Consider the following 244,242-nt stretch of genomic DNA (forward strand, 5'->3'; position numbering starts at 1 on the left):
ACATCCTTATCCATCATGAATTTCTGCCCAAAATACAGTCACGCTAAGGTGTTTGCAACAACAATGCAAGGTGTTTGCAACAACAAAGTATAGGTCTGACACCTATGAGGATGAGCCCTCTGAGTCAGGCAAATTTCAGGATGAATCCAACATTATTTCAGCATTATTCTTTCAAAATATCAGTAAGTTTTGCCCTACCCACACAGTTCTAAATGCACAGAAATCCTTTCTGAAAAATGAACAAATCATCACATGACTAGAAATTATAAAGCATGGTGTTTCTCCTTTCTCTTTTCTAGCTAGTATGTTCCAGGAGAGCCAGGATCATGTCTGCCTAATTTACAATGTACCTGGTACAAAGTAAGCACTCCATAAATATTTCTTGTTTGAAACAATTAAAAAGAAGAATGAAAAAAGTCTTTGGTAGCAGTTCTTATATAATGACAAAAAACATATCATACTTAAATATGGCAATAATATGTTTTCTGGAATCTTTTATTGGTAGCCATGAATTGAGAAGGAATGACATGGTACCTGCTAGGTTTCCATGTACTTACACAGCCCCAGCTTCCCTTTTGAATTTCATTATGGCTCTTTCTCTATGCCATAAAGCCTGGGAAGTGAGAGTCATACAACCAATAGACATCTCCTAAGGCTCTACCTGTAAAAAGACAGCATTTGGAGGGAAAAAAGGTATAGTGCTCTCTCATTTCACACTGTAATTGATTTCTGAATAGCTAGTTTTAGATAACATCTGACTATAAATATTTGATATACTCATATTAAAACAAATGTCTGGGACTTCCCTAGTGGTGCAGTGGTTAAGACTCCACCTGCCAATGCAGGAGACACGGGTTCGGGCCCTGGTCCAGGAAGATCCCACATGCCACGGAGCAACCAAGCCCGTGTGCCACAACTACTGAGCCTGCTCTCTACAGCCTGTAAGCCACAACTACTGAGCCCACATGCCACAACTACTGAAGCCCTCACGCCTAGAGCCCGTGCTCCTCAACAAGAGAAGCCACCACAATGAGAAGCCCATGCACCGCAATGAAGAGTAGCCCCCGTTCGCCACAACTAGAGAAAGCCCTCGTGCAGCAACGAAGATCCAACTCAGCCAAAAATGAAAATTAATTAATTAATTAATTAAAATAATAAAAAAATAAAAATAAGAAAATAAAACAAATGTCTGAAGTTCCTCTTGCAAACTTCATCCAGGATAGCCTAACTTTTGGAAGGCTTTGGTTGTTAATCATCCCATTGGATTTGGTCAGCATTTCCCCCAAAGTGAGATCCTTAAAGTACTAGTTTAAGCAGATATTCCTGTGTGGACTAGGGTCGGGGGAAGGCATTTTTCTTAGAAAATGACGACATGCATTAGCATATTTAAGATTCTAAGTCTTACAATTAAAAGAAGTTTCATTTTGTTAAGACCAGAATTCTCCACTAAAATTTTTTTAATCTGGAAATTTTCTTTTAAATCCAAATATGTATAAAACTATCCTAGAACACTTTTAAGGAAGCAGCACTAGCATAGATTGCTCTACACAGCTGCATGTCTGCAAACTCTATCTGTTAAACCTCATGACAAGTAGGGTTATGCTGATGTTTTTGAAAAACCTTGCTTCAGGAGTCTAAGACTATTCTGTTTATTCTGAATGTTTGCCATATGTCCTAGAAGTCTTAAGCCATCTCCCTGTGGGCCAACTGGAGATGTTAACAGTGCTCTAGCTATAGGGGTAGACAAAAGTTCAGTACCTGGAAACACTGTGAGATTATAATTTAATGTGATCCCAAACACATGAAAACACCATCAAATGAAGGACAAGAATTCCTGGGAATTTCCTGGGAAACCCAGGGAAATGCAAATGAGCTTCACTTCCTCCTCAAAACAAATGACGTGAATATCCAATCGAAGTGTGTTTGGAGATAAAGGAAAATGTGGAGGAAGCCTTGGGCTGTATATGTGAATGCAACCAATGAGCTGCCTTTATTTCGTGTCTCCCAGTGAATGAATCTATGTTTCAGGCTCCTTAGGAAAACCACTCTATAAACCAGTTTATGATTTTCTTTCTCCGATCATTGCAGCTGGTCATTACGGAAAACGATGATCTCAGAGTCGGCTGTTCCTGCCAGAGAGCTTGCACACAGAGAGATGCCTTTGTGAAGCCAGCCATAGAAACCTGCAGAAAATTGGCCTTCTTTCCTTAATAGAACCATGCGAACAAAGATGAGTTTGTTGCTGACTCAGAGCTGAAAGCTTTGTTTTGTAAAGCTCTCTGAATATACTGCACTCTGCCAAAGGAGAAGGGCTCCTTCTTAAAAAAAAAAAAAGAAATGAGGAAGAACAGTCAGCGGAAACCAGACAACAAATCAAAGTGCACACCCTTGGGGTGGATATTTGTGACCAAAGTGGCCTGAAACTTTTTTTTTTTTGGGTGAATACTGGTCACATTTCACAAGCTGAATAAAAATGAAAGGAAGAGGAACTTTAATTGATGGGATGCCTTTTGATTTGCAGAGCAAAACTGCCAGAGCAGATGTACCAGCAAAGAGGATTAGATTGTCCCTGCTATGATGCACTGCAATTTTCTTTTTTCCCCTGTAGTAACCCCATTGAAGAGAGGCTGTCTTTAGTGTCTAAGATTCAGCACTGCAAAGAAACTGTTGTCTTTGGGCACAATGGGCCACTCTCGCAAAGCCAGACAGAATATGTGAGGAGAGAACTAATATCCCTTTAAATCTTGGCAAGACAGTTTCAGTTTTACTATTTTTAATAGGCAAAAATAAAAGAAAAATTTGTGGATGCATTCAAAGTTGATAAAATATTCATTCGAGTGAACCTTAAAACATTCATGACTACTGTTCATCGGTTTGAAAACCCAGATTGAATCAAGAAGGACTCACTGTTCGTCTTCTTTTTTAATTTAATCAGTGCAGGGTGTTTGGAGGGTTTGTGTGTTTGTTTGTTTTGATTTGTTTTTTGGTTATTGTTGAGATTCTCATCTAAAAAGATAGCGCTGTCATTAAAAAGGAATAATTACCAGAATGTTAATTTTAATTGCCATCCAAGAAACCAAAATGATCTGTAAATCATGCTGATGGTAAATGGTGTGCTTCAGTGAGTCTCAAGTGAGGGGGAGAAGTAATGCGTCGTTATTGTTATTATCCTTAATACGCTTGTGAGAGGAAAACAAGAATTGGAGAAGTGTATTTGTTCTTAATGTCTAGTGCCAGATCGTTTTGTATTTTTCACTTCTGGGAAAAAAGTAAAAGGGCAAAATGCTACTCAGCTGGGGTCTGATTCTACTGAAAATAGCTGTGGTTCTCTGTGCAACTCGGGTTGTGGAAAAGCATGAATGCTGGCACCACCACAGACTCACTTATTCAAGGGAAAAGTGAGGTCAACCTACTGAGGAAGTAAAAGAAATAATCCTCTCTCCCTCTCCTCATCCTCCGCACTACATACAGCTCCTTAGTGATGAGCTGCAGATCTGCCCCAGGGAAGGGAAAAGTATTTATGCAAATGATTTCCTTCTGCACTGGCTAGCTCTGGGGTCAGTCTGTTTCTTTTGCAGCTATGAGGCTTTGTCTTCTGACAACAACAAATAAATATGCAGTTCACGCACACACACAAACATGCAACCACACAAATAAGCCTGGATCCCACTCTGTTTTAACAGCAGTTATCACTTCTTAAGACAGAATTAATACTCATGTGAAAAATAACTTTCCCATTATGGTCTAAGTGATTTTTCCAGGAACGTCTAGTTCTATGGGTACCAGTGCAGGCTGACTGAACAGCTAAGGAAGAGTGACCACATCAGCTTCCCCACTCTCCTTCTCATTCTGATAGGAAGAGAAAGTTCTCAGGGTTCTTTCATCACATCCTGGATAATTGTGCGATACTCCATTGGATTTCTCTTTTCCTCATCTAAATCAGCGCCAACATAAAGTATCATCAGGACAGAGTACCTCCACCCCGGGCCCAGCCTCCTCATGGCCATATTATACACATTTACACATAGAGCACATATCCTTGAGAGACTGGTGGGACCCTGCACATAAAACAGGCCAGGTAATGGCACTCAGAGAGAGCCTTAAAGGGCTATATCAACACGCACTAGTGTTTAAAGGAATTTCAGGCACATGGACAATGGCCCAGACATTGACCAGTCTGTATGTTCACATACAAGCCTAATAAAATCCTAATAGAGTAGATTAGGCCAGTAGAGTCTCATTGCTTACTTTGTTTCTACAGTTACACAAAAACATTGTGGACAAAGAAAAGACCCTGATGTTAAGTAATATGTGAAAGAAAATCAGACAAACTATATTGTGTTCCTCTTAGTTTTATCCTCAGCAGAGCCAGAAGACAGCAGCTGGGAATCTTCCTTTGCTTAGCTATTTAATGTACATAATTAAAGCCTCTTATTACTCCCCTAAATTTTCTCACTGCCATGCTAACCCATCCCAGTTCCTCTGACCTTTTCTCAAAGATCCTATTTTCCAGACCTCTAATCTCCTTGTACCTGAACACTAGACCTTTCCCAAATTCTTTATTCTTCCCAACTCTTGCCATCATTTCTAGGAGCATGTTTCATAAATGCAACTGTACTTCTCTTCCAGGCTATCAAGACCTCTTATTCGTATCTTCAGTTGAGCAAATAAGTACTTACTGTGAAACTACTGACTACACTGTGGAAGGTGCTGTTGGGGGAAATAGAGTCTTGAAAGAACAAATCCAGTGTCCAGGAAGTTCACAATTCCTTACCAGATACAGATATGCATCCAACATCCCTTGGCTTAAGGCAGGATGAAATAAGTGCTCTTACAGAGGTTTAAGAGATATGCATGGGCGAGCAAAGGGATGAGTAATGTTATCAGACTAAGGGGCAGTGGGATAGAGTTCAGGAAACACTGTCCATGGATAGGTGACATTTTAGCCCATATTGGAAAAGGAGTAAGGTTTGAGTTAGGCAATGAGTGATCCCTAAAGGAAGGCTTGGTGGGTAAAGGTCAACCTTCTAACTTTACAAGGTGTTATGCAACACCTTTTTTGTGATCATAATTTCTCAGCAGGTTGACCGGTGGAAGCTTACACTTTCCCTGGGTACAAACGCCCCACTGATCTTCTCAGTCTACTAGTGATGAAGTTTCCCTGGGTCCTACAGGCTAGGAAGGTGCCCATATTGATGTTCATCTTGACCTCCCTCCTTTCTCATCAACGTCAGGAGGTTTAGTGGATGAACCTATTCAGAAATTTTAGCAAGGTGACGTGAAAACGAGCTGAATGTTCAGAGAGCTTAGATGTTCCGGGGTGAATAGTGTAGACTCATTGAAAAATTGAACATAGCGATTAAAATCATGCTATCTGTTCACTTCATTTCAGGCACCCTATTCTTTGTCCACATTTCCCAAGTGGGCATTAGGAAAGTGTGGCTGAAATGTATTTCCATGGTTCTTCCCTCTCTGGTTTCCATATACTGTTTCCTCACTGTGAAAGCCCTCTTGCCTTTTGCCAACTCCTCAACTGAGCTTTTTCTTTAACCTGTTGAACTCGTTTAAGATCTGGAGGCAAATGACATGTTCTCTAGGGTGTCTATCTCAGACCAAATCCAAACAGAAATATTCAGTAGCTCCACTCTGCTCTCCAAGCACTTTGTACATAGGGTAAAGGTCTTTTAGCCAATCTTTACTGAACAAACGCAGCAGCATGCTGAATTCACCATCACCCTTCCCACTCCCCATGAAAGCACATGGACCGTTGTCCATGCCTGCTCAAAGCTCCTGACAGGTAATATCTCTCCAGTGCGCTGTGCCCGTCTCCCCCTGCCAGTGAGCTCTATGCTTACCAAGGAGCGGTTGATTTGTTCCACCTTCTATGTCATTTGTATTTAATACTTTCATTATTTATTTAATATGTAAGCCAACACAATATGAATGAAATGAAAACCAAGTTACCTTGTGGGCACGCCTCTAAGCAAAATTTCTATTGAGTGAGATATGGGTTAGACAATAATAAAAGATTAAGGGGAAAAAATCATAAAAAAATAACAGATTCTATAAATGTCTTATAAGTTTGTTTCCCAAGTGACTTTTTTTTTTTTAATTTATTTAATTTATTCATTTATTTTTGGCTGGGTTGGGTCTTTGTTACTGTGCACGGGCTTTCTCTAGCTGTGGCGAGCAGGGGTTACTCTTCCTTGCGGTGCACAGGCTTCTCATTGCAGTGGCTTCTCTTGTTGTGGAGCATGGGCTCTAGGTGCGCAGGCTTCAGTAGTTGTGGCTTGCAGGCTCTAGAGCACAGGCTCAGTAGTTATGGCGCACGGGCTTAGCTGCTCCATGGCATGTGGGATCTTCCCGAATCAGGGCTTGAACCCGTGTCCCCTGCATTGGCAGGCGGATTCTTAACCACTGCACCATTAGGGAAGTCCCCAAGTGACTTTAAGCTCTCATTCTGCTTTAAGAAAATTGTAATTACTGGGTATTATACAGATTGTCATATAGGTATGGTTTATGGAAGAAAGTGAAGTCACAATTTCAATCAGTAGACCCCTACTCAAAGGAATTATGTGGAATATTAAAAGATTTACCAATAAATGTATATTTATATGGGTACATTAAAGTTATATGTGTATCACTCATATGATATTCTACTTAAATTCACTTTTTTGATAACCAATCCTCTATCAGTTCGAACCTAATGGGTAAATGTGTTTCTGTTGTATCTTCATATAGTACTTATTATGATGAGCAGCCATGATTTATTTGTCTGACTCCCGGCTGAGGGAGAGGACTATACTTTATTCATTGTTGTACTCTCAGTGCTCAGTAGATTATCTGACACACCTTGTTCCATAAAAGGTCATATATTATCTTAGTTGATTTTCATAACAATTGGTAAAGTAGCTAATGTAAATATCATATTCATTTTACAGCTGAGGAAACCAAGTCTCAGAGGTTGAGTGATTGCCCAGGGGCAAGAGCTTGAGATGAAAAGAACCTAGCCTCCTAACTCCTGGCTAGAACTCTAAAGAGCGTGTGGCACCAGTAGGATTTTTTTGGTTTTTTGTTTTGTTTTGTTTTGTTTTAATGGGGTTTTCCAATTTTTAAAAAAAAATTTTATTTTATTTTATTTTTATTTATTTATTTTTGGTTGCATTGGGTCTTCGTTGCTGCACGCGGGCTTTCTCTAGTTGCGGCGAGCGGGGGCTACTCTTTGTTGTGGTGCGTGGGTTTCTCATTGAGGTGGCTTCTCTTGTCATGGAGCACGGGCTCTAGGTGCGTGAGCTTCAGTGGTTGTGGCACGCGGGCTCAGTAGTTGTGGCTCACAGGCTCTAGAGCGCAGGCTCAGTAGTTGTGGCGCATGGGCTTAGTTGCTCTGCGGCATGTGGGATCTTCCCGGACCAGGGATCGAACCCGTGTCCCCTGCACTGGCAGGCGGATTCTTAACTACTGTGCCACCAGGGAAGTCCCAAACCAGTAGGTTTGATGAAGGAGGTCTGCTTTGGTGATTTTCCAGAGGAAACTGGATCTTGTCTGTCATAGGAAATGAGACTGTTTTTCCTTCTCTAATCAGAGTGTTATAAATGGCATATGTTTGTTAATACTTTTGGTCCCCAAGTCTACATAAGGGGAGCCCATTGGGCATCAACATCATAGTTACAGAAAGGTTAGAACCCATGGATAAATGTTGTTGCCCCAAGTCTGCAAAAGCCAAAAGGAAAATCAAATCCCCTATTGATATCTCACAAATCATAGGGGAGATTGTTCAAGCATTTGCTTTCCTTATTCTACTGTGTCTTCACTTGAGAAAATAAGTAGCACGGAGAGAAATGGTAATAGTGATGAGGAAATTGAAGTGTCTCCTGACATTAGAAGTAAATTGGAGTCTTCATTTGGCAAGCATCTGAGGAAATGTTAGCATTCAGGAAATCTAGAGTTTACTGAGTCAGTGGACAGGGCCCTCAGTGACTGAAGAACATGAGGCTAAGTCAAAAGGAAAGGGAAATAAAGTCTGTCAGACTGACGCAAGAAGAAATCAGCATTGCTTTTATTGCTGCACACCTGTCTCCTATAAGTTACCTGGCATTTTGGTGTTCTCTTCTCCGTATTGAAGACTGATTTGATATTAATCATTTACATTTTGGTATGAATAGTTCAGAATTAGAAATGATAAAGAGAAAACCACCTGGGCTTCTTTTTAAAAGATCTTGGGTCTGCAAGAGCACACGTGGCAGCAATGTTTCTGGTTCTCATAACAATTACATAGAATTTGAGGAACAATATCATAAAGAGGTTATTATTAGGTTTATAATAATCATTTAGTCAATCTGTTTTTTTCTCTGTAATGAAAGCTGCTATTTTTTCAGCACCTTCTAAGTGCTGAGTGTTCTACATACAATATTTTATTTAATTCTCATAATCAACTGCCACTCTTCATTCGTATGTCCGATACCTGAGCTCTCCTGATTAAAGAAACATGTAATGAAATATTGATCGGGTGACTAACCCCTGTAATGTGTCAGGTAGGTAATTTGTAACTCTAGTGTTTAGAGAAAAAAAAAAAATCTTTATTTATTTAGGAGATTTGTATCTCTAGAAGGTGACTATGGTAGGAATTTTAAATCAAGTAAATATGAATAAAATTTGTATTCAGGCTAGCCTTTTGAGGGCCCTCACATTAAACAAAATAGCTGCCTTGTCTGTTTCTTTATAGAACCAGCCCTGTTGAAAATGTGCTCGGAGAGCAGAGAGCTTCAGTAACCTTTGTAATGACATGGGAGTCCATAGACTCTCCGTGACTCATCAGGAAGTGCCATTTGGACAATTTTAGTTGAAGAAAGCAACCAGCTCCCAGCCCAACACTTGTACACCCTTTTCTCTGTCACTAGCTCTAAAACCGGATTTAGAAGACACGTGCCTCTAAATATTATGTAACTGGATATAGCAGCTCTTTATAAATGGTGGTAGAAACCTTAAACCCTTAAACACTAGGAGTAGCTATGGAGCTTGACATAGAAACTCACGCAGTCTCCCTTCCAAGCCTCCTCTGACCCCATTTATAGCAAGGCATCTGCTACAGGAGGTAGTAAGAGGAATAATTATAGAGATATATCTGAGGAAGAGGCACAGTTCATAGAAGAAACACATTTGAAGAAGAAACATAGTTCACAAAAGATTTAAAAGCGCTGGATCTTGAAGTCATAAATCTTTGTTTTGGAGAACTGGTACTTTCTAGGAGCTGACTTGAGCTGTATAGACAGACCAGAAATAACACAGGGTACTGACAAAATTTTAGGAAGAAATAGAAAGTTGGAAGAGGATTTAGAGCGAGTAAGGAGGTGGGGGGTGTCATATTTAAAGAGGGTGGCCGGGGAAGTCCTCGAAGATGTGACATGTAGGCAGAGTCTGGAATAAAACGAGAGAGCGAGACTTCCCGAGAGCACACTCTCTCAAAGTGATGCCTTTTTAACAGCACTAGTTAAGACCACAGTGAAAAGTTATTAGAGTGAGCAGTGTAAAATACACAATTGAAGGAACGATGGTCACATGATAAGTCAAAATAAAAAGGTAGTGAGATAGACATGGTGATATGTGATGACACCCTCTCCAGTCTATAGCAGTCTGCCCCTCTCCCAGTATTAGGACATGGCTAGGGCTTGGATCCAGATGAGGCTTCTGTGTCATTCTGATGTTGCTGACACCCTGGTTTTCAAGTACTTTCTCCAAGAGCTGATCTCTCTGAGCACTAGTCCTTCTTCACCAGACCTAGTCTTGGGAGTACCTGAATGGTGGGAAGAGGGCACCATTTTTCTCTTTGTGGGTGTAGGAGTGGCAGTCAGGACCTTAGTGCACCTGTTGTATCTGCCTAAGGCTGGTTCCAATTAGACTCCTCCCAATGGAAACAAGCAAAAGTTAGTTAATATTGTTGGTATTTTCCTTTTTAGTGGTTCAGCAATTATTCATCTCATGCTAGGCCATTGAATAAGAGTCCTCCGAGAGATACCAAGCATGGCTCTGATGTCATGGGATTTATGTTTAAGGATACTTTTTCCATGGTATAACCTCTTGACTTGCATGACATTATATACTCTTTGTCTCTTTCAGTGAGTCCTGTTTTACTAGCATCTAAAGTAAGAGTCTCTTCCAATACAGAAGAAATTGTTATTATGAATAAATAGACTATTTTCCTGAAATTGCAACCTTTAGAAACGCATCCAGGAGTGGATTTAGATGCGTGACCTGTAAGTGATTCTTACCAGGTGACTCCTGCATGGTCAAGCAGAAAATTTCAAAGGAAGAACCTATATTTGTTTCCGGAAATCTTCAGGATTCACTAAGTCTGAAACACATTGGTTTGCTTCTCTGCCATCTTCAGCTTACCAAACCTAGCTACAGAATTTTATCACCTTTAATAAATGTATATTCTTCCATGATATAAACTTTGAAGTTTGGTGTGATCCTTTCCCCCACAGCATACATTTTCTTCCTATTCATTTAATAATACTTAAGAATATCTATGATTTATTTTAGTGTTTGGTCAAGTACTATAGAAAATACTTTAGTTTGGTACAAAAAATTACAATAGCAAACATGTATTTAGTGTGTTATAGGCTGAGTGCTCTACATGAATATTTTATTTCATCCTCACTGTATTAGGTAGGTATGATTATCATTGCTCCTGTTTTATAGTTAATAAAACTGAAGCTTAGTGAGGTTATATTAATCTGAATTTTCACAGCTGGGAAATGTGGTCACTAGTTTTCTAACCCAAGCAGTATAGCACCACACTCCCACACATAAGTGTCATGCCATGCAGTCCCCCTTTACCTAGTCCCCTAATTAAATTCTGAGTCTCTAAAACTTTAACATAAATACAGTGTGTGATGTCCAGCACTTTAACCTCTTCATTTTGTCACACTCTCTCTTATGCCAGCAGGTACTTGACAACTAAGTGGCCTCTGACGCATACCAGGCATGTTCATCCAGTTATATATCACCTCTACCATTGTAACCTGATTTTTTTCTAGAGCTTCTACCTTCATAGCATTTATGGAGAAGAAACCCTTCCCTCTTCAATATTGCTGATAACGTCATTGTTGAAGTCTTAATATCCAGATCCGTGGATAACTCGTGTCAGAGATAGTTTCTAAAGGATTTTTTACATAAGAGCTATTCAAAATGCAGTCTGTAGACCAGCTTCCTGAATGTGAACTGTTCCGTCACCAGTATGTAATGCAATAAGGAGCTTGTGTCAGAATGTAAATCGTCGATGTCACTGTCTTAGTCCACTTGGGGACGAAGGGGAGCAAAATTCTCCCACCCCAAAATGTCTCTCTGGCATGCAAATTATTTTGTGCTGAAAACAATCAAGGCCCCAAAGACTCAGGAAGCAACGTGGATCCTCCTCCTAATTGCCTGAAGAGTGCAGATAGAGGGGCTGTTCCAGGACAGGAGCTGTCCTGTGTGGACAGGAAGAGGCCTAGCAAAATCTGTTCAAGTTCCTCTGTGTCCCATTGTCTCTGCATAGCCTAGCAAACATCTGTTTACCAAACATTTGCTTTTCCTTCTCTAGGTCAGTTGACTTCCTCCCCTTTGAGATCCCAACCTACTACCCTCCACATCTTTTGTCTATAGCTGAAGATGGTATGTTAAGGCGAAGGTTTCAGCCATTTTGGTGAGTTACTCAGCTTTCCTGGATCTCTCCCATGTATATGTATTATTAAACATTTGTTTGATTTTTCTCCTGTGAAGCTGTTTCATGCCAATTTAATTTTTAGGACAGCCAGAAGAACCTAGAAGGGTACAAGAAAATTTCTTCCTCCCTGACAGCTGCTATAGCAAAATACCATAGACTGGGTAGCTCATAAACAATAGAAATTTATTTCTCACAATTCTAGAGGTTGGAAGTCGAAGATCAAGATGTGGGAGATTCAGTGCCTGGTGAGAGCCCACTTCTAGACAGTTGTCTTCTTGCTGTAACCTCACATGACTAAAGAGGCAAAGGAGTTTTCTTGGGTCTCTTTTATAAGAGCACCAATTCTACTCATGAGGGCTCTCCCCTCATGACATCACCCCAAAGGCCCCACCTCCTAATACCATCACCTTGGGAGTTAGGATTTCAACATATGAATTTGGGGGGAACATAAGCATTCAGTCTGCTGCCATCGCTAAGCACACTATCTAGTTCCTCTGACATTTTTTTTCCACATTAAGACTTTCTCAGTGAAGGATCTAGTGAGTTGATTTGCATTCCCATGCAAGCTTTTGACTTCATCATGGACTGGCACTTTACAGAGTGTGGCCCTACACTATGGCCTGTGATTGGGTAACACTATGTTTTGCGCCTATCCCATTTAAACAGACTTCAGGTGAGATTATATCAGGCATATGATGTCTTCTCTGGATTTAGTCTCCCTCTTTTTGTCATCAGTATATTCCCAAACACAATCAGGTGTTTTGAGCAGGCCAAGAATCTTCAGGCTGTTCATACAGCGTTTTATATGAGCAACTAGAAAGTGACCCCCTGGTGACCCAGAAACATTTTGACATACACATTTAAACTGGTAAAAGCCAGCAGGAAATAAGGGTGATCTTATCCTTGTCTACCTCACACACTGGTAAAGTTCAATCCTGAGACTCAAAAATTCTGTACCCGGTATTCAAGAATTATCTTAAATTCACAGAATAATGGAGCAATTTCCTTTAACTTTTCAATTCAAAATACAGTTACTTATCTACATTCTAATGATTTCTTGTCTTCTTTTGTGTCAGCCACTACTGGGTGATACAAAAGGGCTTCACGGTTCATAATAATTCTATTAATTAGGAATTAACTCAAGTGCTTATTCTGATGCTCTAATTCTGAAAGAACAATTCTCAGATTTATTCCAGGAAAGGTCAAAACTTCTTTTGAAATGAAAGCTTTCAAAGAATCCCAATATATAAAACATATAAAGGTATAATATAGCCTCCTAATTAGAGTAAAATCAGCAGGACTGAAACCCTTTCTACCCCCAACCATCACAACCAAGAAGCACCTAAGATGCCTTCTCAGAGCCCTAAGGTTCTCTGCAACACAGTTTGAGAATCACTGTTACAGTCACCAATTTCTGGAGTATCATTTACAGACTATAGTTATCTGCAGTCATTTTCGTCCTCCTTTTGAACTATAGTTAGCAATGTGCCATGAAATTGCTCATCTTTCTCCATGATTCCAACTTTAGGGTCCAATTGCCAGAAGTTCTCACATATGGTGATAAAAGGCTTATCAATGTTTAAAACATAAAACTACATGACTCAAGCTCCCCAAGCATTCCCAACAGGCATTGCCACTTCTCAATTCTGCAGTACTCTCCAGCCAGAGTTCAAGAGTTTTTTCTCCTAATGTGATAACAAACAACCTCTAAAAACAAAACATAGCTTTTAGTAGTGCCTTAACTCAAGCAGTACCACTTACTCATCCTAAATATGTTCCAGAGTTTGGACCCAAAAATATATTCTGGGGACTTCCCTGGCAGTCCAGTGGTTAAGACTCCACGCTTCCACTTCAGGGGGCACAGGTTTGATCCCTGGTCGGGGAACTAAGATCCCACATGCTGCATAGCAAGGCCAAAAAAAAAAAATATTCCAAGCTTGTAGCCTACCTTAGCAATTTTGTCATAGATTTCTCTTTTTTCTACAGAAAGAAGTTTTTTCTTAAAAGTTACAATATTGAAGTTAGGTGTTGTTTTTCTATGTACTTCGTCCAAGATATTTCTCTCCCTGGGTCTCAAAGGTCATGGAAGATGCACAGGTCAACATTTGAACTGACTTTCTCTCCTAAACATCTTACCCACTGCATAATAGCCTCTATATCAGTCTGCAGAAGCCTTTGATATTTGCCAGCTATCATCATGGTTCATTGATATTCCCGATAGTCCAAAGTTTTTCCTCTCAAAACACACAAAAATTACAATAGCTTCGACTTTATCTATTACTCATGCTATTCACTGTCTAAATGAAACTGCTGCAAAAGTATTTGATGTTTGCTTGCATGTTGTTTTTGTTTTGCAGAAAGCATCCAAGAAGTGTGTGTGTGTGTGTGTGTTGTTTGTAGTAAGGGTGGAAAGAAGACATAAATCTTATCTGACACTTTTTCTAGAGTCCTGATCAAGAATTTGTACTGAAATCTGAATTTTCAAAAATGGTGGTAAGTTAGACATGTCTCATCTCATCAAATAGACTATAAACTCCTTGAGGATAGAAATCACGGCTTGCGTTTCTTTGGAGTTGCTGACGGTACTCAGAATAGTGCCCCTTGAGAGTACTTTTGGAATCAAATAAAATCAACCTAGAGGGTTAAATTAAGCCATAGAGCAGTTCCTACACTGTTCTTAAATCTTGTAAGTGTCCTTCTGTAATTCATTAAGTTTAGACTTGACATATAACTTACTATATGGTGTTATAATTGAATGACAAAAATGGCATTGAATGACAAAAGCCATCACTGCCTATGCAGTTTTTCTACTTCTTTGGTGGACTACTGACATAAGAATTTAAAAAGCATGACTATTGGGTATAAGGTAGGCTCAAGGATGTATTATACTACACGGGAATATAGCCAATATTTTATAATAACTGTAAATGGAAAGTAACCTTTAAAATTGTATAAAAAACATTTAAAATTTTTTAAAAATAAAAAGCATTTAAGGAAAATGTGGCTAGCAGTGACATATCCTCAAACATCTGAATGGGTTAGACTTAACATTGTTTACAAGGGCAGAAATTGCAGAACTTAAAAATGAAATTGTACAATACACAATTAGGTTTGAGATGATTAGGTGGTATCTGCGGTATTAAGTAAAATCACAAGTGTCAATAGTAGGCAACTATTTTTGCATAAACACTAATCTACAAAAGAAATTAAAATGTTAAGATGATTAATTTCTTTTCATTTATCCAAAATGAATATACCCTTACAGCACTCCACAAGGAGACAATATGCATTTTTTACAATTTAGATTACTTACTTCCAAAAGAATGAAAGATCATCAGTGAGAACGTTGTCATCGTGTTTAGTGATGAATGTTAATCGATGAGCATATTTGCAAAGTAGCAATGCGGAGACAGCAGCCTAAATATTCACCTTGAAATTCAATCAATGGCTGTCTCTTTGCGCAGGGCGGCTATGGATTGCTCATCACTGACTTATGTAGAAGGCCACATAAACATTTGTCTTATATTTTGAACGGTAAATTTGGTTGTTTTAGATATTTATGTTACCAATTTCTCTGCATCTCTCCTTGACTTACTTATGTTGTTGCTACAAGCTGCTTTTATTAAAGAGGAAACACTTTATCTTGCCTTCAAAAGCTAAAATACAGGCAAAAACTAATGTCCACTGGGATTCTATGTATCTATAGCTATTCAGTCATTGTTGCTTAGCAACATAATGATTCTTCCTATAGACAGGTGCAAAATATACATATATATATACACATATATATAAGCATGTATAAAATCTTGTAAAAATGAATACCATTTAATAAACTACCTTATCGTTTCCAAACACAAAATATCTCTTTGCATACTGATATTAACATTGTAGCATATAATTTATTAATATTTTAGGAAAACATTTAGAAAGAAGTAGTACATTAAAAATATACTCTAGCAAAAAAGTCTAAGAAAGAAAAAAGGCAAGAAACTGGAAATCTAAAACTCAATACTATGATCTTTACTTTCACCATCAATGCTAATAAAAACCACTAAGGAGAGGCAGAGAGTGAAGAGAAAATAAACTTGTTAGAAAACAGTATAAAATGATTAAGACCTTTAGGACAATCAGTCCTGGACTTTATCCTAAATAGCTGAAAAATGATACAAGTATTCTCTTTACGTGAGAGTTACCATATACATAAGAACTATTTGTTAGAATGCAAGATAATTTGGAACTGTAAAACTCTGCCAAAAGAGTCTAACATGTTTTTGATGTCTCAAAAGATATTTCAGGGCTTCCCTGGTGGCGCAGTGGTTGAGAATCCGCCTGCCAATGAAGAGGACACGGGTTCGCGCCCTGGTCCGCGAAGATCCCACATGCCACAGAGCAACTAAGCCTGTGCACCACAACTACTGAGCCTGCGCTCTAGAGCCCGTGAGCCACAACTACTGAAGCCCATGTGCCACAACTACTGAAGCCCACGCACCTAGAGCCCTTGCTCCGCAACAAGAGAAGCCACTGCAATAAGAAGCCTGCGCACCACAACAAAGAGTAGCCCCTGGGCTTCCCTGGTGGCGCAGTGGTTGAGCATCTGCCTGCCAATGCAGGGGACACGGGTTCGAGCCCTGGTCTGGGAAGATCCCACATGCCACGGAGCAACTAGGCCCGTGAGCCACAATTACTGAGCCTGCGCATCTGGAGCCTGTGCTCCGCAACAAGAGAGGCTGCCACAGTGAGAGGTCTGCACACCGCAATGAAGAGTGGCCCCGCTTGCCGCAACTAGAGAAAGCCCTCGCACAGAAACGAAGACCCAACACAACCATAAATAAAAATAAATAAATAAAATTAAAAAAAAAAAAAAGAGTAGCCCCTGCTCGCCACAACTAGAGAAAAGCCCGTCCGTGGCAACAAAGACCCGACGCAGCCAAAAACAAGTAAATAAATAAATTAAATAAATCTGTATTAAAAAAAAAGATATTTCAGCTTATTTTAGGTATCTTAGGGTCTCATTATAAACAATTCTTATTGCACAATACAGTGAAAGTTATCTTAGTTTTCTTATTTTTTCTAATTCTGAATGAAAGAGATGATTATACAGCCAATACCTGACTTAAAAACAGTTGATGCTTCAAAATTGATCCCTAGTCAGTTGTTTGAAATTGTTAATATATTTTCCCTTTTTAAAAAGTTATACGCTTCTGCTTCCACCCAAGATGGAGAAACAGGGACAAGATCTATCCTCCTATCTGAAACAACAAAAAACTGAAAATATACGAGACAATGACTTGCAAGGCACTGACATCAGGCAACAAAAGACAGTGATCACTAAGAGATGGGAAACAAAGAGACAAGCCCTATGACTGTCATGAGAGAGTTTGCAGAGCATAGTGCAGGAAGGAAGAAACCAGGTGGAGATTGGAGACTCCCTGAGCTGGGAAGACGGAACTGACACTCCAAAGAGACAAAAGCATCTGGAGTTCTCAGGAAAGAGTAGCAAAAGGAGAAATTGCACACAGAATATCATAATACCTGAAGATCTCTAAGTCACCCCTGTAAGTATTCACCTGTGTACTGATCCATGCATGCACTGAGGAAACTACATGAGGCTTGGGAAAGAACCACCCAAAATAATTAAGGGTAACAATGCCCAATGCCCACACAAGGCAGGGAATAGTGCCTGTTGCCACCACCCAAACTGAATAACCCTCAAAAACTGAGGGACAGTAGTAGAGTACACACAAGTTTTTTTTACCTCAGTAATGGAAAATGATTGGCTTAAAAATGAGCACTGCTCTGGTACCTAACAAATCTTAAAAGTAACACCTGAAATAATCAATTTCTTAAGAAATGTAACTACATCACAGAACAAAGCTCAATAATATTTATAAAAATAGACATAAACTGTACCCAACAAAGTAAAATTCACAATGCCTGGTGAAATTCACAATGCCAATCAAAAATTATCAGACATGCAAAGAAGCAAGAAAATATGACTCATAAAGAAGAAGTAATTCAATTGAGTAGGACCAACCCAGAACCAATACATATGTTAGAATTATCAAACAGGAACACTAAAACAATTAAACTGTAGTCCATGTATTCAAAAACGTATGTAGAGACATGGAAGGTATTTTAAAAATTTAAAGACCTTAATAAAAATTCTAGAGACTAAAATAAAAACACTAGATGGAATAAATGGCAAAAAGAAAAATTAATATACTGAAAACATGGCAACAGAATCTATCAGAAATGAAATACATAGAGCAAAGGGAATCAAAAAAGAAGTGGAAAAGCATCAGTGAGCTGTGGGGCAGTTTTAAGCAGCCTAATACACATGTAATTGGAGTCACAGAAGGAGAGGAGTTGGAGGATGGGACTGAATAATTTTTGAAGATATAATGCCTAAAAACATTCCAAATTTGATGAAAATTATAATTGCATATCATACCTCAATAAGTCTGAGGTATGATATGCATGAAGAAAACTACCTCAAGTCACATTGTAATTAAATGGCTCAAAACCTGTGAGAAACAAACAAACAAAAAAACCTAAAAGCAGTCAAAGAAAAAATGGCACACTATGTAAGAGGAACAAAGATAAGGACTACATCAAATTTGTCACCAGAAACAATGCAAGAGAAAAGATAGTAGAGCAATATCTTTATTACACTGAAAGAAAAAACTTAGAACATATCTTTCAAGAACAAAGGCAAAATAAAGACTTTCAGATATACAGAGGTTGAAAGAATTCATCACACACCTGCACTCCAAGACATGTTAAAGAAAGACCTTCAGGCTGAACAAAATGATGCCAGAAGGAAATCTGATCCACACAAGGAATGAAGACCACCAGAAAATACATAACTACATGGGTAAAACATGAAGGAGCTTTGTGCTATTATGTAAAGCTCTTTAAAAGATACTAATTGTTTAGGGAGAAAATATTTGCAAATGAATCAATGGACAAAGGATTAATCTCCAAAATATACAAAAAGCTCATGCAGCTCAATATTAAAAAAACAAGCAACCCAATCAAAAAATGGGCAGAAGACCTAAATAGACATTTCTCCAAAGAAGACATACAGATGGCCGAGAAGCACATGAAAAGCTGTTCAAGATCACTAATTATTAGAGAAATGCAAATCAAAACTACAGTGAGGTATCCCCTCACACCAATTAGAATGGGCATGATCAGAAAATCTACAAACAAAAAATGCTGGAGAGGGTGTGGAGAAAAGGGAACCCTCCTGCACTGTTGGTGGGAATGTAAATTGATACAGCCACTATGGAGAACAGTATGGAGGTTCCTTAAAAAACTAAAAATAATATTACCATATGACCCAGCAATCCCACTACTGGGCATATACCCAGAGAAAACCATAATTCAAAAAGACACATGCACCCCAATGTTCATTGCAGCACTATTTACAATAGCCAGGTCATGGAAGCAACCTAAATGCCCATCGACAGATGAATGGATAAAGAAGATGTGGTACATATATACAATGGAATATTACTCAGCCATAAAGAGGAATGAAATTGGGTCATTTGTAGAGACGTGGATGGATCTAGAGACTGTCATACAGAGTGAATTAAGTCAGAAAGAGAAAAACAAATATCATATATTAACGCATATATGTGGAACCTAGAAAAATGGTACAGATGAACCAGTTTGCAGGGCAGAAATAGAGACACAGATGTAGAGAACAAACATATGGACACCAAGGGGGGAAAGTGGCGGGGGTGGTGGTGGTGGGATGAATTGGGAGATTGGGATTGATATATATACACTAATAGGTATAAAATAGAAAACTAGTAAGAGCCTGCTGTATAAAAAAATAAATAAAATAAAATTCAAAAATTCAAAAGAAAAAGATACTAATTGTTTAAACAAAAGTAGAAACCATGTATCATGGGGTTTATAATAAATGTAAAAGTAAAATGTATGTCCATGTTAGTTCAAAGGCTGGCACAGAAGAAATGGAAGCACACTATAAAGTTAGTATACTATTGATTAAATGGTATAACATCATTTGAAGGGAGAGTGTAATGAGCTAAAGATGTATACTATAATCTTTAAAGCATCCACTAAAATACCAGAACAAAGATTTACAGCCATTCAGCCAACAAATGAATTAAAATTAAATCACTAAAAGTGTTCAGTTAATCCCAAAGAAGCCAGAAAATTTTGGAAAAGGGAGTAAAGAACTGGTGGGAGAAATTACGCAGCAAAATGATAGATTTAAACCAAACCATATGAACAAACACAAAATATGTAAATGGTCTAAACACCCCAATTAATAGGCAGAGGTTTTCCAGCTGGATAAATAAACAAGACACAACAATATGCTGCCTATAAGAAATTCACTTCAAATATAAAGACACAAATAGGTTACAGGTATGAGGATGGTAAAAGATACACCATGTTAACAGCAATCAAAAGAAAGCTGAAATCTTTATATCAATACCAGAAAAAGTAGATTTCAGAACAAAGAATACTATCAGATATAAAGAAGGTCATTTCCTAATGATAAATAGGTCAATTCATCAAGAGGACATAATAATCCTAGACATTTATACACATAATAAGAGAACTTCAAACTACATGAAATGAAAACTGACAAAACTACAATGAGAAATAGACAAAGCCACAACAGTAGAAGAGTTCAATATCTTTCAATAATTGATAGAACAAGTAGAGAAAAGATCAATAAGGATATAGAAAATTTGAACATCATTATTAACCAACTGGCATAATTCACATTTATAGAACATTATACCCAGCAACAGAATACAAAATTCTTATCTTCATGCACACATTACACTTCCAAGGTAGACCATATTCCAAGTCATACTAAATATTTCAATAAATTCAAAAAATTCAAATCATACAAGTATGTTTTCTGACCACAGTAGCAGGAAATAAGTATTCCATAATAGAAATATTTGGGAAAAAATCTCCAAATATTTGGAAAGTAAATAACACACCTCGATATAACCTATGGGTCACAAGAAATCAAAAGAGAAATTAGAAATTTTGATCTGATTAAAACAAAAATACAACATATAAAAATTTGCGGGCCGCGCCCTGCCTTTGCCCTTGCCACGCTGCCTGCTCGGGAGCGAGTCAGGTGGCGGCACTGGCGGCGGCGTGGCTGCTCCTGGCGGCTGCCGCCTGCGCGCAGCGGGAGCAGGACTTCTACGACTTCAAGGCGGTCAGCATCCGGGGCAAGATGGTGTCGCTGGAGAAGCACCGCGGCTCAGTGTCCCTGGTGGTGAACATGGCTAGCGAGTGAGGCTTCACAGACCAGCACTACCGGGCCCTGCAGCAGCTACAGGGGGACCTGCAGTCCCATCACTTCAACGTGCTTGCGCTCCGCTGCAACCAGTTTGGCCAATTTGGCCAACAGGCGCCTGACAGCAAAAGGAGATGGACAGCTTTGCCCGCCACACCTACAGTGTCTCTTTCCCCATGTTTAGCAAGATCGCAGTCACCGGCACTGGTGCCCACCCTGCCTTCAAGTACCTGACCCAGACTTCTGGGAAGGAGGCCACCGGGAACTTCTGTAAGTACCTAGTGGCCCCAGTTGGAAAGGTGGTAGGGCGCTTGGGACCCAACCCTGTCGGTGGAGGAGATCGGGTCCCAGATTACAGCGCTTGTGAAGAAGCTCATCCTGAAGAAGCCAGAAGACTTATAATCACTTTCCCTCCTCTCCCACTGTCCCCTCCCCCCTCTGTGCACAAGTGACCAAAGCAAACTCAAATGGTGCTACAAAGGGAGAGACTACTGACTCTACTTCCTTCACTCTTATCCCACCGACCCCATCACTCCTGTTGCAGGAAAATTCTAGTAGTTTGATTCTTTGAATCTTAGAGCAACCTATAGGAACCCCTGACCAGTGAGAGCTCTTGACCAAATGACTCAATAAGAACCTCTAGTCCATGAAAACATGTGGCAAATAGAAGTATTTGAAGTAATAATCTCCTACCTGTTATGAACTCTGTAAAATGGGGCCAATTCCTACCTCACAGGGCTGTTGTGAGGATGAGGATAAAAGGCCTATGAAAGTGTCTAGAGCAGTGACAGCTAACTAGGAGGCATTCAAAAATTATTTTCTGCAGATGAACGAAAAAATAAGTTGTGATCAATAAAAACTTGAAGGCCCCCCCCAAAAAATAATTTGTGGGCTTCCTCTAAAGCAGAACTTAGAAGAAAATTTATAGTACTAACTGTCTATATTAGAAAAGTGAAAAGGTCTGAAAGACCTCAGCTTCCAATTTAAAAAACTAGAACGGAGGAGCAAGTTAAACAGAGTGAGCCAAAGGAAGGAAAAAATAAATGTCAGTGTTTATATGTTAATAAAATCGGGAAAAAAGTAATAGAGAATATCAGTGACATCAAGAGCTGGTTTTTTGAGAACTTTATCAATAAAATTGATAAACTTCTAGCCAGACTTACAAGGGAAAAACATGAGATAACACGAATTATCAACATTGGGAAGGAGAGAAATGACATCACTGCAGATTCTAAAGATATTAAAAGGATAGTAAGGATAGACAAGTTTATACCAATAAGTTCAACAACTTGGATAAAGTGGAGAGATAACTTGAGAGACACAAACTAACAAAGATCACTCGAAAATAAGCTTGGATATTCTGAGTAGCCTCTCTACGGCTATCAAAGAAATTGAGTTTGTTGTTACAAACCTTCCCACAAAGAAAACTCCGGCACAGATGGCTTCACTGGTGAATTTTCCCAAACATTGAAGGAAGAATTACCATTCTACATAAACTCTTCCAGAAAACTGATAATGAGTGAATGCTTCCCAACTCTTCTAAATGAGGCCAGCATTACTCTGATACCAAAACCAGACAAAAACATAACAGAAGAGAAATCACAGAAGGTATCCCTCATGAACATAGCTGAAAAAATCCTCAGCAAAATAATAAAAAATCAGATAAAACAAAAAATAAGGATAATACGTGATGACCAAGCGGAGTTTATTCCAGAAATGCAAGGTTGATTTAACGTTCAAAAATCCATCAACATTATTCCCCATATCAACAACCAAAAGAGGAAATAATATGATCATCTCGATAGGACTCAGAAAAAGCATTCGAAGAAAGGCACTATCCATTCCTGATTTTTAAAGAAATCTCTTAACAAAGCAGGAATAGAAGAAAATTTCTACAACGTGTTATACATGGTGGTTAAGTTTACAGGGTAACCCACAAATCTATTTAGTTCTTATATAAATTGTTATATCTATGCAATTGTCAAGAATTGGAGGCAACACTCTTGAAATCTATAGCCTGGGATTTCAGTTACTCATATTCCTTCTGCACCAGGATCCCTTGGGAGTAAGCTGGCTGCTGGCTCAGCAAACCTGGGCTTATCTATAGAACTTGGTCACACTAAAGTGTATATAATCAGTCTCAACTCTGTTAAAGGGCTGAAGACAGAAGACCACAGAGCATCTAGAGGAGATGGAAGAGGCAGTGGAACTTCTTACCTTTTTTAATTCTATAGGACTCTTATTGTCCATCTCTGTCCCAGAATAAAGACACGATTTTAATAGATGTTAATAAACCCATGGGAGAAGAGAACATAGAGGAGGAGGACTTTTCCAGGCTACACCAAACTTAAATGGGCTAAGATCTATAGACATCATGGATCTGAAAGAGGGGAGAGGGTTCTATCACAGGATTTTTAGCCCATTAACCAAACCAATTCGTGTACTCACTGTAGCCTGAAGGCAAAGCTGATTTCTCAAGGCCTGTGCTTTCCTGCGGAATCAATCTCATTGTCGCGTAGTTCAGAAACCTAAAGGGAAGGAATCATACTATTTAGCTCTCAATAAAGGCTACCACAGTCCTTCAGACTCCACAGATTTAGCCCAAAATGATAGAGAAAGAAACTATGAACGTACATTTCCTGTTCATTTCTCTCGGGGAAGTACCTGTATGGGAGTATGTGATCTACACCCTTACCCCACGCACACATGCAAGACTATTTCTGCTTCAGCTCTGGAATCCCACGCTGTCTAACCGTTTCACTCCTCCCCCGGAATCCCCTCTCCACCCCTCCTCGCTCCTCTGCTGGCCTGGGTGGTGAGAAATTGGTGCATCATTTATATACATCAGGCAGGTAGATTTCTGGATCCTGCAGAGGAGATGAGAGGAAGGAAGGATGAGGTGCAGGACAATAGATCCCCTGTAAAAGAGCAAGAAATTCATCTGCTTCATATCCTGACTGAGGGCCAGTCCTACTGACAGCCCTCAACTGCAAACAGATCATTAAACACTGTCCACAGAGGTACTTAAGAAATTTCATTGCTAGAGAAGCAATTAGCTCTCAGGGGATGGAGGCTACTTGCCATCCCACACTTCCCTTCTTTCCTTCCTTCCATAATTACTGAGAATCTTTTCTATGTCAAGTACTGTGCTAGGTTCTAGGGATACAATGACAAGTGTAGCATACCTTGAAGAACTTGAAGTCTAAACAGGGGCAAATAGATACGCTGGCATGTACAGGGAATAAACACTTAGTAATATAATAACTGAATATATTATAAGAAATAATTATGCCAAGAGAAAGAGGCCAGACCAAAAAAAATGGAGTTTATACTGAAATGATTCTCCAGGTATATATAATTCTTAAAAGTGTAAATTAATCTTTAACAACAGAAAGTAGATCAGTGATTGCTTGGGGATGGTGCCAAACGGAAGAGGTAGGGCAATAGGGAGAGATCACAAAAGGGCACAAGGAAATTTTGGGTGTGTTGAATATACTCATTATCCTGATTCTGGTGTTGATTTCATGGGTACACATATATATCAAAACTTATTAAAATGGGCACTTTAAATATGTGCAGTTTATTGTATGTCAATTAAACTTCAGTAAAGCTGTTAAAAATACATTACAGGGGGCTTCCCTGGTGGCGCAGTGGTTGAGAATCTGCCTGCCAATGCAGGGGACACGGGTTCGAGCCCTGGTCTGGGAAGATCCCACATGCCGCGGAGCTACTGGGCCCGTGAGCCACAGCTGCTGAGCCTGCGCGTCTGGAGCCTGTGCTCCGCAACAAGAGAGGCCGCGACAGTGAGAGGCCTGCGCACCGCGATGAAGAGTGGCCCCCGCTTGCCGCACCTAGAGAAAGCCCTCGCACGAAACGAAGACCCAACACAGCCAAAAATAAATTAAATAAATAAAGTAGCTATTAATTAAAAAAAAAATACATTACAGGGTACAGTGTGGACACAAAGGAAAGAATGTTTGTTTGTTTGTTTTTCCTGCAGAGGATGAGACACTCTGCAGAAGCCTCTTAAACAGATATTGCTACAAGCAATCACATTCTTTGTATTAGACAGGGTCCTCACAAGGAACAGGGCACAACCAAATTGTGTAACATGGAAAGAGATCAATAAAAGGACAGGAGACAAAGGTGTGAGAAAGATGTGGAAAAATCTGAGGGATAGTGCAGCACCCCAGGGCTAGTAGAGCAGGACACAGGCACTCCTTCTAGACTGGAAGTAGAGAGGAAGAGAGTGGTTCCTGGAACCTGCAAAGAGGGATGCTTGAAAAGGACCTGAAACCTCAGAGTCAACATCCCACCTACATGGACCTTTTAGGGAGGGAGCAGATGAAGAAAGACCCTAACTGGACTTTCCTCCTTCCCTTTCATTCCCTACTGGTGCTCCCAGTTGACCAACCCCAACCAAAACCAGAGAATAAGGAGGAATCCATTCAGACCAGCCTCCTCGGTCTCAGAGCAGTGTGGAAAATGAATCTGGAAAAACAAATAGATGATAGGCAACATAATCCCCATTATAGTCTGCTTTTTCCATTTTTGGTCCAGGATCAAAAGATGCAAAATTATATAGAAACTAACAGAGAATCATGTTTTTCCTCTGAAAAACAATGATTATTTCAAACTTTTACTTCATACTGGTAAAAACACTAGTTTTTACTCTGATTGGATAATCTCAGTTCCTACATTTGGAAGGATGCTGTGGAGAGCATGAGTTTGATAGCCAGAGCCCTAGGCCAGGAGCTGACAAGCCAAACTATGGCTCGTGGGCCAAATCTGGCCCACCATCTGTTTTTGTACAGCCCTCAAGGTGGAGATGGTTTCTACATTTTTAAATGGTTGAAAAAATATCAAAAGAAGAAAAATATTTTGTTATAAACGCAAATTACATGAAATTCAAATTTCAGTGTCCACAAATAAAGCTTTTCTGCAACCAGGTATGCCCACAATTTACATTATTATCTGTGGCTGCTTTTGCACTCAGTGGCAGAGTTGAGTAGCTGTCCACAAAACTTTAAATCTTTACTCCCTGGCCTTTTACAGAAAAAATTTGATAACCCTTACCCTATGCTAAAGAAGCTGGAGATTTGAAGACAGATTCACCTGAGACCACACCCTGATACTACCAGTACCTGGATGTGTCATCCTGACATGTTACTCAATTTCTATGAGCCTTAGTTTTTTTAAGAAAAAAAGAGAGATAATCATGTCTACTATATAGAGTGACCGTTGAAGATTAAGTCACAGAACAAAAGTAAAGTACCCAGCACATAGACTAATACACAGAGAAAATTATTCCTCTCCTTAAACGAATAATAGAAGTGAAAAACCATGCAACATTAAGTAACACAGTTTTTTTGCCTTTCTTTTTATATACTGTTTTTACTTTACCATATACTAAACATATTTCTATCTTCACATCATTCCAACTAGTGTCAGAGGAGATTTACCTCTTATCTAAAGCTAATCTCTTGACAGTAAACACTAAATTCCATCCCTTTTCTATGTGCTTAGATAATAGTTCTTAATCTTTAGTGTGCTTAGAAATCACCAGGTATTAAGATACAGATCCTTGAGCTTATTGAAGAATCTGAATTTTAAAATTACTTTAAGAAACACTGATATAAGATTCTCCCCTTTCTTTCTCTCTCTCTCTCTCTCTCTCCACACACACACAGAAATACTTCCTTTCTAACATTTTCAGTCTCTTTCAAGGACTCTTTCTTTCAATATCCTTTATCTTAAAAAAAAGATTAGGGACTTCCCTGGAGGTCCAGTGGTTAAGTCTTCACCTTCCAATGCAGGGCGTGCGGGTTCAATCCCTGGTCAGGGAGCTAAGATCCCACATGCCTCGTGGCCAAAAAACCAAAACATAAAACAGAAGCAATATTGTAACAAATTCAATAAAGACTTTAAAAATGGTCCACATCAAAAAAAAAAAAAAAATCTTTAAAAAAAAAAAGATTAGAGCGTTTATCGTCCTAATAGCCTTTCTGGCTACCTTTTGATCTCTCTTATTTTTACCATCAAAATCACCACATGCACAATATATAACACATCTGAAGCTATTTGGGGAACTTGTGTGATTTCTATAGCTGTAAATTCCTGTATCATCTCTCACTTTCCATCTATATCTTCTTTTTCTATTTCTTTTGCTAGCTTCTTTTCCTCTTCTCTTCATCAAACAGAACTTTCCTCATTTTACTGCCACACGGTCCCTCAGAGCTATCTTTAAGGAACTTCGTAGTGGGAGGCTAACATGCTTTTACCACAGGCATTGGAGTTGTATTCAATGTTTCCAGACATGGTTCCCAGGTGTTGGGTTTGGTGGAACTCAAGCATTAACATCCATTTTTCCCTGCCTGAACTAACAGAGAGAAGAGCTAGACAGACAACACAAATAGAAAGGGAAAAATATATAGATACACCATCTTTATTACCAGTAAATCAGATTGTGGAGAATGTGTGTTATGTCAGCAGCCAGGGGGATTTGCAGTACTGAACTGCGGACTTCGACAGACTTACACACCCCATCACAGGCAGTGCTGGGAAACACTGGACATGGAAAAGAATCCTCCAGACAACTGTAGTCCACTCAGAGGAAGAAAGACTCTCTACCTAATCTTAATCATCACTGAAGGACAAATTGACAATGTGGAAATGGCAACAATTTGGGTAGAAGCTACAGTGCTACACAAGACTTGGTAACAGCAATTACTACCAAGTAACAGTAAGGTGTGGGAATGGAAGGTTCTACTTAAAGTTTCAGAAAAGATATTTTAAAAGCTTAGGGCAAAAACATGCCATTTTAAAGGGATGGGCTTTGTGATAATAGGAGCAAGCTGGAATGGGCTGGAGGGAAAGAATCTTAACTAAGTAATCATTGAAAATGCTCTAAAATTGTAAGGAAGGAGGCAACTAAAAACACCTTCTAAAAGGGACTAGGACAAGCTGTGGAATGTGGGGACATGACCAAGACTAAGCCAGAAGATTAACGTGAACTTGTATGAGTAGTATCAGGAAGACTAAAGCCCTTACTGAACAAGATGAGGTTCAAAAATTCTATACACAATATAAAGAACTTTAAAGATGCGTTCCAAATAAAAAGAAAGAAAAATAGTCTCAGGCTGTATGATGTAATGTTCACAGATGACAAAGAAAAGGCAACTGACTCAACATTACTCTTTGGCAGGTCATTTTATTTCTCCATGACACAGTTTCCTGCCTCCTCAAGTGAAAAGGTGTTGGGCACCAAGATTCCAACCAATTAATTTTGTTTCCAATGTTCACAAGGGAGAATGATCTTCAAGCTACAAAGGGGAGTATATATACTTTCCTTAGCACAGTGAGAAAATATAGGTTGAATTAATAAATGGAACACTAAAAAACAAGGCATGTCACATTGACTTCATTTCTGCTAATGGGTTAAGAGGAAAATGTCACTGACATAATTTTCTTGATTTCAATGATGTGTGTAATGAATCCTCCAATGATACAATTTTGGATAAAACAATTCGCAAGTAGGGAGGAAAAAGAGAGTGGAATTAAATATGAACAACAATAACAGTATGTATCTTTATCATTCTACCTGTGTGACCTTGTAAACATTAGTAAATTTCTTTGGGTCTGTTTCCTAATAGGTTAAAAAAAAATAAGCACTTGAGCTATTTTATTCTGAGCTGATTTCCTACTCTAAATTCAAAGATTCTAAAGTTCTAGTAATTTGATGTCGACATGTAAGGAGACTTTAGTAGACTGCAACAAGACCTTGGCTTTGCACAGTTCAGACTTTTTACCAGAGACTTGGATGAAGATATTGAAGGCCTGCTTATGTAATTTACAGATAACACAAACCTGGATTGGACATAGTGCAGAAACAGGATTTGAAATAAAGTCTTAAGAAATTGAGGCTTATAGATTGCTTTTGTACTCAAATGAGAATACTTAATTTAGCAGCAGTTTATATGTGTGAAAAAGCAATAGTGATCTCAAATTTAGTATGAACTAACAGTGTAATATGAATATGTGTGTGCGTGCATGTATGTGTGTGTATGAGAGAGAGAGAGAGAGAGAATAACACCATATTATCAATATGTAACAAGAGCCTTAAAAAAATGTATACCCTAGTCACAAATTTCCACTTCTAGTAGTTCATTTTAAGGAGGCAATAAAGAATACGTTCCTAAGTATCAGCTACACAAATATTTATTGCTGAGCTATTTATAATTACTTAAAATTAAAAGAAAACAACTGTTCAACAATAAGGAAAGGGTACAGTTAAATAAATGGTGACAATCTTTCCAACAGATTCTTATAAAACCAAAAAAGTGTTTATATATAATTATATATATATATATATATATATATATATATATATACACACATATGAAAAGATGGTCATGATATACCCCTTAAATAAAACAATAAAAACCATTTTACAAGACAGTACCTAGTATGAACTCATCATTGATAAATAAAAATGCGTCTATAACAGGTTGTCTCAGGATTCCAGGTGTATGTACATGGGGCACCTTTCCAGGTATAGACTGACAATATCCCACTCAATGGTATTTTCACCAGTATGCCACGGGACAATGGCAGGTAGAAGTTGTGGTAGATATGTGTTTGATTTGAGCAATTAAGCATCCATTTCTCATTTTTTTTTGGCAAAAGTGACCTAGTTTCTTCTGGGGCCACCCCTATCCCCAGCTCTAGGAGTTGGCATGTGACCCAGCCTACATTAATCAGTAACTTTCATTCCCCTACAATAATGATCAATTCAGGAATTGTCACAGGAGTGATTTGAGCCTAATATTAACTTTCTGATGGAAGCTAGGAGGGCTTCTTTTTCCTTGAATTTGAGGCTGGGAGGGTGTTGGTTCAACCTATACAGTAGCCATGTTTCCTCTGGTATGAGAGAGTCTGTCTGAAGGTGGAAACGATAGGAAACAGAGCTCAGATGTTCGGAGAGAATCCAGGTCCTGAAGCTATCATTTGAGTCCCTGTACACAGCTCTACCTGGGATCAGTTTCTCTGGCTTTCCAGAATGTTCAGCTTTTTTACCTGATAAATTCCTATCTGAATGGGGTTTTCAGGTTCTTATGTCTCTGAGTATTGTGATGATACGGTGGAGTGAACTGACAATAAATCTAGAGTTTACTATAGTTCTGAGCTCACTATCAAGGATGCTGATGTGCCCTATGACTGGCCCCACCCACCAGTAAGGGACAGAGAGTCATCTGGACCTCCAATGAGGTGGACATTCTCCAATAAGAGAGACAGAAATATCAAGGTGGTCACCAGAGCCCACGCCTCTAGCAGCTTTCCTGGGAGTGGAGGCAAAGTGTAATGGGAAGACCCTGAGGCAAGAAAGTGATCAGAGGAAAAACCCAAGGTCAGTGTCTCCCAGAAGGTGATTTAGGTTTCAGTTGGCATTAATTAGAAATGACAAATGGAGTCATGTATCAGGCACCGAGGTTTCCTGTGTAATGGCAATGAGTACAGCCAGTTTCCATTAAGAACATTTTCTCATGGCTTGGGCATCACCATATGACCCTGAGAGCCATGTGGGTAGCATGTGATGTATACAAGAAATCCACTGAAATTCTAGAGAAGAGTGGCAGTAGTGCCAAACTCTGATGAAGACGGAGCAACTGCCATGGGACCCTAGGAAAGGGTTGTAGGCAGTTTCTTCAATGCAGGGAAATGACCCTGCAACATCAGTGAGCTCTGAGCAGTAGGTCAGTGCCCACAGGGCAGCAGCCTAGATCTGAGAGGAGGGTTCAGATCTAAGACCTGGGGCAAAGTGAAAAGAAAGGCACAGTAGCAGCTCATGGACTAAGAAGGTACAGTAGGAGGAGCCACCCAGGAATCTCAGAAAGGAGTGGAAACAGTCCTGCAGTCATGTAGCTGCTGGACACAGAAGTTAACAAATAACTGAGTTAAATGGAGAAGTGACCATTCCATGTGGAAAAACTGGAATTTGGCAGTGTGGAATTCCTTTTTATCTTTTCCTTCTTTTTTTCCACTTATCTCTAATTCCTAATTTTTCTACAACGAATATAAATTGCTTATATAATAAAATGTTATATTATTTTCATAAAATGGCAAAAAAAAAAAGAGCAGTCTTTGCTTTTGCATTAATAGAAAGATAACACCCTGATCCAGGGAATTCTACCATTGCGAAATAATGGTCACACTGCAACTTTTGCAGATCAGCTTACCTCTGCGCACAGTTCTTCTGATAGCACACTTTAAGGGCAATGTTGATAAATTAAAGGGAGAATAGGAGTAGGAAAAAGGGTTTGCCAGCATGTTTTTAAAAGTAGTAGAAAGAACTGAAATATCTAGCCTGGACGGGAGACTTCCGAGTGGAGAGAAGAGTAGCTATACCTAGTACAACATAGGGGCTTACTTCACACTTGTGAATAATTAGTAATTAAATAAATGACATCTTGCTGGCTACGTTATAAACCTCTTATGAGAGGAAGTTATGAATTATACTTCTTTCTAACCCTTCAGAGCCTATGACCATGCTTGGCACATAGTGAAGGCTCAGTTAAGTATTTAGTGGTATTATATTTCATTCATAGTCCCCATCATAGTTCTAGATAAACAGCTAGAAGCAGATCCCAGGAGCTGGGAAACAAGTAATTCTCTTGTATCTGTCTTCTCTTCTGGCTCATCCTTTACCCCCAGACTACTTGCCACTAAAGAACCTCCCCTTTTTACCTCCGATGACCCGATGACCTTCACCTCCAATCCGCTTAATGCATCCACCGCTCCTCATGTTGGTATTCTCCATTATCCTGCACTGCTCTACCACTAAGATTTTAAACTCTGAAGTTCCGGTTGCATTGTCAAACTTTCTAAACATGGCCGATCAGTGCCTCTAACCTAACATGATTAGGACTAAATTCATCTTGCCTTCCAAACTTTTTCATCGTTTGTTTTTTCATATTTTTGGTAACAGTGCCATGACTGGCTTGTTAACTGATGTTGATAACCTCCAAGTCATCACTCTCCCAAGTTCAAGTGCTCCTCCTTCACCACTTTCTAGACAATAATGATAGCATTCTAATGTGACTCCTTAGTTCCTTCTTCACACTGCAAACAAATCATTCCCATTGCTCCCAGATTAGTCTTCCCACTGCCTCACTCTGGTCACGGTACTCGCTGAAAAGCCTCGCTGACACCCTTTCTGACTAAATGGAAACTAAATCCTCCAGTTTGTTACACAAACCTTTTAACAAACTGATCCTAATCTGTCTTTTCCAGCATGATTTCCAACAACTCCCATAAATCAGCCCTCTGCTTCAATCTGTTCTACCCAAATATCTTTGATGCTTCTCAGCCCCTCAAACTTTCCATTGCTCTTCTGTTTTCAAGTCCTACTTCAAACACCATCCTTGCCTTGTAACCTGCTCTAATCTCTCCTGAGTCAAAAAAGTAAATGCCCCCCCCCCCCACAAACTTCTATATCACATCCTATCTTGTTACTCTTACCTCTTCCTTGTATTTTCATAGGAATGTATACATTTGGCTGATTTTTCATAACAAAGTACATAATATAGTGAGACCCTACATTATACATCTTTATATTAGTTATTCATCCAATGATTTAAAATGTTTATTGAACACCTCATATGTGTAGGTGATGGGTATAAGTAATGACCAAGATGGATTTGTTCCTATTCTCTTGAGGCTTAGTTTAGCATGTAAGACTGTCAATAAACAAACGACTAATAAGTAGCTGATCAATTAGAATTATGATAAATACTAAAAAGTACATAATGCAGTACCAATATATAGAAAGTAAACATGTAAGATGATACTGTTTTTATAATCCAAAACACCCTTTCAAAATGGAGCCATATTCAGTCTAGCTTAAAAGTATTTGCTAGTTTAGAAGACACTATTTTTCTTTATTTACAGCATGATCTAGTTATTATGAGTAAAGACTATAATATCTGAGGGACAAAATAGGAAATTAAATTCCCATTCTTGGGCAAGCATAACTGACTAGCTTAGCTGCAAACCTCAGGCAGAAGTATAGTATGGCCTTTTTCTTCCTGTTGTTTTACTCTAGAGCAGCTATTTTCTGCTTTTATCAGTTGCGTGGAGCCATCAATCATGGCCAGTAATCTCCAACAAAATAAGAAGAGCATAAATATCAAGAGGCAAGTGATTCATCATGAAGCCTGACGCCAGCTATAAGGGAAAAAGCCCTTTCTGGCCTGGAGCTAGCAGGCACAATAGCACATTATTCCCGAAGGAGCTATGACTTGAAATTTCTGAATGGGCTTACCACCAGTCTCAGCCTACTATGCATGCACAGGCATGTAAACTCTTCAAATATACCTTTTTTTTACAGTATGGAGACTGTTCCTGGTATTTCTATATTCATCAAAAGACAAGGTTAGATATTCTTTTTTGTTTTCTCCCACTGAATTCATGCTTCTAACTGTGCGAGTATAAAATTCCCTCCAACTCTCTTAAGCAAGGGCTTTCTTTTTCTCAAACACAAGGTACCCTATACTTTGGCACCTCTGATTGTCAGTACATGAGTACTAAGAATAACAAATTACAGGCGACTAATAGTCACATAAATGGAAGCAAGAGGGCCACCATCACAGCCACTTTTATAACGTGGTCTGTGGGTGAAAGAAGGGACACTAGGACAGAAGGCAACATTCTAGGTAGAGACTGCCCCACTGGGAATGAGATGGACTAAAAGAATTACCCATACAAAAGGTTACTAGTGAGGACTAGCTATTGTATGGCCCTGAATTAAAAGGAAAATGCAGTGAACTAATAAAAGCCACTGTTGTTGTGTCCTCTAATTAACTGTCCTTTACATGTCCTTAAGGACGATGAAGAACACACAGGGCATATAGGAAATTTTCCACAATGAACCATGAATGTTGTTGCCTCTGCAACAAAGGGTAAATGGGGAATGAAAAAATCCAATATGCTTTTCCATGCCTTGCCCCCTTTCTCTGAGGGGAAAAAAATTCGTGGCAAGCATATTGGAGACATTGTTGAAGAACAGTTCCTCTTCACATAAAGGTTATCTCTGTAAAGCTGCCAAGGTCAGTGCCCCAGTGGCTCATCCGCCAAGTAAGTGCCAGTTGTGGAATCTATACTGTGGCAGGCCTGGCTCTCCCACCCTCTTTATGAATCACCGTTCTTTGCTCCTTTGTGCCAGACTTGCCACTTTTCCCACTCCCTGCCCTCCCTTCTCATTGGAGATGTCTCTTTCCCCACATATAAGCTGAATGTTCCGTTGTTTGCCAGGAAGCCAGGCTTACTGAATGATGACTTCATGGAAGTCACACAAGAGAGGCAAACAGTAATCTTCCGAGTAATCTGCATGAAAAGTGACCTTACAAGACATGAAGTGCCCAGCTTGGCTGGTGATGCATCATTTGTGCCACTTTAAAGGAGAGGAGGTATTATGTATTATATATATGTATATATAATACGTGCATAGATTTTTCCTTTAATATATACACATATACATATATGGCTTTGTTTCCATTTTTAGTTGAGTGTTTTAAATGGCTTTGTATTTTTTATCCAATGACTTATTTTTTCTCTTTTGTAAAGAACCGCAAGAAAAGTGCAACTTTAAACTAGTTGTTCCATTTTTTAAATCACTAGTATATTCTAGAGTGTGTGTGTGTGTGTGTATGTGTGTATATATATATATGTGTATGTATATATATGCCACTTAATATCCAATTTCTGGGGTCTGATATGGTGGAAAGGTATATTTCATTTCTTTTATTTTGACATGTAAGATGAAAGGGACTATTCAAAAGAAGCATATAAGTGCTCAATGAAAGATATTCTCCTAATATAAAAGACATCTCCATAGTCATTACTTTTTGCAGTCCTCAAAAGTAAAAATTTTTAGTATATGTCATCTCAAACTATGCGCCTCTGGCATTTATTCAAGCTACTTTTATGCTGCGACTTTATAGGAAGTAAAAGGAGATTAGGTAATCACTTGTAGTAAACTGTATATTTTTTACTCTAAACAGCTTTATAAAGTGCACTGTCACTACTTTAGGTCAACTATCATTAGGTATATGTGGCTTGATAAACTCACAGGGCAAACACTGCTTGACAGTAATGATTTGATTTTTATAAAGCAGAGCAGAGGATATCATGGTTATATTTTGAATAATACATGGTCATAGATACAATTCTTCAAAACCCTGGAAAACACAGAGATTGCTTATAATAAAAACTATCCCCTAATATATCTTAATAGCAATTAATTGTCTATATTGTGCTGACACACAAACTGTTCAATTTTTCTCTCTCTGATGTCACACGTCTTCATATTGATGAAGAAATAAAACTACCATATGTTATATGCTTCCATATTTATGACAATTACAAAAAAAAAAAAAAAAAAGAAGTAGAGTAAGCTAATTTCACAAAAGAGAGACATGTATTTATTGAACAATTCAATACCCAGCTGACAGGGAGTTGCAAATTGTGCCCAGGACAGCTATTAAGGCATGAAATATCCATGTTAGTAATGTGATTCCACTGTAGACTTTTTTCATATGTTATTATTCATTTTCCCCACTGTTTTCACTAATAAAACCAATAGAAGCCATCAAAATTAAATCTGATAGGAAGTCAGATCACTCAGAATCAGTAATGGGAAATAAAGATTCAGTGTAAGCCTGCTTGCTCAGCTCAGCCCCGATCTGCAAGCAACTAAGAGCTGTTTGGCACTCTGTTAGCAATCTTGGCAGAAATTCGAAAGATTGAATGGAGATGAATTCTTAATGACTTCCTAACATTTAGGTGGGGGGCTCTTTCCAGAAGGAGGCTGAGACACAAGACTTATAATTGCAGAATGAGGGAATTGGGTACATTGAAGCTTCTCCTCAGGATGGAAATATAGGAAGCCAGTTCTCAGCAGAAATGAGATTCTGCCGTCAGATTCAAATGACAACAGAGGAGTTCTCAATATACATTTAAAATATTAGTTTCCTTTGAACAAAGAGCACTTATTCATGTTGGTTGTCTTCTGAGACTCCTTCAGATATTGAAAGACAGCTATGCGGCTTTCTTGAGTCTTCTCAGGTCTAGGATATGAATTTTCCTTTTTGATCAATTTCAATTGGAAATTACATTGATATTTGACCTTTGGTCCTAATGCTATGGCTCTCTAGGTGGTCATATTTTGAATCTTAAAGAGGTGAAATATTGTGTGCTAGATTACTCATTCCTTATTGTGTGCTACATTACGTATTCCTTAAATAACTGAATCACTTCGCTGTACACGTGAAACACTGTAAATCAACTATACGTCAATGAAAAATAAAATAAAAATTTAATCATGAATTCTAGAATGAGAATATCTTCCCCTGTGTAACCACATTTTTCCTTAAGTCAGATTAATCACATGCCCTTCTACTGTCCAATATGGTACGCACAAGCCACAAGAGACCAATCAGCAGCTGAACTGTGGCTGTTCTGAGCTGACTTGCAATATGAATATAAAATACACACCTGAGTTTGAAGATGTCATATGAAAAAAGAATTAATATATCTCAATAAGGTATTTATATATGTTACATGTTGAAATGATATTTTAGATATGTTGTATTAAATAAAATACACTATTAAAATGAATTTTACTTGTTTATTTATTTATTTATTTATTTATTATTTTTTTTTTTTTATTTTTCGCTGTGTTGGGTCGTCATTTCTGTGCGACGGCTTTCTCCAGTTGCGGCGAGCGGGGGCCACTCTTCATCGCGGTGCGCGGGCCTCTCACTGTCGCGGCCTCTCCCGTTGCGGAGCACAGGCTCCAGACGCGCAGGCTCAGTAGTTGTGGCTCACGGGCTTAGTTGCTCCGCGGCATGTGGGATCTTCCCAGACCAGGGCTCGAACCCGTGTCCCCTGCATTGGCAGGCAGATTCCTAACCACTGCACCACCAGGGAAGCCCTACTTGTTTATTTTTACTTTTAAAATATGTGGCTACTAGAAAATTTGAAATTCTATATGTGCCTCACATTGTGTATCTATTAGATAGTGCTGGTCTATATAGCTATAGCTAATAGTCAATATAGCTGCAAATTCTGAGCAAATCACTTTTCTTTCTTTTGCCTGGCCCAGTTTGTATGTTTTATGGAGCCTACGAGACATTTCTGTTGGGAGAATATATAAGGATCATATTAGGCAGAGTCATTGGTCACCCAAAATATGACCCTCAACATAGGCAGTACTGCTATAATCCTCAGGAAAGAAGGGTCCTTAACAACTGAGGTGATGGACATGATCATCGACTTTCCCAGACCCCCAAATCTGGGATTTGGGGGCCTGGGATCACAAGTACATCTCAAAACAGGAATAGAATTCATTGTATGGAAACATTCCCTTTAACCCCATGGTTAGTATAAAGATAATTTAAGCTGAAGAAATACTTGAGATTCAACAGATGCAGGAAACAAGCCTTCTTAGAGTGCCCCTTGTCTGAATAAAAGCAGAAACTTTTGAGAAATGACCACGGCTGTCAACTCCCTCTTCAGGGTGGCTTCTATTCCAGGAGAGAGACCAAGAGTAACCCTACCAGGGAATTCCCTGGCAGTCCAGTGGTTAGGACTCAGCGCTTTCACTGCTGTGGTCCAGGTTCAATCCCTGGTCAGGGAACCCTGCAAAGCCCTGCAGCATGGCCAAAAAAAAAAAAAAAAGTAACACACAAAACTATAAAATTATCTGAACGTTGGACTCATGCTTTCTTAATCTCATTAGAGAGCTTTCTGGATTCTATTTCTGGATTCTACAGTTTAAATGGAGTCGGAGTGGCAATAGTGGCAGATGAGGGCTGGCAGGATTTCTATGAGTTCCAGGAGCCTGCCCAGAGCCTCCAGGACCAGGAGAACTGTCCTGAGGCTGGGGCAGGGCCTAAATTTTAGATAGATAGATAGATAGATAGATAGATAGATAGATAGATAGATAGGCAGCCAAAATGGATGACTGCATGGCCTTTGTATTGATTTGGTGTCCACATCATCAAATATTTGGTATATTAAGTAAATTTTTCAAATTATTTTTCTTTCTTAGTTGAAACATCTCTATATTTCCTCAGGCCTTTTATTGTCTCCACAATCAAACTGACATCCCCCTTCTTTGTGTCCCACAACACTTGCTCCTCTAATCATCACTGTATGAGCTGCTACCAGTTCATAAAAGATATTAGACTAGGGAAAAAATTCTCTTTTCGAAAGGACGGATTTTGTTTAATGATTACATTTTCTTTATACACAGGTAAAAATTTAGCCAATTACTCGTGACTGTTCAATTCTAAAAGATGTATGTAGTGTTTTTAAGCCAACAACTTTCTATACTTATGTCATTTTATCTATATCACAGCTCCGTAGGTATGGTTGTCTTCCCTTTATAGATGAGGAAACTGAAAACCAGAGATGGTAAATAATTAGTCCATATTCACACAGCTTAGGACAAAAGAAGGTCTCTCTGGATTCAAATTGGTTCCTTTTAGTCATGTAACTACACTGCCTTTCACTGTGTGAATTATGTACACCAAAGCCAGATGGTGCATATGTTCTAAATCTGCAAAACATTTCATCCGACTAGCGAAAAGTGTGAACAAGAGAAGAAGGACGTAATTAGTCATCCTTTAATACAAAAGTGTTAGGTTGCACTAGGGGGGCCTTTTTCCTCAAACATAGAACAAGAACCTTGAGAAAAATATGTAGCTCAACAAATATTTTTTTTTTTAACAGAACATCAAACCTAAGAACAAAGAGAATATGATGCAGTTAAAAAGCATGGAACTATAGATAAGTCATAAATTTAAAAATTGTCTTTCCCTACTATTATCAAGTGTTTTGTAAAGTATTTACAGGTATTCCCCATTTTTCAAAAGTTCACTTTATTCCATTTCGTTTTTATGAAAGACCTACATTAGTGCTTGTTTTAGCTAACAAAAAGAAATCCAAGGAGGATTTTCATTTTTATGAAAAATGGAGAAAAATGAAAATAGCATTAGTATTTGTTTTGCAATCAAGCTCTTATAGAGGCAGCGCACCCCAAGCAGTGAGAGTGGCCTCGCCAAGCTCCTTCCCCAGGACCTACACTCGGCAGCATCTCGGCGTCAAGGAGCCATAAGCTTTGAACTCTGTCTGTGAGCATCTGTGATTTATTTTGTGCATCTGTTAGCAAGGTGTGTCCTGAGGTAATTGCTTCTTCACTTTATACCTTTTCAGCTTATGAAAGTTTTCATAGGAACGTACTACTTAGGTGTAGCGAGGGAAACCTGTATTTCTATCTACATACTTTAAAAATATTTATGTCTGGCCTACAGAGAATAATGTATAAATTGCATATGATTTTGCCTTCAAATACTCCTTTTTATGCCTTTTTTTTCTTTGAGAATTTCTACTGAACTTTCCTTTAGAATGCATGAATTTTTCCTTTCAGCCATGGAGTCCATCTGTTGTCCTATACAAAGCCAGGGGCAATTAACAGAAAGCACTAGGATGGAATTTTATTGGAAGGAGTAGGGAATATTTCTGATCATTTTTAAGATAATTTGCTCTTTTTATATAAATATACCTGGTTTAATATAAATTAACAGTTGGTCAGAGTATGACACAATAAAATAATAAGTTCCACCTACAAACTAACAGATTGCATTTTAGGTACTGAAAAAAGGAAGTCAAATTTACTAATTAATTTTTTTACTCTAAGAAAAAAATTTTAGCATATTCTGTAAAGACTGTATTAAATGTGTTTTTAAAGTAAATAAATTTAAAATGATGTATAAATTCTAATGCATGTGCATTTTAATCTAAATGGAAGAGTAAGTTCCTTCTGGATTCTAAATTGTCAATAGTTTCATGTTTGTTGTCTCCATTCTCTAACTATCCCGTCCTCTGCCATTAATTTATATGTTCCTTTAATATACAAGGCATACCTTCTTTTATTTATTTTTTAACTATATTTGACGTAATAAGAAATATATATTTGGTCTCTGCCTCTTGTTCCTGGCACAGAGCTCCTAAAACCCTTGGACTTTCCTGAGTGATAAGGGTGAGAGAGGCATCTTTTGTTATTTATAATAAGCCCCTCTTGATCCACCCCTATTTATGCTAATGAGGTGACTCCTGGAGCTGGGAGACTAGCTGCCAGAGGAACCAACAACGTGATTAGAGAGCTGGAACTTCCAGCCCCAACTCCTTACCTCTAGGGAAAGGAAAGGGCCTGGAGATTGACTTAATCACCAGTGGGCAATGATTTGATCAAATCATTCCTTTGTAATGGAAACTCCATAAAAATCCTAAATGAAGGGGTTCAAAGAGCTTCTGGGTTGGTGAACACATGGGACAGTGGCTCGCTGGGGAGAGGACACAGAGCTCCTGCCCCTTCCCCATACCTTGCTCTATACGCCCCTTCCGTGTGCTTGCTCCTGAGTTGCATCCCTTAATAAATGGGTAATAGTAAGTAAAGTACTTTTCAGAGTTCTGTGAACTGTTCTAGCAAATTATCAAACCCAAAGGGGGCATTGTGGAAACCCTTGATTTATAGCCAGAAGAAAGTCAGAAATACTGGAGGCCTGGACTTTTGATTGTCACCCGAAGTGGGGGCCAATTTGTGAGACTGAGCCCTTAACCTGTGGGGTCTGCACTAACTCAAAGTGGTTAGGGTTGTAAGTGTGGTGAGGAGAGAAATAGTTGTTTTTTCTCTTACTATCCCTACTCCATGAGAATAAAAATACTCTCTGCAAATGTCTGAATAAATGTGTACACAGAAAAATGACTAAAACAGACAACATAAACAATAAGGAAAACCAGTGTAAACCCAACAAATGAAAAAAAAATTAAAACTATGCTAAACATTTTTGGATAAAAATCAATCAAAGAATACAATATATAAAATTAAACATTATAATCAATTTCTTTAATTTTTTCCTTCAGTCCTTTGACAGCAAAGTCTATTGATTTCTAAGTCCTCACACAAATATAATTTTTATAATCTAGCATATAAAATAATATGTCAAGCTATTAATGTACTGATTTACCTACTTTTTAAAATTCTAAATTATCTTAGTATTTTTACTTGTTTTTAGAAACCTGACCCAACCTCAGTAAAAGAGTGTCATAAAATGCCCTAGCTGTCCTACTCTATGAGGTGGAGGTAAACAGTCAAACTTGTTATCCAATGTTGATCGTTATTTAGTCTTCTATGCTTTACTTTTTTTTTCAGATAATAGTGGCTTCATTAAAGGTTTGTATTTTTAAATATTGGATCTTTGACTATATTTTATCCTTGGGGTTTAGGGGTGGGGGCAAAGAGAGTGTATATGTGACCAGTAGCTACAATGGGCAGATCTGGAGGTTCCATTTACCATGAGTGAACAGAGACCTTTTGGTATTTTTTATTAGTATCTTATTATTTAACTTATCTATTTACTCAGGGAAAATGAGCATCTTTATGAATTGTATCTTTATAGTCTAGAACATAGTAGAACATTTCCATTTGTTCAAATATTCTAGACATTCTGGATATGTGAGTCTCTGAAGAGTTTTTATAATTCTTCAGATAAATTGTGCACATTTTAAATATATTCCCACCTCCATTAACTTTTGTCTGTTATTGAAAAATCTTTATTTTCATTTTGCTTGTAGTTGCCTAGTTTTTCTGTACGCATCCTTTCAATTTTAATTTCTTAAATCACTTTATATATATATATATACATATATATGTGTATATATATGTACATATATGTATAAAATAGAGTTGGGGCTTTCTATGTGATCAAAAGAGCAATTATTTTTATTTTAATAGGTGAATTAAAACAATTTACATTTATCAATATGACAGATATGAATAGTCTTAGTCTTATTAAATTATTTGATATCTTCTGTTTGTATATCTTAAAAAATTATTCACTTTGTTTTCTTTGTTTTTGATGTATGTTTCTTCTGAAAATTGAGAAGTGTTATATTCTGTACTACTGGTTACCTTTATAATTATAACTTATATATTAAATTTATCTTTTTTATTTTTGGTCAATACATTTCTAAATTTCCTTCTAAAAATACTAATCTATTTTATCTGAACTCATTTCTTTCTCTACCTGATTTTAGTTACCTCTAATATCTAATATCTTTCTTATTTCTCATTTGTGCTGAAAAATATGGTTATACCTATACTAATTGATTTTACAGTCTTATATTTTTATCTTCAGCTAGTAAAAATAAGGAAATTGCTGCATTTACACCATCTCCCATTTTCTCTCTCCTTTGCCTCCTAATTTTTTTGTTATATCATCTCCTTCCCTGCCTTCTAATTTTTCATTTGGTTGTGTGTGGTTATAAATACTGGCTGCCCATTCAATGATCTGTGAAGATGTTAAAACATACCATTGAGCAGGCTCCAGCCCAGAACAATTAAAGAAAAATCTATGGGCACAGGTTTGGGGCACTGGTATGACTTACGAGTTCCACAGGTGGTTCTAATATATGGCCACGCTTGAGAACCACTGATTCACATGGTGTTTTATTTTACTGTTTTCATGCATTCTGCCAATTCAGTTCTCATCATCTGATGTCTCATCATTTCTTTCAGTACTCTTCTGCAAAGAGGCAAATGCTTCAGTAAGTTCTCTCTCTCTTTTTTTTTAATGTTTTCTATTTTTCATGGTGAAAGTTTGACAATTTCCCAGTGTTTCATGGCAACGTTTTCTGGTGTTTTGCTTTTGTGAATTTGTTTTCCTCTTCCCTTCTATTTTCTTGTAGTATCTCCAATTAAACCCTCTTCTGATTCTTCCTTATTTCATATTTTAAGGAGGCAAGTTTTTTTCTGGGAAAGAGAATTCCATTGAAACAGGCTTCGTGGACACACACCCTGTGCACTTGTACAAGGTCCTTTGCACAGAGGGCTCCGTGCTTAATTTAATGCTCTGCTGTCACCATCTTAAAATTTTTAATAATTTCTAAACAAAAGACCTCACATTTTTGAGGGAAGGGAAGGGAAGTGTTTCAGGTTAGCAAGAATTTTCTTTATGACCCCCAATGGACACAGACAACAATGTAGGATTTTTATAATACTGGCTTTCCCACTGCAGCTAGAGAGGCCACTCTGCTTCCTAGAGAAGAGGCTTCTTCATTATGTGGTTCCTGATTTAGCCTTGACTCCTCCATCTTGGAAGAAAATCAAATCAAAGAAAGGTCATAAAATAGTTCGTGTAGCACATTTCAATTGCTGCAGACAAAGGATTTAGGACAGGATGTGTTCTTTACCACTTTCTGAGCTTGGCAGATGTGAGGTCCTGCTTTCTACTCTTCTTCTGGCTACTGTTTTGCCAGTACTCTCACCACTCTGGGGGTTTAAGATTTTCGTTACTGCCAAATTTTACAAAAAATACTCTGGCATTTGTATTTTTAGCTTTTATTCTCTTTATTGCTTTTGAATGGTTTGTAGGAGAAAAAAAAGGAAAATATCTGAATTTAGATGGTCATCTTGAAAAGTATATTCAACTTTCTGTCTTTATGCTTTATGTGTATCTTCTGTAGGCAACCTACGACCCAGCAGTCTCTATCTTTCAGCTCTGTGTGTAGCAGTGAAGCGAAGGTTAATCCATTTACATGTATTTGTACTGATATATTTAACCTTCATTTCTTTCCTGTTTTCTTGCCTTCTAGTGGCATTTTTTAATTGCATTTTTTGCCTACATTACTAACTTGAATGTTATATACTCTATTTTTACTCTGAATTGGTATTCTAAAACAAAATGCACGTTTAATTTACAAAGTCAAAAATAATCAGTGCCTACCTTCTTCTTAACATACACTTAACATATAGAGCTTCAATGACTATACACAATTCCTTTCTAGTGTAACACTTCGTCCAGAAACAAGTTTTATCTAGTTGTTTATTAACCCCACAAATTAGACATTATTGTGGTTGATAACTTGTGGATAACCCACATGTTTTTAAATTTCTAATCTTTTTATTCCTATTTGTATCTCTTAGTTTGAGATAGATTTTTTTAATCTTCTTTCTGTAACATTTCATCTTAAGTGTGTGTAGTTGTAATAAATCTGTTTTTGTTCGAAGAATTCTTTCTCATTTTGAGAGATGATTTGCCAAGTATATAATTCTAAGTTGATAGTTCTTTTCTCCAAGCCTTATTAAGATAGTACTTTATTATCTTCTGGTTTTAATTGTTGCTTCTGAGACACCTGCAGTGAATCTAACTGACATTGCATTATAGGCAAGTTACCTTTCCTCTCTAGGTTTTTTGTTTTTTTTTAATCTTCTCTTATCTTTGGAGTTTCAAAGTCAGCTAATACATCTTGAATTGGAATTTTTGATTGGATTTATTTTTATTTATTGTTCTGGGATCTGAAATGCTTTCTGAACCTTAGAATTCATGTCTTTCCTCAATTTTGGGAATTCTCAACTGCTATCTCTTCAAATATTACTTCTTCCCATTCTTGCATTTTTATCCTTTCAGAACTCTGATTAGGTGTATGCTACTCTTTCTCATTCTAGCCTTCGTATATCCTAACTTGTCTTTTCTTTTTTCCTTCTCTTTGTGTCTCTTTGCTGAATTCTTATAATCTTTTTAGATCTATCTTTCAGTTTCAGTGAATTTTTTTGAATTTCTGATTTACTTTGTTCTTCAGATTTACTTTGTTATTTTAAATCTTATTGTTTGCTTATTTTGGTGGCTTTATATTTTAATTTCCTTAAACTTTTATTCATAAGTTATTTTATAATCCATTTCTGATTGTTACTATATCTAGGTCCCTGAGGGTCTAGATTTGCTGTTTCTTTTTTCTACTGATCCTTGTTCATAGTAGCTTATTCCCTCTTCTGTTTTTTTCCAGTTTTATCGAGATATAATTGACATACATCACTGTATGAGTTTCAGGGGTACAGTATAAAGGTTTGACTCATCGTGAAATGATTGCCACAATAAATTTAGTTAACTCCTCCTTGTTTTAAAATGTTGATTCATTTCATTTTTTTCTTCTGAACTGCAGCTTAAAAATTGTATAGTGGTGAATTCTATCAAACTGTGATTAAAAATCTTCCAACAAACAAAAGTCCAGGATCAGATGGCTTCACAGGCGAATTCTATCAAACATCTAGAGAAGACCTAACACCTATCCTTCTCAAACTCTTCCAAAATATAGCAGAGGGAGGAACACTCCCAAACTCATTCTACGAGGCCACCATCACCCTGATACCAAAACCAGACAGAGATGTCACAAAGAAAGAAAACTACAGGCCAATATCACTGATGAACATAGATGCAAAAATCCTCAACAAAATACTAGCAAACAGAATCCAACAGCACACTGAAAGGATCATACATCATGATCAAGTGGGATTTATCCCAGGAATGCAAGGATTCTTCAATATATACAAATCAATCAATGTGGTAAACCATATTAACAAATTGAAGGAGAAAAACCATATGATCATCTCACTAGATGCAGAAAAAGCTTTCGACGAAATTCAGCACCCATTTATGATAAAAACTCTCCAGAAAATAAGCATAGAGGGAACCTACCTCAACATAATAAAGGCCGTATATGACAAATCCACAGCCAACATTGTTCTCAGTGGTGAAAAACAGAAACCATTTCCTCTAAGATCAGGAACAAGACAAAGTTGTCCACTCTCACCACTATTATTCAACATAGTTTTGGAAGTTTTAGCCACAGCAATCAGAGAAGAAAAAGAAATAAAAGGAATCCAAATCAGAAAAGAAGAACTAAAGCTGTCACTGTTTGCAGATGACATGATACTATACATAGAGAATCCTAAAGATGCCACCAGAAAACTACTAGAGCTAATCAATGAATTTGGTAAAGCAGCAGGATACAAAATTAATGCACAGAAATCTCTTGCATTCCTATACACTAATGATGAAAAATCCAAAAGAGAAATTAGGGAAACACTCCCATTTACCATTGCAACAAAAAGAATAAAATACCTAGGAATAAAGCTACCTAGGGAGACAAAAGACCTGTACGCAGAAAACTATAAGACACTGATGAAAGAAATAAAATATGATACAAACAGATGGAGAGATATACCATGTTCTTGGATTGGAAGAATCAACATTGGGAAAATGACTATACTACCCAAAGCAATCTACAGATTCAACGCAATCTCTATCAAACTACCAATGGCATTTTTCACAGAACTAGAATAAAAAATTTCAAAATTTGTATGGAACCACAAAAGACCCTGAATAGCCAAAGCAACCCTGAGAAAGAAAAGCGGAGCTGGAGGAATCAGGCTCCCTGACTTCAGACTCTACTACAAAGCTACAGTAATCAAGACAGTATGGTACTGACACAAAAACAGAAATATAGATCAATGGAACAGGACAGAAAGCCCAGAGACAAACCCACGCACATACGGTCACCTTACCTTTGATAAAGGAGGCAAGAATATACAATGGAGAAAAGACAGCCTCTTCAATAAGTGGTGCTGGGAAAACTGGACAGCTACATGCAAAAGAATGAAATTAGAACACTCCCTAACACCATACACAAAAATAAACTCAAGATGGATTAAAGACCTAAATGTAAGGCCAGACACTATCAAACCCTTAGAGGAAAACATAGGAAGAACACTCTGTGACATAAATCACAGCAAGATCCTTTTTGACCCACCTCCTAGAGAAATGGAAATAAAACAAAAATAAACAAATGGGACCAAATGAAACTTAAAAGCTTCTGCACAGCAAAGGAAAACATAAACAAGACAAAAATACAACCCTCAGAATGGGAGGAAGTATTTGCAAATCAAGCAACTGACAAAAGATTAATCTCCAAAATTTACAAGCAGCTCATGCAGCTCAATATCAAAAAAACAAACAATCCAATCCAAAAATGGGCAGAAGACCTAAATAGACATTTCTCCAAAGAAGATATACAGACTGCCAACAAACACATGAAAGAATGCTCAACATCACTAATCATTAGAGAAATGCAAATCAAAATTGCAATGAGGTATCACCTCACACCAGTCAGAATGGCCATCATCAAAACATCTACAAACAATAAATGCTGGAGAGGGTGTGGAGAAAAGGGAACCCTCTTGCACTGTTGGTGGGGATGTAAATTGATACAGCCACTATGGAGAACAGTATGGAGGTTCCTTAAAAAACTAAAAATAGAACTACCATACGACCCAGCAAGCCCACTACTGGGCATATACCCTGAGAAAACCATAATTCAAAAAGAGTCATGTACCACAGTGTTCATTGCACCTCTATTTACAATAGCCAGGACATGGAAGCAACCTAAGGGTCTATCGACAGATGAATGGATAAAGAAGAGGTGGCACATATATACAATGGAATATTACTCAGCCATAAAAAGAAACGAAATTGAGTTATTTGAGGTGGATGGACCTAGAGTCTGTCATACAGAGTGAAGTAAGTCAGAAAGAGAAAAACAAATACTGTATGCTAACACATATATATGGAATCTAAAAAAGAAAAAAAAAAGGTTCTGAAGAACCTAGGGGCAGGACAGGAATAAAGACGCAGACGTAGAGAATGGACTTGAGGACACGGGGACGGGGAAAGGTAAGCTGGTACGAAGTGAAAAAGTGGCATGGACTTACATATACTACCAAATGTAAAATAGATAGCTAGTGGGAAGCAGCCGCATAGTACAGGGAGATCAGCTCCGTGCTTTGTGACCACCTAGAGGGGTGGGATAGGGAGGGTGGGAGGGAGACAGAAGAGGGAGGGGATATGGGGATATATGTATATGTATAGCTGATTCACTTTGTTATAAAGCAGAAACTAATACACCATTGTAAAGCAATTATACTCCAATAAAGATGTTAAAAAAAACTTGTACTCTAGATGAGCATGCATCATTCCCAAGAAAATCTGTAACCTGTCTTTATCTTAGCCTATCTTTCATATTTTTTCATCCTTTTAGTTCTGTGTTAATTTCTCAGAAATTTCCTCAGATATATTTTCCAGTAGAAATTCATTGCTATATTTCAAATATTTCTGTTCTATTTTCATACTGCCTAGGTCCTTCATTTCATTTCTATTATTGTTTTTCCCTCTATTTCACTTTTAATAAAATATTAGTATATATTTATTTTATATGTAAATTCATTCACTAGAACATACTCCTGAAATGTTGCTGTCTTTGTTGGTGTGGTGAATTCTACCCTATAATTATTTAAGAAATTATGGGGAAGAAGAATTAAATAATAACTAAGGAAATACCTCTTATATGCCTATACTTTTATCATTTAGGGTTTTGACAGGACTTACAGCAGAAAACTGAATTACTTTATAATAATGCTTCATTCTTTCACCAGCCAGATAACATCCAAATTTTTTCACCTGGATTTCTTGGCCAATTTCTAATTGTAGGACAATGAGATACTTAAACTATGATTGGCCAGGCTGGATAGTGTGAAGTAATACAACAATCATGCATGGATACAGCTTTATCATTACTCTGGTGTTTTCGATGTCAGTTACTGTGTTAGTGTAAATTCCTTCAGATAATTGCAGCCCCTAATTATCTTTAAAGATATTAGGAATGAAGTCTCTCACTTCATGCAAATAAAGAAAATGTCTCTTCACTAGACTGATGAATAGTTACTCCCCTTTTTTATCTGAGGTTTTAAAAATTATATATTTTTTCCAGTCCAAGGAAGTCAGATCATCCTTGATAATAGAATCTGTACAGTTTCTCCAAGAGGTCTGTTTTATTTTCTAGATGCTCAAGGCTTTGAATTGTTTGTTCATTACCTGCTATATCTTCTTTACTATTGAGGCTTGTTGAATGGCTTCCATTAAAATTTTACTGGTGTCCCTGGAAATTTAATGTTGGGATGCATTACAGCTATTCCGTTATTGAAATCAACTAATTGAAGATTAAAATCACCATTTTAATCTTCAAATCCCATTAATTCTATCAACAAATGATCATCTATTTTACCCTTCTTACCATTGTTTTGTGATTAATTAATCACATTGCCACACCTGCAAGAGCAGATGAAGTTGGAAGCCCTGCATTCACTAATTCTTTATGTCCAGTATAGGTCAATGCTGTGGACTTGCACTGTCCTATAATGTAGTCATTAGTCACATGTGGCCATTTAAATTCAGATTTAAACATAAATAAATTAAATTAAAAAGTCAGTTTCTTGGATATGCTAGCCACATTTCAAGAGCTCAGGAGCCACATATGGCTGGTAGCTACCATACTGGACAACACAGATATAGAATATTTTAGTCATCACAGAGAGTTCTACTGCAGAGCACTTCTATAGATGATAACCCATTTGATTCAAGGAACTCAAGTGTGATTCTTCATTGAAAACAAAATCTTTGTGAATAATTGTATATAAAGCTTTATCTGTCAGAGCACCATGTCCAAGTTCTCCTCTATTTATATGAATGACTTAGTCATTTTTATTAGTTGTGTAAGTAGGAACCCCATAGTGCAACATAAAACTTGTACCTTTTATCACCATTTATAGCTATTGTAATAAAATCAGACTTCACAGAGAATTCTAATGAATAAAATGTGACCATCCAAGTGCCAGCAACCGTTGTCTTTAAAATAGTACTGATCCATGAACAGTTTTAAACATATCAATCTTACAATTTATATACCTAAGTGCAGTCATATCTCAGCCACCATACCTTTAGTAGTTGTTCAAAATAATACACTGAAAACCTCCTGTAAAATGGTATTGAAGGATTCTGTTCATGTGTAATGACATATAGAAATTTTTCTTTCAGTGTCTTCAGTATCTAATATTATCTTGCTGATAGCTTTATCTCTGGAAATTTTTAAATGTTCAAAATTGAAATGAAATTATCTTTCCAAGGTGATTGTATAACTGTATTTCACAATCAGAAAGCAGTAAATAATGTCTGGCTTATCTGACAATATTTCCTTTACTCATTGCTATATGGCCTGGACTATTTTGTTGGGTGAACTTCATTACCACTTTACTGTTACGGGAGGAATCCTGATGTACTACATTGTTTGCAGACACTTCCAACTTTAACAATCCAACTTTTTGGTGCTTCAGCATCCAGCAAATGTAAAGTATGAGAAGACATTTTTGGGGTGTATATATTATGTTAATGCATTCTCCATCAATTACTTCTAATGATATGACTTCAACAATACTCATCCCAAGAAATATCACGTAACAAGAGAACTACAAAAGCTCCACTGTTTGCTACAACACCAGGTTGCTACAACATCCTCTACTGTAAAATATTACAAAGCAACTGTGTTTCATAAAACTAGTCAGCTGGAAAGAGATGTTTAATTGACCAATCTATTATTCACTTGTAACCATTTCTTTTTTTCCTATAGTACAATGTTATTGTCCATATCGTTATACTGATCCTTATGGCTTATTTGCTACTTGCTACAAGTTCGTGCCCTTAAACACCTTCACTTTTGTCCCCCACCTCCTTCCTCTAGTAACCACCATTTTACTCTGTTTTTTATAGCTTTCACTTTTGTAGGTTCCACATATAAGTGATATCATACAGTACTTGTCTTTTTCTATCTGACTTATCTCACTTAGCATAATGTGCTCAAGGTCCACCACGTTGTCACAAATAGAAAGATGTCTTCTTTTCTCATGGCTAAATAATATTACACTGTGTATATGTACCACATTTTTTATCCATTCATCCATTGATGGGCATTTGTGTAGTTTACATATCTTGCCCATTATGAATAATGCTTCAATAAACATAATTGTGTATATATCTCATTGACATCCTGTTTTTATTTCCTTTGGGTATATACCCAGAAGTGGAAATTCTAGGTCATATGGTAGATCTATTTCTAATGTTTTGAGGAACCTCCATATCATGTTCTGTAGTGGTTGGACTAATTTACATTCCCACCAACAGTGTATAAATATTCCCTTTTTACTATGTCCTCACCAGCACCTATTTTCTCTTGTCTTCTTGATGGTAGCCATTCTAACAAATGTGTGGGGATATATCCTGGTTTTGATTTTAATCTCCCTGATGATTAATTTGTAACCATTTCTTTTTCAGAGGAACCAACATCTCTTCTAAGAGTATGTGAGAATTCCACCTGCTGCAGTAGCTGTTTGTCTATTGTCAACCACCAAAGGCATGAAGAGAGAGTGTGAAGATTTTGTTTCACTGATCATTGTGACCATCACTGCAGGGTCATATGACTGTAGCACAATAGAACCATCCACAAGTCTAGCCAGTTTTCCAGAGAATACTCCCATTTTGCTCTGGCCTATGTTTATAGATATATCTCTAGACCTTGCCCACCTCGCCCCTCCCCCTCCCCCCCCACCCATCCTTAAGCCTCCATAAGTGGTTATGGTATATACAGGATCCTACTCTGCCGGGCAGACAGAGGGTTTTCTTACTGAGTGGAGTCACAGAAACCTCCCTATAATGCATAGTACTATAATCTATAGTAGTTTGTTTTCTTCTGTTGTGTGTAGTTTTTAACTGTAAGAATAAAAAGTGTGTGTGTGTGTGTGTGTGTGAGAGAGAGAGAGAGAGAGAGAGAGACAGAGAGAGGGAGAGGGAGAGAGAGAATCTCAAAGAACTTGAGTTATGGAAATGTCCATATACCAGGGTTTTCTTAAGTCCTGTTTTCAATATTAATTTCCTTCTGATTTCTAATCTTCTACTGGGGCCACTCCTGCTGTACCTTAAGTTGCTAAATATATAACATCACTATCTTCACCTTTGACTTTAATCATTAATTATGTTCAAGCTTGTGCCACACAGGAATTAAGTTTGGGTTATAATCCTCAACCAAGGATATGTACTATTCTGAAAAAGAAGGAAAGAATGAAAAAATGGAAGGAAAGATGGATGGATGGAAGGAAGGAAGGAAGGGAAGGAGGAAGGGTGGGAGGGAGGAAGAGAAGGAAGAAGGAAGAAAGCACTTCATCATTTTTTTCATGGGGTAAATATGGCCTTACATTGAGATCTACCCTTGCTGTGAAGACCATATAATTGAACTACTTTCCTCTCCTCTGGAAAGAAAATATTTATTTAATATTTGTCACTGCTTTATCTTACATAATATAATGAATAATCACTCTAATAGGTACTAGGTTCCTCCTGGATACAGGGTTGAGATAGTAGCGGCTGTGTTTAGAGACTGTGGGCTTCAGAGAATAATTAATTCTCACTCCCTGCTCACCTTCTTCCCAGCCCTCTTTTCCCCGCGTGATCATTAAAACTCTAGCCTTTTGCATTCTAAATCCCACAAGCCATGTTGCTATCAGCACCTGTTTATTGCTTTGCTTTGATTTCTCTCCCTTTTTGGCTGGGGATGGGGGCAGGAGCCTGAAATTTACCTGTCTTTCCTGAGTTCAACTCTGTACTTTTTTAGTTCTCAAAATTTTACTCATACTGTTTCTAAAATGGTTCATTACTTACCATATTATGATTTTCGTGTGTGTGAAAATCTAGCACTGATTATGGATTTATTGACAGAGAACAAAGTTTTTAAGTTTCAAAATGTTAATATTAGGGAAAAGGTAAAATCAGTTAACAAAAAATAAAATCAAGCACTGAAAACATTATTATTTATAATTCAATTAAATCTTGTTTGTTTACAATAGGGCATTTTTCTTCAATGGGTAATAAAAGCATGCACCATATCAATCATTTTAGAACTTGATGCATCCAAGGTTTCATTGGATCTGATCTGGATTGCAGTTACTTTCAAATAACCCTCACTGATTACACTGAGATTTTGTCTTATTTTAAGTGCATTTCCAGGCTTTCCACTTGTTTTCATTATTTCTCATGTTTCTTTATCATGTCGCCTTTTTCAACTACGGATCTTGTCAGCCTTTTATGACTACAATTCAATTTTAAGTGGGCCTAATAGTTCTTATTACTGTGCTTTTGCTAACTCTATATTTTAACGCTGATCAACTGTCTTACATCAGAAATTCAGAAAGTAAAGGGCTGGTTTGAGAAATGTGGTAGCAAGAAGTAATCAAACCTATCCTCTGGATGCATACACACACCCACGTGTGCACACACATGCACCCACTAACAAACAGCAGAATGAAAAAGAGGTCTGCTCAGCTCAACTCTGGTTCCCCATCCATTTCACTCCAAGACAAGAAAAAAAAATAATAAAAGCAATAAAAAGTTAAAACAAATCCACTACCACAAATAACTATAAGTCATCAAATATCCACCTCTCATATGTCTCCTGAGCCTATTTTTCCATCAGAAAAATCAATAATACAACTGAAGAATAAATGGGATCCATAAGACTTCTTTAAACTGACTCCAGAGTTATGAAATCACATGTGGAAAGTTGTAGCAATTATCTTTATAAGACTTCTGCTAAAGAAGAGGAGGAACCCTCTCACTGGGATAGAGGGGAATGGTTTTAATAATCTGGAAAATATTTCCTGAGGGACCAAACATTTGACTTCACTAACTTCCTGAAATTGAAGACTGATTTTCTTGTTTTCTCACTTATTTCTCCCTTATTTCATTGTTGGTTATTGGGGGGGAGGAGGAGTGACAGGGTTGTCTTTTAGAATTTTTTTTTAATCTTACATAGTTTCTATTTTCCCAAATGACATCATTTTGGTTGACTCCTCCCAGAGCCTTTAAAGCTTCATTTACTTATAAAACCGGGCCTCCTAAGCTGGGCAAATGCTAAGGGCTTGAGCCATATTGAAGATTCTCATCCATTTCTCAAATATTCAGGCCCTCCCCTGGATAGGGGATGCAGGGGGCTGGGGAGACAGGCTTGGAAACAGTCACAGGGATAAAGGGGAAAGAGGGGAACCCATGGGGAGGGGGTGCTGTGGGAACACAGCAGGAGCACTTATTTAGTTGTATCTCTTTGGGTTAAAGCATGGATTTACTACTCTCTAACTTATAATGGGAGCTTTAAAGTTATAGCATCTTCATCTTTATCTAAAACTCAAAGGTTTTTCTATTCCTCTCCTCCAGATTCTTGCTTTATTAATTATCCATTCTTTTCAGAAATTTCTCCAGTGACTCCTTCTGTTCAATCTGCATAAATGCTTAATTATTCCTGTCCTAAAAAGATTAAAACCCCCAAACCTTCTAGTAACCATGCCTCCCTCTTGTCTCCCGCTCTTTCCTTCCTTCCTGATGTTTCTGAAACTCTTGACAGTCATCCACACCCCTGCCACCACCTCTGTAACTCTGCTACGCTGATCAGCACACTGGAATCCTGCTCTACTCCCCAGTGCTCCAGCCAAACTTTTTTAAAATAAATTTATTTATTTTATTTATTTTTATTTTTGGCTGTGTTGGGTCTTCGTTGCTGCACGTGGGCTTTCTCTAGTTGCGGCGAGGGAGGCTACTCTTCATTGTGGTGCAGGGGCTTATCATTGTCATGGCTTCTCTTGTTGCAGAGCACGGGCTCTAGGTGCACAGGCTTCAATAGATGTGGCGCGCAGGCTCAGTAGTTGCAGCTCGCGGGCTCTAGAGCGCAGGCTCAGTAGTTGTGGCGCACGGGCTTAGCTGCTCTGCAGCATGTGGGATCTTCCCGGACCAGGGCTCGAACCCGTGTCCCTTGCATTGGCAGGCGGATTCTTAACCACTGCGCCACCAGGGAAGCCCATCCAAACTTTTGGGTCAAAGGTCAACAGTGACATCCTAAATGAATGCCCAGTGGCCTCGCCTCAACCCTCGCTATGTTTGATCTCGGGCAGAATTTGATTCCATCCAAACGATTTTTCCCTTGGCTTCTGGCCCACAACTCCGGTCCACTGGGCCACTTGGGATTTAGAGCTTGGACTAAACCTGTTTACATCCTTTGCCCAATATTCTATTGAGTTCTTAGTTTTTTCTTATTGATTTAAATAAGGTCTGTATATATTTTTTAAATAACTCTTAGAATGTTGAGTTGTGAATATTTCTCCCATCTTGTTTTTCTGATACTTATTAACCATAACAATTAACTAACAATATTAACATTAAATGTACTTAGCTTCATTGGGTAGATTCTAGGTTTTTGGATCTTGATTTTCAAAATCACAAAATAATTATATTATCATTTCATCTACTACTTCTATGCTGTAATTTTTTTGCTTGTAAACATTAGTCAACCAAGAATTACATTTCTTTTTCGTTTGTTTGTAGGTTGGTTTTAAAGAAATTATTTTCTGTCAACCTTATTTCCATTTTGTGTTTAAGAGTCTGTGAGAGAACAGCTTAAGACCACTCAGTTGTTGTTCCTACCCATTAGGCGGCCAGAGCGGTGGGGTCTCCAGACGTGTCCATGGCGGCCGGGCTGAGGCTCCGTCTTCAGGAGGGAACTGCTGGGTGGGCACACAGGGCACGTGCACCTTCAGACGTGACCTCGGGGGTGGAGTAGCAGGAGGTTTGGGAGCTGGAGCACCCTGAAATTCCTCCTTGGTCACAGCCTTTCCAGCAGCGCCCTGCTCTTCCTTTTCTGTCTCGTCAGCGTCTCAGCGGAAGTAGAGATCCGGCTGACCTCGGTCTCGGGAGACGGTGCCGGGCATGCGCGGAACTTCCCCGGGCAGCGTCTGCCACGGCGGACCCGCGAGTGAGCTCCCTTGTTGTTGTTCCTGGATGATGGCGATGTCCGCATGGCGCAGAGGAGAGGCTGTGTCACACGACAAGCTGCCAGAAGTCTCTCCTCCGTTCTCTTGAGATTTATGAGGTAGATGCCATCGCTTTTCCTTTTGTAGATGATTGTTCCATGTGGAAATCAAAGTTGGTGCCACCTAAGTGGGTTCCTGCTGCGAGAAATTTGAGGACATACTACTACTTTATTTGTAGGGCATCAAGGGCTCAGGGCATTGTGAAAGTTCCCCTTTAAGTTATTACGGGAATCCAGAACAATGCCTTTTGATCTCCTTTCTGGGTAGCATGGAAAGGTTTGGTGGCATTTATCTTGAGAGGCTTGGTTGTGGCAGTTATTTTGTTCTTCAGTATTCACTTTTCTTCTACTTCTGGAGCAGAAGAGGATTGTATTTATATAGCCTCTTAGTGTTAGATGTGACCTGCTGGTCTTGGAGAGTCTCCTGGAGAGGCGGGCGAGGGGCGGGGGCGACTGAGGCTTACCCTGGGGACATGGACACTGGCAGCAGCCATCCCTGGGGGCTGCCCCCACCACTTGGACATTGGTGCTAGTGGTTGCCACTGCCAAGAATTTAATTTCTTATACTGGATAACAAACCACTGATTAGAAATGCCGTTTTCATTATGTGTTGAATTCCCATATGTATTTAGTCTATTTCTGAATTTCTAATTCCATTCCACTGATCTATCTATTCTTATGTCAGTACCAAAATTATTGAATTAATGTAGCTTTATAATACATTTAATTGTAAACTGGTAAGGTTAACTGGTAAGGTTAATTCATTTTCATTCTTCTTCTTTTTCAGATTTTTTTTTTTTTTTGGTTATTCCTAAACAACTTTTTTTTTCATATGAATGTTAGAATTTGGCTTGTCTAGTTTCCAAACACAGTTCTTTTTTTTTTTTTCTCATAACAATTTATGATAATCTGGGGAAATAAGACATCTTTACAATATTGTTTTCAATCTATCCCAAAAGAGTGTTTGCCTTTTCATGTATTCCAGTCCCTTTCAGACACCTCAAACTCAAATCTCCAAAATGGACATGGTTACTTCTTTGCCACCATCACCTACCCTGTTCACATAATTTTACAGTTGGGGAAAGTAAAATGGTAAGAAACATGCCAGAAGTGTTGAACATAAAATTGGCTGTGTACATTGTAAAGCATAAGTCCCACTTCTATTGTTCTGTGACATTGACAAACTGTAATATTTTCTGTTAGAGAAAATATTTTGAAGAGAGAAAACCTATAACCTCTTTCTTGGTACTCCCTGGTGATGACTTATCAGTGCCAACATGCAATTTCTACTTAATGACTTTCTATCATTTTCATCTTAAACATTTAGTTCATGTGACCAAATTAAGAAAGATCACTCTTTGTGCCAAAATTTATTGTCCTTCATTTATTTGATATTCCAGTCGCAATTAATTTTCTCTTAATTATTATTATTATTTAAAAATTATGAAACATAGTGAGAGCCTATTTTTTTCCTTCTTAACATTTCCTCCATGTCTAAGCTGCTCCCACAGCCTTTGTGCTTTCTTCCCTCTTTCTTCCATATCCCCTTTGTCCTGTCTCTCTCTCTTCCTTTGTCTCATTCATGATTCCTGGGAGAAGTTGTCTGGAGTCACTAGCACCCAAAGAGTAAGAGAAGCAACTAGGGCACAGTATGAAATAATAAACTCCATAATATTGTTTCTGAGACCTTAAATTCTATAGCCATTGCCAGTCTCCCTAGTGTCAGTATGGATCACCTTCCCATCACTCCCCATGTTCTAGACATGCTGTCCTTTCTGTTCTTAAATTCACCTGAGTCCTCTTTGCCTCCAAGCCTTTGCGTGTGCTGGAATGTCCAGTTCTCCTCCTACCTCTTCAACTTGCTAACTCTAACTCAACATTTAAATTTCAGCTAAAATCATGTCCCAGGAAAGCCTTTCTAGTCCCCTCAAATGAGGTTAGGCAGCTTTGTTATATACTCACATTACACATTGCACTTTCCATTAGTGAGATTTGTTTCTTACTTCACTAGAGTGAGTCTAGAGCAGCATTTATTTGGGGGATAGGTTAACATTATTAGTAAAATGTGACTTTTGGAGTCTCTACTGAATACTACAAATATTCGATGTATCTCAGCTCTGTATCATTGAACTTGAATGTCTCCCAGCCATGGGGAAGCTCTGGAAGTTTTCAGCTTATAGCTCTCTCATTCTTTTTGCCCAGGCTCATTGGTTCTAACCCACAGATTCGAGTAAACTCTTATTCAGATTTCTAGAGCTCTTTCTCTTAAGAGCTCCCCTCTCTCCTATAATTTTCCCCCAAGATTCTGGCCACTCAGCCTCGTAAAACTGTGATCTCCAACTCAACAGGATCACCATGCTCCTCTCCTACACTGTGGTCCAGAATATGTTTCTAGACAGAAAACCAGGATTATGGTAGGCCTAACCTAGTTTGTTGTCCTTATGTCAGGGGTCACAGTATTGTGTTATGTATTGTTCAATATCTAAAAACAATTGCTTCCTATATTTTGACTAGTATGCATTTATGGCAAGAGAGTAAGTCTGGTCCCAGTTTTTCTCTCATAACTGAAAGTAGAAGGCTTCCACTATCTTATTTAAATCTTAGTTTTCAGAGAATCATTTAAGGAGGAAAATAATGAATGTGGAAAGCAAGTAAAAAGCTATTGTAGCAGTCAGTGAGAAATTACTTAGCATGGTATTAATAGAGATGGTTAGAATACATTTAACATATATTGGGGGTAGGTTAATGGGAGTTAAGGGCTAAGGAGGAGAGAAGTCTCAAAAAAGACTCTCGGTCTTTTGGAGTGAGCAACTAGGTAGATGGTAGATCCATATACTTAAATGAGGAATAATGGAGGAGGAGAGGGTATAGGGAATAAGATCAGAAGCTCAGTGTGACGTATCTACGGGACACCCAGGCGGGTAGTTAAAACAGGCTTTTGGAAGGCAGAGGAGATGTTAGGATAGAGATACAAATGTATAATTTGTCATTCAAAACATGTCAGAAAGAGCATCTGGTGGAAGAAACAAAAAAGCTAGATGAGAAATGATGTGTGTGATCATTGATGTGTGTGTGACCCTAGACTGAGGATGTGATCCATGTGCACGTAGCGGCATTAGTCTTTGATGGAAACAGGGCAGTGCATTTCCTTCACTAAATGAAGAGAGATGGAAGACAGAATGGGTGTAACTAGAATATGTTTGGAAATGTAGTGGAGAGAAGTTGAGGCAGCTCCAGATGGTGGCATCTATTTCCTCTTTGGAACTTTTCTGCTGAGAGTTGAAGGTGTTAAGGTGGAGATGGGCCAGATACTTAAGGAGAGTGGAAGAGAAGTGAATCATTGTGGTATATAGTGGAAAAACAAGCTGATTTGGAAAATAAGATCAGGTTTCTGACATACTTGGGATACATTTGAGTTTGATGATTAAAATTTATAGTGAAACCCGTTTACCCTGCTTTGAATTTTCTTGCAGTGCTCTAGCTGTCACCTAAAGGCATAAAGAAATCAGATAATCAGATAACTTCCTAGCTGGAAGTTTTGCAAAACAAGGGGAAGTGAATCTGGGATATTGGCAACGGGAAACTTAAAATGATGGATTGTAGAGACTAAGAGGATTGGGAGGGAAGACGACAGGAAAAGTCTGACAGATGTGAATAAAGTATGGGGATAAGTGGACTAAAAGTCTTAATAGTGTTGAAGCACAATCCTAATACAATTAGTTAAATAAGGAAGTTGGGACTATCAATTGTGATTAAATAATGGATTATTTGGGACTTCCCTGGTGGTCCAGTGGTTGGGACTTCGCCTTCTGGTGCCGGGGGTATGGGTTCAATCCCTGGTTGGGGAGCTAAGATCCCACATGCCTCATGGCCAGAAAACCAAAACATAAAAACAGAAGCAATATTGTAATAAATTCAATAAAGACTTTAAAAATGGTCCACATGAAAAAAATAATTAAAATAAAATATTATTTAAATTAGTTCTTTTGGAAGGGAGGAGGCTTTAGATAAAGAAAAATTCCATGGTCTGCATGGAGTGGGTAGTAAGGTGGAATGTAAATGAAGATTATCAGAGAAGAGGAAATATATTATTAGTTAGTGTGGTAATGTTCCCTACACACATGGAGTCAAACAAGCACCAGAACCATGTTGGGGAAATACGAAGTACTATGGGAGCCTGTGATGCAGCCTATGGCCTTCTTTAACATAGCTTTAATCACTCTAAATATCTGGTACTTCTTTGTCTCTGTGAGTAGGAACTATGTCTATTTTGGTTGCTGTATCTTCAGGATCTAACAGTTTCTGGCACATAATGGGGGCTTAATGAATGTTTACAAATGAATGAATGTGTAAACAAATTACTGGACGAAGGATGGTGTGGTAGCCACTTTCCAAGATGACTCCCAATGAATTTTAGCTCCTAGTATTCACATCCTTGTGTAGTCACATCCCACATTACACCAGAGCTGGTCTGTGTGACCAGTAGACTACAGTGGAAGTGAAGGTGTGCCACTCTGAGGGTAGTTTATAAAACCCTGCAGCCTCCATCCTGGATCACTTGCACTGGATGTCATGAGCAGCACATGGTGAAAAACTGAAGCTTCCTGCCAACCGCTGTGTGAATGAGCTTGGAAACAGATCCCCTAGACTCACTCAAGTCTTCAGAGACTGGAGTGCCAGCCAACAGCTTGATTGTGATCTCATGTGTGACCCTGAGCCAGAAACACCCAGTAAAGCTGCACCTGGATTCTTAATCCTAAGAAATTGTGTGAGATAATTATGTTACTTGCCTTAAGCTGTTAAGCTTTGGGTTAAATTGTTATGCAGCAATAGATAGCTAATACAGACAGTAAGCTATTTTTATAGAACATTTCAGAACTTGATCTCTTCTTTCACAAAACATTTCAGAAATTTTTCTCAGCTTTAACTCCATTCAAAAGGAGAGTTCCCCAAATTTTTACCACCTCTCCTGCCCCTAATTTCAATTGTTGTCACTCCATGAAGAGGAATTTTCAGCCTGTAGGTCTATGAAGAAATCATGACAAAACAGTTGCTCCTAGTCTCAGGGGATAATTTACGTTTCCTTTGGTCTGTGTATAAAATCATAAACAATGTCTCTTCTCTTCACTCTATATTATAATAATTTTAAGAGTCTGTTATTTTTACTTTAGTAATAAAACTATCACATAAGTACAAATTTTGTTTTTGAAGGCATGAAATACCACTAAATTATGGCATAATGACTTATTTTCTCATTTTGTGAGATATTGTGTAGGCGGATACAGAAGGTGTAAAAACTTTTGAAACTGCAGTGATTGCCCACAATAAATCCGCACTTATTTATTGCCATCTTTGGCATGTTCTTCAGTTTTTCTCAAAAGCGAAAGTAAGCCAGTGTAATAAATCATAATTGACACAAGCCACAAAATGCACATTCAGCATAGGATAATTCCACTAAAGCTTAGTTTTGTTCATTTCATTCTAATTCTAAGTAATTAAAGCCTCAATAATAACAAATACAAAAATAAATTGGAAACTTTACTTTAGGGATAATTAATTTTGGATGCAATGTAATTTCTGCTCAAGTCAAGTATTGTTTTTAATCCATATCATTGCTTAAAAAATGAATCATTACATGATAAACCTATTATGTTAAGGATAGCTTAAAAGCTCTTTATATTTGTCAGAAAAAACAGTACAATGAATTAAAGGAATACTATTATTTACCAGATGGGCCTATTTTCAGTGGATATTTTAGACAATTCTAAAATTAAAAATTTTAATAAATAGCAGATTGGCACAATTAATTAATAATTTCCCATATAAATTTTTGTTAAACAAATAACAGTTGTTTTATAAAAATAATCTTACCATATGAGATTTCTCGCTTTATCTGTATAAAATATACTGACATGCATAAAAACCAAATTTTAAACAATATCATTGTTTCCTCCACATATATGATGAAAGTGCATAACATTTATTTTATATCTCACGTAAGGAAAATATATTTTAAAAACATGGACCTATCTTCACTTATAAGATTAAATGAATATTTAATTCATTTGATAGTACAAGATTATTACATATTTTGCCAAATTTCCCATATTTATGAAAGATAATGATATGATAATCATTTATGTTTTATATAACATAGTCTAACTTATATATTTGTGTTATATAACATAGTCTAACTTATCCAAAGATGTGTATACTTATTTTATGCAATATTGCCCTATGTCATAGTACTATATTGTGATCTAGTTTACATTTGTTTTATATAATAACTGGATGACATTCAGTTTTTTTGGTTAGATTTGACTCACAAGAGAGATTGCTTTGAAGTACAGTATTGCCCTATGTCATAGTACTATATTGTGATCTAGTTTACATTTGTTTTATATAATAACTGGATGACATTCAATTTTTTTGGTTAGATTTGACTCACAAGAGAGATTGCTTTGAAGTACAGTATTGCCCTATGTTATAGTACTATATTGTGATCTAGTTTACATTTGTTTTATATAATAACTGGATGACATTCAATTTTTTTGGTTAGATTTGACTCACAAGAGAGATTGCTTTGAAGTACAATTAGCATTGTGAAATTTGCCCCAAAATCATTTCAACACACATTTAAGTTTGTTCTTGTTCACCCACAATGAGTTGCCTCATTGTACTTTTCAACTCACCCATCCTGAATGACAGCTTGAAAAATCAACATATCAGACAGGATAGTAGAGGGCCCATGATTCTTTTTTTTTTTTGTAATAAATTTATTTATTTTATTTATTTTATTTTTGGCTGCACTGTGTCTTTGTAGCTGCGCGGTCTTTCTCTAGTTGCAGCGAGCGGGGGCTACTCTTCGTTGCGGTGGGCAGTCTTCTCATTGCAATGGCTTCTGTTGTTGCAGAGCATGTGCTCTAGGCATGTGGGCTTCAGTAGTTGTGGCATGTGGGCTCAGTAGTTGTGGCTCGCTGGCTCCAGAGCTCAGGCTCAGTAGTTGTGGCACACGGGCTTAGTTGCTCCGTGGCATGTGGGCTCTTCCCGGACCAGGGCTCGGACCCTTGTCACCTGCATTGGCAGGAGGATTCTTAACCACTGTGCCACCAGGGAAACCCAGGGCCCATAATTCTTAATCAAAAATCATTTCCATAATAAAGAGTACATTTTTGGATATATCCAACAGTCACTTCTAAAAAATATATTACACAAGAGCATTATAAGAATTATAGCTTAAGAGGAGACTCAGTTGCTTGTATGTGTGCATGTTTGCACTAAAGACTTCATTTTTCTACTATATTTACAGAGAACAAAATGTAACATGTGTATACATATATATGTCTCACCTAATGTCCGACTGTCTAATATCAACCAGTATTCATTAAATTGAATCCTGATAGTTTCTCAAGATCAGGGACAGACATTTCTCATGCTTCTTGGTACCTACGAACAGCCCGCATCCCCATGGTGTCAATGTACAAAGCAGGTGGTTAATAAGTACTTTTAACTGAGTTGACAGTGCCTATGGAAACATTTCTTTCTCAATCTGATAGGTTTTTATCCACTGCTAGGCCTTCTTGTGTTAACTGGGTTAGAGATATATATTATGATTGTGTTTACTTATGTTCCCAATGCTAAATATTATTTTAGACATTTTTGTTCTGCCAAGAACAAAATGAAGACAGACATAAAATAACTCAACCATTCAGTTAAGAACACTAGTGTGAACAAAGAAAGAAAATATTGTTAACTGATTTTAAGTCCTATTGGGTATACCACTTAGACACCATTGTGGTCTTTGGCTGTTCATATAAGAGAGCTTTCCATCTCCAGACACATCTTGACCGTGGCATTAGAACCCAGGCTCACACATAAGAAGGGCCCAGCCAGCTCACCTCACTAAGCAGCCCACAATAAGTTGTGCTCCTCCAACGGGGTTCTGATGAATAACATAGTCACTTGCTTCCTTCCTCTCTTGTGCTCCCAATCATAAATGCATTCTTATTAATTATTTTACTGAAAATTACTACGGAAAATTGATAAAGCTTAACAATTTAAAACAAGGGGAAATTTCTCATTTTTATAGTTCTATAAAGGTTATCCAGTAACTATGTTTGTATATCCTAATTTCCCTTCTTGGGGGCTGCATAGAAGCCAGGCTGAAGTTCTATTCTTCACTTTTACTCCATCCAAAGAGAGGGTTCCCCAAACTTCTGCTATCCTTCCTGCACCTACTTTTGATTGGCATCATTCCATAAAGAGGAATCTTCTCAGCCTGTAGGTCTGCAGAGGAAATCAGGACAAAACGATTGCTCCCTAGTCTCAGAGGATGACTTAACAATTCTCCCAGTTTATTCATACATCCATTTTTCTGCCCTCTGTCCAGAAAAGGCCCTTTTTCAGGCATATCTTCATACTAAGATCATATAAAAGTGAGTATGACTTTCAACTCATAATCTCATTTCTATTTATCCTTAGGAGAAAAAAAATTTAAAGGACACAACTTTATGCATTCGGACTTCCACTGCAATATTATTTATAATAGTAAAAATTGGAAGCCATCAATAAAAAATCCATAATAGGAAAAACGTTCAATAAGGTTATGATTTGGATATTAAATGGAATAGCATGCAAATACTACATGATAATTATGACAATTAGATTGTAAAGTACAAAAATATGCTGTCTCTGATTCAATAAGAAATCTGTAGAATGAGGAACTTCCAAAACAGCTGCCAGCCCCAGAATTAGGCCACCTCTACTGCTATTTGCACCAGTGAAAAAAGGGGGTTCCCCATGCCTAACTGCACTTACTTCCAAATAGGTCTCCCCTACGTCATCTGAAGGGTGGAATTCTAGCTTCAAGTGAGTCTGAGAAATGTAGTTTTTTTAGCTTTCCAGTCTCTGCATGCTAAAAGGGATTGGAATACATGTTGAGGGAGATAATCCATAGGATCTGTTACTACTGTTAGGAAATCAACAGTTGATCTTATCTAGTATAATTTTAACAGTTAGATAGGTGGAGAGGAGACAAGGAAGCACAAGGTATAAGATCAGTGGATGTTTTAAGGAAGCATAATTTCTAGAAATAACGTGTTCTGTAGAAAATATTTATTATTATTTTAATAATAGAATGTTTGCCAATGACCACTATATTCTAAAGTCCTATCAAACAAAGAAATCGTAAATAATAGAATTGGCTGCCTGGTGTTGTAGAAAGAGGACTAAGTATCAATATATTTGAGTTTTAGTTCTGGTTTTCTTACTAACTAGATAGATTACTTAGTAATTTAGTCATTTAAGTAAATAACTGCTTATATTATATCTCTGAGTAATCTCAGTTTTATTGAAATATAAAAGAATTTCTAAATTTCTTTCCTATTCTGAAAAAGTGTTAAACTTCACCATTATTATTATCATGATCACCTAAGCTGTTGATTTCTCATGCAAATTTTAGCTTATTTAGTCTTATTTTTGGGGGAAGGAGAAACTACTTGTGCCCTATATCCCATATGAGCATAGTTGCTCTGAGATCTCTCTACAATGAGAATCCTTAGAAAATTAGATTATATGGACTTTAGAATATTCCATGTCATTACCTCCTCCCCCCCCGCAAACGTTAATGTTGTACTGAAATCTCTATGGTGTTGTTCATTACTGATTGGACATTTATTTTTCTTCCTTGGGTAGAGAAAGGAGCTTTTAGTCTCTGAAGAGTGTAAAATAGATGGTAAAATGCAGCATTCATGGAATAAGAACAAGATACTGCTCTTAAAGTACATTTAGTGACCAAAAAGAGCTCTTGAAAATTAAAAATATGGTAAGAGAAACAATAAACTCAATAGATGTGTTGGAAGAGTTGCGAAAAGTCTTCCAGGAAGCAAAGACAAAAAGATAGGAGAGAGAATAAAAATTAGAAGGTGCTGTAGTCTGTTCAAATGGCTATAACAGAAATACCATAGAGTGGGTGGCTTATGAACAACCGAAATTTACTTCCTCTGGAGGCTGATAAGCAACCTTAATTTTCTCTGCAACTTTAATTCCCCTTTGCCATGTAACATGACATAGTCCAGGACTGGATCATGCACATCAGAAAACTTTGTAGTGTAAAAGCTCCAAACCATCCATATATTTGCCCAAAGATCAAGAGTTAGTCTTTGAATACCCTCCAAAAGGCACTGACAGCCAATCAATGATAGTCAGAGAAGTGGTAAGAAAAATAAGAAGAGGATTGTGTCATCATACTGATAAGTGAGGCGATATTTGCCACTTTTCTCTGATAGCTCTATCCCAAGCCCTGAGGAGTCAGAGCTCTTAGAGGATTTAGGAGTGAAGATCCTGTAAGAAGAATGCACCACCACCAAGCTGCTTGAGTCTATCTATCCCTGGAGAAGAAGAAGAGCTTTGAATCCATACAATATTGATGTTGTAGACTTGAGCGTTGAGTTTGTGAGGTTTTTTAGAATTTTTATTTATTTTATTTATTTATTTTTGGCTGCGTTGGGTCTTCATTGCTGCGCGCAGGCTGTTCTCTAGTTGCAGAGAGTGAGGGCTACTCTTTGTTGCGGTGCGCAGGCTTCTCATTGCGGTGGCTTCTTTTGTTGCGGAGCACAGGCTCTAGGCGTGCGGGCTTCAGTAGTTGTGGCACTTGGGCTCAGTAATTGTGGCTCACTGGCTGTAGAGCGCAGGCTCAGTAGTTGTGGTGCACAGGCTTAGCTGCTCCGCGGTATGTGGGATCTTCCCAGACCAGGGCACGAACCCATGTCCCCTGCATTGGCAGGCGGATTCTTAACTACTGCACCACCAGGGAAGCCCCGAGTATAGAGTTTTAATAGACAAAAGTGCCTGAAAAATGAATAGACTCTGACCAAGATGCAATAAGAGATGGGAAAAGCAGTTTACAACATAGTAATTATTAAGCACAGTTAGTGAAAAAAAAATGTAAACTCATATTTTTACCTCTACGAGTCTATATTATTCAATAACCTGTTACAGGTATGTGAAAATCTGGAAAGCCCATTCAATTTGTATGTAACAGATTACATTAGCTCTGAGGAGTATAACAGACAGGAACACGATGTCCCTCAGTTGAGCTGAAGGACCATGTTCTTTCCTCCAGCCTTTTACTTATTTCCAGCAATAGTTCTTTTAAAAACTATATTCTTACTGTAAAATGAAGGAAATATGGCTCAAGTTAAAAATGGTAAAATCATTTTTCATTTCCTAAGCAGTGCTGGAATGACTAGTGCTATTATAAACACAAGAAATGAGTTCATGCCTTCATGATCTTAAAGTATATAAATGTAATCAACATTTTTCCTTTCAAAGGTAAAAAAAAAAAGGTAGGAAAGATTCAGAGAAGTGATTTTCTTTTGTAATACAAGCTACTTGCCTTGCTGTCATAGTCAGCCGCTTCACTCTTATCCATCCACCCTCTTCAACCTTCTACAGAAGCTTTCTGGGTTGGGGCAACACCCCAAAGATTGATGGAGGGTGTGGGTTAACAATTCTGTGAGCTGCTCCAACTCTGACAGTGGAGATTTACATAGGTATTTTCCTCTGAAAGACTTTAGAGTAATTTTTAACATTCAGAACCTAAGAAAAGATAGCAAACAATTATCAGACCATTATGCAATCATGAAACAGTGTGCCCTATTGATTTTGAGTTTCTTTATATCCTTTTATTTTATACTCTCCTTCTCTCTCTCTCTCTCTCTCTCTCTCGTTTTCACTCTGTGTAGAAGACATATCTATTATTGACCCATATTCGTTTCTCCTTTCCTTCTAGGCACTTTGGAAAACCAATGGGTTGGAAGAGAAGTGATATACGTCATATCTGTGTGGAAATATTTCCGTTGACAGTGCAAGACCCCCAAGCACTCTCTTTCCTTGAAATTGTGAAAACGCATGTTGAGAAGGAGGTGCCAAAAGCTCAAAGCAGCCTGGATTCCTGAACAACCACATTCAAGGCAGCTAAACTGGCTTCCAGTGATCAAGAAATAAACTTTTTGTCTGGTCAAGTTCCAGATCTTTTAATTTTCTTTGTTAACTGCAGTATACCCTAGCCCATCCTGATATACTCACTTTTCATTGTGTATTTCCCCATTTTGGTTTTTGTTATTTTAATTTACCCATATCATTAGGCATTTCTTCATGTTACTAAACATGCTTCATTGGCCTTCAAATTTTAATTTGTCAAGTGTACATATACAAAGATAGACAGGCATAAATGCTATGAAGAACCAGTTTCATTGGAATATAAAGCAAGCAGGAATCTTGTCAATTCAGTTTGAACTGTGGTGCTCACTAGGGGATATGGTAAGTACCAAGCTACTGCTGCTTGAGAAGGATGCCTTCCTCTGGCTGACTAAATTCAAGGTATGTTTATGGGAAGAGCATACACACTGAAATCAGAGAAACTCGGTTTTTAATTCCAATTCTACTGACACAAGTTCTTTGACCCTGAGTAATGCTAAGCTATTTCAGCCTTGGGAAACATCTGCGAAATGGAGAAATGATGTATCTGATTTGGAGTTTGGGAGTGATTAAAGATAACAGATGCAAAAATATTTGGCATAGAATTGATAGTCAAGTCAATAAAGGATAAATATTACTACTGTCATATGCTGTTTTCTGGATAAGATTTTGGAAATTCACCAGGTGCTGGAGGATTCAGGGAAGAAAACAAGGGTCTTAATGGCATCCCTCTGTTCTCCATCTTGATGTCATCTTCTGCTCAACTATACTGATTTCCCAAATCCTGCCAGGGGTTTGTTTGTTCCAAAATATATCTACTTAGGTAACTGAAGAGAAACACGAGCCAGTATTATTCTCAGGATAATAATAATCTTATTTGGGCAGGCAGCACATTTGAATTCCTGGGTTGGTATTTATTCCTCACTTCACACACTGTTCATGTTACTGACATTTGACATGGGATAAGCTTGTAAAGTGTACTATGTATCAGGAAAGCAAAGTAGGAACACATTTCCAACTATGTAAGGCACCTGGACTGAGTTTGGTTAGGGATTAATTGGTATACAATCTCTTAAGTGTCTTCAGGGAGAGGCAGTGTACATTATAATTAGATATATGGGTTCACACCCAAAGTCTGTCATTTACAATCTGTGTGACTGGACAAATCATTTTGCCTCAGTTTTCCCATGAGACTGGGAAGATGGTAAAGCTATGCACATCATAGATTTGCTGGAGGATTAGACAATTATATACTACATCTTTAGAACAATGCTTGGTACCTAATAGTTGCCATGTACATGTGTCTACAATCACTATTATGATGAGAGATACAGTAAAGCGATGATCATTAATTAGTTTTCTAGAACTTTGGTTTATATCAGCTTCTCAATTATATTATCTGTTTGAGTCATATTATTTCTCATGAAATTAATGAGAGAATCCTCCAGGGCTTTGGGCCTCCTCAGCTTTTATTCCTACTTTAGGGAACAGGAGAAGCTGTCTAGATATAATGTAAGTAAAAGAAGAGACTTAGAGAGAATGGCCAATGGCAAATGTCAAGGTTTTGTAACAGCCCAGAAATACAGATGTTTCTTAACTCTCAAAATTTTAAATTAACTAATGGCCAAATACTGCCGCTGGAAACAATAGGGAAAGTTTGAAGTTCTCAGGCCCAGCCTGTTCTCTGCTTGAATGGAATCAGTGGAGGAGTGGTTAATTGTGCAGGAAGGGGAGAGAAGATCATAGTAGGCTGGGAATGCACGGGAGGGGTTCTAGGCCTGCTAGCCATGCTGTCAGCTGAAGAACAAAAACCACCAAGTAAGTTCTAAGTTAAGGCAAATATGTCAGGAGCTGTCTACGTCTGTAATCAAAAAAGCCAGCCAGTAAGTCAAGAGAGATGGGATACCTCCTGAGTCTGAGGATCTAAATTAGTATCTAGGAACTGACAGGGAAACATCACAGAGCTCTCTGGAACCTTGTTATAAGCAGGCAAGAGAAGTAGCTGGTAGTACTGGTCTGACAGCAGCCCTTTTTCGATAAATTAGTTCATATATTTAAACATTAATTAAGTACAGAATATACGCCAGGCCCATTGATTATGTAAAGAAATCATGGTAGAGACAGGATGGAATTTAAGAGGAAGCTGTAGGACTTGGTGACTGATTAGATGGGGGTGGTGAAGAAGGAGAGGTCAAGGAAACTTCTAAAGTTTTGTGGACTCTAGAAAGTGCTAGCTTAGGAAGAATGATGAGCTTTTAGTTTCGGGTACTGTGTACTTGCAAGACCATTAGAATGTGATTTTTACACCGTTTTAAGACCTCTATAAATGGAATAAGGAAGGCAGAAACCTAGTGTTAGTGGTTTGAGAGAAATGGGAGGTAAGGAAGTGGAGATAATGATTATAGTCTATTCTTACAAGAAGATTATGAAGGAAGACACACCCGGTACTATAATTATAATGAGACATGTGGTCAAGAAAAGATTTTTTTAATGGAAAAATATTTTAATAGCCTAGTGAGAAGAATAAATCAGGAGGGAGAGATTCAAAGAACTGATGGACCATTGGCTCCAGAAGAGTCAGGGGGTTCAAATCAAGCTTGGAAGAATGAGCATTTAGCCAGAAAAGGGAAACCTCATTATCTGGGATTAGAGAAAAGCAGTTCTTTCTACAAGGGATGAGATTTGTTCTGGTCCTAAAATCAAATGGATGGCAGTTATAGAGAGATAATATTTTGGCTAAAAATAAAGGTGAACATAATGATTTTTAATATTGTCAAAAGTATAATGGATCGTCTAGAGTGGCTGTATGTTATTTTTGACTGGAGATAGGCAAGAAACAGCCAAGTGACCATTTATCAGGAATGTTTATGCATTTGAGATAGAATAGCTCATTCCAATGACCCAGTCCAATGCTGATTCTCTGGTTTGTAGAATTTGTTTTACACACTTGCTTTCTAGTCTAATACTATCCTGGACATTTTTCAAAGTCCTAGAGAGCAGGTAAATATTGATTTTAAATTAAGCTTGTAGGAACACTTTAAATCCCATGCTTGTCTCTGAAAGAACAGGGAGAAATGCGTTTTCACCTTTAAATGGCGAGGAAATGAAAGTAGCAATAAACCTAAATTTGGCCATGTGGATCTCTTTAATGCCATACAAATTTGAGGATACATTCCTTTGGAACTTTTTGAATAATGGAGTTCAGATCACGGTTGTCAGGGGAAAAGAAAAATATGATTATTCTATTATGTTTTATAACAGAGATGGTCTTGGGGTGGGGAAAAGGGATCGGCATGTGTAGCTGTTGAAATATCAGTCACTAGCTTATAACCAGCACAATGTAGAAGAAGAATCGCCTCTTCCATTCTAGAGAACACATTTGTCTTAGTACAACTAACAATTATCTTAATACTACTGACAACTAAGAAGTATTTTACTTCTAAAAAAATAACAATTTTTCAAAGTGTAAATATTTAATTGATCCAACCTAATGATTTCTGCTCAAATACATTTGTCAGTGACAATGGATAAAAATAAGCAATAATGTATGTGAGCCAAACGGGAACAACGTATTACTGTGATAGTATAAGAAGTACAGATATTTTACTTCCCCTTTAATTCCATGTTTTATTCAGTGACTCTACAATATTCTGTAGTTTCCTAGCCCTTCCACTGAATTTACGAGTCAAACAGATTCTGCAGATAGAACACCCCCCTTCCACCATCTGCCTCTATCTTTATTCATGTTAGGAACACTTTGGAAATAATTTGCCGAGTAAGGACACATGGGAAACCATGGACATTTCACAACCACAAATGACTAGCCCTGACATCAGACAATTCCCAGACACACAAAAGGGAGATGGTCAGATTTAGCAAATAAAAATACAGGACATCCAGTTAAATTTGAGTTTCAGATAAACAATGAACTTTTAAAAATAGAAGTAAGTCCCAAACATTGCATGGGAGTACATTAAAAGTTACTTTGTACTAAAAAAAATATATACTATATTAAAAATTATTCATTAATTAATTCATTTTAATTCATTAAATTTAGTAGTATAATGCACTAACATTATTTTGTACTAAAAATTATTCACCATTTAATCTGAAATTCAAATTTAACTTGGGCATCCTGTATTTTATATGGCAATCCTCTACAATGGCATTTTGTAGTGGTTATGTCTTCCTCTCCTATCTGATACTGAATTCCTTTATGGTAGGAATAGAGTAATTCATACTTGGATGGTCATCACCTGAAGCAATGCATGATACCTAATGGATACGCAATAGAAATGTGTTGAATGAATGAGTGAATGTCAAGGATGAATCTTAAAGAACCAATAGAAATAGAGATAGATGAACCTCCTAAGCCTCCTATTCCATTGCCCTCCTCAGGACTATTAGATCCACTGATTTGGTCTTGCAAATCAGTTTTCCATTGCTATCACTCAGTCATGTAGAACTGGTTTCCATCCTGCTCCCCATACAAACCTCAGCAGCAACTTGACTACTCTCTCAAGGTGGCTTTTGTACCTTCCCAGGTAAATGACAGTACTTTTAACTGTGAGGATGGGATTAGCAGAAACCACAAGATCTACCTGCCCTTTTCATCAGAGTAACTTTTATTTCAGCAATGCCGTTGTTTCATGATCTAACTTTAAAAAGTGACTAGTGGTGTGACTTGGGGCCAAGTAAGAGGGGAGTTAGGGAAAATTTTGTTACTGTTGGGTTATTCTGGCAGTCTAGTGAGGTAGATTTGATAATCGAGACCTCCTAGAACACCATACATGCCCCTGAGCAAACCTACCTAGCTTCTAAACAGATAAAGTTCTTGGAAGCGTCTTTTGTGGTTACCTCTTGCTTAGTATTTCAGGTATAAGCTCCTCCACTAGGAAATCAAAGTTCCCAGGGTCTGACCCCACTCAATCTGCTCAAATTTAATTCATGTAGTTTTTATAGCACGAAACATCTGCTTCTTTCATTCTTGTCTCCACCCCCTATGACATCAATTGCTTTCCAGCCAGTCCTTCTGGATTAACTACACATCTCTAGGAAAACTTCTCTGCCTACTCTAGTCCATACTAAACACTTTCTCTGACCTTTCAGTGCATTTCTAGTTTATATACACACTTCTTGTTATGCAAGCAAAATTTTTCTTCCGACGTGGAAACTCACATGAGCAATCATCAATCTTATAAAAGATCATAATTCTTATAAAAATTGCAGCATTTCTATTTTTATTCACAGGAAGAATAAGATCCAGGGTCACTTTCTTAATATTTATATGTATTCCTGAATAAACATTCTATATAGATTTGAAATTTATTACACGACTGTAATCAATTTCTGAAGCAACAGCAAATTGCATCATTAGCTCTGCATATTTAACTTAGTGTTCAGAGGCTGTGGGTATTAGGGAGAACTGGTAGTAACACTCAAAATACATTCAGAATTTTGTATGTGATAAGCTTTCTTTAAAAATTTAAAGCTAAAATACTATTTTTGAGACAAGTACAGGACACAGGAGTACACACTGTACAGATAACCTACATCAAATGATTGCTGAGAATACAGGGATAATTCCAGAACTTGACTTTCTGTGCCTTAGAGTGGACTACTGAAAGGCGACAAACGGGGTCTTATATAAGTATACAAATAGAAAGCACATAGAAACAAGCACGTACAACGTGACATTTCCAGCTCTGAGGCAGCACAAGGCATGTGTTATATCTCTTTTGTATATCCTGCAATCGAGCGATTAAAAAACCTTCCCTTGCGACTCTGTGCAAGGAGGCACTTGGGTAGTTCGGTGCGTCCGGAAGGACCACGGCAGAGTTGAAAGTTCCTCCCGGCAGCTGTGCACAGCAGGACAATTTGATTGGAGTCTGGGGCGGGGGCAGGGTCTGACTGGTCACAATCAGGGCCAGAGATTATTGGCAGTCAACTGCCCTGAAGGAAATGTGGTCTGGAACTACTCTGGTGCTTTGGAAAATGGAAAGAAAGTGGAAAGGGGAACCCAGGTTACCCAGGCGACTCCACCACTTCCTGATTGTACCCACTTAGCATATGCGGGCAGGGAAACAATCAAATGAAAAACATTTCCAGGGGTGAACCCCAAAGGTCAATCTCTGGCTGTGCGGAACAATGGGGGTCAGGCCTCCTCTTCCAAAGGGATGAAGGAGTCTTAATGAAGAGACATTTTCTCCACGAAGATTCTAAACCCCAGCGGGTTCCACAAACTCCGGGGCAGCGAAGCTACTAGCAGGGGCCAGGGGGGAGGGGGTGTCGCTCTGTGAATCGCTACCCCGGGACCCGGCCCCCGAACGGCAGCCGCGCCCCTCCACCCCCCGCGCGCGGCGCCGCCCCCGCACGCGCCCCCGCCCGCGCCCCCGCCGCACCGCGGCGCGCACGGCCCGGCCCGAGCGCGCACCCGGCACACAGGCGCCGTGGCGCTCCGAGAGCTCAGACCGCGACCGCCGCCGGTCTGGGAGACCGAGTCCCGCCCGCCCGACATGCGCCTCGGCTAGCGGCTCCCGGGCCCGCGAGCACCACGCGTCCTCCCCTAGGTTATTTCTGTCCTTCTTTCTCTCTCTCTCTCTCTCTCTCACACACACACACACACACACTCTCGCGCGCGCTCGCGCGCACACACACACACACACACACACACACACACACAGCCTCGCACCAGTCTATACACTGGAGGAGAGAACATTTCCTTCGCGTCCCCTCCCTCTCCATCCAGACACGCCGAGGAGCCGCGCGGTGGGAGCCCCCGGACCGTCTGGAAATGCGAATCCTAAAGCGCTTTCTCGCCTGTATTCAGCTCCTCTGTGTTTGCCGCCTGGGTGAGTGTTAAGACCTCGGCGGGGTTTCCCCTGTGGGATCGTTTGGGACACGGGTGGGGGGATTTCAGAGCTTTCGGTACTTGCTGCCGCGCCGCCATCTAGCAAGGAGGCAAGAGGGACGGCGGACTGGGGAGCCCACCGTGTCGCGGCGGCACGACGAGAACGCGCCCCCTCCCCACCTCGCACCTCCGCCACAGTTCACCTGCCCGCGGGGATGCTGCTCCCGCGGCCGGGAGAGGGGGGCTTGCCCGTCACGCCTCTTGTCCTCGCAGCTCTTCTCCTCCTCTTTGCGAAGTGTGGAAAAGAGCCTTTTAGATATACATAAAAAGATAAATACACCCTTGGTGCGGGGCTACGTATTGTATCGCATTCTTGCTGTTTAGTTAATGCTACGGATATTTGTGGGCTTGAATGAGGAATACACGTGTCTGATGCTAATTAAACGCACACACACACACACACACGCACACGCACACACACGCCCGAAAGGTAGTAACAGGAACAGGCACCAACCTGACTTTTCAGTGTTTTCAGTACTTTTAATTTAGTCACATTCAAGTCTGGGCAGTTACTTAAAAAAAAAGTTTCAATCAAAATTTCTGTCAACATTCTGCCCCTGCTGCCAAAGTCAGAGGAGAGCTGCAGGTTGATATAGGTATTCAAGGATTCATCTTTTACCCACCACCTTCCAGGTTACACATTTAATACTGAAACTGTCTTCTGAAAGAGCCAGTTAGAATCTTTACCTGGGATGCAGATTCAAGTGTTCCGGGCATTTTCTGGAAGGATTGTAAGACTGGATTTTTGTATTCTATTAAAGAAATGTCTTTTTTTCCTTCATGAAGATGTCCTATTACGATGGCATACAATAGGTTTGGAGCCATTAACCCGAAAGTTAGAAAATGTACCTCCATTTGTGAGCACACATATTTTATACTCTTTACAGTTAGAGGATCCTAATAGATTGTTCATAATAAAGTAGATATTAACTTATATTTTTATCCAGTAGATGGTGCTGCTTTTGGCACAGTAACCTTTACAAAAAGAAATCATTTCTGTGTTGTAACTAATGGGCATTGCATTGCTATATGGTGATAATTGCCAGTAGCCTGCCAGATATATGCACATAATTTAAATTCTAAAAGCTTTATGAAAGTGCTCAGAGGCGGCACACGGTTGACATTTACGACTTGCGAGGAATCTGGTCCTGGTTTTCTCTAAAACCATACAATTGATTCTGGAGAGGGGAAGACATTTTTTAAAAGTACTGTGGTCATCAAATACATACCTGTTGAATTTATGTTTCTGTTATAGATCTGTTTTAATAACAAAGCCAGGTCCTCTTGGTACTTAGATTATTATTTAAAGAAAATCTCACTGTAGTATAAAAATAAACCAGAGGATACTGATTTGCATGCCACCTAAACCACATTCCCTGAGTATATTGTGAAGTTTTAAAATTAAGATATAATTTGCATGGCATACAATTCATCTTTTTAAATGTTCAGTTCGGTGGGTTTTAGTGTATTCACAAAGTTGTGCAACCATCACCACTATCTAATGATAGGACATTTTAATCACCCCCAAAAGAAACTCCATGAACAGTCATTCCTCATTCTCTCTGACCTTAGCCCTGGCAATCACTAGTCTACTCTCTTTTTCTATAGATGTGTCTATTCTAAGCATTTATATAAATAGAATTGTATGATACGTAGCCTCTGGTGTCTGGCTTCATTCACGTAGCATAATGTTTTCAAGATTCATCCATGTTGTAGCATGTATCAGTACTTCATTCCTTTTGGGCGGAATGCTATTCCATTTCAGTGGAACATTGAACATTCCAACACCATGTTTTGCAAAGGCTTTTCTCAATAAAGCATTGTTAGTAGCCTGTTGCTTGGGGTTTATAGATTTCAGTTTATTGGACATTTTCTTTAATGTTTTGATGATGTAAAATTTAACTGGAAAGGATTAAATTAATTGTTTAAGAGTATCGCAAGTTTATGTGATATTGAACGTGAGCTTGTATTAGAACTCAGAATGTGGGTTTTTTGAGAGTGGCAGGTGAATACTTTTGTATCCCTTCCCATTTTAACACAGTTGGCCTTTTACTTTGTTGCCTGCAGACTGACCTAGGGGCCTTGGCTACCTCAGATGGAATGAATACCTGATCTCAGATAGGACATTTTGAAAAACTGAGGCACATTATCTACCAATGAAAAATTCAGTCTCCACTTCAATTATTTTACTCTCAACATCTACTGTTGTATTTGTGAATGTGTTTACTACTCATTCTCAGTGTCTTTGGAGCCAATGAGTTGAGCTGGCACATATAATAGATGCTCAGGAAACGTCCGCCCACTGAGACTTAGTGTGCAGGATGACAGCTCTGATACAATTTGAATGTTAGGCTGCCATCCTTACCATTATCCAGAAACAAGATGTAGAATTCACTAAGGTGTTCATTGTTAGCAATGTCATAATGACCTTATCAATTTTTGTGTCCAAAATGTCCTGATGATTTTGAACTGGACATAGGGACCAAATGCTTCTTTCAAGTTACTCTCCAAACACAAAAATCCTCATTCGATTATTTGGAGTGAAACAAGTTCTTCCTTTCCACATTACTGCTAGGGATCACTAGAAACTAAAGAGGAACATTATGGGTTTTTTGGGGGAGGGGGTTAAATCAATCTGTGAGTTCATCCATTTGGATTATCATATCAAGATTAGCCTGAGGCCTCAAATGTTTTTGCCAGAATTAGCTAAATCACAGTTCTTAAACTTTAGGGTACGTCAGAGGCACCAGGAGGGCTTGTTAAAGCACAGATTGTGGGGTCCACCCTGAAGAGTTTTGATTCAGTAGTTCTGGGGTGGGGCTGAGAATCTCAGTGTCTTAACAAATTCCCAGGATATGCAGATGCTGCTGGTCTAGGCCCACATTTTGACAACTGCTGAGCTAGTTTGACATTTAAATGTCAATAAAGTTTCTGCATTATTAACAAGTTTTTACCATGGACTTGATTTCTGATACCTGACTTAATATTAATTTTAAAAATCACATGAGGAACACAACATTTAATGTTATTCAGCTGAAGGAGATTCTTAATCAGAGAGGCAGAAAATAAAGATGACTCTAAGAGAATTCCCTAAGTGAATTTGAACCTTCTCTAAAATAATTGAGAGGTTTTCTACTAGGTGGAGAACTAATGTAATGACTGTATAACTCTAGTTATTATTTAATTGTGACCCACTGAACAGGTAATGGGAAAATCTGCAGTGGCTTCCTGTAAGGAGGCTTAACTATGAGTCATAGAGGAGGGGTAGGTGTTTTAAGAGCTTTTAAGGAGGAATAGTTTCTTTCAACTAATGAGAATTCAGGATCTTTTTTTTTTTTTTTGAATTTTTGAATTTTATTTTATTTACTTTTTTATAAGCAGGTTCTTATTAGTTATCCATTTTATACATATTAGTGTATATGTCAATTTCACGATCTTTGAATTGAGTTACAGTCATGCAAGGTACGCTGAACTAATATGTTTAAATATTACTGTTAAATTTGTAATGAATCAAATTCTGAACTTTTAAGTCATGTATTATTGCTTTAAAGGACACATAAACTACAAATTATACCCAATTCCTCTGCAAGAATTAATTGCTTAATTTATCTTGAGTACAGAATCAGTAGTATCCAGTATGTTGTGACTCTCAGCTTGGTCTGTTTACCTTCCAAAGACAAATTGTAACCAGAATAGAAAATATTCATGCCTTTTTCCCCCAAATAATAACTAGTCTCCATTCAGAAAATTAATTACTTTTGATTTGCAGAATAGGAATTTTCTTTCATCTCTCTCTCTCCTTTTTATGTAGACTATAGCTGCTTCCACTCAGGGAAGTTTGCCAGGATAAATCATTTCATTGATGAATTCATTTATGCTGTCATGTCTGCATGAGACATTTGGGAACTTGCTGAAAATTTCTTGTGGGAATTTTGCTTCTGGCAAAAATTCAGGTTTTTCTGGAAGCATGCACTGCATTTCCTCATTCCCCTGACTCCAAGGAGATTTGAGTTTTGTCTAACCCGGTAGCATTGCTTGACCACTCATTTGCCAACTGTTTAGACTGTAGTATGGAAATGGAACCCCCTCATTCAGGACCAGAGGACCTCAGAGGAAGGCCTTGATTAAGAAGATTAGCTTGTGTTTTGTTTCCATTTACCATCTACTCAGTGCTTGCCAGGTGCAGACCCACTGCTGGACATTTTATGTACATTTTCTCATTTCATTCTCCCCAAAACTGTTTCAGATAGGTGTTTCATTTTACACATGTTTCAGCTGAGGGAACTGAGGCACAGAGAAGTTAGATGACTTACCTAACATCGCACAGCTTGTTTCAGTCTATATGTTCCTTCCAACTCTCAAGCCTGAGCCTTTTCCTCCTTTTGTTCCTGGGAGATGAATTTGCTGTTTGGAATATACTGGCTCGTTTCACATGAGATGTGATGCTACATTTCACGTTCCCATTTGCTTTCTTGCAGATATCCATTCATGATTTTTCCCATGTGCTCCAATATTACTTTTTTCCCCCTTTTCTTTTTTAAAAGAATTAAGGCATAATTTATCTTTTCTAGTGTACCATCTGGAAAGTTTTGACAAATACATATAGTCAGGTAACAACCACCATGATCCAGATATAGAATGTTCCCATCTGTACTATTTTAACTACTCTTCCCTTACAGGTTTCCTAAGTGCCCAGCATCTGCTAGGCACTAATAATTAAGCAGTGCATCAACATACAGAGTCCTAATACTCATGATGCCTACATTCCAGCTGATCTGAATCAATCCCCACATTGAAACCTCCTTTAAATCTCACTTTGAAGATGTTTTCTTCTTTTAGAACTAGTTGAAAATAACAGTCTTTCCCAAATATCTCTTAATGTGTTAAATATCTTAACTTTTAAATATTTTTAAATGTTTCCCACTTCATCAAGAAAGCCATTGGTAAAAGTCAGAACCAATTTAAACATGACATGTACGTTTTGGTTGTGCTTTAACTTTTAGTGTCTTGTTGGGAGTAATTCCTGGCAGCAACCACAGGTTACAGAAGGAAACCAGTTTTTATCTCTGTTTTTAATTCTTCAGAGGCATGTATAACATATGTATAGGAATTAAGGGAAAAATTATTTGATCATATGGCACAGTCTTAAAACACTTATATTTTAGAACTGTGCTGTGCAGTGCCACGGCCACTAGGCATATGTGGCTATTTAATTTCAGATTTATTTAATACATTGATTCAGTTCCTCATTCACACCAGCCATATTTCAAGCGCTCAGTCGGCACATGTGACTAGTGGCTGCTGCATGGGGCAGTGCACACATAGAACATTTATACCACTGCAGAAAGTCTATTAAACAGTGCTGTTTTAGAATCAAAAGCTGATAAAGTGTTGATTGATAGTACTGATGAGAAGTCAACTCAACTTAAAAGACTCCTAGAGTCATTAAAATTATTTGAAGTATCGATGTATGTTGGCTATTTTTGGCCTGTGTTGTGTCAGCCATACAAAAATCACAGAGACGTTCTGGTGGCCTGAGGTAGAGCAGCAATAGATGAAGAAAGTTAAATGGCCACTTCGTGGCCTTTAGAGACTGGGGTTGAATGGATGAGATTAGCTGCTGGTCCAGGAGTGAGAGCTCCCACAACTCATTTTCTGTACCTGTTCTACCATTCACTATGTTGCTTTGCAATGTCTCTGTCTCTCTCCCCAATTAGACGAGCTCCTTGAGGGCAAAGACTGTATGTATTTCATTCAACCTTGGACTTAGCATTCTTGGACTTAGCACCTATAGTAGGTGCTTAATAAATCTTTAATACAGTACTGTGAAGCTTCTTAGATAGCAGTAGGTTTTTGCTGTTGCGATCAGCCAGTTTATTCTGGCCTTTCCTTCTTTTTTTTTTTTTTTTTTTTTTAAACATCTTTATTGAAGTATAATTGCTTTACAATGGTGTGTTAGTTTCTGCTTTATAACAAAGTGAATCAGTTATACATATACATATGTTCCCATATCTCTTCCCTCTTGCATCTCCCTCCCTCCCACCCTCCCTATCCCACTCCTCTAGGTGGTCACAAAGCACAGAGCTGATCTCCCTGTGCTATGCGGCTGCTTCCCACTAGCTATCTATTTTACATTTGGTAGTGTATATATGTCCATGACACTCTCTCACCCTGTCACATCTCACCCCTCCCCCTCCCCATATCCTCAAGTCCATTCTCTAGTAGGTCTGTGTCTTTATTCCCGTCTTGCCACTAGGTTCTTCATGACCTTTTTTTTTTTTTTTTTTTCCTTAGATTCCATGTATATGTGTTAGCATACTGTATTTCTTTTTCTCTTTCTGACTTACTTCACTCTGTATGACAGACTCTAACTCCATCCACCTCACTACAAATACCTCCATTTCATTTCTTTTTATGGCTGAGTAATATTCCATTGTATATATGTGCCACATCTTCTTTATCCATTCATCCGATGATGGACACCTAGGTTGCTTCCGTGTCCTGGCTATTGTAAACAGAGCTGCAATGAATATTTTGGTACATGACTCTTTCTGAATTATGGTTTTCTCAGGGTATATGCCCAGTAGTGGGATTGCTGGGTCATATGGTAGTTCTATTTTTAGTTTTTTAAGGAACCTCCATACTGTTCTCCATAGTGGCTGTATCAATTTACATTCCCACCAACAGTGCAAAAGTGTTCCCTTTTCTCCACACCCTCTCCAGCATTTATTGTTTCTAGATTTTTTGATGATGGCCATTCTGACCGGTGTGAGATGATACCTCATTGTAGTTTTGATTTGCATTTCTCTAATGATTAATGATGTTGAGCATTCTTTCTTTTGATTCTAATCTCAATTCGAGTTTGGTCACCATTGACCTCTAGCCATCCATCTTTAATGCCACTTCTGGCACCAGACCTTTGCTTTCTTTGATTCTCCCAGAAATGCACCTAAGCATCACCTAGAACCTATCTGTGCATGAAAAATATAGTCCCCATGATAGCTACTGCATGTGTAGTGGCAGGAGCAGTTTTGAGTGAACATTTAATTCTAGATGAGTTGGCAGCCATGAAGCTTGGATATGTCCCGGGGGCAGGGCATTAAGCCCGTGTGTATGTGTGTATATAAGTGCACGTGCACATGCAAGCATGCTTCCCTGTTAGGGAGAAGAGGGCAGTGGGCGTGGGGGATGGTCAGTAATGATAAATGAAGTGTCTTGATACCACGAAGGCAGTATTTTTAGTCAATCAAAAGCCATCATGTTGGATTAAGTGCTCTGTAGTCAAGCTGGCCATAAGAGGCAGTGGCCCAAGTCAGTTCTGGAAAGCAGATAAATGACAGGAAGTGCAGTTACATTATGTGGATATTCATGCTTTTGGAATTTGTCTGAAGTTTTATCATTAATCTCAGAGATGAGGTACTGCATGTGGCTCAGCCCTGCACATAGCGGATGTTCAGCAAATATTTGAATTTAGTTAAATTCAGATGGAACAGGGCAGGGGATGAGTTAGAAATTTTCACAGGAGTTAAAAACAGAAACAAGATTTGCTCTTTGATTAGGATCTTTGCTTTATTTTCTTCTCACTCACCTTCCTTTCTTTTATTGGTTTCTATTTCCTTTTCACCTCACTTCCTTTAATCACGAGTTTAAGATTTAAAAAAAATTCAAAATTGCTCAGCATTGTGATGAAGGTTATGATAGGAAGAAGACTGACACTATTTGATACCATTATTTTAAAATATTTTTGATGTGTTAATATAATTTGGGGAGCTTTGCAGTTAACATAATTTTAAAAGTATGTGTTAGCATATCTTTCTGCCTAAAAATTCTAATGTGTTAAAATGGGCAGATTATCCTTTTTTTTTTTTTTTGCTTCTGATACTTATGCAGATATTAGAATAAATGTGATTATTCAGAGTCCTGGTTAATGTGAACTTTCTGGTTTCATTCAATAAGCATGCATTAATTTATGTACACATTGACAAAAGATAAATTTTTTACAAATTCCTTGGAAATATAGTCTTTATACATTTAGAAAGAATAATTTATTAATTAGTAAGAAAGAAAGATTTTCTGTTAAAATATTCATAACAATGTCCACAGGTACCTTTCTATTCTTGGAGCATCATTCTATCCTTCTTTTTCTCTGCCTTCCCATCTACTCCATAATTTTTCTGTTCTTTCACTGTCACTGACTAACTGCTTATTTCTTGATGTCTAGAGCTCTAACATATTTACTTAAAGATGGGTCTTGATACTAGACCTTTCCTCTGAACTGGTTAACTCAGTACCTTGAGTAGGAATAAAAGAAAATGTTGCTGGTTAAAATGACCTCTTTGCAGAGATCCTGGTCACCACCAGAGTCCTGCTTGTGTGCTTGGAATAACAAAATGCTGGCCAGATATAAGGAACTTTCTGGATTTTCTCAAAGTTTTCAATCACCTGGTCATCAGATTAAAAATATTTCTGTAGTGACGTTTTTGCCCTTGCATTCTGACACATTTTCTTGAATAGGGTAATAAGGGTGGCATCTCACCTGGCACACAGAATTGTGCAGAATCTTGGTCTGCCCACTGGTGTGTTTTGCACACGTGATACCCTTGTCATGTTTGTTTCAGTGTGAAATTAGGTTGATAACCATTGATCTCGGTCAGTGGTTCTCAATCCTGGCTGCACTTTGAAATTATCTAGTGTTGTGGGTTGAATGTTTGTATCCCCCCAACATTCCTATGTTGAAGTCCTAACCCCCAATGTGATGGTACTTAGAGGTGGGACCTTGAGGAGGTAATTAATTTTAGATGAAATCATGGAATCCCCTTGATGGGATTAATGTCCTTGTAAGAAGAGAAAGAGAGACCAGAACTCTATTTCTTTCTTTTCTGATGTGAAAACACAGAGAGAAGGCAGATGTCTGTAAGCCAGGAAGAGTGCTTTCTCCAGGAACCAAATCTGCTAGCCCCTGGATCTTGGACTTCTCAGTCTCTAAAACTGTGAGAATAAATGTTTAAGCCAACCAGTCTATGGTATTGCTTTTATAGCAGCCTGAGCTGACTATATAACAGGGGAACTTTTAAAACATACCGATGTCTGGGCCCTACCCTGGATCAAGTACATGTGTGGGTGTGGGCCCCAGACGTGAACATTTTCTTAAAACTCCCCAGGTGATCACAGAGTACAGCCAGCATTTAAAATGACAGATCTAGGTCAACCTTGTGATACTACTAATCTTAGTTCATTTTTCTTAAGGTAGATATATTGGCAAGTTTCATGCCATTCTAAAACAAAGCTAGTACCACAGGACAAAGGCCCTGGAAAGCGTCCCATCCCTCTCTCCTCTTCTTAAGGCAGTTTCAGTTTCAGAGTAACCCTAGAAGGAGGAGTATGGACTATAATGGTTGACCTCATAGTCTTTGAAAGCCAGAGGAACTTCAGGAGGCCAGACAGTCTTGGAGTTGGTCCAAAGATTCAAGTCTGTCAGCAGATGGGAGGATTACTGAACCACTCTGAGATGGGAGACACAAGTGCATTTATCAGGACATGGGCACATAATATCTTTCGTTTTGTCAACGATACATATTCTTACTGTTCCCTTGTCTTGTTTATTTTCTTTCTCCATGCATAATTTGTTCTAGTCATAGTTATTATTTTCTGTTATGTAGTAGATACAAGATTTAGCTGTATTTTTTCATTTCAGCAATTTATTTTGTGTGTGTGTTTTTAAAATTACATTTTCATTATTGACCAGGTGTAGGCTATTTGTTTTTACTGTATTTGAAAAGCACTAATAGCTCCGCTTAAAAGTTAACAAAGAACTTTTTTAGATGGCCCAAACAACTATTTTAATATTCTTAATCATTAAATGGTGAGAACACAAGCACACAATTCACTGATTCTTTATTGAGCACCTTGTTTGTGATAAATATTCTCCTAGAGAGAATATTCCTCTAGTGGTCTGCTAAGCCTTTGCAAGAGAGAAAGATCCATACATAAGTAGCTCTCATACATGGCAGAGTTTGCAGAATATGAAAGCATGAGTTGTGAGTAGGCTAAATTCACCTCTGGGAACATTTCTAAGAGGAGATGGGTTGGATGGAGACCCTGGATGGAGGAGGGCAGGTCTTCAAGGGCCACTGTTGAGGGGAAGGGTATTAGGGGCAAAAAAGATGGCATACACAGAAGCAAGGAATAAGATTGAAAATGTGGTGTTTAGAGGGAGGAAAAATATTAGGAGGGGTTTGTATTAGTGGAAAAGTTTCAAATAGTAGGTAGGATTTCCAATGGCTAATTGAAGGGTTTGCAGTTTGGAATTTATCCAGTATATTATGGGGAGCTAGTGGAGGGTTTTGAGCAGTGGAATGACTCGAGTAGATCTCTTTACTTTAAGAAGGTAACTCCAGTATATCAGAGTGTAGAATGGATTGGAGCAGAGTGAGACTGGGAATCAGGAAGCTCAGTTAAAAGGCTATTACACTGTGTCAAAGTGGAAATTTGATAGATCATTTGGAGGTATAATAATACCATCCTCTTTAAATAGTACTTTAATGTTTAAAAGTATTTTCAAATACATTGCCTCATATGATATAAGTGTAATTGGTATAATTGCTAAGACTTGGTGCCATTCTCTGGAGAGTGAGTCATTGGTGGTCCTCAAGGGAACGTCCTCCCTGGGAAGGTGAAGATGTAGCAAGGACCGTATAGAGTCAGAGAAATATCCAGGAAGGAAAAGTGGAGGCAGCAAATACATACAGAATTTGATAATTAGAAGGGAAGAAAAGAAGAGAGAGAAATAGAGGAAGGTAGCATGAAGACTGCTTATCTATTGAATGGTAGAACTCCAAATTTGTTACCTCAAGACATAGGAATTGACAGTAAACATTTCCTCTGAACTGATTAACTCAGTGCCTTGAGAAGTAATAAGAAGAAATGGTGCTGCTTAAAATGATCTATCTTTATCGATTTTAGTAGAGATCATAGTCACAACTCTTAAAAAAAGCTTTTTTGTTTTCTTAAGGATAGGAAGGATTTGAGTATATTCACAGTGTCAGGTTAATTTTATCAAGTCTTATCAAAACTCTTTACTTCATTCACCTTGAAAATCCTTGTATTTGTCCCTTTTAAAATGAGCACAGGTATATTGGACATTTCAGTCAGCTGTCTGCCAATAAGTAGGCTTTCTTAATATCCATGATTTCAGATTGCTTGAAGGCTATCATATTCCTACCACATAAGCTAATATCTTTGTATATTGCTTGCAGCTTGTGTTTTACATAAAAACAGTGCAATGGAAGATGATCCATAGAATAGGCTTCCCAGAATTTGTTTTAAAATTGATTTTAGCAAGCTTTTTCTTTTAATTCATGAAAAATACAATAGGATTTTATCTGTTTGTCTCTTATGATATATTAAGGATGCACAAAGTTGTAAATTAATGAATCATTAAGTTTCAGAAAGTGATAAAGTGGCAGCTGTCAAGGGTAGAAATGTAAGCATATTTTCTTGTGTAATGAAGAAACATAGCTATGTTATGCTATATGAGTTGGATGCAAGACTTTTGTATTTAAGAAGTATGACTGAATGTATTCTTCATGAGTAATACTTGGTTATGGTCAAGTTTCCTTCGATGGTTTTCAGAGTGGGAAAATAACATGTTAATATGCATATATAGAAAATAAATTTATGTAAGTGCTTTATATATAAATATATGTAATATGCATATATTATATATTGTGTAGATATGCATATATATACACAATAAATAAATAAGTATACATATATATATATATATTCATGTATTCCTGCTTCTCAAAACTGATATTGCCTTATTTTGAGCATTAAAAGATTACATCCTATGGGAAAATCATTAAGTTTAATGATGGGAATTGTCCTGGATATTTTCAGCCTGACTTTTCCTGCCTCCAGCATAAAGAAAGGAGAGGAAGAAGGTCTGCCTTTTCCTGTGACCTGAACACAGTGCTGTTCTTCGCCAAAGGGGTTGAGTCCAGTTGAGATCAATGGAACTCGTTTCACCAGGTCCTCATTGAACAGCCACTGTGTGCTTATCACTGTGCTTGACTTTAATAGTTTTTCTCTTTGAGGAGTTAATCTGGTTACAGATATAAAATGAACCCTGGTGGGAGCATACCAGAATAGAGAATAATGAAATACATGTTAGATTGTATAAATCAGATTTTAAGTCTGTGGAAAGTCATAAAAAAAGAGACAAAATAAAGATGTGAATTCATTTAAAAAATGTCTCTGTGAGCATATGAGCAGCAGTTCTTCTTTTTGAACATGGAGTGTTTACTGTGTCATTCAGTAATTTAAGCATCGTTTGTGTCCCCTTCAATATTCTACCCTACCACATTCAAAATGATAGTGTAAGTAGCAAAATATATGGACAAAATGTGCAGGTTAAAACACTCTTCTTGTATGTGCTGTTTAACACGTACTTACTGCTAAGAAAATGTCACATAATTTCCATAGTTAAGTCTGTCCCAATTTGAGGCTAAATTTTTGGTGGTGGCAGCTGCTATTTTGTGACAAAGGTAAACTCTTGGTGCTAAAATTTCAAAGAATGAGTTGATATGCATATGATTCTTGGCTAAAAGTCTATCAGAATGGGGCAAGAATTTTGGACATAGATAGCAATGCTGTCTGCAAAACGGATTCCTGGAAAGAAGCACAAAGAATGAAATCATTTTTAATTAGCCAGTATGGCTAGTACATATTGCCCTTAAATCCTTTACAGTACAGCACAATCTGGGCATCATCCGTCTCACAAGAGAATATCCCATAATGCTTCTCTCTTGCCTGTGATTGCAACTTATTTTCTTCCTAACTTTTCATTATATTTTAGCTATTTAGTATTCTTGGCAGAAGTCAAGAACACACAAGACGCTTCTTTGTTCCTCAGTAATGTATTCAGAATTTTACACCAACCCCTCCACCCCCTTCCAAAACAATTAAACATCCGTATGAAAGTATTCCCGTTCTCTACTGGTGGGAGCTTTTCAAGGTGGCTGGTTTCTCCTCCCCCCCCTCTCCTCGCCCCCCACATCTCCACATTTTAAAATTAGAATTTTACAGTGTCTATTTGAAAAAATAAAACAACTGTTAGTTTTTACAAACATGATGAGAGATTAAGTTATATTAGACACAGTGGCATTCAGGCAAGTGAAGATAAGAAAACATTTAGCCAAATAATCTCTCTGCTAATGATAACGGCATAAAACCCTTTCACTGTGAGATGGGTTGGGTCTTCTCTGAATACTGGCAGAGAACATGTACTTCCGCGTAGTGAGTTTTCCCTTTTAAATACATGGGGAGTGCTGACTTTTTTCAATGTGAGGCTTTGACACTGTAGTACACAGTCTGCTGGAGATTTGTTTGGGTGATTGCATTACTGGAGAAAACTCACTGAAAGTAGGTCATCAAGAAAAGATTGATATAGACTTTTCTGTGTGGAAGTAATTATGCTTGTTTATTGCATTCTGCTACATATGCCAGACTATGCAAGTGCCAATGAGAAAATATGTTCACATAAGCTCACTTAGGACTTGTAGCCTGGAGTTTAAGTTGCCACTGATTAAACTTCTCAAGATTCTTATATGGTATTCAATAATAAAGAATGAAAAGTTTTTTGCATATTGCATATGTTCTTGCTCCATCACTTATGAATCCCAGACACATATTAGTTGATCAAAACACATCTGGAAAGTTCCACTATATTAAATCTCTCTCTCTCTCAGGCACGCGCACACACACACACACACGAGCCATGAAAATAGCAACAAATGCATCTCCTATTAATTTAGGAAATCCTCACCAACCTGCTCTCTTGCCAAAATGTATACAGTTCAATAAGCACACTATAGTCATTACTTACTTGACATAAATCATTGCTTTGTTGAAGGCCAATGTTAAAAAGGCCTTTTGCAAGTTTGTAGAATGGATACTGGCATGCTTGTAGGGACTTGCATCTTAGGAGAAAGATTTTCCTTTTCACAGACTGTGTTTCTGTAATTCTCAGAAAGAAATTCTCCTGAATCTGACTTCAGTGATGAAACACAATACAGGAATGAGGGTCTCCATCACTGGAAACCATTGAGGAAATAATAGATCAAATTTTGAGTCGCTCCGACTCATTTTTGGGAAGGACCCATAGGTTCGTGTAACTCCTGATGTCATATGATGTCCTTACCAGGGCATGCAAGGTGCTTCAAAACCTGAACTCAGGCTCCCTGTCCAGCTTGTCCTGAACTTCCTCACCTGTTCTCCTTCATTTTGGCTCATGTTTTTCCTTTTTCTTTGGTGACTTGTGCCCCCTTGCATTCCTAGTTATCTTTCATCTCCGCTGTGAAGCCTTCTCTGACACATTACTGTTCTCAGCCAGACAGGGGGACACGTCACTCATACTGTATTTCAGTTGTTTCCATAGCTCCCTCCCTTGAAGGAGTCTGGTCTCAAGACTCTAAAGACCCCTGGCCCGTATAGTAGGTGCTCAGTAAATACTTGCGGCATAAGTCATTGAGTGAAATTCCTTCCAAAGCAGTCACTCTAAAAACAGAAAATACAACAGAATCTGTCTAGTCAAATGGAAATATTGCCACCACCTCAACTCATTCAGTGCACTCCTCTGCAGGGTAAGAAACTTGGGATCACATTCCCAGCATTCAGAATTAGAATTCAATTCACCCTCAAATTCACTCAATCCCTCTTATTTAAAAAAAAACAAAACTAAACTAAAAGTAGGTCAATCAAATCACATTCTCGTTTTAACAGGTCCAAGAGTCTATATAGATTTTGAACTGAATTGGCAAACGATCATGGACAACTTCCTAAGGGCTTTTTACTCTTGGCATTCAGACTTTTAAGAAAGAAAATTAAGTGATTGGAATAGAGTACAATAGTGAATGCAGAAAAAGGGAAGAAAGATGACTGTGGCCAGAAACAGGACAGAAAGAGAACTATAAGTTTCTTTATTCTAAGTAGCGGTGGGAGAATCTACTTGTTGGCCTGCACAGCGGATGCACCATTTCTATGGCTAAGTTTTCCTTGTATTTCCTGTCAAGCTAGGGTTTTCATGAAACAAAAAGATACCGGATCCCTCTTGCTAACACCTTCTCATCCCTCCAACACCCCAGGCAGTTTCAGCCAAAAGCATTTCCCTCAGTTCTTTTTATCTTTTTTTTTAAAACCAAGAACAAGATCTGAGATATGTGAGATCCTGTTTGATTCAAGCATGGCGAAAACACTGTATATTTTGCAGCCACTGGTTACCTGTTGCTGTCAATAGTTGTATTGTCAACACTTTATCATGGCTCCAGTGCTTTAAAAATTTTGAGTAGCCTAAGTTTTAGATTTGTAGAGTTAAAGCTATTTTTCTTGGAAAAGAAAAGCCAGTATGCTTGATACCTGAAAGTCTTTAAAAATGTGAGAATAGCAGAATTATGCCTGGCCCTGCTCGAGGGGCTATGAGGGACATTCTAAAACTACATTTTGTGACAAGAATCAGAGTATCTTTTCTTTGGGCTGCTGACCTTGTTTACGACATAGCTGGAGAGTCCGCAAGAAGACATGGAAACACAAAGAGATTATGAAAAAAAACAGATTGCTAAAAACAAAAGTCTGTCGAGATGGGGCAAATGTTTAGTGAAATACTATAGAAGTTAGTGTTCTGCTCAATAAAAATAGTTTAAATATGTATGAGGCTAACAGGCACATAGAAATTATTTGCAGAGTTCTTTAACTTCCCAATTGCAAACAGCAATGATAAGAAAATCTAATTCAGGAAAACTTATCCTAGTTAGAGTAGGACAAAGGACCCACTAAGATACATAATCACTTATACTGAAAAACAGTTAGTTTTTTTTTTTATTTTTTTTTATTTTTTATTTTTTTTAAACATCTTTATTGAAGTATGATTGCTTTACAATGGTGTGTTAGTTTCTGCTTTATAACAAAGTGAATCAGTTATACATATACATATGTTCCCATATCTCTTCCCTCTTGCATCTCCCTCCCTCCCACCCTCCCTATCCCACCCCTCTAGGTGGTCACAAAGCACAGAGCTGATCTCCCTGTGCTATGCGGCTGCTTCCCACTAGCTATCTATTTTACATTTGGTAGTGTATATATGTCCATGACACTCTCTCACCCTGTCACATCTCACCCCTCCCCCTCCCCATATCCTCAAGTCCATTCTCTAGTAGGTCTGTGTCTTTATTCCCATCTTGCCACTAGGTTCTTCATGACCCTTTTTTTTTTTTTTCCCTTAGATTCCATATATATGTGTTAGCATACTGTATTTCTTTTTCTCTTTCTGACTTACTTCACTCTGTATGACAGACTCTAACTCCATCCACCTCATTACAAATACCTCCATTTCATTTCTTTTTATGGCTGAGTAATATTCCATTGTATATATGTGCCACATCTTCTTTATCCATTCATCCGATGATGGACACCTAGGTTGCTTCCGTGTCCTGGCTATTGTAAACAGAGCTGCAATGAATATTTTGGTACATGACTCTTTCTGAATTATGGTTTTCTCAGGGTAAAGTTAGTTTTAACTTAGGGTGAATTGTACTAATATTGAATAATAGATGATTTAAGAGATTATTTCAAAATGTATGTTTTACTGTGTCCAGGATAAAATGTAATCATTAAAATTTAAGAAATACAAAATTAAGAGAAAACAATGTCTGAGGAAAATAGTTACAATATTCAGATGTTTAATTAAAAGACACTGGAAAAAAACAGAGGACTTGTTTAAATAAATAGTGATGCTTGATAGAATATTAACTAGGTTATTAGAAGTTTAAAAAGCTATTATTATATAATAGCTGGAAGCAGCAGTATTTGATCTGATGAAGAACTGACAAATAGCCGTAAGCAATGATTAAGGCTCCTGTGAGACTTACTTTGGAAAAATCAGGTTTTAAAACACAATTATATAAGGAGTGAATTAATTTGTTGAATTTTTAAAATTCTGAGCACAGAGAAGAATTGTGTGGATTTAACATTAATTTTTAAGGGATGCACTATTTCCATCCTGTTGTTTAAAGAGGCTTTAATTATTTTAGTTATTTAAAATGAGACCTGAGTTAAACGTTCGGTATGAGAATCCTCGCACAAAATTCAGCCATTATGGTTATGGTTCTTTGGAGGCAATATTAGTCATAAAGAGTAGTCTGTGTTTTTGGAAAAGCTTACTGTGACTTCAGAAGCTTTTGATAAGAAGTTATCTTCTGTGCAAAAGCAGAAGGGGCAATATGATATTAGAAAATGTAGATAAGAGTTCTCTGAGTGATTTGGAAGAACTTCCATCCTGAAGCAAGGCTCTGTGCAAATGCTTACAGCTAAAGGTCACATTTTTAGCAGCAGAATTTTGTTTCTGGCATTCTATCCATTCATAATTAAATCATTGGTGTTTTCTTTCAAATTGTTAGCTTAACATATGATAATACAAATTAATCAGTAAATGTGGTTCAAATGATGGGTGTTTCTTAGCATGCTGTTAGCTCTGCCATTAAAAAAATGTCTCTTGGCTTCTGTCCCACTTCTTCCTTCCAGCTAAACCTTTGTAAAGTGTTTCCATCTCCATTTGCTCTCCTCCCGTTTACTCCTGAACCCACGCTAAACAGGATTCCGTTTCCACCACTCAAAACAAAACTGTCCTCATCAATTATACTAGCGCCCTCAACATTGCTACCTCTAATAGTCAGTGGTCTTGGCCCTCATTTTGTTGGCCTCCAAGCAGCTTTTGACAGTTACCACTTTGTCTTTCTGGCGAAGCTTTGTTCACTTGACTTCTGTAACACCACGCTTGGATATCTCATTGACCACCTACTTCACTGGTGATCTCAATCACATTTGATGGTTCGTTTACATCTCCAACCTCTAAAAACTGGAGTCTTCAAGACTCATTCCTTGGGATGCTTCTTTTTTCTGGCTACGCTACTTGCCTATCTCATCCCTATATTCTCTACCCGGGTGACTCCCAAATTTATAGGTCTAAACCAGAACTCTTACCCGAACTCCAGAGTTGTATACCCAACTGCCCACTTATATATTTAATACATCTCTCCAACTTGATGTGTCCCGCTCTTGCTCCCACTTCAGTAAATGACAACTTCTCAGTAAATGACAACTTCACCCCTCCAGTTGCTCAGGCCAAAAATCTTGAAGTCATCTTTGATTCTTCCTTCTCTCTCACAACCTGCATTCGACTTCTCAGCAAACTTCTCCTGGATTATCTTCTCTTATCATCTCCAACCACTGCCACCATCCATTCAAGCCTTCATCATCTCTTACTTGGATTATTGTACCAGCTTCCCAACTCATTTGTGCAAATACAAGTCAGATCATGTCATTCCCCCAATTTCCTGTTTCTCGCAGAATGAAAAGCAAAATCACTACAGTTATCCTCAAGCCCTGAGTGATCTGGCCTCCTGTTACTTCTCTAATTGCCTCCTCTGGCCCTCACTTCCCCTATTCCTTCTGTTCTATCCTCACTGGCCTCGGTGCGCTGCTGTTCCTCGCACATTCTCCTCCACGCTGTGTTCTTGCCATTCCCTCTGTTTGAGATGCCCTTCTTTTATAACTCTTTATGACCCATCACCTTACCTCCTTTGGTTTTGCTTAGTGTTACCTTTTTATTGAGGACTTTCCTGGACACACCATTGTGAAATTGTAACCACCTCCCACCCCCAAATGCCCTTCATCTCCCAATTTTCTCATTATGCTTATCACTTACATGTGCTTTTAAATTATGTGATTTCTGACTCTCCCCATTAGAAATAAGCCCTATGTGGGTTTGTGTGCATGTTCACTCTCTAGCCTAGTCCCCAGCACACTGATTGACACATAGTTGGTGCTCAGTAAATATTTCTTGAATGAATGAATAAATAAAACAACCCCTTTTTTGCATTTTTAGTTTGATTTTCTTTGAATTCTAGTTTATGTCTTTCCTTAGTTTGCATTGCCATGACTATCTTAAGCTGTCCTTTTAATTTTGACATTTCATGTAACTCTTCATTAAATGATCCTTGAAACATTGTATAGTCAATTTTTGGCATCTGAAATCAGCATATTTTTTCAACATCTTTCCTTCATCTTGTTTTATGATTTCATAAACATGCATCCTAGTTGTTTTACATACTCTCTGGTTTTTGCTTTATGCACTGTCTAGTCTTTGCATTTATTTATTTTTTGGCCATGTTTCTGATTTTTCTTATCATTAACTAATAGAATGCTTTAAAGCTTTCTTTTCTCTCTAATTGTTGAGAAGGAAGCTGTGTCTTTGAGTCCTTCACTACAGCAGACATGACATGCATTACAGTCCACCAACCAGCTTCCTCCAGCTTCTCCAGTTACTTGGTATTGCAAATACAGATTGGTTATTTTATTTTTTTCCTTCCAGTTTTATTGAGAGATAATTGAGATGCAGCACTGCATAAGTTTAAGGTGTACCGCACAGTGATTTGACTTACATACATCATGAAATGATGACCACAGTAAGTTTAGTGAGCATCCGTCATCTCATATAAGATGTAGAATTAAAGAAATAGATAAACATATTTTTCCCTTGTGATGAGAACTCTCAGGATTTACCCTCTTAACAACTTTCATAAATACAGTACAGCAGCGTAAATTCAATTTATCATGTTGTACATTACATCCCTAGTGCTTATTTGTCTTATATAACTGGAAGTTCGTACCTTTTGGCTGCCTTCCTCCAATTCCCCGTCCCGCAACTACCCCCTTCTGGTAACCACAAATCTGACCTCTTTTTCTGTGAGTTCATTTGTTTGGTTGTTTATGAAATATAATTGACAGTATGTTAATTTCTGGTATACAACACAGTGATTCGATACTTCTATACATTTCAAAATGATCATCATGATAAATCTAGTTACTATCTGTCACTATACAAAGATATTACATAATTATTGAAAATATTCCCCATGCTGTACATTTCATGCCTCTGACTCATTTATTTTGTAATTGGAAGTTTGTACCGCTTTAATCTTCCTCACCTATTTCCCTCCTCCCCTCGCGCCAAGATTTGTTATTTTAAATAGAGAACATTGTTATTGTTATTATTTTTTACATTTTTCTTTGGAGATTCATAATTAGTTCAGCAACCAGCTGTTTAAGATATAGATGGATAACTTTTTATGCTTTAGAGTTTACAGTATGTTGTGTTATACCAGAATTTTATCATTCTTGGCTGGGTTACTCCTTGAAGTAATTGCTTAAAGCATACTTAAGTGACCCATTTTCTGTATCAAGACAAATTAAAAGTCTTTTTCTTCTTCACATGTGAAAGACGACCTGGATGGACATAAAATTATTTGGTCACAACCTTTTTTCTTACAAAATACATGGGCTCTGCTTTTTAATATTACGGCATTGAGTGTTACTGAGAAAAGAGTGGAACATTTCACCCAAGGCAACGTTTTTCGGCCAGAATTGACATATTTAATGGCTAGGAAAAAAAAAGGCAGGGGTGCTGGGAGTGCAGCAATATCTTGGTTTCTTCAAAATACAGTGCCTGCCTGGTAAAAGAAAGGGACACAGACTTCTCATTGGTTGAGACATTAGACCTACAGAATGTATCAGTTTTCTCTCTATAGTCAAAATAATTAAATACATTAAAACCACGTATTTGCAACCGTAATACTTAACATGATTCTTTCACAAGTTTTAAATTGAGCTTTTCTATTTCACCATTTAAAGGGCAAACCCATTCTGCCTGATATATTTTAGAATTCTCCAAGCATTTCTCATGTGTATGTGTGTCTATATCTATAAATATAAATAGATATAGATATAAATTTCGTGCAGTGACTTTTAAGAAAACAATCCAGTCTTTCTGATAAGGCATTTGGGATTTGTCCCAAAATAAAGATGGTAATAATTCAAGGTCCAGGATCACCTTTCTCTTTGCAAATTTAACCTGTGGCAAACTTGTCCCTAATCCTTAATCCCTTCCCCTTGCCCTTGAGCACATTCTCACTATGAGCCTCCTGAGTGGTTTATAATCTGATTTTATCAGCCTCTATTTGGTTTCTTAAACTACTATACTCCTTCATTACTTAAAGGACATGACAATTTTGGTTTCATTTTTTCCCTTTAGGAGCCATCTGCTAGCTTGGTTTTCTGAACAATAATATGGGGAGGAAGATGGCATTATCCTCAAACTTTTTTTTTTTTTTAACATCTTTATTGGAGTATAATTGCTTTACAATGGTGTGTTAGTTTCTGCTTTATAACAAAGTAAATCAGCTGTAGTATACATATATCCCCATAACTCCTCCCTCTTGCGTCTCCCTCCCTCCCACCCTCCCTATCCCACCCCTCTAGGTGGTCATAGGTCACCGAGCTTATCTCCCTGTGCTATGTGGCTGCTTCCCCCTAGCTATCTAGTTTACATTTGGTAGTGTGTATATGTCCATGCCACTCTCTCACTTCGTCCCAGCTTAACCTTCCCCCTCCCTGTGTCCTCAAGTCCATTCTCTACGTCTGTGTCTTTATTCCTGTCCTGCCCTTAGGTTCTTCAGAACCATTTCTTTTTTTTTTTTAGATTCCAAATATATGTGTTAGCATACGGTATTTGTTTTTCTCTTTCTGACTTCACTCTGTATGACAGTCTCTAGCTCCATTCACCTCACTACAAATAACTCAATTTCGTTTCTTTTTATGGCTGAGTAATATTCCATTGTATGTATGTGCCACATCTTCTTTATCCCATTCATCTATCGATGGACACTTAGGTTGCTTCCATGTCCTGGCTATTGTAAATAGAGCTGCAATGAGCATTGTGGTACATGACTCTTTTTGAATTATGGTTTCCTCAGGGTATATGCCCAGTAGTGGGATTGCTGGGTCGTATGGTAGTTCTACTTTTAGTTTTTGAAGGAACCTCCATACTGTTCTCCATAGTGGCTGTATCAATTTACATTCCCACCAACAGTGCAAGAGGGTTGCCTTTTCTCCACACCCTCTCCAGCATTTGTTGTTTGTACATTTTTTGATGATGGCCATTCTGACTGGTGTGAGGTGATACCTCATTGTAGTGTTGATTTGCATTTCTCTAATAATTAGTGATGTTGAGCAGCTTTTCATGTGCTTCTCTGTATGTCCTCTTTGGAGAAACGTCTATTTAGGTCTTCTTCCCATTTTTTGATTGGGTTGTTTGTTTTTTTAATATTGAGCTGCATGAACTGTTTATATATTTTGGAGATTAATCCTTTGCCCGTTGATTCATTTGCAAATATTTTTTCCCATTCTGAGGGATGTCTTTTCGTCTTGTTTGTAGTTTCCTTTGCTTTGCAAAAGCTTTTAAGTTTCATTAGGTCCCATTTCTTTATTTTTGTTTTTATTTCCATTACTCTAGGAGGTGGATCAAAAAAGATCTTGCTGTGATTTATGTCAAAGAGTGTTCTTCCTATGTTTTCCTCTAAGAGTTTTATAGTGTCTGGGCTTACATTTAGGTCTCTAATCCATTTTGAGTTTATTCTTGTGTATGGTGTTAGGGAGTGTTCTAATTTCATTCTTTTACATGTAGCTGTCCAGTTTTCCCAGCACCACTTATTGAAGAGACTGTCTTTTCTCCATTGTATATCCTTGCCTCCTTTGTCATAGATTAGTTGACCATAGGTGCGTGGGTTTATCTCTGGGCTTTCTATCCTGTTCCATTGATCTATATTTCTGTTTTTGTGCCAATACCATATTGTCTTGATTACTGTAGCTTTGTAGTATAGTCTGAAGTCAGGGAGTCTGATTCCTCCAGCTCCGTTTTTTTCCCTCAAGACTGCTTTGGCTACTCAGAGTCTTTTGTGTCTCCATACAAATTTTAAGATTTTTTTGTTCTAGTTCTGTAAAAAATGCCATTGGTAATTTGATAGGGTTTGCATTGAATCTGTAGATTGCTTTGGGTAGTATAGTCATTTTCACAATGTTGATTCTTCCAATCCAAGAAGATGGTGTATCTCTCCATCTGTTGGTATCATCTTTAATTTCTTTCATCAGTGTCTTATAGTTTTCTGCATACAGGTCTTTTGTCTCCCTAGGTAGGTTTATTCCTAGGTATTTTATTCTTTTTGTTGCAGTGGTAAATGGGAGTGTTTCCTTAATTTCGCTTTCAAATTTTTCATCATTAGTGTATAGGAATGCAAGAGATTTCTGTGCATTAATTTTGTATCCTGCAACTCTACCACATTCATTGATTAGCTCTAGTAGTTTTCTGGTGGCATCTTTAGGATTCTCTATGTATAGTATCATGTCATCTGCAAACAGTGACAGTTTTACTTCTTCTTTTCCAATCTGTATTCCTTTTATTTCTTTTTCTTGTCTGATTGCCATGGCTAGGACTTCCAAAACTGTGTTGAATAATAGTGGCGAGAGTGGACATCCTTGTCTTGTTCCTGATCTTACAGGAAATGCTTTCAGTTTTTCATCATTGAGAATGATGTTTGCTGTGGGTTTGTCATATATGGCCTTTATTATGTTGAGGTAGGTTCCCTCTATGCCCACTTTCTGGAGAGTTTTTATCATAAATGGGTGTTGAATTTTGTCAAAAGCTTTTACTGCATCTATTGAGATGATCATATGGTTTTTCTTCTTCAATTTGTTAATATGGTGTATCACATTGTTGATTTGCGTATATTGAAGAATCCTTGCATCCCTGGGATAAATCCCACTTGATCATGGTGTATGATCCTTTTAATGTGTTGTTGGATTCTGTTTGCTAGTATTTTGTTGAGGATTTTTGCCTCTATATTCATCAGTGATATTGGTCTGTAATTTTCTTTTTCTGTAGTATCTTTGTCTGGTTTTGGTATCAAGGTGATGGTGGGCTCATAGAATGAGTTTGGAAGTGTTCCTTCCTCTGCAGTTTTTTGGAAGAGTTTAAGAAGGATGGATGTTAGCTCTTCTCTAAATGTTTGTCAGAATTCACCTGTGAAGCCATCTGGTCCTGGACTTTTGTTTGTTGGAAGATTTTTAATCACAGTTTCAATTTCATTACTTGTGATTGGTCTGTTCATATTTTCTGTTTCTTCCTGGTTCAGTCTTGGAACATTACACCTTTCTAAGAATTTGTCCATTTCTTCCAGGTTGTCCATTTTATTGGCATAGAGTTGCTTGTAGTAGTCTCTTAGGATGCTTTGTATTTCTGCGGTGTCTGTTGTAACTTTTCCTTTTTCATTTCTAATTTTATTGATTTGAGTCCTCTCCCTCTTTTACTTGATGAGTCTGGCTAATGGTTTATCAATTTTGTTTATCTTCTCAAAGAACCAGCTTTTAGCTTTATTGATGTTTGCTATTGTTTTCTTTGTTTCTATTTCATTTATTTCTGCTCTGATATTTATGATTTCTTTGCTTCTGCTACCTTAGGATTTTGTTTGTTCTTCTTTCTCTAGTTCCTTTAGGTGTAAGGTTAGATTGTTTATTTGAGATTTTTCTTGTTTCTTGAGGTAGGCTTGTATAGCTATAAACTTTCTTCTTAGAACTGCTTTTGCTGCATCCCATAGGTTTTGGATCATCGTGTTCTCATTGTCATTTGTCTCTAGGTATTTTTTGATTTCCTCTTTGATTTCTTCAGTGACCTCTTGGTTATTTAGTAACGTATTTTTTAGCCTCCATGTGTTTGTGTTTTTTACGGTTTTTTTCCCTATAATTGATTTCTAATCTCATAGTGTTGTGGTCAGAAAAGATGCTTGATATGATTTCAATTTTCTTAAATTTACTGAGGCTTGATTTGTGACCCAAGATGTGATCTATCCTGGAGAATGTTCCGTGCGCACTTGAGAAGAAAGTGTAATCTGCTGTTTTTGGATGGAATGCCCTATAAATATCAATTAAATCTATTTGGTCTATTGTGTCATCTAAAGCTTCTGTTTTCCTTATTTATTTTCATTTTGGATGATCTGTCCATTGGTGTAAGTGAGGTGTTAAAGTCCCCCACTATTATTGTGTTACTGTCGATTTCCTCTTGTATAGCTGTTAGCAGTTGCCTTATGTATTGAGGTGCTCCTATGTTGGGTGCATATATACTTATAATTGTTATATCTTCTTCTTGGATTGATCCCTTGATCATTATGTAGTGTCATTCCTTGTCTCTTGTAACATTCTTTATTTTAAAGTCTATTTTATATGTTATGAGTATAGCTACTCCAGCTTTCTTTTGATTTCCATTTGCATGGAATATCTTTTTCCATCCCCTCACTTTCAGTCTGAATGTGTCCCTAGGTCTGAAGTGGGTCTCTTGTAGACAGCATATATATGGGTCTTGTTTTTGTATCCATTCAGCAAGCCTGTGTCTTTTGGTTGGAGCATTTAATCCATTCACGTTTAAGGTAATTATCGATATGTATGTTCCTATGACCATTTTCTTAATTGTTTTGGGTTTGTTTTTGTAGATCCTTTTCTTCTCTTGTGTTTCCCACTTAGAGAAGTTCCTTTAGCATTTGTTGTAGAGCTGGTTTGGTGGTGCTGAATTCTCTTAGCTTTTGCTTGTCTGTAAAGCTTTTGATTTCTCCATCAAATCTAAATGAGATCCTTGCCGGGTAGAGTAATCTTGGTTGTAGGTTCTTCCCTTTCATCACTTTAAGTATATCATGCCACTCCCTTCTGGCTTGTAGAGTTTCTGCTGAGAAATCAGCTGTTAACCTTATGGGAGTTCCCTTGTATGTTATTTGTCGTTTTTCCCTTGCTGCTTTCAATAATTTTTCTTTGTCTTTAATAATTTGCCAGTTTGATTACTATGTGTCTTGGCTTGTTTCTCCTTGGGTTTATCCTGTATGGGACTCTCTGCACTTCCTGGACTTGGGTGGCTATTTCCTTTCCCATGTTAGGCAAGTTTTCAACTATAATCTCTTCAAATATTTTCTCGGGTCCTTTCTCTCTCTCTTCTCCTTCTGGGACCCATATCATGTGAATGTTGCTGTGTTTAATGTTGTCCCAGAGGTCTCTTGGGCTGTCTTCATTTCTTTTCATTCTTTTTTCTTTATTCTGTTCCGCAGCAGTGAATTCCACCATTCTGTCTTCCAGGTCACTTATCCGTTCTTCTGCCTCAGTTATTCTGCTATTGATTCCTTCTAGTGTATTTTTCATTTCAGTTATTGTGTTGTTCATCTCTGTTTGTTTGTTCTTTAATTCTTCTAGATCTTTGTTAAACATTTCTTGCATCCTCTTGATCTTTGCTTCCATTCTTTTTCTGAGGTCCTGGATCATCTTCACTATCATTATTCTGAATTCTTTTTCTGGAAGGTTTCCTATCTCCACTTCATTTAGTTGTTTTTCTAGGGTTTTATCTTATTCCTTCATCTGGTGCATAACCCTCTGCCTTTTCATCTTGTCTATCTTTCTGTGAATGTGGTTTTTGTTCCACAGGCGGCAGGATTGTAGTTCTTCTTGCTTCTGCTGTCTTCCCTCTGGTGGATGAGGCTATGTAAGAGGCTTGTGCAATTTTCCTGATGGGCAGGACTGGTGTTGGTTAGAGCTGGCTGTTGCTTTGGTGGGCAGAGCTCAGTAAAACTTTAATCCACTTGTCTGCTGATGGGTGGGGCTGGGTTCCCTCCTTGTTGGTTGTTTGGCCTAAGGCGACCCAACACTGGAGCCTACCTGGGCTCTTTGGTGGGGCTAATGGCGGACTCTGGGAGCTCATGCCAAAGAGTACTTCCCAGAACTTCTGCTACCAGTGTCCTTGTCCTCACGGTGAGACACAGCCACCCCCCACCTCTGCAGGAGACCCTCCAACACTAGCAGGTAGGTCTGGTTCAGTCTCCTATGGGGTCACTGCTCCTTCCCCTGGGTCCCGATGCACACACTACTTTGTGTATGCCTTCCAAGAGTGGAGTCTCTGTTTCCCCCAGTCCTGTCGAAGTCCTGCAATCAACTCCCACTAGCCTTCAAAGTCTGATTCTCTAGGAATTCCTCCTCCTGTTGCCGGAACCCCAGATTGGGAAGCCTGACGTGGGGCTCAGAACCTTCACTCCAGTGGGTGGACTTCTATAGTATGAGTGTTCTCCAGTTTGTGACTCACCCACCCAGCAGTTATGGGATTTGATTGCGCCCCTCCTACTGTCTCATTGTGGCTTCTCCTTTGTCTTTGGATGTGGGGTATCTTTTCTGATGAGTTCCAGTTTCTTCCTGTTGATGATTGTTCAGCAGTTAGTTGTGATTCTGGTGTTCTTGCAAGAGGGAGTGAGAGCACGTCCTTCTATTCCACCATCTTGAACCGATCTCCTAACTTTGGGGTTTTTTTGTTCTTTCACTGATTGCTTTAGGTGTAAGGTTAGGATGTTTATTTGAGAAGTTTCTTTTTTCTTGAGGTAGGATTGTATTGCTATAAACTTCCCTCTTAGAACTGCTTTTACTGCATCCCATAGGTTTTGGGTCATCGTGTTTTCATTGTCATTTATTTCTAAGTATTTTTTGATTTCCTCTTTGATTTCTTCAGTGATCTCTTGGTTATTTACTAGTGTATTGTCCAAGACTTTTAAAAATCTTCTAACCATGTATTTTCTGCATGATTTTGGGTTTCCTTGTTCTTTAGATAAATCTTTTTTGCTATTATAACATTATGCAATATTTAGAAATTTTAATATAAAATATATAAAAATAAATTTCACCCATAATTCAATCTGTGATAAACATTTTAAACATTTTAGTTCACCTCTTTCTTCACATTTTTCTAAGAACATACACACATACCACACACAAAGGAGAGGAGAGAGAGGCAGGAAGAGAGAGAGAGAGGCAGGAAGAGAGAGACAGAGAGATAGAGACAGAGAAAGAGAGAAAGGTGCAGGCATGTACTTTTTTAACAAAGATTGCCTTATACAGATGGTTTGGTGATCTGCCGTTTGGATTTAAAATATAATAAATAGTTTGCCATGTCATTAAACATCATCATTTAAAATTGCTATATTAGTTAGAATATAGTTGATTGCATGTGGAAGAAACCCCAAAGGACTGTGTGGCTCAAACAAGAACTGAGTTTATTCCTCCTTTCCTGTCAGTCTAGACTGATGGTGCTCTCTTCTCCAAAGTCAGTGCAACAGTTTGCACTCCACAATATACTGTTCATGTTCATTGTTTTTGTGGTATACAGCTTTTAACATAAGTCTGGGATTTATCACTCTGAAAGTGAATAGACTTTAGAAGTGAAAGACAGCCTCAATGTCATGATCATTAACTCTTTCATGAAAGTGTCACCCTAATTAAAAAAAAAAAAAATCCTTCTCCTAGAGTGTGGAGGACCAATGTGAACTATGTTTTCTGAAAGCTTTTATTTGAATAAATTGATTATGTCTTTTATTAAATTTCTTTAGCTATTTTGAAATGCAAATCCTTAAAATGATAAGATATGTTGTTTTTCTTCTAAAACAGAGGATGCACCTTTGGTTTTAGGGACCATAAAATAGACATTGGCCTAAAACAAGTCTGGCTATGACCCTAATGAAAAAAATGAATAAGACCTTTCTCCTTGTCTCTCCTTTCTGTTCTTTTCTAGTCCTGTTTGTGCCCCCAATCAGTTCCTGCAGGTGTGGGATAATCATAGTTATATATTTATTTATATGTATCTGAACACAGACATTGGAATTCTAGTTTAAGAAAATGGGGACACCTAGGTGGTTGACAAGTGTTAGGTGGGATTGATCCCATAAGCTGATTAGAATTCTTGCAGACCACTTGCACCAAAAATAGCAATTCTTTGTTTTTAGACATTTATTGAGAGAGCTATAAAATGATAGTATTTTAAAGGAAATGCGAAATACAGAAGAGAGTAGAGATTTTATATATCACATGCTGTGGTGAAGGCTTAGTGTATAAAGTTGTTTTATTTTAACCATTGCTACACTTTTATGAATCTTATAGTGTTACACACTATTGATCTCAGAAATAAAGATCTCTTCGTGTGAAAGGATCATTAGAGAGTCTTCGAGATGACTCAAACTGGCCTTATGAAGAAAGGATATAAAAGACTTTGGCAATCTACAGTCTGTTCCCCAGACAGTTTCAGAAAATAACCTTGAGTGAAATACAAAAGACCAGGCCTTTCAGACACCCAGGAAAATCTCAAAGAAAAGGGGATTTGCTTAGCATCTTTCCCTCTTTTTGATGTGTTCTCCCACCCTCCCCAGATACATAATGTGTCCGGCTGCACTTGGAAGGGCCAGTCCACTCTTTCTGCACGTTCTCTGGGTCCTCCGTCTTGCCAAGTGCTCTAGGCTTCCTAATTAGTCAGTTGTTCTGCCTCTTTTCCCAATCAAATCTCCAGTTCTTTATCTTGACTACTGACTTACATATTTTTCACTGATTATTTGATCAGTGTAATTCATGCTGGACTGTAAAGGACCAAAATTGATAAGGACATATGTACATTTGAAAAGAGAAACACATTAACATCAACAATTCTGTAACTGCTATCAGTACAGAGTGGATATTTTTGAGGGATTGAGGCAACAGGCTCTCTCGAGTGGGATGTTTTCCAGTGCTCTGTACCTCCTATGACCCCAATCTATTTTTCCCTCCATTAAAATTTGCCTTAATCTCTAGGTTGGCAGTGGGTTTATTTAAAAACCAACGTTGCCTATGTAAAGAGAGACACTAGCTTGGTTAATATTTTCATTATTAATAGTAACCATTTGTTGAGACATTTGTGGTACCAAACACTTTATATCTGTGTTCTCATGTAATCATTGTAATGCTATGATAGACATTATTGTTGTTCACTTTCTTATTCATCGTTTAGCTTCGTTAGAGTCACAACTGGAGAGTGGCAGAGCTAAGATTTCAACCCTGGTCTGCTGATTCCAAAGCCTCTGCTTTTAACCCGTGTACCTTTCAGTGAAAAATGGCTTTATTCATAATCATGGTTGGAGTTTAAGGTTTAATATAAGTTCATCTTAGCATACACACTTCAAAGAACTAATCTCTTTGGGAAAAAACGTAATATGATTCAGAAAGCAGATCTTGAGATTTTTCATTGATACTTTTGGTTTCAGGCTTAGTGCTGCCATGGGGCTTTCAGAAGTGTGGACATTTGTCACTGTCCTACCTCCCTTTGTGCATGCCTCTCTCCCCAGAGCCTGGAGTCTGGTGGGTTAGTCTGCCCTCTCTGTCACCAGTCTTAATGCCCATATTTCACTAAGATCCCTCCCTTTCACCAGCTGGAAAGTCTTCTTCACTTTCCCCACTAAGAAGGAAACCTGAGCCATGGTCTTCCTGTGCACAGCAACTTTCTGTGCGTCTCTCCCAAAGCAGCATGCAGTGGATACATTTACTCTCCATAGGCAAAGAAAGCAGGTGATCAAGAAACACTAAGTGATTGTGGTAGCCAGAAATACCAAGGAGCGTGATGGTATATAATGCAGTTATCCATTTCCTGTATTCATTCTCATTCAGTCGTTTAACTAGGGTTTTTGAGCACTCATTATTTTCCCTAAAAACTGATGATGTCATAATGGTCTAGTGGCTGACCTAGTTTAAGTAAAGAAGATGGCAAAGAGGAGGAGGAAGTGGTGGAGGAGGAAAGAGAAGAAGAAGAGGAATTTTTCCCAGTAAAGTAGGGAAGTCACATCCATTGGTGGTATAGTTCAAGCTGTCGTAGCAGAAAGTGATAATCTGAAAATGTACAGCGAGAAGTATGACCCCTTCTGGTGCTGAAACAATAAACCATATAAGCCTCTGAAGATATCCAAGAATATGTGCAGCCTTCATAAATCTCACCACACTCACTGAACTCTCTTCCGGGAAGATCTCTTCTAACCATGGAAGAATTGGATGGTCAGGGCTTCCCTGGTGGCGCAGTGGTTAAGAATCCACCTGCCAGTGCAGGGCACATGGGTTCGAGCCCTGGTCTGGGAAGATCCCACATGCCAGGGAGCAACTAAGCCCGTGAGCCACAACTCCTGAGCCTGTGCTCTAGAGCCCGCGAGTCACAACTACCGAGCCCACATGCCACAACTACTGAAGTTCACGCGCCTAGAGCCCGTGCTCCACAACAAGAGAAGTCACCGCAATGAGAAGCCTGTGCACCACAACGAAGAGTAGCCCCCGCTCGCTGCCACTAGAGAAAGCCCATGCAACAAAGAACCAACGCAGCCAAAAATAAATAAATGGGAAAAAAAAAAGAATTGGATGGTCTTTCTCATGTTCTATGTTCTATGTATGGTGGCAGTATAAAAGAATCCAGAAGAAGTAGGACATAGATATTTCCCCAGTCCAAAAATAGTGTTGTAGCATGCAATTCAGAAGGTGTCTCTGCTATTAAAAGAATTTCTTGGAAGTCTTTCATCTGCTGTTTTGGGTAACTATAGTATAAACATAATAGGTATCATCTGTTATATTCAAATAGTACTTTCTAGAGCATGAGAAGCTGAAGTTGGCTGTCAACCCCTACTGATTTACAAAAAAACAAACAAACAGTGCTGTTGTTTCTTACAAGGATAGTGGAAAATTCATTTATATTACTACACTTTGAATAGATGAAGGAATAATCTTGAATGTGAGTAAGCTGAGAATTCTGCCCAAGAAGTGCTGCTGAATGCTTTGCTGATTTAGACATCAGAACAAGGTGGATGCTACCCTAACAATAAGTACATCTTGCTTCAAAGAGAAGTTTTTCCTATACTTGTAAGCTACCAAAGAGTGCAGGGGAGCTCTTAGTAAGCAGTTCAGGTTGATTAACTTCAGGGGAAAACGAATGCAGAGTGTGTTTGTGAGAAGTAAAAGAAGGCATAAAACAGAATAGTTAATGATGGGAGTGCATGAGGAATTGATATGAGGTGACACTACATAGAGAACCCAGCAAATCCTATCTAATGCTCCTGTTTGTTTATTATCATAAAGACTCAAATTATTGCTATATTTAAAACTTTCCTAAATTAAAAACCTACCATCGTTTTCTTCTCTCTCTCTCTCTCTCTCTCTCTCTCAGCTTGTCTTAGCATTAAAGTCCCAGGATATTAAAAATTTCTTAGCTCCAAAAGTACTAACAGCTCATATTGGACGGAAACAAAAGTTATGGGAGCCTGTCTCTATTTACTTCCTCTTCTTTGCCAATCCTACTAGGCATTGCAGTTCAGCAGTTCACGTCCCAATTCAAATCGATTAATTTATTTTCAGCTATGACTCAAAATGTCTCTAACTTCTAATCCTTGGAGATGTATTCATATATGATTTCCAGATCTCTCAAATACATTTTCTGCATCTTTCTCCCTTCATTATAGTCTTAACATTTTTTCATGTAACACTCTGAATATATGAAAGATAAATTCTGCCATCTGTACAAGTTCATATCTTGTTTTTTATGTTATCAGAAGTTTTTTTAATCTTTAAAGTTACTGAAAGCTCAGATTTCATTTAACAGAATGATCATTTAGGAACTTTATCTAGTTTCTTTCAGACTCTCTCCCTCCTGAGAAAGCGTGGATCCTGGAGCTCTTGAAAGTTAGAGCTGAGGCTCGGACAGAGTGGGTGGCTGTGGACAGGAGACCAGACCTCAGGCCTGTGCCAGGACCAGATCTGATTGGAAGGCTCTACAGCCTGTGCAGGCCAGGCTGGGACTTTGAAGCAGCTTTCAGCTGGAGCTTGCTAGGTCCCCTGAGGCAGGGTTGCATGGAGTGTACAGATTGAGGGTGCCTTTATAGATTGTTAAAGACCAAGCTTGGGGTCTCGGATAACAGAGTTTTTAAAGTACAGGCAAATTCTGGAATTATCATTTGTAACTCAGGATCTAGTTGGGTAACAGAAGCGATAACTGTGTTCTCAGTGGGCAAGTGTTGGGGCCTGCATTGCTCTTGGAAGAGACCCAGATCCATTTCCTGAAGAATACTCTGACCCAGTCAGTAGATACTCTCATGACCAAAGTCTGAGCAGAGTTGAGTCAGCCGTTGACTGAGGCAGAACAGGACACAGAGCAGGTGTTGAAACCTGAGATACAGGTGTCAAGAATCATTTTTGGTTTTCAGGATGGAGAGGTCAAGTTTGGGAGCTGGAAAGAAGTAAGAAACATGACCACAGAGGGGCTAAATAGAAAGGGTGAACTGATACTAGATGCCAAGGACATAGTTATAACTATGAGCCAAGGTCAAAGCCCTGGCAACTTAGGACGCCCGTCAACCCAGGAGAGGCCTCTCACCCTTCAGGACAGAATACAAGCATCACCTTATCTCTGACGCCTTTCTCACTGCTCCAGAGGGCCACTCTCTCTTCCATGCAACCAGATTGTTCTGATGTCTCTGTCATTGCCTGCATCCATTGTATGGTAATTGTTTATACATTTCTTCTCCCATTCTAGTCTGTGACCTCTTTGATGCCAAAGGCTAGCTTACCATAGATCACATAAGTGTTGTTGAATTGGCAAAAAGATCTCGAGGGCCTGTATCTGTTTGTAGAAAAAACCAACCAAATAGCCTTGCTGTATTGGTTCATTCTGGGATATAAATTAGAGTAAGTCACATTGCCCCAATTCACTCAAATACCTCTCCCTGTCTGCTTTAAATCTTTACATTTGTCGAAGACGTAGGATGTACCTGGAGCCAGAAGTTGTTTGTGTACGTTTTGATAGGCACTGTGATCGGTGTTTGGGTACAAAATGAAGATGGTGAAATCCCTACCTGTAAAGTCTGTTATGGGGCATTAGGACTCCTGTTTCTTGTACATGACCTGTGTCCTAAGCACTGATAAGTGTTGTCTCTTTTTCATGTAATTTGGCTCTAACAACAACCCCATAAGGTTTGTTACATCCACTTTACAAATGAAATGGAGTACGGAGAGGTCAAAAAATTTGCCCAATGTCATATACTTGGTAAGTAGAATAACTTGCATTAAAGTGTCTGAGCCCAAAGGAAAGGGAGGATCTCAGTAGTATTTGCCCCTATGTGTGTACCCAAGTCTCTGTTTCTGGTATTTACCAACGTGAATGCCCTTAGATTCTGATTAATAGTGTCTCTTTCTTGAGAATGAAAGTAGTAACAGAGAGCAATATATTAAGAAGTCCCTTCCGTAATTCAGGCAAAGACATGTGTGCCAGTAATCTCATTTTCATATTCACAACCTACTCAAAGTGAGAAAATAAAACTAAAAATAGGACTCAGGCAATGTAATGTAAAGTTCCTGAGTAATGTAATAAAAGTTAAATTTAGGTAAATATTATTGCAAAAAAGATGTGTTTTGTTAAAATGGTTAGTTGGGGAAACAGAACAATGAGGCCTTAAAATTTTTTCTGTATATTTATTCCAGGATATAAGAAAAAACATAGATCACTTTAAAAAAATGATTCAGTGAATATTATGGAATTATATAGTTACCAAAAAATGATTTTATAGGTTAGTATATTCTAAAATTTGATGAAGGAAATATTTCGCAAGTCAAACCAGAATTTAATTATTATTAGCCTTTGACATTTTACTGCAAGAGAATGTTTTTAGAAAATTTTGATTATTTAGCCTTTGACTCTGTTTACTGAAGTGATTTTAGGAGTTATTCCATAAATGCATATCAGAGCACAAAAGATTGTTTAGTTCCAGTATTTGTTATCCAGAATTTTCTTTCCTATTATAATCCAGTATCATAAAAAGGTTATTATTAATTTCTTTATCTCGTTCATTTCTGAAGGTTTATTTGTAATATTCTTCATATATGCCCACAGTGAAGCAAAAACCTTAGAATATTGCTTTCTGTATCTCCTCAGGATTCTGTAGCTATGTTGAAAAATGTAGAAAATCAGCAAACTTCCTTATTAACGTAGGAGAAAGAAAAACTAGAGGTGACAGCTGCCTACCACAAATTCTGTATCTTGAATGCTCTAACATTCACTCAATACAGAGCACTTATTATGTGCCAGGCGCTGGCTGAGTGGTGGCAACACAGAGGAGAACAAGCCTGTCCTGTCCCTTGCCCCCATAGGATACTGCTGTTGTACAGGCTTGGTGCTAACGCAGTGCTAATTACTATAGCATCACGTAGTTAACGTCAGGCAACTGGTCTTTGTGGCTAAGTATCATATACTGTATTGTATGTTGATTGCAAAAATTAATTTATTTAATTTGATAAAAATGCATGTTTTTCCTGCTAGGTATGAATTTGCTGGGAATTCTCTAGTTGCAACTTATCAATAACAATATAATTTATTTATTTAAAAAGCTACTGTCATGTTCATTTCTTAACAGTGATAAATGGTAGAGTTTAATATTATTATAGACTTCTGTTGTTAAAGCACTTGATTTCTCTGCTTCGCATAGTTAAAGATTACTAGATTTTAAGGCAAGTGAAAGGAAAACAAGGGTCCTGTTGTTCATTTTTGAGTAAAATTACAACTATTGAGGAGCACTGACTCAGTCATTGTGTCCAATCAGGTGAGGTCAAATTCCACTTTTTCACCATGGAATGGCATCCTTGGCAGATTCTGCAACTTTTGGTCGCTCTTGGTTTTTAAAAGTCCAGTTCTGTTTAAAAAATCAGTCTCAGACAATTTAGACCTCATCTTTTACCCATCCCTTAGCTCAGGCCTTAGGAGCTTGCAGTGTAGAAACTTAGTCTGCCATGTGGCTCCTTCCCTCCTCCCTCTTAAACACTCCTCTCATTTGAGAGTCATGCAGGAAAGTAAAAAAAGAGCTTACTCTGGTCATTGCTCATCCTCTGATAATACCCTCCGTGGGGGGGTCCAAAAGCTCAGTCTCTTTGGGGGCACATGGTTGTTCTCTTTGCGTGAGCCCCAGACACATTCCCCAAGGCACAGGTCCCTGACGAGGGAGATCTGGCTCCAGACTGTCGTCTTCTGCCCATCTCAGACCTCGCCACCACCAGAGATCCACCCCACAATCTCTTCCTTCTGGGTGGGGTGCCCTCAACTGGCTATCAGCCTCTTGAGTGGGACACCTGAAAAACGGCTTACCCTCCCTTGGCCCTCCAATCCCCTTGTCCCCTACTCCGGAAGGAAGTGGAAGATCAGCATACACTCTTGCTAAACACCTGCCCAACCACAATGGGAAATTATTTGGAGATCTGTCAGTGAAAGCTCCAAGGCATACTTATTTAGCAGAATAATATAGAAAAAAGTAATTTATATTCAAAGGAGGTTTTTCCCTTGAATTTCATTTTTTTTTCTTTTTTCAAACTCTTAAGGCCCAAACACCTACTGTTTTTTTGTGATTTAGACACAGTCCTATATATATTCAGATTAAATTTTAGCAAATCCTTGAATTTAATTTCTTCTGCTTATTTCATTTATCATATATTCATTCATTTTTTTAACTGATATTCAGAGACCATCAGCTGTGTATCGTATTTTTCTTCATGTGCTGATTTCATGTTCTTAGATGACCATAATTGATGTAATAATTATTTTGAGTTTTAACATTTTGATTATTCCATTTTGACACAATAAATAGTCTTAGTTCTGTGTCACCATTCCCATGAAGCAGGAAATGTATTTTAATTCTTTATTAATAAAATTTGAATGGGCCTATAATCAGAAGATACTCAGATAATTTTGTACAATAAGTTTGAAAGGATAGTTTCCAGAGTTTCTAGAATTTGAAAGAATAACTTCTGTAGTTTCCAGAATTTATGGTTTGGTTTCTAAAAATAATGAGAACTTGACTCTGGATAGAAATATAACTTTTATGTCAGTGATACTTTAATAAATGCAAGCACAATTTTGCTCAATGACCTGGAAAAGTAACTACATACATAATCTATCATAGTTCAGTTTTTATATGGACCTAATAATTATAGGTGATTTCTTACTTTGACTTTGACAGATTCAAAACAAGTTCATTTTTGCTATTTACTAAAGTTATTCAGTGTATTTAAAGATTTTTAATGAACTATATTTATGTAGATCTATCTCTACCTTTAAAACTCTTAATGTTCTTTTACTGATTTGAACCTCAGGATATGCTTTTTGTGTTAATTTAACCAAAGAAACTATAGATAATTTAATTCTGCAATATGATGTTGAGGAGGACTTTTCCTCTTGCCTTGGAATTGCTGATATTTGTCTTGGGATGAAAACCAAAGTACCTAAGAGTTCCATGTTCTATGGAAAACCTCCGACAGTTGGAGGCAGCACCCTCCCCAGGACTTGCGAAGAGAACAAATCCTACCACAGTCAGCCATCACCCCGGCATCCCTCACAGTACTTCCTAGCCTTTGTGAGGAGAGTCCTGGACGAGAGAGACAAGACGTAGGGTGACTTATCAAGGACATCTGCCCCATACAGTGCCCTATGGTAAGGGTGCTTCTCCCCACTCCCTGACTTAAGCCTACAACAAAGTCATGTAAATATGGGATTAAGCCATGATAATCATTCAGGAAGTTCTGGGCTTTCTGCAAGAAGTGGAAATTGGACTTCCCTGGTGGTGCAGTGCTTAAGAATCCGCCTGCCAATGCAGGGGACACGGGTTCGAGCCCTGGTTCAGGAAGATCCCACATGCCGCGGAGCAACTAAGCCTGTGCGCCACAACTACTGAGCCTGCGTTCTAGAGCTGGAGAGCCACAACTACTGAGCCTGTGTGCCACAACTACTGAAGCCCGCGCACCTAGAGCCCGTGATCTGCAACAAGAGAAGCCACCGCAATGAGAAGCCTGCGCACCGCAACAAAGAGTAGCCCCCGCTCGCTGCAACTAGGGAAAGCGTGCACGCAGCAACAAAGACCCAATGCAGACAAAAATAAATAAAATTTTTAAAAAAAAAGAAGTGAAAATTGACAGCCATAAGATTTAAATCTAAGGTTTTGCTGAGAGTTGCAAATAAATATATTCAATGTATGCGGTGATTTCTTTGTTCTAGTCTTTATACACACACACACACACACACACACACAAAGTGTGAAGAAAAACAAGGATCTGTGATATGAATTCACATTAAGACCTGTTTTGAAAATACATTACCTTTTCTATGTGGTCCTACCACAAGTAAATCTGCATTATTTTTCTGGTAGTTCTCCTAATTATTTTATCACTACCTCTCCCTTTTATTCTTTTTCCATCACCCTGTTGTATCTATCCCTCTCCTAGATTTTTAGCCAGATTTACAAGAGGTGCTGATCATAGTGTAAGTGGTTTCCTTCCTATTTCAATTGCCTCTGCTACACAAAAGGCACAAGGACCTTGGCTACATAAGACACTACAAAAAAAAGTTATGGTTCTCTGTCTATATGATAATACTCTTATCCTCACTGTAATGTTTCAGTGGTACTTTTTTTTAGGAAACATCTATTGATGAATCTCTGGTCTTAGAAGTTAGCCTGGTAATAGCAGTTTAAAAAGGGCTCTTCCTCTATTTAAAGGAAGCAGTTATTCTAAAAGCACAGGGTCTGTGATTGACTAAATACTATATCAGAGCTTGAAAGATTACATCTGGAATGTTTTCTGTCTTGTGAACCTTTGGATTCAAAACATAAATTTCAGATTTAAGGCAGCATGTGGATGAGTATTAATCATTCCCTGATGTACAACATGGTTATTTTTATACTTAATAGCAGTTTACTTATAAAATTAAGTGGATTGTCTTCTTACTAATGCACTGGAGGTTAAATAAAAGGAATTTTATTTTTTTATTAAACTGTTGTCAGTTTTGTTCAATCCAGTCTCTATCTCAGCAGTCTGAAATTTAGTTCAATATTTTAGGTACAGTGTCATGAGGTGGGCTTCCATAGTTCAAATTAAGCTTCTTGGCTTACAAAGAATTATAATTCAGTTGAACATTGTTATTGTTTGTTGGATGCCTGACCTAGTATCGAGTTTTCAAAAAATGAGTTTGGTTTGAAGGTGTTTTAGGTGGTTGGCTTTTTCCCTCCATTTCAAGGGGAGGTGTTGGGTGGGGCATGGGAAGTAGCAGAGGGTTTTGACTACACTTGTCAAAGCACATCAAAGACATTCACTGGCTGGACATCATTGAGAGAGTAGCTTGCATTTTCTGCATTTCCTGATATCAATAAAAGTAGCAAATTTGCAGGTTTTACTCACTATTAAAAAATGAAGTATATGATCCATACTTTGGGAAGTTAAACTTGAGTTATATTCAGTATGCATAGAGAATATTGTTTCCACATTTTTAAGATGACAATTTGATGTAATGGCATACTTCTGTATTATGTTTGCAGAGAGATTTTCCCAAAAATGATTTCCCAATTTTATTTTATTTGTCTTTTAAAATTAATTTTTATTGGAGTATAGTTGATTTACAATGTTGCATTAGTTTCTGCTGCACAGCAAAGTGAATCAGTTATACATATACGTATATCCACTCTTTTTTAGATTCTTTTCCCCTATAGGTCATTACAGAGTATTGAGTAGAGTTCCCTGTGCTATACAGTAGGTTCTTATTAGTTATCTATTTTATATATAGTAGTGTTATATGTCAATCCCAATCTTCCAATTTATCCCTCCCCCCCTTCCCCCTTGGTAACCATAAGTTTGTTTTCTACAACTGTGACTCTATTTCTATTAATGATTTCCCAATTTTAATGCTGTAGTGCAGATATTAGAACTTAAAACTTAAATAAGTCTCTTATTTGTGAATATTTTATCTAAATATTACCTAAATAAACACTATTCACAGGGGTTCAATTTCACTGATAATTAATAATGTGACTATTCAATAAAAGGATGAAAGTAAGAATAAAACAGGTTATACAATTTATTTACAAATATCACATCAATAAAAACTGGAATGATACTATTTTGCCATTATTAAATGTACAGTGACAGGTCTAAAAATAATTTTTAAACAGAGTGGCACGTTTCTTAAAAATCTTGTTAGTTGTACTAAAGAACTACACATCATAAGAAACAGCTTACATGTGTTCAAAATGAATTAAATGTGGAAAATATCTCCAAGGCATTTATTTTCCATCATTATATCTGGCTGGACAACTAAGAACAGATACTTTATGAATGAAAACTTGAAGTCTCCCATAATTTTATTAGGAGGCATGTAGATGCTGCATGTTTTTACATTTTGTTGGTGATGGACCAGGACCATACATTAAAGAGGGATCTCAGTATCTGTCTAACTTTTCACGTGCTTTTTTTTTTTTTTTAATCATAGGTTTAAGAGAGTATTTAAGTGATTAGAGCATAGCCTCAATTCTGTCATGATTTTGAGTGTTTATACATTAAAATCTGTGGAAAGGCCTGAGGTCAAGCTGTTTTAAAAATTTATCAATTAGCACATTGTCACAATCTAATTTATCTCAAATATATTAACTTTTCAACCTATAAACTTCACAAGATTAAAGGTAATTAAATGTCATGTACCTTTCTTTTTGAAATATGCAATGAAGTAAAACTGAGTCATCATTTGAAGATTATATGTTCTTAGTTTAAATGGATTCATCTACTCATGTGTCTGCCCAATCACAAAATGATAATCAAATTTAGATATTCAATCTTCAAGTATAGAACAGGGAGACATTAATAGCTGATGTGAGAATTGAACCAATGACTTTGCTCTTGGTCACGTCAAGCTCTAACCAAATGTGTCAACTGTTGTCAAATAAGTGTAGAGGAAGAGGACAGACACCACGTTTTAAATTAGGAATGGTTAATCATTTGCCTATAAAACAATTATGAGTAATTTCTCTTCAGCGTTTTGGTGAAATGTATTGTTGGTTAGCTAGTTATTATCTGACAATGTAATCACAACCTTATATGTTTAGCCCCCTGGTATTCAACTGCATGTCTATCTAGTTCAACTACTTCAACAGCTGAATTTGTGCATCAGAAATAGCAAATTTTATCAAATGTGTGCTTCAGTTGTGTTAGAAAAGAGTATCAACTGCACAACATCTGTATTTCTTAGTTAGTATTCGTTTTTTATCTTCCTTTTAAGAATGCTGATGCATCCAACATTTATGTTTCTTTTTGTCTGTGTTGTATTTTAGTTTCTGCATCATATTTATTTTTTACCCAGCCTTCCTGTGGGGCTTCAGATGTTGGTACTCTCCAGTCTTACAGCTCCTGTGCTCTGGAATGGATCTTATACTTCTGTAATGATTTTCTCTGTATCCCTACTCTCCTTTAATTACAAGTAACCACATTTTAGGTATCCTCCTCTTAAAAATTAGAAACTTGAATGAATTGCAGTTTTAAAATAGGTCACCAAATAACCATTTAGAACCTAAAAATGTTCCCAGTAAGCAGTTTTCAGGCTAGAATAACATCATGTATGACACTGCAGTGGTAGCGCTACTAATCTTTTTGAAATAAATGTCAGATATCTTGGATAAGAATTGGCAAACTGCAAATACAGAGCGAATTACTTTTGTACGTGGAAAAAAAAAATCTGTAGTGTTAAATTTTTCATAGAATATTCATCAGTGCCTGAGGATTTCATGGAAATTTATTTAGGATTTGCTGGATATCTGCAGACATGTTTAGGCTTTAGTATTGTTGTGACGTATCTGATTGTTCTATGTATATATCGTGTATGTGTGCTAAGGTTATTTTTGAATCAATTTGCTTGCTCTTCTATTTTCAAATTAAACTTTCATCTTGTCCTTTACATCTTGCCTTAGAGACCCAGGCATAGCAGAGATAAGGATGAATCGTGGGGGTAAAAATAGGGGAATTAACTGATAGTCTGAGTGTCAGATGGGAGGCCTTCAGGTGCATTCCTGTGTCCTGGTCCCAGAATGCCAAAAGCATGTAGAAAACAGATCTGAGTATTTGGAACTCTACAATGAAAAATTTATCTTATTATCACCCTATAGTGAAACACATCATTTGACAAACTCCACTCACTAAGTACATCTGCTCTGTATTTTTGTGTGTTACTCATAAATAAGGGTCAGTTGAGGATGACCAGATATTAAAGCAAAGTCTCCAGCATGACAGTGATCAAAACAAACAAATAAATAAGCATAAAAAAGAAACTCGGAAGAAACTGAGACAAAGCAGAAAGTTGAGTGAAATTTTATAAAATATGTAATTAATATATTTAGAGAGATAATAGAAGATTTTGCATTCATAACATGAAAACAAGATTCTTTTAAAATGGCATTTCTCTCCACTTACCTTGTCTCCACCCAGACTCAAACCATCACTGTCTTGTCTATGAAATATTCTAATTTAAGAATTAAGAATTTAATTTAAATTCATTAAAGTTCTATTCAGGAGTTGTTCATAAAAGTTGAGTTGTTATGAAAAAGGAAACATCAGCTTCCATGTTGTATTCAAAATAGAAAATTATGATGAAATATTTTCCAGTAGTATGAAAACTCAGATTCTTTTACCCATAAAGGGCTAATGTATGATTAAAAATCTAGTAATTGATAGAAGTATTAGATTTTTTAAAAAGCCATTCAGGAGAGAGTTTGAAATATATTTCATGTATTTATTTTTAGCTGTATCCATCTTATATGAAAATAATGACAAGGCAAAGTTTGCATTTCATTATCAATATTGTTTCCTTATCCACTGTTGTTTTAGAGCAGTCAAGTATGGAAAACCAAAACAAGAGATTTTTATAAAGTTGATAATGTGTTTAGCACTGTCTTGTATCACCCTGTATTTATTGACCCTTTTTATTCATTTTTGTGTTAAATATGTATTGAGCACTTATTCTGTGCCTTGTACTAGAGAGGATCTAAGGATTTACTGGTTTCTGCTCTTAAAATGAACCCTGGGACAGCTACATGTAAAAGAATGAAATTAGAATACTCCCTAACACCATACACAAAAATAAACTCAAAATGGATTAAAGACCTAAATGTAAGGCCAAACACTATAAAACTCTTAGAAGAAAACATAGGCAGAACACTCTATGACATAAATCACAGCAAGATCCTTTTTGACCCACCTCCTAGAGAAATGGAAATAAAAACAAAGATAAACAAATTGGACCTAATGAAACTTAAAAACTTTTGCACAGCAAAGGAAACCATAAACAAGATGAGAAGACAACCCTCAGAATGGGAGAAAATATTTGCAAATGAAGCAACTGACAAAGGATTAATCTCCAAAATTTACAAGCAGCTCATGCAGCTCAATATCAAAGAAACAAACAACCCAATCCAAAAATGGGCAGAAGACCTAAATAGACAGTTCTCCAAAGAAGATATACAGATTGCCAACAAACACATGAAAGGATGCTCAACATCACTAATCATTAGAAAAATGCAAATCAAAACTACAATGAGGTATCACCTCACACCGGTCAGAATGGCCATCATCAAAAAATCTACAAACAGTAAATGCTGGAGAGGGTGTGGAGAAAAGGGAACCCTCTTGCACTGTTGGTGGGAATGTAAATTGATACAGCCACTATGGAGAACAGTATGGAGGTTCCTTAAAAAACGAAAAATAGAACTACCATACGACCCAGCAATCCCACTACTGGGCATATACCCTGAGAAAACCATAATTCAAAAAGAGTCGTGTACCACAGTGTTCATTGCAGCTCTATTTACAATAGCCAGGACATGGAAGCAACCTAAGTGTCCATCAACAGATGAATGGATAAAGAAGAGGTGGCGCATATATACAATGGAATATTACTCAGCCATAAAAAGAAACGAATTTGAGTTATTTGTACTGAGGTGGATGGACCTAGAGACTGTCATACAGAGTGAAGTAAGTCAGAAAGAGAAAAACAAATACCGTATGCTAACACATATATATGGAATCTAAGGAAAAAAAAAAATGGTTCTGAAGAACCTAGGGGCAGGGCAGGAACAAAGACGCAGACATAGAGAATGGACTTGAGGACACGGGGAGGGGGAAGGGTAAGCTGGTACGAAGTGAGAGAGTGGCATGGACATATATACACTACCAAATGTAAAATAGATAGCTAGTGGGAAGCAGCCACATAGCACAGGGAGAGCAGCTTGGTGCTTTGTGACCACCTAGAGGGGTGGGAGGGAGACGCAAGAGGGAGGAGATATGGAGATATATGTATATGTATAGCTGATTGACTTTGTTATAAAGCAGAAACTAACACACCACTGTAAAGGAATTACACTCCAATAAAGATGTTCAAAAAGAATAAAAAATAAAAATGAAGATAAAATGAACCCCGGACAGAAGGGAGTCAGACAAGCCTATATTCACTGAAGGAGAATGACAGCTGCCATACATAGAAGAATGTACGGATGCACAAATGCTTAGTGCATTTGGTAAAGATGGGTCAAAGAAAGGGGAAGTTTTAGGTTAGCAGGCTTGAGTGAGTTACAAGAGCCTAAGAACACAATCCAATGTAGAGAGAGAAATTGAACCCCAAGAAATCCTGGAGGAGGTCAGAGGAGTGGAACATGTGGAAACACTTTCTATATGAGACGCAAGGGTTGAAAGAGGTCTATGAGTGAAGATAGAAAGGTGATTAAAAGGTGGAGCAGAGAGGACTTGCAGATCTTCCTGTGCAGTGGCTTCTGTTTTCTTGGCTGTGGCAGAATGTTGAGTCAGCTCCTAACAATAAATGCAGAGATTTAGCACCATCACCGGTCTGGAAAATGTTGATTACCAGAGAAGGGTAAATAAATTGAACGTGGCAGGGAAGAGTCCTCTGAGATTTTAAATCCTAAATTTGTAGTTTATTCACTCAGTGAATATTCATAGAATACCTACTGTGTGCCTAGGTTAGTGCTGAGTACACAGCAGAACAAGATAGACACGTTTCCAATTCTCAAGGAGTTCGGAGCCTCGCGTAGTAAACAAATATCAAAAAACTATTACACAACTTAATACTCAGTTATAATGGTGAGAAAGAATATGTAAGAGTCATAATGGAAAGGACTTCTTTGAAGAAGTGGTGTTAGGATATCACATGAAGGATGAGAAGGACTGAGCGTGGTAAGGAGGCAGAGAAAGGAATGAGGAGAGATATCCAGGCAGGGAAATGCTGAGCAAAGGCTCTGGGGAGGGAGTTGCTGGAGGGTGGCAGGGTGTGGCAGGGTGTGGCAGGGTGGGGCTTCCCACCCTTTGTGCTGTGGTGCCTCTAGTGGGTGACAGGTGTGTCCAATATTCATCTGTTCAGCTCTTATGTGGTACCCCTAATTTGGCATATCTCTAGGTGTTTTTACATTTCATGTTTACAATCTTTGAATTAATTCATTTATTTAGCAAGTATGTATTTGATAAAATGATGCTACATTTAACCTGTGCTAATTTTATAAATATCATAAACCAACCAACCGATAGTGTGTAAAATGAAAGTTTACCTTGGGGTTGCTTACAAAGAGATTGGGACGATTCTTTTATCTTAGACGACTGATATGGGAGAAACACATTCAATTTCTTTTTAATTGAGTACTGTCAGTACAATAGAATAAGATTGAGAGGCATTTCAAATTATTTAATATTCAACCAAAAGAATTCCTAATGTACTTACACCGACAGATTAAATAAACAATTCAGGAAATCATAAAGTTCAGGCAAAAATAATCCAACTTAGTTTCTGGGGAAAACTGGAACTGTTGCCTGGAATTATCCAACTCCACTGACTATATTTTTTAAATTGCATACTTATCCTCTTTACCTCTATATATGGCACCTATTTACAGAGAAGCAAAAACCTGGCATTGCTTTTCTTAGCTGTGGTTTGTTACACCTCTGTGAAAGCCTGTGTGTTTACCACTGTCTTAAATCATCGGTTTGTGGTTGCTTGATGTTATCTGAATTTTTAAAGCATGACTTTTTTTATTTGTGTAGAAAATTTTTTAGCATACTATAAATTTCTGGTAGTGATTTGTATCATCACGTACATAAGAAGTGCATATTGTTTCAGGTCCTAAGTAAGCTTCATGCATAGAAAAGACCCCACTGCTCGCTCTTTTTGTACCCAAATGTAAACTCCTGGCGACTAGAGAGTGTGAAAGGCATCAAGTGTGTGTCCATGGCAATCTGCTGGCTGTGTGCAGGAAGTTACAGTGGCATTAAGCCATGAAAAGGATCAATTGTTTTTGTGAAAAATCCTCAAGATGTGCCTTGAATGCAAAGAATCAAGTTCATTAAAATCGTAAATCATCTATTAATCTTTTTTTCTGACATGTCCTTAGTGGTCACTGGTATTTTAAAGAACAAAATGAAAAATACGATTAAAATCAGAACATAAAAGATTGTTGACGACCGTGGAATAAAATCCTCAGTGCTTTTTCTTCTTGAAGAGTTTTTAGTGGATACTTGGTATACCTCTCCTGAGTATGGAGCGGAACACAGTATGAGGTTTATATCCTTCATTCATTTATTCACTTATGTGCCAGGCTGGTTTTACAGATGAAAACATCCCAGGGTTTTCTGGTTATATCCAAAAGCACTGCTAGGTTTCCCATAAATAATTTGGTGGACTGGGAATTAAGGACAGCATTGTACAAGAGGCTGACTAAACTACATTAATTCTTGTTGGACGTGCCAGGGAAATGGGGGTGGGCTTTCTCCCTCTGAGGAGCGATAGATAAGCAAGCCTCACTAGGGCATCTCAATATACTGCACACATGCTCTTGCTGACTGACAGGGGCTGTGTGTGAGATGGGAAAGCCATGGCAGGGCATGGCATTACCACCTACTCCCCGGGCATGGAACACCACCCCAAATCAGCAGGCTCTCCCTGCTCAGGGGGGAACAGTGCGTCCCTCAGCTACTGTACTGCCTAGGGGTGTTCAGGTAGAAAGTGAGTGCAGAGCCTTAAGGTTCTAGCTGGGATCTTCTTGGGAAAAGCCTAGCAATGCTCCTCACTCTATGACACCAGAGAGGATTCTGGGAATTCTACCCTCACAAGAAACATTTCTTTCATTTAAAGATTACATGAAGCAAAACATCTCAGTTAGTTGGAGGTACATAGATATCAGTTAAAATTAAAAGGGTTGTCAGTTTCTGTAAGATATTTTTCATGGGGTTAAAAAAAAGGTAGTTTCAAATAATGTGTACTTCAGTAGTTAGTATTTTCTTAGCTTGCCAGTGACCTTGAATGACATGTTAAAGCACTTGAGGCATTATGCTTCTAGTTTGTGACCTCCTTGAAGAGGCCCTGTTTTACATTGTGCATCCCTAGTGCATGGAGTTTAATGTGAAGCCACTGACTGTTAAATGAATTCTACTTGAACATTCCATTTGGCACCATTGTGATGCAAGGGCATTCCGCAGAACTGAATTTTTTAAGTAACTAAAATACATCCTTTGAAGCACAAATTATTTATTTTAAAATCTCCCCAGTATTTTGATGAAATCTAAAAAATATAAATGGGTTTTTCTACCTCATTGAAAATATTTTTCATATAATTTAGCTTTTTAAATGTTCTATCAGTATTCTTATCTGAAATAATTTTTTAAAACACTATTGAAGAATGAGAGCCATTTTTCACATCATTAATAGTTCATTACTATTTTTGAGGTTGTCTTTCTGATTTTTAACGGTGGTTTGGTCAACTTCCTCAACTATCTACTGAAACTTTTTGATGGTATTTGAATTTCTGGCCTCAGATTTTCTTCTTTACATTAGACCCAGTTGTCTATATTAGGTCCATTACTGTGACATAGTTTTTGTGACTTACTTTCATCTGGATTCATGATAGTTTCGTATATGTTGAAGATGCCAAAATCTGAACTTTGGATATTGCTAATGTAATATAAGGGAATTCTGTGTACTCATTGGCTTTGAAGCTATTTCTGTAGCTATTCAGCTTTTTAAATGAATCAATTTCAGTTAAATTAAAATTTGAATATTATTGATAGCCTAGTTCTCTTCTGGATCTTTTCAATTAGATTAAGTATGTTATTGAGTAAAACTGACTATAAAATATAGGTAGAAAATGTGTACTTCTCCTTGTATTGAAATTCAGTGGATGTATTTCTGAAAATATCTTCATGTAAAATGACTTGCCACTCCCCATTTGTTGGCAAATTAAGTTTGTTTTTTTGCAAAGAAGATAAAGAATCAGTGAAATTGCTGAAGTTTGAAAAAAAACAATAGCAGGATGAAACTCTAAATGTGATATATATATTTATAGACTAATAGCTATGTGTGCTTTATCCTAAGCATGTGTTGATAGTGATTGTTATACCCACTCTGTAGATATGGGAATTGAAACTTAGAAAGAAACATTGACTCGCCCAGAGAGCTAGTAAGCAATCCAACAGGCATTTTAAGCAATATTAATTGGGTAATGTCTCACATGGAACATAACAGAATGGATAGAGAAAGTTCCTGTCCTACACAATGCATTAAATAACCACTGTTCATTCTATAAAATAATGTGTAAATCAGCTTCAGTTTTCTTCCCAGATGAAAGCATAATTGCTTGTGTTTATAAACACATTCAAATGAATTAATTCATTGGACCCCAAACCCCCTCACCAGTATAGGAGGGACTTATTTTTCAAATAGAGGAACTGAGGCTCTGAGGGGGCAAAGGAGTCTCCTAAAGGTCTACAACTGGAAGTTTAAAAGCCAGGATTTACATTCCTAGCTCTTCTGTCTCCGTCGTCTCCGTCTCTAGTTCCAGTCTCTTCCCATTATGATACACAGCCTTTCAAAGTATCACAAATCAAAATTAGCTTTCCTTTTTTAGTGAGCAGCATCCTTGACTGGAGAAGTTGAGCCACTGTAGGAGGCAAGTAGCTGTAAACCATATAACATGAATATGCACTCTTTTAGTGAGATCTTAGTGCTAAATATAAAGACATAACATCTCTAAGCATTTAGCCCTTGTCTTTTCGTCCTATAATCTCTGTTCAGTCAGTATGACCATTTAAAGAATAAATATGGGAAAAGAGAAGAGCATTATTTTTAATCTAAAGTTCACTATTTTTATATTTAAGAGTATACTTGGAGGGCTGATTTTAGCATTTCTTTTAATCATAGATGTGTTCAGTCACTCCTTTGTTCTTTTATTGTAGAACTCATAACATCAATAAAATAGCATTTATTTGAGCACCAAATGGGTATTATGAGATTTTATTTCCAAGGTTAAATCAACATGGTTTTGGCTAGACATATGATAGATTATCAGTTAAACATTTTCCACCAAAAATATTTGCCATTAATGAAATCAGTGGGAAAAGCATAAACTTCAGAAAAGTGTGAAGTCACTTAGACGTTTAAAAAGATATTAAAGAAAACATAAGTTCTATCTCAATATCTTATGTCTTCATGATATATCATATATAAATCGCAAGGCCTAAATCCTTTCATAAAAAAACACATTTTCTTTTCCCTTGAGTTTCAAAGATGCTACCCTTGGTCTGCTGTAAGGTGCTCTTTTTCATTTAACCATCACCACTGTCATATTAGACACTGCAGGAATATGTTAACTATCTTGAGGTGTCCCAGTGGCCCAGTAACTCGAGGGGAAAATGCCAGCAGAATCCTGGTTGCAGTCCAGGTTGAAAACACTGCATTAACTTGTTCAGTCTCTTGACATCCTTGCAAACAGAACGATAAACCTGGAGAGAAAACATATTTGTTCCAACTGAGTTAACTATTCCAAAATAAATATATCCAACCCCTGGCCAACCGTTTGTGATTGTGTGTAAAAAGTAACTAATGAGCACTATTCTCTAAGGCTATTAATTATGTACTGAACAGGAATGCTTTTTAGGTACTCTTCCTCTGAGTGCAATAAACCTGGATTATCTAGGCAACCTAATGAGCATCTTTGAGCATCTGCCACTGCAGAGAGCTTTCAAGTTTCAGGCAGAAGTTAGGAAAAACTTTTGCAACAGTGGGCCAGTAAGACCCACTGCTGTCTTTGGTCAGGATCAGACACCAATGCAAGACTTGAAGATAAGTGTGTTGTGATTGATGATTGAACTGATGTTGGTTCACAGAATGAGCATTATGGAGCCACCAAGTTCCATGGAGAATGTATACATCTACAGTAGAAAGATAAGAGAGTACAACTGGGGTGCTTTGCAAAGAGTAGAGGCATTGTAGGGGGGAATAGAGCTGGGGAGGCGGGATGCATAAAAGTATCAGGCAGAAGAAATCAAATAAAACGATTCTGCTAGCCAGATGGAGCATCTCTGTACTGTACCAATCAATTGAGCCAGTAAGGTTTGAGCAGTTTCCACTTACGTCAAATACATTTTATAACAGAGCAAGATAAGATGATGAATAATAATTATCTCTTGGTAGTCCGGTGGCAATGAAACGTCTCTACCAATAAAGCAGTAGATGTAATCATTTTTATACAATTAAGAGCAAAATCAGTGACTAATATTGGTAGGTGCTTGTTAACAATTGAAAGCCAACTAATTAAGGATGTCATCAAAGCATTTAATTCTTTAAAATTGCTAGTGGGGAAAGTGGCTCTAAAATGAGGAACTTCTTTGAAATGTAAACAATGGGAACTTTTAAATAAATAATGATCTTAAACCCCCTTAAGTCCTTCTGAAACAAAGAAAGCATGAATGTTCTAAAAATCCTGCTTTTTAAAATATATTCATTTTGGAATATAGCTAGGAAATTAGATAAGGATAGCCCCTTTAAGTTTAATTAAAATTAAATATTATGTTTTTCAGTGTTCACATTGTTCTTGTGAGACTCAGTTCAACATTTGAATACAGGGTTTTGTATTTTCCATCTGCACTGTGTCCATACTTATCTTTAAGACTATAGAATACTTTAGGCTAAAAATCAAACAACAACAGTAAACAAATGAATAATTTTGTGACTGAACAAGCACATGCTATCATGCTGTGCTCATGATATATCCCCTTTTTTTTTTTTTTTTGCTTCACTATTGAAAGGAAAAACTAAATACTTGAAAAATAAATTCAGGAAATGATGTGAGTTGAAAACACATTTTTTACAAAGAACTCAAAATGGTTTAATATATGCCATATCTTTTGTTGTAGCATCCTTGTTACTAAACAGGAGATACCTTTTTCTATTTTACAATTGTAGAAATACAAGCAAAGACATGTGACTCTTCCAAGGTCAGGACTCAAAGGGAAAGTCTATATTTCTAACCCTAAGAATTAGTGAAAAGAGGCACAAAATATTGATATATGTTTATAGTTTAAATTAGGTAGGTCTACAGTGTGCTCACTGTGGTTTCTTTTTGAAATATTGCCCAAGCCTAAGCAGACTTAATGTGGCTTACTAAGTTTATAAAATATATTGACAAAAATATTTTAAATCATTATAATATCAAAAATATTTTAAATATCAAAAATATTTTAAATCATTAAAAATCCATTGAAAATATTTGTCTTTTATTATAATGAATATGCTTCTTATGAATAAAAGCTTTCCATTTTTCTAGAAAAAAGTAAAAAATGAAAAACATGACAAAAATGAATTTTTAGTCAATATTCTGGAAAGAAGTCAAGAAAATCTTTCTGCCTTGCCCAGACATAACTACATGGCGAATCAGTCAACACACTGGCAGCAGTTTTAACATATGATCCACACCTATTTCTGAAGAGGTTGCCATCTCCAAGTTGCCAGATTTTCCCACTTAATGGATAGATTCTTATGTTTGGACATAACTTTATCTAAGCGAAAGGTATTATTAGAAGTAAGACACAAATTAAAATAAGGCTGTTTCAAGGTCTACCCAAAAATAAATGATCCAGTCAACGTGATCATTATGGCCAATAAGATGATCTGTGAGTTACTGCATTGCTATTTTGCTATGGCTCTTGTTTTTAGTTTTCTTGGTAGCTGAAGTGCTCAGATTGCTTGCCATGTGTAGATTTGGCTATGATTTCCTAAACTTAACTTAAACATGCGGTTAACGCTAGCTAATGCATGCAGGCTCCTGTGAGTAAGGAGAAGATTTTATTGTAAAATCCAAAATAAGCAGTGAAAAATGGGTTTCAAGCTTTTTTTTACCCAGTCTTCAAAGCATAGTTATATATTTGTCTCTAACCTATTTGGCTGTAGAATCAGAGATACTGTTTCAGAAGTGCATATACACTTTAAATTTTTAAAATACTCACTCATACAAACTCATAAAATACATGGAAAGCATAAGAACATATAAAAAAGTAAAAATCACTCCCAATGACAATGCATGAGGAAATTTACATTTCTGAATATTATGTGATATTCTCAAAATTGCATCATAACTTGATAATGTTTTATACCATGTACATTTCTTCACATCAATAAATTTTTTTGAAACTTAATTTTAATGGATTCACATCATTTCACATTATGAACATTTAAATTTCCCCCACTTTTTGAACATTAACATATTTTCCAATTGTTCACTGTTAGTTTCAGTGCTGTAAACATCTTGGTACATGGCACTTTGTTCTCATCTCTGTTAATCTTTTAAAATATATTCCTTGGAATGGAATTACTGTTGCAAAGAATATGAAGTATTTTAAGAATCTTGTTAACGCTTGCCAGCTTACTTTCCATAAAGTTTATACTAGTTCATACTTCCACCTGTACATAAAAGAACATCTTAAGATATTTTGGGCATCATTGAATATTTAAAAAATTAAAATAATATACCTTTGAAAATTTTATAGCTGGAAAAATGATATCTCGGTGTTATTTTAATTTCTGTTTCTTTTATACCTACTGAAGTCTAATAGTTCTTTATAGCTTTATTATTTTTGCATTTTAAAAACTTCTCTGTTCATATATTTGCCTTTATTGATTTGTAAGAATTCTGTATGTTTGAAATATATCATTATATTTGTTCAATGTGTTTTAGCAGTTACCAATAGCTTAATATTTGTAATTTGCATTTCGCTAAACATTTTTCTGTACAAGTTTTGAATGTTATATAATCAAAGCTGTGACTATTTCTTTATGATTTATTTTTTCCTGCATAGAAAGGCCTTCCCCATCTTATAATAAATTAAATATTCACTTACTTTTTTTTATAGTTTTTATATAACCTTTTTTAATCATTCTTTAATCCACTTGAAATGTATTTTGGTCTATGTGTGAAGTGTGATTTAACTTCTTTTTCCAAAAAGCCAGTGTTCCCAATATGGGTTGAACTTTCATACTTTTCTTATCTGATGTTTCTTTATCATGAATTAAACTTGTATCTATACTGAGTCCAATTTTAGTGCCATATGCTTTGTTCTATTGATCAGCCTGTCAATTTATCTTTTAGTAACTGGTTAACCAAGCCCCCATTATTTCTCCCTTTTTCTTATCAATTATTATTTTCCCTTTATATTTCTAAATGAACTTTAGAATAATTTGTCAGTTAAAAATACCCCATTGAGACCTGAACTGTGTATTAATATGGAAACAGCTGATAATTTACCCAAATTCAATGTTCGCATTTAACAATGTAGTAGGTCTCTTAATTTATTCACATTTTTTATATTAATAATAGTTCATCTCTTTATGCAATTTTTGGTGTTTTATGCTTTTCATGGTAGATGTGAATGGAATCCCATTGTATTCTCTACTTGGCTATTTTAAGATGTCAATTGTCCAGAATTTCCCGACCAATCCTAATCCTAAGGCAACATAGCAGGCGTTCTTGCTCTACACCTGATTTCAGTAAGAGCGCATGGGCATAAGACTTCACAACAGAACCATTATTTAGATTGTTGAATAATAACACATTATTATTGTACAGATAATAATATGAAAGTATATAATGGCATAATAATATAATAATACATAACACAAGTATAATAACATTATATTTTGTAATTTGATGAATTCCATGCTTTCTTCCCACTTTCATATGCTTTTCTTATACAGATTTGGTTCTTTTCCCACTTTTAATATTATTTTTAGCTTCTTCTATTAGTTATTTTTACACATGTTATTTCTATCTCTGCTCCCATTATCACTGTTCCATCAACAATTGAGTTTTTCTCTTAAGGCAGAATAAATTCACTGTTAGTTATGGAAACAAGGTAGCTATAATGTTTGTAGCACTGTACAATAACAATGAGTTTCTTCCATTTTAGTGTCTTCTTGGTGTTGTAGAAGAAGATTGACAGGGGAAAAAAAGTGGCAGTTAATTTCCTACAGATTTTATTTTATACAGAAAGTTCAAAGTAGCTTAGTTTCATCACTCATGTCATTTAAGCCCAAGGAATAAATTTTCCAAAGCTAAAACAACTTTTTATTTTAATATCCAAAAAGTAGAAGAATGCTTCAGGTGAACTATTATGGTGCTATAAAACCATATTTATTACCTGGGAAGTGATTTATTATTATGTAGAAAAAGCAAGTCACCAAATAATGAAATAGTGTAATTCAATTAATGTAGAGTATAAAATTATTATACTGCATAGTATAATGCCTAGAAAAACATATACATGCACGAAATTGTAAATACTAGTTTCTGTAGGAGATGGGATTATAGGTGATTTTTAAAATTATTTTTGCTTATCTTTATTTTTTTAAGCTATCTGAAACAGGTATTATCACTTATGTGGTAAAGATAAAATTATGAACATGTTTTCAACAGTAAATACCTCAACTTTATAAATGTAGATAAATCACATTAGATTAAACACGTTTATCTAAGTGTAAGAAAATACTCTGGCGACTTTCCAAGACAAGCCTGTGAATATTTTGAGCTTTCATTGAATAGGTTTGGTAGACATATTGCCAAGGTACAAACTCTCTCTGGGAAAGCATACACAGTCCTCAGTGTCTAAGGAACAATATGCTCTAATTGTTCACCTCCAAACTCTTCCCTAAGTCCTATGAGAAATATGTATTTCATTGGATGTCTGACACCAAAGCAAGCATATGGAAGAAATGGCTCCCTCTGTTCTTTACCTTATCCATTATGTTCAATCTTTCCATCTCCTTTTACAGTTTTACCATTCGATTTTTTTTAGTATAGTGCCTCAAGGATCTACTTTTTCATCTCTTTAACCTTATCATTAAATAAAGAGGTCACCTGTACTCTAATAACTCAATTTTCCAGAATTCCTATCTTTAACTGTACGAATTCATGTGCCCTCCTATTTGGTGATAAGTTGCAATTTAAGTTTTGAAATTGTAAAAAGTACTTGTATTTTTAAACCTCTGCAGAGGGGAGAAAACTAATGGTATTCTTTTTTTCTAACCCTGGAAAGCAGTTGAAATTGGAAGACAAATGGTTTGGGGGAAAATAATATATGTGTGTTTTTTAAAGTTACATCTGAAGTGATTAAGAGTAAGTACAGTGCTTGAACTATAAATATATCCTAAACAAGCCTATTATCTGAATTACCATAATTAACTAAATTATGTTTCACAAATGTCTTTGCATATATACTGGATACAAGTTTATATTCCAGATAGGTAAAGATGGGGTATGTGCTAACACAATTTGACAGCAAACACTGAATGACAGGAAAATGCACAGATAAAACCTGCCATGTATGATATTATGATATTATAGACTCTATACTATACTCATGGGCAGATTTCATTTTACTTGGAAAGTTTGCCTCAGTTGGCTAATCAAGGTTTTGGTTTAGATCACTTGGGTCATAAACTCAGCTTTCTTATCAAACAAAGATATTTACAATAGAGTATCTGAAGAAATAAAGGACTTTTGTAGCCAGATGATGTGTTCACAGGTGTTCATTAATCAAAAGCTGATTCTCTCCTTAAAGGAACTCATTTCTGATTTTATTTTATTTTTCTCTGAGAGGGGACTGCTATTATTTTGTTTTCAGTAATTGATAGTTATGACTACTGTAACCATCAACCTTTTTTATCACTGCCACTTCAGCCTTATGCATGTCTGACTATCAAATGATTTAGGGGATGGTAATAATCACTCTGATAATACTAGTCTGTTTCCAGGGTTTTCCAGGTTCTTCTCTAAGTGGTCACCAGCCACTTACCTTTCTTCTCCCACTCCCTGCCACCTCTTTCACTTCAATTAGAAATATTTGTTTGTTTGTGGGTTTATTTATTTACTATTTTTCTTTAAAATATGCTCAGTATACAAAATGTATTCAACACTTTTTAAGTCAGCTCAGCAGACTATCTCTTTCCCGCTTTTAAAAGAAATCTAGATAAGAGGAGAGAATAGGATGAAAACAAAAAGTGAAAATTGATGTGACCCTTGTATCATGGAGAGCCATAACCAAGTCCCTAGTAAATCCCTAGTGACCTACACAGACCCTATAGGAGAGCCCAGCTGGCTTCCCAATTCTTTGGTTCCATGATTTGCCCAATGCCCTTCCTCTACCTGAGACATTTTAGACCTTCTCCCCAAGTCTTCCCTCAATCAAAGTCTATACTCAAAGGCTTTAAAGATTCATCTATAATTCTATTCCTTCTTCTCTGCCTTTCCATCACCTGACTTCCTTTTCCCCTCCTCTGAAGTTCCTTAGTGATATTTTTAAAGGATGTGAAATATGCAAGTATCATTTATCTTGGAAAAGTCTACTTTGAGAAATCTAGCTTTAGGATCCCAGTCTTCAAATTTATAACTGTGGCTATTTTCTACCTGAAGTTTCTTTTTCTGAGGACCACTCTATTTCTTCTCTGTCATATATTTGGCCTCTTAACAGCATTAAAATATGTGTGTGTATGTGTGTGTGTGTGTGTGTGTGTGTGTGTGTATTTTGTCAGAGCACTGCTGCTAAATTATATGGTAGAATACAGGTGATGAATTGTTGATCAACATAAAGCAGAGACTTTCTTTAGGCATTTAGGGCAAAATCAGAGGCATTTGTATAATTCAAAATATTTATAATGATATTTTTAGTAGAAAATGAGCAACATTTTTTTTTTTTTTTGGTTTAAAAAGCATGAGCAAAAAATGCTAAATTTATCTACATCATCCATGTGACGGTTATCAAAACTTTGGTTTCCATTTGAGTGTAAAGAAAAATAAAGGAATATGTGGCATATACATGTTTGCAAATAAGTAGGTGCTCAAGGTAAGTACAGGATGGAATAGATTGAAACAGAGACATTTAAGGTTACCTAAAATAGTATAAACCAAATTTCGCTCAACTTTGGTAGCCACTTCATGAAGAATAATTTTTCAGGACAAATTTTAGAGTTACCTTTTAAAAAGGTATACTGATGTATATGTTCTTACTGTGTATCATGTGTACAATTCATTCCTGAAGTTTATTTCTTAGTTTTATCCCTACAAAACACTCACACCGAAGCAGACCTGGAAAATACTTTTGAACAGAGAGAAACAAAATATAAAAACTAAAGAAACTAAAATCCACAGAAACAAAAAAATTCTATATTTCATTATTTTAATTGATTTTAAAATGTGTAAGCACTTTGATAGCTTCTACTTTATATAGGATTTACTGGTTTTCAAAGTATATAATGCAACAAAAAAAGTGAACCTAGATTCTTTTTTTCTTGTTCATTGGAGCTATCACATCTCATCTATCAGATCTCTAAGTAGAATTTTAAAAGTGGGGTACTCTCTCACGCCCAAGGACTATGAAATTAGCATATGAATGTGTAACGGATTATTTGAAGTAATAATTAAGGGAACAATACAAAAAGAAACTGAAGAGAGCTACCAACACCTGGGAATCTTGTATTGAAAAAAGCTTTCTTAACGTAAGTAATTAAAAACCAAGCACAAATGCTGATTGTGTAACAATAAAGCCCTACAAGGAGAGCTAAATCTGCTGATATTTTGCTGTCATCCTTTAGCCTGAATCATTAAAACAAGAGCTTACTGTTTTATGTTTCAACAGAATACTTGTTCAATGTAGGTTTTGTGTGGTATTTGATCTTCTGAAATCATCAAAATGCACTTATGTGACAAAAATGTCTTTACATTTTAAAAATATTTATATTCAAAACATAAAAGATGACAAAAAATCTTTTCCCTGTGGTCAGTGCAAAGTTTCAGAGGAAAATTCCAACTGATGGTCAGGTCAGATTAGGTATACAGTCAATTCTCTATAATTTTTTTTTTTTTTTTGATGTGGACCATTTTTAAAATCTGTGTTGAATTTGTTACACTATTGCTTCCGTTTTTCTTTTGTTTTGGTTTTTTGGCCCCATGGCATGCGGGATCTTAGCTCCCCAACCAGAGATCGAACCCTCACCCCCTGCATTGGAAGGCGAAATATTAATCACTAGACCCCAGGGAAGTCCCAGTTCTCTATAATTTATTTATTTATTTGTTTATTTTAAACATCTTTATTGAAGTATAATTGCTTTACAATGGTGTGTTAGTTTCTGCTTTATAACAAAGTGAATCAGTTATACATATACATATGTTCCCATATCTCTTCCCTCTTGCATCTCCCTCCCTCCCACCCTCCCCATCCCACCCCTCTAGGTGGTCACAAAGCACCGAGCTGATCTCTGTGCTATGCGGCTGCTTCCCACTAGCTATCTATTGTACATCTGATAGTGTATATATGTCCATGACACTCTCTCACCCTGTCACATCTCACCCTTCCCCCTCCCCATATCCTCAAGTCCATTCTCTAGTAGGTCTGTGTCTTTATTCCCGTCTTGCCACTAGGTTCTTCATGGTCTTTTTTTTTTTTCCTTAGATTCCATATATATGTGTTAGCATACTGTATTTGTTTTTCTCTTTCTGACTTACTTCACTCTGTATGACAGACTCTAACTCCATCCACCTCATTACAAATACCTCCATTTCATTTCTTTTTATGGCTGAGTAATATTCCATTGTATATATGTGCCATATAATTTATTTGTCTAAGTAATTCCTGCTGGTAAAGTTCAACCCCAGTGTATTGTTTTGTTTTATTTTGTTTCTCTGGAAGAGGTTGCTACTCAGGCAGAGCACTTAAGAGAGTAACCAATAGCTCAGGATTGTTAGGAATCCTTGATATTGTGGAAGACTTTAGTGAGTATGAGGCAGAAGCCATGGATTATTGTTTCCGTTTTTGTCACTTTCTGCCTGTACAAACCACTTACATTTCCTTGGGAAAAATTACCTTATCTCTAAAACAAGAATTATTTTTTTGTAGTCTGTTAAAGTCTGGATCAAATGACCTTTGAGGCCCTAATTGTATGTATTCCTTGATCATGAAAAAACACTTGTCCCCAGAATTTAACCTTAAATGACTACCATTTTATGGTACAACTCTATTTAAAAAATAAATTATGAATGACTACCATTTTATGGTACAACTCTATTTAAAAAATAAATTATGAACCTAATGATTATTTTTTAAGTAGAAAAGCAAATATATGCATGAATATTCAAAGCAGCATTATTCATGATAGCCCCAAAGAGGATACAACCCAAGTATCCCTCAGTTGATGAATGGATAAAAGAAATGTGGCATAGCCAGCGTCAAAACAAAAATTACAGCATACAAAATTAAACAGGCAAGGAGAACTTTCTTCATGGCTATTGCAGTAGGGGAGAGAAGGCAGAATCAAGTCTGAGCTCAACTCTGATGAGGCAGAGGGGGTAAGGTTTTTTACGAGCTAGGTTGAGCCCCAGTGTAAAAGTAATGCAGGACATGAGAGGAAGTCATAGGCCATCTGCATTTGCTAATTGTCTCTATTCAAAGGAAAAATAAGCTCATATCATTATGACAGGAGGTAGTTTTTGCAACTTGGAGCAAGACACCTCACTGGAAGTTAGGCTCCTACCCTTCCACAGAAAATGGGAGATAAGGGTGCTTATTTCCTTCAATGGTTGCATTTCAGAGAGACAATTCCCATATTCTTGAGAAGTACAGTCCTAGTTGTAAACTTGGCATGTGGCTAATAAAAAAGATTTACATCTTAAAGGAATAGAGAGAAAATTTATAAGTTTTCTCAACTGAATGCTGGAAGAAAAGGGAGGTCAAGAGCATAGAGCTAGGAAGTAGTCTGTCTAAAGTTTAGTCAAGCTGAGGGGAACTTTAAGGCCATCTTGGTCACCGTACAATAGAGTACTATTAGACAATAAAAAGGAATGAAGTACTGATATATCCTACAACATGGATAAACCTTGGAAACGTTAATTATGCAAAGTTAAAGAAGCCAGTCACAAAAGGCCATGTATTGTGTGATCCTGTTTTTAGAAATATCTAGAATATCCAAATCTATAAAGTAGTTTAGTGAAGGTAGAGATGAGGTAGGGGGTGGCAGCTAAAGGGTATGGGGTTTCTTTTTGGGATAATGAAGATGTTCTAAAATTGTTTGTAGTGATGATTGCACAACTCTGTGAATATACTAAATGCCATTAAATTTCATGGGTGAATTGTAAGATGTGTAAATCACATTTCAGTAAAGCTGTTATAAAAACAAATATTTGTTGAAATGTGCTCCACGACCAGTAGAATATTTACCTATATTTATGGGTAATGAAATTTTTAAAACAATTTTTTTTGTTTTCTCCAAGCTAGGTTTTGGTTTTGAATAATCTGTGGATTCAGAATGTGTATTTCTGGAAGCTGGCCTGCTTTTAAGTTTTTATAAAATATTTTAGTATGTATTACCATGTTCTAATCAGATTGTATATAACATGGGAGAGAAAAATAATTTCTGAAATGTCCTTGAGATATTTGCCTCCTTGAAATTGGGAGCTGTCAATAAAGAAAAACACACCTGTGTAGAGAGAATAAGAGGAAATAGAGTCTGTCTTCCCAGCTGATGAGAAAGATCTATCTATCTATCTATCTATATAATATGTATAAATGTATATGGTATGGTATGGTATAAATAAATCCTCACATTCAAATGAGAGCTATATTGACAGAACCCCAATTTATGAATAAGTAATGTTCCACACGTTCATTTGTAAACTAGCTATTTGTAGCCTTTTCTTCTCTTTCTTTTTTCTTTTTTTTGGCCACGTCATGCAGCTTGCAGGATCTCAGTTCCCAAGCAGGGACTGAACTCGGGCCACAGCAGTGAAAGCCGGGATTTCTAACCACTAGGCCACCAGGGAACTCCTGTAGCCTTTTCTACAGAAATAGTTTTGTCAACACTGATCAAGTTCCAAACCTAGTTCACAAAGATTTATTTTGCCCACAGTGTAGCTGAAATGGAGTACTAGGGTTAACACAGGCTGGGATAAAGGGGACAATAGCACAATGGCACAGGAAGGAGGAGGATGAATCATAACATCCCTGTTTCTTGGGTACAGGAATGACTCCAGGCAAAATTTTGAATTGTGTGGAGTGAGACTTTGACTTCCATCCATTTTCTTTTCTGTACCCCTTGTCCCATGTTCAAGATGTAGAGCCTCTATCTCTAGGTCATGAGGCATCCACTACTTTCATGGTACTCCAAGCTTCCCACCGTATTACCTCATCAGGCATCTCTGTTCCCCCAAGACACAAATTCACCTACACCGTCTAACACAACCTTTTCCCCAGCCAACATACACACACACATTTAAATTTCCATTTCTTCAAGGCAGCTAATTTTGTTTTGCATTGTAGGGAAGTAAATTTTGAAAACGTGGTAACTCTGGATCTCCTAGAAGCATTTACAGATAAAACTTGGGTTGTAACCTTAAAAGTATCTCTAATCTATAGGATTTCAAGTCTTCAACTTAGGGAATGGTAAGAAAAGTCTGAAGATAGGACAAGCTGTCCTTTCTGACCCCGGTCTCACTTTGGGATGAAACCCTCTGGGTTGCTCCTGCTTTTCACAGAATATTTTCTTTGTCTCTGTCTGAACTTCAGCAGTTTTTAAATGTGCCCTGCTAAAACTCACACTAATTACCAGAGCATGGACAGTGGAGTCTATAATGGTGGCAGTTGGAATTGGGAGGAGACATTGGGAAGGTGACATAGAAAAGAGTAATCAAGGACCATTTATGGTATGAATGATGCTTTGGGCATCTTATATTTTTTTAAATTTGCACTCATATATTTTTCTATGCATTGATCAATTGGTTTTTCTTGGTTGTAGATTGGGCTTATGGATACTACAGACAACAGAGAAAACTTGTTGAAGAGATTGGCTGGTCCTATACAGGTAAATATATTAGAATATAATGAAATTCAATGGAAATTTTTATTGTTTTTGTATCTGTTTTTATATGTAAAAGAAAACTTTGTAGCTCCACACATCATTTTAACTAAGCTACATGGGTATGCAATTAATCACTAAAAATATATCATATGCAAAATGATTTCTAGTGATTTTCCATTAGCAAGTTGGTAGTGTAGAGTATATTGATCTCAGACAGAGCTAGATTTGAATCTCAGATCCACACTAGCTATGTCTCCTTGGGAAAAATGCGTAACCTAATTGAGGTTCAGTTTTTTCATCTGTGAAATGGAGGGTTTTTCTGAGCATTAAATGAGATAAATGGAGTTGGCACAGAGCCTCCTTGTAAATAGAAAATTCTCAATAAATGTTATGATCACAGTTGTTGTTATGATCAATATTAACAAATATTGACGGGAATCTTGCTTTCAAAAGGGGTTTCCTTTTGAATTACTGTGCTGAGTTAATTGGAATCAGGGTCTAACGTGATTTTGTATGTTACCAGACGTGGCTTTGAGCATCATGTGTAGCTGAAGTTGGCTTAAAATAGTTACATCCAGAAATCCTGATCAGAAACCTTAGGAAAGAAGAGAAGCTCTAGGCCTGATCAGATGAGCCTGGATGGAACCTAGAGGGAACATGACATGCCTCATGACCATCTGAGATAAAGCCGAGTAGTAGAGTTGGGTACTCATTAGAAATAAGATTGGGTTGATAAGTCGGGATCAAATTAAAAGGGCTTCAACAAGAGCCTAGCCAGTTTGGACTTTATTTTATAGATGAAAGGCAGAAGCATGATGAATTTTGTAGCAAGGCGTGCATTTTCTTTCTTTTTTTATTCTTACTTTAAAAGTAGAAACTTAAAAAAAAAAAAATTCAAACACAAAGAAGAACATAAAAATCACTTTTTACTCCCACCAGGTACATCCACTAGAAAATTTGGTATATTCTTTTCAGGCCAGTTTTTATTATATTATGTTTATATATTTTTTACATACAGTTTTGCATCCAATTTATTCTGGAAATTAGTTTTGAGCAGTGACAATTCCTGTTGATCCTGGTACTTAATAGTCCATTGAATAAATGTTTCATTTTTAATCATCCAATTCAAGCTATTCACTGTTTAAAGAAATGGTGGCAAATAGATGAATAGATATGTCTATATTTTTATCATTTTTTATTAGAGAATCCTTGATATACCATTATTGAGTCAAAGAAAATAAATGCTTTCAAAATTCTTGATACGCATGACCTAATTGCTTTCTAGAGAACATATATATGCTTACATATAGTATAAGTAAGTGACTACCCCGCTGAATAAACCAGGATTTAATGACTGTCATTTTGAAAATCTTCACCAATTTGACATGTTGAAAAAATGACATTTTGTTTTAATTTGTTCTGTTTGATTACTGTTGAAGTCAGGATTTTAATTTTTACTAATCATTTGTATCACCTTTTCTATGAAATAAGTTAAATTAGAACATGGAAAATAATCAAGATATCCATCAAAGCAGGAAAAATTGAACAAATTAAGGCATATCTAGCCTGTGGATTACTGTCCAGATGGGCATGTGGTTGTTCTGTATGATACTGTACAGAAAGACTTGCTCTTAATTTACCCATTTATAATTATGACCTATATATCTAACGAATTCTGCCTTATTATTTTTAATTTTTTTAATCTTGAGAAATATATAAAAGCAAAGATTCGCCATAACTCTAGGCCATTTTTAATTATTTAAAGTAATTATTCTTTTTTAAAAATTTTGTTTATGTTTTGGTCTTATGTACTTAATGTAATGAACATCCTCAAATTCTATTTACTTGAGCAATTTTTTTTCAGAAAAAAATGGACTTTAACAAAAAGAGAGTTGTTGGATCAAGGTGCCTACTGTTTTTAATATTAATATATATGGTCAAATAAGTATGGTCAAATTTTAGAAAATTGTGTTAATTTATCCATTTCCCCACATTTTTACTCACACTAATTTAAAAAATCTGATCAACTTGTTTGACAAAAAGTAAAATCCCATTTTTAATTTGCTTTTATCTAATTACTTAATTTCTTAAATTACCCCAAATAACAGGGTTTAGGTTAGGATTTTGGGAGGACATATGGTAAATAAATACTACCTGAAGTAATGGTTAAGTGAATAAGAATGGTACACCTGAGTAAGTACTATAAAAAAATGAACAATCCATTTATTTACCCTAAACAATTTCACTTTTGTTTTCAGTAAAAGTGTGTGTTACATTCTACTTGAATAAATTTGTGTCTTAGTTTCTCTGTATTTAATTCCAGGTTCTGGACCAATTTTTCTCTATTATATACATAACTCATACAACGTAAGGATTTTAAACTAAGTTATTTTGAGTAAAAGGTATCTTTTAAGTATCTTTATATTATGTTTAAGGTTTTTTTTAAGTATTTAAGGATTTAAACATAAGAGAAAAAATACTTTCCTTTAGTCTGACCTTATTAAAATAACACTAGAGCTATAAATAATATTAACAATAAAACAATCCTTAAACAAGAACAAAGAAATAATATATAACTGTTGTAGAAAACTTGATACATAAAGATGTTCATAGAATAAAAATCAGCTGGTTTAGTTTTGTTAACATCTACCTTCCTAGTTTGAGGTGGAACTAAAAGCAGGTTATTTAACTTTAACTGATGAACTTTTAAACAGAGAACTCATATATTTACAAATGAAAAACAAGCTTTAATGCATCCTTCATTCTCCCTAAACCTAGAATCAGAAAATGGAGGACATGTAGCCTAGGGAGAGAGAGGGTTACAGTTCTCATCACCCCAAGCAAGGGCAGGTGTATGAGGGGCAATGCTGCCTGTTTCCAGCAGCCTGAGGTCCTTGAGGTTCCTGAAGGTGCCTCCTCAGGGCAGGAGAAGACAAGAAGATGGCAGTTTTACCAGTAGCTTCTGGCAAATACCACCGTGCATATATTGTTATCTTAGGAGGCAGCCACAGAGCTCTTTCTTTTAATGGGCTAATTGCATGTAGACATGGCACCTGAAGAGTGGCCAGGCTTTCATGGATGGATCTATGCATAAACAATGCACAGTTCTTTGCTTTATAATCCAGTTGCATCATCTTGTTCATAACTTAAGGCCTATTGGCTTTAGCTCCTTTAAGAGACAGTCTGGTGATCAAAGGGATAGATTCATTAAAAAGTGTCATTTGCTATGGGAGGAGGGGTGGTAGGTCTCAAAAGGGAATGTTCCAGAGTTGAGGTGAGGGTGGAAGCTTACCAGAGGATCCTAGGAAGAGATTAGAAAGAGTTTCAGCTGAGGACATTTTATAGCTGCTTAGCGCAAGCTGAGTGTCTATTGATTATTTTGTCTGAATTCCTAGAGCATCAAAAAGAAAACAAACTAAAGCCTTTATCTAAAAAAACATATCTCTCCCAAGCAAATCACACCAAAGCCAAGCATTTTAAATGTGGATTATTCACTATTAAGTATATTATCTCTTTTTATTTTTAGTACAAATGTAGATAAAGGTTCGTAGTCTTTTCAATTTCTATGATTATTATTCCACCTGGAAAATGAAAAACTATATGTGCTAACTGTGTAAAATTTCAGGATAAATTAATTTTAAGATTCTTAAATTTAAGTAATTGATGAATGGCTGAAGTAAATTGGTTTGGACCACACATAGTCCTAGTTTTGTTCACAGCAGCTTATCTTGTTGAGCTACTTGTCAGATTAGCTGCAATCTCAGAAGAAAAGACCCACCCTTGAATGTTTGTATATATAGAATTCTATTCATAAAAATTACTAAGAACATCATAACATCTGTCTGTAAGAGAGCTCATTGCTTTACCATAAGCCATTTAAAAATATCATATGGCACATCAAACATGATTTAAATGGAATCATTTAAGCTAAGGTTGTTTAAGAAAGATTACACAATTGTAATATGTGAAGAAACAATAAAAATCCCTGCTGGCTACCAAATGGATGGAGAAATAGAGGGTGGAAGGGGAGGAGAAGGTATTACTCTTTCAGCTGTGTTTTTTTTAACATAGGTCATAAACAACTTTTCTTTTCAGGATATATTCTATAATTATGTTGAGAAATGGCAGGGTTGGTAAATACAGTCACCAGTCCCATTTTTAAAGTTATTACAAGAAGGTGAGCAAAGTTCATTTGTCACTCTGCAATTAAAGAATGAATTGTAAATCTGGGAATGTCAGCACTAAAATCCAGTTCTTTCCTTAGTAACTTCATTTCATGTAAGGGTTTCATAAAGGTTTCTTCTGAAGGTTTCACATAAGGTTTCTTTCTGTTAACCTTAAATTTTCTATAACAATGCCTGAACAAAGACAATTCAATGAAAAAAAAGAAAAACTAAGTCATTTGGTCTTTTTTTTTTTTAATATCATGAACACATAGCCCATAGTGATCACATGAGATAAGATCTTCCTTCTGTTTGAGTTGTTAGACCTTTTCACCTTCAAGCAGTGATAAGATCATCAGAAATGAATGGACTTTCACTGCTCCATTCTCAGAAGTAGTCACTATTGAAATGTAGTCTTTATTTCCTGGAAATTAAAAAAAAATATTCTGTTGGTTCTTTTTCACCATACCTTAAGACAACTTGAAATTGAAAATTTTGTATTGATATATTCTCAAGTGTTCTTAAACCCAGACACCTTTAAAGTTTTAGTTAAAGGGTTGCATTGGGTACAAGTTGGAAAGGCCACACAGGAGTCACAATTAGACACTTGACTGAATACCTCGGAAGGAGGAAGTCTCTGAACGCTGAATTGATTTCTGCTTCCTTAAATAGAGTATCCTGTCTAAACAGTATTTCCAACACATATATAGACTAGAAGATGCTACTTATGGAAAACAAAAGAACCATAATATAAGGTTGTGTATTGTCTGGTTTGATGTTTGGCATTTATTTTTGGACCATAGTTAGGTTTAGTAATTTTACTTCTCTTAACCTAGGAGAAAGTAGGCCAAAGGTAACTCAGAAAGAAAATTTGAATCTACCTTGAATAATGACTGATTTCTGGCTCATCCAGCCCTCTCTTTACATCTAGAATCTGAAAACATTTTTAACATATGTTTTCCTCTGAATCATCACTCCTTATCTTAAACAGACTGTTCATTTCTCATTTCCAACTTGAGTGAAAAGGCAAGTTCTAGAACTCCATGTTTAGAATTACCTCATTTTTGTAAAATATTATATGTTTATATGGGCATAGAAGAGAGGCCTGGAAAGATACACACCACCCTGTTGGCAGTGGTTACCCCTGAAGAACGGGACTATGGAGGTCCATAGGAGGCAGGAGACTATCACATCTTATTGTATGCTATTCGTATTTCGCTAATTGTTTAAACACCTATATTGAAACAAAAGGTTTTCAACTTGCTTCTCTTAGTTTTAGCTAAGAAGGGCAAGGTAGTTGGATAAGGACCACAGCTTTGCATTTTCACCAGTCAGAACACAGGGTCCCTGCTAAGCTGAGTGAGAGGATGCCACAGACATCTAATCAGAGCACGAGGACATGTAGAGTCAGGCTGTCTGGTCATCACTAACATTCAGACTGACCAGGCTGTTTAACTGCTCTGTATTTCAGTTTTCTTTCAGTAAATAGTTTTTAACAATGCCCTACCTGATTGTGCATGAATCAAATCAGTGTTTCACATTGTTGTAGGAAATCTCTTTGAGCAGTTATGCTACAAATCCAAGTGATTATTATGACAGTGTCTTAACTTGAGCCCAAACAGATTAAACAAGTCGGGGTGTATCTGATAATCTCATAAGAGGATTAGAAGGGATTGTTTAAATGCATATGATAGACAGGTATTTCCTATCATTGTACATTTTTAAAAGTTTAGCTAAGATGTATGACTGAGCAAACTTTCCCTATGCTAAATGTGATGAGTAGAGCATGCCTCATTGTAAAGGCTGAATAGGTTCAGTTAAATAATCTAAAACTTAGAATTTATTTTTCTGCAACTGTCACTTTAGTATAGAACTGAAAAAATAAAGGTGTGGCTACAGATTAGCATTACAATTAAATAATCATTGCTGAGTGTATCTAAGAGTAAAACAATATGCCAGTAGTATTCCCCTGTGAGTAAAGTTAAAATTGCACAGATTCTCTAGGCCAGCCTCATAACCACCCCTGCTGACTATACTTGGTAGTCTTGAATGGATTGGACAAGTCCCTTAGCAGCTCAAGATGAGAACATCTGGCTGTTTCTCCTGTCTGTGCTCAAATGTCTGGGCTTAGTGGCTGGGTGTACTGTTCTCCCTCCCTTTTCTGGACCTCCTTTATCTCACTTTCTGTGTTTACTCTGAAGTGCCCTGGTTCATAAAATTCATCTTTCAGCAAAACAAACAAACAAAAAAAACACTGAGAGAGAGAATATTACATGATTAATTAAAAAAAAAAAATCTAAGATCAGACCACAGTTTGTGTAATCACACAGAATTCATTTAAATATTTTCAACATTTAGGCAAAATACCATTGCAATTATTTTAAGTTGACCTATGTCACCTTCTTATTTTATGAATCAGTAAAGGCTGAGTGCAAGGCTTATTTACCTAGTTTCCTGTTTTCTGTGTGGTAACTCTGACTCTTTAAACCGAGGATTTTCAAAGAGCAAAAAGATGAAGAATATGTAAATGACTCATTTCTTCTATTCAGAAAGATTTCTTATTAACTGAAGCAGAGAATTATTGATACAAAAAATTATTTTGAAATATATTCAGATAAGTTTAGGACAGATTTTCTTCCCCTTTATCCATTGAATGTATATATGTATCTATATGGCTATCTCTCTATCCTGCTACCTATGAATACAGGTCTCTGTTTTAACCATGTAGTATGTTTTGTTCAGGTAAGAGATGCTTTGGGCCAGAGCTAGGACTTTTCTTGGCTGGAATGCAGAGCATCTTTCTTAGAGGTTCTTTGTGGCTTCTGGCAAACCAGCCTCCAAACTGTTATAGACTGTGCAGGGACCATCTTAACTATCACAGAATATTCTGGGACACTTAACAGCTGCCCAGATTCATTCCTCAAACTGTATATGCCTAGGGTTCCATGGGGAGGGAAGCGAACTTGAACCCTATTTAGAGGTAGATTCAGAGTAGTATCTAATAACCTAGGGAGGTGGGCTTGAAGGAAGCCAGGTCTGAGAGAGGCAGTCGGGAGCCCCTGAGAAATAATTATCGTGACTGAGGAAGAAACCTGGCAGCAGAGGTTGAGTGCAGAGTGGAGCCTGGCATCAGTGGGACCAGCTTCCAGGTTCCCTGTGATGATCCCGGCTGTTTGCGGGGCTGCTCCCCACCCAGAGGCCCCCTCACTCTTAAATGCCTGTATGCACTGTCCTGGAAACAAAGAGCTCAAGCAACTCCACTGTGGGCTCCTTCTCAAAGAGCCCGAAATGAGAAGACCACCCTGGGAGTCCCCAGGCAGACTCAAAGGCAAGCCAGCCAAAGTGCAGGCATCCAGTCCCATCCAGCAGCTGCCCATAGCCGGGGAGGTGATTGACGGTCTCTAGGAAGGAGCAGCAACCTTGAACTTAAAATCAGATTCTTGTCTACCTAGGCTAAACTTTAGTCCCTTAGAAGATGCTATCCAGCTCTAATTTAACAGATTAATTTTTTTTTTAATTTTTTTTTATTTTTGGCTGTGTTGGTTCTCCGTTTCTGTGTGAGGGCTTTCTCTAGTTGCGGCAAGCGGGGGCCACTCTTCATCGCGGTGCGCGGGCCTCTTCACTATCGCGGCCTCTCGTTGCGGAGCACAGGCTCCAGACGCGCAGGCTCAGTAGTTGTGGCGCATGGGTTTAGTTGATCCGCGGCATGTGGGATCTTCCCAGACCAGGGCTCGAACCCGTGTCCCCTGCATTGGCAGGCAGATTCTCAACCACTGAGCCACGAGGGAAGCCCCAGATTAATTTTTGATGACACCTTTTTGAGAAAGAGGAGACCGTACCCGGGCTGAGGAGACCGAGTGTGATGACTGTAGATGCCTTTCTGATCATTTCTCTGCTCCTGTCATTTCTCCCAGTGACAAAGTCAATGAGCCATTATCTTGATGAGTATCAAGAGTAACAATCTGGTATATGTTTTCCCCCAAAATGAAAATCACTTATTTCTCACTATAAAAATAACACACGTTCATTTAAGAAAAATCATATATATATATGATTTATATGTAAGTGCAGATTTATTTATGTATAAATATATAAATGTATTGATGTTTATGAATATATGTATAAGCACAATATAAATATAATATAAATGTATTTATAAATACCTATAAATATATTTATGTAAATATCTTAAATATATATATAAAATTTAAATAAATTTATATAGAAATGTATATGATAGCTGGAATTTATAAAAAATAGCTATAAATCTTAAAGAATTGGAAAACAAGAAAAGCTGTATTTTATAGCCCTTTGCCACCTGGAAATTGAAACAATAGCAGAGCCCCCCAGAATCAGCATCAAAGCACGTTCAAAAGTTGGCACTTGCCGAACTGGATTATCTCTAAACTACTAACAGCTAATCTAGCTTTTTTACATGTGTGTTTCCTTTCATATTTCATGAGTATCTCTATGAAGTAAGAGCTGCTTGCGGCGCTTTTTTCATAAATAACATAGAGTTTTCTTTTCTAAAACCCCCAAAGTTGCACCCATGCCTATAGCGCCCCATATATCCTTGAGGAGATTCTGAGGTTCAGTTAATCTGTGTTAGAATGTGAAGGAGTTGACTTCTTATCACTTCTTGACTTGCCTTCTACCTGGATGTTACTATATACTCCTCGACAAAGCGAAATTTAAAGTTTTGAGATCATTAGTTTAATGAACCAGTACTTACTGGATGTATAACATGAGCCAGACACTTTCCCAGGTTCCGGGGATGCAGAAGCAATCACATGCCAACGACAGATTACAAAGTGTGACAAATGCCCCAGTAGTAAGTAGACTGTGGTGACACAGGTCTGTGGCCCCTACATAGCTTAAGGGGTTCAGGGGAGGCTCCCGAGAGCGAGAGAAAGGGACTTTAAATTGAGATAAAGCATAAGTAGGAGCTAACTGAGCCAACAAGGGTGAAATATTGTTCCAGGCAAAGAGAGTGGCCGTGCTAAGCTGTGGGTGAGAGAGAAATCGAAATCGCTATGCCCCAGCCTCTCTAGTACTCTTCCTCTCTGGACAGAAAACTAGGAATGTGATGAGAACATTCTTAGGGCCCCATGAATTAATTCTGGTTTAACTGCTATCCTATCCAAAATTCTAGATAATAAAATTTATAGCATACTTTGATGGGCAATTACTTAAATTTTTAGTTATTGACCTATTTGTACCAAGGGATGTTAGGCATGATTTTTCATCACTGTTTTAGTTAGTAAACTAAGGGAACTGGAACTAGTGAAAGAGACCAAAAGAGGGGGATGTTAGGAAGGCAGGGGGAGGGAGAGGGTTTTACAGAACCCAAATGAGAGAGGGTTTCAAGGAGACGGGACTAACCATGTCACATGACTTCACAGGGAGTGCAAGCTGAGATAAAGATGATGAACCTCGTCATAGTCTAAGGAAGCAGGTTTTAGTGGGGTTTCCTTTGCTATTTTGTCTGATAAGTAACGGGGTCTGGGGTCAGACTATCTAACTGCTTAGCTTCAGCGTGGGCTCCATAGGGTCTGCCTCTTTTATTTCCTCATCTGTCAAAAGAGCTAATAATGGTACCTACCTCAAAGGGTGCAGCAATGATTAAATGAGTCAGTCTATTCATAGCACTTAGAACAGTGCCCAGTACATATAAAGTGCTCAATAAAGGTATTAAAGTCAGATCCATTTTCCGTAATACTCAGGACTTGTTTTGTACCAGGTTAATATCCATCACACTGTTCTCCTTCTAAAGTACAGGTGTGATTATATTATTCTGTTTGAATCCCTTCGGTTGCTCCCCATCACTTACAAAATGAAAAATGGACTCTTTAGTGTGCCATAGAGTGACTTCCGTGATTCGTTTCAGCCCACCTATCCTGTTCCGCCCCCCATAATTATCTTTCCCCCTGCCTTCTGCTGTGCCAGCATTTTCACAAAGCAGGTCTCTCTGATTCTAATCATTCTTCACTGTTTTGCCAGAATTCCAAACCTCTGCGCCTCCTTTAAGAAGTGAGGCCTTCCTGATTCCTGCTGCCCTCAGGCCAGTGCAGATCCCTCACATTCCTCCCGCGTCCCTGTGCCCTCCTCTTTGTTGCACATAACACAAGGACATGGCAGGTCCCGTGTTTTAATCATCTTTCCTTTCGCATAGTGTGGCACATGGTATGTACCCTGCAAGTATTTATGCCATGAATGAATAAAGCTGAGACATGATAGTGTTTTCATTTTACAAATGGAGAAAGAGAGATGAAGTCACTTGCCCAGAGTCACAAGCTGAGCAACAGACTGGAAACTTGAACCTGGGTCTTGACTCCCAGGGCTCTTCCTGAGACTCCTTATGGCCACATCTAAGTCATTTGTTTCAGTGATGTGGGTTACAACACAAAGCTGTTAGATTTTTTAATTATCATGTAGATATAAAAAATGCTGGTTCCAAAGCCATCATGTTTGGTATGGTCTTTTTGCTTTATGCATGTGTCTTTTTATTGAAAAGTGGAATTGTGGGTGCCTTTTATTTTCATCTCTGCTTGTCCATATCTTCTAGCTTGTCTACACTAGATATATATTTGTTTTATAACCAAACGGGTCTTAAACGTCTATTTAATATAATATAAATTTATTTAAATTAATTTTTATTCTATGTGTGATTAACAAGTTGTTTTGCGTCACAGAAAGTCTTCTGCTTCTGCGTATTTCCTCACTTCATATAATGATCTAATGGTTTATGTATCTGAGGGCCTTGTATCTGGGTCTCTTTCTACTTGGCTGTAGCAGGTGAACTTCTTTACTGATCAATAAAGTTGAAAATACTATAGTAGTCATCTATATCCTTAAAGAGTAGGTAATAGATTGTAATTAGTGTGGAAATGGATACTGTTCTCTTAGAAAGATGGCCATATCATTATACACTTGCATTTCACCCAGACTTGATCTAGCCGGGATTCCATTGAGCGCACTTAAAGTCTCACAACTTGATTTTCTTCTCTCTTGTAGTGCAGTATATTCACTCTGCATTCGTTTCACAATCGGGATCGTTATCCTAGCTCAGTGAGAATCAATTTCCCATAGTTGACTGTCTGAATCACTGCCAGCTCAGTCACATTTTCTACATCATTTACCAGAAAGTATAGTTTTTTTAAGAAGTCAGAACAATTATGCAGGTAACCTGTAGCCTTGATATGCTCTCAGAATGTGCTTTAGAGCAGTCACCCTCCTGGAGCTCACATTCTTTTGCACATTGATCGACAGTGTTGCTGACCTGTAGATCAAAGGATCCCCCATTCCAATTCCCCATTTTCTAAGTGAGCCTCTACTGACATGAAAGAGTTCATTCTCTTTTGAAAGGAGAACAGTTCATCTTCAGAGTGCAGCGTCTATTGTTTCCTTTTAGCAGAATAGTTACATCTTTAATTTCTGTGGAGATAGTGAGGAAAGCCAGTTCGGGATATGTTTATGTGGCTTCAGAGTAGATTTGGGGAGAAGATTCTGTGACTTTTAATTATGATCCTTTACCCCCCAAAGTACGTGTTTTGGTAAATTATAATAACTGTTCTATGCCTTTCATTTATGGTGATTGAGATTGCTTTTTTATGCTTCTTCAGCACAAGGAAGGAGGTTTGATTTAAAGTCCAAGTCTTACTGACATGTTTTTATCCCATCAACATTTTTAAAAGTAAATTGAGTAGAAAATTAAGTTCGGACTTATGATGCAAATTCCTCTAATGTGTCTGACCTTTGTTTAATCATTTATGAGTTATCACTGCAAGATGTTTATATAGATTAGATACCACAGAGATCTAAGGAACTATATTTATCTGATGCTAATTAATATTTGGCATTAAATAGTCTCGTCACCTTCCAATTTCCTAATGTTAAGCAATTCAACAGCAAGCAGCTATTGGTCAGATAACTATTAAAGTTTGTCAATTATATATATATAATACTTGTGTGTGTGTGTGTGTGTATACATATATATATACACACACACAAGTTTTTCACCATATTTGGACTATGTTAGAATAGATTACAAGATGTTGAAATTCACACATCTTGGGAGGGTTGTATGTTATAGGTTATCACTGAAAAATTATTTATTATATGTTTAATAATGTTAAGGTTCATGCTAAATTATCACAGTTGATTAGTGTATTTTTGCTCACAGTATGTGATGATCCATCAACTAAAAATAACTTTTGTGACTATATGAAATTCCTTTACATTTAAATAACATTAAAAAATAATGAAATACTGGATTAGTATGGAATTCCATTTTCTTAATTGGATTTTTCCTAAGCTTTTACATTTTGCTCCTTATTTGAAAATGAATTTGCCAAAGGAGCAATTATAATGATAAAGCTTAACAAGAGCATTAATTAGAGAGCTTATAATCTAAATCAGTTTTCCTAAACTTTAGCATGCATCAGAATTACCTAAATATTACTAAATAAATCTTACTAAAGTAGGATTGCTGGGTCCGACTTCCAGAATTTCTGATTCAGTAAATCTGAGGTGGAGGCCGTAAATTTAATACCTAACACTTTTCAGGTGATTCTGCTGCTGTTAGTCTGGGGAACCTCATCTTGCAGTGTCCAGAATCTAGATCAGTCTCTACTTACATTGCCTTAATTTGGGGAATGAATGAATGATAGAGTAAAGAAGAGAAAGCATATGTGTGAATACATTTACCCACATGGAAGTGCTTTAGTTCTCTGGATGTAATATATTGACATGAAAAAATATTATTATTGCTTCTATTTAACATATAATAACATTGTAAATGTTATTTTCAAAACCTGCTATCTGCATCAGTAAAGAGAGAATGTAAACTTTTGAACAGTTGTTAACACAACTTCCATTGATTTGTTGATTTAGGTAGGGCATCATTACCTACATCAGGAAGTTCTTGGCCTGGGTGAGTCCAGTGGGAATCCCTCACTAGTGAGTCTGGCTGCAGGCTATCTTTACCTTGAATTACTCTAGACACATTTATCTCTAGCAATTGCCAAGGAAAGTCCTTTTTCATAAACTTTCAAGAATCATTTTTTATTGACCTGGTTCCAAAAGAGCCTGGGTTCTAATGCTATCCAAATGGTATTATTAGTTCCTTGATTCTTTTTTCTTTTCTTTTTAGTTTCCAAATTCCAGTCTTGCAGTTCTCCTAAACTATTACTGTTAATAACAACTTCCTCCTAAATTTTTTGGCTGTTGGTAATGTAATTTAGTGCTACCTTCACAAGTTGAAAAATAGGATTGAAATTTTTCCAGATCTTTTTTTTTTAAGTAAACTTTGTTTTTCATTCCTTTCTTCAGTAGCTGTTTGGAGTTAAGTAACTCATGTATTTGTCACTTTTCAAGTCACTAATGTCAACTCCACAGGATAAATTATTTTACTACTACACATACAAATCATATTTTCCATCACTGGGCTGCATTTTGCTTGGAATTTAGTCTCTCACCCTGGGGGATATTTTTGAAAGTTTTAATAGCTGTATGCAGAAATTGAGAAAAAATGCATCTGTCAGATCTCATTATTCTAGTAGAAAACTTATTTGAAAATCTTACAGTGGATGATAGAGCCTGAACTTGTTGGATAATCACTTCATTCACTTATTCATTCATTCAACACCTTTTAATTGAGCACTTCTTATCTGGCAGCAGAAAACAAACATCTGTAGGTAAAGGAAATGACTCCTAGTGACCTGTTAAGTTATGCTGCATAAGTATGGTCATGAACACTGAGTACAGTCATTTTAGTTTATTATCCTCTGGAGACTTTCCAAAATTATAGGGATTACATTTATTCAAGTAAATAAATAACTACAAAATTTGTAAGGCCAAGACATTGTCTTATTTTAAGTAAATATTAATTTTTGATAAAGTTTTTAAATTGAAAGTTCGGGGAAAATTTTTTTTAATTTCCTTTTGACTCAGTTTTGCCCTTTGGCTTGGGAGGAGTCACAGTATACCTCCAGGTGATATGAAAAGTCCCAATTAAGCCCTGCCTAGTAACGACATGGTCAATGTTGGGAACTCCTGAAAAACTACTGAACACAACCTAGTTCTTACTGATATCTACAACCAGCCATATCTACTCCTCCTTTGCGTTCTGGACCTCCCTTCATCCACACCCTGGTGGCAGTGTGTCAAGCATAACATCTCAATCCATGTCCATTGCAGGGAGAAGAAATTCTCTCTCCCTTGTTAGCCATGGAATGTCCCTCCGAGGTTAAAGACACCTTCTTCTCCAGAACCCTGAGAAGAATGTTAGACTTAGTGACAGGGTCATTTTCTCAAAAGTTTGGAAGAAGCAGCTTGTCATTTTGGTCAAATTCTTATCATTAAACCTAGTCAAGTACCTTCAGAATAGACTTCAGTAGGGACCATGCCCTGATTATGACATCTCCTTCACTCATTAAAAGTTCTGCATCCCACCCACCGTGCATGTACTATTAGATGTTGATCAGGAATCTAGGTCATTAGTGACAGAGAAGCCTGAGGAACACTCGGACTCCAGTCTGATTATGAGTGGGCAGTGATTGTTGAAGGTCCTGAATTTGAAATAAGACTTTTCATCCAAGTCACAGAAATGGGGAAAGGACCTAGCGTCTACCTACAAAAACCCAAGGAACTATTCAACAGTATAGAGCCACTGTTCAGCAATGTGAGGATGTTTTCAATCCCCAACCCCCATATTCCTGTGTGTAGTGATGGCCCCTCTCATAGTAGTTCTAATGGAACTTCTTCTGGACTCTAAGGCCTGTACCCCAAAGGACACGATGAGAGAGAATATGAGTCTGACAGGGAATTCAAAGCCTCCCTCCTGGGAGCCTGTGGAATGTAGGAGCTGTTTCTACACTAATTAGTGTTCTACACTAATCCTAAAATCAGTTGCCATGGCTCACAATCATTTCTTGGAAAAGAGACTGGACATAACAAGGTACAGAAAAGTTCCACAGAGTCTCCTTTAGAGATGGTGCTGTCCCCAAGATTTAAGGGTATTCTCTTCGTAGAGTTGGGATATAGTAAAATGGTTACACACTGAAAGACCACCTTAACCCAGCAGAGTAAAATGGGGATTAACCCTGAGTGGTAGTCTGTAGGACTCAGGTTCTCCAAGACAAAAGAGTCCCCAAGTCCTAGTAGATAACTCAGCATTTCCCATATAGACCATATAGAACTCCTAGGACCTCTGAGAAATGGGAGAATCAGGTTTATCTTTACAAGCCAAATCAACTTTGGGGGATGAGGGGCCACTGAAAGGCTAAAGGGGCCTAGTGGGACAGATGGCATTATTCTTGAAGGGTTTCCAAATCTTCAGCCTGCAGTCTCAGCCCTCAGCATCAGCACAGCCAGGCCCATCTTGCATACGTCACTTACCACTTACCAGCCCTCTGGATACATATACTGGCTTGGCCTTCTACTCCTTTAAGAGTCTGTTGCCAGCCTGCCAAGGAAACATGATTCCCTTACTTTGATTGTGAAGAGCCTAGTCTAACCTGCTTAAACCTCAGTCCGTTTTTTAGATGTTCATCATTGCTAACCCTAGTCTCCTTGTATGTCTGCCTCAATCCCTATAATCTGACACACAGGTCAGTTTCTTTCTTGCCTCTTACCTGCCTGTGTCTTGCTAACTTTGTTACTTACTGATTCTCACCCCACCCCTCATTAGCTGATGGAATTTAGAGTAAAACGATGCTTTTATTTTTGCCCTACAAATGTGATAGCCTGGTTGCCTTGGTTAAGTCATTCTTAAAGGGTGTTGGATTTTATAAGAGCACATAATGATTAATATTTTTCTATACAATTTTTCTTGTAAAAAGAAGAGATAAAATTTAAGTAAAATTATTTTTCAAGAATGGAGATGTCTCTACTTTTAAACATATTTAGAGTTACTTAACAGAATTGCCTTGCCAAGGGCATAATTTCATCTAATTAAAAATCTTGTATTACTTTCAGATCTCAACAGAATGATATCACAGCACTCATTAAATATTACTTAACACAACTGCTTATATATCATATAATATATATGATATGATGTATGACATCTGCTTGTATATTATATAATATATGTGATATGATGTATGACATATTCTTATATATTATATTGGGATTAACACCCTAATGTTTCTAAAATGACTTATGACTGCACTGCACTAACAAAACTGATAATGTGAAGTTTTCATTCAAGTAACATTACTGAAGAATACCAGGTTATAATTATATTTTATCCATGGTTAATCAACTATATTTATTCTCTTTGATTTCATAATTTCTTATTTTTATATAACAAAGCTGTTAAAATAGAAGAATGATCATTTAAAAAATAAACCAGTTACGGTTAACCAATGAAAGCAAAGTGCAACTTTTGTATATGTATAACTGATTCGCTTTGCTGTGCAGCAGAAACTAACACAATATTATAAAGCAACTATACTCCAATAAAAATTTTTTTTCATGTATTTCTCATTCTCAAATAAATAAATAAAATTTCAAACTTGTGATTTTTCTCCATTCCCTAAGAGGCTGTGGAGCAGGTGTGCTTTGACTCACAGTGGGTCCCTGAAACTGCTCCTTGGGCATCATTTCTCCCAAGCAGCCCTGGTTCTCAGCCATCACTCACGTAACTCCAGCCACTACCCTGAACGCCATCTTTGTTTTTCTCAACAGGACCTGCCTTTCAGGTAGCGCCCCATTCTTAGGAATTTTCCAGTCATTTGCTCTTCTATTTATCAACCTTTCATCTGAAGTCTAATGTGTAGCTGTCTGTCCTTGACAACTTCATCTCTAAGTACTTGTTCTCAAATATTGTTTTCCTGATCTAATGAATTGCACTCCGAGACAGTAATAGGAATAAATGAGTTCACAGGAGCCCTCTCAGGGACCATGTTTACCTATCACACTGCCTTTATAGGTTGTATCCTCAAAAGAATAATTTCATGAGAACTGCAGGCACTGTGTCAGTTTGTAAGGGAGATAATTTTGGTCAGCAAGCCTTTTTATGTCCTTCAAATCATAACAGATAAAAGAATACTTTCATTTTCATTAGAAAAGAACATTTTGCTTGTTATTTCATGCTTTAACAGCTTTCTAGAAGCCATAAATCAAAGAAGTTATGACTGCATTATAGTTTCTCTAAAATTTGTCACTCTGTTTTAATAGGATGAGATTTCTATAGTGAGATTAAAAACATAGGTGTACAAATATGTTAATTGAAGCTTTGGTTGTAATAAAGAAAATTGGAATCAACCTTATTGTCCAGGAATAGGAGAGTGAATAACTATACGTGTGTGTGTGTGTGTGTGTGTGTGCATGCAAGTATGTGTGTGTGTAAATAAGTTACAGTACATCCATGCTGTAGAATATCATCCAGCCACTTTTTAAAATGTGGCAGAATTAGATACACTGATATTGAATGACCTCCAAGACATTATTGTTTAGAGACAACAAGAAAGTCATATCGACATGTGTAACATGATTCTCATTTATGTAGAAAGATAAGAAGAAAAATGATTCCAGATATATGCACATGCGTACAAATGCAAATGCATAGACAAAGAACTGGAGCGCTTCCTCTCTTCTTCCTCTTCCCTTCATTTCCCTTTCATTTCATTTCTTCCTGAATGTTTCAGTCTTAAAGCCATTAGGAGAAGCCAAGCAAAATAAATGTTTGTGCCAGTGGAATGGTCAACCAAAGGTGGACTTACCAAGGCAGAGTGTCAGTTGTTAAGTGAGATGAAGAGGGCATCCACTCAGATGATGGCCTGGCACAGGGAATCAGAGACCTATTGATACAAGGAGAATGTCACATATGAATGTTGGATTCAACCAACCGTAGATTGAAAATATTCAGAAAACAAATTCCAGAAAGTTCCAAAAAGCAAAACTTGGATTTGCCCAGGTGCTGGCAACTATTTACATAGCATTTACATTGTACTAACAACTGTTTACATGACATTTACATTGTATTCAGTATCATGAGTAATCTAGATACGATTTTAAATGTATGGGAGGATGTGCATTGGTTATATGCAAATATTACATCATTTTATGTAAGGGACTTAAGCATCCATCAGTTTCAGTATTCCAGGGGGTCCTGGAATCAATCCCCCATGGATACTGGGGGATAACTGTATACACCAACTAGTTAACAAGACTTAACTTTTTAAAAGAGGAATAAAAGGTGAAGAAGGTTAATATGGAGTCTTTTACTATTTTACTCTATAGTTGTATGTGTTGCTCTTTACATTGAGAATACATGCAAATTTTAATTGTTTAATAGAAAAAGAGGGAAAGATAATATCACACAGCCCACACATATACGCCTACCAGAGCAGAAATGTGATTACACTAGTTTCAACTACTGAATTACCTCTAGTTTTAACTGAAAATTCAATTGGTAATTCTACATCGAGTTTAACGATTTTTGTATAGAAATAATTTGGGTTAGAAAATAATACAGGGACCTCAGAAATACATCATTTCATGTGAGCGTCCCTTTGTTCAAGTCTGCCAGGAATTCTAACTGAAATAAATGAAAGTAGGATGTTGCATGAAAATTTGTTTTGTAACTCTTTAAGATTCTGTTACTTAGCCTCTATTAGAATTTTGTTTGCGAGGCCAAATCCAGACTAAACTAAATAGATCTGTCATGGTAACATTACCATTCTGGGTCCTAAATAAGTCTTTCCTTTTAATACACATATTGAAATTTCCTAATATGACAAACTGGGGCACATGAAATGGAGTTTCATGCTCCACTGAACTGAATTCTCTGCAGCTGCTTAGAAATGTTTGGAGAGTTTTAGTGGATTTATTAATTTTAGTGTCCCTGTTTCCCCTTACATTTATGAAATACATATTGCTATACATTTTAGTTATTCCAAAAATGAGAATTCATTGACCTGCCTGCTTCAGAGAGCACTCATGAGAACTAAGAGAAATGATAAATGCTAATAAATACAATAACAAGAATAATTGTAGGTGATACTCATCAATTTATTTATTCACTACTAGTCTCTGTAAATATAACAGTTGACAGACCAGATAAGGTACTTGCTCTGATTAAGCTTCCATTCTATTAGGGAAAGAAAAACAAATAACTAAGCAAGATAATGGCAGAGTGTGAGAAGTATTGTCAAAAGAATAAACAGAGTGATGTGATAGGCAATAGTTTAGCAGAAGTGGGAGGGCCTTTCCAAGAGGGGGACATTTCAGCTGAGATATGAAGGAAGAGAAGACAGCCAGTGAAGAGGAGGCGGGTCAGCTTTTCAAGCAAGGGCACAGTAAGTGCAAAGAGACTGAGACAAGAAAAAGAGTAGTGTGAGTAGTAGTTCTGTTAGTTTTCATTGGACAGTTTATTTCAAATTCTTCGTGAAAAAATAAATTTTCGTTATCATTATTTCCCTCAAGTAATAGCCATATGAGTGTCTGTCTATAGAACATTTACCTTGTTTGGAAGGACCGTGATATAACAGCAAGACTGAGCAAAGGTAGATTTATGCAAAAGGCAAACTGACCTTCAATCCTTTGGGGGATTTTTTTCAATTCTAACCCTTTCTATTATTTTAAGAAACATTTCTGGTTGTATTTTGTTATAAAGAGCAATCAGAATGATCACTGATGTCACATAATGTTTATTATTATTCAGCAATATACATGTTTAAGGAATCTGCTACCATTAAATTATTCTTTATGTTGCTCTTGGTGAGACCAATGTTTTATTGGCACTTTGCAAACAAAGGGAGCAAGGTGAAGATAAATTTCTCATGTATGGAATCATCAGTCTAAAATTTTTTTTTTTTTTTTGCTGAGTTGGGTCTTCGTTGCTTTGCGCGGGCTTTCTCTAGTTGCAGCGAGCGGGGGCTACTCTTCGTTGCAGTGCACGGGCTTCTCATTGCGGTGGCTTCTCTTGTTGTAGAGCACCAGCTCTAGGCGTGCAGGCTCAGCAGTTGTGGCATGTGGGCTCAGTAGTTGTGGCTCATGGGCCTAGGTGCTCCACGGCATGTGGGATCTTCCCGGACCAGGGCTCAAACCCATGTCCCCTGCATTGGCAGGTGGATTCCCAACCACTGCGCCACCAGGGAAGCCCAGTCTAAAATTTTTATGTGATTTTAGTTCCCTGAAACCAGCCACCATGCTCTGTGAGGGCCTGGAATCAATGGTGTCACTTTAGTGACATCCATGGCAGAGCTCTGACCCACAGAAGAGTTCAGTTAGGCCATCTTCATGCTATTCCCCGGGATTATCAAGTCTGTAGTGTAGACCATAGAAAACCGTGGCTCTCCCTCCCCTGAAACTAATGCCTGGTTACACAGTGGCCATGGCGGATGCCATGGGAGAGAATGACTTGGCAAGCAGTCCCCTGGGGGAATAGAAACTCTTGCCTCTTGATTGCTAGCACTGCCATCCTCAGCCACCCAAGCCAGAGTCATTAAAGCAACCGTTCACTACCCCTCCTTGCTAACTCCTACTGCTAATCAACTCCCTGGCCCTGAGTTTTTTCCTTTTTCTCAAATCCCTCTCTCCCTCTTTCTCCCTGCTTCTCTCTCCCCTAGTTTCGATCCTTACTATTCTTCAGCTAAACTGTTGCTCAAACTTTTAACTGACCTAAAATCAGTTTTGTCCTCCTCAACTCAGTAACCATAGTTACCTGCATGAAACTTAAATATGACTCTGCCACCTGCAACTTAAATCCCTTCAATAGCCTCCCAGAAAAGTTCAAACCCTTTGTCGTGGCATTCAGAGCCTCAGCGTCCGCTCACCCCTACCCATTCCTCTCTCCTCTCTGCCTTGCCTTTTATGTATCAGCACATAAGACTTCCGGCTGTTCTTCTCAGATAACCATTCTTTCTCTCTTCTGTGCTCATGCCTTTCTCTCTTCTTGGGTACCTTCAGCCCTAGATATCTTCCCCACCTTTAATTTGGTAATACTTGCCCATCATTGCAGACTTATCTCAGGCATCTTGTCATTCAGGAAGCCTTCTTTATCTCTTGTCCCATCTGGGTTAGATACAACTCTTTTATGTTCCTGAAATATTCCATGCATATCTCTGCTTTTATCCTTAGTAGACTGTATTATAATTAACAGTTGCTATGTCTTGGGGTCCTCACTAGAACCTGACTTCCTTGATGAGGGATGCTGTTTTATTTGTCTTTGAATCTTTTTTTTTTTTTTTTAACATCTTTATTGGAGTATAATTGCTTTACAATGGTGTGTTAGTTTCTGCTTTATAACAAAGTGAATCAGTTATACATATACATATGTCCCCATATCTCTTTCCTCTTGCATCTCCCTCCCTCCCACCCTCCCTATCCCACCCCTCTAGGTGGTCACAAAGCCCCGAGCTGATCTCCCTGTGCTATGTGGCTGCTTCCCACTAGCTATCTATTTTACATTTGGTAGTGTATATATGTCCATGCCACTCTTTCACTTTGTCCCAGCTTACCCTTCCCCCTCCCCGTATCCTCAAGTCCATTCTCTAGTAGGTATGCATCTTTATTCTCATCTTGCCCCTAGGTTCTTCAGAACCTTTTTTTTTTTTTTAGATTCCATATATATGTGTTAGCATACGGTATTTGTTTTTCTCTTTCTGACTTACTTCACTCTGTATGACAGTCTCTAGGTCCTTTTGTACTAGACTTTTATTCTGTTTCACACTAGGCACTCCATAAATATTTGATGAAGGAATGAATAAATGAACACGTAAAAGCTGTATTTAATGGAATTAAGTTTTGATGAGATCTGAAGATAATATAAAAACTTAGTATTCTTAGCTGCAGCAATGGATTTGTGATACTCACTCACAGCTTCCTTGTTAGTCCTTGCATGTGACCAGTAGAATGCATCTAGGTGATCTGATTTTACAGTATTTTGTGATAAGTGTATCAAGAAAGGAGGAACTGATAGTTCTATTTAGGAATTAAACCAGAAACTTTGGTCTTATAGGCAGCGTGTTCTTTAACCGAAACAATAAACAACACTGTAGGAAAATTATCAGAAGTCCTATTACCAATAGAAAGATCTCAGTTATATCTGTGTCTCAGTCTTCAACTCTGAATCTCTGGTGCTCCCAGCAAAGGTAGGAAACAGAGCCTCTGTTATGCCTCATACTGATAATAAGAATGTGGGCTGTAAGCTTTGAGTGCAGATATGATGGTGGTGTCACTGTCACCACCACTGTCACTGTTCTCTGTTGCACTGCAAATTGAACCTCCATGGAAATCTCAGTCTGTAGGTTCAAAGCCAGATGCAAAGTCTTTCTTTCTATCCATTCTCTCTATCAACATAACGGGTACCATGATACTCCCAGGTATGCTCCAGTCAGGATCTTGGGAGTCATCCTTTGCCTATATCCCTTTCTCACTTTCAAATAAAAATCATTTGAACATTCCTAAATCCTTTGAAATGACATCCTACTTTTAGTCTTCAATTCTATTGTGTTAGTTTGTACCCCCAAAATTCCCTGCCTTGATTCAATTCTTCTTTACTTCTCTATAGGATTCATTTCATTTTCTGATTAAAGCACTGGTTAATTGTGAACCATTAGGAATACCAGTCTACTTGTTCTGCTTATTGATTTCATTTGTACCCACCGCATATTATCAGGTTGTAATTACTTATCTTCAGAGTAATAGTTTTTTACTATGTCGGTGTCCTTAGATCTTCTTCATCTTGTGTTTTTATTTTTGTTTTCCCCGTGGTCTGTAAAAACTTAAGTTGTTTATTGCATTATAGAGCAGTAACTTTTATTGTTATTTTTTTTTAAGGTTTTTATTTGTTTACCTCGGATTTTTCCAACTTGAAAAAGTCATAATTTTTTTTTTTAATGTATTTAATTTATTTATTTTTTTTGGCTGTGTTGGGTCTTCGCCGCTGCACGCAGGCCCTCTCCAGCTGCAGCGAGTGGGGGGCCACTCCCTGCTGTGGTGCGTGGGCCTCTCATCGCGGCGGCCCCCCTTGCTGTGGAGCACAGGCTCCAGGCGAGCCGGCTTCAGCAGTTGTGGCTCGCGGGCTCTAGAGCGCAGGCTCAGTAGTTGTGGCGCACGGGCCCAGTTGCTCCGCGGCATGTGGGATCTTCCTGGACCAGGGCTCGAACCCACGTCCCCTACACTGGCAGGCGGACTCCCAACTACTGTGCCACCAGGGAAGCCCCAAGTCATAAAATTTTAAACAGGAACTTTGAAGTAAGTTTCTGATCGCTCTCTCTATTTATACTGAACTTCAATTAATAATGTTCTTCAATATCATAGCACTTAAGGAAGTTCTGTGCTAGTATTTTCCTGAATCAATTGATTCCCTGACATTTGTAACCCTCTGTCAATTGGATATATCTGCCAGGCTTGCAAAGATTTTCTGCTGCCCTGATGTGAGTGTCCCATTAGGACAGATAATAAAGGAAAATGCAGTCTTGACTAAACAGCTTCTCGTGCTGAAATTGTTTGCATTTGATGTACTTTCAGCGCAGTTTTAATAGCAGCCATTATCTATATTCGCCAACTGCTTTGCTCTCTCTAGCTCCTAAAACCTCTGTTTAACCAAAACCATAAGCAGGCACACTGATTTGTGCGTGTAAAAATACGTCCTCATTCTTGTTCTCAACCTAGAAAGTTACCTCAGACATCTGTCTTCCTTTGCTTTCACATTATGTGATGACACTTACTGGTGTGACATAAAATCACTCAATGACTGTTATTCAGTACTTCAGGGGTTTATTTTCTAATCTTTGAGGGAGCTCCCTTTCTCAAGCAGCTGATTGCCTTATCTGAAAAGTGTATACTTAAGTATATATATACAGTTTGCTGGAGTACTAAGTTATATGCTATACTTTTATTGAAAATAACACTGATTTGTTTCATTTTTGTATTTGAATAAACTGAAATTTGAATCCAAGACATGTCACTGCTGATAGCTTTAGGCTATTTCAGTGACTTATAAATTTTGGCTTTTGGTATATTTGTTAGCACATATAAAGCAAGTCCAGAGTAATTTATAAAGCTTTGATTTATGGTATATGGAATCTTGAGCAGAGTTTATTCAAAGCAATTACTTGCAATTAATGCCACAATCATTACTACAGTCTACATTCCAGTATTACATTTATTTTTGCCTCTTAATAATAATAATATTTTTATATGTAAATGTGTAGAGACACAAACATTTTCTTACATCAAAACCTGGACTAGACAAGAAATTCATTAAGATTAAAAGCAGTATGTATTTTTCTTAATGATATCTTGGTCTTTAAAGAATCAGTTCTAAGTCTACTGTTATTCAAAGCTTGTTAGATATCAGTAACTTATGATAACCTTGAAAAGAAATAAATATTGGGATTTTAAAATCATATTTAAATGAATTTTCAGTGGATGTCTGCTGAATACCTTACACTGTATTATAATTATTTTATCCATTTTTCTGATATTGGAAGGTAAGACTCAACAGGAATCATGCAAAGAAGAGAGAGGAAGAATGATTTTTTTCTTTGACTTTCATTTTCATCATTTTCTCACTTTTTTCTTCAAATATTAAAAATCTTCATTGGTATTTTTTTTTTACGCATTCCTTCTTTATTTTAAACTTTAGTTTTCCTCAGTTGATATCTTTATGTTAGAGACTGGTGGAGTAATAAATACTTCCCTACACAGAATGTTTTTTAGAATGTGTTCCTATTTAGAAGGTGTGTAGTACAAAGATATTGAAGTGTAGGTAACTGTAGATATTTTATTGAAGTATTTATTCATTCAGGAAATGTTTATTTAATCCTTAAGTGCCAGGTTCTAAGAAAGGTTCTGGAATTACGATACAAATAAGAAACAGACACATTGTAGTTCAAATAAATACAAGGTACCTTAGCCATTCAGGCTGCTATAACAAAATACCATAGACTGGTGGCTTATAAACAACAGAAGTTTATTTCTCACAGTTCTGAAGACTGGAAGTCCAAGATCAAGGCACCAGCAGATTTTGTATCTAGTGAGGGCTGCTTCCTAGACCATTATTTTTTCACTGTAACCTCACATTTCAGAAGGGGCGAGGGATCTCTCTGGCATCTCTTTCATAAAGGCATTAATCCTTTGTGTTAGTCAGAGCCCTTATGACCTAATCACCTCCTAAAGGCCCCACCACCAAATGGCATCACATTGGGGATTAGGATTCTAACATACGAATTTTGGAGGGACATAAACATTCAGTCCATTGCACAGGGATTATGTACAAATCAGATGAAGACAAATAGAAGATGCCAAGGGAAATGTCCACTAATTATGCAGCCTCCCTCTCCCTGCTCATCCTGCATTCCTGCCAGCTCAACCTCTCTGATAAGGCAGCAGTAAGCTCCTTAGCCTTCCAAAGCCTCAGTGCCTCCCACTGGCCTCCCCAGGTATGTCTGATCACAGTCTGCCTTTCCGTCTCCCTCTGTAGAAGTCCTCGGCATTCACGCTCCGCTCACAGGGCCGAGCTGGACTGCTCGCTTCTCTCTGAGCACTGCCCGCGCTTTTCTGCCGCCATGAGTTTGCTCAGGCTCATCGCTCAACCAGACATGCTCTCAGTTCCCCTCTGCCTGTCAAGATTCTACCCATCCCTCAAGGCCTGCATTGTGTGCTTTCATATCCACGTTTACCTTCTTTCATCCCATGTACTCCTTTAGGCATTTGTCTACTTTTTCTTGAACGTGCCCCCAACCTTCTGGGATGCAAGAATAAACAAGCAAGCAAACAAACTTGAACTCATGCACATCTCCTACAGAGCCTACAATCACTTTCCATTCTGCTTGGAATCAAGAGTGCACAGGATGTAAATATTGAATACATTCACTTGGTGTTCAAAGCCTATTTTCCAAGCATTTAATTTGTTTCTACTATGTGCCAGACTCGGAGTTTGGCAATAAGATACAGATGTGATAGCTAAGCTGACAAACAGCATACAGTCTGTGAAGTGCTCCAATACAGGTGAGCACAGGAAATTTATAGGAGTGGTACTAGTTCAGGTGAGTCAATAAATGGATGAAAGAATGGATGAATACGTGAATGAATAATTTATTTTAATTCTCTAGAGCTGACATTTAGTACTCTGCAGTCCTCCTGATGGGTAAATCACCCTGATAATCTTCTGCTGCAACTACAATGCATATCCTAATTTCTTCCTTCACAACATTTGTTAATAAGACTCAAGTGATACAATATAGTTCTAATGAATTCTGTACACCTGCTTTCTTGGGTATGTCATCCTGGTTTTTATTACGACATGGACTGAGGTCTCCAACTGCAAAATTAAAAACATTAATGTGGGAATTTTAAAAATAATGTTTAAGCATAAGGTTAACCTAATGGTTCATTATTAAAAACAGCTAAAGTATATTTAATGCTTCTTTGATTTATGTTTCATCCTTGTGTGCAATCTTAACACTTTATTAACTTACTTTCCCTGGGTCTCTACTTATGATGATTTGAAACATCCTGTTTGCAGAGTTCACTGCAAAAAGAACATCAAGGTCTTATTTTTTTGGACTTTTTCTGTTTTACAGCCTTTTCACTAAAAAAATTTCCTTTTGCCTATTCTGGTTCTTCTATTTTGTCTGTTAATCACAGAAGTTAAGGAGGCTTCCTGAACCTATACCGTACTTGACATCATGATCTAGTAGGTATTTTAAACTGAGTCTACACTCATACACTTCAGAGATGCAGTGACTCAGGATCATTGTGTTGTACAAGGTCAGACAACATACAATTTGGACACGAGATCTTTCTTTATATCCTTCAGGAGTTTAGTGGGGACTACTCAACAAAATTGCCATATAACAAACAGTCAGATGTGATCTGCAGTTGAGTTTAGAAATGTTTCTTTAGTCAGTCAGTTTTCCTTCTTTCTTTTTTCTTGTTTTCATCCTATGTTAGACCCCTGTGAGCTCAGACTCACAAAATGAAAGACATGATCATTTTTTGTCTGTTTCAGTCATTCAACAAATGTTTATTGAATACCTATTATGTGCCAGGCTTTTTTTCTAGACACTAGAGTGTGGAAACAATAAATAAATAAACATAAGTAGTATCTTAGGAGGAGAAAAATAAAGTCAGGAGAGGTGATTGAGAATGACTGAGGGAGGGACGTGTATTTTATACAGATGCATTTAAGCAGAGACCTGATTGGAGCAAGCCTTGCAGACAATTGAGGCAGAAGATTCCAGAAAGAGTAGCAGCAAGTGGAAGTGGTAAGCTTCAAGGCTTTGCATGCTTAAGGAACAGAAAAGAAGCCAGTGTGGCTAGACTAGAGTGATCACCACAGAGTGGTAGGAAGTGAGATCAGAGTGGATGTGAGTGGTGACATCATATAGGATCTGTCAGCCCTGAGAAATAGTCTATATTTTATTCTAAGATGAAACGGTATTGGAAGGACCTGAGCCAAGGGGTTACATGCAATCTGATAGGTGCTTTAAAAGATGACTTTAAGTACAGATTACATTCGTTTTCTTATGCCACACAACAAATTACTACAGATTTAGTGGCTTAAAACAACCCATATTTCTTATCTCACATTCGACATGGGTCATGAGTCAGAGAGGAGGGCCTACTTAGCCAGATTCTCTGCTCAGGGTCTCACACATCTAACATCAAGGTGCCAACTGAGCTGTGTTCTCATTTGCAGCCCAGGGTCCCGTTCCAAGCTTGTGCAGGTTGTTGGCAGAATTCACTTCCTTGTGGTTCCAAGATTGAGGTCCAGGTCCCCAGTTTTTTGTTTGTTTGTTTGTTTTTAGCACCTTAACCATTTTTTCTATTGTGGTAAAAAAAAACCTCATCACATAAAATTTATCATCTTAACCCTTTTTACGTGTACAGTTCAGTAGTGTTAAGTATACTCACATCGTTGTGAAACAGATCTCCAGAAATTTCTCATCTTGCAAATCAGAAATCCTATACCCATGAACCAACTCCCCTTTCCCTCCTCCCTCATCTCCCGGCAACCACCATTCTGCTCTCTCTTTCCCTATGCATTTGACTACTTCAGCTAACTCATCTAAATGGAATCATACAGTATTTGCCTTTTTGTGATTGGTTTATTCTTTGATTTTGCTGGCCATCAGCCTGCCGGGGTGGGGCTGGGGGAGCCCTCTCAGATGCTAGGGGCCACTCTCAGTTCCTAGCCGTGCATCCCTCGCACAGCCTGGCAGCTTACTTCTTCAAAGCCAGCAGGAGAATCTCTCACACTTTGAATCTCTCTCTCTCTTTTTCCAATTTGCCGAGACAGAGCTTTCTATAGCATGACATAATCACCCCCATCACCTTTGTTGTCCAGTGTCACCTAATCAAGGAAATGACTATCCCATCATATTCAGAGGTCCTGCCCACCCTCAAGTGGAGGAGATTGTACAGGGTGTGTACAACTGGGTGTGGGGATTTGGGGGGTCATCTTGGAATCCTGCCTACCAGGTAAGTGGGGAACAAAATTGTGAAAGGGGCAAGAGAAGAAGCTGGAGACTAATTAGAAGGCACTGGAGATGTCTAAGCCATTGCTTCTCAAAATTTAACATGTGTGTGAATCTCCTGGGGATTGGGTTAAATTGTAGATTCTGACTTGGTAAGGCTACAGTGGAGGCCTGACTCTCCTGACAATCTCCTAGGTGATGGTGTTGCTGCATGTGGAACAGCAAGACTTACAGGCCAGCGATGATGGTGGCTTGGGCTAAGGGTGCTAACAGTGGAGATGAGAAATGATCTGATTAAGGACATATTTTGAAGGTAGACGCAAAAGGGCTTGCTGAGGAGGAAACAGAGGCACCAGGATGACTTCTGTGTTTAGGGGATGGCAGTGATTATAGGAGGCACTTGTAGGGCTGAAATCCAGTGTTCAGTTGTGGATATGCTAAGTTAGAATCCAAGTAGAGATGAGCACTAAATGCTGTGGACGAAACAGGTTATAAATCATATTCAGTGCTCTAGAGACTTAAAACTTTGTGTTTCTATGCACCACAACTATGAGACTCTTCCTAAGTGTGCTCAGAATTTATTGTACTGTTTGAAAAAATGTAAGCAATAAAAAGAGCTTTATTGATTCGTACTGCAATTTCTTTCTCTGCTTCTCTTGCACTGACACTAGTAAAACAAGCAGTGTTTTCTTGTCCCCACGCCAGTGTTCTTTACAGTGAAATTAACGTATTATTACTCAAATTGTTAAAGCTGTTCCCAGAAGCCAAAATGTGCATCCCTGTGCATATTTCAAGCATATTGTATTCAAGCGCTCTCTAAAAAGAGAGCTAGATTTTAAAATAAGTTTTCAGCACCTATTATTGATTCTGGTGGATGCCTCACTAGGAGATGAATTACCAAATTTTCCCTGGCTATATAGGCAGTTTCATGGTGCGACTAATGATTATTTCTTTCCTGGGTTCAATTATGCAAAATTAGCTTTATCACATTATGAGAGCTTGCATGTAAGTCGATCCTCACTGATTCCCTTATCACAAAAAGAAGATGGCATAGACTAGAGTTGTACAGAGTGTATGTTTTCTTATAATTTCTCTGAACATCAACCATGTGAAATCTTGGCCTTACCCATACTCATGTTCTGAAAGGAAAGCATTTGAAAGGATAGAAGCTGAAAACGGTGCGGCTACCTGCTCTTTCATGGAATGGCGGCAGAAATGCTAGAGTTTAGCCAGAGAAAATGTTGAGACTTGGACCCACAACATTGCATATATTTTAATAGATGAACGTTAAATAAAACATACCCATTCTTAGCACTGCTTGGGTGCTTAGCTAAGTTAATGTCCAGTGAAATAGGTTATGAGAGATGGTTTGTGGTTTCAGGTAGTGGTGAAATAAAGGCAACATAGGGCAATTTGGGTTTAGAGGACTATTCATTCTGTGGAACAGATGAAAATTCACTTCACTGTAAGCAAAAATCTTTAGAGAAAGCCCTGTTTTATTTTTTCTATTGTTAAACCATAAAATCTGTTAGGCTTTATAACCAGGGGAAAAAAGGGGGAGAGGGGAAGGAAGGAGATATTTCAAGGAGAGCCTGGTGATTACATTTTTATAAATAAGCCCTGAGCAGATGGAAATTAAACCAAATCGTTCAACGCAGGGATAAGAGAAAGCCTAAAGGGGCCTCCCCCCAACCCCATCCCCATGGAGAGTACTAAGGAAGTCAGAACTTAACTCCTCTCATCTGGACATGCTTCAATCTGGAACCCTGACCTAGGACTAACTATCTGATAGGACAAGTAGGTTTTCTGTTGATTTGGAAGAGCGTGATGGCTAAACAAGGCCATTGTTGAACCCTGCACTTGTTCTATAAGCATCTTCTTATAATGTATCATATTAAAACCCAGAATCTAAATCTAGGCATACAGTTGTTTCTCAGTATTGGAGAAGGATTGGTTCCAGGATTCTCTCGGATACCAAAACCTGTGATGCTCACGTCCTTTATATAAAATGGTGTAGTATTTGCATATAACCTACATACATCCTCCGCGTATTCTTCAAATTATCTCTAGATTATTTGTAATACCTAATACAGTGTAAATGCTATGTAAATAGTTGTATATACAACGTAAATGCTATGTAAATAGTTGCCAGCGCTTGGCAAATTCAAGTTTCCTTTATGGAACATTCTGGAATTATTTTTCCCAAATGTTTTTGCTCTGAGATTGGTTGAATATGCAGACGTGAAACTTGTGAATACAGAGGGCCAACTGTAATTATTTTAAGAATTGGTTTAAAGATGTCCCAATTTTCCCTACTATTGTGTCTATTTTTATGTAACATATTAACTACTTTATAAATATAAAATTTAGCTCTTGCATGGTAATTTAAAAAACTAACTTCTTACCTTTTTTTCCCCCTAGGAGCACTGAATCAAAAAAATTGGGGAAAGAAATATCCAACATGTAATAACCCCAAACAATCTCCTATCAATATTGATGAAGATCTTACACAAGTAAATGTGAATCTTAAGAAACTTAAATTTCAAGGTTGGGATAAAACATCTTTGGAAAACACATTCATTCATAACACTGGGAAAACAGGTAAAATATTTGCCTTTTGTTTCTGACGTTAATATGTTTATCAGACCTAGAGTATGTTTAGGTTATTTTCCTTTTATTTTCCTTTGAATGATGTATTCTGAACTGGATAGAAACTATAAGTAGAAGAAGTCAAATAGAAAATTGGAAGTTTAGACCTTCTGAAAATGTGTACAAAAAATTAAATGACCAAAGTCATAATATCATGTTTTCCAGTAATATAACAATAAAGATGCCTCCACTGGAAGAGCTGATAAAGATAACATAATATATAGCTATTGTAATTTAATAACTCCATCACTGCTTAATCACTTAGTCAATCAGGATTTCTTTTTCTTGGGCATTTTATTTGATCTTGTCTGCTCAGCCTTGTGCTATAGTCAATATTTGGATGTGAAAAAAGCAATCTACTATAACTGGATTTTAAGAAATTACTAGCCCTTCTATTAGAAAGTTTAAAATTGTATACCATCCTTAGGAAGCACTCTCTGAGTTTTTTTTCTTAGTATGCAAAATATAATACCATAAAAAATTCCAGTAAACAACAGATAGACAAAATAGCTTATAAAAGTGAACAGTATTGTTATTCTGATCTTATATGTAAAATGAAATCATACATATATCAGGAAGTTATGTAAAAACAAATATAGGAAAAAGATTAGAAAAAATATTCACTATAATAGTAGCTATGATGGGGCAGTTTTATCATTAGTGGTATTTTTCTCTATTTTCCATATTTTGGTAATATAATTATTTGAATGTGGTAATTTTAAGTCCCGTGAGGGTAGGAATTTTCAACATCAGTGCCTGATAAATAATAAGCACTCAGTAAGTATTTGCTGAATGAATAATTTGAAAAATTATTACATATTATAATATATTATTAATTTAATACATAATAGTATATCATCCCAAATCTTGACATTTTAATTACCAGTTTTAAAGGATGTTACAAAGCAGTGAAGCATGTAATCTCTGCTTTATTTTTCTTAGGAGAATGTGGTAAAGCACTTGATCTTTAGAGCCACACTTTTTAGGTTCACTACTGGCCATTTAAAGCACAGTGTGGAACCTTGAGCAAGTTACTTAACCTCTCTGTGACTCAATTTCTTTATCTGTTAAATAGGGATTGTAATGGTATCTTCTTCCTAGGGTTGTGTGAGGGTCAAATATTTAATACATGTAAAGTAGTGTAATGCATGGCATGTCGTAAGTGATAAATGTTGACCATTATTGTTATTGTGTTTGTTGCTATTGTTATTATTCATGAAAGTTTATATCTCTAGCTGGTTGGTGTCCACTGAAAAAAAAAGCTCAACCTAAAAGTTAAGAATTATGTTTTATTTGGCAGACTTTATACTGGCCAATGTGTTGGATTCTGTTCCTAATGCCAACAGTGGTTTCTGCATGATAGAACAAAGACTATTTAAATCTGATTGAGAGACATTGAAATCTTGCATTAGGGTCTCTAGAGAATCATTAATCTCCAGATGACTCCTAAAGTACAGTCAGATAGTATCTGCTACGGAACTGAAATAGGAGAGTTTAAGATTCTGAGACTTGCAACCGAGGGTTCAAACCTGAGATGGCTTAAACCCCTTCAATAGGAATGGGTCTCCTGCCTTCCTTGCCACAGTCTAGGACAGAAGTTCTGAAGCTTGATGAAGCCTGGAGTGATGCTTGGAGGCATAAGGAGATGGGACAAAAGCAGCAGCCTGTTAAAGAGTAGAAACAGGCTGACCTTTAGAAGGTTGGGGGTACCCCCAGGAAAAGACTTCCTCCTTCCACTCCTCTGTTCCTTCTCCCTTTAACTGTCCCCTCACTACCATCTGATGCGTTAAGGAAGCAGGGCTTTGGACACCAAACAAACAAATCTTGGAACACCAAACAGACAGGGCAGGTGGACTGCCTGTCTCCTGCTTTTAGTGCTGTATAGCAGTTAAGGTCTTAGGTTTATTTTACATTTGTGGCAATAGGATACATTAAGTATACTATGCGGAGTTACAAAGTTCAGCTTCCAAAATGGTAACTTTTTTTAAATTTATCAAATAAATGATTTTGTTAATGTACTTTAATAGATGAAAATTTAGTTAAATTTGCAATTTTGATTCTCAGAAACTTAGATGCAATTTTATTGTTTTTTTTAAGTGGAAATTAATCTCACTAATGACTACCGTCTCAGTGGAGGAGTTTCAGAAACGGTGTTCAAAGCAAGCAAGATAACTTTTCACTGGGGAAAATGCAATATGTCATCTGATGGATCAGAACATAGTTTAGAAGGACAAAAATTTCCACTGGAGGTAAGTCAATAGTTCCACTAGTTACTATTTCATTTTCTAAATCATTGGGATTTTATTTAGCATATAATTGGATTCATTTGCAATCAACTTCATAATTTATACAGCTATATTTTGTTTACTTGGTTAATATCTGCCTTCCTCACTAGCCTAAGCTCAATAAGACCCACCCATATTTGATTTCCCACGTCCTGGTAATGCGGAGTGTCACATTATAGACGATCAATAAATACTGATGAGTGAATGAATGAAGTTCTTTCCACAGCCCAGTAGGAATAAAAGGGGAAAATTTTATCAACATACTGGAGAATCAAAAAGCTTCAAATTAAAATGAGAAAATTTTTCAGATTTAAAATTGGCAAAATAAATATAATTATAATAAATAGTGTGTGTGCAGTGAAATATGTAAACACTTTCATACATGTCTGGAGAAAGTATAAATTGGTAGACTTTCTGGGAAGCAGTTCACTTGTTTTTATCATGAACTTTAAATGTTTTATTCTCAATATTCACATTTCAATTTGTAGCAATTTAGTCTGAAGAATAATTAAGGACATACTCAAAAATTTATGTGCAAAGACTTATTTATAATAATAAAAATTGAAACAAAAGGAAATGATTAAATACATTATGATAGATTATTATAGATCTTGTAAAAATCATGTTTTTCAACGATTTACACAAAAAAAGTTCATCATAAGTGCTTTTAAAAAGTGGAATGTACAATAGTATACACAGTATTTTTTTTTACTTACTTAATTATTTATTTATTTTTGGCTGCGTTGGGTCTTGCTGCGCGCGGGCTTTCTCTAGTTGCGGCGAGCGGGGGCTACTCTTAGTTGTGGTGCACGGGCTTCTCATTGCGGTGGCTTCTTTTATTGTGGAGCATGGGCTCTAGGCACGAGGGCTTCAGTAGTTGTGGCTCGGCGGGCTCTAGAGCGCAGGCTCAGTAATTGTGGCGCACGGGCTTAGTAGCTCCGTGGCATGTGGGATCTTCCCCGACCAGGGCTTGAACCCGTATACACAGTATTATTATTCCAAATTTTGTAAAACATGAAACTAATTAGTGGCTGAGAGTACAGTCTGAGTCAAATGGACGAGGCTTGAATACTGGCTTCACCATCTAGTTAGTAGCTATATGACATGACATTGTAAAAATTATTTAATTTCCCTAAGCTTCTGTTTCTGGTCCGTGAAATTGACATAATAGTAGTAGCACATCTCTGTAAAGTTATTATGAGGATTAAATGAAAGATTGAATTATTGCTATTGTAAAAATAATTGGAGGAAACCAAGAAAACATTAATAGTGATTTTCTTTGGGTGATGGCATTATAGGTGCCTTTTCTTTTCTCCTTTAAAGTTGCCATATTTTCAATATTACCTGTAATAAATCTGTATTACTTTTATAATCCAAAATAGTTATTGATAATAAACATAAGATAAATTAATTATTTCATAAAGGATTAAAAATATTTTAATGTGGATAAGCACATTCAGGTTTATGACTTATAATTTTTTAAATATCCTTAAAGAAAAGCATATTTATCAAATTTGGTTTGTTAAAAATACGAAAGTCAACTCATTAAACACATAACATTCTCACTTCTGAGAGTTTAGCTCTCTCACAGTACTACTTAGAACAAAGGTGAAAATCAAGAAAAACTCTAACAATAACAAAAGCTGTGATTCAGCAAAATAAATTATACAGAATCTGTGTACTAAACCTCATGTATTTTTCTTATTTAAAAGCCCCTCAAGTTGTCTCTCAGAGATGTCATTTGTTTGTTGTTTGCTTTTTATTTTATTTTTTTAAAACATTCATGGTTTTTATTTTATTTACTTTTATTTTTGGCTGCGCCACGTGGCTTAGCGGGATCTTGGTTCCCTGACCAGGGATTGAACCTGGGCCCACGGCAGTGAAAGCCCGGAATCCTAACCATTGGACCGCCAGGGAATTCCATCTTGTTTGTTTTTCAAAACACTCTTCACGTAATTGTGCAAGCAGGGAAACTGGGGGGTATGCTTGACCTGCTCTTTCTTTCTGGCCTCTCACATCCTATAATCGGCTCCTTAGTTCTGCCCCTAAATGATGTGGGAGGTCAGAAAAAGGTTCAAACCACCTTTGTCTCTTACTGTAGTATCTAAGTTCCTGCAGCTAGTTTCTCTCCAGTCTTAATCCCTTCTGCTCTCCCCGCTTCTCCCCAGCCCTGCCCGCTTCCCATCAAGGACTTCTATTGCCCTCCAGCCCAAACTGCTGGGACTGCCTGCGTGGCCCCTGCCCACCTCTCCAGCCTCATATCTCTCTTCTCCTCTCACGTGTGCTCAACTGAACTTCTAACAAACTACTTTCTATTTCCCACACTTCTCATACTTTCTTGCCTGTAGGCCTTTTCCTAGCCGGTCCCTCTGACCTGAACACACATTCATCTCTTCTGCTTTTTCATCTGTCAGCTTTAAAGCCACTCATGCTTCAGGGATCAACTTGGAAATCCTCTCTCTGAAAAGGTTTTGGTGACCACCCAAGGCAGGAGCCACTGCCTTCCTCTGCTTCACACCTGCTATTTCTCTGATCCATAGCCCTAGCCACACATTAATCTTTTCAGACTTTCTGCTCTTCCCTTAATTATATGTCTAAACTACCTGAGTTATCAAATTTCCAAGCCCACGACACTAGGAGCACCAGCTTATAAGTGAGAGTGGAGGCTGTTATAGATAGATGTGTGGACTGAAGCAGAAATGAACAAGGGATAGCCTCGCACCAGGGGGGATAGACTTAAAATACGGAATTTATGACTCCTTTGGTATTTTTGAGGTAGAAGCAGAGAGTTCTTGAGAGTTTCACTATTAGTAGAGCACAATACAATAATGTCCAAAACTGGTAGCTCAGGCCATCAAGAGAGGCATGTCCATTCAGGAAAGAATGAAACCATATTTGAAAGAATTCCATCAAAATAGTGAAAATAACATTTGATAATTTATTACATTTGATAATTGCTCTAGTAAATTATTCAGTGTCCCCTGGTAATCACAAAGTGGTAATTTCAGAGCTAGATCTGTCCAACTTTGTATTTCTTTCTTCATTGAAGGACAAGTGATAGTTGTGTATACATGTAATTGATAAAATATTTTGAAAATTCACAAAATATAGAATTATATAGTTTATAGAATTTTTCAAATAGAATTTCATGAACTGATAAATTATTTTATTGTCTTTTTGCTGACTTTTTTGTGAAGTCTTTGTATGTAATAAAGCCATCTTTGTTACATTTATAGATGCAAATCTACTGCTTTGATGCGGACCGATTTTCAAGTTTTGAGGAAGCCGTTAAAGGAAAAGGGAAGTTAAGAGCTTTATCCATTTTATTTGAGGTAATCATTATACAGAGATTTAGCACTAACTTTTCAGTCATGGGGAATATCAAAACACACTTTTTAACAAATAGAAGGGCTCATAAGTGGAATGATAACTGGTGATCATTTTCAAAGAGAACAACCTCTTGGCTGGTATGTTTAAAAGGGGACTCTTGTATTTGTCAATTGGATATGTCACTTCCAGCTGGAGCAAATCTGTGCACTCGTACACTACAAGATTTGCTTATTTGCAAAGCATCAGCATGATACAGCAGTAACTGTGAATCGTAACATTTTAAAATGTCCTTTTCTTAATGGAAAATTTGAAAATTATCTGGTTTTTGTTTGGTTTATTCTTAACTTTCTGTGAAAAAAAAAGTGTGCATTTAGGACATCACCTTTGAATACTTAAAATAGAATTTACTAATCTTTACATTTTATTGAATAATTAGTCAAATATTTTATGCAATTTTTAGAACATCATTCTTCTTTCACAGGTTGGAATAGAAGAAAATTTGGATTACAAAGCAATTATTGATGGAGTTGAGAGTGTTAGTCGTTTCGGTAAGCTATTTGGAGAAATCTCTTTCTTCCAGATTTACTTTGGATGCATATGAATTTTTACAATGTTATAAAAATCACTTGTTCCAAGGAAGAAGGGCAGACATTTGTAAAGAGGAGCAATCTCTCACATCTTACACTTGACAATTTATACATTTCTCACTAAAGAACAATTTATCCGAAATTTTTGTCACATAAAATCATAAAACGTTAATGTAAGTAGGAAGTTGGAAGTTTTCTAATTCTTTTATTGAAAGTAATCTAATCACATTATGCATTTAAACGTATTTTTATTCTGTCTCTGCATTGTACGTCTGTAAAAGACTATAATCTGAAACCAGTTAATTTTATAAAAATTATACTTTAAAGTGAAAAGGGAATTGTTACTCAAGTTCAAATGTGTTCCCTGGTGGTTTCCTTGATAAGTCCTTTGCTTTACCAATATGATGAGATAAGATTTTTGGAAGGTGAATGCTTACATAGAACAAGGTTCACTATACTTTTATATTGTTCTGCCTGCTATCTCACGGATCTTGTAATTTGTCACAGCAAATGCTTTTGACATTGGCAAGAGACAGCAAACCTGTTGTTATCGTTGTTTTACTTTTATTAATCAGAGTATTAATGTTGTCCTGAGTTATCAATAAAGGAGGATTATTCCTCTCCGGGAAGCTGCAAATTTGAAATCAGAAACACAACTCACATAGATCCTTTTCTTGAAAGCAGAAATCTGGCCTAGGGTTGATTCATCTTTGTCAATTATATGTGAGAACTTGAATTGACCAAACTTTTCAGAAGTCAGGCATATGTGAGCTCCTGCAGTGCAGCTTTCTTTTTTTTTTTTTTTCTTTTTTGAAATGTGCAATCAAACGGCATAAAGCTGTTAGTTATCTCCCTCCATCCACCTAGATTGCAGAATTCAACATTGAATGCCACAAGCCACACTTAATTTTTCCCTCGTTTAGTCAGAAAGTGGAGCCTATGCAGACTGCAAGAAGGCAGCTAGTTTGAATTCCTGAACTTAAAATGATGTAAAATATGAACTTGAATGTTCCCAGGCCTTGCACCAGCCTGTGGGGACCACAAAAGTGATACTAACACTGGTTGTTAGTCCTGATTTGTGCAACTGTGGCACTTTGGCCACTCTCTTGAGGCCTCTTCAGTTGTTTCTGGGGGTCTCTAGGAGGGTGTAGTCTGAGCTTAAGAACCAATTTGCTCATGTTCTTGGACTAAAGTTTCTTTTTAATATCTACTGTCTATAAGCCATTGAGGGGGATGCTTCATCAGAGCCTGCTGTCACATAGTACCCTCCCTGGGAATATGGGTTCCCTACAGCATTCTGCCTCTGTCCTGGCTCTTAATTCAGAAGCAGAACAAATGGTCTCCTGGGCGGGCTGGAAACACAGACTAGTCTGCCCTCTATCTATCTTCTCTCTCTCACTAGCCATGCACCAACTTCTCTCCTCTTTTACCAAAAAATAAAATCCTCCATGCCTATCAGCCCATCTACTAGATACTTAATATTTCCATGTACTCAGCAAGGACACCTAAGCCCATACAGTTGGTAAGTGGTAGAGCCAGGATTTAGAACCTGTCTGTCCAAAAAGTTTGTTCTAATATATTGTAGAGATTCATATTAGTTACATGTTTCAGAGCACATATGAAACACCTGTCAATTTGATTTGAATGGTTGTGAGATATGATCTGTCCAAACTAAATAAGTTAAGTCCTTCCAAAGTTAAATGTTTGAGAGTTCTTGGATTAAATTTAGTCCTATTTCAGAGTCTAGAAAAATCCCCTGGTGCCCCATAAATGATAGGCTTCCCAACATTGGCTGCCAGCCGTTGCTGCTGGGAACTTGAAGGCAGTGCTCGTCTTTAGACAGTGACTCAGGAACTGCAGCTAAACTCACATTATATGGAGAATATGCAGCTAAAATCCTGCCACATATTCTCCATATAATGTGAGTGACACAAAAAATCAACACTGTTCAACCATCATTCAGATTATAAAGTCTACCTTGTTACAGTGTGGGCTGGTCGCTCATTTCCTATATTTCTCTCTAAGAGACAAACCCATTTCTCTTTCCTTCCCTCTTTCTTACCTTTTTTTCTTTTCCTTCCTTCCATCACACCTACTCTATGTTAGACCTTGCTCTCACGTGGAGTGGTGAGAGAGGGGGTGCGGTTGCAGCAATCAGGGATAATGCATTAATATTCCCCAGGCAGAGCCCACAAAAGGAAAAACTGTTAGTCGAAATCCTTCAAGTTGCAAGAAGGAGACACACCCCAGGTAAATCATCAGTGATTCTCAAATGGGAGTTCTCATCAGAATGATTTGTGGTGCTTTCCTAATCACAAATGCAGGCCAGGAATTTGTATATTGAAAAATCCTTTTTTTTTTTTTTTGCTGTAAAGCTCTTTTTTTTTTTTTAACATCTTTATTGGAGTATAATTGCTTTACAATGGTGTGTTAGTTTCTGCTTTATAACAAAGTGAATCAGTTATACATATACATATGTTCCCATATCTCTTCCCTCTTGCATCTCCCCCCCTCCCACCCTCCCCATCCCACCCCTCCAGGTGGTCACAAAGCACCGAGCTGATCTCCCTGTGCTATGCGGTTGCTTTCCACTAGCTATCTATTTTACATTTGGTAGTGTATATATGTCCATGCCACTCTCTAACTTTGTCCCAGCTTACCCTTCCCCCTCCCCATATCCTCAAGTCCATTCTCTAGTAGGTCTGTGTCTTTATTCCCATCTTGCCACTAGGTTCTTCATGACCTTTTTTTTTTTTTTCCTTAGATTCCATATATATGTGTTAGCATACTGTATTTGTTTTTCTCTTTCTGACTTACTTCACTCTGTATGACAGACTCTAATTCCATCCACCTCATTACAAATAACTCAATTTCGTTTCTTTTTATGGCTGAGTAATATTCCGTTGTATATATGGCAGTGTTGATGTGGCCCCATCCTAAGTCTCATTGTCCTAAGTGATAAGAGTTGGTTTTAAGTATTTAATGGTTCTTTCCTTGCATTGGGCCTGACCATGGTCTTTGTCTTTATCTCCTTGTCTCTCACCCTCCTCATCTTTCCACCTCCTACTATCAGCCTCCCACGAAGGAGGATCTGATTGGTTTGTGAACCGTTAATTCATGTTCAAAGGAAGAGGATCACTGAGTGAATGACTGATCACAAATAGAGCAGTGTTGGCTCAGGTGTGATTCTCTCTTGTGTTAGCAATAGTGAGGTTATTCAGATGAGGTGCATGCTATTGCCAGCCACTAAAAAACCCACCTTAGTCCAGTTTTCTCATAAGATGATGGTGCAATTGGAAAATACTACTGTAATTGTAAAGTCTTGTGATATCAGAAAGAAACTTAGGACATGTACGTACATAACAAAAAAAAATAAGGTACAAAATAGTTAACGTGTCCATAACAGAGACTAGATAAGTGGTATTGAAGTGCAGAGTCAGGAAGAATGGATTCTATACTGGGATGAGGGAAGGAGGAATTGAAAACTTTCTTCTGATTCTTTCCCTTGCTCTTAATTATTTCCCCTTTAATTTCTTCTCCAATTTCACGAAAATTATCTATTTCACCATCCCTATTCAAATCTTCTGTTTTTCCTTTTCTGGCTTCTAGGTCTCCTGGTGTCGTTTAATTTCCCACCTAATTTAGCAGTGAGTCAATTTCTGGCTCCTTACTTAATTAGTATTCTCTATGTCCACATTCCCACGGAACATTTGTAAGATAAGTTTTTTCATCAGAAAAAGGAAGAATTGTAGTCCATTGGTGATTAAAAAAGAGGTTATTTAATCACAGGTTTTCTAGATATCAAAAACATAAATCTGAAAATGGAAAAATATTCACATATTCAAAATAGTTTCTGAGAACTTGAATCTGAGTCTGAATTGTCTTGACATTGGAGGAGAGGAAGACATACTTTTAGAAGTTACTAATTAACCCATTAAACCTAATGTAACTTGAATTTTCTAATGGATTAAAACGATTTAGGTTGTATCTACATGACACTATCAATTCTGTCAATAGGTTTTTACTTCTAAGATTTAGTCTTAAATGCAGACAGGAAGCAGTTATCTATAACTTTATTAGCAGGCTTCTTTCTTCCTGAAGAAGTTTCTGTATTGCAGAAAAAAGTAACATTCAATAACTAACTTTTAAATGGAAATAATTTTTTTCCTTGAGGCTTTCTAGATATGTCCAATCTTCATTTCATTTAGAGCTATAATACACTATTAAGATCATCTGGTCCAAAATGTAAAATAGATAGCTAGTGGGAAGCAGCCGCATAGCACAGGGAGATCAGCTCCGTGCTTTGTGACCACCTAGAGGGGTGGGATAGGGAGGGTGGGAGGGAGACGCAAGAGGGAGGGGATATGGGGATATATGTATATGTATAGCTGATGCACTTTGTTATACAGCAGAAACTAACACAACATTGTAAAGCAATTATACTCCAGTAAAGATGTTAAAAAAAAAAAACCATCCAGTCCAGTTATTTCATTTTGTAATGAGGAATATGGGGTTCAAGAAGACTAAAATCTTGCAAAGGCTTTACTCTACTTAAGGTTTTCAACTCTGGCTGCATGTTTGAATCACCTGGGGATGGTTTTTTTAAAAATGTAGATGCACCTAAAATTATAGCCTAAAAATAAATATAGATGCTCAGGTCCCACTACTAGAGATTTAAATTAAAACAGCTTAGGGTGGGGTCTGGGACGCTGATTTTTTTTTTAGTGCTCCCCAGATAATTCATATACTGCTACTCTGTACTGTACCATCTCACTTAGGCTAGATTAAATAGGCATCAGGGACTATTTCTTAATGACCTAAATCTACAAGACAGAGCAAAGGACATGTACTGGACTGGGTAGTTAAATACAGATAAGTTAAAATAAGTTAAACACAGATCTCACTGGTAAGCAGATTGCTGCCCATATGAGTGAGGACTGGTACACAAAGAACAAAATGGCCAAGGCAGTGCCATTGGTAAGTGCTGTTGGAAAGATGCAAGATCAAAAATGGGACTCTTCAAGGAGACAGATTTAGCTGGGTTGTTTCAAGGTTCTAAGGCTAGATGGAACACTTAGGAAAGGTCTACCAATTTTTTGTAGGAATTCTGTATTCTTGATACAAGTTATATATCTTTGTACATATAGCAGGAATAAATCAATATTTTTATTATATATATAAAATCTGAAATATATTTTCTACTCTTTGTCCTGCCTTTTTACTCTCTTAATGGTGACTATTGATAAATAGATCTTGAGTATCATGTACATCATTTTTCCCTTTGTGAATAACACTTTTTGCATGCTATTTGAGAAATCTCAACCTACCCTAACGTTATGGAGATAATTTTCTATGTTTTCCTCTAAAAGCCTTATTAGTCTGTTCACATCTAGATCCACACTCTATTTAGAACTGATTTGTGCTTGTGGTGTGAAGTAGGGAATAAAGATTCATGTTTTTCCATAAGGATATCCAATTGACACAGCAGTGCATATTGAAAAGGTTAATCATTCATTACATAGTAATTTTTCTGTCATAAATCAAGTAACCATATATGTGTGTGTCTGGACTCTTTATTTTCTTCCATAGTTCTCCATCTTTGCATAAATATCTCTCTATCATGATTTCTATGGCCTTATATAGTAGGTCTTCCTACTTGGTATCCCTACCTTTGTTATTGCTCAAGATTGTCTTAACTTTTTTTGCGGTTCCATTTAAATTTTAAAAACAGAATGTCAATTAATACACACACAAACACACGCACACCCCCCCCCAGCACCAACCCATCTGGAATTTTGATTAAGATGTCATTGACTCCATAAAACAACTTGGGGAAAATTAACATCTTCACAATACTGAATCTTCCCATTAACGTGATATTTCCCACCAGTTTAAGGTTTTATCTGATTCTCTCAAAGTTTTTAAATTTTCAGTGTAGATGTTTTACACATCACTTGTTAGATTTACTTGTATTTGATATTTGTTGCTATCATGTTATATTGTTTGAAATTTCATTTTCTATTGTTTGTTACCAGTAAATAGAAGTACAATTAAGTTTTATATATTGGTGTTGCATGCAGTGACTTTGCTAAACACACTTATTAGTTCTAATAGTTTGTAAATTATTTTCAATATCTCACATGCTCAATTGGGTTATTTGAAAATTATGATGACATCATTTTTCCTGCCCAATCTTCATGACTCCTTTTTTCTTTTTCTTACATTATTGTAAATAAATAAAGTAAATAAATGGTCCCAGTCCTCCAGTTCAATGTTAGATTAAAATGGTGGTATTGTAGAAGGATTCCTTGTCTCATTCTTTATCACTAAGGGAAAAACTTTCAATAAGTCATTTTTAAATATGATGTTTATTATAGATTTTTGAAGATAATCTTCATCAGAATAAGGTTTTGTTTTTCTTTTCCACAAATTGGTATTAAATCCTGTCAAACGGTTTTACTGTATCTATTCAGATGGCCATATGATTTCTGAATATCTTTCGTATGTAAAAATAATCTCTCCAGCATCTTGCCCATGTAATGATAAAGCACCTAGCACTATGTAGGGATATATGCAAGAAAATTTAGAGTATGCCAGTTTTATCACCATTTTTGAAATAAATCTAAAATGTTCTTAAAATTTCAGTTCTGATTAAATACATACCAAAGCGTATGTCTTTGTTTCACAGGGGCTTTGAGCAGCTAAGTTCCACTGTTGGGATTTCAGCTGAGATGTGTGTGATTCCTTTGTAGGGAAACAGGCTGTGTTGGATCCGTTCACATTGCTGAACCTTCTGCCAAACTCAACTGACAAGTATTACACTTACAATGGCTCCCTGACATCTCCTCCCTGCACAGACACCGTTGATTGGGTTGTTTTTAAAGATACAGTTAGCATCTCTGAAAGCCAGGTAACCTTGGAAATTCAAACAAATGAAGTAATTTGAAGCAATTTTGAAAGAATTATTTTCTAAGCTTTACTATAGAATATCTGTTTTAAAGCATTTGCCGATATGCCTTTGAAGCAGATACACCGTTAAATTATGTGTTATTATATGTTAAATTATCTTCTTTCCAGCTGGCTGTTTTTTGTGAAGTTCTTACAATGCAACAGTCTGGTTATGTCATGCTGATGGACTACTTACAAAATAATTTTCGAGAACAACAGTACAAGTTCTCCAGGCAGGTGTTTTCCTCATATACTGGAAAGGAAGAGATTCATGAAGCAGGTGTGTATTGAAATATAATTTTGTAGGAGGTAATTGTGGTATAGTGGAAAATATACAAGGCTTTGATTTTTGGAAATATTTTGCTTATAGCCTTGTAGCTTTAGGTAAGCACTTTAACTTCTCTGAATCTCAGTTGCCATTTTTATAAAATGGCAATTAAAAATATCTGTTCTTTCCAACATGAATAACCCCATTTTGCAGACAAGAGACACTGAGATTCAGTAAGGAAAGTAATTTTTCTAAAATACATAGTAATAGGTGGCAAAGTCACATACACACCTCCACATTCTTTGTGTCATTTGCCTGAGCTAACAGCTATAAGAGAGGGATGAATAAGGCGTGAGGTGTTCAGAGCTTGAGGAGATCACTTCTGGTTGTGATGACTAGGGAATCTCCGTGGGAGAACCACATTTGACCTGAGTCTTGATGTGTGATTTGGGTTTTAAATAAGTACTCATCCTTGTGTTGGCAGCTCCCAGAGAAGCCTAGTACCTAGTAAGGATTGAAACCAAAGGCACTGAATTATTAATGAATAAAAAGGGAGTCTTTCCCCCAGTTTCTTTCTTTGAAAGAAAAGAAGTTTGTCCTTGTCAAGCCCAGGCGATGGAGAGGAGGGAAAGTCTCTGCAGTCTTTTGAAGCTGACACAGCAGTCAGAAGCCTTTGAAAGTGTCCAGAGGACACAATCAGTTGCATCTACTGACTTGTTCTTTTCAGTTCACGCTGAGGGTGCACTGGTTCATGAAAGAAAGAGTTGAAGTGGCCTTTGCTTTGGGGACTGAAAACCTTTCCAAGTACATGGTCTTCTTTGATCCCCGTCCTGCAATGAATTTTTGGCCGTGTATAATATTAATTCAATAATCGTCTGCTTTTGAAGGTTGGGCATTAAAACAGCATGCTTTTATTGTTTCAATGTGATATTTGTGGGAATTGTTTATCCTTTAACAACAACAATAACAACAGAGCACAAGACAACAGTGATGAATAGCTGCATTTAATGTGACATTGTTTCAAATTAAATTGCCCCAAAGTGAGGAAATTTAATTATGTTTCTACCAAAAATAGTAAATACTAAAACTTCCTGTCTGGTAAATAATACACAGTTGATTAGAAAAAAGAAACAGATTTACCCATCTCCTTTACCAAAATGCAAATGACCAAATCACAAAGTAAATAAATACGATTTTTTGGTCATGTACTTTTATTAATTATATTTTATTAAAACCCTTCAGTGGCTCCCATTGCTTTTAGAATAAAATCCAAACAGTTTGTCATTACATGGTAGGTCCTATTCAGCACTTACTGGCCTTAGTGCTTACCCCTCCCTGGCCAGCTTCCTTCCCTCATCCTGACCTCTGTGAGGTCCCTGAAGAGGGCAGACCACACTCTCCCAGGTTGCATGTTCTTCCCTGCTGGTCTCCTCCTTGTTCTTCAAGACTCAGGTAGACCATTGCCTCCACTGGGGAGCCAACTCTGACTCTACCTCCACCCCTACCAAGCCTGGCTCTGGCCCGGGGGCACAGGACTGTGCCCTCGTGAAGGTGCCGTGCCCATAGGGTACAAGATGAATGATGCTCGTCTGGAGGTGTGCAATGTGCCCAGGAGCTCCTATACGCTGGGCAACCACACTTCCTAGCAGTTGCCATTGTATGATATTGTCTGTTTACTTATCTGTCCCCCACCACCGTCTGAGCTCCAAGAAAGAAGTAACTAAGTCTTTTATCACTTTACCTCCTTTGCTGGGCTCTCATTCATCAAATAGTCACCAAATGACTGAAAAAATCCATTTGCATATGTAATAAAAATATGGCAGGCTATGCTCAATGGGTGCCTCTTGCATCGTTTAACGTGTAAACCCTTATGTAGTTCCGTTTTAATGTAGATCATTGTTGTTTTTCACAGTTAAGTGATGAAGGCTAAAAATAATAATAACAAAAACAGTAATAGACCAGTGTGTTCAACCAAGCATTGGCCGTATTTTCCTCATTTTATAGTTTGGGAAGCTGATATTAAGTGGCTCACCCAAGTTCATGGAACTGTAAAAGGCTGGAGTCGGTATTTGAACCCAGGTCTTCCTAATTCTAAAGACTTTCGAAGCTCTCTCCACTATGCTTTATAAGGGAACATAATTTATGCTTACATAATTTTATAATAAAAACTGATGACTTTAATGACATGAAACTTTTTTAAAAATAGTATTGGCTCTTTTCAAAAACTAGAACAATTGAATTCTTGCATTTTCCATTATGAGTATTTGCATTCACCAAGCACGTATTTTCCATGTGCATATTCCTGTGATTTTTTTTTCCCTTAATGGATACACTATCGCCCTTCTGCTTTCTCGAACTGAATTTGAAAATAAGAATTGAGGATTGCATTTATTTTCAGGATTTAATCTTTATTAAATTTAATCTGAAAATGTTTTTATTACATGAGCATTGTAAAAAAGGAGAAAATATAGATAAGCACACAGAAGAAAATAAAAAAGCCTTATACTGTCATTACCCAGAGATAACTGCTATGAGGATTTTGAGGAATATCCTTCTAGGTCTATCTCTTAAATTAAAACTATATTATTATATCTCACAAAAATCAGGCTGTACCACACTTATCTGTTTATTGATTTTGCTTTACTTAATGATGTAAATATATCATTAATCACATTCTTAATTTTATGTACTATTCCATTGTATAGTCATAGCAACTTATTAAATCAGTTTCTCAGTTTGGGACATTCAGATTATATTTATATATTTTGCTATTATAAATATCGAACATCCTCATTTTGACCAAGAGAAAAGTAAGAGGTGGCATGAAAAGTGTTAGAATTCTGCTCTTGGTAAATGCATTGTAGAAAAACATTTTGCAAAAAATACATTACAAGTAATTGCAAAAACCATCAGAGGTCTGCACATCCATGCAAACTTCTTGAGGGTAGAAATCAAGCCTTATTCATTTTTGCATTCATAGGAAAACGCACTCAATGTTTGTGAGTGAATCCATATTTTACCAGAACTTCAGTCCTCTGTTTTTGCATTTTTACATAGCGTTGCCATTTATTAAAAGGCATTTATTTTTGGCTTCATGGAATGGGCGGTGACTCTTCTAAGAATCACAAAATTTAATGGAACCATCTGATCTTGAAGGAGTTAGTAAAAGCTGTCTCTTAGTTAATGAGAAATATGTGTCAGTAACCATACAAACATCACGTGCGTGAAGAGGAGGTGAAGTCCAGCTTTGTCCCCTGCCTTCCAGGCAACAGATACCTCCCTGCTGCCCTCTTATCCCACTAGCAAGGCTCTCCACCTAGAAGCAGGGCCCTCCTGAAGCACAGTAGGAAAGAGCTGGGGCTTTCAAAACCCAGTCGACCTCTGGTTTCAAACTGCAATGCAAATACTTATTCGTTATATAAAAATTGTCAAGTTATTTAATTTCTCTGAGCTCAGTTTCTTCACCTATAAAATGTGAGTTCAAAATGGCCACCTTGTAGGGTTGTTGTGAGGTTTCAATGAACTAAAGTTTGCAAAGCAGTCCATTCGCTTGAACATAATACGCTCCAGACCCATAGCTCCTATTACTGTAGTGTATGTGTTTGTGTGTATGTATACACTCATGTATATATGTGTGTGTATGCATTTATATATTTGTATATATAGAAGGGGTCAAGCTCTCACAAGTACGGCGTGCTATTCAAGTTTTCCATGTTTAAGGCTTTTGTTTGTTAAGTAGAATTATAAATGCACTTTAAATCTCATTTGCTAGCATTGTAATATTATTTAATGCAAACTTTTTTTAAAAAAACCATAAAATATAAAATGCTTTTCAAGGCAGGGTAGCATGAAAAGAGTGTCTTCATAGCTTAATGTTGTATTTGAGCTATGAGAAATTTTCTGTAATTTCCTGAAAAATGTCATGATGCATTATGCATCAGTAGACCTACCTTCTTGAAGGTCAGTAGTTGTAAATAGCATTCATTAAGGTCACATGTACATTAACTCTGTGCTCTAACTATCTGCAGAAAAGTGACATGGAGATTATTTACTTCTTGGAAGATTATATGTTACAAATTGAACTGTTGACGAAGTTGCTGTGTGTTCCTAGAGAAGATTGATTGAATTAGGTAGAATTCGAAAAATTTCTTTTGGTTATTTATCTAAAGGGAATGGCATATAATCATTGAGAAGTGCAGAGCAGTGATAGATCATTTCTAGTTATTTTTAACATTTGTGGCAATCTTTACATTCGTTTTATTAAGATCTGCTACTCCGTAAGGGGAAATCACAACCTTAATATTGATTGTCTTCTGAGTCTGTCAGTCTTCAAGTTCCTCACGTGGTAGTCGTCAAACTACCTGTCTCAATACTTTTTAAAAAGAGGCTCATAAACCTCAAGCAAGGATGTGGTGGATTTATCAGTGTGCATTCACAGAAGTACTTTTGCCATGGGCTGTGTTAAACTGTACCAAACCTCAAACAATGGGAAATACTGGGTAAAAACCTAGTGACATTTTCTCTGCCACTCCCCAAGAATCGCCACACTGTCTTTTCACTTCCATCTACATTTTTAGTCATAATCCGTGGAGGTGAGACTGGGCCTTCTCCCTTAGGGCATGTGTCCCTTCTCCCAGGGTGGGCATATAGAACAGCAAAGGCAGAAGGAAACTCCTATCTCCTCCCCTCGACCATCGGCACTGACTTTCATGATCACGAGACATGTCATAGGGAAAAGAGTTGTCATGTTCTCCTCCTTTGTGCTTTTCCTTCATTTATTTCCTTTTCTTTTCCCACTTTTTTTCCTTTTTCTTCATGACACTCAGCGCTTTGCCTATTAATCTTCTGCAACTTGCTCTGCAACGCATACGCATTCCTTTGTAGGAGGTATTCACTCTCCATATCCATTCATTTAAGTGATGAGAAGGTAAAGGACTTCGTGTGAGCTAAATTTGTGAAGCTTTTACAACTTTTAGTGATAAAAACGTGTACTTTTGAAAAGCACAACTTAATTTGGTCTAAATGGCAGAATTTTTAAGTTTATTTTACATTCCTCTGTAAATGGAGTCTAGGATTTGGAAACTAAAAGCACCCATTACATTTAATACCTTACTAAACTTAAGGATTAGAGGAATGAGTTTCCTATAGGCAGGGATGGCACCGTCTTTATTTGTATGTCCAAGAGTACCTGGAACCAAGTAGATGAGAAGTGAATGTTAAAAATAAGTTTTTGGGGCTTCCCTGGTGGCACAGTGGTCGAGAATCTGCCTGCCAATGCAGGGGACACGGGTTCGAGCCCTGGTCTGGGAAGATCCCACATGCCGCAGAGCAACTGGGCCTGTGAGCCACAACTACTGAGCCTGCGCGTCTGGAGCCTGTGCTCCGCAACGAGAGGCCACTAGTGAGAGGCCCGCGCACCGCGATGAAGAGTGGCCCCCACTTGCCGCAACTAGAGAAAGCCCTCGCACAGAAACAAAGACCCAACACAGCCATAAATAAATAAATAAATAAAATTTAAAAATAAATAAAATAAAGATAAGTTTTTAAGTAAGAACACTTACCAATCCCTTAAAATGGAGACCACATCCTCATTCTTTATATGTGAGGACCCCTTGCATGTGAACTGAAGCGCTTACTTGTATTCTATGTGACTCGACGTGGACTCCAGATTTGTCACAGCCTGGCTCATAGCCACAAGCTTGCAGAAACCCGATTCTCCTTCTTGGCCAGTGTTCCTTAAAGGATCAGTCACTGTGATCCAGATCACATGTAGCTTGTAGAAAGGAACCAACGCATGCGATTCATTCCTAAGGAAGGAAATGGGACCTCAACATATTGTAGTTCTGAACTCCCCATAATCAAGGAAATTATATTTTTGTTACTATTTTATTACATTTATTGGTAGCTTGTATTTGGTGTCTGAATATATGTTGATCTGGAAGACATTTCTTGATTTTCAATCCAGATAATGCGCTTTATGGAGTGTATGTCCTTCTAATGAGATAAACTATTTTCAATACAAAATATAATGAAAACTTAGAAAATTTAGTGCCAATTAATAACTTATTCCATAGTCATTACGCAGCTTTATGTCTGAACACCAAGTAGTGTATATAAAATTAACTAGATTGTTATTTAAAAGATCCCGTCCTACCTTATAGAAGGGCAATCCTTTGGCAAGGTCATAGACTATATACAGAAGTACTGGTCCTTCTCTTGAATACATTCTAAAGTATATATCTTTTTTTCCATAAAATTCTGTATTTCAGCATCTAAAGATAAGATTCAGTGGCAGCTTTATAACATATTACTAAGCTATGATTATTGATAAGCAAAAGGAGTGTTTTAAAAATAAATTTCTAATTACAATGTAAATTTAAACAAACAAATTACTAATAAGCTTTTACAGAAGTATAAAGAAGAAAGCAAAGGAATAAAAGCCTGGTGGCAAGGAAATGTGAATTTCTTTTCAGAGTCCTACTTTATATTAATGCTGATGAAGTACCCACTGATTTCTACTATTTGAAGTACCCACTGATTTCTACTATTAAGGCAAGATAAACATAGATGTCTGACCAAAATTGCTTGCACTATTTAGGAAGTAGTCCTTTGGGTATTTTGCAGCTAATAATTTTATGTTTTTCTCAGTTTCTCAGAGTTTTATGTTTTGTGTACATGCATAAAACTCTGATGCATTTTAAGATAGTTTCATCTTTGAGGAAGAGATAGTTCACTTTAAACCATTCTCACTCTATACAAAGTGGGAGTGATTTTTGAACAAAATCTGCAAATGATATTGTCCAGAATCACTTTCCGTCTTTTAAAAACAGACTTGGGATTCATCAGAATCTAGGCTGAGGCAATCTTGTTCCTCCACCTGTATAGTTTATGCTAGCAGCTCACTTCTGAGATGCTTGGTGGTCTTCTGCCATCTGGCGGACACTAATAGAATTGTCACTAGATAGAGTAACGATGATGTAGTCTAGACCTGAATTAGAATACATTTTCTTATTCTGAAGTCGTGTTTTTTGATAACGGAATTGTCCTCTTATTCCCAAAGGAACACCCCACCCTACATCCTCTATAAACAAAAAATAGTATATAGTTTTAACAGTGAAAACTTCTGTCTCTAACGCATATAAAGTTATTCATATATTGATTTAAAGAGTATATGTGTATATATATTTATGTTTATGTTTATATATATTTATGTTTCTCTGAATCATTCATATACCATTGCTAGCATAGCGTACATATGCCAAAATATCTATTATTAAGTACTGTAATAAAATTTGTTTCAATTTATAAGGTCAATTGTTAGTTTTGGGTGCCCTCCCGTGTTCACAAGAAAAACTACAGACTGATAGAGACAAAAAGGCTTTTTGGTCATATTCTGATGCTGCTGCTTGCATGTTTTCGTTGGGTCCTGGAAATAGTTTTGGTAGTAGTGATGATTGGTTGACTTAAGTAAACCGCGTGGTCTCGTCTAGTGGTGTGTAACTTCTCGTATCCGTTTAAAGCAAAGCCTGGATTCTGTGAGCATAATATGTGAGCATAATATGCTCTGTGAGCATAATCTTTGGCCTTAGAGACCTTTCTCTCCCTCTCTTTTGCAAATCTATCTGGCCTATGAAGAGATTATATTCATCACTTTGCTTTATTAACACAGTATCATGAATTTTGTAATTTTTATCCTCACAGTTAGTCCAAATTATCACATTATGAATGTATTTCAGAAAGTATCAGAGTATTCTTTCTGATAGGACTACATTTTTGGCATGATTCCCAGCATGGGCTTCAATTCATTTTAAGAAGTCCCTGAATGAGTTTCAATATATTTTTTCAGCTGAGACAAACAAATCTAATTCCCTGAAATTAATTGCTTAATTTATTTATGATGCCAAAGTGGGATTTTTGTCAGCAGGTCTGAAAAATATTGAAATAATAGTTTTAGTTGTTCTTCTATGGTTTTCTGTGATAGGGAATTTTTAATTATTTTAAGGATTTTCAAACAATAAAACGTCTGATAATAGACCATCTTTTATCATCGAAATTCTCCTCATCCTGAGCTAAGCATATTTGTCAGGTACCCAACAAGTGTAATAAAGACACCATAAACTTGAAGATATCCTTTGTTCCTTTATTTTTGAAAATGAATCAGTATGCCAGATATATTCAAGACAGTGTTCTGGGCAATACAGAAATATGAAGCTCTGGTTCTTACGTTTATAATCTACTAAAGGAGTTAAGACCCATTCGGAAAAAATATATATAATAGAACAGGCAATCATGCAATGAAATAATAGTGGTAAAACAAAACAAACAATTGAAAATGACAGAGATCACTTCAGCAGAGATCAAAGCGTGCGTAACAGAGAAGGTTGCGCTTGATCAAGACATTTCCTGAGTGGGAAGATCAGACGTCAACAGATAGAGAGAGGAGGTGTCGACTGAAAATAAATGCACAGCCTAAAAGTTGAGCGTTATGTTTTATTCGGCAGACATTCTAAGCACTTCAAGCCCAGGAGACAGGACTCTCAGATCACTCTGAGGGACTGCTCTGAAGAGGCAAAGGGGGAGCCAGGATATACAGGAGTTTTTGCAACAAAGACCAGGTAGTCAGAACATCAAAAGATTACCTACCGTTAATTAAAGAAAACCAGATATCTCAAGTTAAGGAATTTAGCATTTTTCTATGTATCGGAAGATGCACGAGTCTGGGCTCACTGAAATCATTCCTTTGATATGCACCTCAGCTATCTGGGGTCAGTTTCCTGTACATTATCATCCTGAGTTTCCTCAGGGTGCACTGTTGGGGCAGCTGTAATGTGATGGCTTGACGGCTGCAACATCCTTTGTTTACTGATACGGCAGGCAATATTTTTCATTCACAGAGGGAAGGAAGAAGTATCTCAGATACAGGAAATGGCATGAACAAAAGTGCCACAGTGGGAAAGTGTAACTTTTTACCCTTTATTAAAATACAACAAAAATGTTCATAGAATATGTTTCACTTGTTGACATCCTAGAGGGTGACAGTTGTATCTATGACTGTACTTTTTTTTCTCTGAAGTTTGTAGTTCAGAACCAGAAAATGTTCAAGCTGACCCAGAGAATTATACCAGCCTTCTTGTTACGTGGGAGAGACCTCGAGTAGTTTATGATACCATGATTGAGAAGTTCGCAGTTCTGTATCAGCAGTTAGAGGGAGAAGACCAAACCAAGCATGAGTTTTTGACGGATGGCTATCAAGACTTGGTAACTATAAGATCAATTGTTTCGTGTATTGTAGTTTAATTTTTAGGGTAAGAACTTAAAATGATTGTATATTGTTGCCTTTCATGACTTTAGACTTTGTATGAAGCTCTCTACTGGGGTGAAGGGGACACAGAAGCTCTATTTAACTATGTCAGAACTTACAGTGGTTGACACTAGGTTCTTACTGTTTTGAATTACATGGAGACCACAACTTTGCCAACAGCAACATTGTAGAGTAGACACTTATGGAAGACTTAGAACTGGAGATCATCTAGTGCAGCCTCTCTTTACAAAGAAAAGGACTCAAAGAACAGTTAAATACTTTATGCTCTCACCGTTGGGGAAAGAATTGGGCCTGGAATGTCAGTGCTCTGATACCGTCGTATGTTGTTTCCCCATCATACTGAATCAGCACAAGGGAAATAGAGTAGGGAATAGAGTAGGGGTCTTGAAAGTCCTTTTCTTTGCATCAAATTTCCAAGTAACAGATGTGAAGTCAATTGAGATAGAACTTCTGGGACATGAGGCAGGTAATCCTTAGGAAAGGATCCATGTCCTCTTGCTCCCCACCCATGCACAAGAATTAAAGAAAATAAAGTACAGATTCCTTCTGTGACCTGAACATCTCAGTATTAAACTTTGCCCTGGTAGGGAGGTGTTGGGGTATAGCTGAGAAAACCCCTCAAGAAAGCCCCCAGTATAGGTCCAAGACATTGAACTCTGAATACAGACACTCACTGGGGAGTCACTCAAGCCCTAGGAAGCTGCATTTAAACAAAAGCTGGTGTTGAATATCATATAAACAAAATAATGAGATTTGTAACAACTTTTTAATTCAGATGTCTAGAACAAAGACACTATGAGTTGAGAAAGTTGTGGAATTTATGAGAATATACTATTTTTCACTTCATAATGATGTGAAGAAGATAATAATTCTATTTACATAGAAATTTTAAATAAATATTTAAAATACGAAATTTTCTAATACTAGATCTGATTTGTAAAAAGAAAAAAAAAGTGTAGTTTTCCAGTATCTCCCTAATTCACAAATATCACAAGTTCAACTTAACAGCATTGCATAGAATTTTTTCTCAGGTTAATAAAATATAAATTTTTCTATTGACAAATGAGAAAATCTTTTCTAAAGACCGATGTCTAGTATGTTAGTACTCCTATGGGAATAATACATTTGTATAATTACTGCCACCTTTCTTTTAGGGTGCTATTCTTAATAATTTACTACCCAATATGAGTTATGTTCTTCAAATAGTAGCCATATGCACTAATGGCTTATATGGAAAATACAGCGACCAGCTGATTGTGGACATGCCTTCCGATGACCCTGGTAAGTGACCCCCTGATATGCCTTATCTAAATAAACGAGGCTAGTTTAATTTCTGAATGCATTGGTGCTTTCTCTCTGACTTTATATTCTTTTGGCCAAAAGGCAAAATGATTTCCTTTTTAGTCTGGATCATTAGGTAATTTTGTAAAGCATGGAACTCATTTTTCATTCAGCAGATATGGTGCAGCACAATAAGTAAATTTATTCTTAATATTGAAGTTTTCTATTTGTAAAATAAGAACAACAAAACCTATGGTAATGTCTGTACTGGCCACCAAATGAAAATAGCTAAGTAAATATAAAGACTTTGATTTTGGAAAATAAAGAGTTGGTTTCATTTGTGTTTATTTCCTCTTTCAGCCCCCAAAGCATTTTGTAGTAAGTATATACGTGATTCAACGATCATGTGAGGTACTTTGAAATATCTATACAAAGCATCTCAAAAGTTTATCTTAGATATTTTAATCCACTTTTTATAATTTGGTGGGGGAGGGGGAGCTTTCCTCTTAGATTTGCCAGTATTATTCCATAAAAGCAAACAAAAAAGTTGTTTCTAATTGTATTTCATTTGCATGCATCTTCTCTAAGTATTACAGGAAAATCTTTGATCTCAAGGCATATGCAATAATTGAATGAAGTGCTGACCATCATAATTTGACAATTTACAAATTTACATAACTAAATTAAAGCCTTCCTTTTGTTAGTATAAGCATTTTTAAAGTGATAGAATGGAATTATATATGTACATATATGTGTATGCATATATATATATACACATACACATCATGCACATGCATGTTCATAAATATATGCAAACATACATACATACATAAATGTAAATATTCTTTGGTCATCCCTATCATGAGGCTACTCACTGAAATTTTCACAAGTTTTTAATGGCGATGGTTACAAGTGATATTAATTGTAGCATATTTCACTTTTACATATGGAAGGATAACTGATGTCTGTTGATTTGCCTTTGTGGTCTATATGCCATAGCAGGGCTTTAATCTATTACAAGCTCATTCATTGATTACCTCATCATAGTTGTTCTCATTAGTTGAACTTTTAAAGAATATATGTCAGAGCATTAGATGTTAGATTATGGATCCTTCCAAACCACAGGCTACAAAACTTGCCAAGATATTTCCCAAGTTAGAGCATTGATGGCTAATGAATATTACTACTTTCATGATGGCAAAATCATTATTTAATAATATTTCTTATGATCTGCCTCATGTCCTGGGTATAACCATCTTTCCTATTGCTTTTATTTAGCATTATTTTTCAAAATCAGGTTATTTTTAAATGGAATGTGAGCTCTAAGTCTTATTGAAAGGTGAGTATCAAATTAACTGACCGTGGTTTCACTGTACCATATCATGCCCCTCCATTGAATGTCATCCTTCACCAAAGTTCCCCATATTGATCCACGCCCAAAATGACATCTGTAGCAGTGCACCATTGACCATGTTGGCCAATATCATATGTGAATTGTTTAAATGTGGTATATAAAAATCTCCTCTAATACTATTGTGTATTTTAGGATATGAATTATATTGAATACATTCACTTAACTTTACTATCTTGGTTTGATTATACCACTTTAATTTCTGAACATAAAACAATTTCCCAGGAGTTTACAAAAAATAATTTTGGCTATTTATGTTGTACACTTTCTTACTCTAGCCACTATGCTAAAAGTTTAGACTTTCTGAATTATTTTGTTTTTAATTTTTGAGAGAGAAGCTTATTGCATATGGAAAAACAGATCAAATGTCTATTTTCCACAGAAGTGATTACTGAGTGATCCTTTTAGACTGAATCTATACTGGCACAAAGTATAACGTACTTGTATCATTTGTAGCACTTACCCCATTTGTACAAAATAATACATATTATAACTTAATTTCTATTTGTTCAAAGGATCGGGACACCATTGAACTAATGAGGTGCTAGCTTGGACACATCATTTAATCTCCATGGATATCCCAGTCCCTTAGAGCATTTTGTACATGTTTTGGTAAAAGATGGTATTTGATTTGATATTTTACTATGATATTACTCTTAAAAGCCAAGGGTTAAAAACTTAGTTTATTCCTTAGTTATTTCTACCAAAAAGTCCTTTGTCAAAAACCAATTTACCCAAAGTTTGGGCTCTTCCTATTTTTATAAAGAAAATATTAGTTCTTTCTTAGAACTCATTCTTTCTGATTGTGAAGACTACAATGGCATTTCAGCCCATATATTTTCAGTTCATTATTGAAATTACATTACCTTAAAGATTGTTTCTATGGTAAATATATCACAGTAAAAGTCTTGACAGCAGTACTATCCTGTGGTTTAGTGTGATAGTACCTACAAGATTTGTAAATTTTATGTTTTATGTGGCTAATATAGATGTTAAGTGGCTTTTGAGTTTGCTGCTTATTTCATGGTTTTTATTAGTACCATTTCATCCTGTTAATCATGTTGTTTCATTACCTTAGTAACATTGTAATGTACCCTATTGAATTATTCTATTATTTTGGATAAGCTGTTTCCTAAATACTGTACTGTTTGTTGCTTTTGTTTAAAAGGAATGAAGGAGATCACTTATAATTGCCCTCATTCCTTCAGTCACAGATTTTAAATATTCTAATCAATATCTGTGAAGGAAAACTCAATCTTCCAAATTGTGCATTTAACTTTGGCTAATTTGATTAATTTATCACTTGTGCATTTTAATTACATTTGTTGTTGTGTACAACAGTATCACCATAAATTAGTGTCCATTAAATTTATTATAAATCGCTATTTTAAGATAAATGCATAAACTCATGGTCAGAAACAATTTAAATTTGTCGAGGAAACCTTTTTAAGGTTAAACAAAATGGATATTCTTTTTAAAAACTTTTTTAGAAATTTTTGTTTTTTTTTGGTTGTAACTAAAATAATTATGCTCGTTTCTATAATGTAGATCTAATTATGATATAGTTATAGAGGACATTATTTAAGTACATGTTTTAGGGCCTTGATAATTATATGTGTTAAATTTAAATGCATGGTGAATTAGATCAACACATTTTCCTGTTCTGTGTGCTTTTCATTTGTATAACAATTGTCTTTGTTAAATCACTATATATTGTCCTTATTCAGCCTGTACCATACTATACTACAGGAGTTATTATATAATGATATTTAAAAATCACACTTTAAAGAGATTGCAGTTTACATTGATTTTGCCTTTTTGCACTGTGAAACTTGGCTTAAAACCTTCAAACAATTAAATAAGCCTTGCTTGCCAACCTACATCAGCGTTGCTTTTGTGTGTTATGGAATGTTAATGTGTGACTAACATGCTCTTTTAGAAAATCTAACATTGCATGTGCCTCAGAAAAAAACCAGAACGAACCAATAGGTTTTGTTCTATTATCACATAAGTGTGAATTTTAAGTGTTCAGTCAAAAAAATATATTGACAATCTTCACTATTGGACTTTTTGTATCCTTCATGGAGTCTCTTTTGATGAAGTGAGAAGATTCTGTAAACCAGTATAATTTTTGAACTGTTTAATATATGTGCCTGAGTCAGACCAGTGTCCACTAAAACATTAGTTATTATTTGCAAGAAAACAGCAGGCCAGAGTGTACCCATTCTGAGACCTTGTGCCAATCAGCAGCGCTAGACCTGGAGTGCTATGAGCTCTCAGACCCAGGAGTATGGCTCGGATTCTCCAGGGAGATAGAAACAACCTTTCAAAATTATTTTATTTCAAAATTGTTCTGAAGAGCCTCAGCAAAAGACTTCTAGATTATTTTGGGCAGGGCTATTAACGTGTTCCTGGGCAACCCCAGAATTTCGGTCAATTCAAATGATCTGAGTCTAGTAGGAAACCAAAATGAAGCTCCTTCAAAGTGGGTTTTTACGTACCAACACGAAGGCACCCATACTTGGGGTATTCACCATGAGTGTGCCATGAAATAAAGAAGGATCAAAGGGCTGCTTGGATCCATAGGTTCTGCCCCTAGGGCCTGAAGAGGCCCAAAGGAAACTTCTTGCTTCTTATTGCAGTAAACAGCAAAGACAGTTATAGTAGAACTCACTGATCCTGATACTCGTTAGAGGATATGATTGAGTAGAATTATGTAGTTTAACTTAATAGGAAACATAATCTATACAGTTAAGTTATGCTCTGGTCAAACGATAAAAATTAATCAAATGCAATACACACGGAGAGTACTGAAAGAAAAGAAAATCAGTCCTCAATGTAATAATTATATACACCCCACCCCAACCCTGACAATAAATAAGAGAATTACCTTTGCTCATTAAAAGTATAAAGTTAGGTGAAGTTAGACCAGTTTTTAAAAACACTTCTGTAAGAACGTTGAAGAGAATGGGCTCTCACTGAGATGTTTTTCGGTAGCCTCTTAACAGAGAAAAATCTACTGTATAATATATATATCACTTAACAAGCATTTGATTATGATTTGCCCTTATTGATGTTAAAGAATTTAAAAGTACATGAAAAGGAGTGACTCCATATAAAAACATTTTCAATAAAATTATGTATTGTTCACATGCTGAAATGGGAGATTTTTACATGCATGAACTTCTCTAATTGTAGTTTTTAGAAAATCATAGTAAAGGTTGTTTTTATTTCTCTCTCACAGTTTAGTTGCAACCCATTTTAAAATTCACATATATTGGTTTCCTTGGAGGTTATAGAGACACAGTTTCAGACTATTGAAATCACTTTAATTTAAAAATATAAAGAATAAAGAGCATGAAAAACAGGGTGGGAAAGGGTTTCACAGAGACAAAAATAGAAAAAGGAGAACACTAATGATCCAAATGAAAGTTTTCAAATTCCTTCTTTTAACAAGAAAAAAAAAATAATTGAGAGTTAAGATTTAAGACTATGATTGTTTCCCATGAATATTTTCATTTTTATAGCATCGAAAATTATTCGGGGTAAGTAACTTTAAAATAATTAAATAGTCAAGAGTATTAATTTTATCTAAATCTTCATGGGGCCTGGGCTTACTTCTATGTTTTACTTGAGTTCTCGTCTAAATAGAATTCAGGCACATAACTATATTTTATAGTTTTATGTTTCTTAATACCTAGAAATTTTATCATAAAAATAAACTCAAGAAAGTCTATATTGTAAAACAGGCCTGGATTTGATAAATATTTAATGTTAGTTCAGTTATGCCTTTGAAAATTCTATAGACTATGCATTTCCTTTGAGGATCTATAGAGGCATAAAAAATAGAATATAAGCAGCTTTAGGATAGTGAAGAGCATAAACTTTGGAGATGGAATGAGATTCTCTAAAATAATAGGCATAAGAAGGGCATCTTTGTAATAATGCTCAAGCCCTCACAGTTACCCTGTCTCCCATCTTCCTGATGCAGCTTGGATGAAGAGTGAGGAAAAGTGGTCCTCGAGCTCCTCAGTAATTTGGCAGTGGGGCTACATTCCTTGTTGGAGAGAGGGAACCAGCTCCTTATCTTTCCTAACATTTACTGACAGGTCTTGTTTTAGGATTGAGATAGCCAAGGACTAGAAATACGCTGATTCTAGCCAGTTGGGAAAATCAGACTTAAATGATCCTGGTCATTATATTCCTCGCATAGATGGCATTAGTTGAGTATCCCTGGGAAGAAAGTGTGGGGCTAACCCCGGTCAGTCCTTCCTGCTGCCAATCCAGGCTGGACCTGCTGGAAAACATTCTTCCTTTTACCTGGTGCAGTACCCTGTGTACAAATACGTATGAGCCCATATCTGAAGAATAAAAAAGACCTACTTGATCTTCAGTCAGAGGTGGACCTTGAGGAATAAGTAGTTGAATAAGAAAATAAATCCATCAATTCTCCCCTGGCATTTTCCCAACTATGCTTTTATCAGCCATGCTAAGAAAGAAAGTAAGTCTACACTGATGAAAAATTACTTGGGTTTCTTTACACCCAGTAATATCAGCCTCACTGTCCCCTTCTCCCTTCTTAGCTTCAATCACAGTTAGGGTGAGAATAGGGAAGGGAGTTGGAGTGGAGGATAGAGATGAAGGTTTTGAGTGCAGTTTCCTGTATGTTTATGTAGTATTGTGTTATGTAACATTCAGTAGTCTTGAAAACTGAAATTCGAAATTTTTATTTTGGACAATTCTGTATTTTCCAAACTAACAGTCTTTTTTTTCCCTTTTCCCTCTTTCCATCCAACGGTTGACCCATAAGGCTGAAATAGTTGAATGAAAATGTTAATAATTTTGTTTTTAATTTTGTAGAACTTGACCTCTTTCCTGAATTAATTGGAACTGAAGAAATAATTAAGGTATCATAGCTACTTTTTATTCAAGTGCTTTAAAATTAAGAAGTCTGGTTTGAATTACCGGTTAGGTTTCAGATGTTGCATTAATAAAAAGTTCATGTTGCATTATTCATTGTTTGTGGGATTAGTTGCTGAGCTTTGTAGATAGACATGTAATTAATATACATGATTTTTTTATGAAGAAGTTGGAAGACACTTTAATTGGTATAATTTTTAAAAAGAGATAGAAAAGGTTTGTTGATAATTAGAAAAACAGTGAACTTTAAAAATAATGATAGCTATGAACTATAGCCACAAATTGGAATTTTTTCATGTTCAAATGTTTCTAAAAGACTAAAATAATATTTAAGCAATCCTTAATATTGGTACAGCTTATTTTTAACTAACTTAACCAATGATTGACAGATTGATAATAAATATGAGTCAAAGTATAAATTGTATATATTCTTTTGCCCATTTAATTTGATTATTTTTGTTTGGACTACTTATATTATAAATGTCTATTGTTAGCACAAGGTCCTTGAAGTAAATGGGCACTTAAGGATATTTATAAATTTTGTTTGGACTACTTATATTATAAATGTCTGTTGTTAACACAAGGTCCTTTAAGTAAATGGGCATCTAAGGATATTTATAAATTTTAACATTGTCTTAATTTTTGAAATAGAGAGAAAATGACTGTTTGTGCTTATATTCAATGTTTCATCCTAAGCCCAAATGTGCTATTCATTATAACTGAGACTATATGTTAAAGCCAGGTTCTATTGTTAATGATAGTATGAATTTGTCCATAAGTACATATGTGTGTATGAGCTGGTAACTTGTGAAAACTAATTCTACTGTCTCATAATAAATAGCAACTAAGTTGTGTTTTCACAGATATAATTACCTCAATAATTTATTTATCTTATGGCAGTTCTGTCTTACAAAGGACTATTTTACCAAAATGACCAGTCCGCATTTCATCAAGAGTTCACAGAACTCAGCTAAGGATACCTCTGTGTGTCTGTGTGTGTTTGCATGCACGCACGTGTGCACATGCATGTGGATATGAATATACCTAGAAATGATTACCAGAATCAAGTCAAAGGCAAGAAAAAGAAATGATCTTTACAAATCATTGGTTTGTGTCTTAGTCAGTTTGGGCTGCTATAACAAAATACCATGAACTAAGTGGCTTATAAACAGCAAACATTTATTTCTCACAGTTCTGGAACCTGGGAGTCTGAGATCAGGGCACCAGCACTGCTGGGTTCTGATGAGAGCCCCTTCTGGATTGTTGACTACAGACTTCTTGTTGTGTCTTCACATGGTGGAGAACAGAGCAGAAGAAGCAATCTTTCATGACTCTTAATATAAGGGCACTAATCCCATTCATGAGGGTTCCACCTTATGACCTCATCTAATACTAATGACCTCCCAAAGGCCCCACCTCTAAGACCATCACTTTTGGGGTGTAGGGTTTCAACATGTGAATTTAGGGGGGACACAAACACAGTTCATAACACGATTCACTTTCATCGATTCATGCAGGAATGAATGATAGAGGTTGGCAAACATCTGGAATGTATCGGTGATGGTTCTAAGCTTGAATATGGAAATGAATAGTTTGGGAGATGTTCCTCAAATTCTCTTCCAATAGGAATGCATGACTTTGAAAGACAAAGTATCTCCAGCACAATCAAGGCTTTACAAGAAAAAAATTTTAATAGAAGTTGTGAAGGATAACAGGTGTGATCCAGATCAAAACCATAGTGAAAGAGAGATTCACAATAACTCCATAAGAAGTTATAGGAAACAGTGTCCATTAAAATATTTGTGGTTTCAGATATGTATAAAGTAATCATAGAACATGAATCATATATTCTTCTTGAAATGTTGACATGAGATAATATGACCTCATAGAGATGTACAAGACTTAGTTGGGTGGGATTAATGAAAGGTCCATTACTTTCATCAGATTCTAAGAGGTATCTGAACCTCACAGTCTAAAATCTGCTAGAAAAGAAAGCAATGAAAGGGATATGTGTGTTTAATGTGTGTATAGTTTTTTTTCCAAAAGATTGAATAGAAGAAAAGGTGAGTGGCATTATGTTTTAAGAACAGTTTTATAGACATCTACATAACTTGTGATAGGAGGATGATAAAGGAGGTTTGTGTGGGAATCTAAGAAAAGAGGAAGAGAAACAATGTTATTGTGGGATTTGATAGAAATTGTCAGATCATATAGAGAAGATAGATGACGTGTTTTGGGAACTTTACTGTGAAGAGAAGGGGAGAGGTAAAATGAATACTAGACGTTGAATTAGAGATTTTTCTTTATGTTCCTTTTAAATAGAGATCTGAGTTTAAGCTGATGAGAATGATCCATTCAAGAAAGCAAAAAATTTAAAATACAAAATAGAGGGAAATAGTTGTATTCAGTTCCCGAGAAGATGATAGAGAATGGATTAGAACACAAATGTAGGAAATAGAAAGGAAGGGGAACATCTCTTCAGTTACAACAGGATGAGAGGGGCAGGGGTGGATTTTGTTGGTCCCGGTTTTTGATGTTTTAACATTAGGAAGAGGTGTGTTTTTGTCTAGTGGCTTCTACCTTCTCTATAACCAGGAAAGCCATCTGCTGAGAATGAGGAGAGAAGGAAATGGAGATTTGAATAGAGCAGAAAAAAAGTTTGAATGTCTTGATAAAGGGTAAGAGTGTGGAGTGATACCAGAAAACTAGGTAAATATCCAGATTTGCAAAAATGAGGAAGAGTTCAGAAACTCCATATTGCTAAGTTTAACATTGATCCTCAGAGAAACTCTGGATCAGATTATAAAACAAATGTTTGTGAGAACTTCTAAGGAAAGAAGAGTATCTTTCACCAAGAGAGAGTCAAGGCAAACTATTCTTATTTCCTTTTACATGAAGTTTTTGGGCTTGAAGATTAGGGGAATATTTATTCAGGAAATTATTTGGTAAAATCCCCTGGTTGTCCTTGTGAACAAGGCATCAAACAGAATGCAAAATTTTATCAAGAAATACCACTAGTGAGGAAATGTATCTGGGGAATCTAAGAGAATATCCATTTTTAATGACTCACTTCTCAGGGTTGTCACATGTGCCTTAAAATAAAAAAAAATACTTAAAACCAACTAAATAATTAAGCCCTGGATAATGATGCAGACATTAAGCTTGAAAGCTTGTGTTTCATACAGTGCCGCTTTCCGCGTGTATGAGACAAAAGCTCATGAGCACACGTGGTTAAAGGTTCAGATTCTTTCTACTGATATTGGTCACGTTCTCACTGACTAATTTGTACTCGGTAGCTTTTTTCTTTTTTTAAGGCACATGGCCTTAAGAGGTCTAATAGATGGCAGTGCTAACAAACTTACAAAATCATGTCCCATGTGGACAAAAAATGTCATATCTTGATACGTTTGGCAATTTAGTTTTCTAAACATATGATTAGATGTTTTATAAAATGCACAGTTTAAAAAAAAAGAAAGCATGGGTTTTGGTTGACCTCTAGCCAGATAACTCCTGGGCCATTATAGTGATTAAGTGTTCATGAAAGACTGGGTCACCTGAATAGTGTTTCTAAAGGAAACATGAAATTTAATGACCAGTACTAGAACCATATTTTGACAAGTTGTCTTTAAAATGTCTGCCTCTGTCTAAGATGAAATTCTCAGGGAAAAGTATTTAAAACAAAATAATAAACAAAACCAAAAACCTCTTCCAGTCCTAAACCTTCCTCTTATGATGGCTTAAAAATTGTGATTTATCCTTAATATATACAATGAAATATTCTGAATATACAGCTACTTTTGTCTTTGAAATAAGTTGTTTCATTGCCATTTCACAATACAAGAAGCTAATTGCTATTTAGCTTGTTGCCAGATGAACTGAACAGAGAAATATAAACACAAGAAAATAAATACTGTGTTAAATAACACTCTCAGTAAGTAAATACCACTACAATGTGTCTTCTTTTCAAAGTTGTAGTATTTATTAATTTACTTCCTTTCATCAAATAAAATAAAGTAGCCATAAATAAGATGTTTTCATTAAGTTTAGTTACTCTCCCTCAAGGGTGGATAATAATGGTTATAGGATAGAGTCATGGCTTCTACAGGGTGGTGCTTTATGAGAAGTTCCCAAAATCCCACAAGTGAAAATTCACAGCATAATGCAGTATAAGATATTATTAAGATTTCATTTTTCTCTTATCTCCTTATGTCGCATTAAATCTCATTTGTTTTTCAAAGGAGGAAGAAGTGGGAAAGAACACTGAAGAAGACACTGTTGTGAATCCTGGTAGAGATGGTACCACAAACCAAATCAGGAGAAAGGAACCCCAGATTCCTACCACAACAAACTACAACCAAGTAGCGACGAAATACAATGAGGCCAAGACTAACCGGTCCCCAGCAAGAGGAAGCGAATTCTCTGGAAAGGGTGATATTCCCAACACATCCTTAGATTCCACTTCCCAACCAGTCACTGAATTAGACCCAGAAAAAGATGTTCCTTTGATTTCACAGGCTGCGACCCAGCTACCATCTCTCACTCTGGCAGGCACTTCAGCCTCTTTAAGTGATGGCTCTAAAACTGTTCTCAGATTTCCACAGATGAACTTGTCTGGGACTGTGGAATATTCAAATACAGTTTCTGTAACAGAATCTCAAGAGGTATCTACTGATATCAGTGGGGAAGAGAGTTTTTTGACCAATTTCAAGCTCAGTACGGAAGCCGATGATTCTTCAGGCTCCAGTCCTGCAACTTCCGCTGTGCCATTCGTTTCTGAGAGCATATCCCATGGCTATGTGTTTTCTTCAGAAATCCCAGAGGCAGTCACATACGATGTCCTTATACCAGAATCTATGAGAAATGCTTCAGAAGATTCAGCCTCCTCAGGTTCGGAAGAATCTCTAAAGAATCCTTCCATTGACGGAAATGTGTGGTTTCCTAGTACTACAGATGTGACAACACTGCCCGATGCTGGATCAGGTAGAGAGAGCTTTCTCCAGACTAATTACACCAAGGTGGATACTGATGAATCTGAGAAGACAACTGAGTCCTCTCCTCCAGGCCCACTGGTGTCACAGGGTCCCTTGGTCACAGATGTGGAAATGCCACATTATTCTACCTTTGTGTACTTCCCAACTGAGGTAACACCTCATGCTTTTACTCCATCCTCTGGACAACATGATTCGGTCCCCACCGTCAACCTGGTACACCCGCAGACAACTCAACCAGTATACAATGGTGAGACACCTCTCCAACCTTCCTACAGTAGTGAAGTCTTTCCTCTAGTCACCCCTTTGTTGCTTGACAATCAGATCCTCAACACTACCCCTGCTGCTTCAAGTAGTGATTCGGCCTTGCATGCTACGCCTGTATTTCCCAGTGTCGGTGTGTCATTTGAATCCATCCTGTCTTCCTATGATGATGCGCCTTTGCTTCCATTTTCCTCTGCTTCCTTCGGTAGTGAATTGTTTCACCATGCTTCTCAAATCCTTCCACAAGTTACTTCAGCTCTTGAGAGTGATAAGGTGTCCCTGCATGCTTCTCTGCCAGTGGCTGGGGGTGATTTGCTATTAGAGCCCAGCCTTGCTCCATATTCTGATGTGGTGTCACATCAGACCACTACTCATGCTGCCTCAGAGACCTTGGAATTCGGTGGTAGTGAACCTGGTGTGCTTTATAAAACGCTTATGTTTTCTCAAGCTGAACCGTCCAGCAGTGATGTCATGCTGCATGCACGTTCTTCAGGGCCTGAACCTTCTTATGCCTTAACTAATGATGAGGGCTCCCAATACCTCTTCAGTGTTTCTTACAGTTCTGCAGTACCTGTGCATGAGTCTGTTCAGGGTTCCTTACTTAGCAGCCCTAACCACGTACCGATGCCTGAGTCTCCCTTAGTAACTCCAAGCGCACCGTTGCTGCAGCCTACTCATGGCCTCTCTGGTGATGGGGAGTGGTCTGGAGCCTCCTCTGATAGTGAATTTCTTTTAACTGACACAGATGGTCTGACAGCCCTTAACGTGTCTTCACCTGTTTCTGTAGCTGAATTTACATATCCAGCATCTATGTTTGGGGATGATAACAAGCTGCTTTCTAAAAGTGACATAATAAATGGAAATGAGACGGAACCACACATTTCTTCTTTCAGTGAGCTGATTTACCCTTCTGAAAGCACAGTCATGCCCGACCTGTATGATAATGTAAATAAATTGAACGCATCTTTACAAGAATCCCCTGTTTGCACTTCTAGCACAAAGGGCATCCTCCCAGGGCTTCTTGCTTTTACTGCTACTAAGGTTTTTGATCATGAGATTAGTCAAGTTCCAGAAAATAACTTTCCAGTTCAGTCTTCACTTGCTGTATCTCAAGCATTTGGTGATACTTCGCTTAAACCTGTGCTTAGTGCAAACTCAGAGCCAGCATCCTCTGACCCTGTTTCTAGTGAAATGTTATCTCCTTCAACTCAGCTCTTATTTCATGAACCCTCAGCTTCTTTTAATACTGAAGTATTGCTGCAACCTTCCTTTCAGGCTTCTGATGTTGACACGTTGCTTAAAACTGCTCTTCCAGCTGTGCCTAGTGATCCAATATTGGTTGAAACCCCCAAGGTTGATCACATTAGTTCTACAATATTGCATCTCATGGCATCAAATTCCACTTCAAGGGAAAACATGCTGCACGCTACATCTGTACCAGTCTCTGATGTATCGCCTACTTCTAATATGCACGCTGCTTCACTTCAAGGTTTAACCATTTCTTACGCAAGTGAGAAATATTTTGAACCAGTTTTGCTTAAAAGCGAAAGTTCCCAGCAAGCGGTACCTTCATTGTACAGTAATGATGACTCATTCCAAACTGCCAATTTGGAGCTTAACCAGGCCGCCCCCCCAGAAGGAAGGCATGCATTTGCTACTCCTGTTTTATCAGTTGATGCACCACCAGATACGCTTATAAATAAGCTTGTTTACTCTGATGAAGTCTTCACCTCTGCCAAGGGTTCTATGTCTGATGAGGTATTGGCTGGTATCCCAACAGTTGTTTCTGATACAGTTGTAACTGCTGATCATTCTGTCCCTTTAGGAAACGTGTATGTTTCCATTTCAGTTATTTCTCCCAACAAAGATGGTTCTGTAACCACAACCAAGTTGCTGTTTCCTTCTAGAACAACTTCTGAGCTGACTCAAAGTGCCAGATCTGATGCTGATTTAGTGGGTGGTGGTGACGGTGGTGATACTGATGATTACGATGATGATGATTATGATGGCAGAGAGAGAGATGGCTTAGCCATAAATAAGTGTATGTCGTGCTCCTCCTATAGAGAATCACAGGAAAAGGTAATGAATGATTCAGACACCCAGGAAAACAGTCTTGTGGATCAGAATAACCCAGTCTCATACTCACTGTCTGAGAATTCTGAAGAAGGAAATAAAGTCACAGGTGTAATATCAGACAGTCAGACTGATATGGACAGAAGTCCTGATAAATCACCACCAACACATGTGCCACCCCAAAAGTGCAATGATGGAAAACAGGAAAATGACATTCAGACTGGTAATGCCCTGCTTCCTTTCAGCCCAGAATCTAAAGCTTGGGCAATTCCTACAAGTGATGAAGAGAGTGGATCAGGGCAAGGTACCTCAGATAGCCTTAATGATAACGAGACTTCCACAGATTTCAGTTTTCCAGATATTAATGAAAAAGATGGTGATGGGGTCCTGGAAGCAGGTGACTCAGAAATAACTCCTGGATCCCCACAGTCCTCAACACCACCTGTTACTAGCAGGCACTCAGAAGTATTCAACATTTCAGAGGCAGGTTAGTTATGGATCCAAGGGATAGATTGAGGTGTGGTGGCCTTCTGCCTCAAAAAATAGAAAAATCACGGGAAGAGAAATTTGGTAAAATGGCCATCATTTTTTAAAATCAAGATATTCACAAATCAACTTACAGTTTTTAAAGTATGATTTTATTCATTATTTCAAATGCATACTCAACGTGTTTTGATCCTTAAGTTAACACTCTCCAAAATAGATAAGGTGATTTTATTTATTGTCAATTTTTTCGTATTCTGCAAGATACCTATTACATGTGAGAGCAATTATTGTGTGCATAATACATTTTCAGTACACTGCTTTTTAAATGATAGATTGGAGTGTGTTTTAGATGATTTTAATTTTAATGTTTACTCATATTCTAAAATAAGTTGTCAACTAATTCTGTTGAATTATAAAACGAATTATAAACTCTGACAATAATACGATATATGTACCACCTCTCTCTGACCCACCCAGTGGAAAGGAATTAGATAATTGCACGTCCACATTGGCTTGGGGGCTCTAAAAAAAGTTCTATTGCTAAGTTTTGAGAGTTAATGGTAAGATTTTTTTTTTAAGATTTTAATTTTTAAAAATTGTCTTTGATTACCTTAATGTTGCCTAAAGAGGGCAGTGTGAACTAACAAAATACATTCTACTTTATGCTTGCTGTTATACACCTTTCTAAGAAGTTAAATAATGGCCATTAATATGCATAGTATGTATAGGTATTGTATGACAAGATGTACAACACTAGAACATTTTCTGTAGAAATGCATTTCATTTGTTCATGTATTTTATGCAAATTAATTTATCAGCCAGCTGTTTCTTCTAGCAGATTACTTGCAGCATATAAAATACAGATGTTTGCTTTAGATGCCAATGGGGGAGAAAAGGGGGAATTCAAAACCATTAAGAATATGAAATACTAGATAATTTCATTGCATTGATCATAAGAGTTTTATAATTTGCTTTTATTACATTTTAAGGCATTTTTTAAATCAACAATGAAAATATTTAAATCTCAACAGTAGGTCAAAAGATAGGCTAAAGTAAATCTCGCACTCTTATTGCATGAAAGTAGGTATTTAAAATCCAGAACATAGACAACAATCTCATTAGTATAGTTTTCCTCTTTGTTATTTCCATCCCTTGAATTAGTTATCTACTTTTCCTTCAGTGCAGCAGCAATTAAAAGTTTGTACACTTTGATAGAGAAGTTTTTCTACATTCTGACTTGATACCTGTTTAACACTTCGTTCCAGTTTAAACACTTACATTCTGTTATGTGAAAATGAGTAAGGAATTCATGAATCACCATATTTCATTAGTGTTGCCATGTATATGAATTGTTATCTGGCTTCAAATATAGTTCTAGTGTTTTTTTAATTTTTATTAGATTTATTTAGAAATAAAACATCAGGAATCCATCCATTTTTCTATCTTTTTAGGTAGTGACATCATCTGTATGTTCTTGCTAGATTATGCTGTTATGGAAAGACTATATATACTGTAAAATGCCAAACCTTAAATTATTGACTAAAACTTAGCAATTTCTCTTCAATGCACTAATTAGATTTATTTAATTTGAGTATGTTCTCCCACTGATGAGGAGAAAACAATACAAATATAACATCTAACAGCAGCAAGTAACATAATTAATGAAGTAAATAAGATCATACAGAATTAGGGGAAAATTCTTGCCTATTTTTAAAACATATCTGTAAAAAAATCATATGTAGTCTTATCCAATAATTGAATATGCCTCTTTATCAAATGCATATAGACTAATTCTGAAACTTATCATTTTATTACCTACTTCTAGAATGTAGAATAATTTACAATCGTCAAAACAATATAGATAAGGCAGATATTAGTATCTGCAATTTATGAATGCATAAACTGAGTCCCAAAGATACTAGATTGCTTGATCTAGGTCACATAGGGAGTTAATAAAAAACTGAGACTGGAAACATGTGTCATTGGTGTCTGTCTCTTAGGGACTACGTTTTCATGATTGAGAACAATAAAATATATATAATGCTTAATTTGTAATACCAAAATTCTACTGTTTTATTCTCAAAGTGAATTTTAAAATATTAATCTTAGTTCTTTTTTTCTCATTGTCTATTAGCACATTTTTGTCTTATCATTTAGGTAACTCATATACACTACGGAGCCATATCCAAAAAGATATTTAGTGTCAACTAATGAATATAAAAATCAGTATAACTAGTTGTTCCTCATTATAGTATATACAAAGCAGCCAGTGGATTGTCTACTTTCATGTGGTATCTGATCTTATATAAAATATCTAAGTTTCATTATATGTAATTACCATGGATTTATCATTCTAACTCCCTAATTAAAAGGTTTGTTTTAAAATCAGACATCCCAGAGAACTTATGAGAAAAGTCTATATACAGGACTCTGTGTGTGTGCATGTGTGTGTATAGTGCATGTATATAGAGTGTATGATATATATGTGGTAATTTGTTATATATTTTATATGTTATATATGTATCACATATTTGATCAGACATATCTCATATATATGTATGCACATACATCTATATAAATGAGATATGTATGTATCTAGATATATACACATACACCTATATACATACTGCAGTGAATATTTGTGGTCATTGAAGACCAGTATAATTATATAACCTCACTTTGTATGTAAGTTAATGTACATCATTGGTTCTCAAACTTTAATGTGGATCGGAATCACCCAGAGGACTTGTTAAAACACAGATTGCTGGGTCTTACCCACAGAGTTTCTGATTCAGTAGATTTGGGATGGTTGGAGAGGGGCCGAAAATGTGCATTTCTAACAAGTTCCAGGTGATGCCGATGCCACTATTCTGGGGGACACACTTCAAGTATGACTGAAATAGACAATAATACTAACCTCCATTTGTAATTTCTAGGTACCAGGGACTTTGCTAAGTGGCTTATTTCCTTTGTTAACCACAAACTTTCTACTTAGGTAACAATAATTACAATAGAAACAATGTAAAGACAGTTGTGTATAAAGCAAGATGCTCTCCTAAATTTCTTAAAAAAATACTGGTACATTCACCGTCAGATTATTTAGGCTTCTAGATGAGTCTCCCTACAATATGTAATGACCAGAGCATATGATTAACATAATAAAAGGTAAAGTTCAGCCTTCTCTCACAAGAACGTTAACTACAGCTCAGGGATCAGTTGACTTATAATATTCCCACTTTTTATACAGCTTTATTATTTCTAGTCACAACTTTGAATTCTGCTTTTTTCTAGCAAATCCTTCCATAGTTATAAAAACAAACATCTTGGGACATTAGGTTGTCACTTGTAGATGCATTTCCTATATGAGTGGATTAAATTCTTGACCCTTTCTGCATCATCTCTCCTTACAGAAGGAAGCTATCATTTTAACTCTTAAGTTCTCTCCAGTTAGATATATTTCAATGCTATATTTATGAATTTGTGACTCTCAAATTTATTCTCAAATATTTTCAACTAAATTGATAATATTTTCAATTAAATAGATTGCTGTTGTCTCATATCACTAAGAGTAAGATACTTGGTATAAAAGCACCAAACGTACCAAATGTGTAGGAGGCAATGTAGACTCTGATGAGGAGCTTAAACTTAGTTATTCCAGAAGTTCTACAGGTAGACAGGATAAGGGCTGTTACTTTGTAGCAGTGTCAGCGTATCATCCTGGTAGAATGGTTCTAATGTTCAATCATCTTGGTTTCACACTGCACACACCTCAAAGTAAAAGGGAAGAATTGTGACTGGCCACTGACACCCTGCAGTTCTGAAGCTTCAGTTGCAGTGATTTTGAAAATGCTAGAATAATAATGTACCTGATTGGTCACAAAAATAGTTATTTGCCATCTTTTAAAATTAACCAAAGGACAGAATTTAGACTTTTTCATAATTTACACTTGCATATTTAAAAAGAATTTCTTAGATCTGTGCATTCCTTCAATTTACATGCAATAGTATTTTCATTTTTGATAAAGAAAAACAGTTGGTAAGAAGGACATTCAAAATAACATCTTAAAAGCAACCTATGTTTAAATGTTAAATAGTTTGCTGGATTGAAGGGTTATCCTAATGTAAGGAGGGTTATCCTAAGATTCTCTCTTCATGAAATTATTAGTTGCTCCTAATTATTTACCTAACTGTGGGATTAAAAATATTTCCATTACAATTAATTTTGGGAAATCAAGATTATATGTGGTGATTCAGTAAGTAGCACTGTTTTTCCTGATCATTTTATTTAAAAACTGAATAGTTTTCTTATTTTAATATTTTCATTTCCCTTTTAATAAGCTTTTCAAGGCAATATTATACTTCTTGCCATGACACCTCTTCCAGGTGCCAATCTTTGTTGGGATATTATAGTTCTTCACCTCTGATAGGCTGACTTACTTTATTTTTCTCTTTTTTTGTGAGTTTATTAGTTTGTTTTTGAAGTATAATTGATCTATAACATTATGTTAGTCCCTGTTACACAACATAGTGATTTGATATTTCTGTACATTTCAAATTGATCACCACAATAAGTCTACTTACGATCTGTCACCATACAAAGATATTACATAGTTATTGACGGAATTCCCCATACTGTATATTTCATTCCCATGACTCACTTATTTTGCGACTGGATAGCCTGCCTTACTTTTTAAGCTTTGTGTTACTTAAATTAGCTTATGATCATAGACATTGGTTGTCTCATAGAGTCGAAATTTTAAAGGTAAGCAAACAGCAATGAAGACTGCAGTTATTCGGTTGAAAAATGTTGTGCTTTTCCTTAAGCTTAAATATCAACTTTCTCAATTTTCTCCGACTACAGAGGCCAGTAATAGTAGCCATGAGTCTCGTATTGGTCTAGCTGAGGGGTTGGAATCCGAGAAGAAGGCAGTTATACCCCTTGTGATCGTGTCAGCCCTGACTTTTATCTGTCTAGTGGTTCTTGTGGGTATTCTCATCTACTGGAGGTAAGTTGAGTGTTTGTTTTGGATATGCATTTCATAAAGCTCAGATTTTGCCTGTGTTTTACCTGAATGCTTTTCAAAGCATATGCAAAATTCCCTTTACTTGAGAGCTCCCATTAATTTATCCAGGTAACTATGAGTAAGGTGAATTCGTGAATCCAAAGACATAATAATAAAAGATTTGACTGTTCTTCATACTTCTGTCAAACAATTAAAGGCAAAATGGAGGAACTTTGGCTTCAGTTAATATTTAATATAGTATTTTGACAGTTGCACTTTCATATTAATCTAATTAGCATTCAAACATTATCATAGCATTTAATATAAATCTAAGCTTCTCAGTTAAATGCTCCAGCTGTTATAACTTTAAAAGTTATTATTTTAGAAAACATAGTTTTTGATATAGTGAAATATACTTTTATAGCAGCGGATTTTGTACAAGATACATATCGATTGCATACTAATACAAAAAATGATAACCCATACACAAAAATAAAAATTAAGCATTAACATATAAATATAATTTGAAAATAAAGTAAATGACTATAGTAAGATGGATGGGATTTTTAAATTCATTATAATTTGCCTTGAGGATGAGATACAGCTTCATTCTTATCAATAATCTATTGAAACCTTTAAAGGACAAGGAAAATTGTACCCACTGTAAGCTTCCCATCCTACAGCAAGCAGAACACACTGCAAAGTAATAAGTTTACTAGGGACACAATGTAAATCAGTATAACTGTTATAACTGTGTCTGTTGGAAAACAAGGACTTTATGATGATATAAGGAATCATATCTGTAAACTAAGAAAGGCTATAGCTTAGTACTTTATACTTTTGTTTTAAAAGAGAATTTTGTTCAGAAGATTTATAATCAATTTCTTTTTTTTTTTTAGCAACCTCTGTCTGTAAGTTCATATCACCACTCTTTGTGTTATTCCAAAATATATTCTCTCAGTTTATTCAAAAATATTTAGTATGTTTATTGACTGTTTCCCATGGGCCTAGTACTCTGTGAACTACTATGGGAAAGTGTAAAAGAAGGAATGAGTGAATGAATGAGAATCACCACTGTCAAGAAATTTATGCTTATTGAGGAGAAAGAATTTTCCATGCAAAATTTATAAAAAATTACACAAAAGTGTATGCATGGCAGCTGAAATCTCTAATGCTAAGAGAGGTCAGAGAAAAAGGGATCTTGATAAGCCAGAATGGGCAGGGTAAATGTAAAATGTCAGGCTTGAGCTGGATAGGATTCAGAAAGACGAGCTAAAGGAGAAGGGCATTCCAGGCAGGGTCTTATGTAACTTGAGGACAGAGTGTTAGTTTAAAATATGAGCACTCTTAGGGTTTTATGTATATATTTTATATCTAACTATCAAATGTCGTGATAAGATTTGTTACTCTTACTTACCCATTTACAAATTTCATACATCTGTCCAACTCACAACCATTTGAAGTTGATTCACTTCCAAATACAACTTTTTAGATCAGTAACACGAATACACCAGGGGTATTATTTGCTGAATTACAAAATGACAATGTTAGTGCATTCTTCAAGGTTTGTGTGAATTATTCAAATTCCAGTGTAGCTGCATTTGTGAGCAATATGATTTCACTATCCAATATGGAAACATTTTCGACCTTTGTGGAAACTACAGCCTGTAGAAAGGTTTAAAAATCTAATGGCATACCAACAAGAGTCCTAATAGGTGTATGGTCCTTATACGTTTTTCCAATTTATATATTAAAACACTTTTCTGACCTAATTCTTTAGGAGAAAAAAATAATCGCAAAGTGGTATAATAAATCCTCTCTTTTGTCTAATTTATCTAACTCGGTCTCTCATGTTTTGTGTAAACCTTGAGAAGAAGCGTGTCGTAGCAGGAAGACAGAACAAATCAGAGGTGATAAATCTGGATCCCTTTCCCAGTTCTTCCTGACATTTGCTATATGGCCTTGGGCAAGTCACTTACCCATCTAGGAATGCAACTTTCCTCTTTTTACCATTTGGGGGGAAAGATCATCTTTAAGATTGCAGTCAGACTTTCTTTAGGGTCTCTGTGATGAATACAGCATGATGAATGTTGTTTTATATTTGTATAAGGATCCAAAAAAATGGAATCATAATTACAGATTTCTAGCTTTTAATTCTAAATACTGTGATGAAAAGGTGTAAATTAAATAATCAGATTAACATTGATTGATAGGACCTATGTCTATAAGTTTAAAACAGTCATCACTTTTTTCCTCATGGCTGAGTGATAATTAGCAGGAGACATAGTTATCAACACTTAGCACATAGACGTGAAGACATTCACTGCTGATACAGAACAGATGGACCATAGATATTGAATCTTGTCATACATTAAATAATATGCCTTGAAATTATTTGCCAGATGTTTTAAGGTATAATTTATGTGAGCCAAATCATAACTTTTAAAACGCAAAATTACTTCCATAAGGAATATTTTCAAAAAGTTCTTTTTAAAGACAACAAAGGGTAAATTTTGGAGAGCTTTTTTAATAGTTAGAATCTGAAAAATACCAAGGCTATATTCAACAAAACAGCACTCCATCAAAAGCTATATAGAACAGAACTCTCCATAGACACACTTGTTCTGGCTGGGGAGAGTGGGAAGAGAAGCAATATGAATTCTCTCTTGATCTTAAATTTAAATTTGTGGGTCACTAGTAGCTACCAACCCAGAATGGAGGCCTCCCAGTACCATGCTGCCTTTTAAGTAGAATGTCACTTCCTAGGTAAGACTGTACTATAAAGTGTACCTAAGCCATGTACAGATGATCTTCATCCAGAATTTATCCTGTACTATTTTAATTTTAATTTTTCCCACTTTTAAGATTATTGGTATGATTTATAAGATTCTTTTGTTACTTATTAATGCAAGTAACATTACAAGACCACTTATTTTCTAAAACCAACAAATGTTTGATTACATAGCTGAAAAGTATAGAGCTGGTATATACCCAGATACTACGGTGAATATTAGCAACATGTTAAACCACTATACTAATATGTTTTAATTTACCTTTTCCTATTCTAAGAGATGCTACCTTCTTCCCATTCTCTCAGACACATCCTCTATCCATCCATCCATCCGTCTATCCATTCATTTTTCTCTAGCTATGTATTCCACCTCTCCCTCCCAAATGTTTTGAAATTTTAGGTTAATCTCATTTGAGGCTCAGGTAGGCAAGAGAGTCTAGGATGCAGCTGAATACATTATGGTTGGTGGAATTTACTTACTACTGGAAATCCATCTAATCATTCAACACTTAATACCTATTGTACTTCTGGCATTGTATTAAAAATTGAGTCTACATAAATCAAAAGATATGGCCCCATCTTTAAAAAAAAAAAACATAATGAGGATAAAAGCACAAAACAAATATACTGCAAAATACTATAACCACCAATTAATTAAAATATTTAAAATAAAATAATGGAGAATAATGTCCAGGAAGTGAAGGTCATCCTTGGATTAATTAAGCATACTTTTCAAAGCAGTCTTAAGGTGAGTGTGAATGGAGATTTGCGTTGGGTACAGTAGAAACAGAAACTGGAGTGCAAGAGTCTGCTTAGGAAATGAGAGGCTGTTTCACAGAGAAGAAACCACTGAGTTGTCTTTAAAAAGGAAGTGTTTGCATGGCACATTAGTGACTGAGGCATTTTGGTCAGAAGGAGAACCATGTTTAAAGCAGGGAGGAGAAATACTGAGTTAGAGCAGGAAAAGACATGTTCAATGATCTACAACGTGTTTGTGTTATTGGATATAAACTTCAAGGAGAAAAGTCAAAAAAGGTTTGGACCACAGATAGGTAGGGTTTAGGTATTAAAAGATTTGGGGTACTATAATCTAAAAATCTGTAAGGCACAGAACTAGAGCCAATACGTCAAAGTAACAGGGAGATAGATTTGGGGCTCAATACAAAAAAAATATCAACAGTAGGAGGCGTAACATTGGAACAGGAGGGTCTCCTCTTTGGATACCATTTGGAGATACTTACAAGGGAATGAGTTTTGAGTTAGTACAAGAAATGTCTAGTAACTAAAGATGGTTCATAAAGAAGTAAGCTCCTTGTCACTGAAGGTATTCAAACTGGGTCTTTTTAATATGTCAGAGATGCTAGGGAAGGGACTCTTGTATCAGCTGTGATATTGCACTAGGTCCCTTAAGGTATTTTACAACTTTAAGATTCATTGAAAAATAAATAGAAACCCTTTCAACCGGCTTGTGTAACCATATTTTAGAGGAATCAAGGAGGTTTTAATTCAGTGATCTTAAAAGCAGGTGTATCAAATCCAGTGTTTTCATATCAATGTGTCAGAAAATACTACATCTGTGGTTACACAGGTAAGCCACACTTTCCCTGTAGTTCCTGCTCCAGTCTGGTGTCAGTTCTGCTCAAATGTGGACTTTCAGTAGGATAGTTTCTTTATCATGAGACCTGTGACCCTCATCTTTCCCATTTCTCATTAGTCTGCCATGCTCTTTCCCCTTTCCAGGATATGAACCTCTCTCAGGGTCCCTTTGACCCCACATTGCAGTTGATTCTACCTCCACTCGTCTTCCTCCTACATCACCTCTTCTCTGTTGAAGACATTCCTGTGTTCTGTCAGTTATCTATGGTCTCACAGGCTTGATTATTAAAGGTTATACCATCACAGCAGAGGGCTAGTTTTTTGCTATGCATATCGTCGCCTTTGAATTTTTTTTTTTTTGGCTTGTGACATTATATAATTTTGTACTATTCATAATTCTAGCAGTGAATTCATTGAGCAAATATTTCAGGGCACCTACAGCATGCCAGACATTATTCTTAGCACTGAGGACTAACAATGCCTTAAGACAAAGTACCTTGCCCTTTGGGGGCTTACATTCTGGTGAGGGAGGACCAACTAAAATTATGAAACATGAATAAACAAATATATAAATAAAGTATTTCAGATAGTGATAAGTGCCACAAAGCAAACAAAAGGGGGAAGAATAGTGACTTGGCTGGCAGGGCTGGTACTTTTAGCTCAGGTGGTCAGAGAAGGACTCTCAGAGGATGTGGCATTTTAGCCAATGCATAAATGATGGGAAGGAGGCAAGTGGCCAGAGGGAACATCAAGAACCAGGGCCCTGAGATGATCCTGGCGGGGTTTCTTAGAGGGAGAAAGAAAGGACCGGTGGGCTAGAGCCTAGTGGGTGCAGGAAGGAGTTGTAGGAGGTGAAACCCCTGGGATGCGAGGGGACCAGGTGGCAGAGGGTCTTACAGCCCTTGCTGAAATAATGGAATATCATTCTAATTCCAGTGGGAAGCCACTGAAGAATTCTATACAGGAAAATGATTATTGAAAAAAATATCACAAATTGAAGTGTGTCATGTAAGAACAAATGTTATGTTAAAGCTCATTAGGATAAATATCCTGTTGCTTGGGTCTTTTAAATGGAAAATGAGATTGGCATTTTCACTCAAACAGATCTTTCCATTTAAACTTAACCACTCATGAGTAATGCTTCAAATAAATTAAATGACCCACATCAAAGAGTGTCATTAGCAGTATTAATTTAAAAAAATTTTAAATTAAGGATAATTTGCATTAGTTTACAGCAGCAGTTGGTTCTTTGCTCTTCTCAATTGTTTGTAGTGAGAGATGTTACTCTTATTATCTGAATGAAAATAGATTCAGGTGACATTTTAGCTCATGGTTGTCGTTGACTCCAAATATATTCATTCTCAAAACTCTCATCAAGGCTAGCATCTGTTGGAGAGAAACCCCTGTTTTTGGTTATATGCTCACTATTTCCTCACTTCGTTCTGTTATTACTGCATTATCATACTTATAATATAAAGCTGCCTTCTTTTTTCATCAAAATGTTACCACAGTAGAATTTCATTTCTACATGGTCACAGCTTGCTGCCTTTTACTAGCAGCTGAATATCCTCAGAACGGCACGGTCCCTTAAATATTGAGTGAAAATAGCTTTGGATAGGCTTTCTTTTCCACTCTGGTCCTGTCCAAGATGGCAGGACATCCTGGTATACGGCAACAGTGGAAGAGTAACTAGGGCATGGGGGTGTCCTACTCCTTGGCACCAACTGCCAAGTTCAAGTGTCATCTCTGCTTATACCATGTCCGATATCTGCTCAGCCTGCTTCATCTGGTACAGGTAAAGCTGAGATAAATTTGGAGGCTATAAAATTCTCTAATAACTGTGTTTTGTAAAAGTAGGTGATAAGTAGATGATTTCCACTTATGTTTTGATCCTGGAGATTTCTGTCATAATCTTTAAGCATCTCGGAAGTTGTCTTGCTGACCATGCCAGCTAGTAGTATAAATTGCTTTCTTTTCTTTCCAGGAAATGTTTCCAGACTGCACACTTTTACTTAGAGGACAGTACATCCCCTCGGGTAATATCCACACCTCCAACACCTATCTTTCCAATTTCAGGTAATAGCTTAAAGTGTGACCCTGAGTAGCTGGTAGATGTTAAATGAAAAGCGTGATGTTGGAAGGTTTTTTCTTATTGGAGTGCTTTGCAAATGGCTATAATGTAGATTAGTAAATGTTTGTGTTGCCCAAAATATTATGTATCAGGCATTCAGGTTTATAACTTGTTCTTGTTAATTCTGAACACTCTTGGGACTTCCCTGGTGGCGCAATGGTTAAGAATCCGCCTGCCAATGCAGGGGGCACGGGTTCGAGCCCTGGTCCAGAAAGATCCTACATGCCTCGGAGCGACTAAGCCCGTGCGCCACAACTACAGAGCCCGCACGCCTAGAGCCCGTGATCTGCAACAAGAGAAGCCACCGCAATGAGAAGCCCGCGCACCGCAATGAAGAGTAGCCCCCGCTCACCGCAACTAGAGAAAGCCCGTGCACAGCAACGAGGACCCAACGCAGCCGATAAATAAATTAGTTAATTAATTTTTTTAAAGTAATTAATAAAAACAATGCTTTGAACAGTCTTAACCATACAGGTGATGTGGCAAAATAATTTATAGTGGTTCAGATGTTATATGTTAAGGAACATAAATATTTATAGCAATAAAATATCAGTAAGGAATAATGCTGACTTTCAGTCATTTGCATTCCTTTAATGGAAACCTAAACAACAAAAGTCAGACTAAATCAGTGCAGTAAGGATGGACAGGACAAAAACCACAAAAATAAGGATAAAGTTTAGTTCCCTTCTGATTATCTGAGTGTATGTGAGAAAAGGTTTCTTAACTACATTACGGGAAAAAAAAGAAATTTTAAAATGGTGAGGGTAGAAGAAAAACATGAGCACAAACAATGTGGTTGCTGGAAATACTTTAAGTAAAAATGTCAGTTGTATCCCTGGGAAAACATCAACTGTTTTATCAGAACTTACCTAGTTAACAATATTCAAGAATTAACCAGGGTCATTTTAAGACCCTTATTGACCCTAGAGTTCACACTGTAACTAAGGTCACAGACACTTACTGAATTAACATGTTATAACATTTCAGAATGAAAAGTGGTAACAATAAAAAAAAAACTTTTCTAGAAATGTGCGAATTAAGGAAGCAGAACTGGAGGACAGAGGACGAGACAAGGACGCGGAGAGTCACCAAACCAGGGAAAGCAAATGGAAACATTCCACTCTACATCTTTGTACAGAAGCCTCTTTTTAAATTGTCTGAGATGCCATATGTTATTGCTTGAGGCTCAAATTCTACATGAAGTTATCTTCTGAAGTCTCATGATTTAAAAAACAAAAATAAAGAAGAGAAGCATTTTCCTTGTAATTTGCAACAGGCATAGGAATAAGAAGTGTTTTGCTCTTTTACCTCTTTCATCAACTCTATCAACTCTGTGTCTTTAACCACCACTGTTTTGTTTTTCTAGTTTATATTAAAATTCTTTCTATTTCTTTTAGTACAGCACAATTTCTCATTAACATATTTAGAATTTTGAGACCAATTGCTCTTGGTTATCTGTTGTGTTTAGTTCCCTTCACTTTCAAACATACCTCTTCTACATATCCTGTCAGCGTGGGTATGCAAATTAACTATACCATTATCCAAAGTCCAACACAGTTTATTATTAACAATAAATAAGATAATCCAAAATCAGGTTGTCCAGGAAATCCAGAATCCCCTGTTCTACTTCTTAGAAGAATGGTGATCAAGGGCATCTCCTCCTTTTACTTGCAGACCAATTCGTAAAAGAATTACCAAAAGACATGATGGCAAATGAGAAGTAGTCAGTTTGCTTGTGGAAAGAGGTTAGCTGTGCAGGATAATATCCGTGGTTTTGACAAAGCTTTACTAGGAGAACTAACGATTTAGATGTGACAAGTTATTTCTGTTTTCTTGTCTAATTATAAAAGCTACTTCTAGGCAAGATCCTTCTGTAGGTGTGAAGGTGGAATTACACCTTTGTCTAGTGTTTCTTAAGGTTAACTCGCTAATTCAATTTTAGCATTCAGGTATACTCATCTAAAAGAGAACAGATGGAGTCTAATTTTTTTTAAATCAACAAATTCTTGGTAACTGAAGCTTAAAAATATTAAATGGCCTAGATGCTGAACATCTGTTGATGTAAATAACTGGTTCTAGTGAAATGTGTTTGATGTTTCCTTGTCAGAAGAAGGAAGTTGTGAAATTGCACACTGTGAACTAGTAATATGTTTAATCTAAGAAAGTCTTTCCAGGAAAAAAAAAGAAAAAAACAGAACCAGGTAAAATAATTTGGCCCCTTCACAATTAATTAACAGATCCAATGACTTTGTTTACATAGCATATTTTCAAGTTAGAATTCTTGAAATTTTACAGATTAAAAGTCCCAAAGGTTTTTGACATTATCCTCAATGAATAGTCTGCATATAAATGTTTTCTATTATTTATAGAAAGAAGGAAAAAATGTTTTCAAATGTAAACATCTGACTATTTAACAGAGAGGCATTAAACTGTACAATTTTATAAAACTGAAATTGCACTATATATTATGTTTAGTCCAGGGTAAAATTGAAAATATATTATTTCTGCATTTTTTTCCCAGAATTTGCAGGCAACTCCCACTCATGTCAAAGAAAGTTATCCATAAAGAGATGCAGTCCGTTGATAAGAAGTGAGGCTGTGGTATTATTTATAACTTAACATTGAAAATTAAGTTTCTCTTTAGAGTATGAAAGGAAAAGAGATTCCTGATCAAACCAGAATTCTAAAATGCAGGTTATGATTGAAAGTAAATATAGAGAAAATTGGTAATTGTTGCTGAATGTTTCTTTGAACATAGATTCAGTCGGGATTATAGGAATAAGTGAACTTTGAAGTTGTTTTAGAAGAAGGCTCTTTATAAATCTCTATAAATGAGAGGCACATTTATTTCTGTTGAATTATCCTTTCCAACCTGATTTTTTTTATTCACTTAGATGATGTTGGAGCAATTCCAGTAAAGCACTTTCCAAAGCATGTTGCAGACTTACATGCAAGTAGTGGGTTTACTGAAGAATTTGAGGTATGATTTTAATATGTCTATTTTAAATAATATGGAAAATAGTAAATTTTTAAAATTCAGCAATAGGCTATTTCTTGACATTGAAACCATTTTCACTTCTAGCAAGATTATTAGTTCCATAATCAATTATGTGTTTAGGATATGTGTTATGGTTATCATACAGTTTAGAAAATTGGTTTTCCATTTTAAAATTCAAGTTGTAATAGTGGAAAAAGCAAAAACATTGTTAATTCTCTCCCATAAAATCAGAGCTCTAGTATTCTTTTTTTAATCTTAATCGGTAACACTGATTCCTTTTAATTTCCTAAATTATATAAATTATAGTAAACTAGTAAATTTCATAATTTTCAGCCAAAGTCCATACAAGCTCTTAATTGTAAAGATTACAACAGTGTAAATGCAGAAGCTCTTCTTATACAAGACGTAATAAATATTATACAAGGTAAAACCCCATCTTCTGAAGAAAATATGCATTTCTAAAAAACATTTGAACTTCACAATCAGTGAAAATTTTTCTAGTATTATTCTGTAAAACACTCTTAGATGGTAAGGGCAGAGAAATTTACTGCAAATTTATCATGGCCCACTGAACTGTCAGTTAAGGAGCTTTTTCAAAATAGGGTGCCAGAAACCAACAGTTAACAATAATAACCACAAAACACAAAGTTACTCTTATTGAGCGCTCCCTAATATGCCGATCATTGTACTAGATGCTTCTACATTCAACCTTCAGCCAACTCTGGAAGTTATTTGCTTTTATTTCTATTCATATTGCTGATGAAATCAACTTCCACAGAAGTTAATTAGCAACTAATAAATAGCAGGGTTGGGATTCAAACCTAACACTCATGTCCTTTCCATTCTAGAAATCGAGGGATCCCCACCCCTTCCCCAGCCTCTCCCCTTCAGGAAGCATCACATTGCTTTTGCCTCCTCACCTCAGCCCCAAGTGCTCAGTTGACCTCCCTCTTTGAAGCCCTTTGAGGTCTGATCCTGATCAGAGGATATACCACCATCCCTAATATACACAGAAACTGCTCCCCACGAATCAGATCAACAAGAACGTATTTACGGAAGCAAAATGCCAGAGATCAGAAAGCTTTAAGAAACCAAAGGAAAGAGAAATGAAATATATGTTTTCACTAAATTAAAAACAGTAGAAATCAACTAATTTAATCTTAAAAGAAGTCTAAGTCATAGCTACATTGAATAAGAAAGCAGTGTGAAGTGACTACTAAGTAAAGTGGAATAATATGAAGAATTATATTTTTAAAACATCAAATTATTTTTTCCTACCATAATAGAGGTTACTGGGTGGTGCAGTATTAACTTGTAGAAACTATCAGGCATCCATCAAACAAAATCATAGTTGCAAAAGGGAGAAAATGCTAAGGGTGTGTCTAATCTTCCAGATGTTAAAAGCCATAAGGAAAAATAGACAGTTTATTGTAAAAGTTGCTGATAAGCATATATACAAAGGCAGATTCACAGTTTTCACAACTATAAAATCATTTTGAATATTATTAAGCAGTTCATAATGATTAAATTAATAAAATAACCTCACATTTTTACTCAAAAAGTATTTTCTTAATTCCATTGCTTTTAACTCACAGTCTGATTGAAGAAAACTTTTCATTAACTTAGTAATTAGCTTAATAACTAATAATGCTACACCTTTTCAGTGGTTCATATATTAAATTGTTTTTAAATCTAGAGTCAGAATGACTTGCTCCAGAAGAGGCCTTAAAAGCTTGTTTAGTGAAAGGCTGAGCCATTTTGCTGATGAATCAGATTTATATTTAAGTTATATACTTTCTCAAAAATTATAAAGCTTTCATGTTATTATCTTAATATGTACTAAATAATTGTAAATTCCAAACTAATATATTTAGATAGACGACATCCCTGGGAAGGAGTTTAATTCATTTTAAAAGAGAAATGGCAGAAATAATTTTTCTCTACCCATTGAAGTTTTATTTTAATTAAAAAGAGGTCTACTAATTAAATATGTAGAAAGTAGTACTATCTAAATTTTGTTTCAAAAGACATAGTGTATATGATAAAAAAAAATTTCAGGAGATTTCTAATGTTTTGACAGCTCTACAGACCACCTAATAGGAAACTGTTTACTCTTTAAAATTACTCAAAATAAACAAACAAAAAAAATGTACTACTAATTCAGTTTTAAATAGTTCTATCATGATCAAATACAATTATATTTGAATATTAGTAAATCTGACTAGTATGCTAAAATGTGTCATCAAGTATGTGGTTTTTCTCATCAGCATTTTTAAAATTCATCATATTATTATACCACTGTCCCCTTTTAAAAGTGTTATTTTTTTCCTTTTACATAATGTTAAGGTTCCAAACTGTTAGAAGTTTTGATTTGCATGCAACTGTTTGAAACATTCTGTTTTGTTAGTATTTGACAAATGTATTTATTGCATGATCATGGTTTTCCATTGTAAACCTAATATGAACACTTTCTTTTCTCATTTGTCGTGTGCTGTGGAATTTGATTTCTTTACTTTTTTGGCATTCATTCCCTCATTAGACACTGAAAGAGTTTTACCAGGTAAGGCATTATTTCACTGCATTTTCTTTTAGCCAAGAAATAGTTGTAACATAAAAAAAAAATTTTTGGATAGATTGTTTTGTTTGTTTTGTCTTCTGTAGTATATTTTAAGGCACTTTGTTTGAAAGGATGTGTGTTAAAACATTATGCGTACAATTTCTTTACAGGAGGTGCAGAGCTGTACTGTTGATTTAGGTATCACAGCAGACAGCTCCAATCACCCTGACAATAAGCACAAGAACCGATACATAAATATTGTTGCCTGTAAGTATATCCTTCACTCAACTCTGATTTGTTATCATTGTCGTTGCGGTGCTTTTAGTTCAATGTCCTGAAGTCCTCTGACAGCAGACCTCGGTGTAGCTGTTTCAGGACCTTTGTATCAGGGGATGAGACTTGCATTAGATAATACGGAGTGTTTTACCACTCCAGTTTAAATACATTCTGCAATTAATGACATCTGTTTCTTTTGAACAAAATAAACTTATATTTTAATCCAGTCCTTTCTTCAGACCCCATGGCCTGTAAATCTGTTCTTATGGTTTTCTGTCATTATTTATATTCCATAGTCCTATTTTCACTTGAGATACCCCGACTTGATGTGAATTTACTAATGAAATGGGATTTTCTTTAGACTCTATTTTTTCCTTCTACCCTTTTCCCTCCTCTCTTGCCATTCTCCCCTGGGGTCTGATAAAGGGTTAATTGGATTCATTCTTTTTATTTCTTCTCTCCCTTTACTACCTTAGCTGACCTCTCTTTTTCTCCTCCATGAGCAGCTTTCTGGCTCTTTTCTTTAGGACAAGTTTACCTATTTTTTTGTATGAAATTAGCATGTTTCTTCCATCTTATTGCAGCACCTCTTATTTACATCTGTTCCCTTTTATTTTCCTTTATAGCCCCCTCCATTTCTTGAAATTCATCTTCATTCTTCCCCAAAACTTCAACTTATATCCTTTCTTATATATTCAGTGGGCCTTCCTAGAGTCATGTGAACATGGTATTGCCAGCTTGGTTATTTAAATTCTGGTTCCATTCTAGTTTCTGGAATGGGAATTTTTACGATCACAGTTCTAAGTAGTTTGCATGGATGCTGTCTTTTTTTCCCACAAGGTCTACACCAGTCTTTCCGTTTTGATAGAAAGTTCTGCTTCATGTTTGTCTTTCTCAACAGAAGCAGGTATCCTGCTGCACATAAAAACTCAGTTGCTTCTTGGACAGGGTGAAGTGGTTGTTAGACCATTCTCTCTACAAGCTAAATAGAAAATACCCACCAGCTAATTAAGAAGCAGATAGAGATTAACATTTGTTGAACACCTACTGTGTGCCTGGCACTGTGAATTCGTCATTTCATTCCATCCCTGAAATAACCTGGCAAGATAGAGGTAATAATAGTCCTACTTTGAGACGAAGAAAAGCAACCCAGAAAACTTACCCAGTAATACCCTTCTGAAAATCTGAAAACCAAAATGCAAAAGTAGCCTGGCATCCAAACCCATCTTTCCATGGCCACACATCTATTTCTGCCTACATTTCCTGCATCTTTGCGAGCTGCTAATGTCACCAAAGTATTATTATCCCAGAACGTCTCTTTAACTTGTCATAGTTTGGTCTGTATTCATTTCTTCATCCTTGAAAAAAAAAATAGTCTGCCCAGTGAAATCACCAAGTGTCCTTCTAGTGACACTTTCCTTTCTTATTATGCAGTTCCTCCAAATATAGCTTCTCTGTAGAACTGAATTTAATCCCAAATGCCTCATTTCAACACATTTAATTATGACCATGCACCATGTATAAGTTACCACAGTTTTCATCCCCTCTCCACTGACAGTACAGGATCCGTGTCTTCCGTTCTTGGGCAGTCGTTGCCCTGCGTCCCTTTGCAATAGTTCCTCTTTGAGGTCTTCCCTTGAAAGAGCTGTTTGCTCTAACCATTCACGGAAATTTTCTAGACCCCTTCTGCTTCCTTCTCTACTTCTTCCGCCATCAGCCTCCTGTTCAGAGCATGCATGCTGCCATCCTTCCTGAGCTTTCTGACACCCCCGTCACTCTTCTCTCCCCTTCACTGGCTCTGCAGTGTTCACAGCCCCAGTATCCACCTTTAGAAACCCATCTAAGATGCCAACTTCAGGATTCAACCTCTATGAAAAGGTTTATTTTCATCCCAAACCAATACAGTTTCTGTCTTCGTGTCCCTCTAGGACTCTGCACCTCTCTCTTGACACCGGAACATTCCTCTCTGTGTATATGTCCATTCTCACCTTCCACATTGGAAACCTTGAAAGAGGATTTTGTTGTATTTATCTTTATTTTTGTCATCTCTGTATCCTCCAAAAGCTGACTAAAGTAAATGATGTTTGCACTGATTTTAATTGTATTTGATAAATTATTATGTAAATATAAATGAACTTTATGCTGAAAAGCAGTTCATGCTATAGTGAAATATTTTCTTTTTTTTATTACAGATGATCATAGTAGGGTTAAGCTTGCACAACTTGCTGAAAAGGATGGCAAACTGACTGATTACATCAATGCCAACTATGTTGATGTAAGCATGTTTCAACTGAAATTTTATGAAAATTATGTTAAACTATGAATTTATTATACCATGGTATTGTACATAGAATAGTAATAAGTATTACATGAAAGATAATAAAAAATACAAATTAGTAGTAAGAGATCCTGTAGCTAAAGGTTTTCAGATTGAATGGCATTCAAGCTATTGTACTTGGTTTATCTCCTGGGTGAGAGAAGGAATTCAGGCTGAGAAATTACATTCAAGGTAGGATGTATATATTCTGATAGTTTTATAGCTCCTTAAATAAGAGGGGTAGGATCAGTGCTTATTTGGAATGTCCCATAGCTCCTAGCACATTACTATGTAGACAGCAGCTGATAGATAAATTTTGACTGAAAAATTCTCAGGGTAGTACTGGCTAAAAGGCAAACACATGATTTCTAAACCAGTTACCAACCTTTATAATCTTGGGCCCTTCTCAGGATACCCAGCTTTGTGAAACTTACTGGAGATCTCCAGGGACTGTAGACCACTGACTAACTTACTAGTTTTTTTCCTGTGGTCAGTTGAATGCCAATGGAACTCAGTTATTTTCCTGACACTGACTTTGCAGTCTAGCTGCCTTCAGGTTTATGCTGTTTGGAACAGTTAATTCAAAGAAGTGAGTACCAAATATAAGTATACAGTAGGTTTGTTGTAGGCAACCACCTCAGGCTTCGATAGCAGGAAGTGTGTATGTCAGATTGAATATGAGCTTTGGAGTTAGAACTGGTTTTGAATCCCAGCTCTGCCATTGGCTAACTGTGAAAGCTTGGAAAGCCACTTAACTCCTCTGAGCTTCAGTTTCCTATCTCCAAATCAGGGATGATGCTTCCATTTTGCATATAAATTAAGGATTAGGGTTAATGTTTGTAAACTATCTTGGCCAACAGTGGGTAATAAGTGAAGGATAGCTATTAATGATTAGTACTGCTCAGTGCCACCAAGGAGAGGGTAAGGAGAAAACACCAAAGGTTTCCTGACTATTATAGACAACTGAGCCCTAATACCTCAAACATATTTCAAAGCAGCACAATTAAGCACCAGATGTTAAGCATAGTAAACAGACTTGGATTAAATGCACTTAGACTAGAGGTGCAGAGAATAGTGGTTGTGTCAGTGCAAAAAGAACTCTTTTTTTTACAAAAATTATAACTAAAGAAGAGTTGCTGTCTTTGCTAGTACTAGTAAGTTTCTCTAGCTTTGAAAGTTTTTTTTATATGTTTTTCTTTTATAGCAAAAATCTCCTGATCTTAGAAACTGAACAGCTAACAATGGCATACAAATTTGTTAGTAAGAAACATTTGTCATTTGTTTCTTCAGGGCTACAACAGACCAAAAGCTTACATTGCTGCCCAAGGCCCACTGAAATCTACAGCTGAGGATTTCTGGAGAATGATATGGGAGCATAATGTGGAAGTTATTGTCATGATAACAAACCTGGTGGAGAAAGGAAGGGTATGAAGGTCATCTATTATGCCATCCCCGAGATAGTGATTAGAAATGCTTTAAGTTGCTTTTGATAGAGTCAGCATGAGGAAACAGCAAAAGTCAGGGAAGCTAATCAGGATTCCTTTCAAGTAAGTATGACAGCTAAAGGGAAACTGTTAAAGGTCAAAAAGTTTCACTGTAACTCAAGCTACCTGCTATTTAAATGCATTCTTCATTCCGTAAGAAAAAGCAAATGAGTTTCATTGAAAAGCGATGCAGAGTGAAGTAGATTTTAATTCATGGGAGCTGGATTCTAGTCCTGGCTTTATAGCGACTCAGTACATCTGGCCTCACTTTCCTCATCTGAAAGGGGGGAGTTGTTTGAATCTGATCATCTCAAGTCTCTTTCAGCCCTGTAATTCTCTCTCTGCTCTCCTCTACAACAAATCTGCAATCACTTAGAACGGAAAGAACATGTTTAGAAGAATAAGGGAGTCACGGTATCAAATCTTTAATGATTTCAGGGTTGACTTACACTAAGCATTTGAAATATGAAAAGAGCATCTTGACTTTCTCTTTTGCAGAGAAAATGTGACCAGTACTGGCCTGCTGATGGGAATGAAGAGTATGGGAACTTTCTGGTCACTCAAAAGAGTGTTCAAATGCTTGCATATTACACTGTGAGGACTTTTACTGTAAGAAACACAAAGATCAAAAAGGTGAGTCCACAAATGATGGCTATCATCAATTGAGTAATACATCTCGATCCTTTTTTAAGAAAACAGGTGGTATAACCAAAACAGGGTAAAAATACAAATAATTAAAGGCATTAAGAGTTCTTATCACAGCTACACCTCAGTCCCAAAAGTTTCTTCCAAGTCTCTTAATGCCAGATGTGGCTTTAGCACCACATTGGTCATGGTGCCAATGGTGGCAGTGATACAGGAACAAAAGTCCCTGCCCCATGTGATAACTGCACATCCAACTGAAAATAGTGGAGACTGAAAAGGGGGAGGAAAAGAAAAAGAGCAAGTTATAAGTCAGGGTTCCTTAGAAAAACATATATCTGTATGTAGATATATATGTATGTGTGTATATATATATATATATATTTAAAGAGAGAGAGAGGGTGTTTTAATAATTGACTCCAGGCTGGAAATTCAGGCAAGATTTCTACATTGCAGTCTTTAGGAGAATACCTTCTTCTTCAGGAAACCTCAGTCTTTGCTCTTAAGGCCTTCAACTGACATTATGGAGCATAATCCACCTTACTGGAAGTCTTACTGATTTAAATGTCAATCACATCTAAAAAATACCTTGACAGTAACATCTGGTGTGACAGGTGTTTGACCAAACTACTGGCCACCATAGCCTAGCCAAGTTGACACATAAAATTAACCATCACAAATGACGGTGTACTTTTTTAGCTTCATTATGAACCACCAACATCAAGCTATGAATCCTGAGTGGATGTTTAAGGACGCCGTGTGTGCGTGTTCCTATAATTAGCTGATTAGCTGTCTGGTCTCTTCCAGGGTTCCCAGAAAGGAAGACCCAGTGGGCGCGTGGTCACCCAGTACCACTACACTCAGTGGCCTGACATGGGAGTGCCAGAGTACTCGCTGCCCGTACTGACGTTTGTGAGAAAGGCATCCCGTGCCAAGTGCCACGCAGTAGGGCCTGTTGTTGTCCACTGCAGGTGAGTCTCAGCGCCGGGTTTCCAAACCCGTAGAACTGCTTATGCTAACAAAAAGGGAATCAGTGGAACAAAGGCTTTGCCAAAGTGGGAATGATTTCACAAGCTGAGGGGCATGAAACGTTGGTTACTGGGAAGTGAGTATGCCAGACTCAGAATTGGATTGCTGAATATTTCAAAGCACCAGGTATTTCTATGATGTATAATATTCTATTTGATTGGTTAATTGGATTTCAGCTTATTAACTGTGTGAAGCAGGCAGAACAACGTTTTGTCATTAAACAAGCATTTATTACAACATAATGTCGTGGGATTAAAATGCTTAAGACACAACCCCTGTTCCTAGGAGTTAATAGTCTACTGTAGACTTAATACGCCAGGTTTACATTAGAAAAACCAAAGTGCACAAAGTATGGGGAATTTTGCAAAATATTTTAAGTTGTTTTTAAACAGTTTGGGGTCAAAACCCCGTTCTCATTTTCCTGAGTTCTGTCTAATATATCCTATTGAACGTGTAATCAATTCATCGTTGCCCAGGTACTTTAATTTCCAAGACTGGGTGAGTGAATAGAAATAATGATGTTTCAGAGAAAGAGAAAAATGTGTTAGAGGCTTTAATTTAATATTTTTCAGTTAAAACAAAAATAGCAGTTACTGTTTACTGCGTGCTGACTTCTGTGCCGAGCTTTATGACCACAAAAGTCAAATTCATTTCTATGTGGAGTATTTTTGTCAAAGCAGTGTCTGTGTTTTTACAGAAACAACTGTTTTCTTTTGATATGCAGAGTATCTCACACATTCTAATTACCTATCTCAGGAGTTATCCTCAAAGTTTGAGAGACCTATCTTGAGTTTTTTATCTGTGAGCCTGACGATAAGCTGAGGGAAACAGGAAGATGCAGGAAAAATAGTTGTGAAGGTCAGGGATTGTTTCCTAGCGAATGGAAAAGGCCCAGAGCCTTGTGCAGAGCGGATGCTAATTCTTCACTGTAGTACTTCCTACTCGTCAGAGCATTTGAAAAGAATCCCTGCCTCTGAATTCTGTCCCTCCAGTAGAGGCTTTGAAGAAGTCGTTAGATAATGGCCCTTTAGAAATGACTGAAGTTATTCTTTATTCCTCACCATCTCACTGAAATGATATTTTCAGCTGAAAGCCTTCGCAAACTCTTTTTTTCCATTAACGCGGAAACCTTTACAAACATGTTTACCTGACAATACAGACCCAGAGACCTTGTCTTTTCAGAGGCTGGTGAGGCTGATGCTTTCATTCTTCTCAAATTAAATGTCTATTTGCTATACTCTGATACATAATATTTCCACTGTATAATGTATAATGAATAATAACTGTAATTGAAAATAAAAAATCTCCAGCAGGAATAATCAGATTGCTTTGGAGTTTGACCTGTAAGCAAGAAAGAAAAAAGAAAACTTTGTTTGTTATTTGAAGCATTATGCTTAACTCCTAAGCTGCTTACTGTCTTGGACTGCTGAATTACTTACTAAGTGGCTCATTTGCTTGGAGAAGGATATTAGTTTACAAGACAGCCGGGAGTGACCAATCCTCAAATGTATTTTATGTTGACATTGAAATCTCTTTCTCTGTGTGCTCTTCAGTGCTGGCGTTGGAAGAACAGGCACATATATCGTGCTAGACAGTATGCTGCAGCAAATTCAACATGAAGGAACCGTCAACATATTCGGCTTTTTAAAACACATTCGTTCACAAAGAAATTACTTGGTGCAAACCGAGGTATGATAAAAAGGATAATTTCCTTTATCTAAGGGTTGGAAATGTCCCTAAAATGCTGGATAGACCAGAGTTTGTATTACCAGGTGCGTTAGTCCCATGGGGCTCCCTGTAATAAAGTGCTACAAACTGGGTGGCTTAAAACAACAGAAACGTGTTGTCCCCTTCTTCTGGAGGATAGAAGTCCAAAATCAAGGGGTAGACAGGGCCATGCTCCCTCCGAATCCTCTAGGGAAGGATCCTTCCCTGTCTCTTCAAGCTTCTGATAGCCTCATATTTCCCTGGATTTGGCAGCCTAACTGCCTCCTCCTTCACACGGCTGTCTTCCCTCTGTGTCCGTGTCTGTGTCCAAATTTCTCTCTTATAAGGACACCAGTCCCTACCTCATCTTAACTAACTACATCTGCATCGACTCTATTTACAAATAAGGTCACCATTCTGAGGTACTGGAAGGTTAGGGTTTCAGCATATCTTCTGCGGGGGTGGGAGGCGTGCACAATTCAAACTATAACACCAGGTACTTGCACATAAGTCATGGATGGACCAGCTAAATTTTGTCTATTTTATGACCAAATGAGGAATATCTTTAAAATGACACTGGTCACAGGCAAGATTCAGAAAAAGAGTAAGTAGATCAGTCAACCCTCATCTCCTCTTGCAGAATCCTCTAGCTTTTCCTGCATGTAATGAATGAACGGATTCATTCTCATATTTAAATAGTATGAATTATGCTCAAATTATTCCCTTTTTTAAGCCCAGATCATTTACCCATATATGACACAGGACAAACTCTGCATACCTGTCTTTTATTTTCACTATTTCTAAATAAAAATGGATTTAAATTGAAAACTATGTATGGCAGCTTGAAAGCAATAAGAAACATATGACTGAGTGGGCTTCCAAACCAAACCAACCAAACTTCATTCCATCAAGGAAATGACATTCTAGTCAGATAAGACGAGGGAAGAGTCCCATACATGAAATAGAAGATAACTATTAAAAACTGTATAGATAATTGTGGTAAATTATATATGACCGGCTAAAAGGAGAATTGGAATGGGCAGAAGGGGAAGACCCATCAGAAGTAGAGAAGTCAGCGCAAAATGTGGAAGAGGGTCTCAGGTTTGAAGGATGAGCAGAGAGGGCATTGCTTTGCCTCCCCAAATCTTCCAGCGATCTTCCCTAAATGCCAATGCACAAGAAATAAAGAGGTGAGGGATGGAAAGAGTTGTATTGTTTCTGGATGACCACCTTTTCCTCCATCTGACTTCCTGCCAGGGCTGGTAAGCAATCTCTGTGGGTCCTCCCTTCCATTTTGTAAAACGCTTTCTGTCCATCAGTGGAAGATACTACTTTTATACCTCAATACATATAAGGAAAACCTGAGGTGATATCCCTGTTTGTCATTGCTTTGCCAGGAACAGTATGTCTTCATTCATGACGCGCTGGTCGAGGCGATACTTAGTAAAGAAACTGAGGTCCCGGACAGCCACATCCACGCCTATGTTAACGGGCTCCTCATTCCTGGACCAACAGGCAAAACAAAGCTAGACAAACAATTCAAGGTGAGTTCTCTCGGAAGCCCCTCTCTTGGGTGTCACCACAGGTTGGAATGTTCCTGCATCTCCTCATTTGAGTGGACAAAGCCGTGCGGACAGGCTGAGTGCTCTGTTGGCCCAGTGGCTTTGTTGTGTCCTTTACAACAGGCAACAAAGCCACTTGGCAAATTTCAAGAACCTTAATTTTGAGTAGCGAGAGGGAAAGTTCTCAGAAACCCTAGAAATGCAGACGTGGTCCAGGAAAGGAGGGCACAGAACAGAACAGGAGGAACAGGCAGAACTTCTAACACAGACGATGTAAGTGCTCTTCTCACTTTGAGAAAACCAGACCACTTATAACCACGAGTGCTGTGACTTAGGCTGTTCGCGCTGCTTTTTGGAAGAGTCGGTCTCACTTGAAGCCCCCAGACTAGAATAGGCCACCCCACAGGAATAGCTTCTTCAACCCCAGTTTCTCCCACCCACCCTGTCACGAGGCAGTCAGCTAGACAGGGGAGCATGCTTTGTTCAATATTCTACCTCTCACAACTTAGCTCTCTGACTTCCAGAAACCAGTCAGCAAAGAATTCAGAAAGCAGTTGTTACCAGACCTGCCTGCGGAGATAGGGGGATTTGCAGAGCTGTCATCTTCCAGAGGAATGAAGGCTATGTTATTTTGTTCCCCATTATTTCTATACCAACCTCTTACTTCTCAGGGTTGCTAGAGAAACAGGGCCAATTTCTGAAGAAGGAATGTCTAGGAAGAATTCAGAAGGCCCTGGAAAAACCCAGGAGAGTTAACAAACCTCCAGATTGAAGTTTTTTCTCTTTCTTTTCTGCAGCTTACAACACAGAAGATGTAGTCATGAGTTCCCTCTGACTTTTTACCTTCTCGTTCAGCACCTTTTGTGCTTTGGGAGGAGTAAGAGACAGATGAGGGGTGGAAGCTGAACTTAGAACTTGCAGACAGGAAAGCATAAATGTTTTATTCAGCCAAGCTTATGTGAGTCATAAAGGAACACTTTAAGGAAGAAAAAGTGCACAGTACAGCTTCCAGAAACAGATAATAAATATAAAGCATTAACATGATGTTGCTAGGATGGCTTTTTTCTAAGTTAAAAATATACATCTATTACCCATTTTCTTATTTAAATATGATTTACCCCCTACACAATTAAATTAATAAAAGAATTGATATCGCTTATACTGGATAATTCAGGATCAAAATGGAAATATCAGTTATGAGATCAGAATCTAATTAAAAACAGAGACATTTGACTCTATTTCCTGTTAACAACCTAAGTAGGGAAATTTGGAAGGGGGGTGTATATACTGTCCTATAAGAAAAGGTATTTATTCACGTTTACCCATAGAAAAATGTCCTTGAAATGAATTGCATGTCTATTTATTCAACAAATATTTATCAGAAACCCACCTCAACATTGAAAAGTAAAGAATCAGGACTTTCCTGGTGGCGCAGTGGTTAAGAATCCACCTGCCAATGCAGGGGACACAGGTTTGAGCCCTGGTCCGGGAAGATCCCACATGCCACGGAGCAACTAAGCCTGTGGGCCACAACTACTGAGCCTGCACTCTACAGCCCGTGAGCCACAACTACTGAGCCCAAGTGCCACAACTACTGAAGCCCATGCGCCTAGAGCCCATGCTCTGCAACAAGAGAAGCCACCACAATGAGAAGCCCGTGCACCGGAACGAAGACCCAATGCAACCAAAAATAAATAAATAAAAATTTATTTAAAAAAAAAAGTAAAGAATTGAAAACACTAAAACAATACTGAAAAATAAAGAATAGAAATTTGTTGTACTGTATATGAAAGACTTTTTATGCAAGTATAATAATTTTTATGCAAATATAATAATTAATATTGAAAAACAGACAAATGAACCAGAGGAACCATGTGCGTATGGAAATTGTTATATGACAGATATGACATTACAAATTGGTGAGGAAAGATGGATTAATCAATGAATGATATTAGGACAATCTCCATGTAGAAACAAGTACTGTTAGGTCCCTACCACACCTCAAACACTGAAATTATTCAAGATGGATTAAATATCTAAAGATGAAAACAAATTTTTATAACTATTATAAGAAAATATTGGAAAATATCTCTTGAGAACTTCAGGGTAGAGAAGGACTTCTTAAATTAAAATGTTAAATTACAGAAATCTTAAGGAAAAACTGAATTGGCTGTAAATGTCTGTGTGATTAAAGAGAACAAAGACATTTGCAACTTTCTTAGCAGACTGTAGATTTACATTTAATAGTCAAAACCCCCTACAAATTAGTAAATGGCAATGAAGTAGAAATATGAAAAGGCAATCATCAAAGAAGAAGTAACTAAAATCAACAGTTTCACAATAAGTAAGGAAATGCAAATCAAAACCGGGATATACTTTTTTCATCTGTTAGCCTGTCAAAAATTAAACACCAGTGACTCCTAATTCTTTATAGAAACCCTCACGTGTGCACATTAAGAAATATACAAAGGATATTCATTGCTACAAAGTTTGACATAGCAAAACATTGGAAATAACCCAAACATTCACTAACTGGGGAATAGATAAATAGCAAGTAGATAATTCGTGTGACTGAGTACTAAAATAATGAATAAAATCCAACTATATGCATATATATGTACACACACACATACATACACACTCACATGCAATTTATCTCCCAGCTGCAGTGTGAGATTTAAGTAGAGAAAATGGAGGGCCCACACCATAGAGGAAGGCTCCTAATGCTGAAAGTCAAACTAGACATCAAGTGTTCTCTGCTTATTCCAACCCTCCTGGTATAGAATATAGAACATAGATGTACCAGGGAGTCCCCCAGAACAAGTTTAATTCAAGGAATTCTTGGAAAATAAGTCAGATATATTTATATTCAGTATCTTATCTTTGTTGAGTCTCCTGTGTATCTGAGTGTGTGTGTGTGTGTGTGTGTGTGTGTGTGTGTGTTTATTTGAGGGGCTTAAATGAAATAATCTGTATTTTTCCTTGACACCCTTTCTCAGCTCCTGAGTCAATCAAATATACAGCAGAGTGACTATTCTACAGCCCTAAAGCAATGCAACAGAGAAAAGAACAGAACGTCTTCCATCATCCCTGGTAAGCTATGTTGAATTTTGGAAGAAAAAAAACCCCAACTTTTTAAATAATAGAAGCCTTGTAGATAATTTGACAATATTTGTACATCTTGGAACAAAAACAATACACTCATATTTTTCTAATCATGCCAGATAATATAACTTAACAAGGACTCTTAAACCTTGAAGTCTTTGTCTAGAAGTGCAAAATACATAGAAAAACTAGCTTAAAAGTCAAAGACACTCAACTTGCAAAATGCAGCTGTGTTTTGCCATTTGCAGGGGCGGGGAGGAGATACAGTGCTAAGAGCTTACTTGTTTATGATGAATGTTCTGTATTCCCAGTGGAAAGATCCAGGGTTGGCATTTCATCCCTGAGTGGGGAAGGCACAGACTACATCAATGCCTCCTACATCATGGTAAGTCAGAGAGCCCCTGGGGAGACTGCTGCAGCTTGTGTTATCAGAATCAAAACCAGAGTGGGCTGCCCAAAGCAGTGACTGTCAGATACGGGAGGCACCACAGGTGGACATGAGTCGTATCTGATGACTGCAGGCTCACAGCCCACAACAGCAATAGAATCACAGCATTCCTTGATGTTTTTATGTGTGCTGGGACTGGAGAACCCTTAATCAAGACAATGAGTAGATGTGGGAACCAAACTCACCATGAGTAGATACAAAACATCCACTCGCCCGTCTAAGCAGCTCCATTTCATTCACCAAAGCAGATTCCCTGCAGACCCAGGATACACCAGCTTTAGCAAAGTCCAGTCTCGTTCACATTACCACTCCAGGTTTGCAGCATGGTTCTCACCCTGCAAACTGGGCTCATTTGGGGACTTGGATTTCTAAAGATACAATACTTTCTTTCTGCATTTAGATCTACTATCAGAGGGATGAGTGCTTTAGTAGCTGTTGTGTGACCTTCATTTCCATTTTAGGTCAATCAATCACAGAGTTTGCCTTCAGCTGAAAGGGTCCTAATTCCCGTGCCAAAATCACTGTTCTGTTTATCTAGAAAATACCAAGGTATATCCATGCAAGAAACAAGGAGATGTGTGGAGGTGGCATCTAAAAGCATGCCACACTTAAAATAGCGGCATCTTAATACTATAGGAAGCAGATATTTTCACTCAAAAATCGAGAATGGGTTAAGAGAACAAATATAAATATTGCATTGTGTGCTGGTTAGATAGAAGACAGACTATTCTTGTCAAGAAAATAATTAAATGCTGGAAAATATTACCTACAAAGCTTGCCACATTAAGTCTGAAGATTTACAAAATAGGATGAATTTTTATCTACCTGGAATGACTTTAGTGGGATATTGACTGAAGTTGCCGGATAAACTAGAGGTCTTTTCAAGGTCTCTTCCCATCCAAAGAATCTGCAATTAACCAGAAAAACATTTAATTATGTACAACCTGTTCATTCAAATCCGAATATATGAACTTAAAAGTTTTCTGCTTCTCAAACAAGATTGTAACCAAAACAAAGTCAATTGAGTAGAATTCTTCTTGATGAATAAATGAAGATAAAGCTTAAAAAATAAAAAATGAAAATATTCCACACTTCAAATGAGCCCGTGGGAGATAAGAATGCGATCTGAGAGATTCCATTGCCGAAAGGGCTAACTGAGCCATGATTTTGGTAAGCAGTAACATGGAAATCATGATTAATTCAATGGCACCAGCTTTCAGGTTTCTGCAGCAACATTTGCCAGGTGCCCCCCCCCCCACCCCGGCTCCTCTCCTGTAGAGGCAGCCAGGGTGTAAAGGTATCCGGTTGCCAGTAGGTGTGAAATTTAGCACTCTGCCATTGGGACTTGTGAAAAGTAAGAAATATAAAATCTCTAGATTTCCGTTCTATCTAGTGGAAGAGACATAGTCCAGAAGCCATTTTTGTTGTCTCCTCCTAGAGGTGATAGCTGGGTAAGCTTGGGCACAGCACTTAATTTCTTAAGCTTCAGTTTAATCGCCTATAAAATGAAGATCACATTCCCTTTCTCATAGTACTACTGTGAGGAATAAAGGAAGAAAATGTTTAGTGCTATACCTGGCATATAGGAGGTGTCTGTAACATTGGCTATAATAATCACATTAATATTTATAGACACAATCTACAAATAAAAAGACAGTAACCATTAACCTATAAATGTTTTTTGAATGTTTAAAGTCATATGCCAAGGCTCTTTCTATCTTCTCTTTGGTTTTGTAGGGTTATTATCAGAGCAGTGAATTCATCATCACCCAGCATCCCCTTCTCCATACCATCAAGGATTTCTGGAGGATGATATGGGACCATAATGCCCAGCTGGTCGTTATGCTTCCAGATGGTCAAAACATGGTAAGTCCCTCAGGTCATTCTTGGCATGTTCTTTACAGGGTAGGTATCAACACACAACCACCAGAAGTCCAGCATACAAAGAGTGTATTTTTTTTCAACCAATAAACTAATATTGAAGTTGCACCTTGTCTATTATTGGACCTGGTTTGGATGCAATATCCCAGGTCTGAAATTGTTGAATGACAGTTTTAAATAAAAGTAGGTTGAAATTAACTTAAGTATTTATTACGCTGCTTAAGGAAATTAGAATTGCAATCATGAAGGAAGTCAGTCCATATGTTTCTATTCACATTTTTTTAAATTAAACTTGTTAGGATATTTTAAGAGTAAATTTTGAGATTCAAAGAAAAATTTGAGTTGAATTGTCTATGGCAACCAGTTAACTTCGTTTCACAGTCTGACTTAAACATTTTATTAAAATCTAGAATCTTCTTTGGATTTTAATCCTCCAGGCAGAAGATGAATTTGTTTACTGGCCAAATAAGGATGAGCCTATAAATTGTGAGAGTTTTAAGGTCACTCTTATGGCTGAAGAACACAAATGTCTGTCTAACGAAGAAAAACTTATAATGCAAGATTTTATCTTAGAAGCTACCCAGGTATGGACACAGTTTAAATGACAAACTTTTCATCTTAAGCACATGTTAAATATATGCCAGTTTAAGAATCTCTCCTAGAAATAAAAAGAAGGAATCTGATTTCTTACAAATTGAGACAGATTACCCAAATAATAACTTTTACCTTACTTGTCATTTTCATATTCAAAATCTTATAGAATCATTAAACAATTAGCCATCACTAAACTCCACCATCCCTGACTTCTACACACACAGGAAGTCAAAGGTTTCTCTTTTACTCCAAAGCAGTTGCTGATAGAAGTTAAGTTGAAAATAAACAGAGTAAAAAAATAATTTCATTAATCCTAATTCTCATGTTTTAAGGCAAGTCCTTACCTTGTATTCTCCTAAATAAAATGGGAAAAATATTACCTACCAAAAAAAGCTTACTGCTCTCTACTGATGTACAGAGGGTTGTTAAGTGAAGAACTGCTTTGAAAACATGCAGTGCAATGAACTAGGGTTGTTTTACTAGACTCCTGATTATCTACAAGGCACCAATTTGAATTCTTTGTCAATAACTATTTCTATGATTACAGCACAGTTCATAAATTATTGCACAGCTCCTGTGAAAGACTGAAAGATGCTAATAATGATGAGTAAAGCATGTGAAATTCAGAGGACTTTCTCAATCAGGAAAAAAATAAATCATGTTTTAGATGGTTTAAATGTTTCACTTTACCCTAATTCTGAAACTGGTAAAACATATAGGGTACATAAGAAGATTGAGTATTCGCTAGAATATTTGACCAAAACGTATAAAATTGATAATGCAAATACATTGCTTTCTAAATGTTTTATAGTTCTGCCTGAAACTGATGTTTTATATTTTGTGAGTCAAGGGTCCAATTTTATTATTTTTGTGTGAATAACCATTGTTCCAGCATCATTTATAGATCAACAATACCAGTTCAGTCATAAATCAAATTTCTATATATGTATAAGCCACTTTGGGAAACTGGGGATCAGAGGTTTAAGAGATTTAAAGTCACACAACCTGGTTTGGTCACTTAATTAGCAAAGATCAGAACTGGGACTGCAGTGGAAACCATGTCTCCATCCTCCGTACCAGCATTTCCCACACTGTGTCAAGCAATCTTATTCTTCCCTTAGTTAAACCTGAGTAATGCTGGTATTTGAAGAAGGCTATGCTATTTTTTTCTTTTTTCTTTTTTTTAAATTTAAGTATAGTTGATGTACAATATTATATAAGTTACAGGTGTACGATATAGTGATGCACAATTTTTAAAGGAAGAAGTCTATGCTATTTTTAAAACGAATTTTAAAACTGGAGATTTCTTTTTGTAAGTTTAAATTTATTGGCACAGGTACATCTTTGTTCATGATTTGATTGGCAAGATAAGCCCACCAACAAAGTTTATTTCTGAATAAAAAAGAGATCACCTCTGTACGTGGCAAATGTGGTGTCGCGGCAGTTTCTTCCTTCCATGATGAAGGACAGGCTGCAACTACCGCTGCTCACACAGCGTGTTTTTTGGTTTCATTGCCTTCCTGTAATTCCTGATTTACCTCAATTCCTCTACGCACCAACCAGTATGACACTTTCTAAAACAGTAATTTTTATCTCTCCTTATAGGATGATTATGTACTTGAAGTGCGGCATTTTCAGTGTCCCAAATGGCCAAATCCAGATAGCCCCATTAGTAAAACTTTTGAACTTATAAGTATTATCAAAGAAGAAGCTGCCACCAGGGATGGACCCATGATTGTTCATGACGAGTAAGTTCCACACTTTAAATCAATTCACACCTGACATTCTCTGTGTGTATGTATATTTCTGTTGTCTTTGTACTAACCTAATACTTTGGACCAATCGTGAATTGTTCAGCCAGGGTGGATTATCTGCTTCTCATGGACAGGATTAACACAGAATAGTTTTGGGGTTTTTTTCCGCTTCTCTGGGAGCTCCTGTTGAAGGCAGAAAATGTGTGCATGATCACAAGCATCTGCTGTTGCATTCTACACTAAGAACACTTTGTGTGAATGAGTCAGTGTTTTAGAACCTGAATTTTCAGGTGCTAACGAGCGAAGCGTCTCTCAGCCATTGGCTTCCTGGGATAGGAGTAAAATTGATATATTTTTTATTTACCAGAAACAGGAATTTTTATCCAATAGATCTTTCCAAGTTTCAGTTGTGAACAAATAAAAAATGCATATGCTGGAATCATGTTATGTATCAATACATATTATATATGATGCATATGATAATATTACATAATATATATTATAACCTCAGTCAGATCATTTTGATTTACTGCCAACCCCTTCCATAGTATAAAAATAAGAAATGTATCACCAAATATTGAACTTCTATAAAGTGTCTCATTACTAATATCATGAACACTCCCGAGTGATTCGAAGTAAACCACAGTTCCATGCACTATAAAGTAATGAGACAATTTATTAAAAATTTCAGTGTTCTTACTGCAGAATTATCAAGGCCATGTGCTCTGTGAGTTCCAAATGTGAATATTTGATGCATCTGAATGGAGTCTTTGTCCCTTCCATTTGTTTCCAGGCATGGAGGAGTGACAGCAGGAACTTTCTGTGCTCTGACAACCCTCATGCACCAACTAGAAAAAGAAAATTCAGTGGATGTTTACCAGGTAGCCAAGATGATCAATTTGATGAGGCCAGGAGTCTTTGCTGACATTGTAAGTAATAAAGCAGCGAACCAAACTTTTCTCATTAGAGCACAAGTTACTTTCTAGAGGCTACCAAAATCGTTTTGTCCTGTATCAAAAAAGATCACATTGATAATATTAGCATGTAGTTTTCAAGCTGAATTATGTTCAGTTTGCAATCCATAGAACTGGAACAATAAACATTTAAAGTTTATTTTCCAGAAAATTGATGGATCAAAATTTTTAAATTTCATTGTGTACCTTTTTGCAAGACTTATTGTAATTCTGAAAAATATCCTCAGTAGAAGCACCAACTAATCTGATTTATCCAACAAAATAAATAGTTATTTTCCCGGGGTTAGGGTTCTACATAGCCTCAAAGAAGAGTCAGAAGATAGACTTCAGCTGTTCACCTTTTTCTCAAGCCAAATTCATTTTCTGAACTTAAGAAGTAGCTAATTCTGGGGGTAGTTTTAAAAAGAGAGAGAGAGAGAGAGACTCGTACAATCAAGAAAGAGCATAGCACATCTGGAAAGATAAGTCTCAACTCTGAGAATAATTTGGAAGTTTTTTTATTATAGAAACAAGGGCTAGAAAGGCAATAGGGAACTTTGTGCAAATGCCCCAGTGGGAGAAGCTTAGGTGGATGCAGAAGTCATAGGCTCACTTCCAGCTTCCTGGTCTGGGTATGTGTAAGGGCCTTATAAAGAGTCCATCTTCAAAGCTCTAGCCCAGACCAGCTGGCCAGAGAGTAAGGTAACCCTTGTGCACATGCACTTCAGAGGAGCCCTTATTGAAAGTCTCATTCAGGAGAGTTGAGTTGTATCAAGCTTGTCTTGTATGAAATTGCTTTCGGCGGACTAAACTTATACCCAAGTTTCACAAATGCATTTAATGAGGCGTGTGATCCTAATGATTTTCTACTGTGGAGCCAGCCACTTGCTCATGTTCTTTGCAACTACCTTCCCCCACCTCACCATCCCCAAGTTGGCATCTGTAAGAGAACAACTACTTTATTCTTCTGTGTGTCTCTACCGTGAGACCACAGCAGGGTACACAGGCACACACTCTCCTTCTCACCAGGCAGGACATAAGACCCGTCGGGCTGGTGGAGTGTGAAGCATACTTGGTAAACAGTGGGTCTTGTGAAAGGCCTGCATTCCTCATGAGTTCCTGGGCTGACAGTGCAGTCCTGAGACCTCTTCATAAGTAGAAAAACCCAACAGATTTTGTCACAAAAGGAGAAAGGAAAATGAGTAACGTAGTGGGTTACAGGAGCCTTGTGCCAAAGGGTTTACACACAAGTTGATAAATCAGTACCAGCACCTTATCACGTCACCTTCTGATTCCATGAAGTAAATGAATAAGAATGGAGTGTTTACCATTGGCAAATGTAGTGGGCCAGCGTTCTAGGTCAATGAATGTTGGCTAATTATAGAGCCACTTTAAATTTAATCAGAAAGAGACATTAATATGGATGGTGTACCTCTGCTGATTATAACAGAGCCCTTAACACAATGCCTTTCTATGACAGTGGCAAAGGGTGACTAAAAACCTTGCTTCTTTTTACAAACGTACGTCTTCAGTGAGCTTCCTGTTTCTGACCTCCCATTCTCTGTTCTCCAGGAGCAGTATCAATTTCTCTACAAAGCAGTCCTCAGCCTTGTGAGCACGAGGCAGGAAGAGAATCCGTCCACCTCTCTGGACAGTAATGGCGCAGCGTTGCCTGATGGAAATATAGCCGAGAGCTTAGAGTCTTTAGTTTAACATGGAAAAGGGTGAGAAGAGTCCACATCTGGGCATTGCTTTCCTCTTTCTAAAATTAGACAGGAAAATTAGTCCAGTTCTTCTGTTATCTGTTTACTTCACGTCACCTGACAGTAACTATCATGACATAGGATTCTGCTGCCAAGTTTACATCATTAACAATGTGTGCCTTTTTGCAAAACTTCTTGTGATTCACTTACTGTGTTTAAACTAAAATGATTGAAATCTACCGTATTTCTAAGAATGGAATTGTGGTATCTTTTTTTCATATTGATTTTAACAGAGAATTTCAATTTATAGATATTAGGAATTCCCAACTACAGAAAACATGTTTGTTTTTAGTGTCAAATTTTTAGCTGTATTTGTAGCAATCATCAGGTTTGCTAGAAATATAACTTTTAATATAGTATACTGTAAATAAAACACTCTGTTCCCTATGATATTCAACATTTTACAACCACAGTATTCACCTAAAGTAGAAATAATCTGATACTTACTGTAAATACTGCTCTAGCATCTCCATGGACCAAATTTATATTTATAATTGTAGATTTTTATATTTTACTACTGAGTCAGTTTTCTAGTTCTGTGTAATTGTTTAGTTTAATGTTGCAACTTATCATCTGGTCTTACTCTGTGAGTCTTCTGATATTGTTTTGTGTTGTGATTAACTCTGTTTTAGCATGTGATTTTAACTTTTATGGAAAATAAAAATACATTTGTTTTGAAAGAAGATGTTTTTATGAGAATAACACCTTACCCGACATTGTTTAAATGGTTTTTATCCAAGACATTGCAAAAATAAATATAAATATTGCCATCAATTTGTGTTTGCTTGTGGAGTGCTGAGGCATGTGTAGCAGAAAATTGTGGACATGTTCCCTCTGAGATTATGGACGTGAAAGAAGGTTGATGGGATGGGACAGTGTATAGAGCTGATTCCCAAACTGTGCCTTAAGACTCACAGGAAACTCACAAAACTGAACATTTTTGAGGACAACACAGCAATGTGTACTGACACTGCACAGTTACTACTATTAAATTATTTGGCTCTAACTACTTAATAAACAGAACCATTATGTATTTCCTTTGGTTTAGGGGAGCTATGAAAACGTTACTCAGAAGCTGAGGGCATGATGTACCAAGAAATGTTGGGAAACTGGTTTAGAACCAAGCTGGGAGTTAGAAGCAGGCAGATTTGCCAGCCAGGGAGAAGCTAAGCTGGTTTGGGAGCCAAGTGGGTGAATGGACAAGGACCAGGAGGTCCTAACTCCCAGAGTGGAAGAAGGTAAGATGTCCTAGGTGACAATCCTATTGTCAGGATTTAAGAGCTATGTGGAGGTGAAGAGCAGGAAAACAGGGAATCATGAGTAACAAGCCTGCTCTGATACTGGAAGCAGTCCCCTGCCTCAGCCAGGAGTGTTTTAGAGCACTACCCGAAAAGGGGGCACCAGTCCCCAAGAATGCCCAGGGCAGTGCCTAAAGCGGGAGGCCAAGAAAAGTTTTGTTGAAACCAGTGGTTCTCAGAGTATGGTTCCCAGACCAGCAGCATCAGAAAAACCCAGGAACTTGTTAGAAATGCAAATCCTGGATTTCCATCCCAGATCTAAAATATCAGAAACTCTGAGGTTGGAACTCAGCAATCTAATGCAAGTTAAAGTTTGAGAACCACTGGTCCTTAGCAACAACAATTCAGAGAGCCTCCAGTTTCCTCAAGCAATATCTGGAAAATTTCACCGAATCCTTAAAATAGAATCAAAATTTATAAGTTTCTACTTTTTTAGCTTTCCTTTTAAAGCAATAGTCATGAAGAGTTATGAAATAGAAAAAAATTCCAACAAATAGTGTCACAAATCACAAAATATTGATAAGTACTGACCTACAGGGTATAAAAAAGTTAACATGCTTCTTTCTCACCCT

At 37.1% G+C, this 244,242-nt stretch overlaps 1 protein-coding gene and 1 pseudogene across 1 annotated transcript; both read left to right on the forward strand.

Moving 5' to 3' along the window:
• The first annotated feature begins 20,799 nt into the window (after positions 1-20,799).
• On the forward strand, positions 20,800-21,404 carry LOC133096412 (glutathione peroxidase 7-like; annotated as a pseudogene).
• Positions 21,405-74,209: 52,805 nt separating this feature from the next.
• Positions 74,210-242,486, forward strand: PTPRZ1 (protein tyrosine phosphatase receptor type Z1). The gene is made up of 30 exons (XM_061197991.1): positions 74,210-74,518; positions 136,307-136,372; positions 167,391-167,570; positions 169,716-169,867; positions 173,140-173,235; positions 173,715-173,781; positions 180,573-180,730; positions 180,898-181,048; positions 190,110-190,294; positions 191,513-191,639; positions 197,911-197,957; positions 202,209-205,782; positions 210,643-210,787; positions 217,156-217,247; positions 220,197-220,282; positions 222,840-222,860; positions 223,028-223,124; positions 225,326-225,408; positions 226,741-226,875; positions 227,433-227,567; positions 228,384-228,547; positions 230,159-230,294; positions 231,710-231,856; positions 234,874-234,967; positions 235,291-235,364; positions 237,165-237,293; positions 237,746-237,892; positions 239,508-239,650; positions 240,450-240,585; positions 242,182-242,486. Exons 1-30 carry the CDS (start codon positions 74,461-74,463, stop codon positions 242,320-242,322), a joined length of 6,966 nt encoding a protein of 2,321 aa, XP_061053974.1. The 5' UTR covers positions 74,210-74,460; the 3' UTR covers positions 242,323-242,486.
• Positions 242,487-244,242: the final 1,756 nt, after the last annotated feature.

The sequence above is a fragment of the Eubalaena glacialis genome, chromosome 8 (genome assembly GCF_028564815.1).
Source record: "Eubalaena glacialis isolate mEubGla1 chromosome 8, mEubGla1.1.hap2.+ XY, whole genome shotgun sequence".
NCBI classification, from domain to species: Eukaryota; Metazoa; Chordata; class Mammalia; order Artiodactyla; family Balaenidae; genus Eubalaena; species Eubalaena glacialis.

Excerpts from the sequence above, each read along its gene's own strand:
- PTPRZ1 (XM_061197991.1), top strand. The coding sequence starts at position 74,461 with ATGCGAATCCTAAAGCGCTTTCTCGCCTGTATTCAGCTCCTCTGTGTT. Across the intron at positions 181,049-190,109 it reads GGAAGAGATTCATGAAGCAG|TTTGTAGTTCAGAACCAGAA; the intron begins GTGTGTATTGAA and ends TTTTCTCTGAAG. Across the intron at positions 225,409-226,740 it reads TCAATGCCAACTATGTTGAT|GGCTACAACAGACCAAAAGC; the intron begins GTAAGCATGTTT and ends TTGTTTCTTCAG.